The sequence below is a fragment of the Pogoniulus pusillus genome, chromosome 10 (assembly GCF_015220805.1).
Source record: "Pogoniulus pusillus isolate bPogPus1 chromosome 10, bPogPus1.pri, whole genome shotgun sequence".
Lineage (NCBI taxonomy): Eukaryota > Metazoa > Chordata > Aves > Piciformes > Lybiidae > Pogoniulus > Pogoniulus pusillus.
The window spans coordinates 9562516-9850873 of record NC_087273.1 but is presented as its reverse complement, the minus strand read 5'-3'; the positions used below and the strand labels follow the sequence as shown (position 1 = coordinate 9850873).

General features: G+C 42.5%; 1 protein-coding gene and 1 long non-coding RNA gene across 7 annotated transcripts; one reads left to right on the top strand and one right to left on the bottom strand.

The window, feature by feature from the left end:
• Window positions 1–49210: 49210 nt before the first annotated feature.
• On the bottom strand, window positions 49211–259864 carry LOC135178708 (uncharacterized). 4 transcript variants are annotated; one of them, XR_010303699.1, is made up of 4 exons: window positions 259809–259864; window positions 210947–211151; window positions 132542–132705; window positions 49211–49292 (listed from the first exon to the last, which is right to left on the bottom strand). It is a non-coding gene; the product is annotated as an uncharacterized LOC135178708 (long non-coding RNA). The 4 variants fall into 4 exon arrangements; XR_010303697.1 differs by lacking the exon at window positions 259809–259864 and adding an exon at window positions 221686–221921; XR_010303698.1 differs by lacking the exons at window positions 49211–49292; window positions 259809–259864 and adding exons at window positions 103299–103518; window positions 221686–221921.
• LOC135178707 (bifunctional heparan sulfate N-deacetylase/N-sulfotransferase 4) lies at window positions 159835–284774 on the top strand. Of its 3 annotated transcripts, XM_064149859.1 has the most exons (15): window positions 159838–160411; window positions 183090–184335; window positions 216991–217078; window positions 223108–223262; window positions 234781–234966; window positions 236949–237077; window positions 260439–260621; window positions 264338–264434; window positions 267259–267382; window positions 268940–269114; window positions 270057–270227; window positions 273546–273655; window positions 277151–277253; window positions 277519–278048; window positions 284279–284774. In XM_064149859.1, the coding sequence occupies exons 2-14, from the start codon at window positions 183355–183357 to the stop codon at window positions 277636–277638; spliced, it is 2622 nt and encodes an 873-aa protein (XP_064005929.1). In that variant the 5' UTR covers window positions 159838–160411; window positions 183090–183354; the 3' UTR covers window positions 277639–278048; window positions 284279–284774. The 3 variants fall into 3 exon arrangements, with proteins under 3 accessions (XP_064005930.1, XP_064005929.1, XP_064005931.1); XM_064149860.1 differs by lacking the exon at window positions 236949–237077 and having other exon boundaries at window positions 159835–160411; XM_064149861.1 differs by lacking the exons at window positions 234781–234966; window positions 236949–237077.
• Window positions 284775–288358: the final 3584 nt, after the last annotated feature.

Genomic DNA, 288358 nt, shown 5'->3' with positions numbered 1-288358 from the left:
AAGAGACCTCCAAGATCATCCAGTCCAACCTAGCACCCAGCCCTAGCCAACCAACTACACCATGGCACTAAGTGTTCTTTTCTTGAACATTTCCAGGGAAGGTGACTCCACCACCTCCCTGGGCAGCCCATTCCAATGCCAATCACTCTCTCTGCCAACAACTTCCTCCTAGACCTTCTCCCAGCACAACTTGAGACTGTGTCCCCTTGTTCTGTTGCTGGTTGTCTGGGAGAAGAGACCAACCCCCACCTGGCTACAGCCTCCCTTCAGGTAGTTGTAGACAGCAAGGAGGTCACTCCTGAGCCTCTTCTTCTCCAGGCTAAACACCCTCAGCTCCCTCAGCCTCTCCTCATAGCTCTCATCAGCTTCATCACCCTTCTCTGGACACATTCCAGTGCCTCAACATCTCTTTTGAATTGAGGAGCCCAGAACTGGACACAGTACTCAAGGTGTGGCCTGACCAGTGCTGAGTACAGGGAAAGAATAACCTCCCTTGTCCTACTGGCCACACTGTTCCTGATCCAGGCCAGAATTCAACCCAAATTCCTGTTGTTGGAAGGTGATTGTTACAATTAGAATTTTCAGAACTTAGCTTGCTCATCTAAGCAGTAGACACATGCCTCCTAGGAATAAATATTTAACTAAAATGCAAATCATACCCCAGAAGGAATTAATGAGTCAAATCTAACAACACTGAGGACAGAAGTCCTACTAAGTTAAAATTCATTGCGAGGTGACATTAGTCCACATTAATTGCCTCCAAATGCATTGAATCCTGCAGCCACGTTGCTTCAGACTCAGAAAGAAAGAAAATGTTCAACCAAACTCCCTTGTTTGAAAAAGACAGCTACAAGCTCCTCGGGTTTTTCTGTCCTTTGCAAACATTAAATCAAATAAGGGTCCTTAAAACTCACCAGTTCATAGTCACTGTCCTTGTCCAGTGACTACCAATTTTACTTCTAATCATAAACTGGTCACTTGCAAAGGTACATGAAGTCAGGTCAGGAAACCATCTTTTATGGGAAGTATTTTCCTTTCTTGTAACTGCATTTTTTTCTCATTCCCTCCAAGCCTTATGCTGACCTCCATGGACTGCTGCTACTGCTGAATTCTGCTTCACTAATTTACCTCTGCAGGCAGAAAGATTTGTCACAAAATTTCTCTGTGGTGGCACCACAGCCTATACTCAGGGTATGACACTGAATCTTGTGCACATTTTCCAGTCTGAGAGATGCACTTTTTGGATTTCTGCTGAGTGAAGATTTTAAACACTGAGGGAGGAGAAAATGAAGAGCAGGTTAGATTAGGTTTAACCCTTACTGAACAGCCAACCTTTTATTTTGCCAGGGGTGAGCCTGCCCTTTCCTTTCTCCTCCTCCAAGATAGAAAATATTTTGCTCCTAACTGAACTCTGCAATTCAGACAAGAAGTTAATGTAGCACAGTTATATTTTCCCACCACTCAATTTCTCTGTGTGTTACAGTAGATGATGTCCTTAGTTAACAACAGCAAAGAGTTCCTCAAAAAAACAGACTGGTTTTCTGACCACATTAGCTGTTAATGCACCACATCCTGAAGATGTACCACCTTAAGATCATCAGGTAAAAACACTCTAGCCAAAATTGAGATAAATTCTAATTATGAAGTGAATCACAGATCCTTTCACACAATTAGCATTATCCATCTGCTCTACAAAACAAACTTGCAAGCCTGCATGAATGCAGCAGAGAGACCACTGCAGTCCTGCACACTGCTCACACAAAACTGCCTTCCACTCTGTGAAATATTTGGCTTATTTTTTGCTGAGACTCTAATTTTTCTTTTGAATGTATAAATAATTTATAGGCTCATAGAATGGTTTAGGTTGGAAGGGATCTTAGAGATCATATAGTTACGATCCCCCCGGTGTGCTCAGGGAGACTTTTCACTAGACCATTCTGTTCAGGACCTCATCCAACCTAGCTTTAAACACCTCCAGGGAGGGGGCATCCACAATCTCCCTGGGCAACCTGTTCCAGCATCTCACCACCCTCACTGTAAAGAATTTCTTCCTAATATACACTCTAAATCTCCCCTCCTCAAGCTTCAATCCGTTCCTTCTCATCCTATGACTACAAGTTCGTAGTGACTTGTAAAAAGTCTCTTCCTGGTTTTCTTGCAGCCCCTTTCAGGTACTGGAAGGCTGCTCTAAGGTCTCCCTGGAGCATTCTTTGGTCCTGGCTGAAGAGCCTCAGCTCTCACAGCCTGTCCCTTTAGGGGAGGTGCTCCAAAATTTCTTCTATCCTGCTCAAACCAATTACAAATATAAGACCATCTTGAAGAAATGTGTTTCAACTGATCTGGGGAAAGAAATGCATCTTTAGATGGAGGTTTGGATTCTCTTCAAATAAGTGACCTAAAACATATTTAAGACATGAGAAAAGTCTAATCAAACCCTTGATTTGGCAAGAAGAAATTATGGACCATGGTTCATTCAGATGCTCATGCATACAATTCTAATTTGCTCAACAGCATTAGTCACACTATCACGCACATCACCAATACTTACACTTAAAGCTTAAGCTTTTATAACCACCTCACCTTGTATGTGCATAAATGTCCTTTTAGCACTCATTCCACACTCAGTCAGGCCTAAGAGTTTAATCCATGTAACAATCTGTTACTAGACCAGCCAGAAGAAAGAGCAAAACACAGGGAAACAAAACCTGCTTTGTCCCCTTCCTCTGTGTTACTCCAAATAGTCTAAGTTTATAATCACAGAAAAAAGATATTAGACCTGCAGTTTAACACACACAATTAAATTGTGCTACCTCAATAAAGGAAAAATCTAGAATCAATATTTCTAGGTTTAACAACAGAGACTTTGAGATTAAATTTCTTTTGAGAGTATTTTTCCCTGTCTCCATTTTTGTCCTGAGGAGAGATCTATCACCTGACCTGCTACAGAGGAAAACAAGGAGAAACATAACCTTAACCAAGAGGAATTAGTTTAAAAATTGACAAAACTTATTCATCTGTTTTCTCCTTTCTTTTCCCTTTTAATTCCCCCACCCACCCCCCCCGAAATTTTCTCAGTTGTATCTGAGGAAGTGTAACATGCAACACCTACCATCATCAAAATTAAGTTAGTTTTTGGCTAGTTTCACTTAGAAATTATTTGGAGCAGCATAAGAAAGACTGATGGCAGCAGAAAAACAAAACCCAAAAAACAAAAGGCTGGCTTCATAGTGTATGGCTTTCTGTTTAGCTGTTTCCCTGCACGATTATTTGAGTGCTCAGCATCTTTCTTCCCCCACCCTATCACTTCGGAATCCTCATCTGAGCAGCAGCCATTCCTCCAAAGTGCAGGAGTTGAGATCACACCATCACAGCATCAACATCACTTCTCTTATGCTGTCACTTTCAGCCATCAGGTTCTTCCTAATCTATTCTCATTGTCTGGAAAGCATCACTGCCTTTATTTGCATTTCCATGCCTTTTTGTAGTTTGAAGTGCTTATTAATTTGCCTAATGTATAATCAAATATTACCTTGGTTTTGTGCCCAAGTACTAAAAACTAAAACATGCCTCCACCATCATAAAGCAGCTTCTGAACAATGAGGAGTTTTTTTCCCGACCACCACAATCTGGCATCCAATGATCTCTGCAAGTTGCACATTTAATTAGTCTGAGAAACTCGTTAAGGTATCTGGAATATTAAGATGATAGCATTGTTCTCAGTAGCACCATGCACAATCTCATCTGGCAGATGGCAGAGCCTGCTGACACCTGCGCTGGTTTGCGATCTTGCTGACAGATACAAACAGTCAGCAGGATAATTGTAAGATACATAGCCATAAAAGAGAGTCTGGAAATAAACCACCCATCAAATCTTCTCTTTTCTGGATGCCTCCTTGTTTATAAAGAAGCATTTTGTATTCCATCACTGAATTTGCAACAAGAGATGCACAGGTTGAGGCTTTGGTTTTATTCCTTTAAATGCCACTTTGGTTTTTATGCACCCTTCTGCTGAAGAGCCAAAAGTGTTTTTCCTTCTGTGGAAATGAAAACCTGATGCTGTTGGGGTCATGAGAAACTTTATTCCTCTTCACCTGAATGCACAGATGACATATTCACTTTTGCTCCTCATTAGTCCAGACTCAGAAAATCCTTTCAACGCTCCAGGGGATCTGATTAAAAATGGACAAGCTTTATGATGCCACAGTTTGCTATTCCTTTACCTCCAATGCTAGCACCAATGTGATGGGAACTCATTTCTCTCCAGAAAATGGCAAGGTATTTTTAGGTTTCAAAGAGACATGAAAAACCCAACAAAGTTCATTAGCAAATCTCACAGTGAAATGGTGTACTTGAAATCATATTTAGCATAGAGGGAAATGCTCTTTAAGATTTAAGGATTTTTATTTGCTCTTGGCTTGAAATGGAAAGTGGAAGATGAGCTATATATATATGTATATATATAAATTGAAGTATGTAAAGAGAGAGAGGGGAAAAATGTTATGGAATCATAGAATGGTTTGGGTTGGAAGGGACCTTCAAGATGATCTATTTCCAATTCCCCCACCATTGACAGGGACACTTCCCATTGAAGTAGGCTGGTTGAATCATAGAATCATAGAATCAGTCAGGGTGGGAAGGGACCACAAGGATCATCTAGTTCCAACCCCCTGCCATGGGCAGGGACACCCTACGCTAGAGCAGGCTGGCCAGAGCTCCATCCAGCCTGGCCTTAAACACCTCCAGGGATGGGGCCTCAACCACTTCCCTAAGCAACCCATTCCAGGCTCACATTTTTGCATGAAAATAGAAAAAAAAAATACATATTATGTTTGGTTGGGTTTTTTTTTCCCCTTTCCTTTAAAATAAAATCTTACTAACAGACCTGTTGAGCCTCTATTCAACCTGACTGTGAACACTTGTGGGCTTGAAGCCTCCACAACTTCTCTGGACAACCTGTTCTGATGTGTCCATGATCTGAAATGGAATCAAGCGCTGCTCTCATGGAGAACTTAACGTAGTAAAAAGTCTTTCCCCTGGACCACTAGTCTTAGCTAGGGAAACTGCAATTTGTGGTTGACCTTTAAAAACCTGTTCACATCATTTTACAGACTTCTTGGAGAAGCTTGCAGGTGGCTTTGTCACAAAGTACACTGCAAGCTTTAATGCTGCAGTGCTTGCTCTGGTTTTTTTCATTAGAGAAATAAGCCTGGATGCATTCCACTGATCAATGATGAAAATTAATTTCTTGTGTTTTCTGGCTAAGATACGTCTCCACAGCATTGACTTTTTGTACTGCAACCCCAAAAGGGCAAAGCTGCTGCATGCTGACAGGTCGGCAATTATAGGCGAGCAGTGTAACACCACCATGCTTTGTCAAAGCCTGAACTTCCAGAAATGTTAACACACATCTAAATAGCTGTGCCAGCCACTGCCTCTTTGGGGGTTAATTCCTCATTATCCTTTTCTTTCATCTGCAGGTTAGAGGGCAGGCATACCAGATTACTACTTTTATGTTATTAAATTACAGAATCATAGGATGGTTTGGTTTGGAAGACACTTTCTCCAATGTCCCTTCCATGGGCAGGGGCACTTGGTTGCTCAGACCTCATCCAACCTTGCCTTGAAAACCTCCAGGGAGGATGCAACCACAAGCTCCCTGCACAGCCTGTTCCAGAGTCTCACCACTCTCATACTGAAGAACTTCTTCCTAAGATCTATTCTAAATCTACTCTCCCTCAGCTTCAAACCACTCCACCTTGTCCTGTCTCTAGATAACCTTATGAAAAGTCCCTCTCCAACTCTTCTGTAGGCTACCTTCAGGTACTGGAAGGCAGCTCAAAGGTCCCCCCTGGAGAATTCTCTTCTCTAGACTGGAGAACCCCAGCTCAGGGATCCTTGGAGCTGAGCTGCTCCAGCCCTTGGATCATCCCTGTGGCTCTTGTGGACTTACTTCATGAGTTCTATGTCCTTCTTATGCCAGGGACACCAGAACTGGATTCAAGTCCTCCTCTGGACTTGCTCCAAGAGCTCTATATTCTCCTCTAGAACTGGATGCAGTATTTGAGGTAGAGTCTCATAAGAGCAGAGTGAAGGGGCAGAATCACCTCTCTTAACCTGCTGGCCAATACTCCTTTCACACCAAGAAGCTACTTTCCCTGGCCTCTGTGTCAGAGTAGCTGCCCTCCAGTGAAGAACAGTCTTGCAGAAGACACAGCAACCTACTTATGAGAAAAACAATGGTACATTTTTCTTCAGTGAGAAGAAATGAAGCAGCTCACAGCTCAGCAGACACTTTCTAAGCTTAAGAAAACGCTTTCAAAATATCAAATTGATACTAGGGTTTAATTTCCTGTTTCTCTTTGTTTAGAGCCTACAGAGATTGTCCACTCAGTTAACTTAGTAATATTTAGGTAATGCTAATCTGGTAAGTCATATACAACACAAAATGTTTTATCAGCTCCAAGAAGATCTTCACAAATGTAATGACAAAAATTAAATGAAGCTGAGGTTTGGTCCCTTACAGTAAATCTCTTCATTAAGCAAAACAAAACCCATTTGACAGATGCTGTGTGAAATGTTCTACTACACTTCTGACTCTGGTCTACAGCTTTTAACCTCCTCCAGGACAAGTGTTATTACACTTTGGCTCAAAAGGCTTTGCTCATGAACTCTTCTCAATATAAAGCATTCTTTATTTTGATGAGATGAACAGAGGGAGGGGGAAAGAGACAGAAGTTGCCAAGAAACTAAGAGAAATCAGAACACCTTAAGCTCTCCTCAGATACTGGTTCATATTAATATTTATACCCAGGGGAAAAGGAGGGTCTGAAAGACTGCAGAAGAGCAGTCTACAAAGAAAAGAAACAGTCTGCCTCTTCTGCAGAACCAAAATAAGAGAATTCCCAATTATCAGTGTGCTTCTGAAAACAGTTTAAATACATATGCTCCAGTCACACCAGGCAGCTTCTCGGCACACATTCATTCTGCTTTGATTCCACTAGAGATGAGATTTATCCTGCTGGAATGGATTTGTCAGCTCTAACACAAAATGAGAAAGTCATGTCCTTATAATATGACAGCAAAAAAACAGATTGAGAATGAGAAAGAGATCTGAGAAAGGTGGTTCCTTAAAATATTTACAGATTTGGTTACAAACTACTTGCAGCTTGGTGTGTCAGAATCATACTTTTCCTCATCCTCTTGTCTATTTGGTATCACAGTCTTTGAGGACTTAGTCTCGTGGCACAAAACAATTTTATCCTTAAGAGTAGAGGATGAATGGGTTGTCTCTCCTGCTCCAGCCTACCTTCCCCATTGCAGTTCCTTTACCCTGGCTAGATTGCGGCTGGTGGGTCCCACCTGTGTGGTGCTGCATTTATCATTGCTACAGAAAGTCTTTTGCAGCTAATCACTTTTAAAGAGCAGAATGAATCAGCAAAGTCGGTATTTTTTCCCTCCCCTATTTTACCAGCAGATCCATCAGACTCTTCTAAAATAAACCCAGACAAGCTACTGTCTAGTCTCAATGTTTCTCAGCTGTAGATACACATACTGCAGAAAAAGCAGTGGTGAGCAAAGAGATTTGATCAAAGTGGTAGAAAAAAAACCTGCCCAGCAAGAGAGAAAAAACTTCTAGAGTTTCACTTCTGAGAAACACCAAAGAGATAGGGAGACCTTAGAGCAGCCTGCCACTAGTGAAGGGGGCTACCAGAAAGCTGGGAAGAGACTTTTTACAGGAGCTTGTAGTGAGATGATGAGAGGAAATGGACTGAAGCTTGAGGAGGGGAGATTGAGAAATTCTTTACACTGAGGGTGGTGAACCACTGCAAAATGTTTCCCAGGGAGGTTGTGGATATCCTCTCTTTGGACTTATTCAAAGTCAGGTTGGATGAGGCCTTGAGCAACCTGATCTAGTGGAAGATGTCCTTCTCTATGTCAAGGAGGTTGAAAATAGATAATTGAGGTCTCTTCCAATCCAAACCATTCTATGAATCCACAACAATAAAGCCATGAAAGACCAGAAAACTCGGTATAGTCCAGTCATAGTGACACAGTACCCATCAGTAAGATAAGAAATGATTTTTTTCACATATAGAATCTGTACTGAATCAGAACTATCCTATTAGACTTCAATTTAAAAACTGTAAATTGTTTTAAGAAGAAATTCAAGAGTGAGAATGTAGAACTTGATGTGATTTTATTTTGAGGTAGCATTTACTACATAAAGGCTACTTCAAGGCATGCAATCTTTAAAAATAGTAATTATAAGTGGCTGTCATACTAACATTGATTTACTTTTCCTTGTGGAAGCAGCTTTAATTCTTAACTGTTCTTCCAGTAGAGCTGATTGCAAAGATGTTAGACATATGCTTGAGGTGAGGGCAAAAACCAGCAGTATGCTATTATCCCCTCCTCTGCCACATTTCTTTTATGTATATATATATCAGTTTAAAACCACATTTTTTTTCCAGGTTGGTAGACTAGACCATTAATCCCCAGGAGTTTGCAAAGGATCTCAATTTGCCAGCAGGATGTACATTTATATTAGCTTCTGGATTGTGACTGCTCTCCAGATAGCCAATTCCACTCTCACCACTTCAGTATGAGGTTCAGCACAAGAAGATTATGTTTGAATTTAGCCTAGCAGGAAGCTTCTAGCACTGCATTTTGAACTTTTTCTCTGGTTTTCCTAGTCTCTTGCCAGCTACTCAACTTGTATGAGTGACAATGCTCTGAAGACAATTGCAGCCCCTTTGTCAGCTGTGAGTGTCACTAAATTTATGTACATTTTCATTGCCTTTTTTTCTTCTTAAAAGAAAAAATCACCTCTTTCCAAAAGTGATCAGAGAGACATCATTGGCTTAGGAGTTTCAGGTTCAATTTGTAGGAATATCCAGACACCTCTTGCTAGTTTCCCAGAAAGCCAGGTTGGAAGAGACCCCAAAGATCATCTGGCTTGACTTTTCTAGGTGATAGTATAGCTGAAATGAGCTGACCCAGCACCCTGCCAAGATGAGTTTTAAAACTCTCCAGTGTAGGGGAATCCACTGCTTCCCTTGGGAGATAATTCCAAATCCCAGCTATTCTCACAGGGAAATATTTTCTTCTGGAGTCCCATGGAAATCTCCCCAGAATTAATTTGTACTCATCACTCATTGTCTTTTCCATGGGATCTTGTCGAAAGGGAACCTGCATCCTCCTAGTAGCCACCCTTTATGTATCAAAGGCTGAAGGATCGACCTTCACCAGCTTCTCCACGGAAGTACCATGGGGATTCTATTATTTGTATTGCTACAAAGTCACTATGGGACTTAGAACATCTTTTCCTCCTGTCTTTAAAAACGTTTTGCTCTTCGAGCTGCTGCTACTCCTCAAGTGAAAAACACACACAACATTCAGAGAAGTAGCATCGTGTAAATCATCAAGCTATAGCTACCACTTCCACGTATTGGCCAAAAGAGGTCCCCACACTTTAAGGCTTATCGGGTTTCTGCCGCATCAGCAAAAATCAAGCAAGAAAAAGAAAGAGCAGAGAACTTAATTTCATAAAAGTAATTTCCATTGCCAAAGAATTCCGAGTCTGTGGGCATACTGCTTTTCTCAATCCCAGATTTAAAAGTAGCAGAGCCTGAAAAAGAACTTCTCAGATAAGGAATATCAAGCTAAAACCAGGCAGTGCTAGACTGGTTAGAAACCCATTCTCCAGAGCAAGTTGCCCTCTGCTACTATACTTGCCTGAATTTCTCATTCTAGAAAGTTGATTTAATTTTTTATATTGGCTTCTTTGGGGTTGTTGGGGGAATTATTTTTTCTTTTTTATTTATTTTTGTTGTGTTTTGCTTGATTGGTTCTTTTTTTGTTTGTTTGTTTCTTGGGACTGGGGTACTTTTTTCTTCATTATATGTTTGCGCATTGCTGTTTGTTGTGAGTTTTGGTTGGGTTTTTTGTTGTTGTTTCTTGGATTGGGTTTTTTTTTTTTGTTCATTTCTATGTTTGTGCATTGCTGTTTGTTGTGAGTTTTGGTTGGTTGGGTTTTGGTTGGGTTTTTTGTTGTTGTTTCTTGGATTGGGTTTTTTTTTTTTTGTTCATTTCTATGTTTGTGCATTGCTGTTTGTTGTGAGTTTTGGTTGGTTGGGTTTTTTTGTTGTTGTTTCTTGGGTTTGGGGTTTTTTTGGTTCATTTCTATGTTTGTGCATTGCTGTTTGTTGTGAGTTTTGGTTGGTTGGGTTTTGGTTGGTTGTTTTGGGGTTTTTTTTGTTGTTTCTTGGGTTTGGGATTGGGTTTTTTTTGTTCATTTCTATGTGCTTTGCTGTTTGTTGTGGGTTTTGGTTGGTTGGGTTTTGTTTGGCTTTTTTGTTGTTTCTTGGGTTTGGGGTTGGGTTTTTTTGTTCATTTCTATGTGCTTTGCTGCTTGTTGTGGGTTTGGGTTGGTTGGGTTTTGGTTGGTTGGGTTTTTTTGTTGTTTCTTGGGTTTGGGTTTTTTTTTGTTAATTTCTATGTGCTTTGCTGTTTGTTGTGAGTTTGGGTTGGTTGGGTTTTGTTTGGGTTTTTTTTTTTTTTGTTGTTTCTTGCGTTTGGGGTTGGGCTTTTTTGTTCATTTCTATGTTAGTGCATTGCTGCTTGTTGTGGGTTTTGGTTGGTTGGGTTTTGTTTGGGTTTTTTGTTGTTTCTTGAGTCTGGGAGGTTTTTTGCTCATTTCTGTTCGTGCATCGCTGTTTGTTGTGGGGTTTTGTTGGTTTGGTTTTGGTTGTTTTTTATGGTTTTTTTTTCCCATTTGGTTGGTTTTGTGGTTTTTTTTTTTTTTTGTTGGTTTTTTTTTTTTTATTAAATGGCTGAGGATTTTTACAATCTACTTTAGTTCTTAACTTCCTATTACAATTCCATGTGCCCAACACACCAAAAATTATCATTCTGGATAAGAAGTAACCTGTGTCTTCCTCAAAACAACAACAACAACAAACAAGGATGACTCAGGGAGGAAGCAAACACCACTTTCTCCAAAATGTGAAAAATGAAGTTTAGGAGGTTCACAATTTTGGTCAGCTTTGATTAGGCTAAATAAATCAATCAAATAATTATTTCACAGCCACCTATTTCAGCAAACTTTTCAATTTCCTTCCTGTCACTTCTCCAAATATCATACTGGGTTTGGGAACAGAGAGATTCATTTTAGTATAGCAGGAGGCATACAGACCTGTTTTATTTTTTCCATATCAGACATTACAGATTTTGACTGACTACACCTTTTGAGATTTGGGTATAATATTCTAAATCATACCTTCAAGGTTACCCACAGCAGTGCTTAAGGCATCATCTATGTTCATCACTTTGCACTTTGATTTTCTGATTAGGAGAGCACTGACATGGCAATACAAGAGCTAAATACCAGGGAAATCATTAATCTAGAATCTGAAGGAATGCCAGAGTTGACTTCTGCCTGAAATCATTACATCCCTGCCCTATTCCTTTCCCACAGCCCTCTTTCTGAAGGCAGCACTACCTACCACTGCTGAAACACCACAACTTGAGCAGTTGAGAAGGGGATCTTCTTTAAGGCAATGCATTTGAATCAAAGTAAATTACATGGTTCATTTACCATCTATTTAAGTGACTCAGTCCAAATCTTTCCCCATTTTGATTTTCATCAGAGTGATGTAGTATCTGAGCATTCTTTACCTGCAGGGAGTTTTCTAAACTGAGTCATGGAAGTTATTGGTCATGGAACATGCTGATCTCCCAGAAATGACCTCTCCTGTATGATTCACAGGCACATTGATACCATTCCCATGTCTTATTGATACCATTCCCATGTCTTGACTGGCAATGCTAAATTAACATGTGTTTACAAAGCGATGTGTTTACTCTGGAGAAAGCAGGGAGGAATGCTGAGAAATAAAAGTCAAATAAAGCCCTCAGCCCGACTACAAACTTAGTTCCTGGATGGCTTCAAGTCGTGCAATCCCCCAGCCTAGTTCAGATTTTACCTGGGTTTAAAACATAGTGTGCTGTTGCAAACTGAGTGCATCTTTGTAACTCAGCCACAGCTACATAGATGTATTTCTGTGTGCACTTAGTGTAACGACTAAAATAAACAAAAAGGGAGGAACCACACTTTTTAAGTGCCTGCTCCACACAAAAGGCGCCCTGAAATCTGCTGAAGCACTCTGTGGCTTGTGCAATCCACATTCTCAGTAATAATAAAATAATAAAATTAAAGAAATAAATCCTTTTCCAGCTATTTCATATCTAATGAATTAGGTCTTAAATCATCACTTTGGTTTCCACTTTATTCTTAGATGCAGACTATTAATAGCTCATTAACAAGCTGTAAACATCCATTGTGATCAGATACAAGTAACTCATCCAAGGATGAGTATAAAGTGGTATGCAACCAGATTTTGGGGAGGTGTGGGGAGGTGGGTGTGAAGCCTTTCCCAACCTGTAAAGAACAGATGAGTGTGTGTTGCAAATGAAACAAAATTGCAAATCTTAGTGGAGTTTATTATTAGCAAAAGTACTGAGTCTATTTTTTAACAAAATATGGTGGAGAGGAAAAAAAAAAAAAAAAGAAAAAGAAAGGAAACAACAGGAGGAGTGAAGGAATGCAGACAGAGTCAGACACTGAGATGTACCTTTAATGAAAGGACTGTGTGAACCCTGCATCCTACCAGGGCAAGTACTTAAATCTGCCCAAGAAGCATGTTAGAGCCTGAAACCAGGATGTCTTCTAATGGCTTCTTCACCCAGCTTGCAACCCAACTGCCTTAAAATCTGAGTTTGTCTCTGAAGTATCACAGAAAAAATCCAAAACAGGCTTCAGACTTGCACAACATGTAAGAGAATAGACAAAGAAGTACAGAAGCACTGGCTAGAGACAAAACCCATTTGTGAGATACTACCAAGGGAATGGTAGATGTGAGCACTAGGGGAAAATAACTCCTATTCCACTATTCATTTTGAAAAGGAGCTTAAACCACTGCCTTGTATAGTCTCTTCATTGTGCAGTGTCACCCTTTATTTTTCACTTCTTATTTTGAAAGGGAAAGACTAAAAACTTGCTAGCTAAGGTCAAATACAGCAGAAATAATTTGTAATTAAAGGTATGATGATAGAGTTCAAAGATTCAGAAAATTCACTGTTGTGTTTCACTAGGACTATGGAGACCCAAGAGTTTAATAATGAAGATGCTGCATGTACCAAAACCAACAATACCCCTTCTATAAGGTTTAGAATCAAAACCCCTTTGTCCTGAAGACATACAATACCAACAGCACTCAAGTTTGGGGGTAAAATGGAAGTAAAAGTTCACATGTCTTCAGTAGTCATAGAATCATAGATTTGGTTTGGTTGGAAAAGACCTCTAAAATCATCAAGTGTAGCCACCAACCTAAAACCACCATACATGTCCCAAAGTGCTAGTCAAACATGTTCAGCTAGCACACACAGAAATACCTCTGCAACCACAAAACACAGACATAAGGTATCCCAGCCACCTTCATAGAATCACAGAATCAAACAGGTTGGAAGAGACCTCCAAGATCATCCAGTCCAACCCAGCCCTACCCAGTCAACTAGACCATGGCACTAAGTGTCTCATCCAGGCTTTGCTTCAACATCTCCAGGGATGATGACTCCACCACCTCCCTGGGCAGCCCATCCCAGTGCCAATCACTCTCTCTGGCAAGAACTTCCTCCTAACATCCAGCCTATACTTCCCCCGGCACAACTTGAGGCTGTGTCTCCTTGTTCTGTTGTTGGTTGTCTGGGAGAAGATGAATGTGATTTAGAAATCTGCTAGAATTTAAGACTAGGATTTAAGTAACCAATCTCTATCCCTGCCCTTTAGGCTGCCCTAGGAAACATCAGCCATATTCGTCTCCTCCAGGTAGCAGCTTCCTCCTGTCATCCAACAGCTGGCAATTTAAAACTCTCAGTAACTGATGTCCATACATCTTAAAACTCTCTGTGGTGTGAAATGAAGGAGTCAAAAGTTGCTACAAAGCAAATGGTTCCTGACAAAGGGGAGGCAGCTGGGTCAGCAGCTGAAGGGCAGGAGCAGGGCAGCCCAGGAGAAGATAGCCTGGCCCTGCAGCCCAACAGCCAAGCCAGAAATCCCAGCATTTACAGCACTATGCTTGCTGAATCTCTCTTTTCCCATATTTTGACTTGCCTTTGTAGTTTTCTGCTGCAGAGTTGAGGTTTGGGATGGCTTTTTGGTTGGTTGGGGTTTTTGGTAAGTGCTAGAAATGCACAAAGTCTGATTTTAGTCAGGCCTTCAAGGCACAGTTATATCAATGAGTGCCCCCTCCCAGCTCTCAGGAACATTCTGCTGTGCTTGAATAAGGGTCTGGAATTCACTCACCCTCCTCTGAGTCATGGAACTTCACAGGTCACACTAATCATGATCAAAACCCCCTGTATGGAAGGAGCAGGAACTCTTCTGACAGATTTCCCTTTCAGGCTTGCTATCATTCCCCTGTCCCCTAGGCAATTTTCCCTTAGCCAAGAGAGGTTAAGGTTCTGTCACTTAGATATGCCTGTGGGACTTGATGCAGCTTTTGTTGATCCAAAAGGGAAAGCAATTACTTGTGTTCTGGAAGTGCAGAGGTTTGGTAAGCCACCTAACATAAATCAGTGGATTCAAATTGAAATAATTTGTTTTCTTAACAGTTAAGTGACCTTTCTGAGCCATTACAAAGAACATAAAGAAGAGTGAAGCTCTATTCCACTCATTGCCAGAAATTATTTTCCACTGAAAGACTTCACAATTAAATCATTAACTTGCATACCTAAATAATGAAGGTATTCATACTTTAGCCACTTTGCCTACAATGTCAATGCCTTTAAATTATTTTTTTCTCCTATTTTAAAAACCATTTATCCCATAATATCAATTATTATTTCTTGAACTGATAGCAGAAGCAAAGAGAGAAAACCACTGGATGTTTCCTATGGGAAAACACAGGTCTTAAAGTTGCTAAAAGGACATAAAAAACCCCAGGTCTCATAGTGCACACTAAAAGAACCAGCAAAGGTTTTCATATTCCACTCTGAGTGTTACTCAGATGGCATCCTGGCCTGTATCAGGAACAGTGCAACTAGGAGGACAAGGGAGGTTATTCTGCCCCTGTACTCAACACTGGTCAGGCAACACCTTGAGTGCTGTGTCCAGTTCTGGGCTCCTCAATTCAAGAGAGATGTTGAGATACTGGAACATGTCCAGAGAAGGGAAACAAAGCTAATGAGGGGCCTGGAGCACAAACCATATAAGGAGAGGCTGAGGGAGCTGAGGTTGTTTAGCCTGGAGAAGAGAAGGCTCAGAGGTGACCACATTGCTGTCTACAACTACCTGAAGGGAGGTTGTAGCCAGATGGGGGTCGGCCTCTTCTCCCAGGCAACCAGCAATAGAACAAGGGGACACAGTCTCAAGTTCTGCCAGGGGGAGTATAGGCTGGATGTTAGGAGGAAGTTCTTCACAGAGAGAGTGATTGGCATTGGAATGGGCTGCCCAGGGAGGTGGTGGAGGCACCGTCCCTGGGGGTGTTGAAGAAAAGACTGTCAGAGGCACTCAGTGCCACGGTCTAGTTCACTGGCTAGGGCTGGGTGCTAGGTTGGACTAGATGATCTTAGAGGTCTTTGGCTGATTCTCTGACTTATTATTTTGTGGATCATACAACTATTTTCTTACTCCAACAAATTCTGTATGCAGCTTTTATTCCACTGAGCTCAGAAAGAAGCTTTAGAAAGTCCCAGACAGAGGTCTGAGGGGAAGGTTCCTGAGGGATGCCTCATCTCTCCTTGAAGTTACCAGGATTGCAAGAGCTAAATTAATTCTGCTCATTAACAAACCTCGAACAAAGACCTTGTATAATATTACAAATAATAATGTGCCAGGCTCTCATCCAGTAGAGTAGTTCAAAACATGGCATTTTCAGGAGTGGTGGAAGAGATTCATGGGGGCAGCAACAGGGGGTGAGAGACAGAAGAAACTGCTAGTTAGATCATTCAGAAGCACACCACATTCAGCAATAACCTTCTTTACCTGTCTTCTAGTGCCAACTCTGCTCCAGCTCATAACAATGCCAGGAGCGATGGCTTTGACTGGCATTATGGAAATAAAACTGAGGCTGGGTATTTTGCACAATTAGTTCTGTTCCTGTATGTGATAGCTATTCTAGTCTCACTGTTCCCAGAAAATCCATCCTCTTCATTGAACTAACAAATTATTAATGTGGTAATTGTAATGCATTAAAAAAAACCCAAACAAATAATTTTAAATGGGGACTGAATTAGTTATTCTGGTTCAAACATGATTGGTGATCAACAATGCCTTATGTTGTTGAAGATGCCTCCAGAAGTAAAATGAAGACTTCAGTAAATACAGCAACAACAACCAAACAAAAAAATTCTTCTGCCCTGGCATCCTTCATTAGCTCCTGGGAGACAGAACTGCCTGACCATCTTAAACTGATGCACACAGTGGGACTGGAAGGGAGCAATCCCTGCTGACTGGTGTACAAATGCTGAAAAGTTCAGCAGTGCTTAAAGCCAGCAATTGAATTCCTTCCTCTGCTGAGTTTCTCCAGAGTCTCTCTGAACATTCAAAATACAAAGGAAACTGTAAAATGCACGGCTCCAGGTTTAGAGAGCACCCTGTTACCTGGCAACACGGGCACAATTTGTCTGGACTAATAACTGATGAACAAGGTCCTGTTCCATTGAAAACAGAGCATCTCCAGAAGTGGAAGGGCCACAAAGAGGGCTGGAGCAACTCTGCTATGAGGACAGGCTGAGGAAGTTGGGGTTGTTCAGCCTGGAGAAGAGAAGGCTCCAGGAAGACCTCATAGCAGACTTCCAGTACCTGACATCAGCTAGAGGAAAGCTAGAGAGAGACTATTTAGAAGGGTATGTGGTGACAGGACAGGGGGCAATGGTTTTAAACTAGAGCAGGGTAGATTTAGATCAGACATCAGAAAGAGGCTCTTTACCATGAGGGTGATGAGACACTGAAATGGGTTGCCCAGAGAAGTTGTAAACGCCTCATCTCTGGAAATGTTTAACATCAGGCTGGACGAGGCTTTCAGCAAGCTGAACTAATGGGAGGTGTCTCAGCCTGTGGCATGGAAACCAGATAACTTTGTGAGTTCCTTCCAACTCAAGCCACTCTAGGATGAGAGAAACCCTTTCCTGCTATGTTCAGGAATCCAATTCTGTGGAATGGACAAAGTGAAAGCAAGAGATGGCATCAAAGAGCAGCCATTCTTAATATCTAAGTAACCATTTGGGATATGAGAGAGGAATTTCAGCTTCTTTTCCCTGCTGAATCAAAACAGGGCATCCTGGCACCAGCCACTTATTTTACAAACAGCATTGGCAGAAGTTTTAAAAAACCTGACAAACAACTATGGTTTAACCTCAACAATTTCTGCCTGCCTCTTTTGCAAACCACTGTTGTAATATCTTTCTGTGACATTTCATATTTATAACCCTTGATTTTGTTTTGTTTTGTTAATTTGGTAAAACTCCTCTCTCAATTCTTAAGAAAAGGAGAATAAATGCACAGATAGACCATTTTTGGTTGGCTTTGCTAGCAAACTCACAACTGAAATTCTATTGTTGTGGATTGAGAGTTCTTTTTTATTATTATTATTGTATTTTAAAGGATACTTTAGTAAAAATCAATTATTTATGTAGGAACCCATAAAAAGAACACCATCAAGTCACTTCCCATTAGCTTAAGCCCAGTAGATGCAATTTGAACACTTCAATATTCATATTAGCTCTTAAGAGCAGGCAGTATTTCTGCCATTTGCTATTGGTGTACTTGCACAGCAGTCAAGATGCTTTAACAAACTGTTTTATCTGCTAATCTCGTTGCTTTAGAATTAGAGTGAAAATTACAGACCTGCTAAAGTGTAATAAGACACATTTATGGTTTACTTTTATTAAGGCATATTTCCCACTGAGCTGAATATTCTCTTTTTTCCATGGGGATAATGTTTCACAGCACTCAAGAAAAAAAAAGAGCATGTTATGAGCTCTATGGTGTATGAACTGTCATAATATATAGGGTTATTTCCATGTTTAAAGCTAAGCCTTTTCCTGTACTTCTTAGTCATAACATCATTTGCAGATTTGAGGATGCTCCACTTTATAGCTCACACCAATCTCTGCACATCCCCAGATCTTTCTTCCATGTATGATTACTCCCTTATGTTTTCCAGAAAGGAGAGGAGGATATTTCTTACAAACAGCACAAATACATTCTGCTCGAGCTGCACCAGAACCATGTGGCACATAAAACTATCTTGAAATGTTAGCCACAGCAACTATCTTGAAGTACTAAAGCATATTTGCTTTGTGTTTAATAATCATCTTCAAGCTTTTAAGCAGTAAAAGCATCTGCATACATCAGAGCATTGTGCAAAGTACTCACCACCTTCTTTGCTCCTTGTCTGGAGGCATTTTGTATGAAAACCTCTGCCTGTTGATTTCACAAATTCTGTGTACTCACTGCACTCAAAAATCATGCTGAGCTTGCAAAGTAGTTTGCAAAACCAAAGCAGTTCAATATTTGTACCTTTAACCTATGTGCTTGCAGTTATCATCTATCCTCTCCATATCTTCGGCTCTCCTTTACCCTGCCTGAAAAGTTAAGCAGCCTCAGAAACCCCAGCTGAAACTTCAAATGTAGACTTAATCAGGAGATGCAGAACATGTGTCCAGGGATACCCCAAACTCCTCTCTTCTCCCTCTCACTCCATGGGTTTGAATGGGAAAAGAAAGGCATGAAAATCTGCTTCCCCCCCCCCACCCTGCAGGCTTGAAGAGGGGCAGCCAAAGCTCTTCTGCACGTGGGCTGACCTGTGCAGAAGCCCGCACTGTAATTGGGCTGGTGGTTGGCTGGGTTTTAGCACCCAGTATAAATGGTAAATGGACACTTTGTTTAAAAAAAGGATAAATAGAGCAAAGGTGCCCACCTTGAGGGTTCCAGTTTTGAGGGTTCGCATCTCGAAAGAGCTTCTGCCTTAATAGAGTGCCCAGCTCGACAGGTTTCTGCCGTGACTGGACCGTCCCTGCTTTTGGATGGCTTCTACCTTTTGTACAGCTCTTGGTTTTACCCCATCCCTGCTTTTGGATGGTTCCTACCTTTCGTACAGCTCTTGGTTTTACCCCATCCCTGCTTTTGGATGGTTCTCCCCACTTTTGCACCCTTTTGTGCAAACTGGCAGGTTTGGCAAACCTTGAAGTTCTTTGAGAGAAAGCTGGCGGCATCTGGCCAGCCCTGTCTCAGACCCTAGCAGACTATCAGCTCCCTGGCTGCCTCCTGGACTGGGGAACCCTAGCAGTTTCAGCTCTCCCCGCCACTGTGAAGGCATCATCATTCCATGACCATCCCACTTGGGAAGAAGTGCTTGCGACATTTCCAAGTTTGGTGGCTCTCAGACTTGCCTCGGGCTTCTGTGGCATGGATCTCTATTATTGGATACTGCCTGCAACGTCAGAGGGCTGCTCCTGCAGAGGAATCCAGTACAGCACCATTGCCGAATGCCTTTCTCACCTCCGTGAGTAAGTTTTCCCTTAATCTTCTGCTCAGGCCAATTGATAGTGGGCTAAAGCTGTGTTTAAGGCTTAGCCTTTTCCATTTCCTGAATTCCTACATATTTAAATTTATCTATAATATCCTTTTTTAGAACATATTCCCAATCCAACTGAATCTGTTAACTAACCAAACTAATTTTGTATATATCTTTGGGGACAGGGTTCCAGGAAAATAAAATATTTCTATTTTTACAATTCCTGACTCAACCATGTTAATTCTCTGCCTCCATGACAACATGTCAGCCTGACCAGCCAGCAAACATGAGGGAAAGCAGCTTAAGCAACTCTAAGATAGTTTTAGAACATCTGAAGAGGCCACTCCACTTAATCACACACCCAAATCATACACACACAGACTAAATGCAAGTCACATTACACTGAGCAGAGGAACAACCAAAGGAGCCACTGACCACATTTGAACTACAAATCCTTCATAACTGGTATTTAGTCCTCAAATGTTAATTATCTCTTCTGCACTAAAGCTTGCAGAGCCTGTGTCTTCTTATTTCTTCATTGCTTCTCAATGTCTGAGAGATCTCGGTTTCTTTCTATTCAAATCTCAACCACGCAAGGGGGCACTTCCATCCTTCTTTGGGATAATGAAATGTGCTTGTGACTAGCTGGCAACATTTCCAGCTCTTTGGGAAGACAGAAGAACATAACCCTTTCCTACCTAACAGCACTTGTCACTTTTAAATGACATCCTAACATAGAGATGGGGGGAAGGGGGGGGGGGGGGAATCACAACCCCAAAAATTGAAGAGGGAAGAAAACTTTATAGCTCTCCTGTTTGCAGCTCAGATGACTCTTCCCTACTGCTCTACCAAATGTGAGCAATATCTTTCTTGGCAATGATCTGTTGAGTGGTGGTGTGCAATGGCTGCACAGGTGAGCTGCTGAGGATTGCTGGCATTAGGGCTGGCTCTGCGAAAGCTGCATGTCCCACCTGACACAGACCAGTGAGATGCTTACAAATCCTGCACAGGAGAAAAGTCCCTTCCCAGACAGTTTATTTTCTTTTTGTGGGAGGTCACCTCCAAACAAGGAAGGTATTTTGCATTTCTTAGCTTTGTAGAGACTTCAGAATTGCTTCTTGTTGTCTTGGTATTAGCTCTTTGACATTAGCTATAGGACAGCCACTGCTCTCAGAAAGTGGAAGAGCAGACAGTATTTGAAGTCAGGAGTTATGAAAGGATGGCAGCTAAACCCATTTCCCTAAACAGACAGCAAAACAGATTTCATCAGTGGTAAAAGATTTCAGAGTTTAAGAGATTTAGCAGAACTCAAAAGCAAGTCTGTAGAACAGATAAAGAAGCTGCTAGGAGACATAAATGAAATAAATTTTGATAATTCCCTTTCACCTGCCAGGAGGGAGAAAGCTATAAAAAGAAAATATTGTCTAGCTTTAAAAGGTATTGTTAGGTTATATAATGGTTAACCACCAGCCAGATTCACATCTTATAATCTTTTTTTTTCACAGTGGCTAGCCCCTGATAACCAGATGCTTGTACATTTATTCATATGACTGCATCGTATCCCAGCTCCCTTTTGCTGAACTCCGAGCTGTTACCTGATTTAGATCCATAATGTCCAGAAGCTTTTTGCTTTCAGGTGCTTTGTTTAGCAGAACTCATTTAAAGGCATTAGCTACTTTTAGTTTGCATCATTTAGCTCTTTAATATTCTTCTGTCAAAATTGCAATGTATTCTGGAACCACTGAATTGTTTTGGTTGGAAAAAGACATCTAAGATCATTAAGTCCAACTATCAACCAAACAGCACCATGATCACCAAACATGCCCCAAAACCTCATGCCCACAAGTTTCTTGAATGACTCCAGAGGTATTAACACTACCACCAACTGGGCAGCTTGCTCTAATCCCTGACCACTCTTGCAGGAAAGATATTTTTTCTAATATTCAATCTAAACCTCCCCTGGCACAATTTCAAGCCATTTCCTCTCATTCTGTCATCTGATACTAAGGAGAAGAGACCTCCTCCACCTCACTACAACCTCTTTTCAGGGAGCTGTAGAGAGCAATAAGGTCTCCTCTTTTCCAGACTGAGCAACCTAGTTCTCTCGTATGCTCCTCACCAGACCTGTTGCCCAGACCTTTCATCAGCTTCATCACCTTTCTTTGGACACACTCCAGCAACTCCATGTCTTTCTTATCATGAAGGACTCAACAGTCAGACTCTTAAATATTTGAGGCCAACTGCACACTGCTTTTGCCAACCTTTCTCAGTTTCTGGACAGTTACAAATAACCTACTTCCAATCTCGTTATGAAGTACAGGGTCATAAACCCCATGATTGTATTGCTCTGAAAATTCACCCTGGCCCCAAGGCACTCATCCACCAGGTATATTAGTTTAGGTTTCCAGTTTACACTTCTTCATTTATATTTTTAGCACTTGCTCACAAAGCAGGGCCCTGAAATCTTTGGTTAGTTCCTCATGTTTAGAGTTTCTTTCTTGCTGTGACATGAATCAATCTTTGTTCTCATAATGCCAGCAAAGAGAAAATGTCCCTTGCCTTAGTTTATAGGGAAACATTATTTTTCTGAGACTAGAAAGCACTGACATTTAGCTCTAGTAAATAGCTTTGATTTAGAAGAGAGAAATAGCAATATATGTGCTGCATTATAGAAGGAACATTAGCTGAAGATTATTTCGAGAGACAATTGGTGGAGCAATCAAGGGATAATGTCTTATATCCTCTTTTCTATATTAACTGTTTTAATTGTGTGATAATGGGTAGGCAGAGGTCAATGAGATGAGATTTACATAGGCCAAGTGCAGGGTTCTGTGCTTTGGCCACAACCACCCCAGGCAGCACTGCAGGCGAGGGACAGAGTGGCTGGAGAGCAGCCGGGAAGAAAGGGACCTGGGTGTACTGATAGTAGTTGAATGTGATACTGATAGTAGCTGAATGTGAGCCAGCAGTGTGCCCAGGTGGCCAGGAGAGCCAATGGCATCCTGGCCTGGATCAGGAACAGTGTGGTCAGTAGGACAAAGGAGGTTATACTCAGCACTGGTTATACTCAGCACTGGTCAGGCAACACCTTGAGTACTGTGTCCATTTCTGGGCTCCTGAATTCAAGAGAGATGTTGAGATACTGGAACATGTCCAGAGAAGGGTGACAAAGCTGGTGAGAGGCCTGGAACACAAACCATATGAAGAGAGGCTGAGGGAACTGGGGCTGTTTAGTCTGGAGAAGAGGAGGCTCAGGGGGGACCTCATTGCTGTCTACAACTACCAGAAGGGAGGCTGTAGCCAGTTGGGTGGTGGTCTCTTCTCCCAGGCAACCAGCAACAGAACAAGAGGACACAGTCTCAAGTTGTGCTGGGACAGGTCTAGGCTGGATGCTAGGAGGAAGTTCTTGCCAGAGAGAGTGATTGGCATTGGAATGGGCTGCCCAGGGAGGTGGTGGAGTCACCTTCCCTGGAGGTGTTCAAGAAAAGCCTGGATGAGGCACTTAGTGCCATGGTCTAATTGACTGGGTAGGGCTGGGTGCTAGGTTGGCCTGGATGATCTTGGAGGTCTCTTCCAACCTGGTTGATTCTGAGAGTCTATGATTCTACGATCTAGCTGGTATAAATCAGGTTATTTTAACCAAACTTCCAAAACGACAGAGCAACAGCATTGAAGTTACAGACCAAGAAGAGAAGTAGTGATCAGACACATGGATGATGATTCATAGAAGACAGAGAAGTCTTACTGGATGCCTAATTCACAGACCAAGTAACTTCTACCTATTTCTTACTGCTGTAGTTAAAAGAATACAGAGTAAAACAGTTCTCAAGAGACATCACAGAATCCAGTGAGGCATTATCAGTTTGATCCCTATGGACAGAAGCCAAGAAGGAGTAAGAGATTTCATGTAGGAACAATAAAATAGATTTTGTAAGCCTATCTACAGCCATCCTGCACTAGCTGGGGATCATTCCTTGAGAAGTCATCTAGTCATGCATCATATGGGAACCAAACATGCCTGTGTTTAAGAGAGATGTTTTAAAAGCACTTTGAAGAATCAAAAATAATAGTTGCAAAGTTTTCAGCTGTGAGGGGCATGCACAGAGTCATATTTCATATAAGAAATGCCAACAGGTGCATTTGTCCTCCACATGCTGTTCTCAACAGTCTAGTTACAGAATGGTATCAGCTGGCTTGGAAGGACTGAACTCAGAAAGAACAAATGCCACATTGGAGCTAATGAAATATAGACAGGATTAATAAAGGCAATAAAGAGAGAGAGAAATAGAGCTGTTCTGAAGGATTTGAAACATATAAAGAGAACAAAACAAGACAGAGAGTGCCAAGGGAAACAAGGACTATTCACTACAGCAGTGGTGTGAAGACAGGTTAAAGACAAATTTAAACACACTCTCAGCCAAAAAAACTACATAAAAGTGTTTCCCAAAGGAAAACCTGTATGCTTTGTCACTTCAGCATGGAGAAGAGAAGTCTTCAGGAAGACCTAATAGTGGCCTGCCAATACAAGAATGCTGCAGAGGGACTGTTTGCAAAGGCCTGCAGTGACAGGAAAGGGGGCAATGGTTTGAAGTGAAATGAGGTTTAGATTGGATGTTAGGAATCACTTCTGCCCTATGAGGGTGGTAGAAAACTGAAACAGGTTGCCCAGGGAGGTAGTTGAGTTCCCACTGTTGGAGATATTCAAGGTGAGATGAACAAGTATCCAAGCAACCTAATCTAGTGGAGGACATCCATGCTGACTGCAGGGGGTTGGACTAGATAACCTTTGGGGGTTCCTTCCAACCCAACCCATTCCTTGATTCTATGATTTAGTCACTTAAAACTGGTATGGAGAGAGCATATGAGCATAGAAAAGTGGCACAGACTGACATACAGCAAATGACTTGATAGAGTCCTTTCCATTCGGAGTCCTCATCCAACACAAAACCCAGCACAGAGTATATGTGGAATGTGCCCAGTCTGAACTTCTCTGGGAGGGGTCAAGTTTGAGATGCTCCTTAGCAGAAGAACAGTGAGGGAAAAGGGGAAAGCTCAGCTCCCTGGTGATAGAGTTCCTGCAGCTTTAGATAAAATTAAATACAAATTCAGAAATTGTCCTTATAAACTTTTAAATGAAATCTCAAATTTGGGATTAAGACATACTAAGCTTTTACCCAATTTTCTGCTTAAGGAGATCTTTTCAAGCTCAGGTGTGTCAAAATGGAGATATCTGCTTCTATCGCAAACTAATTTGAGCCAGCATTTTCAGCTCTGTCTAGCACAAAGATTAGATAGCTCAGCCAATTTTTTTATAACAGGTCCCAAGCAAGAGCAGTAGGATTGCTCTTGGTGAGATTTATGGAAAGCCATTACTGATTAGTATTACTGATTGACAATGATTAGTGCTCCTGGCACGATAGGTCTTATTCTACAGTATGTGGTTGCAAAATATCAATTACAGCCAGGGAATGGGTGGGTTTTACACATTTCCTTGCTCATTTCTAAAGGAAAAAAAAAAAAGGAAAGCCACATCATCCACTGCTAGCATCTTGAAAAGCTCAAAGGAACATTTTGTAAAACTCCATTGCTTGCACAAAAAACATATATTCTACTTTCCCAGGTTCTCACTCTTAGGCATGTGCATAGACACGCAAAAGCTCTTTACAAGAGTTAAATGTGCCAGGCTGTAACTGCTACACTAATTATAACCATTCTCTGAATTGAGAAAGGCTGCACATTTATCAAACATGAAATTATACATCATCATGCAGGAAATGATACTGGGTGTAAATGGTGGCTAGCCAAAACCATCAGCCCCAATATCACAATATCACCAAGGTTGGAAGAGACCTCACAGATCATCAAGTCCAACCCTTTACCACAGAGCTCAAGGCTAGACCATGGCACCAAGTGCCACGTCCAATCCTGCCTTGAACAGCCCCAGGGACGGCGACTCCACCACCTCCCCGGGCAGCCCATTCCAGTGTCCAATGACTCTCTCAGGGAAGAACTTTCTCCTCACCTCCAGCCTAAATCTCCCCTGGCGTAGCTTGAGGCTGTGTCCTCTTGTTCTGGTGCTGTCCACCTGAGAGAAGAGAGCAACCTCCTCCTGGCCACAACCACCCCTCATGTAGTTGTAGACAGCAATAAGGTCACCCCTGAGCCTCCTCTTCTCCAGGCTAAACAATCCCAGCTCCCTCAGCCTCTCCTCATAGGGCTTGTGCTCGAGGCCTCTCACCAGTCTCATCGCCCTTCTCTGGACACGCTCAAGCACTCTTCAGTTAATATTGTCACAATGGCTTTCCTTCACAGTCTCTCTGCTGGCTCACTGAGCTCACTTTATGTGATAGCTGTGTAGTAAGGATGTGTCCCAACAGCAGCTCATGGGTCAGGTAGAATACACACCACCTAGTTTTAGATCTCATCAGAAATTAGCTGAAGACACTACTTAAAATTAAAGTGGTCTGAGCATCCCTCAGAGGCAAATATTTACTCAGACAGGGACTTAATTAGTAAAAAAGTGATGTGTTTAGGAGTGTTAAGCAGGTCTGAAATACCCAAGACAAATTTTCTGGGAAGTTTTGACTTTTTAATACATGCATCACTTAGATCCTTTCTGGAACAAGCCATGTTTCTTAAAACTAACCGAGAGGACATTTGCAAATCAATAATTTACTTTTTGGTTTGGAGGGGAAAACAAGGAAGCTAAATGTGGTTCAGGAAAAAAATCATTCACACACTGCTGCCAAAAAGTGCTGTGCATGGGAATAGGAAAGGGTGAATTGTGCTCTTCCTTGGAATGGAAGAAAACTTTACTGCCTGGTCTATGAACTTCTAAAAGGCTGGATCTAAACCCTTCTTCTAGGAACATTGCTTGCCAAAACTCTCTTCCAAGCAATGGCAAAATGCACACAACCTATTTACATGAGGTAGGTTAAAAATGTGACTTTGAGAGATAAAACAAATTGCAAATTCTTTGTTGATTCATCCTCTCAGAGTAAAACTACAAGCCTGTCTTTCACACACTGTCTCACCTTCTACATCCATTTTAGCATCAGAAGTGCAGTGCTGGCAAAAGAAAAAGAACATCTAATCAGGGCTTGTTCTGCATTGATTTTCTTTTTCGTGAGGCCAGGTGTCATGTTTTGTGAACACAATTCTAATCATGTCATGCAGATACATAATTTTCTGAGTCTCCAAAAGAGCTTCAAAGCAAGAACACTATCAGGAGGGCTACTCCTCCTTTCTGCCTTCCATAAGGGAAGTTATCATTCACAAGACATTTTTCATTCAAACATACCCATATTATCCATATTCACACTTCTAATAACTTGTTCTGAAGCACATAATTTACTTTTTCATGTGAAAGTGCCTTTATAAGCACTCCTCACATCCCTACCCAGAACTTACTTATACCTTTCTACTCACTTTAGGGTCAGAAACCAGTAAGTTACTGCACTGTTACATACAGTTACACTAATTTCATGGTCAGATTCCACTACCTAAGTGTACAACTGTCTAGAGGTGGCAGAATGGCTAGAAAAGACTAGAAAAGGGAACTGAGGATTTTTAAAGGCTTGGTAAGAAAACAATCACTTAGAAGGCCCAAAGGCCCCTCAGAAAGAAGGAACAATTAAATTTGAAAGGCAGTGAAGAAAAGAACAATTAAGTACTCAAGAAACATGTGGACATGGCACATGTTGTTTGGTTTGCAACAGGATTAAAAGCTTTTCTGCTTATCCTTGCATCTGTGTCCAGGTCTTAGCCCCAGACTCGTGCTGGCTCTAAAAGCTCAGTAGACTTCTAACTTCATTTTTATTGTTTTCCAGTAGGTAGAACTATTTCCCTCATTTCTACTTGTCATAGATGTATCTCCTCTCATACTAGGGGAGAAAGTCTGACTTACTATCCGATTCTAGCAGTGATTGTCAAAATAGGAACCCATTCCTCCTGTATCCCTCTTCCTAAGGAAGGGAAAACATCAAAAACTGTCAGTTGAGGAGATTCAAAAAAAGTATGCAAAAAAAAATGTACCTACTCAATGCATCTTCCAGGAGACCCAATTGCTGAGGTAACATCTGACAGCTAAGCCCTGTTGTGATTTGCCTGGCTATGACACCCAGGTACCTGGCACAATTGTTTATCTTGTCTGATAGAGAAAAGGTTTTATGGAATTCAGTATACAGAAATAAAAAAACTAACTTGTAATAAACTTAGATAATTTCTTCATTATCTCCCCCCCTATCTGATTACCTATTTGGGATGAATCAGGAAAGCTTTTTGCAAACAACTTACAGACTGCAAACATATGGGATGTCTCTGAGCAAATGGTGCCAGGTAGAGCCATATGCTGTGTTGCACTAGCAAATGTATCATGTGCTCTGAGAATCCACCTTTCAGGACTATGAGATTATTGCTTGCTTTTCATTCCTTTATCATGCCTGGTTCTTGTTTTGTGGATGTTGGTTTAGAAAACCTAGAACAGCTTCATCCACTAGGCTCTGACTGCTCAGAGCATTCAAGGACCTCATGGCCTTGTGCTGAGCATTTATTAATTAATATCTTAAGACCAATGGTATTTTAGAACACAAAAGAACTAATTCTCTAATTTCTTTTCATTCAACATTTCCTCTTTGAATATTCTGCAGAAGCATGCAGTTCATCACCACCAAGTGAAAGCACTGGTGTAACTTCTCGGGTTCTTGTATTTTGGATCCAGCAAAGTCAGGCTCCCACCCTACACATCTTTATCTCCAGAATTTACACAGCCCTTCCCACCATACTAGCTTCAATTAATCGGACCTTTCCATCTTTATACCCTTCTGGGTTAAACAGAGGTAAACCATCTGTTTTATGGGTAAATCAGAGCATCGTAAACTCCGTTAAGTGATTTACCTGGGGTTAGGAGAGCCATACAACTAAAACGGGAATTGATCCCCTGGCTCCCATTGCAACGTGAGCTTCTTTGGGAATCATCATTTACCTTCTCAGCCATCCTCAGCTTTACTTCCCCAACCATGAGTAGGTCATCTATTTGAAGCCTCTTATCATTTCTAAGAGTATGCCTAGAGATCAAAGTCTTTGTTTGCTGAAATTCATAGCTCCTGCCAAGTCATAGGTGCTCTCATTTCCACCAGACCTTGAATGAATGTTCATCATCATCATCATCTGGTTATTCCTTTGCTGCTTCATACATGACATATACATGCTCTAGTTTTTCCTTAATTATTCACTAGATTAGCCTTTCACATTTATCCTTTCCTTACCACTCAAACCTTATAAATAATAGCCTAAATACAGCTTCTTGAGTTTCTGCAGACAGAAGTCAGGGACTTCATCTGACAGGGCTGCCACAGGCCACATTTTCTTCCTACAACTACCATGCAATGAATGAATTAAATTATCTACAAATTTGCCCTCAAACATTTCAGCAAACCCCAACAATAAGGATATTTTTACCCTGCTATCTTTCTTGTTATCACTTGTACTGTTGGTAGGAGAAGAGGTCTCTGTAACTTCTATTAATAGAGGAACAACTTCTGGTTGGGATATCAGCTTTTGGAAGCCAGAAAATACACTTAAGGAACCCCAGGTTAAAAGCAAGAGAAACAGACAAAAGTTTTTTGCTTACATCTACTTCTGGTTGATTTCTTTTTCCTTAAAACCTGAGTGATGCCTCAGTACAGCAATTAAGTCATTGTTTTCTCTTGACATGCATTACCATTCAAACAAAACTCAGCTGTAAGTACACTCCTAGAAGGCACATTAATCACGAAATAATAATTCCTGTTGATTAGTGATTAAATTTGCAGTCTGGTAACCTGCAGTTCAAGTCTAAGTTATATCCAACTTTCAAACCCCCATGGATCTTAGACAATTGCCTTCCAGTCATGGCAAGCAGTCTGTCACTTTATTTCATTGATATCTCAGTTATTCTGCCACAGGCAAACAAAATTTGGAAACACAGTAAGAAAAATACATCACACCACCAGGAAATAAAACATCCCAATCAACAGACTGCCCTTCACAGGGTCCTGTAAGCTGCTCTAATTAGTGGCAGATAACTAAATAATTTACTGTTCCTTTAGCAACTGGACTAAAATGGTCTCACCAACTGAGCACACGCATAATACGCAGGAAGATCTATTTTATGCTGGTTTGCTGCCCTGAGATATTTTGGGAAGGATAAAAGTCATGAGCCTTTGCCTTTCAAAGTGATAGACTAGAAAATAAAAGGCACAGGGTGGAGACTAGAAAGATAAATCCTCCAAAACATTTAATTCTTTCTTTAAATTGGACTATAGTAGTTCTTTTTTTTTTTTTTTTTTCTTTCTTATTTAACCTTGGTGAAAGTTTAAGAGTTGATCAGACAAACTTTATTCATCCCAAATAGATTCATTAAATCAGTGAGGCTCATTTTGGGAAATGGAACTCCTTGTATAAATGTCACCTTTCTGAGCTAGATGATCTTTAAGGTCCGTTCCAACTCAGATCATTCTGTAAATCTATGAATATATCCCTGAAGGACTGAAACAAATTTCTGGCTACTTTCTTTCTTCTAAACACACCAACGCGCCACTCCAACAAGGTCTGTCTTTGCATTCACTCACAACTGCTTGCACACTTTCTAGAAATTAGAGCTGTTCTAAGTGAAACAGATCTTCATTTTCCCAAATGGTTTCATTAAGAGAAATATTAGTGGAAAAAATAGTGCAATTGTTTCTGTTTAACCATACCAAGCTAATTACTGGGAGGAGTAAGGCTGCTTATTCCTCCTCATCTTAGAGGAAGATAAAACGCAGGCCTAGAGATATGAATTGCTCCTGTGGGATGTGCAGCAGCTCTGTTTGCAATAACATATTCATAAAATAAATACAAAAAATATTAAAATCCACAAAGCTTTATTTTATTCCTACTGTATTTTTCCCATGTGAGATTTAAGTTGGAGTCTTTGCTTTCTAAAAACGCCTTAAACTCTTCTGCAAAGCAGATACTCTATAAACTAATACTACTGTTTTTCATCATTCCAAAGTTGGTAGCACTTCAAAGTATGAAGTGCTGCCAATTGATCAAATTTCAGATTTATTTTAACAAACACATTTCATTTAGTGAGCTGATTATTTTCAGTGAGAACATTCCTACCTGGTTGAAATAAATCATGAAGTTAAAATAGGTGGAATTTTCTGCCTGAACTGCTCTGTAATTAGCAACAACAATAATAATGGAGATAAAGTGAATCAAGGGAGTTTACTTATCTGCTATGGTTTTGTCTGTGTTTGCTTGCAACACATAATAAGCTTTTTAGGTGCATTCAAAAGACTGACCAAGATGATTTAGAGACAGGAGCTGTAATAGTCATTACCATGAAGACAACTGCAAAAACCTGGGTCTGACCCACTTGGCCTCTGTCAGCTTTAGAGGTTGTTTTCCAAACAGCTGCACACGGTAATGGAGCAATCAGGTGTCCGCAAAGCTGAGGAGCGGAAAGCTTTGGCAATTAGGTCCAGTGCTGCACTTAGAACTATTAATCATCCAACACATATACCACTCTTAAAAATAAACAGTTATAAGGTCTAGTTTTAATGATTGCACTACTGAGGAAAAGGAAGAAGTCATTCTATTTTCTCTCTGTGAATACAATGCCTTTTGTAACTGCTTTGAGTTTACAGGCAGCTGGATATTGTTATAATGCAAATAGTATCCCAAATAATACATCATGGGTACTAAAGACTAATCACTCTTAGTTTGTGACATCAATTATGTCTTTGGAAAGAAGAAAGAGGTTAAAATAACAGTAGATGTTAGCTGCAGAAACTGCCAATGACCTCATATACAGCATAATTCAATTTGGAAGATATTAATGGTCAAACAATTATGACTACAGTCTGGGAATTATTTGCACTTTTAACCATGCTACATCTGGTTTTTGAACAATAAGCAGGAATCATCGAGATAATGCAAGAAAGGATCCTGGTTTGAGTCATGTAAACACAGGTCAAATGGAAAGATGAGTTCTGGAATCAGGATGCAGAGCAGAGATAAGTTTTATTTGCTGTATTTGTCACATGAAGGGTGACAAAACACAACAGCAAAGGAAAAATGAGGCATGATGTCAAAATGTTCGCTTCTTCAGTCAGACAGGGTGATTGCAAAACAACCCCAGTCATGCTGCTAGGAAACAGCATTCTAGAATTTAAAAGCCTGTATGGAGAACTTCTGACTACTTGAGAGGAAAGCACATTTCTGTACAAAATATCAGAAGCTTCGTTTTGGAAAGAAGGATGCAAAGAAATTTGGGATAATCTCCCACTGTCCCACAGTTGTTAAGGAAAAAAAACCTAACCTCCACTTTTCTGTGAATATAGGAGTGGCTTAATAAAGCAGCCTTAAGATATTTTGTAAGGTCCTTAATTTAGTTACATCAGTAGCAGACCAGCAGGTGTTAGCCCTGAATTAAACCAGATGCCAGTCTGAAATACAAAGGTTTTTTTTTCCCCTGGTGTTTTCAAACTACAAAAAGTTAATGCAAAAGTCTTTTTGTTTGGCCTTCACTTTAAAGAATTAAGAAATTTCTTTAATGATAATGATTTGCTGGAGAACAATGCACAGGTCCTGCTCGATTGTATCAAACAGTTGTGTGTGATAATGTCTCTTTTTGAGAGCTGGTTGCTTTTTATCGGCTCAGGAAAATCAGCAATGCTCTAACTCCTGCAGAAAGCTGCATGTGGAAAGGGGAAGTACAGGTATAGAATCATAAAATCATAGAATCAACCAGGTTGGAAGAGACCTCCAAGATCATCCAGTCCAACCTAGCACCCAGCCCTAACCAATCAACTAGACCATGGCACTAAATGCCTCATCCAGGCTTTTCTTGAAGACCCCCAGGGACGGTGCCTCCACCACCTCCCTGGGCAGCCTATTCCAATGGGAAATCACTCTCTCTGTGAAGACTTCCTTTTCATCTCTGAAAGAGCAAAACTGTATAACACAAGAACAATTGTGTATCTTTTACATATCATTTTAATACATTAAACCACCCTGTCTTTCTCACAAAGCATGCTCAAATCAAAGTGCAGAGCCTTAATCTCTTCACAGTCTTCCCCTTCCCCATCTAAGAGGTTAAGATATAAGGAGAAGATGCTAACTTAATCGTTTTATAGACCTTTTAAGACTGCGTACACTGCCTTCTGCAAGCAGACACAAGCTTGTCCTGTGCTCTACACAGTTGCTCATAGCTCAGCTCATACTCAGCACTGATCAGAAATCACAACACAGAAACCTATGTCCTGCCAGGTCCAAAATGCTAACTCGTCCTCCTCACCAATTCATTTGCAACTAGAAAGCAACAATGCACACTCACTGGATTTTCAGTGTTTAAAAAAAAAGGAAAAAGGAAAAGAAAAATCAAAAGACTAATCTCTGCCCCATGATTGGATTTATCCTTCATGATAACATTGCTTTATAAAAAAATCAGTTTCTAAACTACCTGACCACCAAAATATACATTTACAACTCTAATCTTGAAGCTAACCACTGACAAACTAGCAATTAGTAGATTATAAAACAGTAAAGTAAGATGATGGATTTACATTATACATAATTAATACTGGATTCCTTTTTTTCTGCAATAGGTTTTCTGCATAGATGTTGGTCTAAGTTCATTTAAAGCCCTACCAGTAAGAATGGATGCCTTCAGAGATCACTGCACCCTGATCCTCTGGCCCTATGCTAGCAGAAAGAATAAAAACTTTCATTCCATTTATTGCCTCTAATAAAGTTAGCCCTGATAGTAGAAGGAAATCAAAGCCTGATTCAAAAGCTGTCCTGATGCTAGGCAATATTTTCTGCTGATATTAATTACTGTAAGTTGCAGTGACAGCTTCTCAAGCCACATTAGCTGATGATCTATCTTTACCTGTAAATGCATGTTATGTCTTTTGGAGGTGATACAATATTCTCTGTACAACTAAACTAGATGCAGAAATTGTGACATGGTGATTCAGAAAGTGATGGAGACGGTAAACAAAGCAAGGTGATACACCATCTGTTCCCTGGGAAGGAACTGGATATGAAGCTCACCACGGCATCTGCTTTATCCCAGCAGAGAGGGAAGCACCCGCAGTCTAAGCTGGGCAAGCCAACTCATTTATTCCCCACTTGGTATCAAGAACATGGATTAGCTCATAGGATATCTGTTACTCATGAATTTTCTATTGGGTTATTCCATCAAAAAGTAAGACTGAAAACAAGTGGCATAGGTACCTCAGCCAAAAGTGGTTATCAAGTAGAAGATTATTGTTGTCTGTGCCAACACTGCAGGCAAAGAAACAATCATCACCCCACTCAGATCAATGGCAATTCAGTAGGACCCAGATTTCATCCATAACATTTGTATCTGGAAAGAGTGTGTGGGGGTGGAAACAAAACGAAAAAAATCCAAAACACAAACATAACAAACAAAAAAATCCCCCCCACCACCCCCCAAACAAAAAAAAACCAACAAACCACATCCGCCAAAGCCTCAGAAGAACAAACCAACTCTTGGACTGGATTGGAGCTCACGGCAGGGTTGCTTTCATGGTGTTTTATGAATCAAATGAGACAAACTGTTGAAATCCAAAGTTTCTTTTATAATCTATGCTTACATGCAAGGTATGTAAGAGATCTATGAAAGCATTGGAAAATCCCAATCAATAATGATATCTAGGATAACTTTATCCCATACCCCTTTGGCTTTGGCTGCAGCTCAAAAAGAACCCTTTCCCCTGAACGGGGTAAGGAGGATTGCTGGCTGAAGTTAAGTGCGATTTTAGCAGGTATTTGCTGTGATTCATGACCTTATCCCCCACTTCAACTCTGACCCGTGTCACTGCTGAAAACATGAGATCTTGAAGGCACAGCCATTAAAGCACGTTAGCAGAAACTACAGCCTGTTCCTACAAAAGAATTAATACCAGAAGGTGGCAGCAAGAGACTCAACTTCAAATCCACGGTTTGATGTTTGAGATTTGCACATTCATCAATCTCTCAGCACTCAGCAATAAGGGAGGATCATTACCTTGCATAGAAGTCCACCTGCAAAATGTATTTCAACAGCTATCACAAAGCTAAAGCCAGCTAACAATACAAAACCTGACCTGCTCTGCTGAAGAAATCCTTGTGGGAATGCTAATTGTTCACAGAGTGATACAGTAATAAAATGATGCAAAGATCTCTGGAAGTCTCTAATGAAATTCACTTGATACTTAGGGATCTGAAAGTATTTTAGTGGCTGTATTTAACACTGAAGTACTGCAAGAGTCTTGACTACATGTTCAACACAATTGCCTGAGGAAAGCCTGGGAAGGTAGGAGGAGAACAGAGTCGCTGCTTTTCTATAGGTAGACTCTGCCAAGAGCTGACCTTGCAGAGTTCAGGAAATGTATATTTAAGTTCTTCCTCTAACAGCTTTCTACTCTTGTGTCCTCAGAATGTATTCCACCCAATAACCTACTGTGAGGAAGGCAACACACATTTTTCATTTTTCTGTGCACTTCAGCAAATAAACCCAAAGTGGAATGACACAAGGTTGTTGCCTTTTCTATCCCTGGAATGTTGTGCCCAGTTCTGGGCCCCTCAGTTGAAGAAGGTCCTCAGGGAACTGCCTGAAAGAATCCAGTGCAGACTCTATATGACATAGGGCAGCCTGATATAGTTGGAGGTGACCCTGCTCACTGCAGGGAGGTTGGACAAGATGACCTTTGAGGGTCCTTTCCAACCCAATGCAACCTGTGAATCTGTGAATTCTGGTTCTAGCCACTATCTGTCCCAACCTTTTATGCTAAAGTGTCCAATACTGTCACAAAATATAAAGACAAATAATATTTATTAATTCTTCTTTCTCACGTCTATCATTAAGAAAGAATGGCCTTTTTTTGCAGTCATTCAAATATTTTAGTAAATTACTGGAGTTACAACAATAAGGGTTTAGACTTAAACAGCATTCTGTGGGGAGAAAAAAGATATTGCCATCAAAATCAAATTCAAGCACTAAAAACCATGTAACATTATCCAAATCAGGAAGTAAATACAAGTATTAATACAGAGATACTTCCATTTTTCTAGATAATTATAAACATTTCATCTCTTCTAACTCAAAAGCCTTCAGAGAAGAATAGAACCCCAAAAGAAGAATGAGAAATAATCTGCTTTGCTAGAATTTACATATTTTGGTACAATTGAAAATTAATTCCATTTTAAATGGATCTTGCATGTCACCTTTTTAGGTGGTGTATTTCTTCCTAAGAAATATCTTTCTCTCTGTGTGTCATTTTGAAGCTAGAATGTTTTGGTGAGAAGGATTAGATCACAGGCTATGAAAGAGAAACAGTGCTGATGTCTGCTTCACTCATAGGCTTGCTGAGATACATCAGAACAAGAATCCAAGCACGGATACGGGAGTCACACTTCTTCTTGGGGCATTGCCTGAGCTGCACTTCTCTCTAGCCTCTCTGCATCTCTCTGATTAATCCACTTTGCTTCCTAACTCCCTGGCCGAACCTGCATTCTTCTCTGTGACTGGTGTAGGGTTGAGAGGGGTGGGAGAAGATGAAGGGGCAGTTGGGAGCCCCTCCTGGGGACTCAGGTTCCTTGAGGGGAGTTGTGTTTCTGCATTACCTTTACCTTGTACATTTCTGTACATAACTGTATATATGCTGTAAATAATAAGCTTCATTCTTATTTCCAGAGCTGGCTGAGTCTAGTCTGGTGATTTCCAAAGTTGGGGGGGGGGGGGGCAGGGAACATCCAAACCATCACACTGGCAAGAAAATAAGTGAATATAAACTGATTGACTTATGCTGTAAAATCCACCAGTCACAATGCCCTCTCCTGTCAGGGAATCAATCTTTCTCTTCTATCACTTGAATACAAAAAACCCTGTCACGCTGAGGACTAAGTAACAAAAACTACATTCACATAGATATTTAGATACCCCAGTGATAAGATTATCTATTAGATGATGTGAAATGGTATATAAAATTGGAGTGAGGTCACAAGTCTCAGCATATTTTCAGTCCCATATAAAGGTTGTATTCTAAGGACACAGCAGTAACTACTAAAGGCCATAACGGGAATTTGGACGTGAACCATGCTGAAATGAGCAGCTGTTGAAAGCTGGTGCTGTTTAACTAGGGACATTGCAACATGCTCTCTAACTTCAACCCCCCAAAACTCCACCAGCTGCAGAAGAACTAGGTGTGGAGTATAATACAAGTTTTATCAATGCTGGTATGATATGTATGAAAACATGACGAATTATGAGAGGCTTTGTATATCTGTTTTCAACCACTGTCACTAACAATGCACACAATGGAACTGAAAAGTTGCATAAAAAGGACTTCCAAGTTTTTTTTCCCTCTGTTGAAATATTGTGCAATGCACCCTAGCACAAATTAAATGGACTTATGTATTGCCTATCATTATACTTCTCTCTGTATAATGAAACTGACACCAAAAAGTTGTCCCTTTATATGTTCTCATCAGGAAAGTCACTTACACCACTGCAATCTGTTGTCCCTTTCACAAACAGCACTTTCTGCATCCTTTCTGATGAGCTCTGCAGAATCATAGATACATTTTTATTGCAATAGATGATTGTGAAGCACTGTGGAGCGAAACTGACATAAATCAGAACAGCTGTGCTAACGATTCACACTTTCTTTGCTTCTATTTTACTGATGGTGGAAAGCATCATGGTCTAGTCATGAGAAGCTTTGGATTGAAAAGAACAAGGTCACAAAGCCATGCTCTATCTCCAGCATATTTACATGATTCTGTGCAAAGCAGTTACTCAAGAGAAATTAAATGTAAATCCTTCCAACTAGACTGAAGGACAAATAAGAACTCTCCTTCCCTTTAAGAAGTCACTTGACAGATCTCAGGGGTTGTATTGTACAGTCAAGAATTTTTTTCCCAATCTCCTTGAGGTTTAACCTTCTTGAACTTCAACTTCATGTGTAAAGTAGTTCTGCAGGAAGCAGAGGTGACAGCATTCTGTTCTGATCATAAGAAGTTCCATCTAAACATGAAGAGGAACTTCTTTAAGGGTAGCAGAGCACTGAAATAGGCTGTCCAGTGAGGCATTGAGACTGGAAACATTCAAAACCCACCTGGATGTGTTCCTGTGTGACCTTCTCTAGGTGAACCTGTCTTGGCAGGCAAGTTTGACTTAATGATTTCCAAAGATCCCTTGCAACACCTACCATACTGTTGTCCCATGATTCTGTAATCCTTTTCCTCTCCAACCCTTGCTAGAGATTGGTCTGCATCATTATCCCTCAAGTATTGATACAGTCTGAACTCCACTGAATTAACTGGGAAAAAAAATCTCACAAGGACTTCAGCAGAGTATGCATTTTTCAGGCTGTGTTGATACAATGCTTAGCACCAAAAAAAAATCTCTACATTACCTGGGGTTAACATGAACTATGGCTGCTGCAGGAAAAAAAATTACCACTGTATTTAAAAATAAATAGTTCACAGAAAGCCTGGAAATAATAAGAATGCTTTTAATCAAAGCTAAAGCACTGCTCTTTCAGTGAGGTTTGGTGGTTGTGGCAGTGAAATATAGCTGCCAAGGTTTTGTTAGCTTCAGCAGTGTTACAAGTTCAGAGTTAAAGATGGTGCTGTAGTCAACACCATTTTTCTGGATGTGAAAGTGCACAATTGCTGTTTTAGCAAAGGGAGTCTTTCCCTGGGGAGGGATATCAAAGAGCTGGATAACAGGGTTGTTGACAAACTCCTTCCAATGACCAAGGCCTAAATCCTGCAATTTTTGACCAGGGACATTTGCAAGATCAGCCTCTTTAAACTGGTCTGCATCCTTAGTTCTAACAGTGGCACTCATAATGAAGGTTGGTCCCTTTCAAGATAGAATCATAGAATCAACCAGGTTGGAAGAGACCTCCAAGATCATCCAGTCCAACCTAGCACCCAGCCCTATCCAGTCAACTAGACCACGGCACTAAATGCCTCATCCAGGCTTTTCTTGAACATCCCCAGGGATGGCAACTCCACCACCTCCCTGGGCAGCCCATTTAATCAATTGAGACAACTGAATCATGGAATGCTGTGTGTTAGAAGTGACCTATAGAAGTCATTTAGTCCAACACCTGCGTAGGAAGGAGGAACATCCCCAACTAGATCGGTTACACAGAACTCCATCAAGCTTGGCCTTGAATGTCTCCAGCAATGGGCACATTCACCACCTCCCTGGGGAACCTCTTCAGTGTTCCACCATCCTCACAGAAAAGAACTTCTTGCTAATGTCCAATCTAAATCTACCCTTCTAAAGTTTAAAACTGTTGCTCCTTGTCCTTGTGCTACACATGGCCTCCTAGAATAAGCTCAAAATGTCCTCTGAACCAACCTGCGAGCAAATGGTCTGCACTGGGAGAAATGGCTCATTTGAACCCTACTGAACTGTAATATCACTTCAAGTGATATTGAAAGAAGTTAACTCTGAGGCTATTCTCAAGCAAGAAAAGGCCAAACAGACCACCAGTCCCCTGCACTGTTGAAATAAAATAATGGAATAGGATTAATATTTCCTTCTAGATTTTTGTTTTTCATTTTGAAGTTAATGTCTCCAAGAGAAGATATTTTCATGAAAAGTTCCTATTTTGATAACATTTGCACTCCTGTTATGGAGGGTCCATAGGCCTAAAACAGGCTTATACATGCTTTGCCCTGCCTAGACTTATTTTTCTGCCCATACCATAGGTAAACACATAAAGGAAACACAATAGACCTGGTGCCATAAAGTCTGGCCTGCCCAGGGCCCAGGTTGTGTACCATGGTTGTGTAAGATACACACACTTGGCTTGTGCCTGCCTAGTGCAAGGCCTGTGCTTTTCCCAAATTAGGGAAAAACAGGCCTGTGGCCTTTTCCTATTATGGTATGCTTTGGCTAGCTGCCAAGCTGATTGGTCATTCTGGTGGCCAAGTGGCCATTAATATCAGCCCACATTTGATAAATAGGAGGTACACAGGCAAACAAAGTGCTTTTGCTTGTGCCTGCCTGCTTGCTGTTCTGCTAATTGCCTGTGCTATCTACTTTACAGAGACAGAGTCCCCCATGGGCTCCCAGCCAGCCGTGCACACTTGCACACCACTGCCATGAGTTACCAGGAGCAGACCCTGGACTGTCTTCACGTGATCAGCCTGTGTGGTGAGCATGACATTGTAATCCCTGGGCATATGGACAGGTCGTCCAGAAGAAGCCAGGACAACAAGTCAGAGATCGTCTGCAATTTGCCCTGAATCCGGGAGGATTCCAGCCTCAACATCCATGGGCAGAGTTCCCCTGAAGATTGGACACTTGTATAGGCTGTGACATAGCCCCGGAGGGTGATTGATAATTAATAAGAATCTGAGAGCAAATTCTTTAATGCCTCTGTAATTCTCTATTGCCTTCTGCCACAGAGAGGAAAGAGCTTAGGCCCATCTACTGGGCAAGCGGCATATTGACCCCAAGCAGCATTTGGCCGCAGGGAAATTCCTCTCTCTCTTTATAGTTTGAATGTTTGCCAGTCATTAACAAGTTACTTTTTGATGTTATTCCTAGAATGTCTTCCATTACCGTGTAAGAACAAATATTAATATTAAAATAAAGTGGTTGGGGGTGGGAAGAGTTCAGAATAGTGAAATGAATAAATTATATATTTTTATAGAATGTCCTCTCACGCCAATTAATTTTCCCCTCTCCCTGACAGTTCCTCACAAGAAGATGCCTGCCAAACTTTTCCAAACATCTCTACTGCATAGTTTTTAGTAAACTGTGTATAGACCTGAGTTTTCCTGGGAGTTATTTTCACTGAAAACCTCTCCCCTGCTGAAAGAGGCAGACTGAAAATATACCAACACTGTTAGATATTAGAATAATGCAATTAGCTGAAAACCAACCTAATCTGTACTGTCAGATGGAATATCTGTAGCATGTATTCTGCACCGACACACCTAGGTGGAAAGGAGTCTATTGCAGAGAGACTGAAGAGGTTCTCAAAACTTCAGTTCCTACTTTTAATCATAGAACCATTGAAGAATTTGGATTGGAAAGGACCTTAAAGATCACCTGCTTTAGTGCTAAACTGCACCAGATCATCCAGGTTGGAAGCAACCTTGAGGATAATCTGGTCCAACTTTATAATAATATAATTGAAATCATAGAATGTCTTAGGTTGGAAGATACCTTAGAGATCATCTACTCCAACCTCCCTGCCACAGACAGGGATTCCTCTCATCCAGACTTGGTTGCTCGAATGAGATGGCCCAGCACCCTGTCCACTCTGCATGAATGTCAGAACTTAAATTGATACACAAAGGAGCAAATGATGAAAAGAGGATAACAATGATAGTAACAAGGCTTCTTGGAGAAGCCTCCTTGCTTTCTTCATCTTGTTTCCAGTGTGGTGAATTTCCCTTCTCTCATCCACCTCAGCTATTCTAGTTTGACACATTCATGAAGAAGGAAATACGGTTTGGAAATGGACCTTCTACTATACCTTTAAAATGCTGCCCCTGTAAAAGAGTGAATAGTCAAATTAGTCCCTGGAAACACTGAAGCCTACAGTCAGAGACCCTGAGACAGCCATAACTTGCCTGAGTTCCCCTGACCATAAGTGAACACCAGTGCAGGACTGTACTGAGAAGTAGATGAGCCTCAGGGAGGAAATAAGAACATAAAACTCTGTGGTGTGATGATTGATTACCCAGCTGTCCTATTTCCTTTGTCTATAAAGCTGTTTTGACTTCTGAAGCTGTTGTCACAAGTCTTCAGAAGAAAAGGGCACTGGTTTTTTAAGCATATGTTTTGTTAATGCTGTTAAAGAAAATGGTAGAGAGAAGAACATTTCAGAAATGTCAAAAGCAATTTATTTGGATGCTTTTCTAAGGGAGATGCTTCATCTGGAAGAGACAAAAATGCTGCACTTCAGTTTATTATTAAAAAAACCTCAGTTTTTGTTTCAAACCAACATTTTGTCATTGAAAAGGAGCCTAAACTTTCAGAAAAGAAAGTTATTTAATAGAAGACAAAACATTAAAGTCCTTTTTCAAATGCTATGAGCCTAAGCAATATTTATGGATGATGATTTTTTTGGTTGTTCTTGTTGTTCTATTCCTTCTGCATTAGCATTTAAACATCTTCTCAAGCCAGCCTTATTCCTTTCACTTAGGCAGTTGCATTCATTCAGAGCTATTCTCATGTAACCCCCTGATTTGTGTTGCACAGGTGGTTTGCTGAAATATATTTGCTGCAAACCCAGTTAAAAGAAATAAAAATCCTTGCTCCTGTGCACATTACAGCAGCGGTTTCTTTAGTTCTAACTCGGAACAGATGTCACACAAGTGAGAGCTCACAGGCTCAGACTCCCTCGCGTTGGTCTTTTGGAAGCCTGAGACAAACTTGTTGCTCATCATTTCCCAAAAGCACAGATGTGTTTGCTGTAAGATACCAAACATCAATAATATGATTCTGTTCTCTGGAAGATACAGAAAAGTAATTTTATGCTCAACTTTCAGAGGGAGGGTAAAAACTGACAGATTTGTTTATTTATTATAAGAAAAATATTCCCTGTTTTCCAATTTCCCTTCTCAACCATACCAAAGAGCTCATAACACAGGTCACACTCAAAGCATGTTGACTGTGATCTTCTTTCCCTGGTGTAAACTCCAAGTCACATGAAAAAACAATTTAATCATCCACTCTGATTCCTGCATTTCATCTATTTCCTTATATTTTGACTGTTCCTTGACATTCTCAACTCACTTATTTTCTCAGTTATTTACAGAATAAACTAAACCCTTGATCCACTCTCCTGGGTGAGAAGCTCAACTGCTCTTTTACCTACACTGATGTAGCACAGTTAACACAAAGCCCAGCAGGTGTAAGGAAAGATCTCTGAACCTGACTGCAAAAATGGAGAGGACCATTGAGTGGTTAAATTCACATTTTGCTTTCAAGAAGAAACTTTAGGGGAAGTATCAAAGCCTCAGAGATGTTGGATTTGAAGGAAAGGAAAAGATGACATGGAAAGATTGCTTAATACACAGGGGGAAGGACTGGATTACAAAAAGGATGAAAAATTTATCTGCAAGTCACACAAGAATGCATCCAAATGGGTCATGAAAGTCTCCAGAGAAGGAGACTCCACCACTTTTTCCAGGGAGCCTGTTCCAGTGTTCTGTGACCCTTACAGTAAAGAAGTTCTTCCTCATGTTCAGGTGGAACTTCCTGTGCTGTAGTTTACATCCAGTGCCCTTTATCCTGTCACAGTGCACAAGTGAGCAGAGGCTGTCCCTTTGTTCCTGACCTCCAGCCCTCTTAATTTATATACATTTATTAGATCCTCTCTCAGCCTTCACCTCTCCAGACTAAAAAGCCGGAGGTCTCTCAGCCTTTCCTCAGAAGACAGTGCTCCATTCAGATGATCTGTGACATCCCTTCAAACCTAATCCATTCTATGATCCTATGAAATGGTAAATTCGATTTTAGATCCATCATCTACCTCACACAGTACCTAACAAAAGCTATTCAACAAAACTATTCTTATGACAAGCAACAAAAGAAATGTCAGGATTATTTTCTGCTAACTATTATAGAATGCAATGTAAAACTTTATCTTCCAATTACAGTGGCAGAGGCTTTTTTGTTTGTTTTAAACTGTAAAGCTCTCTTTTTCCAAGTTCACATTTGCATGCTTTAAAAATATTAAACACATATATATGGTGCTCAACAGTTTAGTTGTTTTATTATTTTTCTCTAAACTGTAAAGCTCTCTTTTTCCAAGTTCACATTTGCATGCTTTAAAAATATTAAACACATATATATGGTGCTCAACAGTTTAGTTGTTTTATTATTTTTCTCTAGCCTTGGAAAGCTGCTCTAGCCAAGGCTCCACAGTATGGGAAGGTTTTGTGGGGTCTTTTAAGGACAATACAAACTAGAGGCACTCTTAGGACAGTAATGGGGCTCTAACAACTAGAATAGTTTAATCCCATTTGAGCTGTAAATTCTACATTGGCCAAATTATTTTTGCCCTTACACTTGACTTTGATTGCAATTTGCAGAAATGAAAACTGTATTCTTTTGTTCAGCAGGAAACAATTTTGAAAGTCAAAAATAAAAAGGTCAAATCAAGCAGAATTTTCTTTGAAAACTTGGCAGATACATTTGTAGGAGAGGGTTTAAAATTTGAGCTTAGATTCTTATCCAATTTAATACACATTTGTAGAGCTAAAATTGTTGATTGATCATGCTCGTAAGAGGGGAAGGAAAGAGCAAAATACATTCATGTGCTTAGTAATTTCCTAAGCAGAAGTGTCAGTAGCACACACTCACATCCTGCATATTAGAAATTCTCCCTATAACAGACAGTGAAGAAAAGCCTTTGTTGAGAATTTCCAGCTTTGCTATCAGCTGTCCTTTGTAAAAAGGTGCTCATAGTATTTATTGAGATGAATGTTTCTCTGCCCTAGGTTTAGCAGGAGAAAGAACACCAGATGAGCTTAAAAGATTCGCACACCACCCTGAGCCCAGCTGTTTGGCACTAATTTAAAGCAGCAGCATTACATATGAGTTTGATTAAAAGCCTCTCTTGCCCCATTTGCCAATCAACGAGCTACAGCAGACAGAGGAAACGTAGTGAGGATTTCAGAGCTTCTGAATGCTAGTGAGGTTTATGGTTAGTGTGTGAAGTCACAGCTTCATAACACATGGGTTGAGCTGACATCTGTTTAGCAGTTTGCTTTTGTTCCTTGCCTCCTAAAGAACACAATTACAAACAATTCCTTGGTTGCAGAGGTCATTATATTCTTAACCCAATGCTTTTTGTCAACTTGGTCCTAACCAAAGAATGAATACTTATTGCATAACTTTCATCTTCATGTGATTTTTTCAGTCTGTTCTGAATAATCATTTTAAAAAAGGTTTCTAAAATCCATCCATTTGATATTAGAGTATTAAAGCATCACTGAGTCATAATTTTATGGTTCTGTTATATGCAGTTTTGGGCTTGCCACTAAAAGCTCAGAGCTGCAAACCATTATAATTGCAAAGCAAGTACAGAATTGCAAACGACTGAAGAGTTTTGAAACAGAGTGGTTGAAATTATCATGATGTTGATCCAGTGTCATTCAAATAAATGCTCATCTTCCTTAGAAAATTCTATCCAGTTTTCAAAAGCAAATCTCATACTTCAACATAGATTATTCCTTCTTTACATTATGCTGAACAATCAGAATATTTAAAATAAAACCAAGGCATTTCAGAGTTTGTTTGATATTTGCATTAGAAGAAAAATTTGGGCTCAAGATGTTGACAAAAGCCTGGTGTTATCTGAAAGTTTAAGACTTCTGATTCTCCTGCTGCTGTCCTCTCTGAAAGCCAGGTCAGCTGTCTGACTATGCATTGCCCATCACTCTGCTGAACTGCACCCAAGTGCAAGAGCAGGAGCATACAATGAAACAGCCATCAGAGTATTTGTTTTGTTTTGCTCTGATTTAGGCCAAGTCCAAGGCACACAAGAAAAAAGCCAACTACTAGAAGTGTATGAATCAAACTAGATCCAAGGAAGAAAGAGTAGCTACACTGAGACACAGCCAAACGTGTCCTGCACTCCTGATTTTCACTGCACTCTGTTTTCCCTCTCTCTCCTGTGATACAGCACTAAGGACCCTGGTTCTTTCCAATTCACAGGCTGCTGTTGGAATGTTCTATGCTCTGGGTAAAATGTCACCCTTTGGAGCATGACATCACTTCTTTTAGACATGAAAAGATGTAATAGGGCCGAATTTAGATCAGTTGTCATCAGGCACTGTTTGTATTATAAAAACTCTACTAGTTACAGAGCTGCTGAAAGGAGGCCTCAGGTAACCACAACTACATAAATAAATATATCCATTTAATGTTTTTTTAATTCCACTTTTTTTCTTCCCACATTTAAAACAGTCATTCACTGCTGGACTCCAATTTCCACCTAAATCAATAGAAAAGCTTTCTTTTCCTCTAATGTGTCTTGGAGAAGATGCTCTCTAGCACATTTGTTAGGATCCCTTAGGCATCTACTTGAGTTGGTTTCCCTGGCAGCTACATAACTGCAAATGCAAAAAGATCTGGAACGTAATGACTAAGGAATAAACAAGTTATTTCCTTCAGGAGGAAATTCATACCTTAATCCAAGTAAGCAGTCAATACTGTGGGGTCAGCTTTATGACAGAAGAGTGTTCCTTCAGATGAAACACTTGAACACTCTCATGCAGTGACTGAAAAGGACAACTGAGCAAAATAAAGAAACTGCATATTCCACCTCCTTAACACAAGCATGGGAAAAGTGAGGAAGCATCACAAGAAAGGAAGCTGGAATTTGCACTCACTGAAGCTACTGCTAACATTCTTTCACTTTTTCAACTAGATCAAGAAGTGTTCACACACACACACAGAGCAGTGACTGACTCAGCAGGTGCTGGCAGCATCTTTGGATCACTTGTAGTCTTCTCTCCTGCAGATCACAGCATCTTGAACATCACAAGCAAATCGAATTAAACCAAAAAACTTCTATTTAAACAGGATTAATGCTTCAGAGAGGAGTCCAAAACTTGTCTAGACAGCAAAGGCAGAGGTCTACTTTCCAACCTTAGGTAGTTTTTCTCTCCCCAAGATTTCAGATGTTAACCAGCAGTTATTGCAAGAAGTCTCAACTAAGGAGCTCTTCACTGCCCACTACTTCTCTTACACTGAGGAAGTCATCTTTCATTTACTAATTCTACTCTTGAAGAGATCAAGTTAAGCTTCTCAGTCTCACACATTTTTTTTTCCTTATTATGACTTCTTTCTGCATTGTCTCCAGTTTGTCAATAGTCATCAAAAAGAAGTAGTCTCCCGAAAAGGAGGAATAGAGTACAGCTGCATCAAGATCAGCACTAAAAAGGTCTCCTGAAGGGGAGGAGTACAGCACAGCCGCATTAATATCAGCAGTGCTGTACTTCAGGGCAGTAATAAAATGATCACATTTCTTCCTGGTTTTGACCTTATGCTGCTTATTCCAAGTTGATGTTTCAGATCCCTTCCAGAGCCAGTTTGCTTTTCAAGAGACTCCCTTTTCTTGTTTTGCTGTGCAGGTGTGGCCTTTTGCCTTTCAAGTCAGCAGGATGTGATATACTTTGAGAAGCAGGATGAAAATATGTCAAACAACCCCCAAATGTAATATCTCTCCTTTTGGAACTCAGTGATGTTTTGCTATTGACATGGACTTTATGAAGACTGTCCAATTCTTAATTCACTTAACATAAGCTTTAATTATATTGTTTTGTACAATTTGATTATCAAAATGCCATGAGATACTGCTGATACCATTACAAACCCTAATTTCATAATGTCATGCAGGTAATTTTATTAAGCAAATATAGAATCATTTCAAAGATTCCCTGATATTAATTATGCTGCCATCCTTAGGTCTTTTGAAATTGAATTCCTTATGAGGTTTTTTCACTTTTCTCTTTAAGATAGATGCAACACAATCCGTAAGGAGCTCTAGTCATACTACTTTTCTCTTTCTAGAGCTTCTACCCTTTTTACTTTGTTACAGCTCAAGTTGTTTTATAGAAGCCTGGGATGAACTCTGTTTTTTAAGAGTGTAACTCCTTTAGGCTGTAAAATACAGCAGCACCTCAATGAACCCAAGTGCATGGTCCTCATTTTTTTATACATTCACATATAACCCTTTGAATGGCTTCAGCAGAGAATGGCTTAGGCTGGAAGGCACCTTACATATCAGCTACTCCATTCTCCCTGACATAGGGGAGTGTTCACAGAGAGGAGGCAACTATACCTTCTTGGGCAGCCTATTCCAGTCTCACCACCCTCATATGGAAGAACTTCTTCCTAAGATCCAGTCTAACCTTGCTCTTCCTCAGCTTTAAACCATTCTCTCTTGTCCTCTCTCTAGGCAACCTTATGAAAAGTCCCTCCACTGTCTTCCTGTAGGATCTCATCAGGTATTAGAAAGCAACTCTTACGGTCCCCTCAGAGTCTTCTCTTCTCCAGGCTGAACAACCCCAGCTCTCTCAGCCTATCCTCACAGCAGAGATTCTCCAGCCCTTGGATCATCCTTGTGGTCCTGCTCTGGACTTGCTCCAACAGTTCTGTGTCATTCTTATGATAGGGACACCAAAACTGGATGCAGTATTTGAGGTGGAGTCTCACAAGAGCAGCATAAAGGGGAAGAATCCTCTCTTGACCTGCTTATCCTTCTTTTTTATACGAACATCTGGCCTCCCAAAAGTAAGTTAGGAAAAATCACCCTCTCTGAAACCACTGTGAAGAAGCCATTGGAAAATTTTGAATACCCAGGCATTGTATATTAATTTTTTCACCTGACTCCCAAACTCAACTGCCTGACATTCACTCATTGAGAGACAGAGTTGGTGGGGTGGTGGTGGCAGGTTGATGAGGACTTGGCTAATTTTGGGGAGATGTAATTTTGTGGATGAGATTATTTTAGTAACATCTTTTATTTTTAAAATATTTTTACTTTCAGTGGGTCAAAACATTTCAGAGTAAAGAATTTGAATTTAAAACAAACAAACAAAAACCCCAAACAAAATCACACACAGGAAAAAAAAAAAACAACAAAATAAACCCCAAAAATCTAATTAAGTGGTTGTCCTTAAAACAATTTTCCTTTGTTAACAATCTCCACAAAACCAAAAAAAGATGACAACATCCAAGGCACTAAACCCTAAGAGCAGCTCTGCACAGCAGCCACACTTTATAGCCTTTTTAATAGCTGTCTGTAGATTCAATGCCCCTAAAACACTCCAATCCTTGAGCCCACCAATATGATGCCATTAAAATTCTCTATCCATTTATTTGAAGTTGTTTCACTGACTTATTCCATTGACATCTAAGCCATTACAAGATCAATTGCAATGACTCCATGTTATGATGTTAGGGTAATTTCAGTCTCATGTATTTCCACTTTCTTTAATGCTAATTTTGGTTGCTTCCCTCTTCTGATGTCTGAGACGGAGCAGTTCACAATTCAAGCAACACAACAATCATTCTAGGGATAGGTAGCTGCAGTTTACTGGCAAGAATTTGGATTTAACCCTGTTATTTATATAAAAATAAATTTAAAAACGTGTTCTATGGGCAAAAATATTAACTAGATTGATAGTAATTCCAGTCTAAATATGATTTAGCATCTAATTACAAGTCTGTTGTAAAGAAGGGAGGGATCACACTCCAGATCTTCAGCAATAAGACATTTCCTTTTTAAGAAACAATACACTGAAATCAGGTTTGTTTTCCAGACTTCTGTGAGTTGTGTGAAACATTGCATTAGAAACATGTGGTTAGGATTGCAGCCACACAGAATAAACATTTTCATTGAACTCTTGCTTTTATAGCCAATGAAAGACGTGAACAGCTAAGGAACCCGCTAGGTTCCTCTGACCTGGACCAAAGAGCAGGCAAAATCACAGACACTGTGTCCACAAAAGAAGAAAAATGGAACAGAAATGTTTTATGCTTAAGAGAGAGATCCATGAATGGTTTGCTCATCTCAGTGCCCCTTTTAAAGTCAACTAGTTAACAGACAGTGAACATACCTTGCCCCAAATCTTCCGCTTGTCTTCTGCATCCCAGCCATGGCATGGAAGGAATCAGCCATTTGTGCACTACAAGAGAGAAGAAAAAAAATCCTGCTTTTTATCCCTAATGCTGTATGATCTTCACATATAAAAAGGTAAATCCTGCTTTCAGAAACACACACAAAGACATTCATTTTTTCCAATTAGTGAGCACCAAAGGGAAAATGATCCCGCACCATGAGTTATGGAGAGACAAGAAATTTGCAATTCCCCTGTCTAGCCCAAGTCAAACTTTGTGCCACTTTTGCACACCAGCTTTCAATATTTAGAAAGGATAAATCGATAAAAATTCAGGTCAAATGCTCATTTTGATAATAATTAGCAATAATCACATTATTGACCTAGGAATAAGATTTTAACCAAATTAAATGCCAGAAGCTCTTAGCGCGCCACTACTTTCAATCCAAGTGCTGCTGCTGTGCTCTCTCATTGCCATTTATCTGATTTGTTGGCTATTTTTACAGAATGACAGAAAAAAAATCTGATCTATTTATAGGTTCAGCTGGAGTTTAAAGGCAGAGTTTCTTCTGGTAGCAGAGGAATAAGCAAGGTTAAAGAGACAGGCAGCTACGTGAAAGAGCTCTAAAGTCTCAATAAATTGTTTTATAGGTTTTCTGGAAGTTTCTCATCAATCTCTTTCTGCCTTGTCCTTGATAACTGGAAATCAAACTCTAATAAAAGAAGGTTAGATATGAAATAAAGGAATTAATTTGTAGTTTACAGTGATAACAATCTTAAAAAGGAAAGAAAAAAAAACCAACAAATTTACTTTTCTTACATGGGCACTTACTCAAGGTCTAAGGAGGGCAGTGAGGACCAGACCAAATGGACAGTAGGACTCAAACTTTAGCAGAGCTCAGAGACTCTCCTTGGGAGAGTCTAAACTTTCATTAAAAATCTGGAAAGGGGCAAATTACTTTCTCTGAAGTTGTGTACAGGGGTAAAAAAAAAAGTACACCACTTGGGCTCTGCTCTTTACAGAGGGAAGAAAATTTCAGTTAAGGTATTGCAAACTACAAGAAGTGCTACAAGTACACAGGAATCCCAGTATCATAGAATCATTAAGGTTGGAAAAGACCTTTAAGATCATCAAGTCCAACTGTAACCCAACTGTCATAACTGGTGAACTACATCCTGAATTGCCATGCCTACAGGCTTCTTGAGTGCTTCTGGGGATGGAGACTCCACCACCTCTCTGGGCAGCCTGTTCCAACCTCTCACCCACTCTCTCAGTAACAGAATTTTTCCTAATATCAAACCTAAACATCTCTGGTACAACTTAAGCCCATTCTCTCCTGTTCTACTGCTAGTTACTTGAGAGAAGAGACGAACAGTAGCCTCACTACAACCTCCTTCCAGGTAGTTGTAGAGAACAATAAGATCTCCCCTCAGCCTTCTCTTCTCCAGACTAAACAATTCCAGCTCCCTTAGCTGCTCCTCGTATGCCATGCCCTCCACAGAATCATAGAACCTTAGAGGCTGGAAGGGACCTCCAGAAATCATCAAGTCCAACCCCCCTGCCAAGGCAGGATCACACAGGGTAGTTCTCACAGAAACACATCCAGGCAGGTTTTTAAAGTCTCCAGAGAAGACAACTTCATAACCTCTCCAGGTGGCCTGGTCCCAGTGCCCTGTCATCCTTGCTGTAAACAAATTTCTCCCCATGTTGAGGAAAAACCTTCTATGTTCCATTTTGTAACCATTGCTCCTTGTCTTATTGCTCCAAACCCCTCACCAGCCTGATACAGATGGATGAATTGAAGGAAGTCCTTTGGCTTTTATAGGCAGTACTCACATCTGACCTCACAATCCCTTTGTGGATAAAATTTTGTCTAGAGACTGCAGTAGGGAGCTATTCTTCACCTTTGACTGGATGCCTCTGCCCAACAGCTCTAATCTGTCTTTCCAAGGAACAGTTGCTTCATACTGACTCAAAGCCAACAGAACCCCAAAGACACCTTTAGTTGGTGAGGCAAGACTACAGTCTCATAACTGACTCTGTACCTAGCAATCACCTTCCTAAGGCTTTCTCTCCTGAGGTATTTTAAAGAGTGATACAAAGTCCAACCACAAAACAGTTGATCCACAGAAGACACCTAACAAATTCAACAACCAATTTAGAAGGTAAAGATGGAAGATATTTACAATGATCTACACCAGAAATTGTTTTCATAAGGAATTCAGTCCAGAATGTCCCTAAATAATAGTATGAGTAGATTATTTCTATATGACTTGATATGAAGTACAATAACCATCTAAAAAACAAATCCACAGCAGACTGGCAGTTATTCAGACTAATGACTTGATGTTTTTTTATGCTTCTCCCTTTGAATTTTGACACCTGAGATCTGTTTAAGAAATATGGGGAGTAAAATCAGTTTCAACAGTGAAAACAACTCCTAGATTTTCCTGCAGACAACCACACAATTTTCTTCTTCCTATTACCATGTCCTTTTCCAGCAAGGACGGGAAAATTACATCCTCCAGGTTTTTCTTCTGCAGTACTCTCTGGAGGATATCTGCAAATGGATACCTATTTCCATTACATCCTCTACACAGAATTCTACCCACCTTGCTGTTTTTCAGGCCCTCGTTATTCACCAACGCCATGACTAGGACAGGGGTCCCAGCATTGCAAACTGCACCAAGCTCATCAAAGCAAACCAGCTCAGGATGAACAGAAAGGTGCTCTGGGCAAGCTGCACTCTTGCTTTTGCCTTCAGGCGACTCTGTTTCCTCTTGATCTCTGTTGACTCTGAGTGTGGATGTCTGGCATTCATCAGATTGTTCATCCTCCTGTGATCTCAAGTGGTCTCCACAAATTGGCTGCCTATATTCAGGGGCCCCTGTCTTGTATCAGCTGCTGCAACTCAAGTTTGCCTACAGGGACAGATTCCAGTGCCAAATTAAATTGCTCTACCTCATTTGGCATGGCCAGGTCTGCTGAGTCATCCAAGGTATCCCCCTGTGTGAAGCATCCAGAGTGACCTGGTTCTATGGAGGATATTTGGTGATCCTCCAAGAAACATTTCCTGTGCTTTACTGTCACATGCCTCTGGCTCCCTAAGTTGCTCATCTCCAGATTGTTCACCTGAGATCACGTCAGCCCTAGACATCCCTTGGCACACTCTGAAGCCTATCAACTACAGTTAACATTGTGTTATTTTTCCATGCACATGGGAAAAGTGATTGGCATTGGAATGGGCTGCCCAGGGAGGTGGTGGACACACCATCCCTGGGAGTGTTGAAGAAAAGCCTGGATGAGGCACTTAGTGCCATGGTCTAGTTGACTGGATAGGACTGGGTGATAGGTTGGACTGGATGATCTTGGAGGTCTCTCCCAACCTAGTTGATTCTATGCTCCTCCACAATTTCCAGCTCTTGGCATTCTCAAGAGGAACTTTTCAATCCTCAGAAAATGAGGATGGTCAGCTAAAGAAAGAAACTTGGTTTGGGTGATGTGTCCATAGGCTGCCCTGATGCCCATTTCATTCAGAGACAGAAGGCAAATGAAGCCTCTTGCAACACAGACTGCAAAACCTCTATTTTCCCTCACTTTAATTCAAGTCTTCTTTGAACCCACTTTTCACCATTTCCATTTTAATGTAAAAATCATCCCCTTGCTTCTTATCACTAATGCCAAAGTTTAGTGTATAGCAGCATGGAGAGCCAAACAGCCTTTTATCCCCCTTCCTTCTTTCCATACAGCTTGGTTTAGAGGCTGGGCTACAAACCACTGAATAGCCTGTACTTACAAGATTGGCTTTTGTTCATGCTTTACCCACACCCTGTAAGGAGGTAAGGACTACTAGCCAAACTCTAAAAGATGACAGAACTCAGATTTATCCCTGTGAGATAGATTCTTTCAAACCTCCCACCCTCTGCCTCTATCTGCCACTATTTTGTTCACTCTTTTAATTCAGAAAGTGTAAAATGAGCCTTTTAAAACAGTTCTGAGTCCTTGCAGCAGCTGAAGCAATTTGTCCTTAGGTAAACTTGGTTAATAAAGTAGTTTAGTAATTCAGCAACTTTATTATCTCCATGTATTTAAAGCAATTTGGTTATGAAAACAAGCTCAGACTTTCCTCCCTGTCTCTCCTTGTGATCACAAAGTTATTTATGCCTGCCTGATGAACAGCTAATAACTTTTCCTCCCCGCCAATGTAGCTCTTTTCTGGCAGCCCTCTGAAATGGAAGACTACTAATCAATTTCTGTTAATTTGATAAATATAATCAAATCAATCAAGCATAAAAAAAACCCAAACAAACCATGGACAAAATGCATCACACTAAGTGCAGGGCTTTAAAAGCTCATTTCATCTGGGCACTCTGCCCACAACTGAACTGCTGGAGGAGGACCTCACTTACCATCTTCTCTATAGAAAAAGGCCTTTCTGCTAGGGCAGGGGTTGTGAAATATTTGCAGCTTCAATCAAAATGTTGCAGTTTGAACTTTAGTGCCATTTTTTCAGATGCTTATAGTTCTGCATCACCTCTGTTTTCACCTTAATTCCAATTCAAAACACTAAGTGAGATCCTGAGTGAGGGATGTTATTAACAGGCTAGCCCTGCTGTGCTAAAGATGCTTAAGCTGGAGTAATAACGCAAGGTTAAATGATTATGTAAGTGGAAATACCTGGCAGATAATGGGATAGAGGTTCCAATATCTAATTATACCTGAGGATGAAGAAGATGGGAACAAATCACTCTAGCCATGCTATCCACCCAGTGGGGGTTTTATTAACATGCTTGATCTTACAAGCTATTAATAAGCTGCAAGGCAATTAACTTATTTAGTGGCACATCGCAGATGTTTACAAACACTCCCACGGAAGCACTATCAAGTTCAGCAGAGGAAAGCCTGCTACTGGAAGGTTCAGGTTCATGCTGAGTCAACTACAGGGAGGTAATTGGTTTCTCAAGGACAGGAGATGGCATCAGATCTAATCAAGAGACATCTGCACCTTCAGGAATGAGGAAAAGGTAGTTTAAGAAAACAACTACCTGACAAGGCTGCCTCCCGAGTAAGGAAAAAAAAAAAGTCTGGAAGAAAAACATTAAGTCTGCTCCCACCTACAGGAGGACTTCTGAAAGGAGCTGAGCTGCAGAACGACTTGCCTCTAGCGTGTGCAGCTGCAGGCATACAGCAGACAGAAAGACAGAGCATCTCAGAAGACACATGTCAGCAAGTTACAAGCAGCAGTACAACCTCTCCAGTCTAATCTTTGTGTAAGCTGATTAAATGAGGTTGTTCTTTCATCTCTTCATATGTCTTCTAGAAAAACTTGCACTAACGTTGACTATTTTGGAAGCAGTAAATAAACATCTTCATTTGCATTACAATAGAGCTTGAGTTAGGAGCAATTACCATGTAAATTGAAAGCCGAATTTATCACACTGAAAGGCATCCTGCTTCTATAAATCAAGACATTGCACTCCCATAACAAGTGCCCGGGTCTCCAGTAAGACGGAAGGTAACAGCATATGGTCCCTTCACAGCTTCCTGATTAGGTGGAGAGTTGATAGCTGAGAGTTCAAGATCCTTCTCAAAACTCTCTGTGGTCTTTCTTTCTCAAATGATCTGAACATCTCCTGTCAGTTGCTCAGCTTTCAGAAATTATAAATAACAAATAAAACAGAAATTTAACTTTTCTTCCTTTACATTCATTGTCATTACCTCTTCTAAGACTCAAAATGTCCTTGTGTCTCTCAAATGTAAAGAGGGGTTTGCTTCCTTTACTGTGAAGGTACAAACGTACAAGCAACTCCTTTCCAGTTCTCCCCCTAGGCCTTGATGTTGAGAGAAATTCTTATTTTGAAACAATCAAAACTAATGAATCAAAAATATTTTGATATCCAGGGAGAATACCTCATTCCTGGGGGTACTGAGAGCCAGGAAGAGTCAGACCTTGTGCAACTAAGTCTAACTGTGAGGCATCTCTGCCTGTGGCAGAGAGGTTGGAGTAGATGACCCATAAGGTCTACCTTCCAACCTAAATCATTCTATGATTCTATGATTTTCCCACATTCCTTAGAATCAAGAAATTGTTTCATTTGGAAAAGACCTCTGAGGTCACCAAGTCCAACCATCAGCCCAGCCACCACCATTTAGATCTGAACCCTTTGTTAAACATCATGCTTGTGAAAGACCTGAGCAACAACACTGGTTCTGAACTCAGCTCACAGTGTATTAACCTAAGAATGAATTTCCAGGCCATTAAGACAATTCTCCCCTCTCAGTCCCTCTTATACAAAATCAGGAGAGAGGTAAATTTGAGAGTGCATTTGGGAAGATAAGTCTCAGCTACATTAATTCCAAGTTTGTCCAATTTTAATTACACTATTTGAAATGAGATAACGTGGTACCACAGAGAGAAACTCCAGCAATGTGCCAAATGCTTTTATAATTCACCACAATATTCTTACATCCTGCTGTTCAGCTTACAGTAATTTTTCCTTTGCCAGCCAGTAATACCGCCCTAATCACCTCCTATATTTGAATTTCCCCCCTAAGAATTATATACTTGATATTATTAGCACTCCTGTACAGAACTGTAATAATAGTCTTGTTTCTTAAATTTGATTTTCTAGCTACCAACAAGGTATTTGAATGTGTAAAACTTTACAATAAATTCAGAGGAGTGGAAGTTTAGTATGAAAGACTCTTCTGTGCCAAAACTTGAAAACTTTAAATGAATTCTTTGCTCACTCAGTGGTGTTTCCAAGTTTCTGTGGTCCTGCTTAGCAAAGCACTGAACACTGGCAGAGCACAGGTTGCTGTTAGGCAAATCTCTGAGTGAAGTAGCTATTAGGAGGTTCTGGAATCCTGACACATGCTCAGGTTGATATGTATACAGCCATGAGAAAAAGGGCAAGGGAAGCAAAGGCAAGGCCTGTTCTCTTTTAGCTCCCAAAGGACACAAATTCTTCACGGTGAGGGTGGTGAGACACTGGAAGAGATTGCCCAGGGAGGTTGTGGATGAGCTTTCCTTGAAGGTGTTCAAGGTGAGGTTGGACAAGTCCTTGAGCGACCCAGGCTAGTGGAAGGTGTCCCTGCCCATTGCAAATTGCTCAGAGGAGAATTAAGGAAAAGGTCGTGGGAATGGAGGAGCACTGTAGCGAAGGGAAAGTGTGACCTTGATGGGGAAAGTAAGGGCTGGGGGTCTACACCAAAGCAACCATCTCATCTGCCCACTTTGAGACCATTTGTGGCTGAATATGTCACAGCATCTTGCATTATAAACTATTTCACACAGAAATGCTGATACCTTTTTTTTTCCACAGAAATTACTTTGACCTTTTTGTTTTGTTAACAGTGCTCATGGATTAGTTTGACCACTTTACAGCAGCATTTGTCTGTACTAAGTGCCATTAATATTTTCTTAGCTGGAAAACAGGTTTAGTCAATAGTGACCCTGAGCAACCCTACCAATTCCCAGCATCACCTGAAGATTCAGCAGTTTTCCATGTGTTTCCTCGCTTGTAAAGCTGAGACCTTTGTGCTGATGAGGACTCCCCTCCTCACTCTCCAGTTCATTTCACTGGTTGAGATGCTAGTTTTCAAAATATTAAAGTTTTCTAGGATGTTTTATTAATTCTAACACTCTTTAAGTTCATTACACTACTGATAAGAGATACATAAAGTACTAAAAAGGTTTGGAGCTTGTTTCTTTTATATAATTTTTTAACTATTCAGATTTTAATGCAGTCTAAAATAGCCTTTAAAGAGAGACTTCCTATTGATTCCTGCTCTAGTGTTCAATGACAGTGAAGAAATTTTTGTGAGGTTAAGCCCATGAATTGAAGCAGTCAGTTGAAAAAAGCTCCAATGAGGTGGAACAGGGAAAACCTTGCAACACCCAGTGCCAAGAAGCCAGCTCCAGGCAGGCAATGTCACAGGGCAATGCCCTACAGACTGTGGCCCCATTCCCACAGCCAAGTTCATTATACTACTGATGTAGCTGCCAAGAAGCCAGCTCCAGGCAAGTAATGTCACAGGGCAATGCCCTACAGACTGTGGTCCCGTTCCTATAGCCAAGTTCATTGCACTACTGAAACAGATACATAAAGTACCACTGACACAGATAAAGTACCAAAAAGGTTTAGACCTTGTTTCCTTTGCATATTTTTCTGAATTTAGATTTTAATGTAGTCTAAAACACCCCTTAAAGAAAGACTTCCTATTGATTCCTGTTCCAATGTTCAATGACAATGAAGAAATTTTTGTGGAGTTAAGTCCATGAATTGAAGCAGTCAGTTGAAGAAGACTTCAGTGAGGTGGAACAGGGAAAATCTTGCAATATCCAGTGCCAAGAAGCCAGCTCCAGGCTGGCAATGTCACAGGACAATGCCCTACAAACTGTGCCCCCATTCCCACAGCCAAGAGCAAGTTTTTCCTGCCATTTCCAGCTTGAAGGATTCACATCTGAAGTCAGTAGAAGACTTGCTTAACTACAAGCAGCATACTGTGTTTGTTCCCCAATTACCAAAGGCTATTAATTCAATTGCATCATTTGATTGACAAAATATTCCCTTCAGAAGTGCTGCAAAAACCCAGTTGGCCACAGCTCTTTGAAATGAAGGTAGTTTGTCTGAAACATGCCTTCCCCATTTGTTATTACTCAAGGTGCTGGAGAACAGTTTAAATATTTGCTTTTAATAACAAGAATTGCTAGCCATGTTAAAATACACTTGAGAAGCCATTCAGAGAGTCATTTTACCTGAAAAGAAATATTGAAAAGCAACCCCCTTTCCAAATTATTACTACCAAAAGGCACTTTTAGCTACAACACGTAGTGTTCATTAGGACACACCAAACAGCAGTGACCAAATTCCTTACTGCATCTGCTCGTGCGTTTCAAATACCTTCAAATATTAATGCTACATAAATAGAGGATTTTTCATTACCCTAATAAAGGCAGCACTTAAGTGTGCCTGAAGGACTGCCAAAGTTCCAATAGCAGTGTTGAAACAAAATCTTTTCCCAATGGCACGACACAAGGGCATGGTTGTTATTGGTAGTGAGAAATTGGTGGAAAGTCCTTTAGCTATATCCAGAGACCTAGCACAGACTGATGACAGAAGCATCATATGGCCCTCTCCTTCAAGTCCTATCAAGGGTGTGCTCTTTGATTATATTTTGGAGGTTTATAAATAGAACCTCTGGGGCAAAGTTAACTGAGCCTGAAAAATCAAAGCTTACCTGCTTCTACCTAAAATTTCCTTATGATTATTTAGGAAATTAAATTTACTTTCTGAAATATTCCAGTGCTTACTCCAAGAAAAGGCCAATATTTGTTAGGAGGTGGGACAGTCCATTCCCTATTGACAGATGTGATCTCTCTGTATGCAAAATGGCAAATACCTGCCTCCCAAAGTCAAAATACCTGTCTCTCAAAGTCAAAATTTCAAGGAAATGTTGTGTGGTTTTTTTTTTAACTGCAGATCGTTGCTTTTGTGCAGGAGTTTATATTTCAAGAAGATTATCTCTGCCGTGTAACTTTATGAGCTCTCACTTTCTACAGGATCCTCTTTAAAACACCTAAAGATCACCACCCTGAGCCTTTTCTTAGAAACCTGAGAAACTAAATTACATTTCCCAACGACCCAGCAGCTCACAGGCAATGAATCATAAAATGGCCTTGATCGAGCAAAACTTCACTGGGACTGGGGGAAAAGGAAAATACAATAACAATTCAATTTGTGAAACCAGAAACCTCCCTGAACTGATGAGCCACCTTGCTGCCTTCCCAGGAATACATAAGCAAATACTCCTGCCTGAATCTCACATCTTTTTGACTGAGAGCTGTTGAATTACTGTACATCTGGGTTTCCTGAAGCCACCCCAGCTTCAGGAGGTCAGAGCTGACAGGCTGGTAGGTTTGCTGGTGGCTACTGCTATTAACAGGATTTCTTGCATATTTTTCCTGCTTTTGGATACCTGATAACTTGTAGAACAACAGAATGGTTTGAGTGGGAAGGGACCATTAAAAGCCATCGAATCCAACCCCTCTGCAGTCAGAAAGGGTATCTGCAACTAGATCACATTGCTCAATCTGACTTGGAATAGTTCCAAGAGTGGAACACCTACCACCTATCTGGGCAACTGGGCAAGTGTCTCATCACCCTCAGAGTAAATCACTGCCTGTCACACAAGATAACACACCAGCTATAGCCATGGTCCAATCTTGGACATCTTGACCCAACCGGTTCTCCTTTTTGCTACATCCCTTCCCACCCTCTTGCACCTCACCACCCTGCTTGCTTTATAAACTGTTCAGCAACACACAGGTCTACAAGGAAAGATTTCTCCTTTTTGCTGCATCCTTTCCCACCCTCTTTCACCTCACCACTCTGTTTGCTTTATAAAGTGTTCAGCAATACACAGGTCTACAAGGAAAGATTTCTCCTTAACAAGTTTTTTTCCCTTTAAAACAAGACAAAAATCCTTTCTGCAGTGAGTGTATTTCAAAGGGAGTCTCACATTGCATTGAATAAGGTGATTGCTCATGCAGTTAGAGTTTCACCTTTTGCTTACTTGGAAATTGGTCTCAGCTGCTTGTAAAAGAAGTGGACATTATACCAGAGACAAAAATAAGATTCTCAAAACCAAGAGATACCACCTTTTTGGTTTTTTTTTGGCCAGGATTTCCTGCAGCTTAATTCACGTTGGTAAGAACTTGCAGAAACACACAGAAGTGTGCCATGCAGAAAATGTCTGAGGTGAAAACAAATACTTGTCAGTTGTGTTTACAAGTCCTACTGTCTTCCTGAGAATTGAATTCACTCCTTGTCAGAGAAGAAATATTGAAAGCCCTTTAACAAATCAAACCTTCTCTGCAGAAAATCTTCTGACTCCTTGCATTATTTACAGCTATCAAATGAAGTTATTAGAGAAGAAATCAAAGAGTAGGAATTTCACTGGTTTAGGGATTTTATTACTATTCTTTTTCACTTTTTTTTCCTCCCCCACTCTATTGATTTATGATTAAGTGTAAGCCCATAACAAATTCTGCAATTCCATATCGAGGAACTATTCTTGCGCAAAAGTATGGAATTTACTTAGAATATGTAACCTAAAAGATGTGACTTGAAGTAAAAAGTATGAGAAACTACTGATGTTCTACAATATGTAGCATGCATAGGGGCAGTGCTTCTGTGAGCTACTCTTGGGCCAAGGTAAGGCTGTTATCAGGCAAGCCTGAAAAGCAGCATTCCTTTGTTTAACCTCTCTTTCTCATGGAGAGTTTATAACCAAAGTTTTCACGTGTGATACCATATTATATAAAATCATAGAATGGTTTAGGTTGGAAGAGAACTCAAAGATCATCTAGTTCCAGCCCTAAAGTTTCCTGTGAACAGAAGTTTTAAATTGAGTTCTTGCAATGTTGTTGGTTTGATTAATTAATAAATATTCCCCCTTGAGAGCTGCACTGCTGTCTTTCAGAAGACACTTACTGTAGCTGAACCCCAGTAGAAGGTGCAGGTGATGGTACTGTGAGAAGCTTTGACTTTTACTGTAAATCAGTGATGGCTTCATAGAGGGATTTTGGGAAATACTATCTGACATTCACTTACTTCTAACATAATGTTCTAAAATCATAGACTCATGGAATCAACCAGGTTGGAAAAGACCTCCAAGATCATCCAGGCCAACCTAGCACCCAGCCCTATCCAGTCAACCAGACCATGGCACTAAGTGCCTCATCCAGGCTTTTCCTGAACACCTCCCTGGGCAGCCCATTCCAATGCCAATCACTCTCTCTGCCAACAACTTCCTCCTAACATCCAGCCTAGACCTCCCCCAGCACAACTTGAGACTGTGTCCTCTTGTTCTGTTGCTGGTTGCCTGGGAGAAGAGGCCACCTCCCACCTGGCTACAGCCTCCCTTCACGTAGTTGTAGACAGTAATGAGATCACCCCTGAGCCTCCTCTTCTCCAGGCTAAACAACCCCAGCTCACTCAGCCTCTCTTCATAGGGCTTGTGTTGGTTTCCTCTCTTTTTGTCTAAAGTGAGAAATCTGTCTGTTTCTCAAGTCCATAAAGCTAGTTCCTAAGTCAGACAGAGGGATGAGAAGAGGATGTCAATTATTACACCCACATCAGCAGAAATTTGCATCTTTTGAAAGACAAGAAATGTAGCCTTGCCCTGAAGTTAACAGCAGTTTCAATCAGCTCCATACTAGGCATTTACTGGAGACTTCTGATACGCATGGATACTCTCAACAATTCAGCTCTCCTGCCTGACAACCATTTTGCCTGAGGGAGAGCTTATTAGATGCTATATAATTATTTTTTTAAGATTGTTTATGTTATAAAGACCAGACCCATACCCTCCTCCATCCAAATGTTTCTACAAACAAATAGTGGATGGAACAAATGAGAGAATCTAGCATGTATCGTTAGCATTTGATGGATGTACACTGGCTTAAGTGAAATGGATTTGTGGTCTTAGGAAATTTCCAGCTGGCAAGAATCCAAGCTGTAAAAAGCCACGACCACAACAAGCACTAAGTAGCATTCTCAGCAAGAGGCAAAAGGCAGAGGAGACTGCAGTCCCTTCAGGCTGTGGCAGATATGTGCCTGCTGCACAGCAGCACAGTCAGGGCAATGTGCTCATTACTGATGAATATATATTTTAATTATTCAAAGAAAACTGTCAGCTTTTATTTCATCAGTGCCAAACTTTCTCTGCACCACTTTTGTTTTCAGTGTTGTACTTTGCAGGCACTTCCACAGTGCCCACGTTGGACTTTCAGGATACTCCTTAGCAAAACAGCCCTGTCAGAGCTGGTTCCCAGAACATGTAAGGTTAGCAGGGACATGAAAATATGAAACCTCCTGAGGAGCTCAGTGCTACCAAGAATGAACTCGTGAGAGAGGGAAGTGAAGATAAGAGAGAAGATCTAACCCCAAGTTCAGAATCAGAGCTGGAGCGATCTGATACATGCTAGCAAGAAATCACTACAACCCCAAGTTCCAAGAGCTGGAGACTGCTTCCACTACAGAGTGATAAAAAAATAGGCAGAAAAAGGCAAATGAAATAACTGATCACTGTGCATGAGATGACCTCATGCTACTGGAGCTGCTGTAGCTGTTGCACAAAGGAACTTCTGAAATATAGGAGAGAGATATTTGGATGAAGTAAAACATCATAGTTCGCAGTTTGATTTGCAGCTGGCACTAACTCTAGCCATTACAGGTGCAGAGGAAGCCTTGCAACTACCTGTCAGAATTGCTTAGACCTGTTTATTTTTAGTCTTTATTTTTAATTTAACCCCCTGTAAAATTGCTCTTAATAGTCTTAGTCTTTCCCATGAGCAAAAGGCAGTCTGGACCCAAGGGCTATTTGCTAGTGCCAATAACACTCTTGTCTTTCAACCAGTAGTCTATTTCACATGTTAGAGCAGAGGTGCCTTATTTCCATCTCTTAAAGGATTGCACTCAATAGACTTCTTGAACAAAGCTGTGATAATAACACCAGGAACAGCAGTAAAATCCCACTGCTAACTTGAGGCAGGCTGTGGCAGATAGGTTTTGAGCTTCCTAAATCAGTGCCTGTGGTAGTTTGAAGGGGTCCAAGGTCCCCTTAAGAAAACTATAAGGACGGAAAGGCCTATCTCAGAGGGTGGACTTGGGTGTCCTGGGCTGTAGCCAGGTGGGGGGTGGCCTCTTCTCCCAGGCAACCAGCAACAGAACAAGGGGACACAGTCTCAAGTTGTGCCGGGGGAGGTATAGGCTGGATGTTAGGAGGAAGCTGTTGGCAGAGAGAGTGATTGGCATTGGAATGGGCTGCCCAGGGAGGTGGTGGAGTCACTGTCCCTGGAGGTGTTCAAGAAAAGCCTGGATGAGGCACTTAGTGCCATGGTTTAGATGACTGGATAGGGCTGGGTGCTAGGTTGGACTGGATGATCTTGGAGGTCTCTTCCATCCTGGTTGATTCTATGACTCCACTCTGCTTTCCATGACCATAGCTTAATAGGCAGTACCTGACTGATACACCTCTCTTCTCATCCTTACCTTTTCTCCCTTCACTTCTGTCCTTTGGGAAGAGCAGAGTCTCTGCTTACCTCGGGGCTGTGTGGGGAGATGGCTCCCAGCTGCCAGGGAATTTTCAGCTGCGTCATGCGGCCTGCTGAGGCCTCCTAGGCCTAAGCTGGGGAGGGCACTTTCGGCCTACCCTCAGGCCTACTGAGGCTGGGAGGGGTGGGGGATTCTAGACGGTTTTAGCCTATAGCCTTAGCTTAGTTTGTGCATGGACTCATTCTACCTGATTGCCTTGCATATGCATGCTCCTGCAAATAGAATCTCTCTTTAGACTTCCACCTGGTGTGCAGTACCCTCAGAAGGAATAAGGAGAGGCATTGAGGTGCTGGAAAGTGTCCAGAGAAGGGCAACAAAGCTGGTGAGGGGCCTGGAACACAAACCCTATGAGGAGAGGCTGAGGGAGCTGGGGGTGTGCAGCCTGGAGAAGAGGAGGCTCAGGGGGGACCTCATTGCTGTCTACAACTACCTGAAGGGACATTGTAGCCAGGTGGGAGTTGGTCTCTTCTCCCAGGCAACCAGCAATAGAACAAGGGGACACAGTCTCAAGTTGTGCCGGGGAAGTATAGGCTGGATGTTAGGAGGAAGTTGTTGCCAGAGAGAGTGATTGGCATTGGAATGGGCTGCCCAGGGAGGTGGTGGAGGCACTGTCCCTGGAGGTGTTCAGGAAAAGCCTGGATGAGGCACTTAGTGCCATGGTCTGGTTGACTGGATAGGGCTGGGTGCTAGGTTGGACTGGATGATCTTGGAGGTCTCTTCCAACCTGCTTGATTCTATGATTCTAAGTGTCCTTTCTGTCCTCCAGTCCTGGGCTACTCCTGGCCCCAGACTGAGACAGTGCCTTACTTTCTCACTCCAATATACAACAAGCTACATTTAGTTTTAAACTATAGCAACTATAGTTCAAACAGAAAGAACAAATACATCAGTTTCTCCACCTTGGAAAGTTGTTTGCCCTCTACTTCAAATGGGTTCCATTTATCTGTCAGCACTTGATCTATGTATTTTAACATGATTTATTAAATTGTAACCTGATATTTTATCAACTCTACCAGATGGTTAAGTCTGTCACAGATTCATCCTGCCTTTTGGACTGAGAGAAGAGCAAAATGCTGAGGTTTATCAAATTGATTGTGGCCTCCACAGCCCAACCACTGCTGCTGTATTAAAAGAGAGGAGAGAGTCAGAGCAGCAAAGTGAGGGAAACGAGAAATAGATCATTAACATCTGCAGGATACAAATGCTAATGGAAAAAACAAACTTTCAATGGACATATATGAAAGAGATTGGTATTTAAACTTACATGAAGTTTTCCGTTGACATAAATCAAAGTGTAATAGGATTGGTTCAGCCTGGAGAAGCGAAGGCTCCAGGGAGACCTAACAGCAGCTTTCGAGTACCTGAAGTGGACCTACAAGAAGGCAGCAGAGTGACTGTTGACGAAGGCCTGCAGTGATAGGGCCAGGAGCAATGGTTTGAAATTAGAGAAGAGGAAGTTTAGATTGGATGTTATGAACAAGTTCTTTAGCATGAGGGTGGTGGAACACTGGAACACATTGTCCAGGAAGGTAGTTCAGTTCCCACTTCTGGTCAGGCTAGATGAGGCTCTGAGCAACCTGATCTAATGGAGGATGTCACTTGCTGACTGCAGTGGGGTTGGGCTGGATGGCCTTGGAGGTCCCTTCCAACCCAAACCATTCTATGACTCCTCTATAAAAATGAATGGATTTTGGAACAAATCTCTATCTAGATACCTTACACAGCCAGCTGAATGCAGTTTCAATGCTGTTTCTCAATACCATGTGTTTATATCCTACAGTTTTTCATTCTGAATCATTTAAATGCATCCAAGTTCTTTGAGTTTATTACATGTTAACATCCTAACTAGAAAAAAAAAAGGAGGAAAATCAGGTAATTAGGTTCCCTTTCTCAGCCTCCACATGATAAAAGTACCCACGTACATCTTTAAAAAAAGGCAGTAACTCTCCAGCTTCAGGTGACTAAGTTTAGAGAATTTTGCTTTAGGTGACACAGTGAAGCTCAGACTTCAGGAACACAAGACATAGCTTCCCATACATTCATATTTATGGTATATTGCAACATTAGTTGTATTAAACCACTTAGAAGTAGTTCTGAACATTAGCCAGAATATTTGCTTGTATTCAGAAATGAGTTTGAAGTAATAAGTCTACCAGAAGGAATATTGCTGAAGAGAGTGCCTTTATTGTACTACTAAGAGAATATTATAGTCAAAAGATTCTCCCATATGTCATGACTGGGAGGTTTTAATATTTGCTTCTTTCTTTCATATTGTACCCCTCCAGAGATGATTTTTTTTTCCCCTCACTAGATTAATAGCAACATCATGCTTTAGGGAATATGTGGAGCATCAAAGACATTCTACAGATGATCAAGTCCTGAAGGCAATTTCTCTCTTTCACCAAATCTCAACTGCACTGGAGTTTGGAGCTTTAGGAGGTTTTGTCTCTTTTTACCTAATAACAGATTTATTACATAATGTTTTGGGGAGACCTTGTCACCCTTTAAAACTACCTCAAATGAGGCTGGAGTGAGATGGGGACTGGTCTCCTCTCATGTGCAGCAAGCAATGGGGCAAGAGGAATCGGTTTCAAGTTGTGACAAGAGAGGTCCCAGTTGGATATCAGGAAAAAACTTCTTCACAAGCACTGGAATAGGCTGCCCATGGAGGTGGTGGAGGAACCATCCTTGAAGATATTTAAAAGACATGTGGATTTGGTGCTTAGGGATGTGGTTCAGTGGTAGTAGTGGAATTGTGAGCTCTAAGTGAGTAGTTAGACTTCATGACCTCAAGGGTCTCTTCCTGGCTCAACAATCCTATGCTTCTAAATAGAGAAAAACTTTTCAAAGAGAAGCTGGAAATCATGTTTTATAATTGTGGGGCAAAGAAAACTAAAATGGTAGCCACATTTGAGAATAGCCCAGGGTCCTTACTGCTGTCTAATAACAGATACTGCACACAACCTGAGGAAAACGTCCTCGGAATGTGTACTAAGAGGTGAGGCAATACATGATCTAAAGGACAGCCCTAGAGTTTTGTGCACAGCCATTAAATCATGCTTCCTAATATTCGGCTCTTTGGCACCTTTTTAAGATACTTGGTTTTGGTTTAGCTAGCTTGAAGAATGCCATCTGTAACAAAAAGAAAAACACTCCTGCCCATTCCAGCAGAATTCCTTCCGACAGGGTCATCAGCAGAGCTCCACAGCTGGCCCTGAATTTCAAGTGGCATTTCTCAAGCTCCTGGTTTTGCTGTGCATCACAATCAGTGGTGCAGATGTCAGTGGGTGTAATTACTGGCAGTTGCTGTCTCTGCTCCAGGACACGTGTCTCTAAGTGGCTAGTTGTCAATGTCACAGCACAGCTGAGGATTCTCTGTGCCACTTACCCTATGGAGCAATCAGCACCTCCTTTAACCCATCAGATTGTAAGAGGGTGAAGCATGGATAGATTATGATGAGAACAAGGGAATCATTAGAACTGTCAACGTGATGCCATACTCCCAGCAGCCTCCTGAAACATGCCTTGGACTCTGAGGTTGATTTTTTTCCTACCAGAGAGAACAGATGTCATCTTGGATAAAGTTATTTACCCCCAGTCATGAGCAAGATGGAATCATAGAATCAGTAAGGTTGGAAAGATCTCCAAGATCATCAGGTCCAACTGTTAACCTAATGCTGCCAAGTCCATGTGGATCTATATAGAAAGAAGGTAACTACACCCAAACACATGAAACTGAGCACCCCACAAGTTCTAGCTGAGGGAAGTGGAAGTGCTGGTGGAAATTGTCATTTTCAGCTGGAGGTCTATTTACAGGAAGGCAGCAGAATGCAAAAGCACTGATGGGGACAATACCCACTTTTTTTTTTGTGTTTCTTTGCTGGTTAGCTGCAAAATATTACTGTTAAAGTGAGGTGACTTTGTTGGAGTGATGTATTTATTACAAAAGACTTCATCCTTTAGAAGAGCACATAGATGGAGCACCATTATTAGTGGCATCAAAGAAGCAATGATTTCTACTTCCCTAGCATCTCTAAGGTTCAACAGAAACATGTTGAATTTGGTGTGAGTTTTCTGCCAGAGCACTGGACACAAGCCTGCAGTCCTGATTTAAGGCTGAACCAGGATTTGGGAGACAAGACCAACCAGTGCCAGTAGGAAACTACAAGTGGCATCACAAATGGTTTCATTGGATCTCAGTTGAAGTGAAAAGGAATGCACAGCTAAGAGCAGATGGGGCACAGCGTCCCCACTGTCAATTCCCCAGGGCAAAAACGCTATGAGATGGAGGGTGCAGCTTTTTGACATAACTAAATCTACTCCTGGTCACATTAACAGCAGGGAGAGTTTTACCAACTGCTTTGAGAGGAACCACTAGGCTAATACAAAGCATTGTTTCCCTCCAGGATAAAGGAACATTTATCTCCAAAAGAACTGAAATCAGTTGCAAGAAAAGACCTTTCAAAGGCACATATATCAGGAATTCAGCAAGCTATTCTCTACCACTATGCACAGGAGTTTGAAAGAAAACATAAAGATTTTTATGAAGCTTTCTTTGCTTTGTGCTTTCATTTTATCTGTCTTCCCAGTGAATCAATTGGCCTCCTCACAGCATTTTTTTTTCTCCAGATTGTTTTGAAGATTTGGATTATGACATCTTGTGATTTGACAAAAAGAAAAACTGTATTCCATACTGAAAATGGATCTAACTGAAGAATTATCTACACTCCTGAAAGTTTGATTTAAAAATAAAGTCATTTTACCTATCAGTAATTTCTAACTCAAGACAACACCATGTGTTGGATCACACAACAAGGAAACTTGCTCTTTTATTGTGCAAAAACATGGAAAGAATTAATAATTAAAGACTGAGCAAACTCTTGCACGAGCTTATTGCTGCTTTTTCTGTGCAGTTTGATCAGCATTAGAATTCCAGGTCTTAAGAAAGAAACTTCTTATTACTCTATTAGAAAAAAAATATTGATGTTGCAATGATTTTTCCCCCCATTTTAACTCCTTATTCCTAAGCCAAAAGAAGTAAAAATATTTTCCAGGCACAAGATAAGAGGCAAGGTAGGGAAAAAGTGAGACTAAAATTTCAAATTAGTCTCCTAAATGAATCCTCTTCAGTGTTCCTATTTTCTTCCTGTAAGTAATTAAGGCTTTAGCTGCATTCAGGGATTTTTTTTCCCTAGGTATGCCATGTTTAATTCTGTATCTAATTAATAAATGCTTTAAAAAGCTGAAATTGTTAATATCAGAAACTTGCACTGAAGCACCAATGAATGGATCCATGCACCAACACATATAAAACAGCTCTAGATGTTTCCAAGCATAGGATTTATAGCTCTCGATAAGGAGCTTCTAGAAGAGTAAACTCTGCTGAAACACTGATTTGAACTGAAGTGTGAGCCCCAGTGAGTGACTGCAGCTATGTCAGACATTCTTATTTACTGCTCTGATCCCATAACAATACCCCAAAAACCGAGTCAGAGAACTGTTGCAGTGTTCTGTAAGATTCTGGGCCTCTCAGTTCAAGAAGGATCTCAGAGAACTGCTTGAAAGAGCCCTGTAGAGTCACAAAGATGCTGAAGGCAGTGGAACATCTGCCCTTTGAGGACAGGCTGAGGGAGCTGAGGCTTTTCAGCTTGGAGCAGAGGAGCCTGAGGGCTGCCCTCATTCGTGTTGATAAAGATGTGCAGGGCAGTGTCAGAAGGATGGAGCCAGGCTGTGCTCAGGAATGTCCAATGACAGGGCAAGGGGCAGTGGGGGCAAGCTGGAGCCAAGAAGGCTCCACATGAATGTAAGGAAAAGCTTTCACTGCCTGGATGTGTTCCTGTGTGACCTGTCCTCAGTGATCCTCCTCCAGCAGGGAGGTTGGTCTAAGTGATCTTCCAAGGTCCCTTCCAACTCCCAACATTTTGTGATTAACTAGGCAGATAGAACTGTTGTTATAGAACCAGATACACTACGGCTTCAGACCTTACCCCAGCCTACACATACCTACTTCAAGAGAGAGAAAGAGAAGGCAAAGTATTAGGTTATTGAGCCAAAAATATTGGTAATTCATTTACACAGTAGGAGAGAGGGAACAGGAGAGCTTTGGAGAGGCACAGCCATTACAAACATGGAAAGATAAAAAGTATAAGGGGATAAAAGAGAGCTAAGGCTATAAACCACCTCATATACAATGTAAGAGGGTGGTGGGAATAAATAAATTCACAAAAAAAATCTTCATTTGGTATTTGGCTGTCAGTGAAGTCATAAAAACTCAGAGAGCTTTATAATCTATAATAAGACAGTCCATCTCTCTTTTTATGGTTTTGCTGACAAGTATAGCAGATTCAAATCTTGCCTTACAACAAACTGAGAAGACTTTTACAGCCCATGCTCTCCTTTCTTCCCTGTCTCCAGTTAGCACTGTTACGGTCATGAAAAATAACTCACTTGTCTGAGCAACACCTGCTCAATTGTGCACCACTCAGTCCTCCAGCCCACTCAGTAGCTCAACCACAAGCCCAAACAGGCACAGCATCCCTATTAGAGTGTTTATAATAGGCCTCATTACCAAACTGAGCAACGTTTGGAGTCAAGTGAAACTACTGTGGCCAGTAGGTCAAGGGAGGTTATTCTTCCCCTGTACTCAGCACTGGTCAGACCACACCTTGAGTACTGTGTCCAGTTCTGGGCCTCTCAATTCAAGAAGGATGTTGAGGTGCTGGAACATGTCCAGAGAAGGGCAACGACGCTGGTGAGGGGCCTGGAGCACAAATCCTATGAGGAGAGGTTGAGGGAGCTGGGCCTGTTTAGCCAAGAGAAGAGGAGGCTCAGGGGTGATCTTATTACTGTCTACAACTACCTGAAGGGGCATTGTAGCCAGGTGGGGGGTGGCCTCTTCTCCCAGGCAAGCAGCAATAGAACAAGGGGACACAGTCTCAAGTTGTGCCAGGGTAGGTATAGGCTGGATATTAGGAAGAAATTCTTCACAGAGAGAGTGATTTCCCATTGGAATGGGCTGCCCAGGGAGGTGGTGGAGGCACCGTCCCTGGGGGTGTTCAAGAAAAGCCTGGATGAGGCACTTAGTGCCATGGTCTGGTTGATTGGATAGGGCTGGGTGCTAGTTTGGACTGGATGATCTTGGAGGTCTCTTCCAACCTGGTTGATTCTATGATTCTAAAAATTAAAGGAATAGCACTCAGTTTCTCCTAGGTAATGCTAACATAGCTGAGATAATTTTTTAATGAAACCATCTCAAATATTTTGTATTGCTAAAACAAATGATAACTGTATTGAAAGGTGAACATATAGACCATGAGACTTCAGAAATATTTAGCAAGATACTCATGGCATTTTGATGCAAATCACTCCACAAGTGACAGCTAAATAGAACATAGTTTAACCAGTGAAGTAAAAAGTAGCATTTAATTTGTTACTGATAACTTCTCACTTGTTGTAATCTCTCTGAAACCCAAGGAAGAGAATAGAAAGATTATTTTAGCATAATTGTCATCCAATTCATTCTACACTGCCACTTCACATTTAAGAGAGTGGCATACACTTTATTATGCCTGACTGGTATAGATATAAAACATCTGTTCCTGACAGAAGTGACAATTGTTGATATAAATTGTGATGCAGTCAATGAAAACACCTGTGAATGGCAGCAGGGAAAGGGACAGAAAGAAAGAGGGTGACAGAACATTTCCATCCAAACCCTACACAGATCAACTTAACGTTATTTAACAAGGTATCTATCACATGAATTAACAAGGCTGCATTGTCATCATTACTGTGGCTTAGCTTTTCAAGAGAGTAAAAAAGGAGTTGATTTTGGAAAGGAGAATGAGGAAAACCTGTGTGTTTTATCAACGTGTCATCCATGCAAGCGTTCCAGGTGTGCTAGTTTGAAGCTGAGAGGTATAAGAACAAGAGTATAAACATAGATAGAATAGTTGCTCTCTGTCTGGGCTCTGGGCTGCATCTCTCTAACCTCACCTTCCATCAATCTGATTAATCCACTTGCTTCCTAACCCCCCTGGCCAAACCTCCATTCTTCCTTGGGCACAAGGCAACGCCTGGGGTAAGGTAGAAAGGGGTGGGAGAAGGTGGAAGGGTGGTTGGGAGCTCCTCCTGGGAACTCAGGTTTCTGGGAGGTCTGTTGTGTTTCTGTATTACCTTTTACCTTGTATATTTCAGTATATAACTGTATATATGTATAGTAAATATCTGCTTGTATATTCTGCTAAGGTGTAAATGTAAAAGCTTCATTCAACTTCCAGAGCTGGCTGAGTGATTTCAAAAGGGGGGGAGGTAACACCCAAACCATCACAGCAGGCAAGAGCAGCATCGCTGCAGAAAGATGGAAGGTACCAATGGGACAAGCAGCCAGGGCAAAGAGGAAGATTTGTGCTATTTAAATTACAAGGGAACAGACACCACACGTGGAATTTGGGCTTAAATTCTGAAAATCTCTCTCTAAATATTTTTATAGGGGAACTGTAAATATTAGTTTGGAAACCAAAATCTGATTCACACAGCTGAAAGGCTCCCAATGAACTTTGCTTTACTACATCAGTCACCATTCATTCTGTGCTGGTCATTTAGACAAAAGCCATTGTCAATTAATTCCAAGATGACAAAAGTAGGTGCTAGAAAAAAAGAGGCATCTGCAGGGTGGGTGTGCAAACTCCACACACAAGGTATGCAGGATGCAGCATGTTCTAAAGTGAGTTCCCTGGCAAAAAAAGTTAGAATAGTTCTACACTCTTGCAAATGTGTTTTCCACTTGTGAGGTAATGTTGAAGGCCTTCCCACTGGTATAAACTAGGTAGTAGATAATTATGCCCAGTGCTAGCTGCTATTAGAAGGCAGCCTATGGAGAGCACTATTTGCACTATTACTTTTACATCTTCATAGCCCAGCTTGGTCTGAAGGAAGTTCTGACAAAGCTCATCACCACTGGGAAAATAAGGGCAAGAGGTGCAAAACAGTGATGAAGGCATCAGAAAATGCTCAAGACACAACCAAAAACTGCCAGAACAATCACTCCTCACATAAGAGATGTAAGACAGCAGACAGGCTGAATGCATATTTCTCTCTTAGGAATTAAAATGTTCTCTTTAGGTACACACATGGTAACGCTTTGGAAAGGAGATGAATTCAGTGTCTCAGGAAAGTCAGTGGGGATTAGGCTGCTGTGAGGCTCTGCTGCTTTTGGTATTTTTTTTATGATGGTTCTTTGGAGGCTAAAGATCAATTAATTCCACACAACTGGAAGGTTTTATGCAACTTAACAGATTTCTAAGTATAAATGTGCTAATAAAATGAAAGGAAGACTTAAAAGAAACATTTGCTACGATATTCAGCTAATGCAAAACCTGACATAACCACATTTGCAGTAACAGAGCAATATAACTGAAAGCTCAGAGCTCAGCCAAAGTGGTTAAACTTGAAAAGATGCAGGAGAGAAGCAACCTGAGGAGCTAGAGATAGGTACAGTCTCTCTGCCAAGCAGACCATGTGTGGTGGTAGTCTTGGTGGGGCTTATCCATGCCCAGACATGTTTGCCCCTCCCCCATTCTGTGCTGGGGAAGCAACCTTGGGAGGGGAGGGCGAACACCCTGGCTCTACTAACATGGTGAGGCCTGGCAAAGTGCCATTCTGACTGGCTAATCTATGTCCAATGCCCCATGAGTCACAGGCTGGATAGTGATGAAAGGAATAAGCAGGTAGCACAAGGCTGCTGCACTTCATTTTGCATCCTGAATTTGCCTGGAGAGTTTACCAGGAACAGGCTCCAGATGTCTGCACACATCACTTTGCATAGCCCCCAGCGTGGCACTGTGCTGAGACCATGCACACCTCAAGACATCCTGCCTGCCCCTGAAAGACTTCCTGCTAAGACTGCAAGTCCTGGAGATACACAGATCACCCAGAGGAGGCAGGGACAAGGTCAGAGATTGCTGTCCTCCTTTCACCAGAAGTCTGGGAGAAATCAAGTCCCAGCAGCCAACCGGACAGAGTTCCACCTGCTTTGGGGACTGCCTGAGTTAGAATTTGTGAGTAAATACTTACGAGCCTCTTCCAGTATAATCTTTGCATTTGCCACTTTAAGAAATAACTGATCTAGTTTTGCCTGTGCCCTGCATGTATAAACTTCCAACCTGTGCATTTTTTTGAACCCATGAATAAGTTTCTGGTGAGTTTTAATGTTAGTAAACAGCTCTCATAGTTATTAACAATCATCACCTGGATTGCAAAATTAACACAGATTATTAATTTTGCATAATCCTTCACACCATGACCATACCAGATACGAAACTATTACTAAGAGCAGTGTGAGCTCCACTGACAAGGCTACTTCTCACCTCAATGGAGGATTCTTCAGGTATGAACGCAGTTATCAACTGAAAAAAATGTTTTAATGGCCACAACAGTGATAAGTTGATGGTTGGACTTGATCATAGAGGTCTACCAACAGCAAAACTGTTGCACTAGGACTAGAACACATCAAAAGCTAACTGTTTACAGCACAGTAGGTCAAGGCATTCACAGCTACACCCTTTATACAATGTGTGTTTGTTATCTGAGAACCTTAATGTCCCCAGTACAATTTTAACTGCTGTGTAAAATTCCTACCTTACAAGACAGCTCATAAATAAAATATTATCCTGTTACAAATGGGACTCTTTGCTCCAAAGCTTTCATTGCAGGAAACATCCAAGGCTTTATCTAGACACCTAAAACAGCAAATGATGCCCCTTAGGTAAACTTATAACACAAAAGGTTGGTTGACCTGCCTCATGAACCACATTGTTTATGACATGTAACCACTTCTGACTGTTTGGGGTCAATAGCACCAGAACATGGAAATAAGCCTCACCACTGTATTTATTCTTTGTACAAATTGAAGTGGCAGACTGGTTGCACTTACTCCTCGTTCTCTTGTATCTGTTTTGACTGCTGAGTATACTGCAGTAAACCCAAATGAGTCAATCATTTACAGATGGCAGTCAATCAATACACCTGGAAGATATACCCACCAGTCAAGGAATTGTGCTTTCACACCCTTGCAGGAGAGTGCTTTACAGACTGTTAATTACTTACTGTAACAGCAATAAGGGACAAAGACAACCTGTTAACAGCATGAGTCGTAATTAAAAGCTTGGCAAATTGGTTTTGCAGTGTGTATATTGTTAACAAAAATCAACGTGGAGTTCATAAAATTATGGAATTGCTTCATCTGGAAAAGACCTTTGAGATTGAGTCCAATCATTCTCTAACTCTGTTTACTGTGGTGCTAAAACATGTCCCTCAGAATTTTAACGCTGTCTTTGAAACACCTCCAGGAATTCAACCACCTCCCTGAGAAGCCTGCTTCAGTTGGAGAATATTTTCCACAAAGAAGTTTCTTCTAATATCCAACCAAAGGCTAACTTCAGACTTTTTTTCCTCATCCTATCACTTGTTACTAGGAAGAAGAGACCAAGCTGGATGTTAGGAGGAAGTTCTTCCCAGAGAGAGTGATTTGTTGTTGGAATGGGCCACCCAGGGAGGTGGTGGAGTCACCGTCCCTGGAGGTGTTCAGGAAAAGCCTGGATGAGGCACTTGGTGCCATGGTCTAGTTGACTGGCTAGGGCTGGGTGCTAGGTTGGCCTGGATGATCTCGGAGGTCTCTTCCAACCTGATTGATTCTATGATTCTTTCACATAGTTGGAGAGAGAGGTGGTCTCCTCTCAGAGGCCTTATTATTCACACCAAAATATTCAGATCTAAATCACTATTGTGACATCTGACCACAACACTTGCCTTCTGCAGTGGTTATGTAGTGATGCAATAGAAGCCAGGTATCCAGCCCCACAATTTCTGTATTGAGATATGTAACTAGAGGTGGTTGTTGCGATGCTGCTTCACCTAGCAATTATAACTAAGAAGGTAAGCAGTGCAGGGGAATGCAATCAGTCAGTGGAGGATTGCTTTGTATTTTACATTGGTGTGAAAGAATATAGGCAAGGAAAAAAAAGCAGATGCTAAACAAAATAACTCAGAGAAAGAAATTACAAAGGCTATTACACAGTGATGTAGACTGTGTATCTGACTTAAAATTGGTAGGAGACTTATTCAATTATCAGACTGTTGAAAGAGAAGCTAAGAATAGCTGGAGGAAGATAATTACATTTTCATGGTTTAGTGCTGCTATTTGATTATTTGAAATGTCCTTTACACTTTCAAAACTGATGCACTAGAAGAACAAAACCACTTATCTCATGTTCAAGTCAAAAGCGCTTTTCAAACATTACATGCTGCACAGTTTAGAATTTATGTAACAGTTATAGATCTTATTGAGCTGGAAAATAGAGAGACTTTGCTTTTGCAATTTGTTCTTCAGTTACTTTCCAGTCAAGTAATATAATCCTGCTTTAAAACTTAGAGCGAGTAAAAGACAGTTGACTGTTCCTGAGTTTCCAGCAGTCCAAGTTGACAGTAATACTTGAGAAAATATCTGGACCTCTGAAAGAAAGTTGGCCTGACAAGGTTTGAAGTGTCAGCTTTGTACCTTCATATATACTATTGTAATATTTCACCACAACTGCTTTTTGTGTATTTAAAATACCCCAAGAAAAGTTGAAGTGGATAAATTAATTGCACACATACATAAGACAGCTACAGGTGTGCGAGTTTGAAGTGAGCTAGAATGTTTTGGTGAGAAGAATTAGATTACAGCCTGTGAAAGGAAAAGAGTGGTGATGTCTACTTCTCTCATCGGCTTGCTGAGATGTATTGGAGCAAGAAATTAAAACATAGTTAAGTATTCTCACTGCAGCTGCATCTTACTCTCTAACCTCACCCTCCATTTTGGACCAATCCACTTTGCTTCCTACCCCCCTGGCCAAACCTCCATTCTTCCTTGGGACTGGGGTAAGGTTGAGACGGGTAGGGGGGATGGTGCAGGGGTGGTTGCGAGTCCCTTCTGGGGACTCAGGTTTCGGGGAGGGGAGTTATGTTTCTGTATTACCTTTTACCTTGTCTATTTCTGTCTATAACTGTATATACTGTAAATATCTGCTTGTGTACTGTGCCAGCTGTAAATAAATAGCTTCATTCATATTCCCAGAGCTGGCTGAGCCTAGTCTGGGTGATTTCTAAAGTGTAGGAGGGTGGGGAACACCCAAACCACTACATCCTTAAAACAATTATACCCATAAAAAAACCCCAACATATATTAACTCATTTTTTTCTTAATTGAAAGTAAATGTTAACTTGATAGTGTGGCTAACCTGTATGAAGTTAGCACTACTTGATAAAATGATAGCTATATTGTCAATAGTTTCAAATGTTGGCCTTTGTACACAATTTTGCTAAACCAATGTAGAAGAACACAACAGCTTCAAGCGGCCTAAGATTTGCCTTTGTTGAAATGTTTTTGTTTTAAAAGCAGAACATTTCAGAGGTGCATCACTTCTGACAAAACCTGGGACATGAAGATGTCTAAAGGTTCAAGATGAACACTCCCTGCTTACTCCTGACAAGAGAGACTCAAAGTGAAAAAGTGACCTTTCAGACTAGTAATAGACATTTCAGACTAGTAATAGATATTTCAACAACTCCATTTAAAAGAAAAACAACACAGATGTGGTTTTGGTCCATCCTCACACAGACTGTTTCTGAAAACTGGCTGCTGTTCTCTAAACATCAGTAATGAGACATTCCAGCAATGACCTTTTCTTATTCTTTGGTTTTAACTTCCCTAAAAAATTTCAACTTCCACTTCAGGTGAAGCAAACAATTTCAGCCCATCACAGCAGAAGATTGAGGCAATATGTCACACATTGATCAGGAACCCACCTACAACCCTGCTGCTATTGCTTAAACGTCATTCTGTGAGTTAGTTGCGATTTACTAACAAGGATGTTTTCTACCTATATGAAACAATTAAATATGATACTATTAGCAGCATCAATTAAGGTAGATAAAGTAATAGTCTAATTGAATGCTTGGGGAGGCTAATGGTTTTGCTTTCACTTCATAATGGATTGCACTCTGTATTCATGTGCTATAAAGCCAGACGTGGGATCAATAGTTTCTCCTGCTTCGAAAGCCTCCTTGCCTGGAGCATGATAGATATCTAGTTTAAGATTCATTGCTCAAGCTTTCTTCTCTTAATCAAGGAATAATATATCATGAAGAAAAAGAAATAAAAATTTAAAAGTACTTTTTTAGAGGCATAATTTCTCCATCATTGCATTTTAAGAAAGTTTTAAGTAACTTTAATTCCATGAAGGCAAAAGGTCCATTTATCTTTGGACACATTCCAGTTCTGGCTTGGTAAAGGAGAATCTCCTCATCAGCTGAGGAGCCTTGTGATCTCAGGGGGGGTGCTTTTCAGGGACTGCAGAATGTGCTACATGAACAAAGTTTGCATATTTTCAATTAAATAATCTGTATGAGAAAATAAAATCATTTGGATCATCTTATTTTTCTTGTTCAAGTCAAGCTCACAGCAGTGGAAAAAGCAATCTTTATTTTGTATTATTGGTAACTAGGATGGATGTCAACTAGCCTCAGATGATGATTGCACAGAGACCTGAAGTTAGTTACTGACACGGCAGCATGAGGCACCTGACTCACAGCAAAGATAAAGAGCACAGCTGGGATTTCACACCTGCATGCAGGGTACCGACTTTAGGAAAGCACACTGAGGTCAGCTATGAGTTAAACAACAGGATTCATCTCTAGATGAACCATTACATTTGACAGAAGCCAAGAGAAAGATAATATAAGGATGGAAGAGTGGGGAAAAGTGCCACAGATTTTTCAGAGTTATCTTGAACACCACAATATACATCTGTGAACAAAGTACTTGAGTTGAAACTGAGTCATGATGAAAATCATGGGCAATACAGGCACCAGTGACAAATGGTCTCCATGCTCAGTTTCTTATCTGTTAGAGAAACATCAAAGCTGCAGAATAAGGTTTGGAGCTTCAAACTAAAAACAGCTTATCCTCACATTTTTTAACCATAATGACTGATCCTGGTTATTGTGTGAAAGACAACAGAATTTGTGACTGTTTGTGCAGTAAGAGCTGGGAAAACAGTCCCAGAGCACACATGTGGTGGAGCAGGGAGAGGTGCAATACCTCCAAGCAACATTGATAATGTGAGGGAGTCCAAGCTGTGTCAGGAAGTAAATCCTGCCAGTGAGCTCAGGTACTTCTTATAAATATTCTAAATTGTGCTAGGTGATGTCATTTATTCACTGTTATTATGGCAAAGTTTGACTGGAAAACTGTACATTTGAGACTAGCATTTTATGACTCAGAGACAATTGGAACAAACACTGAATGAAGCAAATCTCTCAAGTGCCTGGTCCTGGAGCAATTCCCAAAGATTTCAGCCATACATCTTTTCCAGGCATGCAATGTAAAATACTTTTGAAATACATATTATTAAAAGCTGCCCCTCCAAATGACTCCCTTCCCTACTCTGAGCTGAGAAATCTGTGTTATTGAACTATCAAGTTCTTCTCCTGAGGAATTCCCATGGCCATTTCATCACTGCTTTGGTCTGAGAAGGCTCTACCTCAGTGCTTTATTAAACAGAGAGATTTACCTCCAAATTTCAAATACAGTAAATGCAAATAAATAACATTGCTGCATTAGAAGTTGACTGACACAGAAACTTAAGTGTGAAGATTTTTCCATCTATAAAAACTCTGCTTCTGTTTCATTACCTCTTGCTCAGACAAAATAAAGAAATTAGTTACAGAAGGTTTTAAATGTTAGTAGAGAGGCTGGCAACACAGACCTTAAAACAGCCTTCCAGTCCCTGAAAGGAGCCTACAAGAAAGCTGGAAAAGGATTTTTTTTACTATGCCTTGTAGTGATAGGACAGGAAGGAATGGATTAAGGCTGGAGAAGGGTAGATTTAAACAGAGTATTAGGCAGAAATTCTTTACAGACAGGGTGGTGAGACACTGGAACAGGTTGTCCAGAGAGGTCATGAATGCTCCCTCCATGGAGATGTTTAAGGCAAGGTTGGATGGGACCTTGAGGAACATGGGCTAGTGGAAGATGTACTCATCCATAGAGAGGGGGTTTGCAACTGGATGACCTTTAAGGTCCCTTCCAACCTACACCATTCTATGAATCTACAAAAATGACTATTTCTTACTAACTCTAGGACTGCTTGCCTAGAGATACGATGCTCTCCTCTCCAGTCAGTGACAGAGTATAAACTACAACACTACTTCAAAAAATGTTCTGGCTAGTCACTGCCTCTGTTCAGTTCTCTCTTCATTTAGGTGAGGTTTTTTACTTTCAACTTTAAGTAAACTTTTAGTGTTCTTTTCACAACCAATTATTTGCAAAGACATGGAACTCCTCTCTGATATATGGACTCCCTAAGCTCTGTACGGTCTTTAAGCAGAGGTATTATTTATAGATGATCCAAATACTCATCTAAAAGAGCTTCTCTTGCACTGGGAAATGAGATACCTCTTATTAGGAAAGAAGTGCAATGTTCATGCAGAAGGACAGAGAAGTCTGGTGAAAAAACCCTGGTCTTGTGAGCTCAATTACTGCATATCCAAGAATGGATACTTGCAACACTACCTTCAGTTTTAAAGAAAAGGAATGCTTCTGTGCCAGGACAGTGAAGTCTCCAGAATAAGAATGAGGGAAAAGAGGTACAAGCAGAATTATTCTACCACCATTTAGCTCTTACCATAGGTGCCCAAGTTGAAAAACAAGAACTTCAAAGCCAGTCTCTCCCCAGCTACTTTCTGAAGTTCTTCAGTACATAAGATACTTTCCAGTAAGTTCCCAAGGATTACCTAGAGCTACTTCAAATATCTACAGTCATGCTCTAAACCTAGGATTATCTTCCTTTCCTAATCCTTCTCTGTGTGACCATGGCCCCAGACACATGTCCCATTATGCCACTATAAATCAAAGTTGAAGGAGATATTTTTTCCCTCTGCCTACAGCTCCCATTCTCTTCTGCACCCAGCAGAGCAGTCTAGAGGCAAAACCATCCATCCACAATATCAAAAAGTATACATGTAGAGTTCTCCCCTTTGAGGAAATTGCAGTTCAAGTTTCACTCTTTGCAGACACAGTATGAAAGGGAGGTTGTGCTTCCTCAAAAAGGAGCTCTTTCTGCCTGCACAGCAGAGGCTGTGACTCTGACCCCACACTGCTGCTACAAGGGAGCAGCAAATAGCCAAGTGACTAAGAAATTATCTGCAACAAGAAAATCTTCATAAGCCTCTTGAGAACAACCCCCCTGTTTAGTAAGAGTGTTGCATCTAAAACACGTCAAAACTAGATCTGTAACAGCAAGCTTTGGAGAAAGAGCATGAAAAACAAAGGTTTCAGCCTTCATTCTACATATGTCCTACAGCACACAAATGCCTACTTTTCACTCATTTGTTTTTTGTTGGTTTAGTTATTTTCAAATTATTTGATTAAGAAGGTTTGAGGCTTTTACCCACAATGTCCAGTGGGAAAACATTCGAAATCCAAGTTTTCAACAGAGTACTCAAAGTATTTCCTAGCCTTGCAAGAGCAAGGCTGTTTTGAAGAACCCAGATTTCAATCTTTAGTAGCAAGTTATTGGTATTGGTTTAACACAGACTGAAGTGTTGGTGAATCTTTTCAAGCCCCTCTAGCACAACTTTATGGGGAGGTGCTCTGTTCCTCCACAGCACTCTGCTGTCACAGTATCACTGTATCATCAGGGTTGGAAGAGACCTCACAGATCATCAAGTCCAACCCTTTACCACAGAGCTCAAGGCTAGACCATAACCTGAGTTTTATACTGGAAGAACAAGTGACCATGAAGATCATCTAGTTCCAACCTCCCTGCCATGGGCAGGGGCAACTTCCACTAGATCAGCTTGATCAAGACATCACTGAACTTGGTCTTGAACACCCCCCAGGAGGAGGCATCCACAACTTCTCTGGACAACCTGCTCCAGTGTCTCATCACACTCACTGTAGAGAAGTTTTTCTCTATTTAAAGCTTCTTTTTCTTGTGTTGAATTCTTTGTGCAGTAGTTTCCACCAAACTAGTGATTTCTTCCTCAATCTTCAAGCAGCTAGAAAAAGACAACTCCTCCACTGCACTATCTTGGCACATGTTATTTTGATTTGATATTAGAGAAAATACTGGGGGGGTTTAGAGTACAACCTGCAGCTTGTGTAACCTACACTTCTGTGAAAGCTCTTGATAGATTAAACCCCTCAATACGTGCTCAGAAAGACGTAGGCACATCCCCAGCTACTTCAGACAAGGAGAGGAAAAACAACTGGCCAAAAGAACCATCTAATACAGAAAGGTATGGAGGATCAAGCAGACAAGGTATTAAGGTAGAAGCTAAGAAAGATCAGCCAGAGGAAGTACTAGGCAGTGAGATTTCTTAAACTAATCCTTTGTTTGCTCTGCAAACAACACTCACCACAGCTGAACTGCAGTTCCTTGTTCATGGGTGATATACACAGTATATAATACACAATATTAGGTCACAGAAAGACATGGGATAAATCTGTACTCATTTTGTCTTCCCTTCCACCAATCCAGCCCAACGGAATAGTTCTGATCTGCTACTGGAGTACAGCAGAAGGCCTTTGTTCTAGCTCAGAACAGATGTGTAATGTGGCCCTAACTTTTCTGAGGATTTGCTGGTGGTTCATTTTTTCCCCACTTGAATCTGAAATCAACATAGTTTAAAGATTGCTGATTCCTAGAGGATATTAAAAGAACTGTTGTAACCACATTGTGAAAACATGAAGAAGCTAGACAAGAGGCTCAGATAGGTTGAAGAATTGAAAAGGACACTGCCTTTGACAAAGAAATGTCAACAGTAGGACACAAGACACGAACACCCAAGAGAGGTCAGTGAAGTCTCTGTCACAGGTGAATACCTGATCTGGCCAAAAGTAACAGAGAAAGAAACCAAAGCTGTGTGTTTTCAGAGGCTGAAGAAAATGAACAGATTTCTTCTCAAGTCTTGCTAAACTCCACTTGGATTAATTCTTAATTTGAAGTTTATTTGAACTTCAATCTGCATTTTCAGCTGAAATGACTTCTGCCCATCACATCTTGCCTTTTCTAAGCACAGGCAGTTCAGCATATGAAGAGGGCACATCTGGGGAACTACAGCAACAGCAGCTCTCATGCTTTCCAAATAGACACTGTAGTCAAACTTCACACCAGATTTCTTCAAGACCACATCATTCCTTAGAATTCCTTCTTAAAGTTTATTATTTGTAGAGATGCCACTCAACAAATCCCCAAGACTGCTAGATGGGGAGCAAAGCTCCTTTCCTACCCTGCTAATCTAGGATATTTTGTTCCTTGTGACTCCTTGCACATTTCATACATACTCACTAGAACTGCACATGAAGTGTAAGCATTCTCTAGCAAATGAAATTGGTGAGAAATGTTTTAAGGCTCATGAACATGACTGAGAAAGACACCTGGTACAAGGCAGATCCAGCAGGGGAAGGCATGGCCTGGGTTCAATCAAGCCAGCACAAGGACCAGCACATATACAAGATCCTTTTGGTTAAGATAAATGAGAACTAGGTCCTATCCACTGGAGAAACAAGCACCAAAAGCTTGCAAGCATAGAGAGATCATTCATGGCAAAACAAGACTCAGCATGAAATCCAGGGAGCCGCTGCTACTACAGAGAAAACAAAACAAAACCACAGGAAAACAACATTGTGCTGCCCTTAAGACACCAAGACTGCTTGTGAAAGTTGCCACTGTGACAGTCACAGCTCCACAAACGGCCTCCCAAGCAGTCAGACACATCAGCAGCAAAGTGACATCATCTTGAAACTCCCAGGAGAACTAAGAGAAGAATGAAGAGTGACAAAAACAGAGGGCACTGATTTAGAGCTCTGCTAGGATCAGAACCAAACTAATCATCTCACTGCTGCCTGACAAGCGATGCTGAAATCCCAGGGGAATGTGCAAACCCAACTGAGATGTGTAGCCTGATCGCTTCCTGCCACCACATCCTGCTGGATACCTCAGGAATTAGCAGAGCATTGCTCTTCTGTGTACTGCTTGAATGGCTTTAAACGTGGAGACGTCAATGTTTTGTTGTTTTCTGGCCCTGGGAGGAAGGTGCAGGGAACCACATCTTCAGGAATCTTTCCAGCAAAGAGCACTTTCTCATTGTGTAGAAACTCATATTGTGTTACGTGGAGCATATAAATCCAGGGCACAAAGCTATTCCAGTTCAGCCAGGGAAGAGAAACTGTGGGCTAGGGCTGAACAAAAGAAAACTTATTTTCTGGATTACAGGAAAACAGAAACTTGAGGCAGCAGTTCTCACAGGAACACCAGCAGTAAAGTAATTCCTCTTCAAATACAACCCTGAGTGAAACACAGCAAAGAAGTGGCAGCACCAGCATGGATGCACCTATTTTGTTATCACTTAGAACACAGAATTACAGAACATTAGAGGTTGGATGGGATCTCCAGAGATTACCTACTCCAACCCCTCCACCATGGACAGGGATGCCTCTCAACTAGACTCAGTTTCTCAGTTTCACCCAACCTGGCTTTGAACAACCTCAGGGAGGAGGCATCCATGACTTCCCAGGCAGCCTATTCCAGCATCTCACCACCACGTGGTGAAGAACTTCTTCCTAAGGTCCAGTCAAAACCTACTCTCTCTCAGCTTCAAACCATTCTCCCTTGTCCTGTCTCTAGACACCCTTATGAAAAGTCCCTCTGCAGCCTTCTTGCTGGATCTCTTCAAGTACTGGAAAGCAGCTCTAAGGTCCCCCTAGTCTTATAGCTTAAGATTCTAGCAAGCAAACAAGGACAAGGTTGCACACCTTTTCACAGTCAGCTTGAAAATTTGGAGACATTAAGCAACTCAAAATCCATATACTTTTGGCAGATAAACCATAAAATTTTCTGGGGTCCATTAGCTTTAATGAAAGAAATAAAATCTGAACTTCAGTACAACTTAAGTGTTGGCTTGCTGGAGTTGAGATGTGAAAAGACATTCAGCCAAAATTATTCTATGGAACAGGTAAAAGTGCTGAAATTTCAGTTCCAGTTACCTGTTTGTTTGGTTTTTTTTAAACAACCTGACAGAAAAAGAGTCTGCTGTACATTTAACCTTTCTTTGGTGTTGAAACCAGAAAACAGGTAATTAAAATCCATTTTCTTAACTCATTCTCTATTCTTTTTTTATTGATTATGATATTGCTAATATCCTTCCTCTGCAACATCTATCACAATATTCTCATTTGATCAATATTCTGTGTCTCCAAACTGCCTTCTGTGGCCTCCCTCACTAATCTTAGTTCTAGCATGTTTTCCCAAGTCCTTATTGTAAAGAGAAATGTTTCAACAAGGGAGGTTATTCTGCCCCTGTACTCAACACTGGTCAGGCCACACCTTGAGTACTGTGTCCAGTTCTGGGCTCCTCAATTCAAGAGAGATGTTGAGGTGATGGAACATGTCCAGAGAAGGGTGACAAAGCTGGTGAGGGGCCTGGAACACAACCCTGTGAGGAGAGGCTGAGGGAGCTGGGGGTGTGCAGCCTGCAGAAGAGGAGGCTCAGGGCAGAGCTCATTGCTGTCTACAACTACCTGAAGGGACATTGTAGCCAGGTGGGGTTGGTCTCTTCTCCCAGACAACCAGCAACAGAACAAGGGGACACAGTCTCAAGTTGTGCTGGGGGAGGTATAGGCTGGATGTTAGGAAGAAGTTCTTGCCAGAGAAAGTGATTGGCATTGGAATGGGCTGCCCAGGGAGGTGGTGCAGTCACTGTCCCTGGAGGTGTTCAGGAAAAGCCTGGATGAGGCACTTAGTGCCATGCTCCAGTTCACTGGCTAGGGCTGGGTGCTAGGTTGGACTGGATGATCTTGGAGGTCTCTTCCAACCTGACTGATTCTACGATTCAGAGAAGGGGGAAAAAAAGTAAAATGTTTTCAATGGCCAGCTATAAAAACCAGGATTAAAAGACAAAAATACCCGGGATAGAACAAGGACAGAAGCAAAAGTCCTTGCAGCACAAATTTAAAATATCAGTATAATTGAAAACAAAACCCAATCAAGCTAAAACAACTTTTAATCCTTTTTTTTCCTCCCATTTCAACACTAATCCCAGTTGCCTGTAGAAGTCACTGCTGGCCTACTGCAACAAACAGCTGCTTTGTCTTTTGTAGTCAAAAAGGGGTCAAACAGGTACATTTTTGTTCCTTACAAAACTGAGGGGCAGGAGGGAACACACAACTTAAAACACAGCAAACAAAAAGTTGGGGTTTTTTTTGTGCACGTATTGGAGAATGTCAGAGATGGGCCCTGGAGCTACACAGCAGAGAAGGATGCTAAATATTTAATGAACTCTGAAGAGAGAGCAGGCAGAGAATGGGAGGGGCTGCTGCACTGCCTGCAAGCTCTAGCACATCCAAGGGGACATGGGTTTTGTCAGACTAAGTTGGCAAACAGAGAGGTGTTTACATTTCACAGTTGAATTTTAGTCAGCAGTTGATAGGAAAATAGACTCACTTAAAAGGGTACAGGATTGTTTCTACCTCACTGGACAGGAGTGGTCCTCTCTACAGTTTCCTTCTTCCTAGTCTCTACTCCAGTGCCAACCTCTCACCCATCTGTTGCTGCCTGCAGGCACATGAATTTCTGTGCCAAGCAGGTGAGCCAACTTGTGCCTAAGGACTGGAAAATGTTCACACACTCTCCTCCTTGCCCCAACTGCACTAGGCAACACCAAAGGCCCTTCCTTTCCACCACAGCCCAGTTTCCTGTTTGTTGGAGAAGGTGGGAGACACAGGGTATCCTTTGCAGGGACCCACACACCAGCTGTGGACAGAGTGGGCTGACACACACACATCTATGATTCTATGATCCTGCATTTCTAATCCCAAACTGCACTTCACACATAAGCAATTTTACTTAGCTCTATATAGCACATTGAAAAGATTAATGCATATTTTGTGGCTGAAAGAGTTATTATTTCACTGACTAGAACTTACATCAGGTTTGTTCACTTGCTGATGAACAGCTGTTATTTCTGAATTTGCTCCATTGGTCTCCTTTAGCATACTGAACTCAGAATCATATTCGACCTGCTTTAGTATATCTGAATTATTTCAGGTGTAATTTGTTCACAGAGACTTCTCATTACCTTGTGACAAAACTCATAGAATGCACCAGGCTGGAAAAGACCTCAAAGCTCATTCAGCCCAACCTAGCACCCAGCCCTAGCCAATCAACTAGACCATAGCACTAAGTGCCTCATCCAGGCTTTGCTTGAACACCTCCAAGGATGGCAACTCCACCACCTCCCTGGGCAGCCCATTCCAATGGCAAATCACTCTCTAAGAACTTCCTCCTAACATCCAGCCTATACCTCCCCCCAGCACAACTTGAGACTGTGTCCTTTTGTTCTGTTGCTGGTTGCCTGGCAGAAGAGAACAACCTCCACTTGGCTACAGATAAAAAGACTCAAGATAAAAGGACTCCAGGTCTGGATTTTTGAACAGGGACAAAAATATTTAATGGATATTCTTTGGACAAGTCATATTTCACTAGTGCCACATCCATTGCTTTCTGCACAAGGGGCTGTCATTAATGCAAGCAAGGAATTAACAAGTAAAATCCTGTCAGGAGAAGGCATTGGAATCCAGCAACAAGTAAAAGCCTGTCAGAAGGCACCAGAGTCTGAGGCCTTCCATAATTCACCAAGAAGCAGAACATGAAGAGATGTGTTTGAGCTACTTACTTCTACCAGGGTAGTTTCCAAGTGAAAATCCCATGCAAGACCCTGTGTAAATATTTGAGATCCAAATGGTGTATGAACTGAATTTCTGATATGGATTCAGATTTGAGAGAGGCTGCCAACTTGAGCTGGAAGTTGTGCAAACAGACATTAGTTTTAGAAGCTCATTAGGACATTATCTCCTTCTATCTGCAAACTTAGCATACAGCTTCCAACTGTACTTGCAGTCTAAAGCTTGCAGAGAGAATTGCTGCTTTCCCACTATTTGTAGGGCATTGTTTTTCCATCAGAGTCCTGATGCATTAATATAAATAATAATTATAGTCTTGATGAGTGGCTTAGAGCCAATAAATCCTTTCTACAGAGTTAAACAAGTCCAAGGGATTAAAAAGTGAGAGTCAATCACAAGGAGAGAACATTAAGATTACTTTTTCTTCAGAGCAGATAAACCTGACTTGAACAGCAAATGTGACCTCTGGGTTTCATTTTCTGTTGCAAATAATCTACTCACTAAAGTTGCTTTGTTCCTGTAGCAGGAAAAGATTTTCTTATATGCAAGTGGGAGTTATTTTGGGTTTATTTCTAACTCCACTGAGTGCAACTGAAGGCAGAATTGAAGAATTTGGTCCACAAACTCCTTAAAGAAACTTGATGATAATAAATGTTGATAAATTAAGGTAAAATGAGAACTAACAGTACTGTCAAAACTGCCTTCACAAATACTTCTTCAGTAAAAGTATTATACTAGGCCTGGCTAAATGCATCCTTTGCCTGCTTTGAACTTTGCATTCTTAAAAGATGAGCTGTGTGGTGTCTGTGAAACATCCTTCAATTCAAAAATCTTTATCTGATAATCCTTCCTGTCCCAAATATTAACTCTAATAAAGTAGCCTTGATAATTTTTTGGGTACTGCTTATTTCATCTGGCTGATATAAGCTAATGGAGAAGCTTCCCAGAGAAGTTGTGTACCTGAGTGATCTACTCTGGTAGTGAGCTCTAACTCAATCATCTTCAGAGGTCACTTCCAGCCCCTACTTGTCTGTGATTCTGTTGTGAGCTCTCCTCTGGAGAGATTCTAAACACATGATCCTGAGCAATCTGCACTGAGTGACCCTGCTGTAGCAGGAGGAGTTGGACTAGATGATCTCCAGAGGTTCATTCCAACCCCTCAACATGCTGGGATTCTGTGATAGCAAATTCAGGCCATTCTGTTTTTCCAAGTTTGAAGAATTTCACCCTCTGAAAGCTGATGTGTCCACACTAGACTCAATCCAAAGCCCAAGAACACTGTTAGATACTGAACTTCAAATCTGTTTTGAACAAAGCAGAACATACTTTAAAACATCACTGAGTCCTGTGGGTATGACTGTAAAAGTTGCACAAATGAGAGTGCCTCAAAAGCCTCATTACAACTATAAATTTATCTGGCTGAGATAACACTAAAATCTCTGCTGCAGTAAGAATATCAGGTGGTAAAGCACAAAAACCCAAATAACCAAAACCCACCAACTTTCTCCTTTCTATTGCAGAAGGTGTTGCTGTTATTTTTCCCTCCAGCATTTTCAGTGGAGACTCTTACAACATCTTTCTCAACAACATTTCTGAAAAGCTGCCTGAGCCTGTGATTAACAATCCCTGATGTGTTTCTTAACTGGAGCACATGCAGCATTTTTCTGTTTCCCATCCCACATCTATTTCCAGAGGCAGTCAATATCCATCTCCAGCAGGAATAGCAAGATCCACTCAGAATCATAGAATCAGACAGGGTTGGAAGGGACCACAAGGATCATCTAGTTCCAACTCCCCTGCCATGGGCAGGGACACCCTACCCTAGAGCAGGCTGGCCAGAGCCTCAGCCAGTTTGGCCTTAAACACCTCCAGGGATGGGGTCTCAACCACCTCCCTGGGCAACCCATTCCACGCTCTCACCACTCTCATGCTGAACAACTTCCTCCTCATGTCCAGTGTGAACCTCCCCACCTCCAGCTTTACTCCATTCCCCCTAGTCCTGGCACTCCCTGATATACTGAATAGTCCTTCCCCAGCTTTTTTGTAGGCCCTCTTCAGAGTCTGGAGCAGAGGCAAGTCTGCACTGAGCATTGGGACTACCTAGATTCTGTTCCCTGGTCAGAGAAAGAACGGGGCAGGCAGCAGGGTACCATATCCACACACAGTCCACTCAAGCAGCTTGAGGCTCCCCAGCACCTGAACACAGGAAGCAGACACTGCTTGCTGCAGCCTGACACAAGGCACACTTCCCTTTCCTTGGTTTCCTTTGGGGGTAAAGAATGAGAGCTGGGACATGATGGGCTCTGATGAGGGCCCTGGGCTGAGCCTTCTGCAAGATATGAAAACTTTCAGCTTGAATCTATCCTCTGATCCTGCAGAAAGCTCCAGCTGTCTGCACAAACAGTACTGAGGGAGCAGCACAAGTAAAAACAGAGAGAAACAGACAATAAAGCCTCGCTAGAGTGCTGTTACTGCTGGAATGAAGGCAGCAGCATTTCCTCAGACAGACAAGCAGATGCAGGTAGTGCTGTCACTCCTCTTAGCTCTGCCAGATGCAGGAGCATTCAACAGGAAAAAATTAAGTCAGTTATGGCATCTCAGTGCAAACGCATTCATGCACAGGTGAAGAGCCCAACTAGCTCTATCTCTTCACAGATCAAACTATCTCCTGGTAGCTAAAAACACATGTAAGCTCTGCAATTTCATTTCAGTTAATAAAATTGTCATCAGCTAGCCACCCAAGTCACAAGAATGGGAAACAGTGGCAAAGAGCTGAAGCACACCCAAAAAATAAACCGAAGAAATCACAGCTGCTAGCAGTGTCAGTGGCAGGAGAGGCTGAGTTTTCAGGAAAGAGAAAACAGTGGACTATGGCTGCATGCTGAAAGCAAGAGAAATGCATGAACCCCTCTAAATCAGATGCTGCTAACAGCTTCAGAGCTTTTCAGAGCAAAACCCCACCATGTTAACTGGAGTTTTAAGCATAGAAACCAGAGAGTGATAGAGCAGCACATTTGAGTTGGAAAAGAAAATCACTGTGCTTCCTATAACTAGTTATGATTTCTCATTATACAAATGTGCCTTGAAGAGTCACATTACTGCAGGGTTATTACACCCAATAACTGCTGACCCCTGGGTCACAAATTAAAATCAACCAGATCTACAACTCTATTTAAATTGTAATACACCTCTCATTTCATGGAGGCATCTCATCAGGAAGATCATAATTGCAAATTGCCCACCACATACATTAGGCAGAAGTTGGATTTATTTTCAATTGAAAAGTAGCATTTCTTCTACCCCACCAGCATAATGTAAGGGTGATTAAAACATTTTGGAAAGCTCTTAGTTTTGGCTTGCCTTTAACTTTCCTGCTGCAGAAAAATATGTTCCTCCTTACATGTAACAGGAATTGTTAGCAAAACTTACAAGAATTAATACTCTTGATACAATTTATAAGGTGATTATCTCTCTCTTTGGGCTTATCTTTCCTAAGAGTATCAGAAACAGTTAAATTTATCCTTGCTACCATAGGATATCAGGAAAAAAAAATAAGTCCACTGTTAAAAATGGATTTGAAAAAAATATATTTTGATTAGGTTAAGGTTATTAAAGTTTATGCTGCAGGGAAAGTAATATAGGTAATTATTCATATAAGATATATTAATGGCACTGACAAAATGTCAACTGCTTGATAATCCAAAAGTGGTTGTAGCACATGTACAGTGTTTCCAAAGCATTTTTTCCTCCCTCATGCATGCCACACAGCATAGACAACAGCAGCTATGCCCTAAACTGCAAAACCAGAACCATTTTCCTGCTTAGGTGTTGATATTTGTCAGCTCCTTGCATATCCTGCTTTCCAGCGAAAGGAAAACCACGACAGCCAGTGGGTAACCAGACCTCTGGCACTCCAGAGGGCTAACCAGTGAGCATCTGCCTCCTAGAGGTCAAGCAGAGATGCTGTGGTTAAACATTTTCGTTGCAGTACTGAAACATCCAAGCCGGTCATCTGTATTCCCACCTCAGGGGGATCAGTTGTGTCAGACTGATCAAAACAGGACACTTGCTTCATTTCTGCTTTCTGTGGGCTTTGTTGGGAGGATATTGAGTCTTGAAAGGTCTCATTCAGTAAAGATTCATATGATTGATGAGGCATTTAGTGCCTTGATCTAGATGACTGGATGAGGCTTGGTGCTAGGTTGGACTGGATGATCTTGGAGGTCTCTTCCAACCTGGTTGATTCTATGATTATTTCTCTTCCGAGTTTGTTTCATTTAACTTTCAAGTACTCCTATGTATTTAATAGTGCACTGTCTGCATGACTTTGCAGTAACAGAGAACAGAATATTCCAGTTGGAAGAGATCTGCAATGATCACTTAATCCAACTGCAATGTATATAATCAATCATTTTTATTCCACAAGAACTTGAAAAGTTTAATTGACTTCATGTACAAGGACCTCCTAATCCAATGGCATACAGTCCACAAGAGTTAAATTAAGTCTAAAACTGAAGGCTAGGGCTAAAGGTTTGAGAGAACACTGCTCTTGTTTAGAGTCTATGATTTGATAAAGAACATAAAATTAAACTGTGAAGAAACTCCTGAAAAAAAGACATTAAAAAAATGGAGATTAAAGTGGAGCAATATTACCTAGACCCAGGGCTGAGTGTGAATCAGTGCACATCAGCTTCCAGGGATTATGAAGTTAATTTTTAGCGATCCTCTGAGACATTTTGCTAACAATGCACAAAAAACAGCAGCGCACAACACCTGAATCTTCTAGAAATTTTTTACATCTAAATTTTACCAAGACAGGAAAACATCTCTGTAACACAGTAATTTTATCCTGTTTTAGCAGGTTGAATCATAATGATAGGAACAAGCAGGTTGGAAGAGACCTCCAAGATCAGCCACTCTAACCTAGCACCCAGCCCTAGCCAGTGAACTAGACCATGGTACTAAGTGCCTCATGCAGGCTTTGCTTGATTACCTCCAGGGACAGAGGCTCCACCACCTCCCTGGGCAGCCCATTCCAATGCCAACCACTCTCTCTGCCAACAACTTCCTCCTCACATCCAGCCTATACCTCCCCTGGCACAACTTGAGACTGTGTCCCCTTCTTCTGTTGCTGCTTGCCTGGGAGAAGAGACCAACCCCCACCTGGCTACAACCTCCCTTCAGGTAATTGTAGACAGCACTGTCCAGAATTTCGCTACAGCAGCACTTTAAGAGGACACCAAAGATTATAAACTCATAGTGGAAAAACAGTTGGAAGGAAAAATACGATAGGGCTGGTCAATAGGGATAAACTGGAGCAGCACTGGAAAATAAAGGGACACAGATCATCCTGATGGACAGTTGATGTGTATACAGAAGAGTTACTGTGAGGATTTGTAGAGCTTAAATTAGGCATTTGAAAGAATAAGACCTACAGATGTCTCTAGAAGTTTTGTCACTTGAAATATGGGGTTAAGGTAGGGAGAGAAAAAAAAAACCACACAGAAGTGTCTATTTGAAGAGAATGGACCCAGGCAGAATGCAACCTGTGGATAAACAGCAATGTGAAAAGTGGCAAGGGAAGCAAGGTTCTCTGAAGGTGAGGTTAAAATGTTTGCTGTGAGAGAAAATTGGGAGCCTGGAGAAGACTGCAATGAGAAGTTTAAAATGGACAAAGTCACCAGCACTTCACAATCTTTCAGCAGTATTTTCAAATCATACATGAATTTGTTGCAAAAATTGGGACATTAAGTTTGGAAAGCTTGCTCAGGGAGCAATAAGAGCAGAGCACATATCTTAAATGTGCTATGGAGAAAGAATCTGTAATGGTCAGAGGCACCTGAAAAACCTGAGTTAAAGCAGTATAAGGAACCCTGAGAACTGAGGTTATAGATGCTCAAATCACAGGCAGCTCACAAGAGAAGGAAGCAAGCAACCATATCCCTTGGAGAAAACAACAGAAGCAGAGTAACTTGGTTTAGTTATTTTAAGCTTGGTGTAATGGCAAAGAGATGGATAGTGAGATAAATTGATTGAAGGAAAACAATCCTGAAAGACAGCTGTGTCTAAGGGCTGATCCTATGAAGGAAATTATGCAAACACATTCAGAGCAGTTCTTCAAGGGTTTCCCAGAGCTGGGATTCTAACTCTTCTTACAGGCAGCTGCACCTCCCTCTTTAGAGAAACTGAAAGGATCAGAGTTTTGTATTTCCTTTCCAGTCTGTTCTCTCCCTCATATACCTTTCTGACTAAGATGAAAACAAGGGCACAGTCATTTTATTTCTCAGCTCTCTGCACTAAATACACTCCATAGAGCTACAGCACACAACAGCTTCAGATTTTTGTTCTTATTGTTCAAATTCAGTACCATGCCAAGCATTCTGCAGACCCTGGTAGCCAGCTGAAAGACTACATTTTGCATGAGATTTCACATCATCTGAGGTCAACAGATAGCTTTGTTTTCATAAGATGTCGAAACAGCACAAATATTCTGCACTCAGTGAGTTACTGAAGATTCTCAAGGATGTATATTTGAGAGCTCGACCCATCCTGATAACTACAGTGTTGATTATGGTGATCTCTGTTTTCTTATTTCCTTTCCTGTAGTCTGAAACCACAGCACAAGCCTTGTCTGTGAACCTGAACTTGTTTGGATTTTAACCTTTGAAGACCTCTGAACATGTGAGGCAAAGAGTGAAGCTGATCCAGTATTCTCTTCAAGTCTATTTCAAACTATAAAATATGACAACTATTTCTGTCATTTCTCTACAGAGGCACTAGAAAACCACTCTCATCACAACAAGGCACAGCATACCATACATGCAGAAACTATCTTGAGCCACATTCATAACATTCTCTTCTAGACAAAGTTGAAAAGGAAAATCAAATCACAACAATCAGGTCTCTTTTGACCCTAAGAACAGGGAAACTCTTTCTCAGCACATTTAGTTCCCACCTGAGATGGAAGCAAGCATCTGCCCCTTCTCTCCAGTTTGACTGCTGAATGGTGACAGGATTACAGAAGACTGATCTTTGCAAAAGTCTTAAGCAGAGAAATTCTTGAGCTGAAGGAATAATCAAGCACAATTCTTACAATGCTTAGGACTGGAGGTTTGAGGGGAGGAGAGTTGCTGGAATTTTTTTGGGTTTCTTTTTTTGTCTGGAGTTTCTTTTGAGTTCTTCACATTTCAAGATAGTGAGTTTGGGGAGATTTCAGAGAGCAAGGTTGGGATTTCTAAAGTCAAAGTTATTTACTTAGGTAAGAAAACACCTACACTCACATTTCAGCAAGATAAATGTGTTAGGTAAATGTTTTAGCTGAACACACAGACAGGATGTCCTAAGCCTGTTTCCTATGCAAATACTCAAAATGAGCAAGTCCACACAGACTAATTTGTTTCTTAGCTGTGCTTTATCCATGCTGAATGAACGAATGAACCATGGATGACTGAGGGGACTCTTGCAAGAGTACAAAGTAGTAACTAGAATGGCTCTATTTTTCTGCATTTTCACTATTCATTTATTGAATCAGCTAAGACTACAAAAGTAGAAAATACCTTGGTTGCCTGGATATACCCCATACCAGTCAAATATTTGGGGTTTCCACTACCATAATATGGTTTGGGTTGGAAGAGACCTCCAAAGACCATCTAGTCCAACCCCCCTGCAGTCAGCAGCAACATCCTCCACTAGATTGGAGCCTTTTCCAGCCTGACCTTGGCTATCTCCAAGGATAGGGCCTCAACTACCTACCTAGGCTACCTCTTCTAGTATTCCACCACCCTCATAGTCAAGAGCTTCCTCCAAACATCCAATCTAAATCTCCTCCTCTAATTTCAAACCATTGCCCTCATCCTATCACTGCAGGCTTTTGTCAATAGTCCCTCTATAGCCTTTTTTTAGGCTCCCCTCCAGGTACTGGAAGGCTGCTCTGAGGTCTCCCTGGAGCCTTCTCTTCTCCAGGCTGAACAACCCCAGCTCACGCAGCCTGTCCTCATAGCAGAAGTGCTCCAGCCCCCAATCATTTTCATGGCTCTCCTCTGGACCTGTTACATTAGGCCCATGTCCTTCCTATGCTGAAAGCTCCACAGTACTGCAGATGAAGTATTACAGAGCAGAATAAAGTGGCAGAATCACCTCTCTCACCTGCTGGACACACTTCTTTTGATGCAGCCTAGGATGCCATTTGCCTTCTGGGCTGCAAGTGCACACTGCTGGCTCATCTCCCAGAACTCCCAAGTCTCTTCCTGTAAGACTGCTTTCTTATCCCTATACTTCATCCCTCAGCCTGTATTGTTTGTATGCAGAAATCTTTTACAGCATACACTCAACCTTGCAGACAACCGAGTAGCAAAGCTAAATTAGTACAAATCTGATGGTCAAAGATTATCATTAAACTCAGTGCTTTGGAGTTCTGTAGACATCTGTTCCTTACATCAATATTCACTGTGCAATGTAAAGTTCATGCTAAGAAGCAAGACAACCTAACTATTAGATATTTTGCTGTTTCCAACCTAATCTAATGAGAAAAGTGGAACACTATTCATGATAAAACGTCTTGTCAGTAACACCCAGGCCATCAAATTCAGTTTTATTTTCTCTAGAGGAGTTGCAGTGAGCTGTTTCATTATACTGAAACTGTTTTGTCAGCATGCTGTTTAAAAGAGCAATGGGGCTGTGCTGTACAAAAATACAGATGCTGCTTACTGTAGGTTACCACAAAAGAGAAATCATATCACATACTGATCTTCTCAGAGTGTTCAGTGCTGGGGTATGGCACAATTCCTGAAGTCTCCATGTTAAAGTATTTGAGAAGGTACAACATGAGTACGAGACATTGAGATGAATCAAATTGGAATGAAAAGCCTTTGAAGCTACTTTTTATAATGTCATTCAGAGAAAACCTAATAAAAGAGAATTTATATTTCCATGATTGTTTGATCACTACATGTAATAAACTTAATGGTGTTTAACCCTATCATAAATTAAATGTACTTCTCAATGGTCAAAGCCATCTTCTGCCTTCAGCCTTCTCTTCAAACCTCTGTCTGCTTTTAAGTACCTGTGGCTAAACTGTGATTTCATTTATGAATAGCTGGGGGGGGGGGGAGGGGGAAATGCTCTCTTCACAATCAAATAAATAAGCCAATTTTAACATAAATGCTGTCTTTCATCCTATAAACATCATTGCTGAAACTTAGCTTTGACATTAACACACATTGACACAATTAACACCACTTTTCTTCACTGACCTTTGGTTATCTAACACACTCCTCTCAGATTCACTCAGGAAAATGTAGTGAAGAATGTGGGCCACCATTTCTTGAGATGATTGGCAAGATTTTGCCTTGCCCTATGCAAAGTGATTCTTTGAGCTGAGGAAACTTAAGTGCATAATTTTCTCTTAGTCCATAAAGTCTGCAATATATATGCTTGAATTCAATGCCCTGCCCAGCAAAAGAGAAGTGGTTCCCACAGGGCCAGGATTTCACAGTATCACAGTATTATCAGGGTTGGAAGAGACCTCACAGATCATCAGGTCCAACCCTTTACCACAGAGCTCAAGGCTAGACCATGGCACCAAGTGCCACGTCCAATCTTGCCTTGAACAGCTCCAGGGACGGTGACTCCACCACCTCCCTGGGCAGCCCATTCCAGTGTCCAATGACTCTCTCAGCAAAGAACTTTCTCCTCACCTCGAGCCTAAATCTCCCCTGGTGCAGCCTGAGGCTGTGTCCTCTTGTTCTGGTGCTGTCCACCTGAGAGAAGAGAGCAACCTCCTCCTGGCCACAACCACCCCTCAGGTAGTTGTAGACAGCAATTTCCCTTACTGTCCCCAGCCACCTCACTGCTCATTTATCTACAGTCCATTTTTTTCAACCTCTCTATTCACAGAGGGTAATAACAGTCATGTAACATTGTTTGTCACAGCTTTAGTGAGAAGTTGAGGGATCCATAATAATTTGTTAATATTTGAGAGCTTAAGCAAACATACTTATGGATCCTGTTCTTAAGTATGAGGTTGTTATTTCCCACCTATGCTGCTTGCAATATTCTCTTATATAATTGCCTATCAGCTACTATTCACACCATCCATCCTGTAATGTTGCCTCATCTATAAACAATTAGATCTCAAATGCTTTATAAAATTCAGTTATAGTATCTTTCTCCTACTGCAAAACAAAGGCCTCCAAAATCATACATCCAGAGGTCCAGCAGACTGTTTTACTTGCACCCTTTTTAGTACATGAGCTATACCTGAAGTCTGTGGGTTTAGAGAGATAAAAGGAGTCAGCTTTGACTCATGTAACATTCAGGTTAAATGGAGCGTATGAATTAAATGGAATATGTAAAACCATTTTGAATGTGTAATATGGAGCAGTGATTTTAAACTCCTTCAGGTAGAAAAATTCTGTGTGAATTCTTGTGCTTAGGAGTTAGGCATAGACTTAGGCATCAGATTTAAGACTGGGCAAGGCACAAGGAAGCATATATTGTTCAATTTCAAGTACTAATTAGTCAGTCTTCCTTATTTCTCCTGGTTTCCCTTTGTTTTGAATATGCAGAAGCATATATACCTTTCCAGTTCCCTGCACTTACCTTGACCTTCTTCAAATCCAACTGAAAATGCCACTGGAAGTGTAAGGAGGCCAGATCCTTGGAGCATTCAATGTTCATACTCCACTTGAATTTAAAACTAGCCTTCTCATTTGCAAACTTTTAATTCAATTAGCACTTTTCTCTTCTGATGCAGAAGTGTTGATGAATTAGCCTGGTTAAATCTTCCTCTATAAATTTAACAATTCATGAATACATGAATACAAGTATTCTTTTCCCTCCAGACTCAGAAGTCATTTCTTTTGATGCATGCTCTAGAATATTCCCCTCAGAAACTCTTCCTAGTTTGTTTTCAACTTTTATGTCTGTATCAGAACTTCAGGAGCATGGAAAGTTACACTTCACAGCAAAACACATCTGAGCCTGTTGGCTCCTGTCCAGCACCAAAGCACTTGCTGACTCCAAGTCTAGAGTCTACTTCAGCTCCTGCAGTGAAGTAAAAGCTTTTCCTGAGAACATCTGTGGGGCCAGCATGCTTAGGAGCAGGTCACTTCTCAAATGTGCCAACACTGAGGAACTTGATGGAACAAGTTTGAAACAATCTATAGAGGACCATTACACAAACCTTTCTGTGTAGTTCCAAAACTCATCAAGTTCACCTCCACTGCAAACCTCACTGTATGCTTTCTCTCTCCAAATAATTTGCAGATTCACAGATTGCATTGGGTTGGAAAGGACCCTCAAAGGTCATCACATTCAATCCCCTTGCAATCAGCAGGGACACCTCCAAATTATTGCTGTCTACAACTACCTGAGGGGTGGTTGTGGCCAGGAGGAGGATGCTCTCTTCTCTCAGGTGGCCAGCGCCAGAACGAGAGGACACAGCCTCAGGCTGCACCAGGGGAAATTTAGGCTCGAGTGAGGAGAAAGTTCTTCACTGAGAGAGTCATTGGCTACTGAAATGGGCTGCCCAGGGAGGTGGTGGAGTTGCTGTCCCTGGAGCTGTTCAAGGCAAGATTGGACGTGGCACTTGGTGCCATGGTCTAGCCTTGAGCTCTGTGGTAAAGGGTTGGACTTGATGATCTGTGAGGTCTCATCCAATCCTGATGATACTGTGATAAATAGATCAGGCTGCTCATGGACACAAAGTGTGATCTTGAATGCCCCAAGCAATGCAGGCTCAATGTCTCTGGGCAGCCCATTCCAGTATTTTACCATTCCCATTGTAAAGAACTTCTTCCTTATGTCCAAACTAAATCTACCCTGCTTCAGTTTAAAAGCATTGTCCCTCATTCTATTTCTACAAGCCTTTCTAAACAGCTTTCCTATAGGTGATCTCCAGATATTAAAATGTACCTCTAAAGTCTCCCTGGAGTCTTCTCTTCTCCAAGCTGACCAGCCCCAATTCTTTCAGCCTGTCTTTGTCAGAGAGGTGTTCCAGCCCTGTGATCATCTTTGTGCCCCTTGTGACACAAGGAAGTCTGAAATACATTTACTTACAGCTTGCTTAAAACATTCAAGAGAAGGAGTTCATAGCAAGTAAGTCTTAGAGCAAATAAGATTTGTGTAAGGCAAATAAGATCTGAATGCAGCTATCAAATGATACAACAGAATCCCAGCAAGAAATTATGTATTTCCAGTATTTCACAGACATGTTAAAAAAATGCCAAGCAAGTCAACTCAAATAAATTGCATTGGTACCAGAATGGTTGCCAAATATGCTGACTGCAACCCAGGATCTGACCTACTTTGAACTTCCTCACTGAGACATAGAGTGCCATTTTTATTTACTGCAACCTTCATCTAAGCAAAGAGGACACAACGACTAGGGAGGCCAGTTTGATGGCATGTCCTGAAACAGTTTGAGATAGGAAGCACCTTTTACCACGTGAAAAGGCAGTTTCTACTTAGTAGCCAAAGCCAGCTAGTGAAAAAGTGTTATTAGCACAATAGAAATCATGAACAGTTCACAGCCATGGTCCCAAGTCAGAAGCAGCATCTGGATTTATGAGCTAAAAATCATAGAATCAACCAGGTTGGAAGAGACCTCCAAGATCATCCAGGCCAACCTAGCACCCAGCTCTAGCCAGTCAACCAGACCATGGCACTAAGTGCCTCAGGCAGGCTTTTCTTGAACACCTCCAGGGACAGTGACTCCACCACCTCCCTGGGCAGCCCATTCCAATGACAAATCATTCTCTCTGTGAAGAACTTCCTCCTAACATCCAACCTATACTTCCCCTGGCACAACTTGAGACTGTGTCCCCTTGTTCTATTGCTGTTTGTGCAGGAGAAGAGATCAACCCCACCTGGCTACAACCTCCCTTCAGGTAGAAATGTTCCTGGAGTCAAAAGAAACCCATCACCCTTTGACTATATCCCTTAACCATACCTTCTCTTTCAGGGTAACATGCAATAGAAAGGAAAAATGCAGCACATAGTAGAGTCACTGCGTACACAAGGGGTGGCACTGGCCTTTCTTTTCGCTAAGGGTTTACAGAGGGGTATCTATGCCTACATTATTACTAGCCAGTACATCAGCCACCATACTCTGACACTTTGCCACGTCCCAACGTTGCCTGTGCATGCACTCCCCTCATGAAAAGTTATTTTCAAGATAACTGGCATATGCAGGCTCACTTCCCTAGAAGTTTAGCTCAAACTGCTTTAGGGCCACCTGGCTTTCCTGTCAGATCCCTTGCTGATCAGAACTGCCAAATTAAGCTCTTCCCTTCAATTGTCACAAGAGTGCTTTATTTCATCTCCAGCTTTGATTGCCCTCTTAATGCACACCACAGAAATATTTGCTGTGCACATCAAGCAGGAAGATGGAGGAGTGTAAATCAAAGATCTAGGGTAATTATCCAAAAATCAGACTGCTGAGAAATGAAGCATAATACCAGTTAAAGTGTCACTAAAGCAGAGTTATGGGTATAGGTAGGTAAAATACTTGATAATTGCTTATTATTGTCAGTGTTTGGAAAACAATTTCCTGGCCAGATGTTTTCACACTGTATTAGATGTTTCACTCCCTGTCAAGTGTTGTACATTTACTCTGGTTTATGATTCAAGGTGTTAATCGTATTCAGTCTTTCTGGATGATTACCTGGTAAGATTAACATACAAATGTACAGCGATTATCTCTGCTTTCCCCAATTCTCCACATTCTGCACAAGGCAAAAATAAAATAATACAAGAAATAAATCAGTCTCCTTCAGCTTGCATGAAGCCTGTTTCAGAATGAAATTACTATGTGTTGGAGTCTATGAAAATTAACTATCAATCAACATCAACACACAGAAAACTTTCACCTAAGTTAGAAAGTAGCAAGGCAGACTCTGTCTTACAACAGACCTGAGTTTATAGGCACAACTATCTCATAAAACCTCCCTTACTTGCAGTCTCTGGTGCAAGACTTACAAAGAGATGAGTAACTACAGCCATTCTGGAGAATACACAGTAATTTACAGTGTACAATCATAAACAATGAGGAGCTATTTCAGAATGGAGAGGCAATCACTATCAAGTCTCTCTATTGTGAAACAGTAAGAATTATGTAGCAAAATTGGGTCAAGCTCTTCACCACCTGAATCTGAAAACACTGGAAATAATTTACAATGGAATTTGATAAAGGTAGGATGATGACAATCAGTTTAAACTTATTTAAGTTCCATGCAGTGTCTACATTTACTCCTGTTGACATGAATATATAGTCATTTTTTGTGTGTATCTGAGATGATTATGTCCTGCTGGGAAAGAAAATTGAGAACATCCCAAGAAGACACCTGTGTAGAGTGGTTGGTATAGTTGTTTGTGCAAGATCAGTGACTGGCATCTGGAGGGTGCTGGAGAGAGAAAAGCCCTTTCAATTAGCCTTCCAAAAATGTTGGTACATGAATGAATCTGTACTCCTCTGCAGTGCCCAGGTTCCTTCTGCAGACATTCAGCCCAGGCAACCCAGCTGTACTCTCTACACTTATCCCAGGGTATGCCTTCAGTATCTCAGTAGAAGTGTCTAAATTAACCAGGCTGCTGTGCCTGTTCACTCACCTCCTGCTCGTTTTGATTAACACAGCCATGCTAAAGCAAAACTGCTCATAGGTGAATGAGTTAAAGACTTACAAAAGTTGAGGTTATCAAAGCTCATCATTTGAGTGTCTGATGACTGAATTCAGATGACAGACTATAGTCTGTGTAAATACGACTGAACTTGTTTGTATAACAAACAGATTGCCCAGGGAGGCTGTGGATGCCCACTCCCTGGGGGTGTTCAAGTCAAATTGGATGAGGCCTGAAACAACCTGGTCTAGTGGAAGGTGTCCCTGCCCACGGGGGGTTGGAACTAGATGATCTTTAAGGTTCATGATTTATGACTCTGTGATATTTCTTAATGAGCTCATAAATTAAGTTTAATTTACATAGTACATTGTTCTGTAAATGTGAGATATCCAAACAGCCAGTGACAGGTAGGCAGAGGGATAAAGCACAATCCTCCTTCATTCTCAGCAGGAATCAGCACTGACACAAGAGATCGCAATCTGCGTAGGAACACTTGACCTAGATTTGAACACAACCCCCTCTAAGAAGAATGTGGCCTAATGCCTTGGCTAATTCCTGGTGCTATGCTCTGTCCATTACTCTTCCTCTTGCTTTTCTGTGGGGCCTTTCATCTGCCAGCATGGAGGTTGGATACTTTTAAAAAAGAAATCCGATTAGTTTTTCAATCAGTTCATTTTTATTTCTTTACTCTGTGCTCTCCTCTTTGATTCTCCCCCGGTCCTTTTGCCTCCCCCACAGCTCTGCCACCGAAAGATATTCTTTTCAAGGAACAGGGGAGAAGAAAGCCAAAAGCAAACATCAATGCGTTCCCATTTTACTTTGTTTTTTCTGTCACTCAGCTCATACATATTTCTACTGCAGACCAACAAATAGTTTCTCTTATCAGGCAGGAGCCAGGATCACCTGTTTCAGAGTTTGGTAAATATTATCAGAACACCTGTGTTCAGTTCTGGATTTGAACTGATTTTGAGAACTCATCAAAAGCAGCAGCTGAAAGGAAATATTTTGCCAGGTTCATAGGAGAAAAAGTTATATATCAATTACAAAGTTTGTATCCATTTCATGGCAAATGAGCTCCAGCATCCTGCCAGGATTTCACTGTGGTCAAAGTGCATTTACTCTCCCTTGGTTTTAAGTGGTTGATGTGCAGTTTGCTTCCTCGCACTGAAAGACATATTTCTTCCTCACATTGAATGATATCTACCTCAGCAATGCCAAGCTGATTCCCGAGCTAGACTGAGCTCCAATGTCAGTGGTGACTCCAGCAATTTCACAGAGCAAGGTGCCAACAGAACCACCCACATCTTTCATGCCAAGCCTGTGCCTAAATCATTATCATCTTCTCCAGTTGCAGGACGTTTCCAATAAATGTTAAGGGTGAATTCCAAGCACCTTTGGTCTTTCCCTATCCATTTGCATGAAAACAGAGTTTCACTTGAAATTTCATACCCTATCAAATGTAGAAAATGCTACTGAATGAAATCTGATAAAGAAAGTGTGGGGGGGAGGAAATACCCAAAAAGAATGAATGTCACATTTTATTTAAGCCACAGTCAAAAGGATTAGAGTTTCTTCATTGGAGTAGTTTCTGTGCAGAAGAGGAATGACAATTAAGACCTGGGTAGAGGATTCATATTTAACAGACCTTATGATAATTCTACAGTGTTCTAAAAGTTTTTTCATTTAGTATTAATTTTACTTTTGCCTATATTTATTCTATACATCATCCACACAGATCTTCTTATTTCTTTAATTCAATTTTTCAAAGTTCACCTAAAAAAAATAAAATCCATGTAGAAGTAAGGCTGAGCTTTGCCCCCAACTGATTCATCCAAATCCCTCAAGCTATTCAAATAAACTTGTTTCTGGAGGCTTATCAGTTCACAGCATATTCCTTCCTCTACATATGGGCTTTTAAACTTTATCTGTTGGCTACTAGTGCAGTCTGATGATTCAAGATCTTAAAAGGCTGCATTTGTAAGGCAAGATATTAACTTTTGTTTGGTTTTAAGGCTTATGGGTTGGAAAGAGGAAATAAATGCAGGGTGATTTAAAAGCACAAGCCCCCAGTCCTGCTTTTCAAACTTGCCTAGAGTTCCTGAGTGAGATAGTGCAGGTAAACTGGCATCAAAGGAAGAGATTAAAAGATTTATACTTATTATTTTTCAGATTATCCAAAATAAGAATCACTGACCAAGAATATATTCCTTATTCTCTCACCACCTGAGCTACATATATTTTATTCTACACAGCTTTCCCTTACTTGCAAAAAAAGTTCTACCACATATTGAAATCACAGGAAATGATCTTTAATTAGCTCTTTCTTAAAGGAATAAATCTTCCAGCACGAAATTTGAGTTAGAATTTAAAGCTCATTATTCTGCATTTCCACATGTTGTTATTCAAGATACTATTCTGTGAGAAACTTTACTGATTGAGGGAAAAAAAATGCAGCAAAGGGAGTGTTATTTATGGAAAATCAGCTATCATTCAGCATTAGCCAAGAAAAAAAATCCCACCAAATGTAACTGTTGGGGAAGTAACTAATGCAGTTTATGTCTATTTTTATTATAGAACTATATGATTAATGAGCTGCCAGAGTCTTAAGGCATTCATTGATATGTTTCTGTAAGCTTGTTCACATAATAAGCCTTAATAGATGAATGAAGCATGTCCTGTCAGATCTGCTGTGATGATTTCCTTCTACTGTAACTGGAGGACACAAAGGAGATCAGCTATTCTTAAAATAAAAATAAAGAAATAGAAACCTGTCTTCTCATTAATCAAATCCTGTCTTACATTGTGCTAAGTGTTACAATGAAGAAGAGAAGCACAGAGTGCTAGCCCACGTGTAAGATCGAATAGTCTGGCTTCTGCAGCAAGGTGAACTTCTCCAAGCTAAGGGAAGTTCTCCTCCACTGCTCTGCCCTACTGAGACAACATCTGGAGTACTGTGTCGAATTTTGGGGTCCCCAGTTCAAAAGAGACAGGGGCCTGCTGGAAAGAATCCATCAGAGAGCCATGAGGAAGACCGGGGGACTTGAGCATCTCCCCTATGAAGAGACTGAGAAACCTGGGGCTGTTTAGTCTAGAGAAGAGAAGGCTGAGAGGATATCTCATCAACTCTATAAACATCCCAGGAGTGGATGTCAAGTGGATAGGGCCAATCTCTTTTTGCAATGATAAGACAAGGATCAGAGGGTTGGACTTGATGATCTGTGAGGTCTCTTCCAACCCTGATGATACTGTGATAAACTTCTTTACAGAGGAGGCGACAGAGCACTGGAATAGGCTGCCAGAAAGGTTGTAGAGTCTCCTCTGGAGACTTTCAAAACCTGCCTGGATGTATTCCTGTGTGAACTACCCTGGGTGATCCTGCTCGACAGGGGGATTGGACTCGATCTCCGGAGGTTCCTTCCAACCTCTAAGGTTCTGTCATTCTGTGATCTACATAAGATGTAACCAACCCCTGGAGAACTGGTCCTCAAGGCGTAGTGTGCAATAACCTGCATAGCACAGTTAAATCCAGGGAAGGACAGAAAAGCTTCCCTTGGCCTGATTAACCATATTCCATGCTCTTTGTGAACAGAACTTTGAGCAGAACACAGTGTACCCCATTAGCCACTACCTTTTCATACAGTCTTACCTAGGGAAGAGTAGCTAGAGACAGGACACCTTGGCATGACCACTCAAAAACTGCCTGGAAAATGAGGTTTTCCTGTGTAAAGGAGGACCAGTGTGCTCAGCCAGATACTCTCAGCAGGGTTTTCTGTACAGAGTACAAAAGTTTAAAGATCACAAGAAAATGTTTTTTAAAAGAGGTATTTTGCAGTGAACATAGAGTACTTTAAAAGCATCTTTGCCTAATTTTAGGGGGAAATTGGATTTTTGTGGTTGGTTGTTGCTCTTTGTGTGTGTTTTGCTGTTGTTGAGGGCTTTTTGGGTTTGACTTCTCAGGGTTTTTTTTTTTTTCCTTCTTGTTGTTGGGTTTGGTTTTTTTCATAGCAGAATCACACTGATTCTGGCTCTGAACAGAGTTCCTTGAGTTGCATTTTACTTTATACAGCACAAATTACTTTCCTGAGATGTGTCCAGATTATCTCAGACACTCAGGTCACGCACATCTGAAAGCAAAAGGTGCGAGTTTGTTTCCTATCTTATCAGTACAAACTCTCAGCAAGAGAGCAAACAGCAAGGACTGAATAAATAGGTCAAGTATCTCACTCAACAAAGCAGCCAAAAACAGGAAGAGAAAGCAGCCTGTGCTAAGTGATGGTTTTGCCTTTTGATAAACACCCCGAATTGTGCCTTCCCTGACTCCTGAGATACTGTATCTAAAGCCACAGGCATAGCAGGCACTTGCCCAGTGGTCTTTGCTGTCTTATTTGACAAGGTCCTGAAGTGTACCTGCCAACCTTAGGAAATTATCCAGGTGGCTCTAAAGAATTGTGGAGCAAGAGAACTAAAAACAGTAGCTTGATGGTTCCTCTGTATCTACTGAATAAGGCAGAAACTCAGGGCAGCAGAGAGGCCGTCCCAGCACCCTTAATCTTAACCTTGGGTTATTCATCACTAACAGCAGCATCAAATGCAAAATTGCCTATTAGAAACAAAGTCATCAGAGCTTCTGGGTTTCTTTTTGGTGCTGTTGAGAGCAGAGCTTTCTATTGCCTGAACAAAAAGGATGGCTTACCATACAAGCTGTAAGATTTCACATCACTGTCATATGAAATGAATTTACAGGGAACCATTTCTGGACTGAGGTATGTTGCCAGGAAACAAATTATTCCTGCTTTTTTCTTATGTGCTTCTCTAACCTGATTTTCCTTTCTGTGCTCCTGTTCATCAGATGCAATGGTTTGTCTATCTTATTTTGTACTGTAGTATTTTGACAGATCTAAAGCTTTTTTATCACCAGCCAATAACTATGTTTGCTAGTTTTCAACTGCAAAAAAAAAATCCCCTCCAATACTTCTTATAACTTGCACCTTTCTTTATTCCATTTCTTTTATTTGCCAAGCATAAAACAAAGACCAAAACTAGATGAAGATAATTTTCACAGTTACCTCCAGGAGTGCAACAGCAAGTCATGATGTTTCCTCCAAGTTCTTAAATACTCAGAGAACTGGATTGAGGGGTATTTATTTGTCATTTTTGGGTAGGTTTTTTGTTGTAAGCAAGATCTATAAATCTGAATGGTTCTTGAATAAAGACAGTTTGGTGATCAGAGGGCTGGAGCACCTCTCCTACAAACACAGGATGAAAGAATGTGAGCTGTTCAGCTTGGAGAAGAGCAGGTTCCAGTGAGAGCTTAGAGCTACATTTCAGTATCTGAAGGGGACCTACAGGAAGGCTGAAGTCAGACTATTTAGAAGGCTTTATAGCAGTAGGACAAGGGACAATGGTTTTAAACTGGTGCAGGGTAAATTTAGGTTGGACCTCAGGAAGAAGTTATTCAAAATGGTCACACACAGAGAGAGGTGATCAAAGGCACAATGTCCACCTGGAGACAAGTGGTGTCCCTCAGGGGTCAGTGCTGTTTAACACCATTGTCAGTGATATGGACAGAGGAATTAAGTGCACCCACAGCAAGTTTCAGATGACACCAAGCTGTATGGCACAGCAGACTTGTTAGAGGGCAGAGATGCCATCCAGGGGACCTGGACAGGCTGGAGAAGTGGACCCAGGCCAACTTCATGAAATTCAACAAGGCCAAGTGTAAGGTCCGGCACCTGGGTTGACATAATCCCACACAGAGATACAGATTGGGTGGTGAATGGCTGGAGAGCAGCCCTGAGGAAAAGGACCTGGGGGTCTGGCTGGATAAAAAGCTCAATATGATCTGGCAGTGTGCATGTGCAGCCCAGACAGGCAACTGTGTCCTAGGCTGCATCAAGAGAAGTGTGGCCAGCAGGGGAAGGGAGGTGATTCCCCCCCTTTAATCTGCTCTCCTCAGACCCCACTTGGAAGTACTGTCTGCAGTTCTGGAGCCCACAGCACAAGAAGGATATTGAACTATTTGAGCGAGTCCAGAGGAGGGCCAGGAAGATGATCAGAGGGCCTGAGCACCTCTGCTATGAGGACAGGCTACAAGAGCTTGGGCTCTTGAGCCTGGAGAAGAGAAGGCTTTGAGGAGACCTTATAGAAGCCTTCCAGTATCTGAAGGGGACCTCCAGGAAGGCTGGGGTGGGACTATTTACAAGGTCTTAATAGTGACAGGACAAGTGATAGTGGGATTAAACTGGCAGAGGGGAGATTTAAACTAGATGCTAGGAAGAAGTTCTTTCCAGTGAGGGTGGAGAGACACTGGAACAGGTTGCCCAGGAAGGTAGTGGATGCTCCCTCCCCAGGTTGGATGAGGCTTTGAGCAATCTGGTCTAGTGGAAAGCGTCCCTGCCAATGCCAGGGATCAGAACTAGATGATCTTTAAGATCCTTTCCAATCTAAACCATATTATCAACCTACCAATGGCACCTCCAGCTGAAGGTTGGATGAGGCCTTGACCAGCTTGTTCTAGTGGGAGGTGTCTCTGCCTATGGCAGGGGGTTGGAACTGTATGATCCTTGAGGTCCCTTCCAACCTAAACCATTCTGTGATTCTATGAACATGAAAGTGGTAAAGCTACTGGAACAGTTTGCCCAGAATTGTGGCAACCTGTCCATGAGGACATTCAAGATCAGACTCAATGTGGCCCTGGGCAGCCTGGTCCAGTTGGAAGTGTCCCTGCTGACTGCAGGGGGTTTGGATGAGCTGACCTTTGAGGGCGCCTTCCAACCCAATGTAATCTGTGAATCTTTCAAAATGGAAGCAGTTACTGTAAGGTTATCTGCAGAGAGTCCTGATGAAGACATAAGAGAGCTGAACTATTTATCTTCACAGAGGATAGAACTAGGAGAACTGGATGCAATGGTTACACCGCTTTTCTTGGCTGAAATCTAGGCCAGGATAAGAACATTTGAATCCAATAATTTGACTGCTGATTCTGCAGCATAACCACCACATGATGATGCTTATTACCCAGTAAAGTCTGCCTATATCAAGTGAAAAAGATTTATAATACCTGAAATAACAAATAGAGGATGGGGGAAATCTCTTGCTATTAATTTTTAAGCTAATTGGCAAGGATAAGCTTTAGTAGAAACATTTTTGCAGTAACAGGTATGGTTTGGCACATAATTTATTACAAAGCAAGGAAATGCACATCTACATTTACAGCAAGAATTAAGTTCAATATTATTGGATAATTAATGTGACATTGACAAAGTAGCTTGTTGTATGAATACATGCATACATTACTTAGCAGAAATGAAATATATTTGTCCTCTCCTGATAACCAGGAGTGCAATAAATCACAGAAGCAATTCGTATCATTCTGCACACTGGAAGGTAAGGACTGACACCATTAAATCAGGTAATTTCTAGCTCCCAGTATCCATGCAGTTTTTCTGAACCGGCCACGACCCCTGTTGTGGTTAAGCATGGTAAGGAGCTAAGCACTACACAATTGCTTGCTCATTTCCCCCATACCCAGCAGGAGCAGGGAGGAAAATCAGAAGGGTATAAGTGAAAAAAGTCAGGCTGAGATAAAGACACCTTAGTAAGTACAAGGGAAAAAGATGGCAAAAGAAAAGTAAGCAATGCAAAAAGCAATCACTCAGCACCAGCTACCTGCTGCCTATTCAGCTGCTGAACAACAGAAAAAACTGGCAAACTCCTCACCCTGACCAGTTTTGCTGCTGACCACGATACAATATTGCATGGCATATCCCTGTGGTCACTTTGAGTCAGCCTTCCTAAGGCTTTGTCCTCTCACAGTCTCTTGCCTCCTTCCACCTTGACACTGTGTAAACACTGTTGAGCATATAGCTAAAACACCTATGTGTTATCCACACCTTTTGGGGCACAAATCTGAAACACAGCACCCTACAGGTTGTTAGGAAGAAAATTAACCCCACCCCAGACAACACCATAGAATTGTTCTGATTGGAAAAAACCTCTAAGATCATCAAGTCCAACTGTCAACCCAAGATCACCATGGCCATTAAACCGTGTCCCAGAGCACCACGTCCACACATATCTTGAACACTTCCAGAGATGGTGACTTCCACCGCACACACATATGCAATGGCAACATCTACCAAGCAAGTTGTTTCCTCTTCCAAAACATGAATGAGCAAAGATGTCCCAGAACAAGTGAGACAGTCTTTAAAAAAAAACCAAAACAACAAAAACCACCTCTCCTTTGCTCAAGAACTGTGATTGAATGTTTGTATATCAATATACTCACACTAAGGTCCCACACGTGTCTACAGTGCCAGGCTTTTGGCAGGGGAGGGATGAATAATGGCTAGAGGATATCAGTGAGCTTACTGTACCAATCTCACTGGAAGGATCATGTGCTGTTTTGCTAGGATGATATGAAGACTGCTCACAAGAAAGCAAAAGTTTTGGAGTGCTTGTGGTTGCTGTGCTCTGCTCAACTTCAGCTCAGCTGTGCTCAAGCACAAGCTAGCCAGAAGACAGAAGCTTTTTTTCACTTAGCTAAGATTATCACGTTGTACTTTCTTAAACTAACACGACAAACCACATAAACCCCAAGTTTTGTTTCTGGTCCCATGTGCACAGGAAACCCAAGGTTTGGAGCCAAACAGGAAGAGGTGTTTTGTACAACCCAACGAGCTGCGCGGCTCCTCACAGCCCAGCGCTGTGGGTAATTAAGGAGCTGGCAGTAATTGCAAATATCTCTGCTTCTTTCACAGTAAGTACCTTGCTTTATTGGTTGATCTATTGTAGCTACTGACACATGACAGAATAATTTGTCTTTTATTCAACTCCAACACTGAATTATTGGAAGTTGGAGTTGTATGTGGCCTAGAGGGAGACATTGTGCTGGAGTTTCATTTGCTGTTATTGAAGGCAAGAGGTTTATAAAAGTTAATGAAATACAGCAAGCAAAGAGACTGTAGAGGGTCTGAATCTCAGAGGCAGCAGCATACAGATGCCTACTGTTATTACATAGGGCAGCAAAAAAAAAAAAGCATCAGTCTTTCCAAGCTAGAACTCAGTAACATTCTCACTGGAAGTGCTACTTTGCTATCATTTGATAGAATATTTTCTACATTCTAAATCACACATAGCAACCTTAAAGAGAAGAAAAAACAAACCCCAGACCAACAAAACCAAAACAAAAAGCCACAAACCACAAAACCAACAGAGATATTGAACTGAAGACAGCAGAGCAAAGGTATTCAACATTTTCATGTTTTAGGAGACTGACTCAAGCACACTTCAAACTCTTCAGTTAAGGACGTGTCCTGCACCATCCAGTTGGTAGGGAGATGGTCCTTACCTAACTGAGCTTCTTGCATTTGGACTCTGACTGCAAACAGTGCAAATTGTTTCTGAAAAAGCATCTCACATGAGGCATAGGAACCTCTATAATCCTAATCTAAGGTGACAAGTATTTTGACAGTAAAAAAAAATAAATCACACTACTGCAGAGCTCTGTAACAGTTGAGGAATCACTAAAGGACTTAACATCTGTTTACATGCCTTGGTTGTGGGGGATTGAAATAAAATTTCCTAATACTTTGAGAAAACTCATGATGCTCTTTGCTTTTGGGATGGAGAAAGAGATTGGAATGTCAAGAAAAGCATCAGGTCTTCTAAGATGTGTTATCTACTGATAATGGCTAAATCACTTTCCCTCATTGTTAAGGAAAATGGTTCTGCAGCAAAAGATCCATGGGTACCTGCATAAGCAACAGAACAATACACACAGCTTTTCTGTTCCTCTGAAAATCAGGTAGAAAAACACATCATACATGTAAGTTTGAACAGATGTCATCAACCAGGCACTATACTTAGAGTCAATAATGGTTTCTCAACCTCACAAGGCTAACCTTATATTCCTCATTTAATCTCATACTGAATGCTCAGCTGATGTGTAACTGTGAACATCAATAGCAAAACCAGAAGAAACCTCACAGGCAAGTTAGCAGAATAGGTGATAAAAACAGCCAAAGAAATGATGGTTTTATTTGATCACCTCAGACTTTGAGGCTGCCAAGTAGTTTGCCCTTTTCCACTTCTTTCCTTCCCTTGGTAGGGTGCTGTTTACCTCTAAGAGAATTGTTTCATTTATCACCACCATACACAATGCTGGAAGTGCAAATGTTTTAGCTGGAGCACTTACTGTCTGTGGTTAATACTGACTGACACTTCTCAGTGCTTGCTGTTGATGATAGTTTTGCAAAAGCTAAACTGGTTGGAGTGTAATAGTCCATGCCTGACAAGTGCCTCGGGCCAGTGTTTCAGCTGCAAGTTCCAGCTAGAACAGTCTGTCATTTTTTGAGAAAGATTGTATTTTTCTCTTCACTTTCTTCCCTTTTGTCCCTCACCCTAGAAGTTTTTTGTTTGATCTGTACTGAAAACCTGCTATTTTTATGTAACCATCATCAGGTTTCCATACAGATGCACAAAGGACTGGAATTGGATGTTGCATGGTAAAGCACATCTGACTACTGATGAAACCAGTTTTTGTTTACAAACCATCACCTTTGGGGGGGGGGTGGGGGGGGGGGGGGGGGGGGTTGCTTGATCAGAAGCTTCAAGTTTATACCCAGTAATGCACTAAGCCTTTTAAAGTGCACTTGACACCATCAAGGCTAATCAACATGATTTGCAATTGATTCTCCCAAAGAAGAGACCTAGAGTCTTACAGAAAACAGTTGCATGTCATCAGCACCAGGCAGAGCTGCATTAAAGTTGCACAGGTAACATACTGGTTGCTGTTTCCCAGCCAGATAACAGTGCCAAAGTTTCAAAGAGGAGAGCAATCCAGTTCACCCACAATTTGGAATCTGTGTAAGTGTCTTGAGAGGTCCTGAAAAAAATGCAGCATGTGGAATGCAGCCTGAGTAAGGCTGCAAAGCAATGGATGGTCAGAGTTCACTGCTCTCTTGCTCTTTCTTTCTCCTGTAACTTCCCTCACTCTTTCACCTTCGTCATATCTCCACTCATTTCACCTTGCTGCACAAGCTACACTTGCTAATTCTTGACTAGGAAAATACTGACTTGATGTCCAGGCTCAATGTTCTCTTCCCATATTTGGAAAAACTCAGAGGAAGCAGTACTTTAAAGAGCTGAGATACTCAAGGGAAAACATTCCAAGACTCAGTATACTATAACATACGTAGTTTAGATAGCTTAACATGCATTTACATCAGTCTTACTCCAGTTTTTCTCTTGACAAGATGGGGGAACCTATTCTCTCCAAAGCAATCCACATTACATTAGAAACATGGGGTTTAGCATGATCTCTCAGTCATCCTTCTTTGTTGCAAAGACTATAGCAGATACATCAGCTGTTTAACCAGACCTACACGTGTTTAAATGGTTTCCTCTTAGCTCTTGTACCTCAGATACATGTTCTGACAGAAAAGCCCACAACCCTCTTCTGGAGCAGTTTCTTTTGTGGGACAGATCACTGAGGATTCCTTCAGCTCTGAAGGGGCCAAAAGGATCATAGAATCAACCAGGTTGGAAGAGACCTCCAAAATCATCCAGTCCAACCTAACACCCAACCTTGTCCAATCAATTAGACCATGGCACTAAGTGCCTCATTAGTCTTTTCTTGAACACCTCCAGGGATGGCAACTCCACCACCTACCTGGCTAGCCCATTCCAATGGCAAATCACTCTCTTTGTAAAGAACTTCCTCCTAACATCCAGCCTATACCTCTCCCAGAACAACTTAAGATTGTGTCCCCTTGTTCTGCTGCTTATTGCCTGGGATGGGGGGTGGCAGAGCTGAACTACCCAATCCTTCAGCACTAACACATAGCAATTAAATGCTGAGCATACCCACAGCCTTGCTTGGCTCTACTTGCCTCTAATCCCCAATTAGATCCTCCAAAGCTGGCCACAGGCAAGGTAAATGCATCAGCTACCTTCTGACATTGCATGGTATGCAAGGATCTTCTAGAAGCACATTGCATAGCCTCACTCTTTCAATATGAAGTTCAATGTTTACAGAACTATCATCTTAATTGTTAAATCATTTAAGCAAAAGTACTGACACCAGTCTAGGACTATCAGACAACAGACTGCATCCTCTCACAGCATGTAAAATACTTCATTTTTCAGATGCCTTAGACATTTAAAAATTTTATTTGTCCTTCTTTAATATTTTATTATTTGCTGTCTGGTATTTGCAAAATCTAAACCAACGTATTTATCAGGCAAACTTCAGTGTAAATGAGGAATTAGAAGCACAAATATTTTGTGATAGCTGAGGTAGCAAACAGCAAACAATCCCATCACTGTGCAGAATTTGCTTCCTGAAGATGAAGTAATTGAAACAACAAAAATAAAAGAAATTGTGCAGCCAGCATACTTGGAAAAGAAGATTTGGAAGAAACAGAACTTTCTATCAGCTCCCAGCCATAGGTCTGCAAAGTATTCCACATACACTGGCAGAAAAGTCGTGGAGAAAACTGTTCTGCTTTTAATTTTTCATCAAGTGCTATACCTAGCTTAATTGAAAGAGAGTCTTCTACACCATAATGGACATTAAATTTTCAGTTACTATTGCTTTTAGACTGCATGTCACAGGAGAGCACTCTCACGATAGACATTCAGTATGGCACCATGTGCATTTATTTTTTTTATATTAAGCTGCACACCTATGCATAAGGTTCTAGCCAAAGTCACAAGCTGGCAATGAAGTAATATCTCCCTGCACAAAAGAAACTACTGTCATTTCATTTCCCAGTGGGACAACTAAAGACAAATAAGGTTAAATCTAAAGATTAAGATGGGAAATGCTCAAAAATCATGTGATTGTCTAATCAATACCCACACCTGAACAAGGCACATGTGGTCAAAGGCTGTCAGGCCCCATCAGTAGAGTATTCCCTTCCCAGCCTGCTGTAGTCTGTTGAACCATCTCCTTCAACCAGGAGAAACAAGGGAAGAGGTCAGAAGGAGACAGAAAAGTTCCTTCTAGCACCTTTCCCAGGCAGGGATTTGGAACGTTTTAGCGCCAAACATAATTGGTTCAGTTTGGTCAATACTTCATATTCTGGCTCTCAAATCTGTAGCCAAAAGGGAGAAATATGTTTTCTTTAGATAAAGACTCAATTTGCTCTATCAAACCCAAGCCCTCAACCAAACTGTGCATAGATGTGAGCCTCAGCACAAAGCAGGGTTTGTAATAGGATCTGACCATGGAGGAACCAAGCTGCTTTCAGTGAGACCTGCTAAATTCCACAGGCTGTGAGCCTGAGCAGCCCAAATCTTAAGGAGTCCTTCTCAACATGTTTTGAACTGATTTACAAGTGTGGCTTGGAAGTTCCCCAACGTGGATTGACAAAGAAGGTAGTAGACCTTTATGAGATGTGGAACGGCATTACAAAACCCAGGACCCAAGCACTTCAAGGCTCCAAGTCAGCAATTTGCTGTCATAACAGAAAGTTTCTTGTACTAAAAGCTTTAAAAGCTTGCTGTATTTTTTGCATTAATTCCTCCCCCTCCACCATACAAGCTCCAATGATTCAGCCATCTATAGTTACACTGCAAGACAAACATTCTTTGGAAAGAAAAATATTTTCACAGCTATTATAGAAAATACTATGTCTTCCTCACTACCAACACCCAAACTTCATTTTGTAAGTACTTACAGTTTTCATTTCCTTTTTTTCATCACACACCCAAAAAGAAAAAAAACAGAGCTGGTGAAGGGTCTGGAGCACAAGTCTTGTGAGGAGAAACTGAGGTTGTGTAGCCTGGAGAAAAGGAGACTGAAGGAAAACCTTGTGACTTTCTACAACTTTCTGAGAGAAGATTGGAGTCAGGTGGAGGTCATTGTCTTCTCCCAAGTAACAAATGATAGGATGAGATGCAGTGGCCTCAAATTGCAGCAGGGGAGGTTTAGGCCAGACATCAGGAACAGTCTTTGCACTGAAAGAGTGGTGAAGTATTGGAATAGGCTGCCTAAAACTTTGTCATAGTCCCTTGCTAATACCCAGCTTCTGAAAACCAGGCATCCTCTGTTGCCTTTGTTGCTGTTACCAAGCTTCAGTCTTGAATTTGTCAGAGTATGGTACTTACTTAGATTCCTGACTTTGTTTAGTCACCTATATCCCAAACATCAGTATGAACTGAACTTGTGCAAAGACACTGAACTGAAGAGAATTTGAGACTAGAATCCAAGCTTTTGCTCAAGCATTCTATCTTTGTGTATTATCTGGTGTGATTTTGCATGCTGACACTGGCTGAGTCTTTGAGATCTTCATTTTAAAGATATTATCACCTTTCAGCTTTATTAAATCCCAGCTCTATATTTAAAATCATATTTCCTAGACAGTTATGTCATAATATCATTACTAATAGCAATATTTTGAATCTTACCACCTGTAACCTTACCCATATAACCTGGAAATAATAATCATCTTTAATTAAAAGTGTGGTAAGTGGTGACTGATTGCAAAAGGATTAATAATCCACTCTGAGCAGAAGGAAAAGTCTTCACACAGCAAAAAATCTTAACAGAGAAAGACTGCAGGATTTAATAGTGGTTTCCACCCTGCAAACCTTGGCACATTCACTACTCTGTGTTTTGCAGTGCTTTGCACATTGAGGATAAGCAAAATTATTACTTGTTTCCATCTTGAAAATTGGGAAGAGAAAGTCTAAATAGGATTAAATAGGCCACAATAAAAGGAAGAGAACTGTGTTGTGTGAAGGTGAGAATAATTAGACCCAGTTTTGAAGGAAAGATTTCCAAGCATTCAGTCAATGCTTTTCACAGCAATTACCAGCATAGTTTTTAGAACACCTCTAAGATTAGTTTACCTCAGAAGGACCATCCCATTTCTTTGGAGATAAAGCTGACAGGATTAAGAATAAATCCACAACTGTGAATAATGTGTCATAAGATGAGTTCTATTGGTTGAATTTGAGTAACCTCTCTGTTAGAGGTAAATTTAGCAGAGGAAATGCTGCCTGCCTGCTTTGCAGAATCAGGTTCAGCTGCGTTAAATTTAATGTGTTACAGCAGAAGACATCAGGCATGGCTTTTACAGCAAAACATGAAAAAGAAGATGGCAAGTTAGGAACTTTTCATATAAGTCAAGCTAATTCTAGTATTAAGAACCTTTTTTTTTCAGGGGAGGTATAGGCTGGATGTTAGGAGGAAGTTCTTCACAGAGAGAATGATTTGTTATTGGAATGGGCTGCCCAGGGAGGTGGTGGAGTCACTGTCCCTGGAGGTGTTCAAGAAAAGGCTGGATGAGGCACTTGGTGCCATGGTCTAGTTGACTGGCTAGGGCTGGGTGCTAGGTTGGACTGGATGATCTTGGAGGTCTCTTCCAACCTGGTTGATTCTATCATTCTATATACAACAGTTAGACTTCAACCTGCACTACACTGGATATTCATATACACAATAGAACTCCATTAGGCAGCTCCCAGTAGGTCTTTTCCTCATTCCTGTATTTGTATTTTAATTCTTGTAGTGTATTTTTAACAGCATGTTTCTAAGTACCTTCCTCCCAGTCACCATAACTTGCCAGCAAAGCAAGAGGTTAGGGGTTAATAATAAGTGGAGGAAAAGGTGCAGCCATCATCATCCTTTAAGATGAAACAAATCCGCATTTATCATATGTTGGTGCTGGAGCCTTATTTAGGTGCCTCATTATAGAATTAATAATAATAGAAAAAATATCATTTCAGTTTCTAGATAAAATATCTAATTTTATAATTCATCATATATAATTATGCAATCAGGTTTCAGCTTCTGAAAGGAAGGGTTCATTTACATTATTACTAGTTACCTCAGAAATTTGATAACCAGCCTCATCTATTTTGACTCAAATTATAGATAGTATTAATAGGTGGCAGCATGGATGCCCCAGGAGATGAAATACAAGGAAGGATCTAGCACATATGAAGGTGATGGGGTAATTCATGCAAGTCTGCAGATCTCAGAAATGGGATTGGTATTTTCTTCATCTAATTTTATGTCGTTTCTTCCCATTTTATTGTATTGCTGTGCTCAAGGAGCTACATCCCAGTTCTGTTTTGTTTCAGGTTTAAGGCCTTTATTTACACAGGTGTAAATAAAGAGTGGATTTGGCTCCAAGCATCCCTTCTACCTGACCTGAAGATAAAAGTAAGAAAAAAATGGACTGAGTTCTTGCCTTATTTAATTCCCTAAGTGACTACTCTATTGTTTAATTACATTTATGTAATTGCAGAACTCAGGAAAAGATGTAAATTTATTCCATTTGACTGGAGCATGTGCTCTTAAATTTAGATAGCTGACTTGTTAAATATGTCCTGTAGTTCTGTGGCCAGGACCTGCCTCTTAATCTATTTGACATTGTAATTATTCCTGGCACTTCGTTTGTAGCTTATATTTTGAACTCAACATTTTAGAGCAATACCTGCTCAGGGACCTTTTCATTAGCCAAGTATGGAGTTTAGAAGGTCTTCAACTGCATTAATATATGAAGCAGCAATTAAGCTGTGACAATATACATACTGCAAGCCATTGCCTTCTTTTCAGTAGTGCCAGCAGAACTATGCCAAGCTGCATCTTTGTGGCACGGCAGAGCTGCTAAGCTCTTCCACATTCAAGAGGACACCGAAGGTTTGGTATGAAATTGCTTGATAAGATTGACTCTTTCTTCAGGTTTCTCTCAGTCAAGCAATGCATCAGCATTGCATCAGGTGGCTTTCAGTATGCAGCCTTTGCAATAGAAGCCTTGACCTTCACTTTCACCAAATTTATGAAAACCAGCATGCAAATAGGCAGAGGCTTCATTTCATTCTAGTGTTTGTCAACCACACTGGTGTTGATTTCACCACGAGTGAGACAGAGTTTTCACAATGAAAACTGTGCCATGGTGGTAAATAGGACACACAGCATAAACTCCTTCCCTTCTGCACAGAACCTAGGAGCATCCTCTGCATAACAGATACTCATAAACTTTAGAGAAAGTCTTCTCCCTCAGGCTATCATACCAAGTGGCATTTCTGCTGCTGAGGAGATGGTACTTCTAACTTCAGTACTGATGTTTTGCTCAGAGGATTCCCATTCTGTGTCCTAGGTCCTTTGTCATTCGCCAGTATTTTGATGTATGAACGAACCATAAGAATCCACAGGATACAAATCAATACTACAGATCTTTCGCTCTTCTGTCTTGCTACTGGAATCATCTCTTCTGGAGCCCTGGTGAGCACAAGAAATTGTCTCTTCTGCCTAGTATCAGTTGATAGGACAAGAGGACTTAAATTGTGCCAGGACAGGTTTGGGATGGCTATTAGGACAAATTTCTTTACTTGAATGAGTGGTTCAGAAATTGGAATAGGTTGCCCAGAGAGGTGGTGGAATCACTGTCCCTGGAGGAGTTCCAAGAAACATGTGGACATGGCACTTTGGGACATGGTTTAAAGACCTTGGTGGTGTAAGGTTGATGGTTGGACTCACTGATCTCGGAGGTATTTTCCAACTAAAATAATTCTATGATTCTATGAAACTTCAAGTAACTTCAAAGGAAGGAAGATTAAAATCTACCAAGAAACCCACTTGTTTGAGAATTTCCATTAATCACTACCACCTAAGGGAAGATAACAGAGGGAAGAATATGTAAACACAGATAATGATTCATTTCCTTGGGAATAGTGGAAGTCCATTTATTTTTCCCAAAGAAAAAAGGCAATAAGAAGAATCAGGCTTTGATTTTTGAGTTTTTGCCTCATAACTACACAAGAGTTTTCAGTTTCAGAGAACTACTTCTGTTTTGTTGGGGAAAAAAAAGATACTTATATCTACCATTCTGCATCTCATAGAATCATAGAATCAACCAGGTTGGAAGAGACTTCCAAGATCATCCAGCCCAACATCCAGTCCAACCCATCACCCAGCCCCACCCAATCAACTAGACCATGGCACCGAGTGTCTCATCCAGTCTTTTCTTGAAGACCTCAAGGGATGGTGCCTCCACCACCTCCCTGGGCAGCCCATTCCAATGGGAAATCACTCTCTCTGTGCTTTCTCTCTGAACACTATACCCTTGTGCCAGGCTCTGCCAAAACAAAAGAAGGAAAATACTGCTGTATTTTAGAATTTGCTCATTAAACATAACTATGAGATAGCAGACTCCCAACCTGAGCTACAGAGGAAGCAGAAATGGCTTCAACAACACCGACTGCAGCAATTCCACTCCGTGGGTATTAATGTCAACAATGGGGAAAAGTGCTTAGAAGCTCAGAATTGAACTTTCCTTGCCAAAAGGAATGATTTAACTGCAAGAACTATTTCAAACCTAGATCCTGTGGTGGAAAAAACACTATCAACATGTGCTTTAGCCAGGGTAAGTTCAGCTAGGCTCTACTGAGAAAGTATCTGGCCCATCTGGTGTAACAGCATATTAACTGGCTGCAATGCAGGACATCTTCATGCAGACTGTTAATATTTAATTTAGGCACACATGGAGAGCAAATATCTAAGTGTATTAATTCCTTTGCAGTCTTCTGATGTATACAGCAGCTGGGTGATTTGATTTGAATTGATTTTGCTGCTACCTCTGGTGACCTCCAATAAAATTTTAAAAAATGGTTGCATTCACCACAAAGTGATTTATGGCAGCAGGACTCTCTGTTACATAAATACTTTCCAATGCATTACGCAGAAATCCACTATCTTACTTCATTAAAGCAACAAATACAATCAATTCTTATCTGATCTACAGGTTTTTTATGCAAGGAACAATGATCCTACCTCAGTGCCAAATGGTGTTAAAATGTGGATCGTATAATACAAAATGCCTCTGCCTCAGTGTGTAAGTGCCACTAATCCAAATCAGAGTCTGCCTAACCAAACTCTGGGTTGCACTTTAAGAGAATTAAAAGCAGCTTTCTTCCATCTAAGCATGCATATGCATGTTCTGATAACAAATAGTGCTGAGCATTAGCACTGCGCCGTTTTGGATTTAAACAGCCACCTCATTTCATCACAATAGCAAACTATAGGCCCAGTTTAAATGTGAGCGTGGTGCAAGTGACAGTAGGGGACAATGTCATCAACAGCAACACATAAGTAATGTGTCTGCTACTTCAAATCATCCTGAAACACTTTATCTTTTGCATGCTGGTATCTGTCTATTAAAAACACTGTACACAGCAACCATGCAAATCGTGTCTTAAATTCATAGATTCAAAGAATGGTTTAGGCTGAAGGGACCTTGAAGATCATCTAAGTCCAACCTCTGTGCCATGGCAGAGACACCCCCAACTAGACCAGATCATTCAAAGCCTTATCCAGTCTGGCCTTGATCACCTTTAGGAAGGGGGGATTCATGACCTCTCTGGGCAACCTGCTCAGTGTCTTACCACCCTCACTGTAAAGAATTTCTTCCAATCTCCAGTCTAAAACTCTTCTCCTCAATCTTAAAGACATTCCCCCTCATTCTATCACTACAGGCCCTTGTAAAAAGTCTTTTCCCAGCTTTCTTGTAGACCTCCTTCAGGTACTGGAAGGCTGCTCTAAGATCTCCCTGGAGCCTTCTCCCCTCCTGGCAGAATAGGTCTGTGCTAGTTTGAGGAGGCTAGCTGTGATATTTTAGTGAGAGAAATCAGATTATAGGCTGCCAAAAGGAAACAATGGCGATGTCTACTTCACTCATAGGCTTGCTGAGGTGTATAAAAACAAGAACACAAACACAGGTAGCACAGTTGCTCTCTGAGTGCAGCTGGCCCATGTACTTTTCTCCCTAACTTGCTGTCTGTGTAACTAATCCTGCTTTCTAATCCCCCTGGCCGATCCTCCAAACTCACCTTGCACATAAGGCAAAGTCTGGAGTAAGGTAGACGGGTGGAAAGGAGGTGGAAGGGTGGTTGGGAGCACCTCCTGGGGATCCTGGTTTCTGGGAGGGCTGTTGTGTTTCTGTATTACTTTTACTTTGTGTATTTCTGTATATAACTGTATGTATTTGAGTATATCTGCTTGTATATTGTGCTAAGCTGTAAATATAAAGCTTCATTTCTTAATTTCCAGCCAGCTGGGTCTGGTCTGGGTGATTTCATAAGAGTAGGGGGGCAGGTAACACCCAAACCACCACAAGCCTCAACTATCTCAGCCAGTGCCTATAGGGGAGGTTGCCTTTCGAGCTGCCAGCAAACATTGCCAGATCATGTTGAGTTTGTCATCCCCAAATGCTTCTTCTCGAGACTGCTCTCCAGCCACTCCTTGCCCAGCCTATATTTGTGCTTGGAATTGTCCTGACCCTTGCGCTTGGCCTTACTGAATTTCATGAGGTTGGCTTGGTCCCACTTCTCAAGCCTATCCAAGTCCCTCTGGATGACATCCCTTCCCTCCAGCATGTCAGCTGGACCACCCAGCCTGGTGTCATCCACAAACTTGTTTCCTTACAGGGAGACAGAGAATAGAACACTTTCAGAGGTAATGCATTGTTTTATTTAAGAGGATATATATGCTACTGAATTTGTGGCTCTTTATTACAAGGCAGAGTCAATAAAAAGTGCTCTCATCAAACTACTGTCCAACCCATCAATAATTCTGCCAGAACCACTAAACACTATTTTGCCTGTAGTGTCTCTCTGGCCAGTTTATTTGGATAAAAATTCTGAAGTAAAACTCAGGGGGAGGTATTTGGCTATTTATTAAAAATTGCTCCTAGCCCTTTCTCTTTAAAAGGTGAGAAACAGCAAAGGTTTAAAAAAACCTAAAGTGGAAATGGAAAACTATTCTGTTTTCTGTGTCCAAGTGATTTACACACTGAGATACTGCAAGAGATGAGTGTGAGAGGGATAATTCCCCAACACGTCTTCTTCCTTTGGCAGCCTGGCAATGAAATGAGTTAAATTGTTCGTGCTCACTGCGGGGCACTTGGACTTGATGACCTTTAAAGGTCTCTTCCAACCTAAATCATTCTATGATTCCATGAAATCATCTCAACCCTCTGAGGATGACCTCCAGAGAAAACTCAGCATCTCCTACAGTTTGGGCAGTTCTCAGTAGCTGTGCACTGGCCACCCTAATTTCACAGGACTTCTTTAGTATGTTGGCTGTGTTGAACTCCTTTAGACATCCAGCCAAACACCCTGTACCTGCAGTACACAGCTCATGCTCACATCTCTCCACAGTACTCAGTACAGGCATATCTTCACTATAACCTTGCAGTGTCTAAAAGCCTAGACAACCTGCAGAGGCTCTGCATGCTAATGCAAGGGCCTGCTTCCCAAACACCAGGCACTGTAGAGCCTACATCCTTTTTAAGATGCAATGCAAAGATGAATGATTAATGGCAAATCCAAGCCATGCTCAAGATTCTGCTGACACACATACTCCTCCCAGTCTTCTGCACAGAGTGTGGCTTGAATGTAGGAAAGGGTCTTGCCCACTGCTGCACAGGGTCTGCACTCCTGTAACACTAATGCAATGTATGCAAAGAGTATAGCAGACAAAAACGTGCCTAAGTGCAGCACACTGAGCAGCTGATGGCTTCATGCGGTCCTGTTATCAGGCTCAGCAAGAATCACTTCTTTGACTTTCAGCAACAAAACCCACTTGGCCATTGACACCTGAGCTAAAGGAGAGGCTCACATCACTATCAACTGAGAGCTTTCCTTGTCCGTGTTGGCACAGGTTCGGCACTAGTGAGAGTCAGCACTCTGCTAACATCACATCATTTGGTAGACATTTTTTGAGCATTTAGGACTGGCAACACTTAGAGTCAAGAACTGGCTGGATGGCAGAGTCCAGAGAGTGGTGGTGAATGATTCCACGTCCAGTTGGCAGCCAGTCACTAGTGGTGTTCCTCAAGGATCAGTGCTGGGCCCAGTCCTGTTCAATATCTTTATTGATGATCTGGACCAGGAGATTGAGTCCAGTATCAGTAAGTGTGCAGATGACACCAAGCTAGGAGCAGCTGTTGATCTGTTGGAAGGTAGGAGAGCCCTGCAGAGGGACCTAGACAGGCTGGATGGGTGGGCAGAGGCCAATGGGATGAGATTTAACAAGGCCAAGTGCAGGGTTCTGCACTTCGGCCACAATAACCCCAAGCAGTGCTACAGGCTGGGGACAGAGTGGCTGGAAAGCAGCCAGGAAGAAAGGGACCTGGGAGTACTGGTAGAAAGTAGGCTGAAGATGAGCCAGCAGGTAGTAAAGAAGTTTGACATCAGTTTCAAAAAGCAAGTATTCATGGTAGAGCTACATGGAGCCTTACATTGGCAGATAGAGACAATGAAATGGCATTTTGGAATGATAACTGTGCTAGTTTGGGTGTTCCCTGCTCCCCCCCACCCAACTTTGGAAATCACCAGAAACCTGAGTCCCCAGGAGGGGCTCCCAATTGCGCCTTCACCTTCGCCCTACTCCTCTCAACCTTACCCCAGTCCCAAGGAAGAATGGAGGTTCGGCCAGGGGGTTAGGAAGCAAACTGGATTAGCAGAGAAACAGCAGAGAGGTTAGAGAGTAAGATGCATCTGGGAGCTCCCCAGCAGGAGAAAGTAGAGTGCATTATCTGTTTGGATTCTTATTCTTATATCTCTCAGCAAGCCCGTGAGGGAAGTAGCCATCACCATTGTTTTCCTTCCACAGCCTGTAATCTAGCTCTCACCAAAACATTCTAGGTAGGCTCAAACTAGCACAATAAGCCACATGCTTTCTCCAAAGCAAACATCCCAGTGAAAGTGCACCTTGTGTTTAGATGTTTGGCTGAAAAGAAAAAATTATCTTCTCCCTTGTCAGAACTTTTTAGTACAGTGTTACATAAAAATCACATGGAAGAATCTTCCTGGTGGCCTAGTAGTAAATTGTAGGAAGCCTGGTTTAAATGGTATTTTGCTGTGTGTGTTTCTAGGTACTGCTTGTACATTTTTCTTCCAAATGGCATTTCTCCACCTTTTTCTATTTTCTACAAATGATTTTGCCCTCAGAATGAAGTGAGACCATTCATTTGTTTATAAAGTTTCAGGCTTATCACGTGAAATTAAGCACCAGAATGCTCAGTAATTAGAAATCACCTCACCCTGGAAAATGGGATAATGACAGAGTCCTTGAAATCAATGAAGGTTAAAGCTGCATGTTTATAATAACATTTCTACAAACCCAAGATAAGATGTTGATTAGGATATTATATCAACTACATAACAATTAAAAAGTTATATTTAATCCTGGAGGGAAAGTTTATTTTGAGCACTGCATGACCTCACAAGTTTATCTAGCAAATAAGCCTCCAAAGATAATGAATACTGTACTTTGTTCAAACTTGTCCTGTGTCCACACTCTTCTAATAGAGATATTAGCTACATGTGAGGTGTTTCTGAAAACAAAAACCAGGAATATGTCAGTTAAAGTACAGACCACTGTTCCAAATCATGGAATCATAGAATGGTTTAGGTTGGGAGGGACCTCAAAGATCATCCAATTCCAATCCCCCGCCACAGGCAGGGACACCTCCCACAAGAACAGGTTGCTCAAGGCCTCATCCAACCTAGCTTTGAACATCTGCAGGGAGAGAGCATCCACTACCTTCCTGGGCAACCTGTTCCAGTGTCTCTCCACCCTCACTGGAAAGAACCCTTTCCTACCATTTAGTTTGAATCTCCCTTCTGCCACTTTAAATCCATTACCTCTTGTCCTGTCACTACAAGATCTTGTAATGGTCTCTCCCCAGCCTTCCTGGAGGTCCCCTTCAGATACTGGAAGGCTTCTATAAGGTCTCCTCAAAGCCTTCCCTTCTCCAGGCTCAAGAGCCCAAGCTCTTGTAGCCTGTCCTCATAGCAGAGGTGGTCCAGCCCTCTGATCATCTTCCTAACAGTTCACTCTAACAGTTCAATGTCCTTGTGGTGGGGACTCCAGAACTGCAGACAGTACTCCAAGTGGGGTCTGAGGAGAGCAGATTAAAGGGGGGGAATCACCTCCCTTCCCCTGCTGGCCACACTTCTCTTGATGCAGCCTAGGACACGGTTGCCTGTCTGGGCTGCACATGCACACTGCCAGCTCATGTTGAGCTTTTCATTCAGCCAGACCCCCAGGTCCTTTTCCTCAGGGCTGCTCTCCAGCCATTCACCACCTAATCTGTATCTCTGCATGGGATTATGTCAACCCAGGTGCAGGACCTTACACTTGCCCTTGTTGAATTTCAAGAGGTTAATATAATAGTTATAAATCATGCATAAGTCAGTTTTGGATCTATTGATTGTTAAAGCAAATAGATCTCTCCCCCCCTTGTCCTGTCTGACTGAGAGGCTAAAACCTTTTTAACAACCAAAGGCTATGAGAAAATGTAGAGGAATCTGGGCAGCTTCATCCCTGGCATCTTCTCCCAGAGAAACCTGACATATATAATCCCCTGTAGTGACAAAAACACAGATGAAGACTTATGTTTTCTAGAGCATCAGATAGTGTCTGTTTCCTACCAAGATACAATTACCCATATCAGCTTTAGTATATTAATCTCTAGTCATCATCAGAACTTGCATTTAGTCATTACTGAACAACACAACAGAAATAGTAGTCACCAGGAGATTAAAAAGAAACAACCAGCACCAAATGTACACCTTTTGCTTCCCAGGCTTGTGAAAGGATTGCTCATGCTTCCTCACCGGAGTTTTGCAAGGCTGTACTCCCATCGGTCCATACCCCATGGACCTTGCTTAATTTCAGCTTAAGCAGCAGGCTTCAATGGCAAGAACAGTTTTATTCTGCTTTACTCTGGAAGGATCAAACTTTTCTGATGTCAGAGGGCTTTCACAAATAGTCCAGAATGTCCCAATTTAGAGGAAGTTAGTGGCCTGCAATTGTCTCACCCCTTTGCCTCCATACAGGGGAAGACAAGAGATTTTCTCTATACTCAAAATAAAGCTTGTACCTTGAAATAAAATCCAGCTCCTGAAAGTCAGTGTTGTGAGTTAATGTGGCAATACCTTAGGCAATAATGTTTCATTTCTGATTGGTACATGAATCCTAAAGATCACTTCGTACGATTGAGAAGGTATTTTGAAAGCTGTTAGGAAAAACAAGCGGTTTCCATAGGTAAACTAGACAACCTTTAAACCTCTAAAAGAATCTACCTGGCATTAGTTCTCCACCCTGATGAAAGGCATCCACCCAGGGTAACACTTGCAAGTGAGCTTAAGTTTTCTAATTAAACAGTATAGCAAGTTATCTCCACGTAAACTTGGCAGAACTTAAAACGCTAAGGGGAAGTGAACCATTAGTAGCAACAAACACAGGAAAGGAGACCTTATTGCTATCTACATCTACCTGAAAGGAGGCTGTAGCCAGGTAGGAGTTGGTCTCTTCTCCCAGGCAATCAGTGACAGAAGAGGACAATCTCAAGCTGTGCCAGGGAAGGTTTAGGCTGGACATTAGGAATAAATTCTTCACAGAAAGCATGACTGGCCATTGGAATGTGCTGCCCAGGGTGGTGGTGGAGTCATCATCCCTGGAGATGTTTAAAAGGAGATTGGATGAGTCAGTGCCATGGTCTATTTAGTTAGAAGGTGCTAGGTGATAGGTTAGATCTCAAAGGTCTTTTCCAAGCTGGTTAATTCTGTGATTCTGTGAAGTGTTGAGTGCTACAGATCCACGACCCAGTGGAACTGTTAGAAAAGAACATGCTATAGACTAATTATGATGAGAAAGGCTAAGTGATTGCTCTTTCCAGTTCAGCAAGACTGTTATTATGCTTTGTTTATGAATTTTAAGCCAGAACTTCTCAGTGCTTCTAAAGTGAGAGTAGCTCTACACTTGTAGCTAGACATAGGGAAACTTTCTATACTCTGCATGTTTCTATGCCAGAGACTAAATAACCAAACATTCCTTTCTTAAGCATATTGTGTGGATGGTTTGTGGTGGTTTCGGTGTTACCCACCCCACACACTTTGGAAATCACCCAGACTAAACTCAGCTGGCTCTGGAAATGTCAATGAAGCTTATATTTACAGCTTAGCAGAATATACAAGCAGATATTTACAGTGCATACAGTTATAGACAGAAATAGACAAGTTAAAAGGGAATACAGAAACACAACAGCCCTCCCAGAAACCTGAGTCCCCAGGAGGGGCTCCCAACCACCCTTCCTCCTTCTCCCACCCCTCTACATTACCCCAGACATTGCCTTCTGCCCCAAGGAAGAGTGGAGATCGACTAGGGGGGTTGGAAGCAGGTGGATTAATCAGAGAGACAGAGGGTGAGGTTAGAGAGAAACGCAGCTCAGAGCTCAGGCTCTGTTCAAACTCTCTTATCTATGTTTTTACTCTTGTTCTTATACATCTCAGTAAGCCTGTGAGTGAAGTAGACATCACCATTTCTTTCTCTATCACAGCCTGCGACCTAATCCTTCTCACCAAAACATTCTAGCTAGCTTCAAACTAGCACAAGGTTATGCTGTTTAAACAACAGCTTTAGACCCAAAGAGATAAAATCAAAACAAAACACATTTGCTATTTTTCCCCCCTTAGTGTTAGTATCTGGATAATAACAAACTTCATTCTCTCAAATGAGGGAAAAGCAGTAGGCTTCTTCCTTGTTTTTGTTTTTTTTTGCTGCTTTAGTTGGGTAGTAAGTTGGTATCATTAATTGTATTAGTGTTTCTGTCAGCACCCACATTAAATATGTTTCTTTATGGGAGTAACCACATTCCAGCCTACTCTGGACATCTATACTTATCTCTTTCATCACATCCAGATTCAAATCCAGCCACCACCTGGATTCCTGCAGGGTTCAGTTAGTGAAATGATCAGAATATTTCTCCTTCATATAACAAATCAAAAATTAACTGAAGTTTATCTTTAGAAAGAACAGCCAGGTAACCACAGGCATTTTCTTCTGGTCCTTCTGTCTTTCTACATTACAACAGATTCCCAAAACCCAGATCAGAATTTGGTACTTCTTGTGCTCTTTTAGTATTAGTTTAAGCTACATTTATTTTCCCTTGGTTTGCAAATTTAGAGTGCCTTGGTGGTGCTGCAGTCCTCTGCACTGTTTTTCCATGTTCTCAAGTGCTGCAAGAGAGTCTCCTGGCATTTTCCTATATATTGCCTGGAGAGTTTAGGGTGAGATTTCCAGATGAGGGTTACATTTTCTAATTTATAGATCCATGGAATGGTTTAGGTTGGAAAAGGCCTTAAAGATCATCTAGTTCAAATCCCCCTGCCATGGTCAAGGGACACCTTCCACTAGATCAGGTCACTTGAGGCCTCATCCAGTCTGACCTTGAACACTTTCAGGGAGGGGGCATCCACAGCCTCTCTGGGCAACCTGTTCCAGTGTCTCACCACCCTCACTGTAAAGAATTTCTTCCTAATATCCAATCTAAATCTGTCCTCCTCTATCTTAAAGCCATTGTTTCTCATCCTTTCACTCCAAGCCCTTGTAAAAAGACCCTTCTTGGTTTTCTTGTACAGACATAGATGTTCGTACAGCCTTTGTTCTGGCCTAAATCTAGGGGAAAGTAAACTGGCTTTAGGGGCAGAGTCTCACAGATGCTAGTAGATATGGCTCCTGCCTGATCTCTGCCCCTCAAGCCTCTGTGAATGTCCCTGAATACAGCCATTCTAAAACCAGAAACCACCCAAGCATAGCTGGGATGCAGCCCCATGGTCTGAGCAGAGAAGTATTAAAAAATGTAGATCTGCAGCTGAAAATGTGGGCTTCATTTCTGCAGAGCTCTGGCCAGGAACTTTACAAGGAGACTCCTCATCAATAAATTCTCAGTGCTGTCTTGTTCTTGGTGAGGAGGAAACAAGGGGTACTCCATCTTGTCTGGCTGCCATGTTCTTTCCTATCTGTTACAAAGGGGAATTTAATGAATGCCCTAACTACAGGTTCAGACAGTATCCAAAGGCTTTCAAGGAATTCTATTACTGGCTTGTCAGCCACTGAAACTTCTGATTCTTCCCAGGCTTCAGAGTGCTGGGGAAGGGAGGCAGACAATCTCTGACCTGGTCCTGTTGTATGATCTGTGTATCTCCGGGACTTCCCCTCTTGTCAGGAGACTTTCAGGTGCAGGCAGGATATCTTGCCATGTGCAGTCTCAGCAGGATGTCACACTGGCCATGCAGGCCAATCGCATTGAGACATTTAGAGCCTGTCCCTGGTAAACTCATGACAGTGGAGTTTCCAGGCAAACAATAAGGCAGTAAGCAATGGCAGCAGGCAACAGCAGGCACGAATACAGTGGCAGAGCACGCATCGTGTTTATCTGCACATCTCTTTTATCAATGTGGGCCAAGACTAATTGCCCTTTGGACACAGAACAGCCAATCAGAATGGTAGTTATCCAAGCCTGACCATGTTAGGTGAAACCATAGGCTTACTTTACCCAAATTTGGCAAAAGCATAGACCTTGTACAAGGCAGGTGCAAGCTAAGCCTGTGTACCTTTTTTACTACAGAAAAGCACAGCTGGGCAAGCCAGTGCATATATAAGCATATATATATATTTCTGGCCCATCAGGCCTACCACAAGACCATCTAGAATCATAGAATCAGCCAGGTTGGAAGAGACCTCAAAGATCATCCAGTCCAACCTATCCCCCAGCCCCAGCCAGTCAACTAGATCATGGCATCTACATGAGAATGAAGTCAGTCATCACATACCCAAAAATGCAGATTTTTTTTTCTCTTTCAGTTATTCATATGCTTCAGAATGATCTTGTTTCCAAGTTTACCCAGCAGATCTGACTGGGTTTCTTTTTCTTATCTTTTATTATTACATCAATAAACCTCCCAAAACTGATTTTAGCAGCATTTTGGGCAGGGTACTCTTTTCTTTTGGTTTTGGTTGTTTGTTTGTTTTTTCCCCTTCTGGCAAATAGTGATGGTTTCTGCTGAAACAGAGTGACACTGACACAATCTCACCTAATCAGTCTGAAAACACTGTTTGTCTTGCTTTTAGAGTACAATCCTGTTTGCAGAGCTATGAGTAACAGGAACCATTAGGACAAAATTGTATTAACTCCTGTGTAAGATGTTAATTTGGCACTGAGATCAATAACTTCAGTGAAGTGCACCTTTGCAAAAATAATCTGATTCAGAGACATTAAGCAATGGGGAAGTTATTTTATCATTCTGCAAAGTGAGTAAAAAAATAAATTACTTGGAGTCTTAGAAGTATATTTGCACTTGAGTGTTGTAGGCTCCAGATATTAGCTGTAGCTTTGGCTTTGGCTTTGTGTTCTTTATTAAAGAGCATTGTGGGATCAGATCTCCCCTTTTTCTGCAGGTAAGAGTTCTGTTCAGACCCTGATCTTGATGCCTTATACACACCATATACACATCATACACACCAATACAGCAGCTCAAAGTCTAGTTTTGCGTTTCACAAAAGGCTATTACTGAGTTTTATGCTGTTATATTAAAAATATCTGTTGGGGTTTGGAAGGTACCTCCATAGATCACTGAGTCCTACCTCCCTGCCAAAGCAAGATCCCTCAGGGCACACATCCAGGTGGATTTTGAAAGTCTCCAGAGAAGGAGATTCCACAACCTCTTTGGGCAGCCTGCTCCACGGCTCTGTCACTCTCACTGTAAAGCACTGTCTCCTCATGTTGATGTGGAACCTCTTCTGTTCTAGCTTATATCCTTTGTTCCTTGTCCTATCACTGGGCACCATTAAAAAGAAACCAACGTCTTCACCCCTCAGACATTTATAGACATTGATAAGATCCCCCCGTCAGCCTTCTCTTCTCCAGACTAAACAGCCCTGGGGCTCTCAGTCTTTCTTCATAGGAGACGTTCAAGTCCTGCAATCCCCTCGTAGCTCTCCATTGAACTCTCTCTCCATTGGACTCTCTCCACTTAAACAACTCAGTTATTTCAAAATTATCAGCCACAACTGTTAGCCACAATCACACAATGACACCCAAAGCACCTCCAGAAGGTTATTGCATATAGCTTGCTTGCTGATTTTGGTTTTGCAAGACAGACACTGTCAAAAGTCTTTGATTCAGGCCAGGCACAGCCATGACAGGCTTGAAACAAGGGTGTAAACTCTGTAATTGTGAAGCTCTACAAGCTATTAAAATTCTAGCTGAAAGGCAAAATTAAGCACATGTTTAACTTTAAACATTTCAGTAGACTCGGTGAAGTGAGGTCTAAAACTCCCTACTTATAATGGACACCATAATTTAACTCTAAACTCAGAACCACTGTGAATGAGCTAATGCAGAAATCAATGGCAAAATCTAATGAAAAGCAAAACCATTTGAAGCTTCAATTTTTCTTTGGTTTCCTTTGACTATAATTATGCCCTTTTAGCACTGTTTCTCCTCAGCCCTGTCCGCCTACTATGTCATAATTATAAACCAACATTTTAGAACACTAATTAAGAACATATTCAGAGCAAGAATAGTGGATGGGTGGACACAGAGAAAGTGTTCATGTAGAAGAGAGGAAACTCATACCCACAAAAAATAAATAAAAAGAGAAGGGGAAAAGGAAGGGGGAAAAAACAAAGGAAGGGGGGAAGGGGAAAGGAAAGGACAAAAAAATGGCAGCTTGCTCTGTGTGCTAGTAAATAAATGTAGACTGAAAATTACATTCTTGGATGTATATCCACAGCCTTTTTTGTCAGCACTGCACCACTATTACTGTCACATGACTGAGCACTAAATGTATTTCTTGGAGTTTAGAAAATTTTATGTAGGCATCTAGGAAAAAATATTAAGCAACCCCTTAGAACTTCACCCATAAAAGTACAGCTATATCTGGTTGTGCAGAATAATGAGGTATTAAAGTATCCCTGGAAATGCCTGTTTACCTGCTAAATGGATCTGTGCAGTCCTGAGTGTGGATACAAATCCTCCAGGAGTAGCTTTTCAGGCAGCATTTTGGGCGACGTTCAATAATAGCACCGCGTGGCTGGGCGGAAGTCTGGCTGCACCAAGGAGGTTTAAGAGTTGCAGGAGCCTGACTGCAGTTTTCCTGTGGTAAAGAACCAAAATGTATAGTGTTAAAAAAAAACCACTGTAGCTAGCCAGTACATCTTAATCATTCTAACCAGCACAGCTATTGCCAAGTAATTCTGCTGGAAAACAAAAGAGTAGTCTTTCAGTTACCTTGAAGAACATTCGCTCTGAAGTTTTACTCACGTACACAGCCACTCGTATCCAGGTATGTTGATTTGCTAACATGACATGAGATCATGCAGTTATTAAGATTTGGTTAATGGAAATATAAAAAACATGATGAAGAGAAGTGCCATCCACCCTTCAGGAAATGAAGAGCAACCCCATTTGATCCTATTTGATTCCAAGTCCTTTCTTAACTTGTTCAAAAATACAACATGCCATATTAGAATCATAGAATCAACCAGGTTGGAAGAGACCTCCAAGGTCATCCAGTCCTACCTATCCCCCAGCCCTATCCAGTCAACCAGACCATGGCACTAAGTGCCATGTAATCCAGAGCATTTCAGTTCAGATTTAGAGGTGGAAACCAGCATTTCAATGAAGTACAGGTGACTGGGAAAATACCCAAAAATGAAGAATCACAGACAATGGAAAAACGGCATCTCTCTGTTCGACCTCAACAAAGCCAAGTAACAGGCACTGCAAAAGCATTACTGTTATTTGAAACACTTTTCAAATCTCCAAACCAATTTCATAGCCACCATCACAGATTTAGTACCTATAACAATATGAAGTGGAAGGTCAATACTTAGTGCATTATGTGTGAGAGATTACGAGCGTGACCAGGCTAATCTATGATTTTTAGGGATCTATGTATAAAAGAGTAAATATGGAAGGCAGTGCCACCAGGAGACATCCATGCAAAGAAGAGCATGCTATAAAAGGTGTCCAAATGTTCCCTGAGCAAGCACTGGAGCTTAGGATTAGCAGTTTGCCTACCTGCTAGAGCTGTGAGCTATAGAAAACCCTTCCACCTAGTTCCTTTAGGTTGCTTTAAATTACTGCTGCAGCTGAAATAGCAAAATAATTTGAGCTGGAGCAGTGTCCTGAGCTGGATTTAAAGCACAGAAGCAGTTTTACTTTAGACTCATTGATGAGTATATTCTCCCTAAGGCAACAACATCTATAGGTTCAGCAGAGTAGTAGACTTACTGCCTGCTATTCTAGCTAAACAGTCCAGTCCTAAGATTCCCAAGGAATGCCACATGAAACAGAAGAGGCCCTTGCAATAAAGACACAACTCTCCTTACTGACACTTGGCATTTCAACACTGCACTGATAAGTTCACATTCATTTTACAAGAACTGAGATTGTCTGGAGCAAGTGATGGTTTTGAGTCCCAGAAGTTTTGATGCCCACTCTGCAAGGCCTTTCTGAATGTCCATTTCTTGAAAAGCAGCCACTTGGAAAATGATGGAAGCTAAGGAACCAAAACCACAAGTATCTTAGAACTTCAGACAGCCACACTTTATTTTGTTTCTAATGCAGAGTGCCAAAGATAAAGCTTTTCTGTGTTCACAAGCACATTTTCTTTTGGCAGATATATTGTCAGTAAACTTTTTTTAGTATGCTAAGCCTGGCTCTGGAGAGCATGTGGAACATAGAAATTAGTAAAACAAACCACCTTGACTTGCTACAAGCTGTACTAAGTACAGCAGCAAGTTACACAACTGAGAAAACACAGAGTGGCTCTGTTATATTTCCAGGCTCTTTGCAGGAGACACCAAGGAACTCAATTTGAAGTTAGATATCTGGTACTCAGTCTTATTGGTGGATAAAATGTTTAATTCCTTGATTTCAGACTATTCACGAGCAACCAGTATGCCACAAGAACATTTTGATCAAACATTTGGCACCCTCAACAGCAAGCTGCTCCCTGATTGTAGCAAGTTCTTAGAAAACTAGAGTCTTGATGTTTGCACTCACAGTTCCCAATTTAATTGCTGTAATGGTTCTGCAATTGGTGCTTTAAACATCTGCTTTGACTAGCACTGATTGCCTAGCTCGTAATCCCACTGGATAAACACAATTGGCTCAAATATGAAAGGACTTGGTGTCACAGAAGATGAAGGACATAAAATATCCCCCATCAAACTTGTTGAGAGGTTTCTACAATAAAAGTCCAAGGATCATATTCACCAGGGCTGGCACAGGAAGTCACATCTGACAGCTCCAAGGCCAAATTCAGCTCTGAGAAGGGATTCAGTTGTGACTGTGCTTTCCCCACTTTCCCATCCACTGTTTCCCACTTGCCAGCAAATGGTTTGCTCAGACAAGGAACACATCCAACCAATGTGTCCTCTGGCAGCTTTCACAGTATCCAGTATCACCAAGGTTGGAAGAGACCTCATAGGTCATCAAGTCCAACTCTTTACCACAGAGCTCAAGGCTAGACCATGGCACTAAGTGCCACGTCCAATCCTGCCTTGAACAGCTCCAGGGATGGCGACTCCACCACCTCCCCGGGCAGCCCATTCCAGTGTCCAATGACTCTCTCAGTGAAGAACTTTCTCCTCACCTCCAGCCTAAATTTCCCCTGGCGTAGCTTGAGGCTGTGTCCTCTTGTTCTGGTGCTGGCCACCTGAGAGAAGACAGCAACCTCCTCCTGGCCACAACCACCTTTCAGGTAGTTGTAGACAGCAATGAGGTCACCCCTGAGCCTCCTCTTCTCCAGGCTAAACAATCCCAGCTCCCTCAGCCTCTCCTCGTAGGGCTGTGCTCAAGGCCTCTCATCAGCCTCGTCGGCCTTCTCTGGACACGCTCAAGCATCTCAATGTCCCTCCTAAACTGGGGAGCCCAGAACTGAACACACTGTTCCTTCTCACATCTGCAGCAGCAGCTTCTCAGCTTAACGTTTCTCAACACCATTTCCACCTTTTTACCTTCTACCTTCCCTCCATTTCAAGACTTCCAGTAAGAACGTGACTCCAGGTAGATGGTGAAAAGATGAAAAACAATGAAATTATTTTGCTGTACAGCAATAAACCACAATTTTCTCATGTATAACTCTTCAAACATGCAAGTAAAGTAGAACAATTTGAAATCAGGATCTTTTCTTTCTTCCCTCTCTCTCCATTGTGTTTTATTGATAGGTGAAAGGCCAATTTAGTCTCAAGGGTGTTCCACATCCACCCCAACTATTTCATTTCAATAAATAACCTTGCTGTGAATACATTTTAATTAGTGATTTTGAACTTGGGATTGCACAGTTGTAATAGAGTAGGCATGAGGATCTATTGAAATAGTACAAAAAAAGGCATAATTATTTTCAAAAGCTCTGTTGGAATAATGCAGGTAAAAAAAAAATCCCCTGCTGGCATCTGTTTTCTGTGTCCAAAGTATCATTAGCACTTCACATTCTCTCTGTACAAAAAGGTAGGAGCTTGGACTTCAGGTTGTGCAGAATGCCCCCCACTTCCCAACTCCTGGAGGCTTTTCATTCTTTGTTTGCTGAGATCATTGTAATAAAGACACAATTTTTTACTCCATTTGATAATTTTGGTCCAACTGACTGAAAGATAATACAAAGAAAAATAGAAACAAAACCATGAGATTCAGAAGGATTGTCCTAACTTTATGGGTCTGATCTGGGATGTTTTCCTGCAGTGTGGAATAAAATGAAGCAGGGCCTAGAAGAAAAACTCAAAACCTTGTCATATGTGTAACTTAAAGGCAAGCTGACAGAGGAGGAGTGAAAGAAAAATCATTAAGAACCAGAAGCTCATTTCAGAATCAATTCCAAACTCACAAAACAAAAGTTTGGTAATACCAAGCTGTGTGGTTTGGCTGAAAAGACTCAGGGCTGGGATGCCATCCAGAGGGACCTAGGCAGACCAGACAAGTGGGTTCAGGAGAACCATATGAGGCAAAGCGCAAGGTCCTGCACCTGGGTCAGGGCCATCTTCACTGTCAATCCAAGCTGGGGGATAGTGAGATTGAAAGCAGACCTGCAGGAAAGAATTTGGGGGTGCTGGTGGACAAGAAGCTGGACATAAGTCATCAGTGGGCACTTGTAACCCAGAAGTCCAGTGGCACCCTGTAATGCAGCAAAAGATGCAAGGCTAGCAGGCCAAGAGGTGTGATTCTGACACTTTGCTCTGCTCTAGGGAGACCTCACCTGAAGTACTGTGTTTACCTCTGGACACATCAACACAGTAAGGACATGAACCTGCTGGTCTGGGTCCAGAAAATGGCCACAAAGATGATCAGATGGATAGAGTATCTCTGCTTCAAAATCAGTCTGGGAGAGTTGGGGAAGAAAAGAAGGGTCTAGGGAAACTTAATCTTAAGGGGATCTACAGGAAGGCTGGGGAGTGGTACATGGCAACAGGATGAAGGCAGTGGTTTGAATCTGGAATAGGGTGGATTTAGCATGGTTATGAGGAAGAAGTTCTTCACAGTGAGAGTAGTGAAATACTGGAATAGGTTGCCCAGAGATGTGATGGAGGCCTCATCCCTGGAGATATTCAAGGTCAAATTTGATGGGGCCCTGGCCAATTTGATCTGGTTGGGTATGTCCCTGCTCATTGCAGGGGGGCTAGACAAGATGATTTTCAAGGGTTCCTTCCAGCCCAATGCATTCTATGACACTAGATGCTGGGCCTCAGCCTAGAGAAACACAGTGTAAAATTAAAGAGGGTGACAATGCATAATGTGATCAGATCAGGCACTGGTTACATTTCCTAGCAATGCTGCTCCATTGATTTGCCCGTGGCTCTCAGGACACACACTGTGGCACAGAACAAGAAGAATGATAAAGGCCAAATGGATTTTTAAACACCACATTAAGCTGTGTTTGATGTGCGAGTTGCCTTCAAGGCCTTTTTTTTTTCCCCCTCAAGAACTGCCAGAAATTCACTGACATGTCAATGAAAACAAGAAAATGTTCTTAAAATGTAGGCAATTTACACCTACTTACAGTGACTATAGTTAAGGAACATGCACAGAGAAGCTGTCATAGCTGCTCCCTTCAACTCCCTCAGAATGTCGATGTGGACATCTTGGCAAGCTTTCTGACCTGTACACAGTCTGAACGAGTAGGCTGCCTTCAGCTGTCGTATGTGCTGGCATCTCAGCCAAGCTTTTCAGCCCAGGGAAGAGCAACCCATCAGCAAAGGATGAGGGAAAGAGTAATAGGATCTTAGCATCACTCAGTTTGGAAAGAGTAATAAGATCTTGGCATCACTCAGTCTACCTGTAGAAAAGAAAATGATGTGGTTCTCCCAGACTGCTCCTTGCTTCTGGGAAAGGTTTGATGGTAGGAACAAATGGTGAGAGCATGACTTTGTGTTCCCTTCTCCCTTTGAATTTTGTCCTCTCAGATTTATGTCCAGTTCTGTGTCCCTCGCTACAAGAAAGACACTGGGTTGCTGGAATATGTCCAGAGAAGAGCAGCAAAAATGGTGAAAGGTCTAGAGAACAGGTCTGGTGAGGAGCAGCTGAAGGAACTGTGACTCTTTCGTCAGGAAATGAGGCTGAGTGGAGACCTCGTTGCTCTCCACAGCTGCCTGAGAGGAGTTTGGAGTGAGAAGGGAGTTGGTCTTTTCACCCTACTATCAAGCAACAGAATGAGAGGAAATGACCTTAAATCATGCCAGGGAAGGTTTAAGTTGCATATTAGGAAAAATTTCTTCACTGAAAGAGTGTTAAGGCATAGGATAGGTTGTCCAGGGATGTGCTGTAGTCACCATTCCTGGAGGTCTTCAAGAAACCTGTGAACATGGTGACATGGTGTTAGGGCCATTGCAGTGTTAGGTTGATGGTTAGACTTGATGATCTTAAAGGCATTTTCCAACCAAAACAATTGTGTGATTCCGTGATTCTACATGTACAGATTGTGAATTGCTGTTTTGGGGCTGTGCTAGGAATACCTTGCCTTAGCATGTTTTGATTCAGGCAGGAAAACTGATCCTTGGATTCTATCCATCTAGGATTAAGAGAGGAAGTAGCTGCAACTTTTTGCTTCAGTCTGTGTCTAAGTTCCAACCATTCTCTGACACAAATACCAAAGTCTCAATCTTGAGCGTGACGGAAGTTCAGAGGGGGAAATTTGCTGCCTGTGCAGCTGTGCTTGCAGCTGTTGTGCTATGGAGTCCTCAGGCTCTGCTCAGCCACGGGCTTGGAGTGGCAGCTGCCGCTTAATGTGGTGTGGTAGCATCACTGAGAGTGCAGCTGTCTGTAGTAATGCTTTAGCCAGTGGCGTGGTTCTTTTGTCACAGAGATACTGTGCTGATAGCTCTTGCAAAGTACCTCACAATAGTCAATGGGAGAGAAAAGCTTATGGTCTCAAAACAAATTCCTAGGGAAAGCAATGAAATGGAAGCATTGATATTCCATTTGAAATTGCACGAGTTCAGAAAACGAGACTTAAACCCCTGTAAAATCACAGCTTACAAAAGCGATTTACTGCATCTGGCAGGCTGTTAAATGCCTAGCTCACCAAAAGGGCTTGCCAGCACCCTTGCACACACAGCCTCTTGCAATGCAGACCCAGCTTCCACCTTACACATCTCTTCTTTCTAGTCCATCATTTCACAATTTCTCATGACCATTTCTTCAGTTTCTTCATTCTCAAACACTGGTGTCTCCAAACAAGAGGAGCCTGGCTTCCAGGGAAGGATGTAGCCTCCTCAGGCAATCACAACAGCATCCCCCCCTCCCTCCCTGGGGCAGCACTTTGCTGCTAATTAATTACCTGCACATTGCTCCAGGCAGGAAGGCACTTTCATCAAGAGCACCAAACAATGAGCAATTTTGTTCCCAGAGAAACCTCAAGGTATAATTATACACAGAGAGTACCACAGAACCATAGAATTGTTCTGGTTGAAAGAGACCTCTAAAATCATCAAGCCCAACTATCAGCCCGACACCACTGCGGCCATTAAATTGTCACAGGGTTCCATGTCTACACATTTCTTCAAGACCTCCAGAGATGGTGACTCCAACACCTCCCTGGGCAGGTTGTTCCAGTATCTGATCACTCTTGCAGCAAAGACTTCTTTTTCGCAATCTCCAATGTAAATCTTCCCTGACTCAACTGGAGGCCATTTCCTTTCATTCTGCCACCTGATACTAGGCAGAAGAGGCCAAACTCCACCTCACTACAGCCTTCTTTCAGACAAATTGTGGAGAGCAGTAAGGTCTCCTGTCTGATTGCATCAATTTTAAGAGCTTTGGGCAAGGGGAAAGAAGGCTGGAAATATGAGGACTGAATGTTCAGATAGCAATCAGGTCACTTGAAACACAGCAGCCCTACAACCATGGGAAAAGGCATAACTTCAAAAGGAGTTCCAAGTATTAAATGTTTGAAAGAATTTAAAGCTGAGATGTATGTATCTGGGTTTTCCTACAGGATGCTTGGGAAGAAATCTGAGAAACCTGCATAATCCTGAAAGGAATGACTAATAAAGCAACAAGATAGCAGAGAGTTTAAGGACTAGAGATAAGATATAAAGGTCACTGTGCAAGGACTCCACCAATTCTGTATTGCATGCATTTTTGACTACCTAAGTTTCAAAGGGGAGAGAAATCTGTTGATGCTACAAAGTGGTCTGTTTCGTACAGATAAAGCTTACGAACTGCTCTGCATCACCAAGGAAAACAAAGCACAAAAGAAAGTTCTTCTGGGAAAAATAAAGACTGAAATCAAGAACTAAACAGGAAATAACAACATTTATCCACACCTGCTGCCTTGCAGTTGCTGGAAATTGAACATCTTGGATGTGTCTATCTGCACTGGGCAAATAATTGCTGTTTACCGTCCTAGGGTAAAGTCTGAGAAGCACAGGGAGATGCAAATCCTTGGGGTATATTCTTCTTTGTCATAAAGTACAGTCAACAAAGCTCTGATCACTCAGAACACCTGTTGATATGCCTTCTCTAGTAACCAAACCTCTGCTTTCCTCAGATATGGCAATCTTAAAAATAAAAGAGCAGGAAAACTATTCAATTTATTCCATTTATACTGCTGAAAACTGAGTTAGAACAGATCCTTTTTGTCCCACAGAAAAGTGATGTCTGTTAATATCTTGGTAAGGAATTCACCCCTGGGAAGTGTGTGTGCTCCATAAAGCTGTTCAAGAAAAGGCAGAGGGACACGGTGCCTTTTTTCCACCTCCCACTCTTGTCTTCATTTGGCTGACTGTGTTTAGTTAAGAGCAAAAGAGAGAGGCCAAGTTCTATCCCTGCCTGATTTATTCAGTTTTGCAGAGATGAGTACCTAAGGCTGCACACCAGTGTTATGGTCTTGTGTAAAAATTACTCTCTTTCTCCTTGTACCTTATGCAAGGAAGTAGATGGTGGTCCTGTGTGGTTGGATGCAAGGAAGGCAGGTTGGTGAGGCTCTTTCTACGTTAGCACTGCTGTACCTTCTGGCTCTCCAAATCAGGATGCAGAAGAATAATGCAGTCTCTGCCTTAGCCAAATGTAAAGGGAACATTTTTGCATATTTTTTGATATGTGATCTTATCAGCAGACAGCTTTTTCTTTTCAGGAAAATAAATCCCTGTAATTCCCCAGTACAGAAATCTGACAGTACAGAAAGTAATCTTTATGATGGCTAAAAGTCTTTGCACAGCATATATTGCAGCTCACAATAATTATTTATTACTGGGGTTACCATTACTGAGAGTTTAATGCACTTGTGGCCAGTGGGCAGAAAATAAGCAATACCTGGTGACAACAGCAAGAATGCACTTCTTCATGTGGCAACTAACTTTTTTAAGGTGCTTGTCAAGCTGTAATATTTTTCCCCTCCATGCAAGAGTATTAAAATAAAAAACTTTGGATATATAAATCAGAGCAGGGTGAGTTCACTCCTGTGTCAGGAGGAAGCCAAATGAATCCTGCAGATGTTAAAGCTGAAAGGGGCCTCCTAGATCATCTTGTTCTGCCTCCCTTCCCATTGCTATTAACAACTGCTAGTGCCACAGGAGCAGAATCTTAAATAGCAGAAGTATGGAAAAGAAATCCCAGGCTCTCCCCTCTGGTTGCTCATTGGTGCATTAATGTTTCCTATGAAATATGTACTACAGCTTTATTTTCTATACCCTTCTGTTGTTTTTTTTCACTTATACTATCCAATATTAACATCATCAGCTCTGCAGTGATGGTGAACTTTCCATAGCTAAGTTATTCCATGGTAAGGTTGCCCGTCCCCTAACAATGCCTTTTTACCCTGACACATAAAACAAACTCCCTTTTTTCTAGTTTCATCCCATTATATCTTTTAAGTACTCAGTATTTCCAGACCATCTTTAGTGCCACTGCAGTTAGATATCTAAGGACAAGTATGTCCCTTCCTTATTGCTTCAGTGTGGAGGCATGGAAGTGACAGGCTTATGATAAACAGCAACTCTGCTTGATAAACTAAGGAATCACATGGGAGAAGATCTTAAAGATGTGAAGAGAAATCAAAGCCATAATAAGATTTAGGAATCCCATGCACTAGCATGTATGTGTGCACACAGGTGTGCAAACAGGAATGGAAAAGAGAAAGGATTTCCAGCACAACCAATATATTATTCCACTAGAAATCATTAGCTTAAGGTGCTTTCAGAGCAATGAGATGGGTCTATTAGCATGCAATTTTGTTTATTTTCTCTTCACAGAAACAGTAAATCTGGATACAAGGTAAGCCATGTGAGGTGGTCTTTATCCACCTCTGTGCCATTAGGCATTGCATAATAAAGCAATGTCAGGCATTTTGCTTTGTTTCCTGCATTTAGATGCTGAACCCTTAAGCACTGGAAGTTTTCTTGCTTATCTGTATCAGAGCCTGAGCCCATGGCTCTAGGAATGCAGGTCAACATCAGTGCTGCCATATCTTCAGCTATGTTGTGCTTCCTTACCTGGTTGAACCAGGACCAGAGATGCACAAGCATTTGTTAGAGCCTTCAGCTGCTTTCTCTCTAAGTCTTCTTCAGATTCAGCTCCAGCTCATTTCTCCTTACATGGAATTAATTTCACATGTGATTCTCTTTTATTCTTTTTAAATGGCATCTTTATTTTCCCTTAAAAGACTAGTGGAAATACATCCTTGAAAGGAATCTCTCATGACAATTTTATGCTCCTAGCTGACTGCAGTCCCTGGTTTTCCAAGGACTGCTCTTTGTTTCCCATATTTCTTACCTCACCAATATGCTTTTGGGTAACTATAGCCCATTTGCCTGGTATTGAGTTGCTGCTTTCTGAATACCAGAGAACTTGCCTAGTGCTCTACTGGCACATCATCTGAACGCAGCCTATTTTTTCCTATTATGCAAATAATATTTTTACTGAGAGTTTGATCTGTTTTCATGTATATTAAAGGGTAACACAGCTATTACTGTTATCAGTAGCTGCAACTTGCTTATTGCCTGAAAGAAATAATGTTAACACCAGTGGTAGAAGCTTTAGTGAAAGATATTATACATAAAAAAGTGCTGGAAAACCAAAAATGATCCAGTGGGCATGCTAGTTCTAGTTCCTCAGACTAACTGAATTAAATATTGCCAAATCCCAGTTTTTACCCATGATAAGAACTTTACAGGATGGTCTCATTGGCTTTCATTTTAGTTCAGGCCTGAATTTTTGAGTTTTGTTGTTGTTGTTGTTGTTGAATCTTTTCCCAAAAAGACTCTTTTTGCTGTGGTTCAAAGCACCATAAAGTAGGTGCAGAGATGGTAGCATAGCAACCAAAAAAAAGGTAAGTTTTAAACACTGAGAAAATTAGCTTTTTTTTTCCTTCTCCTCCTTCTTTTTTTTTTCCTTCTTTCTAATAGCAAAGCTTTCATGTTCCTATCTTCTTGCTGGGTTTGAAACACCTGTTTCTATTTCAGCTGACTTTCTTTGCTTCATTCTTTCAGTCCAGAACACTGTGCAGCAGCCCTGAATTACAATTAAGCAAGCTTGGGTTCTGTGAATATTCTCTGGCCATCGAAAAATGGTGAGCAGAATTTTGAATGAGGAGGAATTAATTTTGGTTTTCAATTAAATTAGCATTTCCTTGAAATGGAAGTGGGGCTTTGATATAAAGTAGAATTAGTTCCCACAACAGGCAGGAGAATAGACCCACTTTGGGCTGCTGACTCAGGAAAACTTTAGGATCACATCAAATAAATCCAAGCAATAAGCACTGTGATGTTTTTTAAATCTATTTTAAAGCTTGGTGCTCTGTCTGCACAATAAGGTGAACCCTGCCTGGACAGCTGAGGGACTAAGAGTTCAGTGTTTTGGGACACTGTTGACTTGGCCTCTTTACCTGAACTGAGTTTAAGGCTGTGACTCATCTCGGATTTGCATCTTTGTTTTACAAGTTGTTGGTGTCTGGAAAAATGGATGTGAAATGCTGAGTTAAATAGCATCTCCTGCTAGCAACATTTCCTCTGCATGCCTGTGTAGCCTCATAACAAGAAAAGCAATGAGGCATAATCAATGAAGGCTTTTAAACTGTTTCTTCTTAGAATCTTTGTTTAGTTACTCCTGAATCGTTTTGCATTTTCTACTAGGTTTTAATTAGGCTAATTTTTCCTGCTGATATATCAACTTCAACAGACACAAAAGATCATAGAATGGTAGGGGATGGAAGAGACCTCTGGAGAACAAGTCTAGACCCCCTGCCACAGCAGGATCACCCAGGACAGGTCACAGAGGAACACATCCAGATGGGCCTTGAAAGTCTCTAGAAAAAAAGACTCCACAACCTTTCTGGGCAGCCTGCTCCATGGCCCCAGCACCCTCACAACAAAGACATTTTTCCTTCTGTTCAGAAGAAACCTCCTGGGTTCCAGTTTGTGCCTGCTGCCCCTTGTCCTGTTGCTGAGCACCACTGAAAAGAGCCCAACTCCATCCTCACACCCCCCCACACACCTTTTAGCTATCAATGAGCATTGTGAAGATCCCCTCTCAGTCTGCTCATTCCCAGGCTAAACAGCCTCAGGTCTCTCAGCCTTTCCTCTTCATAGAGATGCTCCAACCTCCTCAGCATCTTCTTAGCCCTCTGCAGGACTCTCTCCAGTAGTTCCTTGTTTCTCCTAAACTGAGATGCAGAGAACTGAACACAATACCCCAGATGTGGCCTCACTATCTTTTCCATGAGAACTTCTAAGACACCCTTTACTCTTTAGTTTTCCATTACTAACCCAATTGCTCTTTCAGTTTTCCTCTCCCAATTTCAACTCTGTTAGCAGCATTTCAGCTGTTGCAGAAGCAGTGTTGTAATACTTCACACCAAGCTGTGCAAAGCTCAAGAAAAAGATCATGGATCTTTACAATGGACCTAAAATTCTTATGTCCATGATACAGTGAGATTATCCAAAGCCCAGAGGTTCTGCAGGCTGGCTCTGGTCACACAGAGCAGAGCTCTGAAGAAAACACTAACATCCCTGCTCCACATCTCTTTCATATCCTAAAGAAAGATAGATCCACTGCCCCAATTAGTGCTCTTGTTCATGACTTACACATCATTTTCCAATACATTCTATTGACACATTTTCACTTTCCATCTATGCTTTCAATTGGATTATCATTGTTGATGACTTAATAAGACTCAAAAAAAACAAACATAAAAAGAACAACAGAGAGTTATTGATTTTTGAGTAGTATACTGTCAAAAAATGTGAAGTGTTCATGTTTCTCCATAGGGAGCTGTCCTACAGTTAAAGCTGGAGTTTCCTGTTAGATGATCTATTTACTTTTCAAATGAATTCTCTCTTGGGAAAATGTGTGCTTTGATTTGCTGCAGTTTACTAAAATATGCATTTGGCCAAAAGAAGGAACAGTTCTGGGCCCCTCAATTCAAGAGAGATGTTGAGATGCTGGAACGTGTCCAGAAAAGGGCAACAAGGCTGGTGAGGGGCCTGGAACACAAACCCTATGATGAGAGGCTGAGGGAGCTGGGGGTGTTTAGCCTGGAGAAGAGGGGGCTCAAGGCTGACCTCATTGCTGTCTGCAACTACCTGAAGGGAGATTGTAGCCAGGTGGAGGTTGGTCTCTTCTCCCAGACAACCAGGAATTGAACAAGGGGACACAGTCTTAAGTTGTGCCAGGGGAAGTACAAGCTGGATGTTAGGAGGAAGTTCTTGCCAGAGACAGTGATTGGCATTGGAATGGGCTGCCCAGGGAGGTGGTGAAGTCACCATCCCTGGGGGTGTTCAAGAAAAGACTGGATGAGGCACTTGGTGCCATGGTTTAGATGACTGGATAGGGCTGGGTGCTAGGTTGGACTGGATGATCTTGGAGGTCTCTTCCAGCCTGGTTGATTCTATGATTCTAACAGTCTCATATACAAGGCTGTGTAGTGATTGGATGAGAGGGAAGGGTATTGAGCTGGAATAGGGGAAATATAGACTGCAAATTGGGAAGAAATTATTTTATAGTGAGGGTAGTGAGACACTGGAACAGGTTGCCTGGGGAGGCTGTGGATGGCTTCTCTCTGGAGGTGTTCAAGGTCAGGTTGGATGAGACCTTGAGTGACCTGGTTTAGTGGGGGGTGTCCCTAGATGATCTTTAACGTCTCCTCCAACCTAAAACATGTTATCATATGATATATGCTATATATCATATGTGGTATATAGTCTTTGGGAATATCTTATAGATTATTACATTTTCCAGAAAAAAAACACTTAAAAATTTTGGAAGCTGAAGAAAAGAAAGAGGATCAGAAAGTGGTTACAAGTCAGCCTGAAGGAGGAAGGGAAAGGCTGATTAGAGTCCATTAAGACAGATCCTGAGACAGAGAAAAATAAAACACAGAAGATCCTTTTTGACTCGGCTCATTTAGCAAACCAGGAGTAAAGAAGGAAAGAAAAAATGGAGATATTTTTGTACATCAGAAGGATCTTTGTTCTTTTTCTCCTCCATGGCTAACTGTTAGAGCTACCTGCTGCTCAGTGGTTAGTGTGGATGTCTGTCAACACAGTGTCTGTCTGTCAACACAGTGCAGTTGGATGCATTTCCATTACACTGGAAATGTCAGGCCTGAATTTAGCTCTAAATAGAACAGAAATTAGACTTGCAAAGCACATATTAAGCTTCCTTCTTTCTCATCCTTCCTTTCAGTAGTGTCTTTGACCATAAAAACATGCCATTCTAAAAAGTCTCAAGTAAATCTATTGGAGTTCATTTTTTAATAGTTTAAATTTTGATCTAACATGTGTGTGTCCCCATCTCCCCTATTACAGAGGAGAATTTCCCCCTCTGTGTTTATAAAACTTGGAAATGTTGAAATTTAAGTGGTGATAAACAACACATCTACAGAGAATATACAAATACTCAACTTCAAGCTGGGATTGCACAGAAATCGCTGCTATGCTACACGGAATAAGGATAATATAGACTGACAGATATGAAGGCAACAAAGTATCATTAACTCACTTTTAAATAATCATTGAACATGCAAATTAATGAGACAAGAACTCCACAGGAGCACAGAAAAACACGGTCTGCTGAATACTGAATTAGTCAAGAGCTGAAAATAGTCATTTACAGAACACAGACCCTTATATTATCTGCAACTTTCCTATAGTTATTCTCTTTTGTTGAATCGACTCATTTTTGGAGCCTGCAGTACAGACAACCACACCTTGCTCTTTCCCACTCTTCTCAGATTCCCAAAGTAGTGAAGGTCAGAAATTAAGACACATGGCCCCAAGGAGGAGACACTGGCTGCCATCAGAGCCTTCCACATCAGCAAGGGGAGGGCCCCTACAGATTTGCCATAGGTTCAGTTGACAGGGCTGCCCAGGGAGGTGGTGGAGTCACCATACCTGGAGGTGTTCATGAAAAGACTGGATGAGGCACTTAGTGCCATGGTCTAGTTGACTGGATAGGGCTGGGGGATAGGTTGGACTGGATGATCTTGGAGGTCTCTTCCAACCTGGTTGATTCTGTGATTCAATACTTCAATAATCACAGTAGCAGATTCAATTCAATCTACAACAGCTTGCATCTGAACCCGCAAGTGGAGACCAAATAGGAGATCTGGACGGTAAAACTAGTTTAAATATACATATATATGTGCATTTAAATGTCTAAATATTTGCTATCTCAGATTCAAGTTCAGGCCAGCTACTGGGAACAGGATTAAATGTGGCATTTATCACAATAGAACATATCTTGGGCTTTGGAACTGTTATAAGGAAATAAGGAAAGAATAAGAAAATAGAAATAAGACTAAGGGGGGAGGGAGGGAGGAAAAAAGAAATGTTCTTTCTTTGTCATTAGTAAGTTTCTATAACAGGTATCTTAGAATTTGTTTTATTCAGTGTCTTAGCAGTGACACTAAATATCTTCAGTATTTACTAAAGAGAGTCCTTCTTACACTTTTCCCTTGACTTAGTTGTGAGATTTTGTCCCTTTTCTGATGCAAGTTACATGACCCTGTCTTTGCTGTAGACTGCTCTTGCCCCTGACAGTTCCTCTGTACCCCACAGCATGTGGATGGCCACATCATGCCAGTGAGCTCTCCTCCTTTACATGAGTCACTTCTCATAAAATAGTCTGCACTCAGTCTGCATCTAGTAGGCTCATACCACAGATACCTAAAGTACACATTCTGTTCACCTTAGTTTTGCTGCGGTTCTTTGGCAGATGGAAAGAAGCTTCACATCCCCATAGGGGCACTGAAACATATGCAATGGGCAGAAGAACTACTTTTGTATCTGTTCCTGTTGATTGCTTTTCTTTCCTAGTCCATGAAGATTTCTGAGATGACAACAATGAGAAACTGCTGTAAACCCCCTTGGACCACTTCTGTTGGTAAACAGTTAGTGAAACAAGTAGTGGCACGGACTTAAGCCCAGCTGATTGAGCTCCAGGGTGGGGTACAATATTCGCAGTGGGGCTTGCTGTTAGTATCACTTCTGGAATACAGGTTTGAAAAAGAATGCACCCATCACTGTACCCATACATCTTAAATACAGAGCAGAATGCACATCTTCCAGAATTTAGCTAAAGCAGCTTGCAGCAGTCCCACATTGTGATACCTGTCTTTGCATCTATGAAACATCTTTTCCTGGAAGGACCCTATGGGCACAGCCATGCTAAGACCACAGGGTGTAGTTCTCCATCCTGCAACTCAGCTGTATCATGCCAGTGTGAGATGCAGGGGAGATTTAGACAGGACACTAGGGAAAAAATCTTTACTGCAAGAGTGATCTTGGAGGCTTTTCTCCAACCAAAACAACTCTGTGATTCAATAGAAATCATAGAAGTCTATCGATACTACAGCATCACAGAATGCTGGGGTTAGAAGGTGCCTCTGATTCTATGATTCTCTGGAGATCATTGTGTCCTAACACTCTGCCAGAGCAGGACCACCTGTGGCAGGCCACACAGGTACATATCCAGGCAGCTTTTGAAGACCTCTAGAGAAGAAGAGTACAGATCTCTCTCTACAATCTGGACCAGTGCTCTGTCACTCTCTGAGCAAAGAAGCTTTTCCTCACTCCCATACCAACAGATGCTGTAAGCTCAACTGCAAACCAGCTCATGACTAGAGATGGTAAAGAGCCCAGCAAAATCCAACGGCTTTTCCATCTGCTTGATCAAAGGACACTGAGGTTTTACTCTTACCAAGAGCTACATGATGAGAGTAATAAAAATACAGAGTCCTGGCCTAAGTGACCTACACACATTTCAAAGACATCTCATTTTCTGCCTAGAGTCAGTCAAGTGCAGTGAACTGAAAGAGTAGATCCACAAAGTCATAAGCAAATATTTCTCATTAAAAAAACTGAATTTTTAATGGAGGGTTGAAGGTAAACAGCACACTAGCCAGAGCAATAATTATTACTGCTTAATTCAGGAGGCCTTCATCAATACATCAACCATTCTAGTTTCAGCTGAAGTTTGAGGATTTATATCACCTCTTGAGACCTAATCAGTCATCTCTAATCTGACCAAATCATTTAAAGACATTTACAAAGGATTTTTCTTCACGTGAATTTTATTGCCTTTGTCAGAAGCAACATTACTTGAGACAGTAGGGACACTTCATACTTTTAAATTGTAAATATTTAATTATGGGACTCCAACTCCTCTGAAAAGGGAACTTGCCTTTCTCTCATCACTGAGCTTAGACCCTCATACCTCCACTTATACCCATCATAGATGATGGGGACGACTCATCATGACATGACTCGACAGCTGAAGTTCACAGTTATCTACCTGTGAAGAAGGTAAATAAGGATAGGAAAGAAATGTAATATATTGAGTTATTCTAAAGGGTCATGGATCTTTCCATGCTTTGGCTACCCAGGAGGCTAAGAAAGACTCAAGTCCAGGCCCTGGTGCTGACAAAACATCAAAATAAGAGCAGCAAAAAAAGTAAATTAGAACATTTTCTTATATCTGAGGGGTGGGTGTCAAGAAGACAGGACCAGATCTCAGTGGTTCCTAATGACAGGACAAGAGGTAATGGACATAAACTTGAACCTAGAAAGTTTCATCTAAACATGAGAAGGAGATTCTTTACTTTGAGGGTGGCAGAGTATTGGAATAGGCTGCCCAAAGAGATGTTGGAATCTTTGGTGACTTTCAAGGCCTGTCTGGACATGTTGCTATGTGATCTGCTTTAAGTGATCCTGCTGTGGCAGTGTGGTTGGAATCGATCATCACAGGTCCCTCCCAACCCCTACTGTTCAGTGATTCTGATACGTTTATGTGTGCATTTCACAGAAACCCCCTAAAACAGCAGATACAACAGAGAAATGCAGGTGATTTCACTGTAGCCAAGACACATCTCTACACAAAACCTATTCCCAGGACTGACAATACAAACCTGTTTCTTATGGCTTTGTTCAACCAACTTTAATAGAACCAAGCACTCACTGTGACTCAGTTACTGAACAGAAAATTCCAAACTAAAATGGGATAGGTTTTCCACTACAACCTACAATTAACTAATCTACAAAATTAATTTCCTTCACCCTTAACAAGGTCCTGTTCTGTGGTTTGGTGTGCATTGTTGTGTGTATTAGTCACAGCCTGGCTGAAGTGGAACACAGTTTCAATTTATTGTAAGAGCAATTTTCCTTGAGGTGTATGAGTGCAGATGAATTGGCAGGTCCCTAACACATGGCCTAAACTTATCTTTTATACAATATTGCCCTCTATGGGAGCATAGATATAACAGATTTGACATAAGTGTGCTGCTCCTCTTTTGCTTTACCCAGGCTTTTTTAGTATGATACCTGCTTTCTTAAAACGCTTTGTAGCATAAAACTTTTGTGCCATCAAAGAAATCAGCCTCCGACTCCCTCATCATTTCATCTGTTTCTTTCAAGGTTCTAGTCCATAGTATACGTTGTTACAAACAGATCTATTATGGTATTTAGATTTTACATGTTCATTTCAGCTCACAGTCACTGCTCAAAGGCTGTGCACTTTTCTGTCAGGCTTTAAAACAAACCAAACCCTTCTCAATGCTGATTAATAGCTAAAGGTGGGGGATCAAGAGGATGGGGCCAGAGTTTTTGCAGTGGTGCCCAGTGACAAAAAAGAGGCAACAGGCATAACCTGGAACCCAGCAGGTTCAGCCCAAACAGGAGAAAATCTTTGCTGTGAGGATGCTGGAGCCCTGGAGCAGGCTGCCCAGGGATGTTGTGGAGTCTCCTTCTCTGGAGACATTCAAAACCCACCTGAACATTATGATCCTGGAAAAGGTGCTCTGAGTGATACCACTTAAGCGTGGTATGCTTACTACCATACTACACATACTAGATGATCCCCAGAGGTCCTTTTCTGTCCCCACCATGCTTGGTTTCTATGGTTAAATCAAAATGCACACAACCCAGTAGTTACACCAGTGGTAGAAAAAGGCAAACAACATTTGGAATGTTATTCTTAAAATGTCCAGAAGTTTTCAGAAAGCAAAGAGGCAACTCCAAAGCATCATTATAGATAGAAACAGATACTTCCAAATGCAAACTGTGGACCATGAATGCCATGAGAAGGAATGAACATGACAAAGAAGTATAATGGTTAAGTATGAAGAGCTTGCTCATTTGGAGTGCTCTTACACTTGATTACTCAATCCACATTTTCCTTTGATCATTTTAATTAAATCACCTTTATTTCTTCCTGTAAGTAAAAGGTATTTCTAAAAAGGGTTCTGAAGCCAAAGATGATTGCTTGAACAATGATGACACTGTGCATTGTTCTTGTGGAACTGCACCTGTGCCCTTGTCATTTTCTAAGAGAGCAGTGCTCAAAGTCTGCACCAAATTCCTGCTTCAAGGAAAGTGAATCAATAGCAGTTCAACACTGAAAGCTTTTCTTTAGCGTATGAACTCTGTGCTCCTCACAGACATTGCAGAGTGATACAGAAAGTCAGTGCACTGTAAATATAAAGTCATGAGCTTGATTTCCTTTGTCAGACTACAATTCCCTGAGGTATGCTGGCTTCCCTTTTGTTGGACCCAAATTTGTGGGGGGTTTAGTGCTGAGACACATTAGAGCTGCACCAGTCTAAAAACAGGTTTCAGAGGGAGTATTTCCATCTTCCCAGTTTCACTTAATGGGTCATGTTTCATGGGCTGGGGTGGTGCAGTTCAGCATAGTATGATGTGATTTAAAGGACAAATGAAGAGAGCACTCCAAATGTGTACCTGAGTGAGATCTTCTGCCAGACTGGGGAGAATGTCAAAACTGAAATATGGCTTTGAAAGTTAGGATACTGGAAGTGCTCCTATAGTGAACAGCTAGTGCCTATCGTAACCTAAAAACACCGCACAGCTAATCCCACTGAAGCTAACAGACGTGCTCATTTTAGGGAGAGAAATGTTTGCATGCTTGAAATCTAACATTACTGCTTAACCCAAATATCTGTACAACACATTCTAGCATCTTTTCAAGTGTAGAACATTCATGTATTCAATAATCACTAGGAAGGTTTCCTCAAATAGGGAATACCAAGTCTCTCAAAGTACCATGGGCCTGGTTCAGTCTGGTGTTATTTGTGAAGGAGAAGAGCACAGAAGTGAAACTGATATACAAAAGCTTCCAGATCCATCAAGAAAGCTTCAAGATTTTCCATGTTATCTGGAACATGAGTAGAAGTAGCTCTTACGTATAAAACCTCCTCCTATAGAACCAGATGAAGCAGAAAACAAGTTGTAATTTGGATTACCTAAAATAAAAGAACTTTGCTAAGAGGAAAACCAAAATGCTCTATTCAACAGGATCTATTTATTACAGTAATGCTGGAATAACAGTTTGAAAGAGGTTCAGTAATGGATTTTTCACTTTGAGGGTTTGTTCTTTTGTTTGTTTGTTTGAAGTTTTAAAATCAGAATTTATAAAAAGCTATGCTTGTGAGAGTTAAGCTAGAAAAAAAATCATCCTTAGAATGTAATGGAAACTTGATATCTAGATTGCAAGGACAGAGAAGTGAAAAGAGAAAGACAAATGCTCTTTGTAGTTTCTCCTTTGAAAATATTATTCCTGGTTTCACCTTTTATTCAGAAGTGGATTAGAGTATTTAAAGAGCCTCTGTAGACAGGTTAAAGGCAGCTCCCATTGGACCTAAGGTCTAATTAAGCTACTTGGTGAATCATTCCACAGTTTGAATAAGTTAAAAAAAAAATAAAACAAAATCACTTCATACATTAAACTAAGAGTTCAAGCTTCTTAGTTCTACAGAATCAAGGAAGAAATGCTTGGCTTGAGATCTGTATGCTAGTATTTGCCTTTATGGATGATACACTTTGTGATAAAGGCTTTGCCAACAGTTGGTTTGAATTCCTCATTATCAGAAGCCATCTTCCTCTAGAGATTTTAACAGCACTACTACAACTTCCTATAATGTTTGCCTCTTGCCTGAACTGTCAACCGATGGATCCTGGTTGAAGTCCCAGTGCTGGGTTGCTCAAAGGCCGTGCAGGAGCAGGAAAGATGCAAGCTTATACCAATATGATACATAGAAGGTCAATCCATTTATTGAAGCTAAGCATGATGCTTATGTCATGGAATTTGGTACAGGGGCACATACTTTTGATAGGCTTACATAGCAGAATATGGGCTGTCCACATGCATAGAGGCAGACCTGACCAACTACCCCACTTAATCCCCCTTTGCACAACTAGCCACAACATCTGCTTGTTCCCAGGGCTGACCAGCCTGCCCCCCTTCAAGGCCCCCTCGTACAGCTCAGTTTACAGACAGCAGTGAAACTTTCCCAGCTTCTACCCAAGGCTACTGCCCTGCAGCTGCACCTCTCATCAGTTCTCAGACTGTTCTTTTCACTCCGCAGACTATTCAGTTCTGCTCAACCCCAGCATCCCATCTTGCTGATGTAGCTATCAGGAAAAATACACTGCAATGACACCACCACATTATTCCTTCTTTAATCAGAAAGCCACCACAGCTCAGATCTGCAACTGGCATATGCCAACTGAATGTTGGTATTACACAGGTCCTGGTCCCAAGTGTTGTGATAAAGCAGCAAGAATGAATTACCTCTTTCTTTCTCAAAATAATACCATAATTTGCTAGATAATTGCTTTCTAAAATATAAGTAGAGGGCAGAATGGAAAAGAATATCACTCAACAGCCAAGCTACAGACCCTTCCTTCAAGCACATCCTGGTTTCTGCCCTTAGTTCTGTTTGTGACAAAAATAGCCCCACTAAATTTGGGAGAATGCTCTGCTTTCACATAAGGCTTAAAAGACCTCAGCTGAAGAATGAAGACCAGTTCCTCCACACCAGCAGCATGGCTAATTCTCTTGGGTTTGTTTCTTCTCTTACTGAAGGCAGCATGGAATTGGGCACTTCTTGCAGCACATACTCTGCAAATTGCACCAAATCACAGTGGGCTGTCCAGAGATCATCAGGAGCTGGTAACAGGAGCTAGCTAAGAGGTCTGCTATAGGTGATTAGAGAGAAGAATACTACACAGTCTTCCTATAAAGAGTCTCTCAAGCTGCTGTAAAGCAATGTTGTGCAAAATGTCCTACCCATTAAAATAAGTCCCTTCTCCAGCCTGACCCTGGGTTGCGAGTGAGCACTGGAGACTTGCACCACAGCTGATGCACAGTGGAATAACAGCACTTCTGTTGCCTGCAGTACTGGAGATGAGAGAAACTGTGATGATCTCCACTGGAGCATAACCTCCATGAGTCACACAGAAGAAAGAAATACAGTAACTGATTCTCCATCAACTTCCACAGAAAGGGAAACTAAGAGTGCTACTGGAGTTTGCAGATGAACAAACATCCATGTCTGAACAGTTTTCACTGCAGTGGAAGTGGCAGTGAGATGTTCTGAGCAAGACAAGAGGATGAATTGGACCTGCTTTTAGTCTAGTTTTGTGAGAAGAGGGCACAGAACAGTGCTCATGAAAACACAGCAACTGAGAAACAGCTCCTGTATGCTGTGGAAACCTTAAAAGTGCAAACTCAAATCACAAAGGACCTGCACAGAACATAAACTTTCTCCAGTGCTTCGGTCTTCCCCATTTCATTGAAGCGTAGCCTGGGAGAAAGCTTCTTTCCTTTCATGCTCCAGTCCTACTCCCAGCTACTTCCCAGGAGCTTTCTGCTGACTTCAGGCCAAAGCTGAAGCCAGGAAAGATTCTGCAAGAAGAACTATGGCCAAGAGCCCAGAAAGCTTCATGGATACACAAAGATATGCTCCTCTCATACAACATGAACCCTTGTCTCAGAGTCACAGTAATGCAGGGAGCAGTGACACAGATCAGACTGTGGATTAAGCAGAGCCAACTCATTTTTTGCTTTGATAGCATCTTGATAACTTAAAGTACTTAAAAGACCAGAGTTTATATTTTTATAGTTGAGTAAGCACTCAAGACATAAAATAGTAATGCAATTAGGGAGATGTGAAGCAGCTCTAATGCTGGATGTTAATGAATCTCTGTTGGTTTAACAGATACTTCAACATCAGTTTGTATCAACACACTCTCTGAAACTAATACATCTAAAACCTTGCAGGAATAAAACCACATTAGGATATGAAAGCTGTTTTACAAAAGAATAAAAGTTTAAGATCAAGTATATTACAGAGCTAGTCTGCACTGATTTACCTTCATCATTTCCAGAGGTATGTGCAACCATAAAAAGGAGAGAGCAACAGAATCCAAACAGAAACTGTGTAGCCAGGGAAATCTAATTTATTTGGAGGGGTTTGGTGTTTTAATGTTTGTTAGTTTGATTTGGGTATTTTTGTTTGGGTTTGGTTAGGTTTTGGGGCTAGTAGTGGTGGTGGCTTTTTTTACTGCTTGCAGGACTTTGCCTTATTTTTGCTGTTGATGTCATTGCAGTGCTTCATGCTTAAGTGGACCACTAGCAGCATATTCCCCAGTGCCACCTGGGGAATAAGAGTAACCCGTGACAAGGCAGGCACTTTCAGTAGAAGACGTGAATGTCTTAACCGAGTTGTGATGCATGCAACTCAGCTCCCAGCATATCTATATTTCATCCCCACATTTCCGAGTGCATAAAACCTCTTGCATGTTATGAGTCAGACCCAAAATATTCAGATTCAAACCCTTAACAACTTATTGAGACATCAAAAAAGCCAAATAGACTTTTCTTAATGAAATATATGTTTGAACACTCAAAAAAAATCACATTCTGTTATGCTTTTATGCTTCTTGCACTTTTGATGTGAGTGTAATTAAGTTCTGCGTATCTTGAGGAGCTCCTAGAGAATTAGAGACTAATCCATAACTCTTACAAGTTGTCATAGTTCCTTGGAAATCAGTGGATGTTTTGACAGCTTACATCAGCTGAGGAACTGCTCTGTGTGTTTAATAAAAGACCCACTTGTTTAATCACAGGGAAGTTCACCAGAAGTCTCCACAGCTCAAGGAAAAGCTGCTCCTTTCAGCACCAGTCATTCCTTGTTCTTTTAAACTCATTATGAACTTCAGTGTCAAAAGCCATCTGTCTTTCAATAAAGGCCATAAAGGTGTCTTTAGCTGAGACAGTTATATGTGTGGCAGTCAGTTCTGAAGCCTGGCTTTTGTGCTGCAAGGTAGTTTTTTGAGAGGAGGAGGAGGAGGAAGTGCCTATTAAAACATCATGGGAGCACTGTAATAACAGGTGAGGAAACTGGGGCAGTAAGAGAAAACAGAAGCTCACCATAACAACAACACAACATCAATCCAAATATTTCAGTGAAAGCTTTCAACCAGCCTGGAAGAGTGAAGCAGGGAGATACTGCATATCATACCTCTTAATTTCTGAAGGGATTTGCTTGCTCTGCATCATGTTCCTAAGAACAGAAGTGCAGGAATTGTGGATTTCTATCTCATAATGTGCCGGGGAGATAAACACATTAAAAAGAGGTGTGTAGACATTGTAGTGACAGTAGAGCACTTAGAATAGATAACTACATGCATTAGAGTCTGGATTTCAGCGTTAAGCATGAGAAGGATGCTGATTTTCAGCAGCTTTCTTTAGTGTAAATACAGATGCCTCCTTAAAAGAAAAAAAAACCCTGTTTCAAAGTCTTGTTAACTTGCAGAGTGATAAACAGAGCCTATGTGGAAGCACTTGGTTTAGAAAAGCAAAGCAATTGTCTGTCTTGTAACATATGTAAGTTTCAAGGAAACCTGCACAGAACAAAGCAACACGTCCTTCCTCTAGGGAGTTAGAACTAAAGCACAGACACCAAAAAAAATCAGCAAAAAATGAAACAGAAGAAATCTCAACAAACCCACATTTGTAAACCTCCAAAAATTCGTATTTTTTTGGCAGATAATAGCAGTTTCAGGCAAATATTGGTAGGTTTCAACTATAATTTTTCAGCTACTGAGATGGGAGAGCTAGGCAGTTGTGATCACCTACCTGTACAGAGTGGGAAAGAAATCAGACAAATATTAATTAAAACAGAATTTCCCCCAGCTGACGTAAAATCCTGTGCTGTAAGAGCCAGAGAAACATACATCCCACACACGGCAAGGACTTCAACATAAATATGCTACCTCTTTCATACAGTGGTTTATTACTAGAATTTCCCTTCTTCTCTCTATCCATACTTCCTTTCTGTTTCTTCCTGCCCTAGTTTCTTTCTTGCATATTTTTCCCTAAAGCAGCAGATGAGAATAATATCATGAGTGGAGGGAGATCCTAAGCAACTCCAGTGCCTTTGTGTCAGAGCAAGAAGAGTCCAATTCTCACTACTACCCAAAGGAGAGAGAAGTGAAAATTCAAACTGCACTGTCTTTTCCCCAAGGGTTGCTGTGCTCCTTTTGCTAGAGACAGTTGGAGCAATTCTGTCCTCACAGCTCTAAATAAGAGCAGACCCTGGCACAGTGAGTCGCCCAATCCTGTTCTTAGAAGGAATCACTAACAGAGCAGATACCAAGGCAGCCCAAACCAAGAGCCATGCTTCATCATGTTGAATTAATCTACCCTGGCATGCTCTTAAGCCAACAATTTAAGTTCAAAGAGTGACTTAGCATGTGAATTAAAACGCACTCTGCAGGGTATGTGTAACCACTTGGCCACTGGCCCACCCTGGGAACATCTGCATCAGTGGCTTCAAAGGGGCAAACTGCTGCTCCCACCACATCTGACAGCAGCCAACAGCTGTCCTGTAGCTCGCTCACATCCCACAGCCAAGCCCTTCCACTCACAGGGATGTCTCCAGTGCTTGAAGAACAGCCAGCAGTCAGGAATACCAGTAGAAAGAGGAACAAAACAACTAGATTCTTTTCTTTTGCAACCACCAGATGAGCAGTAGGAAGTGCTCCCATTTTCTATGGTTTTCAACCAATTGCACCAGAAGCCTCCCTTAGGTTGGGAAGAGACTCTCACCCGGTTTTGAGTTTTAGTTTGCAGCCTGACTTCACTTCTGATGGTCATACAGAATGCAAGGAGGGAACCCCACACGCAACCTTTGCCACAGCCTCTGGAAAACAAATCCCACATCCGGAGCCAGCCATAGGTGTAAGTCCTCTAGTGAGTGCTTTGTAATTAGAAATTGCAGGAAATGACTCAGACTTACTTTGAATTATAATTTTCCCCTCAGTTTCTAATTTAGCCAGAAGGAATAAATTAGTCCCCAGCTACAAATATCTACCATCTTTGAAACTTGGATATTCACAGAGAGCAAATAGCTCTTCGTGTAGAAGGTCCCAGCTGAAGGATGTAAATGGCAAACTGCACAGAACACCATTTATTTACACTATTTTGGAAACACGAAAGGTTGAGCTGGCCCTCCTATGATTCAAATCTGAGTTTACAGCATCATTCATCATCTCAGAATGGGTTTGTTCCAGTCTCCTTGAACAAAACTATTTTCTCCTCACATTTGCTGCACAGAATTGGCTGAACTTCAATTCCAAGGTGTGTCGTACGAAGAACGGCTTTGGATTGAAAGGTGTCAAGTTGGCAAGAATGGAAAATTAGATTGGTATAAAATCTAATTTTTTTAATACAGAAAGCATTTAGGTTTTCCTCTATAACGTAATTTAAAGTCACATAAGAATCATGTTTCTTGGCTGTGAGGTAGGTTGCCTTTCTAGCTGGATGAGACAAAGGATTTTAATAAGGAATTATGCATCAAACAGGTGGAATTTGTGTCACATGCAGTAGGAAAATGCTCTGCACCTGTGAATGCTGTGTGTTTGCTTGTATCCACTCAAGGGTGATCTCAGGGAAATCATTTGTGACCAGCTTGCACCTCTGTTTGATTTTGGTCATGAAAACCCACCTTTTGCTGTCTCAGGTGATCTTATCAGTGGCCCAACAGGAGTAGAAAAGAAAAACTCTTCCAATGTTTTCATTCCCCTAGAAGTGCTTAAGAGCAGGCTGGATGAATCTTTGAGCAACCTGGTCTAGTGGGAAGTGTTTCATGGAAGGGGGACTGAGACTCCGTGATCTTTAAGGTCCAGTCCCTTCCAACTCAAGCCAGTCTAAGATTCTCTGGAGCCTCCTTTAGCATCTGAGGGTGGTGTGGGAGTCTGGGAGTTCACGCATCCTCCTGCCAGAAAAATGACTCCTCCAACTTTTCCTTTTGCGGGTTTTCAGCTGGAGACTCCAGGTGTAAACTCAGAGGCTGGAAGTGGCATTTTCCCCCGTCAGGCAGGAGGGCAGGTGGTCCGACTGCACAATCACAGATTATGCAAACCCTCCCAGAGCATCTAATCAATCACGGCGCCGGGAGAGGAACGCAGCTCCTCTCCGAATTAGCCTCCGTCGCCGCGTACTCCTCGCGTGAAGCATCTCCCCTCGCTTGGAATGACATCAGAGCAGCTTTGAGTCCTTGAAAGTCTGGGGGTTGATTAGCTGGAGGAATTGGCCGCTTCTGCCAATCACCAGCCTGCAAAGCCTCCTCGATACTCCCGTAGATATGAGGGAGAGGGAGGCTGTGACGGCAAACAGGAGGCACGGCGGCAGCACGGCTCTCACAACGGGAGCAGCTGGGCTCCGGGTGCTTCCCTAGTTCTCCCAGCGTTTTGGCTGTAGCCTGCCTGCTCCCTGCTGTAATCCCCGTGTCCAAGAAGGAAGCTGCATTTTTAACAGAGTGCTGAACTGAGGTTTGAATCATTCCAGCTGGCTGCTTGTTTTGAAAAGGACAGTCTGTGTATAAATGAGATGTGACTGTGCCGGTAGAGTTCAGCTACTGGGGCTGGAGAGAGAGAAGCCTTCCCGGGATGCTGCTCAGACAGCTGCTATCCATCGAAAACTCTCCCCAGTTTACCTGGAGCCATGTGAAGAGATTTGAATAGCAGATGTCTCTTTCCTGCACGCTAGGAAGAGAAATTCTCCTCTAGGTAAGCTATTGTTCAGCTTCTGCACATATTGCTACGTTAACCTGTACTACTGGGGGTATATTCATCTGACTATATAGGCACTGCCTGCACTCAGAGATAAGGAAGCAGTACCTGAGCAGGTATAAATATCTACATGATGTGTAAAATGGTGTGGCTAGAACCTAATTATGTATAGTAAGTGCTTCAGAAAGCTGCCTAGAGCCTGGTGTTGAAAGGACTATTGGAAAGTTTGAGATAGTCTTTGGCATGTTTGCATGCAAGTGCTCTCAGTGTAAAGAGAGGAGAAACAGTTGTTGGGCTGAATGTATGAGAGACCACAGAAGTTAGAGCATGGGACGTTGTGCAAGGGGGAAAAATAGAGAAGACTGTAATCCTTCTTTGATCTGCTCCATCTACTTAGTTTATTTGCTGCCAGCTACCAAAGTTAAGCAAAACTAGCATATAAAAATGACAAGATGAAAGCTTTCCACAGATATATAGTAAAGATGCACTAAGTAAGAGCAATTGTCCTGTGAGGAAGCCAAGACCTGCAGATCTGCTCTCTTCCAGCAGTTTGATATCTAAACAGCTGTCAGCAACACTGTCTTTGAGAACAGCGTGATGCACTTGGTGTGGAAGCCAGGACTTGCTGGGTAGCAAGAGGGGAAGAAATCAGTGTTTGCTCTCTAGGTGACTACAGAGGCAGAACACAGCAGCAGCCCAGTGCTTTTTATCTACCTGCTGACACACTGTCTCCAAGTGATTGCTGCTGGAAACAAATACTCAAAGGAAAGATGTTCAGAGGTGAATAAGTCCCCTTCTACAAGCTCTACACCAATGTAACCACACATACATACAGAAACCACACTCATTAAGTTCTCCTTTCCCCAGGGAATTTAGCACAACATTTTTTTACTAACTTCTGCAGTTCTTAATCACTTTGACTGGACTCTTCCCTCCCTGTCAATAAATTCTGCAGAATCTGACATACCCCGTGTAGCAAGTTATTCTGTCTTCTTTACCTCTGAACGTTATCAGACAAAAGGTAGAGAGATATCAGTCATTTGACCCCTATTTCTTCAGTAGTTTTTAATTTTGCTTCTCCTGCTATGAGATGCTATTTGTGGAAGAAGAGCAGAACCTCCCTGTTGAGAAAGTTTAAACAGTCAGGGTTGTTGCCAGGTGCTTCCCTGTCTTGCCCCATCACATCTGCCCACTTTGCTCATGCACACTGTACTATCAGCCAAGCTTCACTGTCTGACTTGCTCTCTGAAATGCTGCTCCAGAGAAGGGAGGGAAGGGGGAAATGCCAAGTCGTGTTTAACTAAAGAAATTCTTGGCTTCCACTTTTCTTCTGAATCTTATCAATTCAAATAACATGAGCTCTTCAGTTAGATGAGATCTTCCTAAGGGCATTGCTCTGGGCAGAAGTTTAAGAATGTGTATTAGGTTTTGTGCCATTTTTCAGGGCATGGCCATTTCCTTTTCCTTTTTTTTTCCCCCCATAATAAATGCCTAATCTTTGAAAGCCTCAAAATTGAAAGCAGAAGTATCTTTAATGTCTTGTTGACACCACTGTTTGCTTTGAGGCTGGAGAAATGCTCCTCTAATTTGCATTTTGCTGGAGTAAATCAAATACGGAGGGTAAGATTTAAGCACAGAGCAGGATGCTTGAGTGACTGATCACTCACAGACAGACATATATATCTACACCCCCACATATACTTCCATTTCAGTCTGAACATCCTGTTAACTCACACTATAAAGTTCTGGAAGTCCTATTAGAAGTTTATGGCTGTTTAAAGGTTGTTCCATCTGTTGGATTGCTCTTCGTGATGGCATTGATTAAACTTAGCTGATGTGGCAGCACACAGAGTATCAGGAGCTTCTCTAGAGTTCAACTATCATTCAGTAGGAGTGAGGGAAAATATCCTAACAGTAAAGATTTATCATTTTATGAAGACTTACAGAACAGGAATGATCTCAGAGGTACTCTATGATTCTGTAATGAGATACTTGAAGGGAAACATAGCCAAATATTGCAAAGCCAGAGCAACGTTGAGCAACAAAAATGCTGATGAGGTACCAGTAGTTGTGACTGTGAGTTTGCAGTCAGATCAACAAAAGATTATATTTAACCATCTGCCACCAGAAAAAAAAAAAATGTTTCTCATTTTCTTTTTCTACAAGCAATAAGGAAAAGAATATCATGATCTCTTACTAGAAAAAAAAATTAGATCATTTCCTTTCCAAATCTTCCTGATTTAGCCCACAAACAATTTTGATTTGACTGCCTCTAGGACCACAGGGTTGGCTGAGCTTCAGCTGCATGTATACACTGATGTTTGCTTCCATCAAGTGTTTGCTTTGCAAAGCTCTCATAATGCTTCAGCTTCCTAAGTAGATCCAAGAAGCTGCTTTCCATACCTACAAAATGGGTTTTTCTGAACAAACCAAACCTAGGGCTAAAGAGCAGCAAAGCATTTCATGCTGGGACCTGGGTGGCAGAAGAAAAAAAGAACTCAGAATTGTACAGAAAGCTGCAATTTCCTCAGTCTGTGGAGTCATTTCAGGATCACAGCACTATATTTAAGGTGAGCCAAGAGCTCTCCACACTTCCCAATGTGAGAAGAACCTGAGCTTAAAGCCATTTGTAAAGATCACAGAGTAGAGCGTAAGGAGTCAGTTTACCCACAAGATCCCTAATTCTCAGACTTGGGACGAGTTGAGGACCATTAGAGCTGATTGTGGGGATGGACTATGGGACAATGAGGGTCTCGAAGGTGGAGATTGCTCTGAGCTTCAAGTTCAATTGTCTTCTCTCATGTTTTGAGAGTCTCACAGCAACAAGTCTACTTCTTCTATTGAGACATTAGAGCAATGACCCTCAGGAAGTGTTAGCCACTCAGGAGTGCTAGAGACAAATACAGAATCTATTTTCCATCTCTCTCAACATTTAAATGAGAAAAAATCTTTGAGCTAAATATATCTATATATAAAATTAACAATAATTAGGAGCTGGAAGAAAATAAAAAATAAAAGCCATGCATGTCAATCTGGAAGAAAATAAAAGCCATGCATGTCAATCTGAAACATTTATTGCACCTACTGTCAATAATAATTACAATGAAATCAGATTCTTCTAAAATTAACATTTGCTACAGAAAACTAATAATATTTTGCCTAAACAGTAATGCTACCAGAATCTCATGACAACAGCACAGCAGTGTAGACACCATGTCAGTATTTGATGAAGAAAACAAAGAAGTAATAGATAGTGATGAAGCAATTTAAACTTAATTCTGTGAAGAGCAGAAAAAATATTTAAACCCATTTCCTTCCCTCTAGCTACAGAAAGGGCCACAGCTGCCTTCCCCAAGTGCAGGTAAGAGGAGCAGATGAATCCTTCCTCTGCTGTAAGGGTGGGGTGTGCTGAAGTAGAAGCTGGGACAGGGACAACTTCTTTCATAAGAAAGGAAGCAAGAAGAAAAGTGTTCTCTCTTCTTCCCTGAAGATGATGAAATACAACTTGTCCTTGGCTTGCTTAGCTTGGCCAAAGGAAAGCCTGCTGCATCTCTGGTTTGCTTTTCACAATACAAGTTTCCTTCCTCTCCTAAACCAAGCCAAGGTATTCCTAGCACAGCTGCAAGACAGTGATTTTAAATCTGTACATAGAGAATCAGAGTTGTTTTGGTTGGGAAAGACCTCTAAGATCATTGAGTTCAACCATCAACCTACTATCACTATTCAACTACGCACCATATGCCACATCCACACATTTCATGAACACCTCCAGGGATGGTGACTCCACCACCTCCCTGGACATCCGATTCCAAAGCTTCACCACTCTTAGGGTAAAGAATTTTTTTCCTAATCTCCATGTTAAACCTTCTCTGGCACAACTTGAAGACATTTTCTCCCATTCTTAGGAAGAAATTATTCACTGAAAGAGTGATTGCCCATTGGAATGGGCTACCTGGGGAGATGGTGGACTCACTATCCCTGGAGGTGTTTAAAAGGAGGCTGGATGAGGCACTTAGTGCCATGGTTTAGTTAATTAGAAGGGTTAGATGATAGGCTGGACTTGATGACCCCAGTGGTGTTTTCCAACCTGGTCAATTCTGTGGATTGTAGAAAGCCAGAAGGTCTTCCCTCAGCCTCCTTTCCTCCACACTAAACACACCCAGGTTCCCCCAGCTGCTCCTCACAAGTTTTGTGTTTCAGATCTTCCACCAGCTTTGTTGCCCTTCTCTTGACACTCTCCAGCACCTCAATGTCTTTCTTGTAGAGCCCAGTATCCAAGGTGCAGCGTCACTAGTGTTGAGTACAGGGGGACAATTACTTCCCTGGTCCTGCTGGCCACACTATTCCCGAAACATGCAGCTGCTGAGGTGGTTGTACCAGATGAAGCATGTCTTAAAGAATGTTCTTTTGCAAACGAGGCTACTGTTGCAGCATTTTGGCTAGGACAATCTTCCAACTTCAGTTAGTCCTTACATAGAGGATGAGAGAAGCATCTGCTATCCTGTCATGGTCGTCAAAAGCACAAATAAATGCATGCAATGCTAACACTCAGGGCTGTACACAACTGTGTACAAGGAGATGTTAGCTTATGGCTGGAATCAATAATCTTAAGGATTTTTTTCCAACCAGGCAATTCTATCATTCTATGATCTACAGCTGCTGAGCTTTACCAGTGCCTGGGTTTTAATCTCCCACCCATATATTATTATCAGACATGCAGCAGACAGAATAATGTGAACAGGCTCTTCCCTGAGCAAAGCTGTGCACAAAACCTATCCTTTTGAAGGACCATCCACAGCTACTTATTTCAGCCTGCACTCTGCCAGCCTTCCACTGAAAGGATTGCATTTAGCTTTTAGTGTATAAATAAGTGTTCTGATAAATAATTAATAGTAGCTGCTGGCCATAAAAGAGGCAACTGTTTGGAAAGTTAAAACAGTCTGTCATGAAATATGCACCCACTTCTATGTTCTAGTTTCAGGGAATGTTTTATCCAGCATCCTTTCCTTTTGCATGGGACTGCACTTCCCAAGGAGAAGACCAGAGCTCGAGTTTCAGAGCCTCAGGGTATTCCTTGAATTTATTGTCTCTCACTGGGATATTTATCACTCTCCCAATCACCAGAGGGCAGGGCAGGTGGTCAGTGATTCACATAGAAGGTTTGGAAAGTGAGAGGAAAATGCAGCAGTGGTAAGGCTTCTGGGGAAGATTGAGAAATTACACTTGCTGGTCATTTCTCATGTTAAAGCTCTCAGAGTTGTAGGGAGTTTGGTAAATTTTAACAGAAACAAGACCATCTGCCCTGATACTTTTGCCAGACCACCAGCATCTCATCTACCTAAATAGATGGGATATTTTTTTTTCATTACTAGTCAGCAGACTGCATTTGTTGTGCCATATAAATGGCTTCACTATTCTATGCCTATATTAAGTGTAGAACTACGCATGCAGTGTGCCCTTCTTCTACAGGGCACTGGACAAAACATTAACTGTGTTAGCAACTGAGGGTCCAGGTTTGTTTTCAACTGACAGGGCTCAGTGTCTTCTCCTTCATATCAGGTGACTGAACAAGAGGATTCCCTCTTGTTGCACCAGGGCAGTCAGGTTTTGGTTGGATAGTAGAAACAATTTCTTGATTGCAAGAGCGGTCAGGCATTCAGACAGGCTGCCCAGGGAGGTGGTAGAGTCACCATTCCTGGAGGAATTCTAAAACAGGTGGCTCTTCAGAACATGGTTTAGTGACCATTGTGGTGTTGGATTTGATAATCTTAGAGGTCTTTTCCAGCAGAAACAATTCTAGGATTCAATGAGAAGCAGAGCAAGCACTGCTTGCCTCAAAGCCCTTAACACTCTCAGATTCCCATGAGACACAATCTTCATCAGCTTTAAAGCAAGGTCCACATGGCAGCCTGAATAAGGAGTTATTCTGCAGGGTCACATTTGTAACTAAAGTACCTTCAAAAAGGATCTTTCCTCCACAAAAAAAAAAAAAAAAAAAAAAAAAAAAGAAAATTAAATATTTATGCATATGTTGTCTAAAAGAGAACTTTATAGATTACAATGTATCAATGTCAACCTGAGAGACATCATCCTGGAGAAGAAGAGGCTGAAGGGAGACCTTCCAGCTCGCTACAACTCCCTGAAAGGAGGTTGGTGCCATGTGAGGGTTGATCTCCTCTCTGTAGTAACAAGTGATAGAACAAGAGGAAATGGCCTCAAGTTGTGCTGGGGGCGCTTAGGTTGGACATGAGAAGAAACTTCTTCACTGGAAATTCTCTCAGCCGTTGGAACAGGCTCCCAAGGGAGGTGGTTGAATGCCCATACCTGGAGGCTTTTAAAAGTTGTGCAGATGTGGATCTGAGGGACATGGTTTAGCACAAGACTTGATAGAGTTAGAGAATGGTTGGACTAGATCTTAAAGGTTTGTTCCCACTGAAATGATTCTATGATTCTACCATCACTTTGTTGGCTTGAAAGCCCCTCCCATGAGCCAGAAAGCTAGGCTGGATTTCCTCTTCCAAAATGCATCCTGGAGATGCATCCTGGAAAACACAACAAAGCTGTTCACTCCATACAGAGGAAAGAGCAGGAACAGCCTGGTTCAGGGGCAGTGTCTTCAGAAAGATTGTGAGAACCAGATGGATGTTTTTTTGTTCCTCCCCCTACCTCCAAATATAAATTAATGCTTCAACAGTTCAATAAGCAGAGATTCTTCACAAAACAACAGGTTAATGAAAGCTTCACTATTCCATCACATATCTCTCTAATGCTATTAGTTCTAGTTCCAGTCTCTGAGCTTAGCATGACTCAACACACAAAAAAACCCCTTGAATTCCCAAGTAGGATTCTTATCCTGCTAGTGGCATTTCTAAATTGAACTTTATCTAGACAAAACAAAGAAGAGCTGTTGTGAAAGGAAACATTTGTTTATAGTTTGAACCAAAAAAAAGAAAGCCAGTATCTATAGGTCACAGATGACACACCAGAAATCTCAGAAGAGATCTTTCACTTGACTGACAAAGTGGCTTCTCTCAGAGAAACCCCATCAAACGGCAGTAGAAATAAACACAAAGAAATTGAAGCAGGATATGAAGCATAGGAAGAAAAAGGGAGCAAGCACTGCAAATACATCTGATCGCGCATTGGACTGAGAATTTTGCACTGGCTTTCTTAAATGCACTGCTTGCAGCACCTGTGCCGTATACATTTGCACTCACCTGTGGAATCTCACTCTATTTACTTTGTGGAGTCTCACTCTATTTACTCTCTTTCTTTGCTTGAAAGCCATTGCCACCACTACCACTACAAGCTGCTGACCTGCCTGCTTGTCACCAGTGCTGTTAGCTTAGGTGATGTTCTAGCCCACATCTCTAGTCTGATCAGAGGCAGCTCACTCACTCTGGATGTTAGGAAGAAACTCTTCCCAGAGAGAGTGATTTGCCATTGGAATGGGGTGCCCAGGGAGGTGGTGGAGGCACCATACCTGGAGGTGTTCAAGAAAAGACTCAATGAGGCACTTAGTGCCATGGTCTAGTTGACTGGATAGGGCTGGGTGCTAGGTTGGACTGGATGATCTTGGAGGTCTTTTCCAACCTGGTTGATTCTATGATATTCTACTCATTTTCCTGCCAAATCAAGGATAACAAAACCCTTCAGCCAATGAGAAAAAGATGTGGAAAGCTGACTGCAATAGAAATTCACTTTAAAAAATAAATATAGGGAAGGTTTTACAGAGGCAGTTAATGTATCTAGACCTTGAAAACAGTCTCTGGCTGGATGGAACCTGCCTTGAGTAAACTCAGACTAAATCTGTTTAAATTTCATGTGGTAAAGGCCCTTCTTGAAGGATTTAGGTACAAAGTCTTTGTTAACTAGGTTTAAATACACTTCCTTAGCAGCAGCAATAAATCATTATCATGTGACAGCAGTAGTCTCTCTGCAATAAGTTAGTGGCCTCCTTCTAATTCGTTGCACAGATGTGACCACATCAGACTTTCTCACAACTGATCCCTGTGACAGGATACAGAGACCACAAAACACGTCATCTGGTGAAATATATTGTCACTGATATAAAGTTATAATGTTGGAGGCATCATCACTATCTTTTATGGTGGGAAATGTTTTTAGGTCCCATAAAAGTAATAGACAACCAAAAAACATGGGAAAACGTTAACTACTTTTAAAAAAATTATAAAGACCAAAGAATTTAGCTTTTAATAAGTTGTTCCAGAGCCTGTTACAAGCTGCACCAGGGGAGCCTTAAGCTGGATATTACAAAATATTTCTTCACTGAAAAGAGTTGTCAGGCACTGGAATGATCTGCCACAGTGGGGATGGAGTTAGCATCCCTGGAGGTATCATAGAATCAACCAGGTTGGAAGAGACCTCCGAGATCATCCAGTCCAATCTATCACCCAGTGTGTGGATCTGGCACCTGGGGACATGGTTTAGTGGTGACCCTTCAGTGTTGGGTCAAAGATTGGACTGGATGATTTGAACCAGATAAATTCTATGATTCTGTGACTATGCCTTGTAGGAAAAGGGCCCCTTCACAAAACCAGGAGCTGTCAGACTCTTCTCTAAGAAACCTCCAAAAAGTAAAGCAATTCTTGGTCAATTTTCAAAACAGATAGAGAAAATCTGCAGTTATTTAGCTACCAATAGCACTAGTAAAAGATTTTTTGAAGGGTTTTTTTTGTTTTTATACCTTAGTTTTTATAAGGAATCAAACAAAACATGCAGTTTGTCCATTGCATTGATTGGCTTAAAGGAGTTCTAGTTAGACAGCCATTATATTGCACAAATGTTGTGTCTCAACTGACTTCACAACACAAATCATTCTATTGGAAGTGGATAGCTAATTGACAGCCTTGTAAAAGCAGAAAATGGCAACAGAATGGATGGGCTGTAATAAAACATCTGATACAGCACCTCACAAAAGTTTTATTTGAAAAGTTAAACGAATTCAAATTGGCTTCCATTGAAGCATTAAACTATGAATTGAAAAGTGATGAAGAGCCATTAACCAAGTGAGATCAGAAGATTTGTTGTATCGGGTCAGGGGGAATGTTTTGCAGGCTGCCTCAGCAAAACGTGTGAAGCCTGCTCTATTCACCAGCTTCATTCAAAAGGGCTGGGACAGTCACAAGATGTTCATTACACCTGCACTCTCTATTAACCCCACTGACAAAGCAAAGCAGCAGCTCCGAGGACTCAGTCTTATAGGTCACATACAACATAGGAATCTGGTGTGTTTTCAGTCACATGTCATTTTGGCTTTGTCATCATGACTTCAGCAGTAAGCTTATGACATTCAGATCTTCTCTCACAGAATGAGTCGGGTTGGAATACACCTTTGAAATCATCTACTACAACCTCTCTGCCATGGACAGGGAGGCCTCTCATATCATTCTTTTCAACTTTGATAGTCCACTTGCTTTTCCTACAGATCACAGAATCACAGAATTGCTCGAGTTGGAAGGCACCTTAGAGATCATCTTAGAATCAACCAGGTTGGAAGAGGCTTCCAAGATCATCCAGTCCCATTCCACCCTCTTGGCCAATGGACCATTTAGATCTAGGGCATTTGATTATCCCTCTGGGGACAAAGTATCTTGTGTGGATTACCTTGGGTACAAGCATGTAGCTTTTCTTGGCAGTGGATACCCTTTGATATGGCTTATCACATATAGATTAGGTTGCCTGCACAAAACACAGTAGATTATACATGTGCATAGTTACATACTATATGCATTATATAAACAGTATATACAGTATCACAGTATCACAGTATCATCAGGGTTGGAAGAGACCTCACAGATCATCAAGTCCAACCCTTTACCACAGAGCTCGAGGCGAGACCATGGCACCAAGTGCCACGTCCAACCTTGCCTTGAAGTGCCCCAGGGACGGCGACTCCACCACCTCCCCGGGCAGCCCATTCCAGTGTCCAATGACTCTCTCAGTGAAGAACTTTCTCCTCACCTCCAGCCTAAATCTCCCCTGGCATAGCCTGAGGCTGTGTCCTCTTGTTCTGGCGCTGGCCACCTGAGAGAAGAAAGCAACCTCCTCCTGGCCACAACCACCCCTCAGGTAGTTGTAGACAGCAATAAGGTCACCCCTGAGCCTCCTCTTCTCCAGGCTAAACAATCCCAGCTCCCTCAGCCTCTCCTCACAGGGCTTGTGCACAAGGCCTCTCACCAGCCTTGTCGCCCTTCTCTGGACATGCTCATGCATCTTAACATCCCTTCTAAACTTGGGGGCCCAGAACTGAACACAATACTCAAGGTGTGGTCTAACCAGTGCAGAGTACAGGGGCAGAATGACCTCCCTGCTCCTGCTGGCCACACCATTCCTGATGCAGGCCAGGATGCCACTGGCTCTCTTGGCCACCTGGGCACACTGCTGGCTCATGTTCAGGCGGGTATCAATCAGTACTCCCAGATCCCTCTCTGTCTGGCTGCTCTCCAGCCACTCCGACCCCAGCCTGTATCTCTGCATGGGGTTGTTACAACCATATTAGCATAATACCACAATACTCTGTGTAGAGCATAACACAACACAGTACAGAGCTTTATTGCTCTGAGCCCGATCATCTCCACTATGCCAGGTCATTCAAAACTCCCCATTCATGCTTCTTGCATTATTAGAGTCATCCACTTAGACTAGGCAAGATCAGTTGTGTGATGTGGTGATGACCCCTTTCCTTTAAACATCCAGTTCAAAACTGGTAATCTGGGAGCCAAAAGAAGTTGAGTCTCTCCCAATTACTTCAGAAGCAGCTCTTTTGCCTTCATAAGCAGCAAGGATCTCTTCCTCTATTGGAGTATAGTTTGCTTCTGACCCTCTATATCCCCTATTGCAGAAACCAAGTGGTCAGCCACGTGTTTCTCCTGGGGCTCTTTGCCATAGGCACCAGGTTGGTCCATTATCACTTGCAGCCATGTACAGAATGTTCTTAATGTCCAGATCAGTTTGAAAAGGTACCAAACCCATTACATGAACTACTTTTTGCTTTATCTGATCAAAGGCTCCTTGTTGTTCAGGTCCTCACCTAAAGTTGTTCCTCTTTCAAGTCACATCATACAAAGGTTTTACAATTTGGCTGTATCCAGGGATGTGCAGCCTCCAAAATCCAATTGTTCCTAAGAAAGATAATGTATCTTTCTTATTTGTGGGGTTTGCCATGGTGGAAACTTTATTTATCACATCCATCAGAATGTGGCAGCCACTGTCTTGCCAACGAATTCCCAGAAATTGGATGTCTCTAGCAGGTCCCTTCACCTTGTCTCGCTTTATGGCAAAATGTGCCTTCAGCAGAATATCAATTAGTTTGTTGCCTTTCTCAAAAATGTCTTGTGCTGTGTTCCCCCAGACAATGATGTCATCAATGAACTGCAGATGCTCTGCAGCTCCACCTTTCTCCAATGCATCATGCATCACTGCATGACAGATCACTGAGCTGTGCTTCCACCCCTGGGGTAAATGGTTAAGCGTATAGTGAACCCCCCTCCAGATGAAAGCAAACTGAGGCTTACATTCTTCCACTATTGGAGTAGAAAACAAAGCACAAGCAACACCTGTGGTTGCATACCATTTGGCCTCCTTAAATTCCAACTCACAGTGGAGTTCTAACATGTCTGGTACAGCAGAATTCATGGGTGGAGTTACTTCATTTAAGCAGTGGAAGTCAACTGTCAATCACCATTCTACATTTGCACTGCTGAAAGGTGAATGGATTTTTTAATGACATCTTGGCACTCCAGACAATGGATCAGATCATGTAGGGGCACCAAAGTTACAGTTTGTTGTATATTGTCTATGATGTACAGTTTGAGTGGCAGTTGGCAACTTCACATCCTCTATATTATGCTGTGCAACACCTGCAGACTCATCTGAGAGCTCAGGCCTAACAGACAACTTCAAACTGTCTCCAACAGCTTCTACAGTTGCTATTCCAAAGGTCCATTTATAACCCTTGGGATCTTTGAAGCGCCCTTCTCTCAGAAGAAGAGAGACAATTGGTCCCAGTTAAACTTATTTCTGCCTCCAACCTCATCAATTCTTGAGACCCTCCTGTAATTCCAGAAATAGTAATAGATTCCATTCCTTTATAATTTGAGGGCATCGATGTACATTGAGCACCTGGGTCCACTAGAGCCCTATATTTCTGAATCTTCAAGGTACCAGGCCATCTAACATATACATTCCAGTATATCCTATTATCTTCCTGGTCCCTGGCCTACGCCTGGTAATGGTAGAGCCCCCCTAATGATGGCCATTCCATGTGCAATTGGCACAGTGTTTAATGGTATTATCTGAATCATTGCCAGAGCCATTTGGGGAAATGGAGGCAACTACTCAGTCTTGTCATTTTTCAACTCTCTCACTCTTTTCAGGAGAAATGAAGTAGGTTTCCCATCCCATTTATCCATGTTTTCACCAAAATGGTCACATAAGATTACCCAAGGAGATCCACATGACTGTTGTTGTCTATTTCTAAGCAAATTAGTTTGAATTGGTCTTCTGGAAGGACACCTATTTCTGGTGGTCAAGACACGTACCCACTCTGATGGCAAAGAGGAAAGGTCATTGTCCTTTGCCAACTGGGATATGGAGGTTTTACATTCCTCCTTGAGTTGTTTCATGCCATCTTTTATCTCTTTGGCCATAGTACTTATAGCTGACACCGTGGTATTAAATGCGAGGCTGTCCTCCATCTGCCTCATCTGATCAGCAAACTCACCAACAGTCAGAGGAGTTTTTTCATCATCTTTCTCCACCATTTTACTTGCCTATGTATGGGCATAATTAGAGGAAGCAGGCTAAATAAGTTTCTTTAGGAGAGCATGGCTCACAGGTACCTCATCAGAGTCCTCTGTTGCACAGTCTCCATAGATGAGCTCTCTTATGGCCATCTCTTGCAAGCACTGAACCCTCTGATCAACTGTATTCCAGCATGAAGGTCTCCAGGGCAAAATCATCTCTGTTGAGGTACCATAGTACCACAGCTGTCTATACACGTGACCAGAGGTTAGAATTGCCCCTGAGATGTCCTAAATTCTTATATATGCCAAAAAAACTCCCAACTGCCTCACTGTCCAAGGGTTTATTTCTACAGCATCCATACCTCCAATTCAACATCTGTTTAATCAAACCATCAACAATTCTTGCTCTTTCCAGGAGTAATCTTACTTAATATGCCTGACCCCCTTCCTTGGTAACAGACCTTTCTCTTTATCATCACTATTGTCTGTTTCCTGAGTCTATTTTCCCTTAGCAATAGCCTTTCTATTCCTTTTGCCTACAGGGGTACTAGCCTTCACACCAGCAGATGTGCCCTCTAATGGATCCTCTTTCCTTTGCTTCACGAGTTGAGCAAACTTCTGAAACTCCTCAACAGCAGCAAAAGGGTCCCTAATTGTTCCCTCCTTGGGATTACCGTGCTCTGGTTTATCCCCATCACCACCTGAGCTATCTCGACCCCTAAGACTAGCTGCCATTTTTCTCCTTGTTTTAATCGGAGCAATGGAGATCTTAACTCTTCCATTCGAAACTTCCTGCTCACTGCCATCTGTCTGGCTCTGTTCTGTACGTGGTGATGGGATTAGGACTGAGGCAGAGGCAACCTTTCCTACAGTAGCAGCAGCCGGTTCGGCAAAAACAAGCGGGGCTAAAGCAGGAGCAGCGGAATTAGCAGGCTCGGTGGCATAAACGGGCTCGTCCTCCGAGGACCCCGCCACATCCTCCGGGACCGTTTCCAGTCCACTGCCTTGCAGGCGGAGGAACCTGTGCTTCAGCAGCCCCTCCGATGGCAGACGCTCCAGCATCAGGTACTCTGCTGAGTAAGAGCCGCATTCTCCGCAATCAAGCTCCTCAACTTTAACCGTCCCGCAGACTTTGCTACAGCCCACACCGTTTGCAGCCAAACCCGACGCCGCCGTCACAGCCCTCTGTGACTAGACTCCCGCATAGCTTCCACGCTTCTACCCTTACTTTCCTCCGTTCTATTCGCTACTAACAGGAGCCAGATCGTTTCCTGACTCGACGCTTCAGGGTCAGTGGGGTACGGGGCACGTCCAGCTAGCTTTTCATCTTTCAAAGGTTCCGAGGCAGGACGTTTTGCTGCTCTGCGAGCAATCCGTCTGCCCGGTGTCCTGGCCTTCCCTCCCCCGCTTCGGTTGCAGACTGTGTGTTTAACCCCTAACTCCCTGCTACTGCCTCCAGAGAATGTAAAGACCTCACTGGTAGCCTGTTTATGCCTGCATCTCTTTCTTCTCCAAACTACAGCCAGACCTACAAGAGCAGCCAGAAACATCAAACATATCAGCAAACCACTGGATAACTCAGCTTTCCCAAATAACTCTCAGTCTCTGACACAAGCATAGCATATGGCATACCCTCAGCTACATTCCTAAACCCTAGAACATCCATAACAAAATTTCTGACCTTTGTTAACACACCTTTTACCCAGTTTCAAGCCATCTTAGCAAAAAAGGAGCACACATAATATTGCACCATGGTAGTGAAGCACTGCTGAACTGAAAAGGTCAAAATTGAAGCAATACTGGGCCAGAATATACAAAACAAAGTCATTTTTCCTCGACCTTCTTAAACTGATTATCAACCATAAAGTCCAACCAAGATCATGCCGCACGGTTGGAAATGGGCCAAAATTAGTGTCCCATGGTAGAGTGGAGTTCCCTCCCCTGGTAAACTCACTACAGAATGGATTTTTGGAAAGTCAGGAAAAATGAAATTGTATTTCTTATAGTTTAAACAAAATATAACAGTACAAGGAGAAGAAACCACTACAGAAATATAATAACCTTAAGGAAGATGGGAAAGGGGTAAAGCACCATCGAAGCGGCAAAAGCAGCAGCAGCAAAAACAGCGCCGGGGGAAGATCGCAGTGGGTGCAGCAGAAGCAGCAAGGGGAAGGTACAAGCTGTGCTGCCAGACATAAAGCTCTTGATGCTGCCACGAAATTATATTAACTCATCCATTGTTGCCATTATATGGCCTATCCCTAGGATGTTCACCTCTACACTCAGCGCTTCCACTTCTAAGTTTCTCTGTTCCAAATTTTTTTGTGTCTGAGATAGAAATCTAGCTCAAACAGCCACAGTTATTGCAAGGCTTTCTCTAATAACAATTCCCCTGCCCAGTCAAAAGATGAGTAAAACACTGAAAATGAAGAGAACCACTCCATCAGCATGCTTCCCATCACGTCTGACAATACTAATCATAATAAAAACAGATCAACTTTGGTGGTCCTGGAGAGAGACAAACTGTTAGCTTTGCATGAGTTGGTCTGCAGTAATCAGGCATTGGCAGCTGATGAAGAGTGCAGAGTTTACAAACTTCCTATATACCATTACAGAACCACACAGAATCACAGCATGTAAGGGGTTAAAAAGAGGTCTTGAAAGATCATCCAGTCCAGAGCAGGATCACCTAGAGCAGGTCACATAGGAATGCATCCAGGTAGGTTTTGAATGTGCCCAGAGGAGACTCCACAACCTCTCTGGGCAGCCTGCTTCAGGGCTGTGCTAGTTTGAGACTAGTTAGAATATTTTAGTGAGAAGAAATAGATTATAGGTTGTGAAAAGGAAACAGTGTGATGTCTACTCCACTCATAGGCTTGCTGAGATGTATAAAAACAAGTACACAAACATAGATAATGGAGTGGCTCTCTGTTGCCACTGGTGCCTGTAACTCTTCTCCCTACCCTGCTTTCTGTGTAACTAATCCTTCTGCTTTCTAACCCCCTGGCTGATCCTACAAACTCACCTTGCATGTAAGACAAAGTCTGGGACAAGGTAGAGGGGTTGAAAGGAAGTGGAAGGGTGATTGGGAGCCCCTCCAGAGGGCTCCAGTCTCTGGGAGGGGTGCTGTGTTTCTGTGTTACCTTTACCTTGTATATTTCTGTTTATAGCTGTATATATCGTAAATATCTGCTCATATATTTCCAGCTGGCTGAGTCTAGTCTGGGTGACTTTATAAGGGTGGGGGGGGAGCAGGTAACATCCAAACTGTCACAAGGGCTCTGGCACCCTCACAGTGAAAAAGTTTCTCTTTATGCTCCCATGGAGCCTCCTCTGCTCCAGCTTGTACCCATTGCCCCTTGCCCTATCTCTGGACATCAGTGAGCACAGCTTGGGTCCATCCTCCTGATACTGCCCTTCACATCATTACAAACATGAATGAGGTCACCCTCAGGCTCCTCTTCTCACAGCTAAAGAGCCTCAGCTCCCTCAGCCTGTCCTTAACAGGTAGATGATCCAATGTCTTCATCATCTTTGTGGCTCCGTGCAAGGCTCTTTCAAGAAGTTCCCTGAGGTCCTTCTTGAACTGAGAGGATGAGAACTGGACACAATTACTCCATATTTCCACCTATTTTATGCACATAGTAAGAGGTGTAGGGTGTGTACACATGTGTATCCCCACATGAGAATAGATGTGTATGTTAGGTGATAGGTTGGACTCAATGATCTTGAAGGACTTTTCCAACCTGGTTAATCCTGTGATTCTGTGAAAACCTCTCTAAATATGCCTTTAGCTGCCTTTCCAACAAGGACCCATTTTTTCTTCAAAGCTCCAAATTCTGAAATCATCTGGAAAAGTTTAAAGCCAGAGGAAAATAGAAGTCAATAGCTTCCAAGTCTTCTTTCACAGAATGGTCCAGGTTGGAAGGGACCTCAAAGATCATCCATTTCCAGCCTCCCTGCCATAGGGAGGGACACCTCTCACCAGAACAGGTTGCTCAAGGACTCATCCAACCCAGCCTTGTTTCATTTATAAGATTGTGCCAACTCTAACCAAGCGCACAAGCTGAGGTATTTCAAACACTTTGCTTTATAGTCACTGATTATCAACTTCAAGCTCTGGCATCATTTAGCTTTCTGGAATCACACAAGATTACCTGTGCACTACAGGCTGACCAAATTGCTGAAAATATTGAAACACTGATGTAACTCACAGGTGATTATGCATTCAAAACAAAAGAGACATTAAAGTTCTGAGCAGCCACTCAGAAATTATAAACAGAAAGAATTTAAAAGAGCTGCAGCAGCTTTTACCAGCAGAGCAGCTGTCCTTACCCTAGTTAAAAGAGTGTTCTAGGTAAAAGATGTTGTCTAAACTCTTGTGGCGGTAAGCTGTAAGCTGCTGGCACCAACACACCTCAGGAGCAAAGCCACATTTGTTAACACAAAACATGCTTAAACTTGACAAGAAAAAAAAATATTTTCAAGAAGCACTCAAGGTTCATGAGCTCAGTAAAAATGTCTCCTGGGAATTTTTCAGAGGAAGGGAAAAAAACCCAACTGTTTTTATCCTCTGCAGTGAATACAAACCCTGAACTTTTGTTAATAATCAACAGGAGTCATTTTCCTCATTCAACTAAGTTTGAAGTGAAAGAGCAATGTAAGGAGTAGAGGTAGGTACCATGGATCATTGGGCTGCTAATAGATGGCAGGAGTCATACAAACTTAGCAAGGACAGAAAAGAGGAAAGACTTTATGTTAAATTTCTTAGCATAAAGTGAAGTTTTATACATAGAAAATAAAGATATTCTGACTTTGACCCATGCTGAAGTAAGATGAGAGGAAACCTCTGGCTTGTCTTCTGATGAATCACCCAGAGTGTTCCACACAGACTCGCACTCTGGTGCAGACAGACTGGAAATGGCCATACTGCAGTGCTACAAGTGCAAGATACAAGTGCACTTATCACCTGTTACTCATGACAGATGACGGAAGACAGCAACTCTCTTCAAGGAGTGTTCCTTATTTACTCAGCCAATAATTTCATTATTTCAGCAATCTCTCATTAGCATTTGCAATACATAACTGCCTTTGCAGTGCGAGTGTGTGCGTGTCCTACTAATTGCACCTAATTTGGTGCTTGTTAAATCACTGAGCCCTGTGAGGAGGCTTGCATATAGGAAGTGGACCATCAAGGCAAGGTTGGACGTGGCACTTGGTGCCATGGTCTAGCCTTGAGCTCTGTGGTAAAGGGTTGGACTTGATGATCTGTGAGGTCTCTTCCAACCCTGATGATACTGTGATAAGCCAATCAGCTTTAATTCCTGATGCCATGTTCACATGTGGTAGTAATAAGAGGCTCTTTCCTTTCACTATTGTACTACTGGTTTTAAATAGCTGAGTCCTAATCTCCCAATCAATCATCTTCAAAATCATTATGCTTTAATCATCAATCAACTGCATTTTTATGAGGAAGCAGGAAGTATTATTTAACAAGGAGGTAGCAGTTTTTAAACCACTGTTTTGCTTTGGCTTCCCGATTTCAAGAAAAATTACAACTCCTGCAGATGGTTATGGCATCACAAATAGAGTTCTGCTCTTCCTGGGGAAAGGCCCCAAGTTTGGGAGTCAGCTGAACACAAGATTGAAGAGCTTCTGAAGGACCAACTCGGGATGAGTGTAACCTTGATTCGCTGATAAAATCTACCCAGCTTTGGGCTTATTTGCCTAAAGGGCTGCTGAATGCTGTCCAGTAACCACAGAAACACAGGACCTGAACCACTGGTTTCTAAAATGAAACTCCATTAGTAACACTAATTATGAAATATAGCCTATTTGCATTTTTCTCAAATTAATATAGCACAGAAATACTCCACAGATATTTGAATTTCTCAGTGAATATAAAGCTGTTGAACTTTAAGGGGGAGACTTTCAAAGGCACAAATGGCACTTAACTTCCAATTATGCCTTGGAAGATGTCCCACTAATGGCCAATATATCTGATTTATTTTCATAAACTTTAATTACTTCACACTTGTCCTTTTCCTTTCTTTTTTTTTTCCCTCCCCCCACAACTAAAGAGTATAATCAGTTCAGCTGGGTGGTTCAAACAATATGCAAACTGAAAAGAAGACCTGCTCCACAGCCAGGTTTCCATATGCAAGTTCAAATTCCTGCACCTGGCAATCCAGAAATTGGAATGGGCTGCCCAGGGAGGTGGTGTAGTCACCGTCCTTGGAGCTGTTCAAGGCAAGATTGGACGTGGCACTTGGTGCCATGGTCTAGCCTTGAGCTCTGTGGTAAAGGGTTGGACTTGATCTGTGAGGTCTCTTCCAACCCTGATGATACTGTGATACTGTGACAGCTAGATCACTGTGAATATTTGCACTTGATAGAACATCTGCATACACAGATATATGAGTTTAGTTTTAATCTGATTAATATTATCCTAGAATCATAGAATGGTTTGGGTTGGAAGGGACCTCCAAAGGTCATCCAGTCCAACACCCTGCAGTCAGGTTGCTCAGAGCCTTGTCCAGCGTGACCTTCTTCAACTACCTCCCCAGGAAACTTGTTGCAGTGTTCCAGCACTCTGATGGTGCAGAACTTATTCCCAATATCCAATCTAGATCTGCTCTTCTGTCATTTTAAACCACTGTCCCTCGTCCTATCCCTGCAGGCCTTCGTAAACAGTCCCTTTGCAGCCTTCTTGTAGCCCCTTTCAGGTACTGGAAGGCTGCTGTAAGGTCTCCCTGGAGCCTTCTCTTCTCCAGACCAAACAACCCCAGCTCTTTCAGCTGTCCTTGCAGGAGAAGTGCTCCAGTCCCCTAATCATTCTCATGGTTCTGCTCTGGACCTGCCCCACCAGGTCCACGTCCTTCTTGTGTTGAGGGCTCCAGAGCTAGACACAGTAGTGCAGGTGAAGTCTTAACAGACCTAACAATACTATTAATAATATTATTTAAAGATTTTGCCAATGGTACTTGGATCAGATCCTTTGGGATGCAGACCAGATTTTTCTTTTGGCAAGTATAAAGTCAGTGACTTTATACTTCATACTCTATTTTAGCAATACAAGCAACAGCAGCAGCAAAGATCTGGCCCATGAAGTAGACTGGTTTTACAAATTACAGTACTTGGAGATCCAGAAAGATCCAGTGGGGGAAAATGTTGCAGTTTTAGATCTCTTTGCATGCTATTCGGTTGTGCTACATGTAGAGGCAGAGGCGTGTGGGGAGCATTCACTGTGATTTAGTGGCTGATTCCTTGAAGCAGAAGTCATGGCTTTTACTAATTTCTACACATAAGAATTTTAATTAAGGTGTTTTACTTGCCCTGGGGGGTTTCTGAAGCCTTTGTGGAAAAAGCCTGCCTGCAGGCAGGGCTGTGCGCTTCTGAGTCAGGTGAAAGCAGGTGCTGGCTGCTAAAAAGCAAGAAAATATTGCCCTCTAGTGCTGAAAGCAACGCAGAAGATGCAGAACCAGGAGGGGTTTCATCATTATTCTCTGTCTCTGCCTATCAAAACTAAGGCTTCCTGCAATTAGCTGTTTTGGGGACAGGTTATCCACCAGCCATGCTGCCTTTCCTACTGGAGCAGTTCTTCTGCTCCAGTAAAGCCTCAGAGTCAGGCTGAGTGGCTCATCACCATCACCAAAGCTGGAGCACAGTCTCACAGAGGAGGCTTCATTTGATCCTGTTTTAGCTTTTGATAAAATCTTAACTGGAGGTTCAATTCTTCTGGCAATAAAACAGAATTACAGAACCAGGAAAGCATGAAAGGAGGCCAAATACCCTTACAATTACCAGGATTATTTTAATTTCCTAGTGATAGCTCTGATTTGTTTTGTCTTTCTTCTCTCACACATAAGATACTACTAAATGCAGAGCCTTTCAGTTCCATCCATGGATAAACCCCCCACCTCCCTCACCCTTTGGCTGGTTGATGTGTGACACAGCAGGGTCACTGATGGAGCAGCCCACAACACAGGGGTAGGAATCTCCTAGGAAGATTTCAACTCAGAAAGGTAAAGCCCACAAAAACCTGAACCTGGTAAGGCCACAAATAGCCTCAGCAACACCTGCCTCTCTAAACACAGAGCAGCAACAAGCCTCTCATGAGCAAGTACCTATCCATTCATAATTGCCTCAGCATCCTATCCATTGCTAGATAAGCTCCCAAAAGAAGTGGAGTGCTCTACTAGTGAGTGGTAGGCAAGGCATTTAAAACAAAATTAAAACTTCTCATTTGCATTTTTAAGACCCTGAACTGACACAATCAAAAAGTTCCTCAGAGCTATCTACCAGAGACAGACAACTTTCTTCACTGCCTTTCTTAACAAATGTTTTTGTCTCCTAGGTGTAAACTGAAGGGTGAATGAGTAGTTTGCAGAATGAAACACAGAGGTATAATCAGAGTTAATGGAGGAGAACACATCAACTGACACATATCTGCCTGGAAAGAGTTTCTTCCCTGCAGTTCAAAACTGTTTGCAGTCTCACGTTGTTTTGATAGACAAACAATCTAAATAATTCAGAAAGCTGTTAATTCCTGTTGAAAGCCATATTGCAGTATGGCCTATTTACTTAGGTAGTTTTAATTGCTTCTGATTCATACAGTTCATTGTAAGCAATGGCAGTTTGTCAGGAATTTAGGTAGAACTACAAAGAATTGCACAAGAGCTTCAGAGCTGGACAGGCGCAGATTTAAGCACCTTGTGCCACAGCCTGACAGCAGAGCAAGGACTTAGTGAAGCCCCATTCCTTCAGCTGGAGGTGCCATTGGTAGGTTGATAGTACAGTTTGGGTTGGAAAGGATCTTAAAGATCATCTAGTTCCAATCCCTGGCATTGGCAGGGACATTTTCCACTAGCCCAGATTGCTCAAAGCCTCATCCAACCTGGCCTTGAACACCTCCAGGGAGGGAGCATCCATGACCTCCCTGGGCAACCTATTCTGGTGTTTTAGCACCCTCACTGTAAAGAATGTCTTCTTAATCTCCAGTCTCTATCTCCCCTTTTCCAGCTGAAAGTCATTGCCTCTCATCCTATCACTACAAGCCTTTGTAAGAAGTCCCTCCCCAGCTCTCCTGCAGCCCCATTCAGGTACTGAAAAGCTGCGATAAAGTCTCTGCAGAGCCTTCTTTTGTCCAAAACTTGACTCAGGTTTTCCTTTCTAGCACTCAGCAAGGCTCAAGGCCCAGTCTCATGGCCCAGCTCACAAGTCCATGCCCACCCAGCACTCAAACTACTCACTTGTGATACTTTTCCTGCTCCATACCACCTCCCTTTCACCCCTGGTGGAGGAAGAGACATGCACAGCTGCACCCTACAGTTTCACCAGCCCTCTTATTCACTTGGGAAATCCATGCACAGCCCATATTGTTAAAAACAGTCCTTAGACTGTAGAATACAGGCACAAAAGGGAAATTGGAGAGAAAAGTGCTACAAGGCTTTCCTCAGAGTTCTCTCACTCTCAAAGCGTTTTTCACTTTGGTTTCATTAGTTTCACAGCTCAACACAGGCTTTGTCATCCTCTTCAAAACACTTACCTAGTTTGAGTTTGACATGAAACATGCCCCAACATTTCCTTTGTCTTAATCTTGCCCTACAATCTTCACCCATTCCCATCTGCAACAGTAAGGAACCCTTTTAGATAAGAAATGGCCCTAAATTAAGAGATACATGTCCTCAAGAAGTGATGTTTAGGCTGTATTTTTATACATGTGGGAGAGCTGTTGAATGCAGCTTTTATTTAATACATCACAAAAGCAAATGACACCAAGTGCTCCTCGACCTCTTCATAAACTTCCCTCTTAGCTCAGATTAGCAGCATCAATCACCGTCTTTATTAACGTGCATTTTTAATTGCTTTATGGATTTTACTTACTCCTCTTTCACTTCTTGTTGCAGAGGATGGTAAGAGTCTCCTTCATTGATTATCAGCATCTGCTGCATTCTGAGAAAACCTCTCTCAATTTAGCTTTCTGGATGCTTTGACTCCCTGCTCTACCAGCTTTATAACCTCCTCAACAGCTTGATAAATGCTCTGCAATGGTGACATGAACGCCTTTGGAGGGGAGCTGGCACCTCTGCATCTCCTCCTTCCTATGGCACTTTAGGAAGAGAGAACCAAAAAAAGCAGCAAGTCCTACAGAAGTTGGAAGTCCTGCAAAAGATGAATCTAACCGTGAAGCTCCGCAGAAGTTTCAGAACACTGATCATTCTCCTGGCTACCTTCTGCTTGGCAAGCATTGGCATTTCTGCCTATTTCCTCTACACTGGCTACAAACAGGAAATGGCCCTTGTAGAAACCACTGGAGAAGCAGAATGTGAAGACCTCAAGCTTCTCCCATACAGATCTGTGGAGGTGAGAACAGCTAAGCCAATTGATCCATCTAAAACTGATCCCACTGTTCTCCTGTTTGTGGAAAGCCAGTACTCCCAGCTGGGGCAGGACATCATAGCCATCCTTGAGTCCAGCAGGTTTCAGTACCACATGGTGATCGCACCAGCCAAGGGGGATATTCCTCCTCTCACAGACAATGGAAGAGGGAAATACACAATTGTTATCTACGAGAACATTTTAAAGTATGTATCCATGGACTCGTGGAACAGAGAGCTTCTGGAAAAATACTGTGTGGAATACAGTGTTAGCATAATTGGTTTTCATAAAGCCAACGAGAACAGCTCCCCCAGTACAAAACTGAAAGGACTGCCCTTAATGCTTTACAATAATGTAGCCCTCAAAGACTGTGTGGTCAACCCTCAGTCTCCCCTGCTACATATTACCAAAGCACCGAGGGCTGAGAAAGGTCCACTGCCTGGTGAAGACTGGACAGTTTTCCACTTTAACCATTCCACTTACCAACCTGTTTTGTTAACTGAACTGCAGACCTCCAGACCACCCCCTGCAGCATTGCCCAAGGCTGCTCTGTATGCAACTGTCATCCAAGACTTGGGGCTTCATGATGGGATTCAAAGAGTCCTTTTTGGAAACAACCTAACCTTCTGGCTGCACAAACTGATCTTTATTGATGCCATCTCTTTCCTCTCGGGGAAGAGGCTCACATTATCCTTGGATAGGTACATTCTGGTTGACATAGATGACATCTTTGTTGGGAAGGAGGGAACGAGGATGAACAGCAATGATGTGAAGGTAAGGCAAGAACTGGGAGACACCATCCCAGATGTGTGAATGGGTATTTGAAATGAGAAAAGCCTGAGGGAGCTGTCAAGCTCTATTTCCTTATGAAGACTTTAGGTGCACAAATGCGGCTTGCAGGTAGAGAAACCACAACCTGAGATGACTTCAGAAGTCTGTTTCCTCACTTCTGTACATTCACATATGTGTCTATATGCTGATGCATAGGGATGGCCTCATACAGCAACAAAGCTGTTTAGGTTCTAGTCAAGGGCTTCACCCAGAGCACCTGGCTAACTAAGATGACTTTTTTCTACCTCACAGAGATCTTTCTTTAAACTCTATAAAAGGAGCTCTGTTTCTGGAGCAAGCTTGCTGCTGAGATATCTGAATTTTTAAACAACACCACACTTTACACTGCATTAATTTGTTTTTCCCTGCATGCGTACAGATACACACATATGTATTTAGGGAGCATATATAATACCATTTAGAAACAGCAGGGACATCCTCCACTACAGCAGGTTGACCAGAGCCTTGTCAAGCCTGACCTTGAAGATCTTCAGGGACAGGCCCTCAATCACCTCCCTGGGTAACCTGCTGCAGCGTTCCAGCACCCCGATGCTATGAAACTTGCTCCTAACATCCAATCTAAATCTCCTCTTCTTTAATTTCAGTCCATTGCCCTTCACTCTATCCCCTCAGGCCTTTGCAAACAGCCCCTCTGCAGCCTTCTTTTAGCCCACTTCAGGTACTGGAAGGCTTCCTGAAGTCTTCTCTTCTCCAGGCTGAACACCCCCAGCTCCCTCAGCCTATCCTCATAGCAGAGGTGCTCCAGCCCCCTGATCATTTTTATGGCCCTCCTTTGGATCCACTCCATGAGGTCCATGCCTTGCCTGTGCTGAGAACTCCAGAGCTGGACACAGTACTGCAGGTGAGCTCTTACCAGAGCAAAGTGGCAGAACCACCTCTCTATGTGCTGGCCACACTTCTTGCATTACTTGCCATTTTTCACATGTGGGAATTATCATATTCAGAGATTGTTTGAAGTTTCTAAGCATGCAGCATCACATTCCTAAGCCTTTCTTCCAGAGGTTTTTTCTCCCCTCTAAGTACCCCAATGCTTTCACAAGCAACAAGCAAGCCTTTTGTTTTGAACTTTGATTTCTATTTTCCTTCATATTTCCACATTTACATCTTCTCTATTGATCTTCCTTCTTATTCAGAGCATTAAAAGAGGTATCAAAGTCCCCAGTGCAGGCAGTAGTTAAAACAGTTCTGTACATCAGAACAGTTTGGGTAATTCTATTAGCCCAACCAGGCATATGCGTGCTCCTCAGCACTGATTTCTAGTACTAGGCACTCCAAAAGCCTGGCGCCTTGAGATCTGAGCACCACACTCAGTGATCAAGCCCTCTCTCTCTCTGGAAATATACAGACAAAAAATCTAGGGGCTGTGTACAAGAGGAAATTAAGTGAAAAAAGCAATTGTGGAACAAGACTTTCAGCAGTAGCTTTCTGCCCACACACTTTTGAGAGCGTCTTTTTACAAGGTGGTTTGCTCCACACTGAGTAAGTCTGTTATTCCACCATGGTCAAAGAGCCACTACCACTGTAGGAAGAGTGTCATAGAATAATAGATTAATTTTGCTTGGAAAAGATATCCAAGATCATTGAGTTCAACTGTCAACCCCACACCACCATGGCCCATTAAACCATGTCCCAAAGTGCCATATGCACACGTTTCTTGAACACCTCCAGGGATGGTGACTCCATCACCTCCCTGGGCAGCCTGTTCCAACCCCTCACCATTGTTTCAGGAAAGACATTTCTATTAATGTCCAAATTAAACCTCCCCTGGAACAATTTCATGCCATTTGCTCTTGTTCTATCACCTGATACACACAGTCACTTGCAAATTCAAATCATACTTTTACCAGGAACGATCTTACCAGGCAACAAAAAAAAAGTGATCAACAAGACTAGGCCAACTTTTCCACAAGTGCTGGCAGAGCAGCCATGCTTCCCTCTACATTATAGGAGACAACAGAAAATTCTAGATCCAGGGACTTGAGTAAGGACTGGGTGGCAGAACCATAGCTGTTAAAAGCATTCAGCAGCACTTTCATGTGCTGTACACCTTTACTCATCTGAAAAACTAGCTGGCCATGCTGCTGAAAATAAAATAAAGCATTTGATGGGACTCAGTACTTTTTGATAGTAAAAGTCTGTTATTATGGTGAAGTCTTCTCCCTATAGGTTATATTCAACTGAAGGTATGAAGGGAAGTTTCCATTATTCACACATATTGCCAGTGCTAAATAGCAGCTCACTTCCATTACAACACCACCACTAACTCCACTCATGGGATAAATCCCCTCCTCATCCCAAACAAGAAATCACTCCACAAACATTAGCGATGGGGAGAAATCTTTGCAGGCATGTGATCAGAAACAGACTTCCCATCCTTGGAGGGGTAATAAAAAGTTTCTCTTTCAGATGATATCAATACCTAAATCCACTCTGTAACTCAACCATCTGTTGATATTCTGTCCTTAGCATCATGGGTTTCATTTCAGTCAGTTCCCTGGGACAAATTTGTTCCTTGGGGTATTTGACAAACGCTTGCTACACAAATCAGTCTGCTCCTACTGACTGGACGTTCCCAGGGTGCATTAACATTCCAAACAGGATGCCTGCTAATGAACATAACACCAAAATCAGAGTGTACCTTGGGTAGTTTACAGTCAAGGGTAATTACAGCTGCTTAGAGAACAACTTGGGGAAGGAGGCAATTAAGAATTAGTGGGCCTGCTTTCACCCTGTAACGGAGAGTTGCTCCTCTGCCGCAAAGGTAAACATAGCAAAGGGAGACAGTATCGAAGAGGCTGATGTTCAAGTGGTGGTGAAGAACGGCTGTGCATTTTGAATTAGGTACTGAGAAAGCTGTGTTTTCACGGCAGGTGAGGGGCTGTTGCTGATACAATGTCATATTTAGGGGTCTGCTGTGCTTGTCCTGTAAGACGGAAGCATGACAGGCCCCGAGAGCTAGAATTAACACAGGCTCTGTATGTTCTTCAGCAAGAATGCAGCAGAGTTTGAATGTGTTCCTGTGTGGCTTGCCCTAGGTGAACCTTCTTTAGCTGGGGGGTTGGATTCCAGAAGTCCCTTCCAACCTCTGCTGCCATTCTACAATTCTATGATCTCCATTGTTTTCCTGAACTGCATGCTACAGGCATATTTAGCACCAAATAAAACCCAAACCAAACCCCCACAACCTACATTTATAACATAAGGCGCTTCAGAATTCATTTCACTTGCCATGAGTCCCCTCCAGTTGTCCATGCAACACAAATTTAAGATGCCAGCATCACCAACATAAAAGCTTTCTTATTTCTATAGTGCTTTCAAAGCCAAACCAAGAGAACTGAATGAAGCAGTGATTCTAATGAAGTTATTTCTCCACACAATATAACCCACTGCATTGTGCCACATCACAACATCCCCAGTTTCTTCAGTTCTTCACCTTTGTTGCTACAAACAATATCAGTTCAGTATGCAGAGGTATGTGGACACTGTTAGGCTCTCCTGAGGTGCCACACACCCATGGAAACATTTCCTTATACATCTGTGTGCAAGAAAACTTCAAATGAACAGCTACCCACCTCCTAAACTCTACGAAAACCACAACTTAATAAACATCACTCTGGCCAACCTCTTAGGCATTTCCTTCCAGTTGCCAAACAGACAATAACTGCCAGCTCAAAGGACACACAACCAGAATTGAGTCTTCTGCTGCCAGTAGTGGTGTGTAACAATAGAACAAGTAACACTGTCCCAGTGCAATTACTTCCTGTAAATCAAATGTTTTTATCCCCTCACAAAGCCATTTCTCAATTAGGTGCTTCAGGGATATATATAGTTTTACAAAGGGTGGCATCAGCTACAGAAACAGAGATTAGAGAGCAGAGTTATTACGGGCTGTGTTTACCGCAAAAGATCTCCTCATCCCTTGTATTACAGAAGTTGTGCAAGGTCATATCTGGCTAAGTAATTAAACAGGAACTCAGCAGAGCCACAGAAAGCTATTTCCCCAAGCTTTGTGGAGATCTATCTTGAGCCTAGCAAGCCCCTGCAAATGAACTTCTCCCTTTCCCTCCTGCCAATATATTATCTCACTGCTCAGTTTTAGAAGGCAAAAGACTCAAGAAGCCATCAGTTAATTTGCAGAATTCCAGAATGTGTGTACTTGCTAATTATGCTGGTTCCCAGCTGCACAAAAAGTCCAGGATCTCTGGCACCAGTGATATAGTATAAAACCCGAGAAGCATCTGGTTTGGCTGTGTCTGGGTTTGCCATAGAGAAAGAACACAAAACTCTTACCTGTCAGATTTCCTTTCAACTGAGCACAAACAGAGCTGTGTTGCCCAAACAGGCAGTAAGAGCTTGCTAGAGTCTTTCAGTCACACAACCTCAGTGCAGAAACCAGGACTTTCTCAACACCTTTCACAAATACACTTTCTACTGTTAACTCAAAAAAAACCTCCAAGATCATCTCAGCTCTTGTTCTTTAATACATAAAACAAGCACCAGCTTTTCACTTCCTACCCTCCCTTCTCTAATACACACACTGCAGCACAGCTTTGCCTCTAGAGCCTCCTTCCAGGTGGACTCTCTCAGGAGCCACCTGCTTCCCTCTCTGCCCCTACTCTCCCAGCTGGAACCTGATAATCAAAGAGAAATTGCTCACCCCAGCACCATCACACCACAAAGACTCTTCATCTACAAGCTTTTCATTTCTGTATTCCCTCTAATTGCTGCCAGGAGAGCAGGAGCATCCTTGTGCTTCCTGAAACACTACAAAATCATGGAGCAATGGTTGGGAATGCCTTTTATGCTACTGGTGACTGCAAGTCCTCCTTCTACTTGCAGCACTGAATAGCTCGTTTGCATTCTCCCCCCTTCTATTCTGAGCTGTAGTCCACCTACTTCAGAGGAAATAAGAATTACATTAGTCTCTGACACCTCCTCACTTCCACATGTCTGCACTTTGTCTTTGACCTTCACCATCATTAAAATGCCTCGAACACTAAAAGGCTGCAATTTCTTGCTCATTTTAGCATTTTCAAGACAAGAATTCATGTTGGAGCCACATCATTTCTGATAACTCCAGATTAAAGAGAACCAGCTCAGCAGGAGGCTGAGCTCAGTAACTGCACATCTCCAGCAGAGGCTTTTTCTGATCTCTCTGCCAGGGCAGTTACTTTCAGGTGGAACAATTACAAACGCCTGGGCCACATCTCCAGGCATGGCAAAAGGATACTATGGCAGTCTGAGGGGCCCTAGGTCTCCCGTGACAAAAGCACAGGGACACAAGCCCGTCCCAGGGGACGGACCTGCTCGTCCCAGGCCATGGTGACATCGTTACTGTATCCTGCATTCCAGTATCATAGCCGAAAAGGCAGTGCCTGACTCAGCCCCTTCCCTTCTCCCACCTTCTTTCCCGTTTCCCTCTCCCACCTTTTCTCTCTTCCCCTCTCTGCTGGCCAGCCGCGGTGCTCCTCAGCTCACGCTCTGTGGGGAGACGGCTCCCAGGCGCAGGGGACTGGGAGCTGCCTCATGCAGCCTGCTGAGGCCTTCTAGGCCCCGGCTGGGGAGGGCACTTTCGGCCTACCCTCAGGCTGACTGAGGGCGGAAGGGGTGGAGGATTCCAGAAGGCCAGGTTGGGCCCAATGGGTCTTGTACTTATCCTACCTGATTGCCTGTCGTATATATGCTCTTGGAAATAGAATCAAACCCTATGAGGAGAGGCTGAGGGAGCTGGGGGTGTGCAGCCTGCAGAAGAGGAGGCTCAGGGGGGACCTCATTGCTGTCTACAACTACCTGAAGGGACATTGTAGCCAGGTGGCAGTTGGTCTCTTCTGCCAGGCAACCAGCAATAGAACAAGGGGACACAGTCTCAAGTTGTGCTGGGGGAGGTCTAGGCTGGATGTTAGGAGGAAGTTGTTGTCAGAGAGAGTGATTGGCATTGGAATGGGCTGCCCAGGGAGGTGGTGGAGTCACCATCCCTGGAGGTGTTGAAGCAAAGCCTGGATGAGGCACTTAGTGCCATGGTCTAGTTGACTGGCTAGGGCTGGGTGCTAGGTTGGACTGGATGAGCTTGGAGGTCTCTTCCAAGCTGGCTGATTCTGTGATTCTATGATCTCTCTTCAACTTCCCAATCAATGTGCAGTATCCTCACTCTTCCTTTTGGAAAGGGGTAAGAGCCATTTCTGCCCTCCAGTCCCAGGTAGCTCACAGCCTCAGACTGGGTCAGCCAGCCAGGAGGAGGCTGGGCATGGGGCAGGTAAAGCTCTCTCTGCTGCTGTGTGCAAACCCTCCTCCCTCTCCACACAAAGCCTAAATGTCCTTTGAAAGGAGTTTGACAAACAGTTGTTTACCAGTGGCCATTCCCACTTCAGCTGGGTGGGGATGCCTTACTTTTAGTGCTGTTTGGAGCTGCGGGGATCAGAGGCTGCTTTGGGTTAGAAGGGACCTTAAACATTAGTCTTTGATCATTGGATTCTCAGAGACCTTTTCCAGCCAAAACAGTTCTAAGATAGTATGGACACCCAGTTCTAAATCCCTGCCATGGGGAGGGACATCTCCTCTTGGACCAGGTTACCAAAGGAAAGTGCACCAAACCCCCCATAAACTTATAGCTTTTCCACGTTATTTTTAAAACCAAACTTGGCAACAAATATTTAAATGTAATAGGAGATGTCTAGAAAGAAGTGGTCTCTAAAACAAGCTTTTAAAAAACCAAAATCACTTAGCAGTGCCTAATGTATTAAAAACTCAATTTTCTTTATGACTCACAAGCTGAAGACAACCTGGGACATCAAAAGCATCATCTGCAGGATGGATACTCAAGCCAGACATGCAGATGAGGAAGCTAGTTAACAAGGCACAGTAACACATTGCTGCATCCCTTCGCAGAATTTGCCACCCAGCATCACATAATATGCCCAAATTTCCATAGGAATTTGCCAGAATTGAGAGTCAGGAAAGATCAAAACAAGTAACTGGATATCTAACTCAGGATTCTGAAGAGTGTCTCCATACTCCATGAGCCAGCAGTGTGCCCAGGTGGCCAAGAGAGCCAGTGGCATCCTGGCCTGCATCAGGAATGGTGTGGTCAGCAGGAGCAGGGAGGTCATTCTGCCCCTGTACTCTGCACTGGTTAGACCACACCTTGAGTCCTGTGTTCAGTTCTGGGCCCCCCAGTTTAGGAGGGACATTGAGATGCTTGAGCGTGTCCAGAGAAGGGCAACGAGGCTGGTGAGAGGCCTTGAGCACAGCCCTGTGAGGAGAGGCTGAGGGAGCTGGGATTGTTTAGCCTGGAGAAGAGGAGGCTCAGGGGTGACCTTATTGCTGTCTACAACTACATGAGGGGTAGTTGTGGCCAGGAGGAGGTTGCTCTCTTCTCTCAGGTGGCCAGCACCAGATCAAGAGGACACAGCCTCAAGCTATGTCAGGGGAAATTTAGGCTCGAGGTGAGGAGAAAGTTCTTCACTGAGAGAGCCATTAGACACTGGAATGGGCTGCCCGGGGAGGTGGTGGAGTCGCCGTCCCTAGAGCTGTTCAAGGCAGGATTGGACGTGGCACTTGGTGCCATGGTCTAGCCTTGAGCTCTGTGGTAAAGGGTTGGACTTGATGATCTGTGAGGTCTCTTCCAACCTTGGTGATACTGTGATATACTTGTACCCATCTTACACCCTACTGTGTGAAAGATGACGATGAAAGTTACAACAGCTTAACACCTCAATTTTCACCAGTTACTTCCAAATATGCTCAATATCAATCCCCAAAATCTCCAGTGCCTGAGCAAAATTTGAAACTTCTGGTGCTACGAAGAGGCACTAGAAACAAATCTCTTTTTATTGTTTGCCCCTTCAGCAGAAGCTGCAAGCAACAATGACTTCCTTACTGATAATGTGAGATACAATGATCATCCCTATAGTCTTTTTATAATAATAAACTCCTGCCAATGGACAATACAGGGAGCAACTGAAACCAAAAGGTGTATGAGTATAGGAAGCTGGAGGAAACAGAGAAGCATTAGTCATTATAGGTTGTGTTGTTCTTTTGTCACCTTTTACAGCACTGGAGAGTGGCAGCAAAAACCACAATGGAGTGAAATTCTGAAGTTCCCACTTTTGGATGCTCTTTAAAGACCTTAGAAACCAATTGAAAAAGCAGCTGAGAGGGCATTAGAAGAAAAATTTAATAATCAGACAATCTTTTAAAAATGGGAGTGTCAACTCCACTCTGCTTCAGCAGAGATGACAGTTCATTCAATATTTTCCTTGTTCAAGGCTCTTGAATCACCCAATTCTTCCTGCAATAATTTGAGTGAGGAATAGTGCTCAAGTGCCTTGTCAGGGCACATCACACAAAACATTTCACACTTCTGCTGCTTCACCAAAGCCAGTTCTTTCATTCAGAATTCCCACCCTGGTATAGTTACAAAACACAATTCCTTTGCCATCAGCAAAACATTTCTTGGTGGTCTAGTAGAATAGCTGTCTACCTACACCTCTTCTATGAGGACAGGCTGAGGGTGCTGGGGTTGTTCAGCCTGGAAAAGAGAAGGCTCCAGGAAGACCTATTAGCAGCCTTCTAGTACCTGAAAGGGGTGACAAGAAGGCTGCAGAGGGACTGCTTGCAAAGGCCTGCAGGGATAGGGTGAGGGGCAATGGCTTGAAATGAGAGGAAATCTAGATTGGATGCCCCAAACATGTTCTTTAGCATGAGGGTGGAAGAACACTGGAATAAACTGCCCAGGGAGGTGGCTGAGGCCCCATCCTTGGCAACATTCAAGTTCAGGCTGACAAGAGTCTGAGGGCCAGCAGGTCTAGGGAGGTTCTCCTCCCACTCTGCTCTGCCCTGCTGAGACCACACCTGCAATTCTATGTCCAGTCTGGGGACTCCCCAGTTCAAGACAGACAGGGAGCTGCTGGAAAAAGTCCAATGGAGAGCTACAAGGATGACTGCAGGAATTGAACATCTCTGCTATGAAGAAAGACTAAGACACCTGGGGCTGTTTAGCCTGGAGAAGAGAAGGGTGAGGAGAGATGTGAGCAATGTCTACAAATATCTGCAGGATGGGTGTCAAGGTGAAGGTGTCAGGCTCTTTTCTGTGTTGCCCAGTGAGACAAGAACAATGGGTACAAGCTGGGACACAGGAGGTTCCACATCAACATGAGACACTTCTTCACTGTGAGGGCACTCAAGCCCTGGAGCAGACTGCCCAGAGAGGTTGTGAAGTCTCCTCTAGAGAGTTCCTGTGTGGCCTGCCCTAGGTGATCCTGCTTTGGCAGGGAGGTTGGATCAGATGATCTCTAGAGGTCCTTTCCAACCCCAAACATTCTGTGATTCTATGACTAAGAAACATCTAATGCTTACAGCATTGCTGTCTTGTGACACATTGCTTTGTCTGTGCTTCCACTCATTCTCTGATTTCTCCAATCCCTTCTCCAAAATCATTCTGAAGCCATAGGTTGCATCAGAATGGAGTGTATTTCAGGATATATGTGGTACTCAATTTTGCTTAATTTCATTCAATTTAAATCATTTTCCTAACATTAAGGAATCCGTAGGAGCCAAAAACCATGACTGCTTTATAGCAACCTCTCAAGAGATCTACATTAACCTGTTTTAAAACAGTGCCTAGGAGTTTAAAAGGAGCAAAAGCAATTGCTTCCTGCACAACAAAATAACACTCCATGAAATAATCAAATACTATTCTAGAAAGGCCAGCCAGTGCAGGCTTCAAAAGCAGCCATAATTATTGCCTTAAAAGCACTTGATGCAGCAATAAACACATTACCATGAGTGCCATATATAATGCAGTTACTTTAGGACATTTAAATATGCCTTTGTCATCCAAATGTGAGCAGAGGAAACAAAACTCAGAGCAAAAGCTCTGCTTGGTATCATTAGCATCATTCAAATGACATGAAAATGGCAATGCCCAGAAAAAGGTTGGCTGGATGGAAGGCTGGACAAACAGGTGACGCAGAAGAGAAAATATCAATGGGAAAAGGAAAACTTTAGCAATGTATAGCCAGGCATTTTCTGTGCACCTCTGTGTTATAATGTAAAACAAATTCATAGATTCACAGTGGTTTGGGTTGGTAGGGACCTTGAAGATTATCTAGTTCCAACTCCCCTGCCATAGGCAGGGACACCTCCTGCTAGACCAGGGTGGCAACCAACTCGGCCTTGAACACTTCCAGGGACAGGCTAGCCATGACCCTCCCTGTTCCTGTGTCTCACCACCCTCACTGTAAAGAATCTTCTTCCTAACCTCCAGTCTAAATCTCCTTTCTTCAGCTTCAATCCATTCCCTCTCACCACAAGCCCTTGTAAAAAGTCCTCCCACAGCTTTCTTATAGGCCCCCTTCAGGTACTGGAAGCTTACTCTAAGATATGCCCAGAGCCTTCTCTTCTTCAGGCTGAACTCTTGCAGCCTGTCTCCACATTTGAGGTTCTCCAGCTATCTGAGCACCTTCATTATTCTTCTTCAGAGACAATCTAGCAGTTCCATTCCCTTCTTCTGCTGGAGGCACCACATCAGCATGTGGTACTTCAAAACTGGTAAATCCTACTCAGGTTATGATATCAGATAACGGGACACCCTCCAAGCTAAACTTCCTGCTATATCTCAGGGGGGAAAAAGCCTTTGGTCCAAATATAGGACGTTAACATTGCTTGTAGTAAGCTGTGCATTCATCTATGGGAAGATACAGGCTTTGCCTAAAGAGCTGGACAATTTCCATGAGGGTTTCCTTTTCCTCTGGACATATACAGATGCCAAATACTTTTACAGAGACTTAAGAACAAATGACCTTCTGACTCCATCGTTCAACATGAGTCATGCAGGGCTTGGAATCACTGGAATGAGTCACATCTTGCTTTCAGCAGAGAATGCTGCTTTGCATACAAACACAGTGATTCAGATGGAGAAATTCACTCCACAAGAATCTGGTTTATTTAGGAAATTTCATATGGTCTGTGTGGAGCTACTTTAATAAAAGGGGGAAAAAAATGAATGATTTCACTGAACATTTGAAATTGTGACAGTCTGATAGAGTTATTTGAGTGCTGAAGGGGATGGCTGTGCATCAGGGAGTTTCTTGGGGGGTTTTGCAATGATCATAAGCACACACAGAGAATCAAATTTGATGAGAAAATCATTCTGCCTTTTATGTTTATGTCACCAGATAATATTCTGGTGACTGGCCAAGCAAAAAAAGATAAAACTCTGCAAAGCATTCAGGGTTTGCTGCGAAAGCATAAACTGCAATGAAACACTGTACGATGATTTGTGGTTTTCCATCAGATGCTGACCAGTTAGACTTGATGGACAGATTTTGACCTATGGCCATGGGCATGACAACTCTCCAACCCTTTGTGGAGACACAAATGAAGGCTTTTCAGCTTGAAAACAAAAGTTCACATGGCAAGTGATGGCTAAACCCTTCATTATGTGAACCACGACTATATGGGAGATCAGCCTGCTCTCCCTTACCATGGTCCATGCCACAGGGACATGCCACTGCCAGTGTCCCAAGAAGAGAGAGACAGCCTGTCCTCCATTCTCAGGAGAGCAGGGCAGTGCTTGCAGCCATAAGTACAGAGCTCTCTTCTAGTTGCCTCTGTTGTTTTCATACTAGGGTTGATTAGGAATACTTATAGAATCATGGAATCATAGAATCAACCAGGTTGGAAGAGACCTCCAAGATCATCCAGTCCAACCTAACACTCAGCCCTGTCCAGTCAACTAGACCATGGCACCAAGTGCCTCATCCAGGCTTTCCTTGAACACTTCCACCACCTCCCTGGGCAGTCCATTCCAATGCAAGTCACTCTCTCTGGCAACAACTTCCTCCTAACATCCAGCCTAGACCTGCCCTGGCACAACTTGAGACTGTGTCCCCTTGTTCTGTTGCTGGGTGCCTGGGAGAAGAGACCAACCCCCAGCTGGCTACAACCTCCCTTCAGGTAGTTGTAGACAGCAATGAGGTCACCCCTGAGCCTCCCCTTTTCCAGGCTAAACAACCCCAGCTCCCTCAGCCTTTCCTCACTGGGTTTGTGTTCCAGGCATCTCACCAGCTTTGTCTCCCTTCTCTGGACACTTTCCAGTACCTCAACACCTCTCTTGAATTCATTAGCCCACAGCTGGACACAGTACTCATGGTGTGGCCTGATCAATGCTGAGTAGAGTTGAAGAATAACCTCCCTTGTCCTACTGGCCACACACTACAGAACTGATGTTAACTGGGGCCAGCAGCCTGCAACATCCAGGAAACTTTGCTCATGCTCACAACTTACGAAAAGGGGGAAATGTGAATGCTACAGAGCTGGGAAGTTCCTGACAATTGACAGAATCGTTTTGCTTGGAAGAGATGTTTAAAATTACCAGGGCCAAAAATTAAATCTTCCCCTTCCCTAGACCTCCAGAGCCCTGTTGCTTAGGAATTTTATGACAACACTTTTTTCTCTTTCTGTGTGATTCATGTATACATGGAAGCAGGTGCACACCTTGAAGCATGCTGACACATCTCAAACCCCTAACTTCACTATACAGTCCACTCTGACTCCATTTGCAGAGCTCACTGTTTGCTGCCCCACTCCTTTGAACCCACTCAGAGATACTCTCACCTCTTTGATGTGTTTTTGCTGGCAGCACAGATTCTCCACTCACCAGGTAGGGACAGCTCCCTTTTATTTACTGCCGTGCACATACTGGCAACAGCAAGGTTCTCCACTCAACCTCACTGCTACTTCATCACCAGCCCATTCTCCAGAACAAATACAGGAAGGAAGAGGAGTAAAGAAAAGGAGCTTTTCCTTGTGGAGTATATTGTGCCAGGGGAGGTTTAGGATGGACAGTAGGAACAATTTCTCTCCTGCACAGTGGTCGGGCATGGGGACAGGCTGGCAGGGAGGTGGTGGAGTCACTATCCCTTGAGATGTTCAAACAATGCATAGATACAGCACTTTGAGACATGGTTTAACAGCCATAGTGGTGTTTGGTTGATAGTTGGACTTGATGATCTTAGAGATCTTTTCCAGATGAAACAACTCTTTGAGGCACTGTTTCTACATAGATTTTCTTGGAGATAAGAAACAAAAGTAAATTGAGGGATGCTGCCCACAGAACATCATCAGCCAGAGGGGAAGCCACACCTTATAGAGCGAGTCAGGAATGGAAGAGACCACAAGGATTGATCATTTAGTTGCAAACCCCCTGCCATGGGCAGGCACACCCTACTTTAGATCAGGCTGGCCAGAGCCCCATTCAGTCTGGCCTTAAGCACCTCCAGGGATGGGGCCTCAACCACCTCCCTGGGCAACTCATTCCAGGCTCTCACCACTCTTATGCTGAAGAACTTCCTCCTCCTATCCAGTCTGAACCTACCCACCTTACATTTTTATTTTGATGGCAACCTTTTATCCTGGAAATACTGTCCTAATAAAGCAATGCTTCTCACCATTAGTCTGCTGTCTGTGCCAGAATATGCAGTGCTCCTAAAATCAAGGTCTCTAACTGGTCATGAGATTCACCTGAGTAAGACCTTACAGTATAAATGTATTTTCACTTATTAACATTTTATTATTGAATATGGCACTGTAAAAAAAAAAACCTTCCCTAGTTCTACAATCCTACTGTTAAAATTATTTTTGATGTCTATTAATGTGTTTAGGATTTTAAGTACTAAAGGATTTTCACTCTCATGGGCCATTAGAAGGCTATTTAGTGATTTAAACAGATTTCTGTAGACAACATTTCCAAACTTGCAATAGGAATAATAAATATGATGAAATAGAATCTCAAAAGTTGCAATATTTTACATAGAATACTTCACACTGTTAAGACTTTCTCTCTAGAAATGGCAGAATGAAAATCATTTTTTCCCAACCTTGCTAGAAATTCATTTTCAAGACAAAAAAGAAAATTAAAGGAGAAGTTATTCATAATTTGCTGCAAGCCAGAGCATTTGGAAAGCCACTCTAGGGCTTTCTGAGCAGTGTTTTTGTTCATTAGGATTTGATTTATCACCACACATGCTGCATGTGTATTAAAAAGTGTTTTGATTTAAAATTCTAGCGTTTAGCATTGATCAGTACAGCATCCGAGAAGCAGCTCTTCTGTTTCCAGTTAAGGCTGGCACAGAAAGACGGCTAAGCAACGTGATGTCCTTCACTTCAAGAGCAATTTCTGCCTGTTGAGGCTCCAGTTATTCCCAGCCTAGTCTGTTGTCCAAGTCCATACAGCTCACAATGTGGTTCTCTGGACAGGTTAAAGTATATGTAGAATGGCTTGAGGTGGAAGGGACCTTAAAGATCATCTAGTTTCAACCCCTGCTGCCATGAGTGGGGACACCTGCCATGAGATCAGGTTGCTCAAGGCCTCTTCCAGCCTGGTCTTAAACATTTCTGTGGAGAGGATAACCACAACATCTCTGAGTAACCTGTTCCAATATCACACCACCCTTACTGGGAAGAAGTCCATCCTAAAGTCCAGTCTAAATCTCACCTTCTCACTCTTCAATCCATTCTCTCTCATCCTATCATTCCCTGTAAAAGTCCCTCCCCAGCTTTCTTGTAGCCCACTTCAGGTGCTGAAAGAATGCTCCAAGTCCTTCTGAGAGCCTTCTCTTCTCCAGGCTGAGTAGCCTGAATTCCTTCAGCCTGGTTTGATAGAAGAGATGCTCCAGCCCTCTGATCATCTTCATGGCCCTCCTCTGGACCCACTCCAGCAGCTCAATGTCCCTCATGCACTGGGGGCTGCAGAACTGGAAATAGTACTCTGGGTGGGGTCTCAAAAGAGCAGAGGGGAAGAATGTCCCCCCTCATCCTACTGGTCACACTGCTTTTGATACAGCCCAAGGCATGGCTGGTCTTCTGGGCTGCAAATTTCACCTGAAACTAACACCTCCCCATCCCCAGCAATTTTCTGTTAGCAAAGTTTCTCCTCAAAGTTTGTACCTCCTAAGATGTTTTTATGAGGAAAAAAAGGCACAGACTATTATTTATTTTTACCCTTCAGGAGCAGAAATACAATTTAGCAAGCCACGGCAGTTTCTGTAAATCTCAGCACACCTTTCTATGCTTTTAGTCTTTCTTCATATTCTCAGCACTCTCTTAATCTACTGTTCATGTTTTCATTCAGACAGCACCCAAACAGAAGCAGGATCTCCAGTGTGATGCACACTCAGCCTCTCTAGTGATGAGATCCACTCTATTTTTAACACTTCTGATTGGAGAAGGCTGAACTAGTTACATAAGTTTTATGGGTTTAATTGATGCAGTCTTTTAATTGGCACTTTTGAATTCATTAAAGGAAAAGAAGTCACAAATGAAATATATTAAAACTAGTTCCTATTTCTGTCATGGATGACTGTCAAACTATCCCAATTTCCCAATACTTCCTAACCAAAGTATAGTGAAAATCACAGAATTAGGAATTAGGATTTGAATTTTCTTTCCTTCCAGCTCATTTAGCCATTTATCCTCAGACTAAATGGGTCAAAAATCCATTGAAACTGAAAAAGTAGGAAGGCAGAGGGAAATGAGGTTAATATTCTTGTCACTCAACTTGGAATCCTCCAATGAAACAGATTCTAGTGGCAAAAATAGAGACTTTTTCAATGCAGAATGTTCCATTGGAATGTAACTTAAACAACATGATAGAAACACAGAATGGTAAAGGTTGGAAGGGATCTCTGGAGATTATAGGAAGAAATTCTTCACTGTGAAGGTGATGAAAGACTAGAATAAGTTGCTCATAAAACTTACAAAGTCTTCAAGACAGTAAGTGTTCAAAGCCAGGTTAGACAGGGCCTTGAGAAACCTGGTCTAGCAAGAGGTGGCCATGAGTAGAGGCCTCTCACCAGCCTCGTCGCCCTTCTCTGGACACGCTCAAGCATCTCAATGTCCCTCCCAAACTGGGGGGCCAAGAACTGAACACAGTACTCAAGGTGTGGTCTAACCAGTGCAGAGTACAGGGGCAGAATGACCTCCCTGCTCCTGCTGACCACACCATTCCTGATGCAGGCCAGGATGCCACTGGCTCTCTTGGCCACCTGGGCACACTGCTGGCTCATGTTCAGGCGGGTATCAATCAGCACCCCCAGATCCCTTTCTGTCTGGCTGCTCTCCAGCCACTCCGACCCCAGCCTGTATCTCTGCATGGGGTTGTTGTGGCCAAAGTGCAGCACTCTGCACTTCGAGCTATTGAACCCCATCCCATTGGACTCTGAAGCCAAGACCAAAATTCTTTTGGTTAATAGAATTTTTTATATTGATTTCAATATTGAGAGGGTTTGATCTCAAAAATATGCTCTCCAAGAGTGGCTCCAAGCCATGATCTCAGGGCCACGGAGAGTGGAGAAGCCACAGCTGTTCACCTCTAGGGTGCCTGGATGCTCCCTCCTACAACTATAGGCACAGAAACACCAGCTCCAAGCACAGAACCTGCCACCTCTGTCTGGTTCATTGGTGTGAGCATGAGGACTAAAGGAAACCTGGATGGGCAAGTGGCTGTAAGATGCTCCAGGCAGCAAGTGGTACCAGGAGAAAGGGGACTGGTAAAGAACAGGAGAATATGATTCCAGTTCTGGTGCTGCCAGCATGAGAAGGACATTGAAGCAGGTCCAGAAGAGAACAAAGATCAGAGGGCTGGAGTACCTCTCCTATAAGGACAGGCTGAGGGAGCTGGGGCTGTTTAGCCTAGAGAAAAGAAGGCTTCTGGGAGGCCTTAGAGCAATCTTTCAGTACCTGAAGGGGATTACAAGAAAGCTGGGAAGGGACTTTTTTATGAGGACTTTTAGTGATAGAACGGGTTGAAGCTTGAGAAGAGTAGATTTAGATTGGCTATTAAGAAATTCTTTACAGTGAGGGTGGTAAGACACTGAAACAGGTTGCCCTGAGAGGTTGTGGACCCCGCTGCCCTGGAAATAGAATCATACAATGGTTTAGGTTGGAAGGAACTTCAAACATCAAACAGCTCCAACTCCCCACCATAGACAGGGACATCTCCCACTAGAACAGGTCACTCAAGGCCTCATCCAACCTGCCTGTGAACACCTCCAGGGAGGAAGCATCCACAACTTCTCTGGGCAACCTGTGCCAGTGTCTCAGCACCCTCACCGTAAAGAGCTTCTTCCTAACATCTAATTTAAATCTCTCCTCTTTCAGTTGTTCCAGATTGTGATGGTTTGTTACCCTTCCCCCTCGACACACCTTTGTAAAATCACCCAAACTAAACTCAGCGGCTCTGGAAATTGAAGCTTTATATTTACAGCTTAGCACAATATACAAGCAGATATTTACAGTATATATAGATATGGACAAGTTAAAAAGTAATACAGAAACACAACTCCCTTCCCAGAAACCCAAGTCCCCAGGAGGGGCTCACAACCACCCTTCCACCTTCCTCCCACTCCTCTACCTTACCCCAGATCTTGCCTTATGTTTAAGGTAGTTTTGAGGGTCGGCTAGGGGGGTTAGGAAGCAGGTGGATTAGACAAAGACAGCAGGTTAGGTTAGAGAGAGAAGTTCAGCCCAAAGCCCAGGTAGTGACTCTGTTATCTATGTCTATGTTCTTGTTCTCATACATCTCTGCAAGCCTATGAGTGAAGCAGGCATCACCATTGTTTCCTTTTCACAACCTGTAATCTAATTCTTCTCACCAAAATATTCTAGCTAGCTTCAAACTAGCACACACAGATGTTCAAGGCCAAGCTGGATGCAGCCTTGAACAGCCTGGTCTAGCAGGAGATGTCCCTGCCCATGGCAGGGCTGTTACAATGAAATGATCTTTAAGGTCCCTTCCAACCAAAATCGTTTTGTTTCTATGTGAGAGAGGCTCAAGGGATGAGCACCAAAAGCAGCCCCTGAATCAGATCTGTAATCTCTCTGTTTTCCAGCAATATTTAATCCCTAAGGGCTATAAATACTGAAGATCTCATTTGCAATCATATTTACTGTAGGGTTTGCAACAAATTAACACAAAGGTTTGGAGATTAATTGACTATACATGGATGAATAAGCATTAGTCTTCATATTTCTGTAATTAATAGAGACTAAATACTCAATAATCTTATTAACTGAGGAAATCTTGAATGAAGCTCCAGGTGTGTGACCTGCTGAGGCTACACTCTGCATGGTTAATAATGATAGCAATAATAATAATGCATTTCTTCTTTTAAAATAAATATAGGCTGAGCTGCAGAATGTGAATTCCTTAATAGAAAAATAAAGCTCTGCATGTGTCTTCCTTGTAACCTATTCCAAGATTTATATGAATCATGAACAAATATGTCTGTGGTTATTATACAGTATAATTCTACTGTATTTGTTATTAGGGAAGGGAATGATGTTTCCCATCTGCTTTCACTATTATTTCTCTGGTAACTGGGAACATGCTGTCAGTACATGATCAGAAAATCGAAGGTACCCATCCCTGCTGTGACTGTGGCAATGTGGCTGCTACAGAACAGCTCTCTCACAAACCAGAGGGGATTTACTCTCAGCCTTCAGGTACATTTCAAAGCTCGTCAACAAGAGACAAAGTCTCAGACCAGTGACAGCTTGTCATTTGTTTGCTTAATATAAGGGAACACTTTGAGCTGATGTCAGGAGTTTAGGATGATGCCAAAAGGAGGTTTAGAAACTCCCGAAGATCAGCATCTCAGCTGAGACGTGGATGTGAAATAACCTAGGCTCAGCTCACTTTGTCTCTTCTTCCCAGATTCTGTGAATCATAGAATGGTTTAGGTCAGAAGAGACCTTAAAGATCATCCAGTTCCAACCTCCCAGCCGTTGGCAGGGACACCTTCCACTACATCAGGTTGCTCTAGACCTCATCCAACCTCATCTTGAGCACGTCTAGGAAGAGGGCATCAACAGAGTCCCTGGGGATCCTGCTCCAGTGTCTCCCACTGGAGAACAAAAGGAGATTCTTTTCCCATCCCTTACTTGTCAATAGCTGATACTACAGCAGACTAAGCCATAAAGGAAAATAAATTGTCTTTAGAAAAGGGAGTTTATTGCTCTTTTGTCGTCACTGTTCTGATTTATGTTGGGGGCCACAGCCAACAAGTCCCTCCATATCACACTGGGCGTTTTCCTGAGGCAATACAAAGTCTATCCACTGCCATGAGGGTACAATAGGATGATAGGACATCATTTGAATGTTTGCCAGGCTAGAGAAAAATTGCTTGAAGCTGTTTAATTGTCTATATGTGCTGGGGGAAAATGTCTGGCTGAGCCTCATACATCCATAGGTACTCATCCTCTCTTTCCTCTGTTGCTATATCGCACAATATTCTTTGCTATGCCAGTACACAGGCTTCCAGTGATAGAGCAAGGAGTAACGGTTTTGAGATGAACAGAGGAAAGATTTAGGTGCTAGCATATTATAAGTTGGGGAGAAGAATAAGAAAGCTCAAAATTACATTCCTGTTCTCTTCCAAGCAGCCAGGAAAACACTGCCTAAAAGACATCAGTAAACACTCTCCGATTAAAAAATCCTTGCTAGAAATGTTTGCTCTCCCTTCCAAATAATTCACTTTGTGTACTTAGGGCATAGCACAGCTTCCAGCCTGCGTCATTGAGAAAACCAGGGCTGGGGAGCTTGAGGAGAGCAGAAGCATTACTTTTCTAGTAGGAAGCACTTCTGAGAGGCACGATGCTTGGGGAGATTCAATGCATTCCAATACCAAAAAACGCTGCTTGTCAGAAGCAGTTTTAGAAGCCTTGGGGATAAGCTGTCTCTGTCAAGAATGATTTAGCACTACCTGCAAAGGGATGAGCTCCATCAGATGGTCGGAGATTCACCCAGACCCTTTTTCTCTCTGGTGGTTGAAATTCCCTGCCAGACTTTCCACTGGCAAGGGGAGGAAGTAGCTACTGTCCTTGCTCAGGGTCTCCTCCAGAGGCGGGCAAGCGAGTCCTCTTCCTCACTGAGGGGGCTTGAGACAGGCTGGCTTGCCAGCTGGGAGGACAGAGGGGAACATTAGGATAAATAACACAAGGTGTAGAAACTTATCCAATGATTTGGACACCCAACATCACCTGTCACAACCAGCAGAAGCCTAGATTTAGCTGCTGCCCCTGAATCTGCCTGAGGTGGTTGTGCCAGGTAGAAATGCCTTCTGTCATCAGAAGTTTCCTTCTTAGGAAGTCACAGCAAAACTTACTGCTTTTTGAGAATAATACCTCTTGAATTTCTCAAGGCTATAGGTCTGAGTTTTTTTCAGACCTCTGATGTATAGGGATCTGAAGATGACCAGAGCTTCAGTTTTGCTCTGAGTGTTACATTCCTGCTTTTTGGAAAGCTGGGATGGTATTTTTTAACTATATACCTATGACCCAAAGCCTTTCCTCTGGCTCTTAGAGAGATTTGGTCTCAATTTTGAACAAAATTCCCTGGTTTTATGTAAGACTAATGGCTGGAATCATACAAGTTGGAAGAGACCCCTGAGATCAAGTCCAACAAACCATGTCCTGAAGTGCCATGGCCACACATTTCTCAAACACTTCCAGGAACAATGACTCCCTGGGCAGCCTGTTCAAGTGCCTGACCACTCTTCACATTAATAGTTTTTTCCTAATGTCCAACCTAAACCTGCCCTGTGGCAACTTAAGAGCACTAACCTCTGAAACAGTTGACTGCAAATTTCTCAGCCTCATCTGATGATCTGCCTTGACTAGAGAACATATTAGTCCTTGATGTTTCTGTTCAACAGATCTGAGTAGAAAGTTACTATAGGTGCTATTTTGCTTTGGATCTTCCAGTTTCCTTCTCTGGACTACACTGTCCTCAGGCCGGGAATGATCACAGAACAGTGGTAAGCAGGAGGATTTTCTGGGGCAGAAGGACTTTGAACCCATGCTGGAAAACAAAATAAGCTTTATCTCCCTCAACTCTAAACTTGAAGGATGTGGGGGGTGGCAGAAGCAATTTGACTTCTGGTAAAAGAGATGAGCATGGTGTAAAAAACATTTGCCTTGCAATTCCCTTTTCATTTTACAGAAACTTCCAATTCCAGTTATCAAACAATCAACACACTGAGTGAGCTCCCTAGATAATGCAAGACAATGTCAAGAAGAAGGAAGAAGGGTCAAAAAGGTTAAGCTCTGCTAGACAAGTATCAAACATCTCAAAAATATTAAAAAGCACCACTCAATCCTAGTGATTTTTAAAGCACATCCTTATCTGTCAAGATTTTGCCAAATGCACTTTCCAGAATAGCTGAGGCAAATGTGGATATCTCCCCAGCACCACCAGGACAAAGTGAGCGATAGAAGTTTCCTACCAAGCCATCCTCTTGTCTGAGCCATTCTATTCTAATTGGCTGTGTCCAATTGCATGAGGTTTAACAAGGCCAAGTGCTGGGTCATGTAGTTTGGCCACAACAACCCCCAGCAGCCCTAGAGACTGGGGGAGGAGTGGCTGGAGAACTGCCTGGCAGAGAAGGACCTGGGGGTGTTGGTGAGCAGCTGGCTGAACATGAGCCAGCAGTGTGCCCAGGTGGCCAAGAAGGCAAACAGCATCCTGGCCTGTATCAGAAGCAGTGTGACCAGCATGAGTAGGGAGGTGATCATGCCCCTGTGCTCAGCACTCATGAGACCACACCTCGAGTACTGCATCCAGTTTTGGTCACTACAGACTATGGGGGACATTGAGGTGCTGGAGCAGGGGCAGAGAAGGGTGATGAGACTGGCGAGAGGTCTGGAAAGCATGACCTATGAGGAGCAGCTGAGGGAACTGGGATTTTTCAGTCTGGAGAAGAGGAGGCTGAGAGGAGACTTTATTGCCCTCTACAACTATCTGAAAGGAGGTTGTAGCGAGGCTGGAGCTGGTTTCTTCTCCCAAATTACTAATGATAGGACAAGAGAAAATGGCCGCAAGTTGAGTCGAGGAGGTTTAGGTTGGAAGTTCTTTACTGAGCAGGTGGTCAGGCACTGGAACAAGCTGCCCAGGGAGGTGGTGGAGTTTCCATCCCTGGAGATGTTTAAAAGGAGGGTGGATGTGGAGTTTGAGGCTGTAGTCTAGTCATGAAGGATGCTGGGATGAAGGTTGGACAGGATGATCCTGGTGGTCCTTTCCAAACACAGCGATTCACAGTGATTAGATGTTGTGCTGAGGGATTTGGTTTAGTCAAGGACTTGTCAATATGAAACTAACGATTGGACTCAATGATCTTGAAGGTCTTTTCCAATTAAGAAATTCTGTGATTACTTTATGGCATTCCTTTTTTTTTTTTAAACCACTGACAGAGAGAACAGTTTACCTGCTGTGGCTTTCTTGTCCTCCCTGCTGCCCTGAAGTTTTAGAAGCTGTTCATTTAAACACACAGTGGCACCTTCTTGAAGCCACTGCTCCTATCCATCATCACACAAACACACCCATTCTGGGAAGTGAAGGACAGATCTGAATTTTGAATATATCACCTCAGTTCCAATCTCTCTTTTATGATTGAATGTGTCCTCAAAAAAAAAAAAAGGAAGCTTAATTCCACCACAAAGGGTATATATCAGTTAGGTCTTTAGCAGTAATTTTAAAGCAGGAATTTGAGGCTGCTCATAGCAGAATTTGGAGATAAATGTCCATAATGAGAATTTTAAGGAATTTTTATTTTATGACAAGGTTACTCAAGTAAATTACTTCCTAGGGCAGTAAAAGAGCAGAAAACTGCTCTGATTAAATCTTAGTACATCCAAATCCATAAATTAGAGAAGATAAATAGAGTAGCTTCCATTAGTCCAGCCCCTAAATAATTTATAACAACTGAGTGCTCACCTATCACAGGTTCAAAGTTGCTTATTGTTGGGGGTTTTTGCTTAAAGAAGCAATTCTGAACAACCAAGACACAGAAAAAGTAGGCAGACAGCTACAAGAAAACATAGTAAAGGACAAGAAACACTAACAGCTAAGTATTATTATACCAAAGGAGGGGATACTTTGATCTCCTTCTGGCACAGCCCAGGCAGTACTTGAGAGGAATTGTCAACACCAGTCTGTGTTTTGCTGATAGCAACATGCAGCACAAGGAATGTCACCAACATACTTTTCTGCAGCAGGACCGTGACTGCTGGACATGAATTTTTTATTAACCTACTGTTTCTAATCTTGATGTTGTCCTGTTAAAGCCTCCAGATGCTTTCTCTGTTCAATGTTTGGTTTAAGGGGTTTTTTTTTTTGGGTGATTGATCAGAGCTAGATGATGGTTCTGCCTTTCTGGTCTCTCTCATGCTAGCACTTCAACTTCCAGAGATCTGTTTTGCTGAAAATGCTTAAGCTTTTGAAATATCAGGATTGCTAAGGAATTAGTTCTAAACCCCTTCACTCCCCTGCTGAAAGATCCACTGGATCCTATTCCTGTTGTATGCAACCTGTGGGGACAGACCTTGGACAGGAGCAGGGCTGGTGCCACTGGGCTATGTCCACCCCAGCCACAGGGAACATTCTTAGCTTGGGCACATGCTGTTTTATGCTGTTTTTTCTCCCTTGGAGGATTTATCAGCAGATTTAGTTAGTATTCCTTAAAAAAACTCCTCCAGAGTCAGTAGTGATTTACGTTAAAGACCCTCAGTAATATCCCACACAGGCTGTAAATCTTCCCAGTGGGTAACACTGACCCAGAGCAGCAATCACTGCTGGCAGGAAACCACTGCAGCTAGAGAGTACTCCCACAGTCCCAGCAGCAGGTCCTGTGGCTGCTCACCACACTGCCTAATGCCTTTGATCTTCCCAGTAAGATGCTTCTGGAGAACTGGAAGTAATTGCCTTTACTCATCTACGTGGAGTTGGTTAAAATAAACCTCACTCTTTATTAATGCTCTTTATTTTGGATTTATACTTTTTGCCCTGTTAGACTCTCCCCTTGCTCTTCATCTGAGCACCTGTTTTGTTTTGTTTTTTTCTGGTGGATCTTCTAACAAGTATTTGGCTCTGAATTCCTTCTTCCAGGAATAGAGACTGAACAATTGCCATGGCTGTTTCTATACATACACCCACATGCATGATCTCAAGGTCAAGGTGTTCTCACTGCTAGGCTATGTGTCACTGTCACAACATCATCTCTTCTCTAATATTTAGCCAACAGATACCTTCTGAGTTCTCAGGTGAAGTTATTAGCCAGTTATTCATGAGCACCTAGAGAATTTGGGGCAGTTTCACCCCATTCATCTCATTCAGATGAACCTTTCCTGAAACAGACACATTTTTCTGTACTAAATTAAATGCTATTAGACTCTTGGTAGTTTTCTGACTTTAGGACAGAGAAAGAGCAGAAGCAGATCTGATAAACTGTGTAGTCCACTCAAAGGAAAACTGCAGTCTTCTGTTCACCATAAACATATTGCATATGAGGGCAAAACATATTTTTCTTCCTTCAAATAAAGCCACATATTCTCTCAGACCTCACACTAAGATAGCAACTCCAGGAACATGCTGAACAGACTCAAGTAAGAGCTCTATAATAAAAGATAGATCTGCAGACAGAGCTGGCTGCCTTCAGCACCATCAGAGCCCTTTCTAGCCATTGTTTCTGTGGCACCATAGATTAGCATAGGGCTTTGCAGAAAGAAATACATTGAGCAGTGAAGTCTCGTAGCTCAGGAAGGCAGGGTGATAGCCAAAGCCCAGCTGGCTTCACTGGGGGTGGTGGGGGATCTGCAGCCAACACTGGCAATGACATCAATTGTGCAACACTCCAGCTGAAAAGTGGTTGAAGAAGGAATGTGAATCTGTGAGGGGTGACAGCTCTGGCCATTGATCCAGGGCTGGTTAACACCTGTTCCAACTGGTTTGGGCATAGGGTAAATAGAGTGTTCCAATTCCCATTAAATATCTGATTGATTTTCACTCTTCAATTCCTTTCAAAATTGACAGATTGAATTGGATAGGAAGGGACCCTCAAAGCTCATCTTCTCCAAGCCCCCTGAAGTCAGCCGGAACACTTCGAATTATATCAGGCTGTCCAGGATCTCACCAAGTCTGATCTTGAATGTCTCCAGGAGTGGGACCTCAACCACATCTCTGGCCAGCTTGTTTCAGTATTCTACCACTCTCATTGTGCAGAACTTCCTCCTGATGTCCAACCTAAATCTACCCTACTCCAGTTACCAACTATTGCCCTTCATCCTATCACCACAAGCCCTTCTGAACAGTCCTTCATCAGCCTTCCTGTAGGTCCCGTTCAGATACTGAAATGTAGCTCTAAGGTCTCCCTGATGCCTTCTCTTTTTCCAGTCTGAGCTGCCCTGATTCATTCAGCCTGATTTCATAAGAGAGGTGCACCAGCTCAGAGATGATCCTCTGATCATCTTTGTGGCCCTCTTCTGGACCCACTCCAGCAGGTCCATGTCCCTGCAGCCTCTCTAGCCAGTAAGTCAATAATGGGAATTCTTTATAATTCCTACACTGCAGTATTAAAGAACCTTCTACTAAAATGTTGTTCAGTGCACACTCAGTGGGCTCAGAACCCCACCATGCAGAAATCAATGACTCAGCTTCCCTAGATTTATAAATCCCTCACCAAGTTGTGTTTTAAGAAGTGCAGATAGAGCCAATTTGATTGTCTCCCTTATGGCAAAAATTTGTGCATCATACCAAAAGCTGAAACCCAGGAACCTGGAGTCCTGGTCTTTCAGTGTCCTTGTCATGGTTATCAGGTTAGACATCACTTTATTTTGCTCTTAATTTAGTTTTCCTATCAGAAAAAAAAAACAACCCTGTGACTTGCTATTTCACAACCACCTTATGGTGGCTACTGTGGTTGTTACTATTTCTTGATAGTCCTGTGAAGGTTGCACTGGCTTTGAAGATTACCAAAACCACACTGTCATTTTTTTTTTCCTAGCATACATTTCAGAGAGGATGAATGAGCAGAAAGAGGCAATCAAAAAAGTCACATCCTGACAGCAGCTGCTTGCAGTGGAAAGAAACATTGTTGAGAGTATTCCTTGCCTTTTTTTTTTTCCCCTCTACAAATTTTCTGCTGGAAGTCAAGAGCAAAATTACCACTTTGTAATCCTTCATATTCCCACAGACCACCAGCAAATTGCTGCAGAGAATCACTCGGGAATGAACTTCAGGGCTATATAATTGCAAAAGCATTAAGGTCAGATGTTAGGAATTAATGTGTTAAGAGAGTTTTTGCTGTTAGTAACAAGTATGTACCATAGAAGCCTGAGAAATCTGTCTTCAACTGAAAAACAGAGGGAAAATTTTCATCAAATCTTGAAATACTTTTGTCTGGAAGGGATTTCTAGAGGTGATCCAACCTAAGCCCCTGCTTAAAACCAAAGGAACTTCAAAGATAAATCAGATAATTCCTTAAAGGAAGGAGACTCCCTAGCCTCTCTAGGCAACTCATCCCAGGTAAAAATCCAGTTTACTAAGCAGTGGATATAAACATCATGTAGAGACAGATTTACTGCAATGAACATCTCTCTTGGCACATAGTTTATCTCTAGAGCACCTATAAATAATGATGTGTATACCATGAGCAGATATATAGATATGTATGTTCTGCACACACAAATGAAAGAGAAGCACTACCTGCAGCAGTTGAATCATTGCCCAGCAATAGGATCCATTCCCAAATGAACGATGACTTTGACTAATGGCAACTTCACCTATTTTTGACAAGCTTCTCAGTCATATCCCTCAGATGGTGATGGAGCAACATAACCTTGGCCATGTAGCCCTGGGATGCCAGGCGCTGGCACATCCTCCTGTGCCAGAAGCACTTCCTAGAATGAGTCTGTGGAAATAAAATAATTCATGATGACAGCGAATTACAGTAACACCGAAAAGCAGAAACATCAAACTTTTCCTCCTTCCAAGCTGCATGAAGAATGATGTCCCTTCTCATCTGCCCTCTACATTCTGTAGTTCTCATGGACAGACTATGCAGTAAGCTGGCATCACGTTTCCTTAGCCAGCTCTACTTAGTGGAGTGCCCTAACAGAGTGGGTTCCTTGAGCACTGTGATCACAGAAATCCCTGCCTCAGAAGCCTCCAAAATCTGGAGGTTTTGCTGGTTCCCAAATTTCACATTTCCAGAGTATTCCCTCTGGAAAGCCACATGTATGACAAGTGCCTGAGCAAAACATTGGGCTTCCTGCTCCACACTGAGGAAGTACTGAGTCCTGCAAATCTTGTGTCCCTCCCAGTTTCTCCTGATGCTTTTGGAGATGGTTAGAAGCTTCTGGAAAGGTCCCTGAAACACCTGCAAGAGTTCAGGTTTACAGAAATAATGTTTAGAGCTTGTAGAAGGACATCTCTACAATGTCTGAGTTTCACAAACTGTTAAGATTTGCCTCTAAAACCTGGCTTGGCATTTGCATCAGCTGGTTCCTTCTTCCCCAGCTACCCTTCCTGCTGCAGCTCGAGCAGCTTCTTGGATGGGAGGCACAGAAACCAAGGTTTGGAAACCTGACTTTAAGATATGCCCAGGTATAAAGTGCTAGACAAAAGACAAGGATCTGTGTATTACCCCTGTTTGGTCTGACTAAAGTTGCCACTGTTTTCCAAGCAAGGGCCAATCACCAACCCCCTTTATGAGCATTTGCACACACACAAATACATAGTCACAGGAAACCTGTCTCACTACCAACAGCCCCCAGTATCAATCACTTTTGCTTCACTTTTCCTGCTAAGAAACAGGAGATTAATTTTTGTTAGCTCAATTAATCTGGCATCTGTCCTCTGCACCCTACAAATCATTGCACATGCAAAGAAGGGCTCAGGCTTTAGCAGTAATATTGATCCACGCAGACCTTTGGGTTAGGAGTAAAGCCTCTTTAATTACTTTGGCTGACTTTCAGGAATTGGGTTGTTTGGGTTTTTTTTTCTCAACAGTGTCTTGGGAGGACTAGTACCACATCTTAGTGTTGTTATCACTTAGCTTAGATTTGGAGTTGTGGTCCCCAGAGAAACACCTTCTGTCTCAGCCTGGCTTGCCCATGCTTGCCATCAAGATCAGAGAAAGTCCTTCTTTTACCTTCTCTAAGGATTTGATAACCTCTATGCTTTCCTTAGCCAGAGGTGTTTTGACCTTTAATTAAAAGGAAAAGTTGTTGTCTTCCATTCAGAAGGCTCCAAATAATGAACTCATTAAAACAAGGTTAGTGTTCAGGCCTTAGAGCAATAAGAGCTGAAGTCTCATTAGCAGCTAACAATCCAGAACATGGCACATAAATAAACCTAATATGGCAGAGCAAAATGCCTTGGTGCATTAAATTTGAGCAGAATCAAATGTTTACAGTCAATGATGTCTGGGGCATGAAGTTTTAATATGCTTAATAAAGGAAAGCAAATTGCCTCCTATTAGGCATGAAATGTTACTGCAGAAATTGCCCCAAAAAGTTTATTATGTAAATGAAGGATAGAGTTATAATTAACAAGGACAGAGCAGGCAAATATCTCTGCTTCTTAATAGATGCACCAATTACGGAGAATAAAGACACGGCAACTTCAAACCTACAAAAGGTAATTATGGGGATGAATGTAAAAGCTGCTGAACACAAATGCAATGTAAAGGGGGGAAAAAAACCACGCCAAAAAAAAACACCAACCAAAAACCAGATCTTGTGGATGTCACAGAAAGGAGCCTCACTGACAAAACAAGGAATCAATTAATGAAACGAAACCCATGAGTTTTGAGAGATTGCAGGCAATTAAACGTTTCTAGCTGAAAGAACAGCTTGGCTTGCCTTAAAAAAAACCACAAAACAAAAGCACGCCACATTTTGCTTAGCCTGACACTGAGACATGTCTGTGTGTCTGGGTGCAAGCTCTTTTGATGGAGAATGATCTATTTAACCACCCAGAAATAAAGCACCAGTGAGTTCCAGCTCTCGCCTTCACATACCCTGTGAGTCAGAGGGGGGATGCCAATTGTATTTTCACATGCAAGCAGCTTTTCTTCACTTACAGCTCTTTTAAGCCTCAGTACCCAGAGGAAAAAGTCTAATCCCACTGACACCGAGGAAAAGACAAACACTGGCAGATAGAATTTAAATGCTGTGGTTGGGTGAAATATCTAAGAGAAAAATTTCCTCTACCAAGTAAGATTGGTCATGCCCCTCCTCCCCTGCCCCCAACATACATTTCTCTATATGAGTTTCTTGTCTGCTGAATTCAGGGGCAGTTCCTACCCTTTCTCCCACAGCAAAGTCCCAAGGTCGGCTCACAACGCACACAGGGATGGGACAAAGGAGGAGAGCTGCCAAGGGAAGCTGGGGACAGCATAGCAGAAGCAGTCCAAGTGTGAATTGCTGTGGTTGCACCTGGCCTTAAGAAGGATTTCCAGCTGTGCAAATCCAATAGCCCTTCTCCGTCCTGCAAACCTCTTCAGAATCAAATAAATCCTTTCCGCCTCACATGAAGGCTGCGCAAGTCCCCGAGAGGTTTCTGGCACTGGATGCCAGGGATGTGCTGCTCCTCCACCTTGCACCATTCAGGAGCTGGAGAGCAGCAGGGCTGGCAGTCATCCTCACAGAGAGGCACACAAGCAGGGCTTCACTCACCCAACAAAGTGCAAGAGGGGTAACAGAAGAATCACAGAATCAACAATGTAAAAGGGACCCTCAAAGGTCATCTTGTCCAAGCCCCCTGCACTGAGTAGGGACATCTCCAACTAGATTAGGTTGCTCAGGGTCCCATCAAGTTCAACCTTGAATGTCTCCAGATATGGGCCTCCACTATATCTCTGAGCAACATCTTCCAGTATTTCATTCTTCATCGTGAAGAACTTCCTCCTAATATTCAACCTCTAGTTTAAATGATGAAAGCTGCCTACTCTTCTCTTGCTGAGGAACTTGCCTGTGCCTCTTAAGGTCTCTACCTACAGGAGACAAAAGTTCTCATTCTTTACTGGGCAAAATGACCAGTGAAGTCAGTATGCTCCCCACTATAAACAAGGGAGACAGATTCCACTCATCTCAACAGATTGGTTTTTAAGCCAAGAATTTGGAAGACATTAACCTCCCCCCTCTACAAACAAGCAAGTAGTGACAAAATAAGTTTGGACTGACTTGACTGACAATATCTTCTTAGTATTAAAATGAGGTGAGGTCACAAAAATTAAGCCTAGCTGCATATTATATGAATTATTAAGCATATATGGAAATAGTAATACCAAAATACATATATTATTTAGGACCAAGCCAAATGCAGTTGAGTGACAGATTTGCCCTTTAGACAGAAAAAAAATGCCTGACACACTGCAGGTCACAGGATTTACATCTTAATCCTCTCTCTGTGGTTTTAATGAGGCCTCACTGGACTGGAAGGCTTCTGCCTACCCTGCAGTTCTGTCATCTTGCTGAGATGGGAAACCAGAGAGAAAAAACCCAAGTAATAAAATTGCATTTGTTTCATCTACCTTCTTACCCTGTATGGTAAGTGATGGTAATTTCTCAAGATAGTCTTTCCTCAAAAGTTTAATTGATTTTGCTCAGCCCATCAGTCTTTCTCAACATATATAAAATGCTCTAGATAGCTTGCAAAATTACACTCTAAAACATAATGACTCTCATTCTATGCTTCTGACTTTAATGGCTTTAATTCAGTGCCAGTTTTTACCAGCTGAGGATTTTCCTCAGTGTCTTAGCTAACAGTGGCTTGATCTTCACAAGCCTACATTTAAGCAACATTGAGTTGTTGTGCATTATGTAAATATAGTCCCACATGTGAAATTGTCACAGCACTGAAATAATCAACTTATTAAATGTCTCAAAAGACAGGCTGGAAACCATGCTGCTATCTTAACATTTAATGCTCAGATTTACTGTCAATAGATCACTGTATTTCCTTTAACAGGGAAAGGAATTTGCTTGGTGACTGTTGTAGCTGATAGCCACTTTGTTTTACATCTTCCTTACCACCCAATAAATGTTTCTATCTAAAAGATGAAGGCAGGCACACTTCGTCTGACAGTCTTCTGTACTTCACTCCCAAGCTACCTGGCACACGACTGATGCCTCTTTAGAAGGTGGCTGTTAGCAAGTGATGCCTCAGAAGAGGCTGGTGCTCCAGCATGCATAGTGCTCAAATACCTGCTAATAAGGAGGGAGTCAGCACCTTTAGCAGTTAATGTCCTACAGCAAATGCTGACAGGAGCTGACAGCACCTCCCAACCCACTGCACTGTAAAGGAAATATGATAAATCATGAGACTGCAGAAATCTGACCTGCTTAGTTCAGCTGTGCTCTGGAGCAGGACTGCACAGGCCATCAATCTGCATCTCAGCTGTTTAATCCCTGGTTTCATCATTTACTTTGGGCTGGCAGCACATTTGGTTTACAGTCACAATTAGAGTTTGGTGGTGGTGCTAGTTTTTAAATTAAACCAGTGGCTTGAGCAAAAATTAAAGCTCTTTTCCTGTGATGTTAAGTGAAATTACTAATGAGCACACAAAACATTAATTTTTCCAAGTGAAAGGAAACATTAGCTGGGCTCAGACTGTGTGTACACCACTGCATCCATTTTGTCTTTGAACTGTGCAAGAACATGAACATTCACTCAATAGAAATGTTATTAATAGATAATGGGAAAAGTTCTCAAGAGCCACATAATGGAGACACGGAAAATTGATGAAAATAAAGTTTATAACCCATTCAACACTGGCAAGACCAAGAGGAAGACAAATGCACTATCCATCTCACACATGTAGGATGTCCAAATTACGTGGGCTGGTGATTGAAGGCAGACAGATCTGTGCAGCAAGGACTATCTTGCAGTGCAGAGCTGACAGCTAACAGTAAATGTAGGTAGCTCACACAGGCTGAGACATCTTTTCTCTTTCTCTGGTGGTGAAAAATAATGTCCAAGCAAAAAAGAATGGCTAAGTGGTCAAGACTACATTTATGTCTTCTGCAAGCAATATCATTTTCCTCCATTCCACTTGGATTGGTCTTGCCTTTGCTTGGAGAAAAGACTGAAAAAAACAGGGATTTAATTTCTGATATGGATGCTACTTTTACCGTCAGTCAAAACTGGAGCTTTGCCCATTCACACTTAAGCCTGTACTTGGTATTCAGACACAAGCAACACTCTTTCTGCAGGTAAGTAAATCCACAACTGGATGGCAAGTAGCATTCCTGATTTCACTTTGAGTTTTAAGCACATACTATCAATCCTCATTACTGACCCAAAGCACCTGTGACTTAATATATTGCTGCTTCTGGGTGGCTGGATTCAAGTCCTGCCATGGGTCATTGCAAGCAAAGTTTAGTATCTTGGTCCAGTTTACAGAGACAGGAGCTGCTTTGGTGCTTCAGTACTATTGTGAGCATTGCTAAACCACCACATAATCATAGCATGGCTTGCTTTGGAAAGGACTTCCAAAGGTCATGTAGTCCAACCCCCTCCCCATGCAGTGAGCAGGAACATCTTCCACACGGAACCCTGATGGAACAAGTTAGGCTCACTGTAATATCCTCACCACAAAAAGAATGAGTCCAAACTACAATGTGCCATATCACACAGGATCTTCTTTTTTGTATCTTCTCAGTTGAACACAGCTTTCAAAACGAGGCATTTAAAAACTTAATACCCATTGTTCTAAATTCATGTTCCTCTCTTCTTTATTTCAGGCTTTACTAGAGACTCAACATTTACTGCGCACTCAGGTTGCAAATTTTACCTTCAACCTTGGATTTTCAGGAAAGTTTTACCACACAGGTGAGAAGGAATTTCATGCTCTCAAGTAGCTACAACTTAAATAGGTGACAGAATTTGAAATATAGCTTCAAACATTCCCTTGTTAAATAACACCTTGGCTCAGGCAAGGAGTGGAAAATACGTGCTCTGCTATTTCAGAATCCACTGCCTTAACTTGGTACCCAAATGGGGAATGCTGTGGATGAGCTTCCCAGCAGCATGCAGATGCCCTTGGTGCTTTTCTAAAAGATGTGCAGTAGTAAATCTTCAGGTTATATATAGCTAACAGATCTTTATCATCTCACAGAAGACATACTAAGGGGGTTGGTTTTTTCCAGTATGGTAAGTATGATGAAATACAAAAGATTGGAAAAATTCTGTCTCATAACCTCTGAAGAGGCAGAAGTGTTGGAATGGGATGCATGAGATTGTGTTAGGACTGTAAAGGTAATTTGTCTCAGAGGCCTGAAAATCAGGAGGGATGATAAAAGGAAAACAAGACGAAAGAAATCCGTACTGAAAGCCTGCTCCTTTCACATTCTGTGCAGGAGCAAGTTGCATGCTTGCACTGTGATTCTGTGGAAGATTAGATGCTTTTATGTCTCCTCCTCCTCATAACTCTTTTCTCTCTTTGCTCCATTTCTCCACAGCACAATGTCTCTTTTTTCATTTATGTTTTGGTCTTTCAGATTTTTATTCTTTTAATCTCCTCCCTTGCTGCCTTAAATACTTTGCTGCACCTCACCTCAGGCTCCCCTCTGCTGCCACTGAGCCATGCTGCTCCCTAGTACTGCTAATGCAAAGGACATAGAAGCACAGAATGGTGGGGATCAGAAGGGACCTCTGCAGATCATCCTGTCCAACCCCCCAGCCAAAGCCAGATCACCTCGGAATGCACCCAGATGGGTCCTGAAAGTCTCCAGAGAAGGAGACTCAAGAACCATTCTGGGCAGCCTGCTCCAGATCTCCAGCATCCTCACAATAAAGAAGCTTTTCTTCACATTGAGGTGGAATCTTCTGAGTTCCAATTTGTGTCCATTGCCCCTTATCCTATCACAGAGCATCACTGAAAAAGGGCTGGGCCCCTTGACACCCAGTCTTCAGATATTTGTTATTAATAAGATCCCCTCTCAGCCTTCTCTTGGCAAGGCTCAACAGCCCCAAGTCCCAGCCTCTCCTCATAACACAGCTGTTCCAGTCACTTAATCACCCACACAGCCCTCCCTTAGACTCCCTTTAGTATTTCCCAGTCCCTCTTGAACTGGGGAGCCCAGAGCAGGACACAAGTCTCCAGATGCAGCCTCACTAGGGCAGAGTAGAGGTGGAATAGAATCTCCCCTGAACTGCTGGCCACACTTCTCTTAATGCACCCCAGGAGATCACTGGCATGGGCCACAAGGGCACATTGCTTGCCTGTGGATAATTTACTGTCAGGGCTCCAGGGACCTTCTCAATGGAGCTACTTTCCTCTCTGGGTGCAAGAATCTAAACTTACCCAGACATTCCTTTCAAAGCAGAGACCTTCTGTCCTTGTCCTTTCCAAACCCCACACCCCTCCCACCTTTGAAGGCCAGCTCCAAATCCTCATTCAACCACATTTAAAGCCACTCACTGGGCAACAACAGGGAGGCTAAGAAGGCTACTTGGAGCAGAGAGGAAAGCATTATGGTCGCAAGAGGATGGGGGGGTACATTTAAAAGCTGGGAACTATGCAGACCCAGCTGTCACAGGCCATGAGGTAGACGGAGAGTGAGGCAGGTCTCTCCTCTCAGTGTAGCTGTATCAACATTCCCCTCTCTATTGCCAGTCTTTAAACACCAAACATGTCCTCACCCAGGTCTTATGTCTCTGTTTCACCACTCATTAAGAGAGTGCAGAGGTTCTTGCAACAAAGGGGGATGAGGACTTCATCTGTTTGAGAGAGGAGTAGAAAGAAAGAAACCAAAATTATCTGTATCTCTGGCACTTTCAAAGTCCAGGCTGTTTTCCCCTTGTGCAAGCACATAATGCTAAGCAACTGCTGCCCAGGAAACCTTACAGGCTAAAGACACGGGCTGGAGAGCCTGAGAAAAATGAGAGGTAGAGAGAGATGGAATTGCTTGCCTGGAGTCATATAACAAGGCAGTAGCAGACCTGTGATTAGAAAGCAGCTTCGGAGACAGAGCTCTAGCATTCTCCTCACTTCATCCTGACCTGCCTGTGCAGTTATTCCTTCTGGAGATTAATTGGACACACACATAATACAGCAAAAATAAAGAAAAACAGCCCCAGGCTCAGAGCTGCTTCACACAAGGATGTTTGGTTGTGGCCATCTACAGAGCAAAGCTGGTATCAGCCATCGCAGTGTCCACTGCGAAGAGAAGCAACTCCAAGAGTGGAGGAAGCAAAGAGAGACTTTCTTATGAATATGCTGACTTGCAGGAATGTGGCTGGCACCAAACATACAGCCTCTCCCCCAGAATCAACCCCCTGACCTGCCAATGCATTTTGCTTTCATTCATGCCAGCAGCCTCCAGATAGCCGTGTCAGATTTTCTTGCCCAGTTGCTCTAAAGCTGACCAATTTCAGGCTGATGGTGAGAGAAAATAGGAGAATGCACCCATGTGCCTGCCCTCCTAAGGCTCTCCAGGCCTACAAAAATAGCCCAGAACTACTTAATGAGTTGAATCATGTCACTGTCTCCATTAAGAGAGCCACTGCTGCCTGCACTTAGCAGTGCATGCAAGTTTTGAAGTGAACACTTCATTTACAAGTTGGCGGTGGCATTTTGTCACATCAACTTAGTGGAAAGGTTTCAAAGTATTCTCTGTGCAATATATACTTTATTGACTCATTATAAATAAAGCATGGAAAGGTGTTCTTTAATTACTGTAAATGTGGCTGGTTAGCCCAGAGAGGTTTTCAGTATCCGATATTCAACATGTTTTATTAGCACACTGCAACTGCTGTGCCTTATTGACTTCCCTGATGTGTGATTTTTTGCTCTCCTTTCCCAAACCTGAATCATTTTAAAGCTACAGGAGGGAGATGAGCGTGGGCATGTGTTGGCAGATTAAACAGTTATACATTTTCATCAGAAGATGTTGCTGACATCTGTACTAGAAACACCCATTCTAGGTGGCATGCCTGTACACAAAGACAATAGCTGACACGCCAGCCTTGCTGCTCATTTTCTCACCACCACCTTTCCCTTCTGTGATGCTGGTAAACTCAGCACTAGCAGCAAAAAAATGAGTAGATCCTGTTAGCTATGCAGTTTCAGCAGACACTTTCTACTTGTTCATTCTGTGCCAACAGAAATTAAGAGGTTCTCAGGATATATGATGAAGATGTATAAGATCATAGAATGGTCTTGAAATGGACCTCCAAAGGCCAGCTAGTCCAGCCCCATGCAGTCAGCAGGGATATGCTGCACTAGATCAGGTTTCTCAGAGCCTTTTTGAGCCTGAGCTTGAATGTCTCCAAGGATGGGTCCTCAACTACCTCCCTGAGCAATCTATTACAGTGTCCCACCACCTTCATGGTCAAGTTTCTAACATCCAGTTTAAATCTCATCTCACATTTCAAACCATTGCCCCTCATCCTATCACTGCAGTCCCTCTGCAGCCCCCTTTCAACTACTGGAAGGCCTCTATCAGGTCTCAACAGACCCTTGTCCTCTCTAGGCTGAACAACCCCAGTGCCCACATCCTGTCCTCATAGCAGAGGTGCTCCAGCCCTCTGATCATTTTCATGGCCCTCCTCTGGACCTGCTCCACCAGGTCCATGTCCTTCCTGTGCTAAGGGCTCCAGAACTGGACCCAGTACTCCAGGTGAGGCATTAACAGAACAAAGTGACAGAATCACCTCTCTTGATCTGGTGGCCATACTGCTTTTGATTCTTGAGAGCAGCTTCAAAATTCATTTCAATTTTGAGCTCAGAAGATCCCTCTAAATTATGGTTGTAGTTTTAAGATATGGAATTACTTATTATTCACAAATGAACTCTGAGTTATTACCTACTTGTGTAAAGTGCAAACTGCATCTCAAAGCAGATCTGTGTTCAGCTCCTTGATTGCAGGGCTACTGTATTTTTTCAGGTTTCATGTCAAAATGAAGCCAGAAAGTTACATAAAGAACGTTAATGGTAAGAGAAATTCAAGCATCAAAATCCTTTGTTTTGCCTCTAACACTCTAAATAAAAGGGATTAAGCAAAAATATTTAAACAATATAAGCACTCAGCCAATGCTTCATTAATCCTTTGAAGGAGGCTCATTGCAAACAGCACTACTTAAGAACTTATCAAACCAAACTATATTCTTTTCAGAGGCTTCTAAAGAAAATCATCCTCAAAAGTGACACCACTACCACCACATGTTAAACTTCCAACCGTTGCGGTTCAGCTCTGCCCTCGCAGGGTGGAGTTGGTTTTGTTTAACCTGGAAAGTCTTGTATTTAACAAGTAGTTGAATCTAAGTTTACAAAGAATTGGTCAGGATTTTAAAATAGATATATTTTTAATAACTAAATGAAAGAACCATGCTCTACCTTAAATGTTAATGAGGCACTACATGATACTTTGACCTAAATCTTACACAGACTGATTGTATCCATTTGAAGTATTCTTCCTCCCCACCTTCATCCCTACCTTCAGGTTACCAAAGAAATCTTCAGTATCTTCACAAACTCCTGTCCCTTTCTTTTCTGTCCCATTTTGGAAGCCTATGTTAAGTTTCTTCCCCCAGTCACATTTCCATTCCATGTGCCTGGGTGAGCAGAAGTGAAGCAAGTATCTCAAAAAGCAAGAGAGCAGAAGCAGTAGGCAAGGTTTGCACGAAAGAGCAGGCACTCACAGAGGGAGCAACCATCAACTCCTGCTTTTCAGTAAGGAATTACCTACAAAACAAGGTTATTTTCTGTTTCCAGCAGCACTCCCATCAGCAGGACCAGCTTTCTTAGAACTTGCAGAGTGCTGCAAAAAGTGGAATAAAATGTTTCAGTGACACCAGGAGAAAGTTTCAAAGTAAAGCTCTCCTTGTGTATAACATTCTTCAAACACCACTGCAGTAGTGAGAACTAAAGAGCTGATAGGTGTGCATCAAGCAGTCACCTCTGTATGCTGCTGCATGCCACAAAAGTAAACAGTGACATCCAGAGAGCATTCTCTTCCAGTGAGTTTTGCAATAGTGAAAGCCTTGTAAGAAGACAAGGAGCTGATGTTTGCATCAGTAGAACTGATTTTGACAACTATCTCTTTGACTGAAGCTACATAAAAGCACTTCAGTGGTAAAGAAGCAAGAAAAGCTGCTAATAACCTGAATGTTGTTGAGCAATTTGAAGGTGAAGTTGCTGAAATATAACGAAGCACCACAGACATGTCTGCAGATGGCAAAAGCAGTATTGTTGCTTTTCTCACATGGAAGGTTTGCTTTGTTCTAACCACAGGTGCTTGCTCCTGGCTGCAGCAGATACTCCTCACTAGCACAGGACTCTTATTTCTTACTTCAAGATTACAGCTGGCAAAAACTGAGGGTTGAAACATTTGGAAAGCTTTAACCATCACAACTACATATTTTCCACCTAATTATATTTTGAAACTAATGCAAATTTGTTTCACACTTTAACCAAAATTATCAGATTTGAATTTACTGAGGCTAATAAAGAAGCAGACATGAGCTGAAGGGGGATTGGCAAGGCTCTGGCACACAGCTATCTGTGTTGCTACCTTAGCCAGCTATAGCTACACAGTGGCTGGCAGGACCGAAGCATGTGGGTACAACCTGGGAAGCCTGAATCTCTAAATACTCCTTACACAGCACAACAATCAGTCCTCAAAAACTAATTCTTGTTTGAGCTACTGTCAAATTAACACCATGCCAGGAATAGAAAGAGATAGCTCCACCCATGGTAATTCACTTCACTTCCTTTGAGATGATAGAATCTCATCTGGAGCACAGTGAGGTACTCAGGCCATGGACATTGGGGTTTGTCAGCCTCTTCTATGATTCAAAAGAGCAATTATGGGCATTTCCTACTGGTCCTTTTCTATTTTTCTTTCTTTCTTTTGCAGGAACTGAAGAGGAAGATGAAGGTGATGACCTGCTGTTGAAGTCTGTAGATGAGTTTTGGTGGTTTCCCCACATGTGGAGCCACATGCAGCCTCACCTCTTCCACAACGAGTCATCACTGGTGGAGCAGATGATCCTCAACAAAGAGTTTGCAATAGTAAGTAGAAGTTACCACAAAACTCTCTTGGATACCTTTACATATGGTAGCTATGCTTTCCAAGCTAATTTTATGGTTATCTATATTAGACATTTATGTATTTATATAGAAAGAAGGCAATGAAAGTGGAAACTTGGCCCAAAAGAGCCTTTCTGTGACTCAATCCAAGATGAATTTTGTCCTGTTTTTTTCACTGATATAGGCTTTATAGAGAGATAGCAGCAACTCACTCAAACTTGTGAGACCACAGGAACCAGAAGCAATAAAATCTCAGCAGGTATCAGCTGGGCTTTCAAGCTTTCGGAAGGGTTTATATAGAGGTTATCTTCCTGAAGTCTAATGCAAACATACCCAACATGGAAGGGAGAAAGCTGAAGCGACCCTTCAATGATGCTTATCAATGAAGCAAAGCACAGAAACTGCTGGATTTTGCTGTGTTTTCAGAAGACCTGCTTGAAAATACCTTTTTTTTTACATAGCTAACCTGTTGCTAATATTTATAGACAATGGCACTTCATTTTTGCTCATTTGTGTTGTTAACTATCAAGAGCTATCCTGTTAGCATTTCCCAGGGCTCAGAGCACTTGGACTCCAAGGTCAGGTGGGAACCACTTAGAGTCCTTTGAAGGGTAATTCTACTTGCTTACAGAGCAAGACAAAGAACACCTGAAATCCGAGTGCTCACTTTGGAAAAGACACTGTGTGGTCTTTGACAAGGCATAGAAATGCCAAGCAAGCAGAGCCACTCCAAAGAGCAGAGTGACACAGTGAGGCTTCTGCTGCTGCTCAGGGACCAGGAGTCTCAGTCCTTCGTAGCTCAAAAGGCCAGCCAGCAGCTGCCCCTTCCTCTCATCCGTCACACGAGCCAAGGCACATTGAGAACTCAGCAGATGCTTGAACAAGCAGTTGGAAGCAATTAATTCTCTTGTTTACCAAAATATTTTCCTGAGAACCTTTAAAGAAAATTCATTAAAAATGGCTTAACTGTTTACTCCTCTTGCCAGACTTTCCCCCCCTTCCACCTCCTGCTTGGCAGGGTGCTCAAGCAGAGGCATTCTGGATGGCTTCTTTCCCTTTCTACATCTCTGCTTTACTGCGAGCCCTCATTCCTGGCATGGCCTGCTCCTGTCTTTTGTGTAACCTGGCTCAGAAACACAAATGGAGCAGGGATTTTAAAAGCAAGAGTAATGTTTTTTAAATAATCTGCATCTCAAAAATACAGGGGCTGGTTCTCTTTACATCTGTGGGGAAATTCTCCTAGTATTTTCTGGAAGCATCAAGTTCTCTAGGTCAAACCACCTTTAGGAGTAAAATCTATAGCATAGCCTGAAAACAGGGCTTGTAATGGAATCTGTTTGCAACTTCAACTGCAGAAAGATAAAGCCCACGTCCCTATCATCACTGAAGGGTAGAGACTCCTTAGGGTGCCTATAAATAAGGAGCTGATGTCAGTGAAAGGCTGCTGTTATTACAGTTTTATTTCCTGCTAACATTTGGACAGGGCTTGTACCAACCTCTTAACCTTGAATCTGTATGAGCTGTACAATTTACTTATGAGAACAGCTCTTTCCAAAAAGCTTCCTGTGAAATCCTCTCTGTGGGAGAAATTTATCTTCCTGCTATGACAGTCTTCCTGATAGCCATCAGAGAGGTCCCAGCCATGACTTCAGAGCAGCTCTGCTTTCTCATTCTCAGCATTATGTCTTATTTGCAGAAGAAACTCCCTGCTCTGCAGCAGCACTTCTATAAATCTTCCAAAATTAAAGCCAAAACCTCTTTGTTATTCTCTGGCTCTCACAGGGTGAATCCAATTTTAAATTAGAGATCCAGAGAGCCACCCAAAAGCATCTTCTTAATCTTATACGTGTTTGTGCTCTGGTGTCTTTACTGTTATACTCAGAGAGGCACAGTTTGATGCTGATGCCATTTTCTCCTGCATTTCCCATTTTAAGCTGCAAGCAGCTATGGCACTTTGGGTCAGTTTCCACTAGGAAAGTTGCAATGATGTTTTGGAACCTTGATCACATCCATTCTTCACGTAAGGTCATAATCTCTTCATTGTTTAAATGTGGGTAGGAAGGAAACAGGGTCTTCAAGATGGGAGAGCCTCTGAACTCAGCCCTGCTCAGTCCACACCTTGGGTACTGAGTACAGTTCTGGGGCCCTCAAAATGTGGAGGTGCTTGTACATGTCCAGAAAAGGGCAAAAAGGCTGGTGAGGGGACTGAAGCACAGCCCTGTGAGGAACAGCTGGGGGACCTAGGGTTGTTAAGCCTAGAGAAGCAGCAGCTCAGAAGAGACCTCATTGCTCTCTACAACTATCTGAAAGGAGGTTGTAGCCAGGTGAGGTTGGTCTCTTCTCCCAGCCAACCAGTGACAGAACAGGGGAGGGGGATGACAGTCTCAAGCTACACCAGGGCAGTTTTAGGCTGGATATTAGAAAGAAGTTCTTCACAGAAAGAGTGATTGGCATTGGAATGGGCTGCCCAGAGAGGTGATGGACTCACCATCCCTGAAGGTGTTTAAAAGGAAGCTGGATGAGGCACTTAGTGCCATAGTTTAGTTCATTAGAAGGGTTAGGTGGTAGGTTGGACTTGATCATCTCAAAGATCTTGTCCATCTGGTTAATTCTGTGATTACATGATCATCATGACTGAGAAATACAGATCCCAAATACCACGAAGAAAATTCTGTTCAGAAGACCTGTTGGCTCCTCCTGTCTTTATCATTGCAGAAGAAAGCTAAAACTGCTCATACTGTCCAGAAAGCTAAACTCAAATCCCACCAGCCAACAGTTTCTCCACACAAGAGCATCAGGCTTGGGATTGGTGTTGTTCACTGTGGGGAAAAAAACTTTATGAAAGGAATGTCCTTCCCTTGGTTTTTGTGGATTAAAGTCAGTCTTGACAAACAGAAGGCAGCACACCTGAAGGAACATTTCTTGGGTACTATTTCCCAGAGCTATAGATGCACACCAGTACAATCTGTATGCAGAACCTTTGGTTTGCAGAAGCTCACACAGAGTCTGCTGAACAGCAGTGAGACATACAGCTGTTACAGCTAGCCCCTAGGTAGAAGAGTTCACCCTGGTTTACAAGGGTATACCCATGCCTTGGAATGCTACTCTATAGAATGAGGGCTTACAGCAGCCTGCCTTCAACAGCTGTATCACAAGATACATGTAGAAATTTGGAATGTAAACAGCTTTGTATACATACAACTAATTGTTAATTGGGTATCTAATTGCCTTGATTTCAATGCAGGTATAGCTCTGTGTATTTGGGGCTTTGTAAAATCAGCAGTCATGAAAGGATGGCAGAGCCCAGAGAGTGGTGGTGAATGGTGCCAGTTGGCAGCCAGTCACTAGTGGTGTTCCCCAAGGATCACTGCTGGGCCCAGTTCTCTTCACTATCTTTATTGATGATCCGGATGAGGGGATTGACAGTAGGTTTGCAGATGACACCAAGCTAGGAGCAGGTGTTGATCTGTTGGAGGGTAGGAGAGCCCTGCAGAGGGACCTGGACAGGCTGGATAGGTGGGCAGAGGCCAATGGGATGAGATTTAACAAGGCCAAGTGCAGGGTTCTGCACTTTGGCCACAACAACCCCAAGCAGTGCTACAGGCTGGGGACAGAGTGGCTGGAAAGCAGCCAGGAGGAAAGGGACCTGGGGGTACTGATAGATAGTAGGCTGAAGATGAGCCAGTAGTGTGCCCAGGTGGCCAAGAGAGCCAATGGTATCCTGGCCTGCATCAGGAACAGTGTGGCCAGTAGGACAAGGGAGGTTATTCTTCCCCTGTACTCAGCACTGGTCAGGCCACACCTTGAGTACTGTGTCCAGTTCTGGGCTCCTCAATTCAAGAGAGATGTTGAGGTGCTGGAGGTCTCTTCCAACCTGGTTGATTCTGATTCCCTCACATGGGAGTTGCCTGTTTACCAGGAGACTGCCTTTAACAAGCACCCTCCAAATTACTAGATTATGTCCAACACTGAGATATTTATTTCTACTATTTTACACCTATCTGATGAGATGAGGAAACTATCCCATCTGGCTTAAATGTTATAAACAGCACAGGAAATTCTGTCTGGCAAAGACCTTGTCCACACATGCCTCAGTCATGGCCTGCTGACAGCCCCATTCCCACTGCCCTCACTGTCATGTCTCCTCTAAATAGCTCACAATATCCTCACCCTCAGAAGAACAAGAGGGATTTTAACTCTGATGAAGTAACTTGCAGACTACCCAGGAATTTGCTACCCAGGGTAGTCTTATTTATGTAAATATGGATGGCACACTTCAGAGCCTGCATAAGGAAATGGAAAATTACATCTATTTTGATTATCAGATGGAGTCTACTTAATTATATTTTGCATTTTTTTCTATCAGAGGACCCTAAAATCCTTTAAAGACACTAATGGATTAAGCCTTGGATTAAACTTGGCAAACTGATAATATCTGAAGTATTATTCCTCTTGTTTACAGGCCATGCAATCAATACAAAAAGAAAGAAGCAAATTGCTCAAGCTGAAGTCTGACAGTACACATTCCAAAAATAAAATGAACTAAGTTTTCACTGCTATCCTTTAATCACAAGATATTCTTCCTCCTCACTTCTGCATGTTCTTATCTAACAAAAAACAAATAGAATCTATTTAATCCAAAGCCCATAGCTGTTCATTTGTCCCTTGATTTGTTTGCTCAGTGATTATCTTCTGTGCTCATTTACAAGCATGTGTGCCCAGAACACAGTCAAGATAGGGCAAAAATTGTCATCAGCTGTAAAAAGGGGGCTGGGATCTGATATGAAGAAGTGAGACATATACAAAACCAAATACACTGATTCAGAGGTGAACACGTACAGAACAAACAAATCAATTGAGAGCCTGTCTACTAACACCTCTTAGCTTCAGTCTCCTGCTTATAAACCAGCTACAGATGCACTTCCCACTGCCTAAAACTTTCAAGATGTCCAACCACAAAGAAGCCAAGAGCTTTTAATATACCAATTAAATACCAAGAATATGAAGATCAGTGACCACATATCAAAGGCAAATATGATGCAGAACGTCTAATTTTCTCTATTATTTATGTTGGAAAGGAGAGATAACCACTAGAGATTGTCTCTAAAAATGTTCAGCAAATGCTCTGCATAGATAGGATAACATAGCCCTGTGCAGACAGGATGAGATTTATTCTGCCTAACCTTAAGGTCCTTCTGTACCACTCCATCTTTATTAATGCTTTCATCCATACCAGGAGCATGCTTTGACAGCATATCTCTGACTGCCTCTACTTTCTCAGCTTCATTTGGTACCCTAGGTATGCAGAGCCTACAGGTTTCCTAGTCACGTAGAGCTTGCTCTGTGCTGGAATGCCTTTCTTCATCTCACATCCTCAGAAATCCAAGATCTTAAATCTCAACATCATTTCTGCTGCGTGACAGTGCGAGGCATGCCTAGAACAGGAGTCATGGCACTATCTGAAAGATTCCTGTGTAAGACTGGTGAAAATGTGGCTTTTCCTGTCACCCTGTCAATGCTTCTTCAATCCTGGATCTGATGAACAAAAAGAAGAACTTGCTCCATTAAGACCCCTTGTACTCCCTGCTTGGTGCATTGTGCAGCCACAAGGCAAAGCAGCACACCATGGAGATGGAAAAATGTTGGTGAGAGCAAATACCCTCAAACAGAACTCCTGTATCTCAGTACCAATCACCTATTGTTTGCTGAATTATCTCATCTAGCTAGAGAGCTTCTAAACTTTACAGCTCTATTTAAGATTGAACTAAAAGTAATTAAAGGCCAACATTTTTACTCCATAAACATTACAAATGTAACCCTTGAGAATAAGAATCAAGGATAAAATAGAACACAATGTTTTTGAGAGTGCTAAAAGCAGGAAATTCATCAACCTGAGTCAGCAGTGTGCTCATGCAGCCCAAAAGGCAAACCCTAGTCTAGACAGCATCAAGAGAAGTGTGGGCAGCAGGGAAAGAAAGGGGATTCTGCACCTTTGCTCTGCTCTGGTGAGGCCCCCACTTCAATACTGCATCATGTTCTGGTATCGCCAGCATGAGAAGGACACAGAGCTCTTGGACCAAATCCAGAGGTGGCCACAAGGGTGATCCAAAGACTGAAGCCCCTCTGCTATGAGAATGGGCTGAGGGAGCTGGAGTTCTTCAGCCGAGAGAAGACTCCAGGGGGACATTAGAGCTGTCTTCCAGTACCTGAGGGGATCTTTCTGGAGAATGATGTTTTATAAGGGTGTCTAGGGACAGGATAAGGGGAATGGTTTGAAGCTGAGGGAGAGCGTGGTTAATCTGGATCTTAGGAAGAAGATCTTCTGTGCAAGGGTGAGACTGTGAAACAGGCTGCCCAGGGAGGTTGAAAGGAGTTCTTGCCCATGGCAGGGAAGTTGGAGTAGATGATCTGAGGACCCTTCCAAGCTAAGCCATTCTGTGATTTAACCAAATAAACAAAACTGTTAAGCATAGTATATTGCTAAGTCACTTTAAAATCTCTTATAGGAAATCTCATCCATGAGCAGCCAGATTAGATATTTTTAGTCCTGAGATACATTTCTGAAGCTTATAACAATCTCTTAGCTTTGGAAGGAAATACTCTTAGAAGTGCTATGTTTACTCTATCACCTACTGTTGGACAAAGTTAAAAGGTTTAGCAAAGTTGTCTGAAGTTGCATTGTTAACTTTTTCATCTCATAGAAGTATTTCTACCAAAGGGAATCTTGCAGTTCAGCTGGAGATGTAAAGAATCCTGCAGTATCTAAGATTTAATAAAGGAAGGAGATAAAAAAAGTTGCCACCTTATTTCTTACAGTATTGGCCATTGTCAGAGAAAACAAACCACCAGAGCTCTCCAAGAACCAGAATGCTGCCTTTGTCTCAACAGTTTTAGAGTTTGTCCCAGTAGTTTCAGGGTCTGTCTCATTTTATTTATAACTGCATTATAACAAGGCCATGTAATATTTGCTGCAATCAAAAACTAAAAGGTTCAGTGGGACAAGGTCCTGCTAATATGAATACAACGTTTTTAACTCAAGTTTCCAACACCTGCTCAGAGGAAAACTGCAGAATAGCTCCTCCAGGGAAGCAGTGTTCATCCTGCACTCCCCACCCTTTCTTTAGTGGGTGGGGTTGTGCAAATGCAAAGTACACACAGCATATGCTGACTCACAGCAAACACAGCTTGCTTCGGTACAACCAGGAAGGTAGGTCAAAAGAGGTTAGGAATTGCAAGCAAATCTTCACTTACTTGAATGAAGCTGAAAATTGAGAGAGATAAGCATCCTTGGCAGATGGCTGCAGTCTTTCAGATCACCCCTAGAAGTACCTGTCCTACACATGGGCTCTGAGCAAGGTAACTTTGGAGGGTGCCAAGATGAGTCAGATTGCTTTGGCAGGACTTTTTGTCTCCAGTTCCTATTGCAATGGCTTGGGTGCATGAGTATGAGACAGCAATAACCTGGGGGCTGTCATGGGAAGGGCCACCCCTGGCCAGGTCTGCCAGCCATCAGAGGGAGGGTTATTTTGAGCTGTTAGCTGTCTGATCCATTACTGTATAGAGTTTGGCTGAGCTGGAGTTATTTGTCCCTAGAGCATCTTTCCAGTGCTGTAGGTCCAGCAGCAGCCAAAACACAGGAATGTTATCAATACACAGCTACAGCAAACTATACATCCACATACCATGACCTCGCTGCTGCCTGGAGGACAGGAGGTGCACTTCTAGATAGCTGACAATAGCATCACCTAGTCTGGTCTAACCCTTAAAACAAGGCTCCTTGGTGCAAACCAAAGCATGGGAAGTAGCAACAGCTGGAGGGATTTTTCTGCCCAAAATCCATCTGTTCTAATCATCTTCCCCCATCTCACAGTTTATTTCCTTTACTATTGAACTCTTGCACTGCTGCAGCTTTAGCTTACGCTGTCCTTGACATTAGAGTTGAAATGGTCTTCATGCACAAGTAATAAAGGAATACAAATTTAGCCTATCCAAAAGTAATGGCTTCAGGTTCCCACTTAAGTTCACAGGAAAACATAACGCTGCTGTTTTCAGTGCCAAAAAGGGACAGAAGTTCTCCAAACTGAACAAGCACAAATTTTTTAACTGATTTTGGGAAAAAGTAATAAATAACTCCATGGAAATCTTGAATGCAAAAATAACTCCATAAAATCTTATGGGAATTTGTTCCTTAGAGCCCATAAGAAAATATATTCACAATCAGGCATTTCCCAAAGGATGTATCTTGGACTCAAATGTGTACTCCACTAGCTTTGATTCAGATTTATACCCTTCCTTCAACACATTAGCACCCAAACCAACTTTAATAATAAAATGAGAGGAGAAAAGGAAACAGAGCAAAAGAAGTCACTAAAAGAGGACAGAATGTTTAATTTACCCAAGTAAACTGAAGGTGGAACTGACCAAAGCAAATATGATATTTGTTAGTTGTTTAGTCATTAAGTCACTCTGTGTATCAGAGCGACTGAGATGATTTATGTGATGAGCCACAGTCTGCAGGTTTGATTCAGTGGCTAATTAGCTTTTTATATTGAGAACTTATGAAAAGCTGTCTTATTTCATTTGTGAGTGGCAGATTACCAGTTCACCCTTCTGTTGCTACGGCAACAGCAGCAGCAAATAGTAAGTAGAAAGACAGGATTCTACATGTATTCATCCAGACAGTTACTCTTGGACAGATCATTCAGAGCAGTGCTCACTATCCATCCCAGGACACATTTGCCTTATGTTTATGTGCCTCTTTACCTCTAATATGCATTTGTAGATTCAAGTTAATAGAGCATAGCATCAAAGAATGGTTTGTGTTGGAAAGGATCTCCAAAGGTGATCTAGTCAACCCCCCTAGTCAGTAGGAACATCCTCCACTACATCAGGTTGCTCAGAGCCTTGTCAAGCCTCACCTTGAATTTTTCCAAGGATGAGACCTCAACTACCTCCCTGGGCAATCTCTTCCAATGTTTCACCACCCTCGTGGGTGTTCCTAATAACCAGTCTAAATCTCCTCTCTTATTTCAAGCCATTGCCCCTCATCCCATCACTGTAGGCCTTTGCAAACAGTCCCTCTGCAGCCTTCTGTAGGCCCCCTTCAGGTACTGGAAGGCTACTATTAGGTCTTCCCCAAGCCTCCTCTTCTCCAGGCTGAAAAACTCCAGCTCCCTCAGCCTGTCCTCATAGCAGAGGTGCTCCAGTCCTCCCATCAGTTAAGTATATTTAAGTTAACATTTAATGAAGTATATTTAGACATAGTTATGTATGTAAGTTAGCATTGTATTTGGTAGTGAGCATTACAAAAATAAAAGGCCAAGTTGGTCAGAAAATTTTAGTTACAGCTGTTTTCTATTATATGTCCTCATGGGGAAAAAAAACCCAAACAGATAAAAGAGTGATTTAATACCTCTCTTTATAGATCTACTCCTTATCCCACTCTTAAGCTGAGTCATGCCTTTAGTTAGGCAACACCACTAAGAAGTACCAATTACACTTTACTCTCAGTAAAATAAGAAACAGTGACTTTGGGTTTCTTCTATTCAATATCTTTACTAATAAGGAATGGATGACTTTAAGTGGCTGTATTACATGATGTATGAACAAATATTCTCCACAGATTTAACTTTATTTTTCTCAAGAAACTAAAACATTTTTTTTCTAAGTACTTGAAAAAGCCCAGCAGAACCTTCTGGTCCTGAAATGAAAATAATCATAGTGTGGGGGCAAGAGTAGGGACAAAAACCTCCTGAAAAGAAGGCTAAAATTGAGATGATTATTTTCCCTCTGATCATGAATTTCATGTGAACAGAGAACAGCTGAAGCTGCCTATAGTACCAGGAGTAAAATAAATTGAGTAAACACCTGGGGCAGGGGAAGTGATCCAGTGAAGAGCCACCCTACAACCTGGAGATGCCCTGACAAAGTCAAAAAGGGCTTTTTCTGGAGCTGCTGGAAATGAGCTTCAGCAGAAGAGGGAGAGGAGCTGCTGATGAATTCATGATGTGTTTCTGAACAGTCACTCAGACCAATGAAGCTAATTACCTCATTCTCATATGTGTAGTTTACACTTCACATCATTTGCTCTCTTTCAAAGATACCCCAGCCTATAGATGTGGTTATCAGGCCTCCTCATCAGACAGGCTTTTCAAACAGCCCACGCTAAATCAGAAGCAGGAGGAATGAGGAGCAGAACAAAGGCAAGAGAGTGGCAGGAGTGAAGGGAACATGCCCAGCACGCTCGCAGTTAAGCTTCCTCCTTAATTCTTTCTGCCAGCACATTAACTGCCTCATTGTGCCATCTGAAGATATTTTCAAGATAACCTATAGATTATATTCAGGGAAATGAACCTATTTCCTCACAGAAACAGAGCTGAATAAATATTTATGAAATGAAAAAGATATCCTTCAAAGTCCAGCTTTTTTATTTTTGCTACTACCTTAATAACATGGAAAACATAAGCAGATTCAGAAGCTAAGGGGGAATATTTATTTATGGGTTGTTTTTTTTAATAAGGAAGGAATCTTATTCTTATTCCAGATATAAGAAATCCCACATATGTCACTGCAACAATTTTTTTTCCAATCTGTTTACTGCTTTAATGCTGTTTGATAGCTTAGTAAATAAGCAGCATCAGCTTAGTGCCTTGCCTGTAAGAAGCAGCAGACAGGTAGGATGCATATTGAAGCACCCAAAATGTGTAATGAACAGGCAGGCAAATCTATTTCATGTTAACAGCAACTCAGTGTAATCCAAGAGGATTATTTATCACTCTGCAGTTATCAAACTGTAATTCCAGTTCCCCTTATCTCCCCCCCCCATTTTTAGCTTCTGCTACATACAAAACGATACAAGCCTGTCCAAGGACAACAGCTCCTCCAGTGCTGCTGTCTACAAGAAAATTAAGCTTTCAGCAGTTATATGTTCTTGTTCACTAGCTTGTGAAAGAACTGGAAGTTTGCTTTCCTAAATTTTAGAGTCCTAACTATGGTTCTTGTGGGCTTCTTGTCCTTCAGGACAGTGAACTGCACTAGCACATGATTGCTGCAGCCCAGGTCACCTTTGACTTTGACATTCTTGATGACTTCACTTGCATTTGTGACCAACAGGTCCAAAAACACATTCCCTCATGTAGGGCTGTTAATTTCTTATCTTAAGAAGTTGTGATCTAGGCACTCTAGGAGCCTTCTGGATTGCCTACAGCTAGCTGTGCTACTTTTCCAACAGATGTTGGAGTGATTAAAATTCCCCAGAAGGATGACAACCTGTGATTGTGATGTCTCCTTAATTTGGAGTAAGAAGGCTTCATCAATAGACTCCCTTTGGTCAGGTGGCCTGTAATAGACTTCTACCACAAGACTCCCTTTGTTTTCTTGATCCCTCATACCTACCTATAAACGTTCAACCTGCTCGTGGCAACAACACTTCATACTCTATCCTATTCTTTACATAGAAGGCAACATCTCTAAACATACTCCTCCCTCTGCTGTGTTTCAGGAGCACGGGATACCGATTGGCATGGGCTATGCGGTGGCTCCACACCACTCTGGGGTCTACCCAGTTCACATCCAGCTATATGAGGCCTGGAAGAAAGTCTGGCACATCCGAGTGACCAGCACAGAAGAATACCCACACCTGAAACCCGCACGGTACAGACGGGGCTTCATCCACAATGGCATCATGGTACACTGCATTTCCATGCTTCATAGCAATAGTACTTTAAGGCACTCAGAGCAGGCTATTTTTACCCAATGCTTCAAGTTTTACAGCAGTCATTAAAATTCTCTGTGATGGAGGGTTTGTGAGGATGCCAAGACAGGGCATTTGTTATGCAGCTTGTTTTAAAGAAAAGGAAGGAAAAACAAATATTCTAAGAATATAAATCACACAAGTTCAAGCAATTGCTAATGTGCTCCTCAGAAACTGAGGGTAGCCCCATCGACTATCAGCTGAGTTATAAATGTATACTCTGAAATTCAAACTGCCCAAGACCTATGTGCCGAGCTTTGGTTCATCTTTATGCATGAAAGGATTAGAAATCCAACACCTGGGAAGGTGAGCAGTTGTGAGGAATTTCCTCCAGCAAGTGTAACACTTGTAAGGCTAAGGCTTGCTTCTCAGCTTCTCCTAGAGCCAAGAACAGGACACAGAATTGTAGAACCGTTTCAGTCGGAAAAGATCTGCAAGATTGAGATCAACAATTCGTCCAACACCACCATAGCCACTAAGCCATGTCCAAGAGTGCCACATCCACTTGTTTTTTGAACCTCCAGGGATGGGGAACTCCACCACCTCCCTGGGCAGCCTCTTCCAATGCCTGACCACTCCTGTAGCAAAGATTTTTTTTCTTAATCTCCAAACTAAACCTCTCCTGGCAATATTTCTTCTCACTGTATCACTAGTTACTTGGGAGAAGAAACCAACCCCCACCTCACTACAATCTCCTTTCAGGTAATTTTAGAGAGCAATGAGGTCTCCTCTCAGTCTCCTCTTCTCCAGACCATGTGTGAAGAGAAAGAGTTCCTCACAGACACACTTCAGCTGCAGAAGGGCAGGAAAACGTCTGTAATTATTTAGCCTGCCTCAGCAGCCAGCTACAAGCCTACAGATGGGTGAGACACAAACTGAATATGTATAGAGTTAGAAATATTTCAGAGGATTCTTTAAAGTCCCAGCTGACTTGCATATTGCCTAGGCATATAAAGTCTCAAGCATGATCCCCTAAACAAGACAAAGGAATGTCTTCATCAAACCCAAGAACTTCCTGCTCAGAGTCCCATTATTGCTGGAGCAGACTCAAATTCAGCAGCACATTTGCACGTACATTAAAACCTTCTGCTGTATGTAGCATTTAGTAGTAGTTTTAGCTGAGTAGAAAAGCAAAAAATACCACACCTAACTGGAGGGAAAAAAGCCTTCTCCAGGTGAATTGTGTCTTTGCATGAATTAGGTAACATCCATAAGCCCTAACAGCTGCTGGCTTTACTTTACCAGAGCCTTTAAGTAGCCAACAAGGTAACCAAACCATCTCATTCTCCAGGATGAGTTTGGTTTTCCATGCCTTCCCTCCCTTCTGACAGGCAGCCTCTTGATTTATGACAGGACAGTGAGCTGACCTCAGGCTGGTCTCATGCACAGGACTGTTGGGATGCTCCTATAATTCAGAAACAGGAATGAGGGGCTCAATGAGATTTGCAAATGCAAAGCAAGAGATCTGTTGTGGTCTGCAGCCTTGAACATAAATTCAGTGCAGCAAGATTAACTGTCTGAGATAGCAGAGATGGCCAGAAAGCACTATTTATCCCCTAATAAACTAACTTTGCTAAAGGAAGAAAGCTTTAGCTTTTCATTTTCTTCCCAGTGCCAGGAAACAAACACTCATGCACTGAGCTTTCATGCAGCCTGCTTTATTCAGCTCCTGCACTCAGAATGTGTCACAGCTTTTCAGCGCTGGCATCTGGCAGTTTGCACATCTGCAGGACCATGCCTGCTTACCACAGGAGTCCAGAAGACACAAAGAAGCCCACAAATAAACACACCAAAGCAGAGAGACAGAAGGGGTAGCTCTTTGCTTTCTTGGACTTGCTGGAGGGATTCAGGTGGTTGCACCAGGGTAAGTTTGCAGAAAAGTTAATGTCACAACAGTGCTGTTGCTTTGTTCTCAGGTGCTTCCTCGACAGACCTGTGGCCTTTTCACCCACACCATATTTTACAAGGAATATCCTGGGGGCCCTCAGGAGCTGGACAAAAGCATTCGAGGAGGTGAACTCTTCCTCACCATTCTCCTGAATCCTGTAGGTACCTTCTTTTCCTATTTTTGTGATGCCCTAACAGGGAGGAGGGAGTAAGGGAAGGAGCTTTGCTGTCTTTGATCACATTTGGGAAACAAAAACACAGACCACCTGCTGAGAGGTAATGAGCAGTCAAAGAGGATAGGAACAAAATGTCCCTTGCTAATTTTTAACTACAACTCTATGCAACAAGTTACTGGGAAATGCATTCATTTCAGCTGTTGTATTTCCCAACCTGAAGGTAGGTCTACAGGAGGGAAGAGTGCACTGACTTGTCTGAGACTAAAAGAAGCCAGTGAGGGTAAAGAAAACTGATCTTATTCCACTTCTTTTTCCCATAAGCTTGGCTCCTCAGGCATTCCTGATATAACTTGATGGAAACCCCAAGGCTTAGACCTTAATATCATTTCCCCCACCACTGGTTCTTAAAAATAGGTTTTGTGGAGATGAAAAGAAACCCCAAGCAGTACAGAGCCTTTTAAATTGGCATTGCTCAGTGGTGCATTTCCTTTCCTCTGTCAACATTACAGGAACCACAAACATCTGTGTGCATGCACGTATCAACAACTACAGGTGTAACTACACGTGGCCAAAGTGCCACAGATGTTAAGGGTAGTTTTCACAACTATTACACAGTTTTGTGTCTCATTTAATAAAGGAAGCTGAACTGTGCTATGTTAATGCACAGATAGCCCCCCTGGTGTATGTGGCTGGTAGAGGTGTGATGAAGCTTATCAAAGATCAAGGAGGAAAGCAACCTGACTGCAAATGCTGTACTCTGAAGTCATGGCTCTCCTGCCTGTGAATAAGAGACTGGTACCATGTAGGACAGCAGCCTAGAGGTGGAAAAAGAAAGAACAAAACAAACTCCACATCTTAATCATTATTTTACTATTGTTCTCCTTTCCATGTCCCACCCAGACAAGCCACACTACTCACAAGATAAATGTCTCATTTCTTGCCAGCTGGCCTCATTTTTAGTGGCTTTAAATTGCAGTGCTCACTGAGTTCGCTGCACAGTTAAGAAGACTTCAGGTGGAGCTAACTTTCAAATTCAGGTCACTTTTATTTAGAGTCCTAAATATAGATTTTGGTATGATATAATTAAGTGGAAAGTTTTGGCTGGGGAGCTGAGTCAAAGATGCAGTGGACTTAAAGAAATGGGTCCTTTCTATTAGGAATTTTTCTGGACCATACATGTGACACCTAAGAATAAAAAATGTCCCTGTCCTTTATCCAATCTCTCCATAACCCACAGCTCTCTAAGGCTGTTTTCTCTTCCCATAGTTTCCTTGTTGTAATTTGTCTCATCACTTTCTTGGGATGCTGCTGGAATTCATCCTGAGCATTAGAATACTTTGGTCAATGTCTGTGCATCTTCCATCAAAATCTCAAGATTTCCTCAGGTTTAGGTAGTGCAGCAGTCTGTAGCAGAGTATGCTCTTACCCTATGAGAGCTACTGAGAACAGCCCCAATTCCTCAGTCCATCACCATGTCCAAGCCTGTGAGCATGCTCAGATCACCCTGACTTCCTCCTCTACAGCTTGTATTTTCCCCTAATTTCAGGTTTTTATTTCTTACTGACCACAAATGAGCAAGAATTCCAAAGCTCACAGTTGCTTGTAGAAATTTCAGCCTTTGGATCTTTAAAATGATTGCATCATAGATCATTAAGGTTGAAAAAAACCCTTAAGATATCCAAGTGCTCTTTTCAAGGGCAGGCTATGGGGAAGGATGGCTCTGCAATTACTTCCTCTTGAGCTGTGAATGAAATCAGACAGGCCTGTGCCACCATTTCTTACACTCTCCATAATCCATTAGCCTGGGCTCTCCAGGTAGCTCCTAAGCAAGACCAGTCTCTAAGGTGCTGAAACATCTTAGCCAGTTACATGCCTGAAGAAAGGGTGACAGGTCCTGCAGCACAGAAAGCTGCTCTTGATGTCCTGCTGAGCGTGGCAAAAAGAACTCCAGACACAGTTCCACTGCCTGCCTTTTAGGCTTCAGGAGCCATGTGGCAGAGACAGAACCTTTCTGAGAAAAGAGATGTGCAATAGCAGCAAAATGTCCTGGACTGAATCATGCATCTGTGATGTTCATGACAGAGTTAGAAGACCATTTTCCAAAGTAAAAAAAAATAAGGCAGGGAGGGAGCGGGGCAGCAGATTTTATTTGGTTTTCTTCGGTACATGAAGTCACTGTTTTGACCAAGCTATACTCCAATTACCTGAGAGCTCAATATTGGGTGGTGTTTGAAAAGAAAAGATTTTCTATACTATTAATGTTTGATTTTCCCCTCCATCTTTTATTGTTTTCTATCTTTACCTCATCAAAACTGCTATTTTACTGAGCTAAGCAACAGAAGTGAAATACTGACATGCACTTGCCTAACTCTGAGTTCAGTAAAAATCTGTTTCAATATAAGTGCTTATTCAGACAGGAAGAAATATAATTTAATCATGTGTGAGCTGAACTGAGATATACTACAAGCTCCCACCATCATTCAAGGCAGGTCGGTACACAGTGTGAAATATGCACTGACAACAGTAAAAGCAAAACATAGCCTTATTGCAGAAGGAAACTGGTGTGAGTAGGAACTAAAAGCAGCTATATTCACAGAAACACAGAATGTTAGGGGTTGGAAGGGCAGTTTTGAACGGCTCCAGAGAAGGAGACTCCACAACCTCTCTGGGCAGCCTGTTCCAGTGCTCTGTTACCCTCACTATAAAGTGTGTCTCCTTGTGCTGAGCTGGAACCTCCTGTATTCTAACTTGTCCTATCACTGAGCATCACTGAAAAGAGCCTGGCACCTTCATCTTGACACCTCTCAGATATTTATAGCTGTTAATACAATGCCCTCTCAGCTTTCTCTTCTGCAGGCTAAACAGCCCCAGTTCTCTCAGTCTTCCTTCATATCGGAGACGTTCAAGCCCCCAAACCATCCTTGTGGCTCTCAGATGGGCTGTCTCCAGCACATCCCTGTCTCTCAAACTGGGGAGATCAAAACTGGGTACAGTATTGCAGGTGTGGCCTCAGCAGAGCAGAGAAAGAGGAGACCTTCCCTAGACCTGCTGGACACAGTTTTTCTTAACACAGCCCAGGATGCCATTGCTCTTCTTCACAAGGGCACACTGCTGTCCACTTGGACTCCAAGATCTTGCTCTATGGAGCTGCTTCCCAGCAGGATGACCTCTTCCATTTTCCAGTACCTGGACTGAGGACTCCACACTTGTCCTTATTAAACTTCATACCAAGTTGGGGCAGTACAAAAGAACATGTGGGAAGACCTTTCTTTTATCCAGTGTAAGAGAGGGTTGAGTGTTTTGGGGGTTATTTTGAAGAGGTTTACAGAGTGGTATCTAAAATGCATGGTATCCTCACAAAAAAGATCTGAGTGCTTATTCCACTGGCCAGTTATAAATTCACTTGAATAAAAAAATGTGCTTTGAATGTGAAGTGCTCTCCAACCTGGCAGCAGTTTTTTTACTGGAATAGCAACATGAGACTTCCCATCTAATATCCCAGAGGCTTTTTACATACTTTACTCATTAATAAGCTTCCTTAGTATTTGGGATTATAGAGAAGAACAGTCTGGAATGTGAAGACCTTTTCAAAGCCACAATTTAAAATGTTGAGTTATAATGACTGAGGTGGTTAATGCAGTCCATGGATAGAAACCATATGCAGAAAACAGTCCTAACCAGAACACACTGTCCTCTCCAGCATATGAGACAAGGGTTTTACACTAGAGCAGAGTACATAGAGATTGGAAATAAGAAGGAAGTTCTTTACAATTAAGATGGTGAAATACTGAACAGTTTGCCCAGAGATCATAGAATCATGGACTGGTTTAGGTTGAAAGGGACCTCAAAAGGTCACCTAGTCCAACCCCCCCTGCCATCAGCAGGGACATCCTTTGCTAGATCAGGTTGCTCAGAGACCATCTCTGAAGACATTCAAGGTCAAATTCGATGGGGCCCTGAGCAACTTAGAATCATAGAATCAGCCAGGTTGGAAGAGACCTCCAAGATCATGCAGTCTAACCTAGCACCCAGCCCTACCCAGTCAACTAGACCATGGCACTAAGTGCCTCATCCAGGCTTTGCTTCAACACCTCCAGGGATGACAACTCCACCACCTCCCTGGGCAGCCCATTCCAATGCCAATCATTCTCTCTGGCAAGAACTTCCTCCTAACATCCAGCCTATACTTCCCCTGACACAACTTGAGACTGTGCCCCCTTGTTCTGTTGCTGGTTGTCTGGGAGAAGAGACCAACCCCCACCCAGCTAGCCATAGATGTCCCTGCTCACTGCAAGGGGTTGAGCAGGATGACCTTCAAGGGTCACTTCCAACCCAATGCACTATGTGGGCTGCTTTACACTTGCAGTTATCCTGCTTCACATCTGCCTGAACCATTATTTTTGGCTTTATTGACAGTTTAAAAGTATTTTCCATTTACTTCCTAAAAACATCAGCCAGATGAATTCCTGGTGGGGAGGAGAGTCTCAGAAATAAAGTAGCTCCTGTTAATTCCACTACCACACGACTGCACCAGTCGTCTGCTCACCAGGCTCTGATCTCAAGTTTGGCATCACCATGAGATACAACAGGGAAAGGGCAAACCCTCCAAGTGTGCTCTGCTGTAGGGTGAAAATGGAATAGATCTATTTCTGCCTGTGGAAGGAAGACACAGCATGTGCATTCTCTCAGTGCTGCCAGGCTACCATGACAACTAATGTTACATATAGATTATATATATTATTCCCACAAAAGATCATATCCCAGAGTCCAACACTGGGTTAGCAATCTCCTTGAGCAGGTAATTATTTGCCCTGTGGGGTTGGGTGTCATTTGAAAAACACAAGGGCAACACCACCTACAAGTAAAAAAAGGCAGTGACTGATTTCATATTTTCATAGTCTATTTCATATTCATGCTCTATGATTTCATAGAGCCCCTCCTACAACTACAGCACAGACAAGTTCATGTTTTCTCAGGCTGTTCTTAAACTAATTTATAATCTTCTATCCCACCCCCCCAAACATGCTCAAGCAGGAACACAATTTAAATTATCTATTTTTGATTAAACATTGGGGTTGTTTCCCCCAATTAGTTTGATTACTGAAGCACATTTCAAGAATAATTAAAGGTGGGAAGCAAAGGTACTAATTAGGAATAATGTATCAGATGGGAAGAAATTCTTTACAGCTAATTTAGGGTCAGACTGCAACTCTCAATATTAATAGCAAGCAGAACTGTTGATGTTTGACTTCTGTGAGTCAGAGAATCACAGAATGTTAGGGGTTGGAAGGGACTTCAAGACATCGTTCAGTTCAATCCCCCCACCAAAGCAGGATCAGTAGGTCACACAGGAAGGTACCCAGTCAGATTTTGAATGTCTCCAGTGAGGCAGACTCCACAACTTCTCTGGGCAGCCTCTTCCATGTACTTCACATGTGAGAAGATAACAAAATGACTTAGGCAGAGAGCAGGTGGAAAACAATTAAGTTTCTACACCTGTTAAGGCATGTGCAGCTAAACCTTGATAAGGGCAAGAGCTGAATATCTGCTAGGCCTTCCTAACTAAACCATGCCACCAAAGACAACTATTGGTACATTATCTCCCCCCTACACCCACCCCAAGCCTTGACAAGCAAGTGGCTTACCCAATCCTTCCCCATTCCTCAGGTTGGAGTTAGCAATTTCAGCAAGCACATTAGAAATAAATATTAAGCTTCTCTACCAAAAATGTTTGCAATTCCATGAGGGTACACCACGTAGATGTTTAAATTAGAAATGCCCAAGTGACCTTGCACTAGGATTAAGAGTCTGAAGAGATTGCCAAGGGGATCTTCCAGTGAATTTTGGTTTTAAATGGCTTCTACTGAACACTCCGTGGCCCAGAGAGATGTTTTCACTTTCTAATTTATGAATTCTCAAGATGAGTCATGTCTGGCAGGGACAATTTAGTAGCATGCAGAGGAGGGATAAATTCCACCAAGACAGACAGAAATCAAACCAACTTTCCTTTGAGTTTTAATGAGGGTTACAAGAATCGCAGCCAGGCTTCTCCAAGCTCCAGCCAATGCAAGAGGCTGCTCAAATCTACAGTTTAGGGAGCTTATTCTTTGCATAAACACTTCAAAGCAAAGTTGCATCAAGTTAGCTGGAAAAGCTTCACTGAACAAACTGGGGGTGAAAAAATCCTAAATAGCCCAACTCTTTCAAAAAGTATCACTCTAGCATCTCTTTGGAGGGTTTCAATAATTTGGAGGCTTAGAACAATATTAAGGAACTTCAGATGTATTCACAAGTAAAAAAAGATATAGAGTTTGGGACAGAAATTTAGAGATCACTGTGCTCTTGGAGTTTTCCTTTGTATTCAATACAAGAAAAGCATTAAAACATTCAACTGAAATATTTTTTCCCCCCTTGTCAGATCAAAAGTAGATTTTCAGCCATTGTTTTGTTATCAATGTTATTTACATTGTGGTTTGACAAACATTATCAAGAAAACAGTGGTTCTCTAAATCTTAATTGGGACAGAATTCCTAAGAGTGATAACATCAGCATTTGTGTGTCAGTGGTGAAAAGAAAGCAGCAAAAATCACCACAATGAGTGGAAACAAGGGAGAGAGAAAAAGACATCTAGAACTTCTAATCAAAAATAATATTCTTCAAGACTTTGATTTTGTCCCTGATCTAATTTCAATAGTACAAGCTTTTCACAAGAATAAGATTCTTCCCACATGTCTGCATTAATTGTAGTTAGATCTTAAAACAAAAAAGGTTACTATTATCAGAAGCTCACCATGAGAGCACTCAGGCAGCCCTGAAGGCAGATTGTGTCCCGGGCTTCATCAAGAGGAGTATGGCCAGCAGGGCAAGAGGGAATATTTGCTGCTTAACTGCTCTGGTGAGACTCCACCTTGAATACTGCATCCAGTTTTGGTGTCCTCAGCATAAGGATGACACAAAGCTGTTGGATCATCTTTGTGACTATCATTTGGGCTTGCTCCAAGGGCTGGAGCCACCTCTGCTGAGAGGGCAGGCTGAGGGAGTTGGAGTTGTTCAGCCAAGATGGGAGGGACCTTAGAGCTGCCTTCCAGTACCTAAAGAGAGCCTACAGGAAGGCTGGAAAGGGATTTTTCATGAGAGTGTCTAGCAACAGGACAAGGGAGAGTGGTTTTATTAGGTTTAGACTGGATCTTAGAAAGAAGTTCCTCAGTACAAAGGTGGTGAGATTCTGGAATAGCTTTCCCAGATTGACTGTGGATGCCCCCTCCCTGGACGTGCTTAAGGCAAGATTGGATGAGGCCTTGGCCAACCAAGTCTAGTTGAGAGGAGTCTCTGTCCATGGCAAGGGGTTGGAGTAGGTGATCTCTGAGGTTTGTTCCAACCTGAGCCATTCTAGGATTCTGTGCTTATTACTCAAGAAAGCACAATGCTGCTCAAGCTATGTCTTCAAAGCAAGGAATTTATGAGCACCAGAGAAGATGACAACCACATCCTTAATCTGAGTACAACACTTGTCAGCTATGCAACCATGACAGAAAACTGAGTGTTGTAGCAACCCCATTCCTTGGTGGGGGTGTGGGGGGGAATATTTAGGCTTTCTGCAGGTGTGGAGCATTCCACTGCTTCAAGAGAAAAAATAAGTCATCTTAAGACTCTTCAATTTATTTACTCTGTAAACCATTTCATACAGCATCACTTCCTTTTCTCTCTTGCTTTTTGCACTTCTTTGGGATGCTTTCAAATTTTTTTTGTTTGTTTTTGTTTTACTGTTTGCTTCACTGGGTTACATAACTATCAAAAAAAATTATGGCATTTGAAGGAGTCCAACATTTTGGTCACCTTCTGCATTTGACTTTTATTCTACTTATTATTTACTTAGCTTAATTGCCTCTTAGTAAGGTTTTAGCCACTTCCAGGATGTGTTTGTAAAATCATAGAATATCATAGAATCAACCAGGTTGGAAGAGACCTCCAAGATCATCCAGTCCAACCTAGCACCCAGCCCTATCCAGTCAACTAGACCATGGCACTAAGCACCTCACCCAGGCTTTTCTTGAACACCCCCAGCAATGGTGACTCCACCACCTCCCTGGGCAGCCCATTCCAATAGCAAAATCAACCAGATTGGAAGATACCTCCAAAATCATCCAGTCCAACCTAGCACCCAGCCCTATCTAGTCAACTAGACCATGGCACTAAGCACCTCATCCAGGCTTTTCTTGAACACCTCCAGGGACAGCAACTCCACCACCTACCTGGGCAGCCCATTCCAGTAGCAAATCGCTCTCTCTGTGAAGAGCTTCCTCCTAAATCCAGCCTAGACCTCCTCCAGAACAACTTGAGACTGTGTCCCCTTGTTCTGTTACTGATTGCCTGGGAGAAGAGACCAACCCCCACCTGGCTACAGCCTCCCTTCAGGTAGCTGTAGACAGTAATGAGGTCACCCCTGAGCCTCCTCTTCTCCAGGCTAAACAACCCCAGCTCCCTGGGTGGGATACACCCATCCTCCGCTGGGGTCACAAATGACCCCTGAATAATGCTCTCTCTCCATTTTCATGGAATCATAGGATCACAGATTCATAGAATCACAGAATACTAGCACATTCCTCCTACTCTTGTTCACCAGTGAGCAGATCGCTCTTCTCAAGTCAACTTATTCCTCTTCTCTGCCCCTTATTTTCTTTAAATGCTTTCCCATCAAATATTAACCAATTTCACACACACACACTTCCATCTTCAGCTTGCTCAGTGGATAAAGACAAGTTAACAGGTATTAAAATCAACCAGCATTAAGGACTCTTTACTCTTTTGAAAGACAGCTTTGGGATGTGTCAGTCAGAATAACACATTTCCTAAGGCACACTCACTTATGGTCACATATCTGCTATCATGAACAGGGAGCATGAGGTGGAGCGAGGAAATAGGATGAGCAGAGCAAATCCCTTTGCTTTGCTTCAAGATGTAATCCATGAAAATTTATAATTAAACAGTCCTGACATGCTATTCCCAAACACAATTATTCTAACTGCCAAATAAAAGGGAGTTTCTCATAAGAAAAGTAAGTGAACTCTGTTGGAGTGCAAATTTAAAGGAAGATTTTCACATCCAAATGTCAGGCTCTAAACTAAGTGGGTTCAGTCCATGTTCTCTGGCCATTGCCCTTCATTCAGTCTCCTGAGGAATACCCTGACATATTTAAAGCATGCCTTTACAAATTGCCTTATATATCACATCTTCACCATCCACAAGGTCTTCCAGTATCTCTTTTCTAGTTCATCTCCCTTACTCCCCTGCTTCATAGACAGTAAAGAACAGTCATAAACCTTTAACAGCCAAGATAAGCTAATAAATACAGCCCTAAATATTAATGCCCCTACAAAGGAGAGTGAGACAGTCCTCCAAATAATAATAAAAAAAAGAGTATAAATAAATCTCTTTAAACCAGAAAGCTTTTTATTAGCCAGCAAGTGACAGCACAAATGGTAAACACCAAAAACAAAGCTAAGTGCTTCAAGCTTTGAGAAGAGCCAGCAAGCCTCACTTGCTCAACTTAGTCAGTTAATTGGATTTACCTGCCAGTCTACTGCATGTTTTTCTCATTACCTGTTCACTTTAAACAGCTAATGGATAAAACTTAACCCTGCCACCCACTCCCCTGCAGCACCCTTCCTGTTTTCTGCTTTGCTTCAGGTCTGCCACCAACCCCTCCTGAAAGACAGCATGAAGTTAGCCTTGAAATCCACGCAGCTGTAGACCTTGCTGTGTATGCAAGGGCAAAGTTTCTTGCCAAGTATGACCCAATGCTTGGCCACATTCAATCAGTGGAAAAGCTTGCAGAAAATAAAACCTAATATGAGACTTCAAAATGTCAAGACACTCCCAAGTGCAGGGTCCTTGGCCACAACAACCCCAAGCAGTGCTACAAGCTGGGGATAGAGTGGCTGGAGAGCAGCCAGGAAGAAAGGGACCTGAGGGTACTGATAGATAGTAGCTGAACATGAGCCTGCAGTATGCCCAGGTGGCCAAGAGAGCCAATGGCATCCTGGCCTGGATCAGGACCTGTGTGGCCAGTAGGACAAGAGAGGTTATTCTTCCCCTGTACTCAGCACTGGTCAGGCCACACCTCAAGTCCTGTGTCCAGTTCTGGGCTCCTCAATTCAAGAGAGATGTTGAGGTGCTGGAATGTGTACAGAAGTGCAATGAAGCTGGTGAGGGGCCTGGAACACAGCCCTGTGAGGAGAGGTTGAGGGAGCTGGGGTTGTTTAGCCCAGAGAAGAGAATGGTCATTGCTGTCTACAACTACCTGAAGGGAGGCTGTAGCCAGGTGGGGGTTGGTCTCTTCTCCCAGGCAACCAGCAATAGAAGAAAGGGGCAGAGTCTCAAGTTGTGCTGGGGGAGGTCTAGTCTGGATGTTAGGAGGAAGTTCTTGCCAGAGTGATTGGCATTGGAACGGGCTGCCAAGGGAGGTGGTGGAGTCACCATCCCTGGAGGTGTTCAAGAAAAGACTGGACGAGGTGCTTAGTGCCATGGTTTAGTTCATTGGACAGGGCTGGGTGCTAGGTTGGACTGAATGATCTTGGAGGTCTCTTCCAAACTGGTTGATTCTATGTTACTCATCCTGGCTACAGCTGAACACAGTGAATGAAGGTTTTCTGTAGCCTGAACTGAAAAGGTTGGATATCCCTTGAAGATCTCTACAAGGATCAGATTGTGATTTACATTCAGTGTCTTAATTCATTAGATGCTTCTCTTTTCCTGCTCTTCCTTCCTTTTCCTCTTTATTACACACATGAACTTGGCTGAGGTCACTGCTTTTTCCCTTCTTCTCACAAGGTGTTTCAAACCAGTCTTCTTGCTGTCATCTGTTCACCATAAAGAAATTGCACATGCCACAGGATCACAGGATGTTCCTGCATTTTGTTTGTACACAAATCTCTTTACTCTATATTCATACCTGCATCACTGCACAGTACCTAGACACACATGCATGCCCTGCACAAAAGTCTGTGTGTCCACAACACAAATAAAATAAGGCATATTTGCAACCAGCAGATAGAGCCATTTTTAAAGTTAAAAGGAAAAAAGTACCAGAAAAAGGGAAAAGTTAAACACTTTCTAAAAACTCCTTTTCCTACTTCAATCAAACATCCCTAAGAAGCTTTAACCCAAGATGAAATGTGGCATATGACTCTCAGGAAGGTTATCTTCTATTGCAGGAATTTGGTTGTTGAAAGTGAAATCAGAATTGTGATTGAAAGGTAACTTTGAACTCAACTGAGGAGAAGCTGCAGACAGTCCATAATAAGGGCCTTTATTACGCTTACTTTGAACAAGGTGTGATCACACTCTGCAGAGAGACAAATTCCTTCCAAGTGAAGTGGGACACTTCATTTTCAAGGCCACTTCAACATGTTTAGGTTTTTAAGCCCCCCCTGTACCTAAAGGGTTATTGTTGATTTCCAGCCTGTTAGATTTAGATTCTGCATGTCCACAATTTGGAATGCAGAGAAGGGTTAGTTTGTACCTTCCACAAGAGATTTGGGAATGTTACTGTGAAGCATCTGGAGTGCTAATAATATTTTCCTTTATATTTGCTTTGTTTCTTTGAGGATAGCTGTAGGAAGGATAAAAAATAGCCTTGGATTGCAGGAAACATGCTGCAATCCAAGAGCAATTCATAATGCACTTCTGCTAAGAGCCCTTTCATTAAGGGCATCTCAGCACCTTCCAGGTACATGGGAAGAAAGCAAGAACCCTTCCTACCACAAAATGTCAATACTTGTTGAGCCATAATTAGCAGGCTACTGCCTAGAGGGACAAGCATGTCCCTCTTCCAACATGACAAGAAGGAAATGTTTGTTTCACCAAATTAAGAGGGAGCTTTGTGATTAAGTCAATATGTCAGAAATAGCCTTAATGAACACACCAAACCTGATGAAAGAGCTGGGCTGTCTTCTTTGAACAAAGGTCCAATAACCTGCCAGAAGAACCAGAGAGGCATAGAATGTCTTGGGGTGGGAAGAAACTTTAAAGTGATCTAGTGTAACTTCCCTGTGGTCAGCAGGGACATCTTCACCTGGATTGACCTGTTCAGAGCCCCAAACAACCTGACTTTGGATGCTTCCAGATAAAGCATCTACCACCTCTCTGGAAAGAGTCATTTTACTGCATGAAGTGAGTGTTACAGTAAAGCAAAAGAGCATCCAGGTGCTCGCTGCTGAAGTGAGGACCAGGAGGTTGTCATCATAGAATCAACCAGGTTGGAAGAGACCTCCAAGATCATCCAGTCCAACCTATCACCCTGCCCTATCCAATCAACTAGACCATGGCACTAAGTGCCTCATCCAGGCTTTTCTTGAAGACCCCCAGGGACCGTGCCCCCACCACCTCCCTGGGCAGCCCATTCCAATGGGAAATCACTCTCTCTGTGAAGAACTTCTTCCTAATATCCAGCCTAGACCTACCCTGGCACAACTTGAGACTGTGCCCCCTTGTTCTATTGCTGGTTGCCTGGGAGAAGAGGCCACATGGTACCATGCCTGCCAGAGCTGCCTGGGCTAGCAACGTAACTGCAGGACACAGACATGGAATCATAGAATTGTTTCTGTTGGAAAAGACCTAACACCATCATGGCCCTTAAACCACATACTAAAGTGTCCTGTCTACATGTCTTGAACACCTCCAGACACAGTGCCTCCACCACCTCCCAAGGCATCCTGTTCCACTGCCTGACCAGGTTTTCATTTCCCCTCTTAAGGAGGAGGGGAGCATCTCTTGTTTATTCAGAAGAGCTCTTACATAGTTTGAAGTCCACAGCAGTGTTAAGTTGATGGTTAGACTCAATGATCTTAGATGTCTTACATTCTATGATTCTACAACTCATGCAAGTTTGGCATCATAAACCCTTCAGTTATCTTCCTGCCACAGCACATGTTCAGTTTCAATGCAACCAACACACATTTGGTTGGACAGACAGCACCCTGCAGAAGGTGCAGCACAATTGTCCCTTCCCCTAAAGGTATTTCATACTGAGCAACTAAAAGTCCTGCAAACACTGATAATACCATAGAATTATTATACAAGCATAAGTTGAAGCCACCTTTATCTTCCACCTCCAGGTGTATGATTAAATCCACTCCAACCTTGCCTGGCCTATTGAATCTTTCTTTTTTTCCCTTTTGTAAATTAGGGGGTTAAGTTGTGCCAGGGGAGATTTAGATTGGGTATTAGGAAAAAAATTCTTGCCTGAAAAAGTGCTGAGGTATTTGAATAGGCTGCCCAGGGAATTGCTGCAGTCACCATCCCAGGAGGTGTTCAAGAATCATGTAGATGTGGTGCTTCAGGATCTGGTTTAATGGTCATAGTATAGAATCAACCAGGTTGGAAGAGACCTCCAAGATCATCCAAGTCCAACCTATCACCCAGCCCTATCATGGTAGTTGGGTTGTAATTGGACTCAATGACCTTAAAAGATCTTTTCCAACCTTACTGATTCTATGATGCTTTTTCCTTCATCCCACATGGCTACTCCAGCTGCAAAGAGCTCCTATAGGAGAACACCATCCCGTGGAAACTCAAGCCTTTGACAGCATATTTAGAAACTAATTAGCTTGAAATGCAGAGCACGAAGGAAGTATTTTAAGAACACTTCTCCTTTCTTTCCTACATGACATTTTCCTTCTTTATGGAAGCTGGTAATCCACACCATGCCTGTTGGTACTTTATCAGAATTACTTCCCAGCAAGTTTAGGTGATGGCAGAAATAGTAATAAATGACTGTGTGTCAACAAGAGGGTTTTTGGGTAAAGAGAAAAAGAATCTGTTACCTTCAAGCACACACCATACAATAATTTATTAAAGTGTCAGGAGCAAGCCTTTAAGGTAAAAATGAGCTGAGTCAGAATTCTCTGATTATTGAAAATGAGTCCTTAATAGAAGTAAATGGACAAGAACAAAATTTCCTTGCTGTGTTCACCATTCAAAATTAATTGGAAAGTGGCTGATTTGAGAATATCATATCCTCTAGTGAGCTGAAAATACTGGATTTTTTTTTCCTCTGAAACCAAGAGTGGAGAATTAAATTAACTCTGAGGTTTGTTTGCTCAGAGTAGGCCACCACAGTGGATTAATTAATCATTATTTATGAATACTCCCTGGCATAAAGCAGTCAGCTCTTCAAAAAAAACCCTGCTAGAATGGCAACATGGCAGTAGAACAGTTATAAAAACAAATGATAAATATCCTGCATCTCCAATCTACGTCAACGTGCCTGGCATTTCTTTCTTTACATCCTGAAAGTTATAAACACTGAGTAAGAGCTCTTTAAAGGGCTCAAAGGGGATGATTTATAGTTGTTCTACAACCCTGTGTGCTGCACAGGGTCCTGGGCAGTCATTTCCCTAGGGAACGTCAGTATGGCTTGAAGAGAATTTACTTTCCTCCTCCTGGAGACTATGAAGTGCCATATTACTGATAATAGACCTAATTCGTTCCATCATTCAAAACACAAAATGAGATTTTATTTAAGCACATCTATAAAGAGAAATGGCAGAGTCATTTATGGATGTTTATCCAAGCTAAGAGTGATTTTCATCATCATTTGCTGTTAGCAGATACACAAGAACATTTCTCCAGAAGTGCAGCCACCTCAGGATTACTTTTTAATTACAAAGGTAAATAGAAAGAATCATGAAATTATTAAGGTTGGAAAAGACCTCTAATATCAGCAAGTCCAACTATTAACCTAAAACCACCATGAACCAAAGTGCCATGTCTACATATTTTTGGACCCCTCCAGGGATGGTGACTCTACCTTCTCCCTGGGCAGCCTGTTCCAATGCTTGACTACTCTTGCAGTAAAGAATTTTCTCTTAATAGTCAACGCAAACTTCTCCTGACACAACTTGAGGCCATTTCCTCTCCTCCTATCACTAAATACTTGGGAGAAGAAACACACACACACCCCCAACCTAGCTCAAACCTTCTGTCAAAGAGTTGGAGACTGATGAGGTCTCCCCTCAGCGTCCTGTTCTGCAAACCAAACAACCCCATTTCCCTTAGATTCTCCTAAGACCTCTGCTGTAGACCCTTCACCAGCTTCACTGCCCTTTTCTGGACCTGAAAAGTGACTGAAGACCTAGTTAAAAAAGCACCATCACACACCTGTTGAAGGAAAAAGGGTAGCTTGCATCCTTGCCTGCTGTTCTGATCTGCAAAATACTGAGCTTCCTCTATGGATGTTAACACAATGTCTTACGCACCTGCAGTGCTATAAGGTGGTCATCCAGCTAAACTCAAACTCCACATGCACTTCAAGATCAGCTTCATCCCGCCTAGAAACATTGTCTTCCCTACCAGAGCAGCCAGGGGACATATCCAAGCTGTGAGATGACAAAATCCAGTCTCAGGTGGTTGCAGGTGGGAGACATTCCCAGATGAGCTGCAGGGTGTGTGCTGAGACACTCAAGCTAAGCACAGAGCTTGGCTCAAAGACAGTGCTCATAAACGTTCTTTATCTGTCATGAGTCCTTTGGCAGTCTGGCCACTGCAGGCTTCCCTGGCTAAATGCTGCCTAGCTGTCTACACAGATTCCCATGTGGCAAAGCCTCCTCCTCTTATCTAGGAACTGCAGCCATGCAGGTACTAGATGTGTAGAGCAAAATCTCTCTTAATTACATCTCATCACACTCTCTGTGGTCTACAAAACCATGGTTTAATGTTGCTTAAAACATAAGCACCCTAGTTAGATTCTTTTAAATGAGAGCTGTTTATTTCTATTAAAACAGAAGTCAAACAGGAAGAGATGTTCTGTTTTCCACTTGCATAAGTAAGAGGCCCCACAAGATATTTTGGAAATAAGTGTTGTACAAAGGTATTTAAACTACACTAAGAAGTGATCCTTCCTGGACTATGTGGAATATCTACCTGTACTCAAACAGGCCATTAACTAATCAGGTATCAGGCACTCAGGAACAAGCATGCACAAATAAGACAGCCAAGCTGACCCTGCTTTAGAAATAAGGCCAAGAAATAGGAAAACCTGAAGGCTGAAGCTGCAAAGCTTGCAGACTGGTTGATGGTCATGGGTCTGGTTTCAGCACTCTAATATCATCTCTCACTTCCTCACACGTGTGCAAGGCTGAGCAAAGTATTTTCATCCTTATCTAATCCAGAACTTTAACCAGTAGGTTTTGATATTGCTCACAATCCTTGCCCAGATGTCACTTGTCCTCTACAGCCCAGCTCCATGTTCCAGAGCAACCCCAGATGTTTGACTGTGCACAGTCCCTCTCACCTGGGTAACACCAGCTGAGAAATAAAAGCAGGAGCTCCACAGATGGGGTCAGCTCCTCCCCATTGCACAGCCATCTCCATTCTGACCAGTGGGCAATAGCTTGGGGCACAGGATTGCCCAGCTCCCTGTCTCCACAGGGTTAGGTAGGGCTGTCTCCATCTCCTGCCCAAAAAGCCCTATGAAGGCTGTTGAAAACAGCTCAAGGCACATAAATTGATGGCAGTTGCCTTCCTAAGCTGTAGCTTTCAATCCTCAAACACAGGGCTTACCTCCATCCCTAGCCCACTCTCCTGCATGAATAACAGGGTTGATCCATGGCTTTTCCCCACCCTTCCCATAGCTTCTGCGCAGCACTAATTAGCACCAATCCCCTGTGATCCCCATAGAGAGGTTTGGATCCAGTGTTCAACTAGACCTGTGATTTAGCAAAACTATGCAGTGCCAAGGATCAGGCTGCAGAGGACATATGGGTCCTAAAGGGGAGTCCAAACTTTGACCTATCACTAGACCACATTCCTCAGCTCTACAACTACATGACTTTTAAATCTCCCCAAGGGTGACAAATCTACCACCTGCCTGAGCAGTCTGTTCCAAGGCTTGACAACCCTTTCAGTGCAGAAATTTTTCCTAATATCCAAACTAAACTTCTGATGTTGCAACTTGTGGCCATTTTCTCTTGTCCTATCAGTTGCTACTACAGAGAAGAGACTAAGCCCCACCTCATTTCAGTCTCCTTTCAGAGCTGTAGAGGACAATGAGGTCTTCCCTCAGTTTTCTCCTCCCCAGACTGAACAATCCCAGTTTCCTCAACTGCATCTCACAGGACATGTGCTCTCTAAAGTGTCATCAGCTCTGGACACATTTTAACATCTCAAAGTTCTTGTAGCGAGGGGCCCAAATCATCAGTGCTGTCTCTATTTCACTCCTGCAAACCCAAAAGCAAAGATGTTTATTTTACCCACCTATAGAAGAGACTGTATTATTTACAATCATTTTTGCATTTCTCCATGCTGTGATAAATACAAGACTTGGAAGATGGTGCTGCCTGTGGTGCATCACTCAAAAGGCACTGCGGAGGCCCTTCAGCTGACATGGGCCCATGCTGGTCATTAAGCCGCAAGCTCAGGCCAGCCCTCCTGCTGTGACAGTGGTGCTGTCAGGACAATGTTTGTGACATTAAGGGAGAGCTGTCATTATTTCAGTGCAGTAATGGAGAAAGCTTCACAATTTTCTGTAGATGCAGCCAGAGTGGGATGCAATTTGGTGTCCTAAACTGAAGCCAAGGAATGCTCACATTATTCACTGGCACAAAATAATAGAGGCTGAGCTGATTTTTATCTGCAGAGAGCATTATGAGTAAAGAGGTTGACAGCCTCAACCAGTATTTTGTAGTTGTTTGATAGAAGTTAACAGGGAGCACACAGCATAAATACCATCAAGGAAATGGGTTATTGATAGCTATCTCTTTATGCAAACTCCTTTGATCCTCTTGGAAAGCTGAAGCCCAAACCCATCTAAGACATCCCAGAGGCCACCTTTTGATGGTACTTTTATACTTCTGCCTGAAACTGCTGGTGTACAAATCTGACTTAAGACAGTAGCACCCAAATGCCTTTTCATTTGTGCAATTTGAAGTTGGGGTTATTCTCGAGTCTGAGCTGAAAGAGGTTATTTTTATACTCAGAGGAGGTTTAGTCTAAGGAAGCCTTCTCGATGAGAAAACACAGATGGCAACAAAAATTCCTGTATCATGAATTTCACTTCAAAATGCAAATATTTGCTTATAAGAGGAGGATTGAAGTGCTCTAGAGCTCTGCAAAGAGTTCTTGGGGCCCACAGATGTATCTGATAGCACCACATTTGTGCAGAATTCATTAAACTCCAGCCACAATTAGATGTAGTGCTGATCGCTTATACAAGTGTGACAAATGAACAGACATAAAAAAATCCATTTAGGTTTTTCCACCCTAATGCAGCTCTGCACTGATTGCACAAAGTCATCAACAGTAATTTTTCCACAGGCCCTGAAAGTATGCCCTAATAGTTTAAAAAAAAAACACACATTTTTTTAATTGTAGGCTTTCAAAAAAGGTGAAAATAAAACTAATGGAAAGTTGAGGCTGATCAGCCTGGAGAAAAGAAGGCTCTGGGGAGACCAGGAATTGAAAGGTGCCTACAAGAAAACCAAGAAGGGACTTTTTACAAGGGCTTGTAGTGATAGCATGAGAGGGAATAGACTGAAGCTTGAGGAGGTGAGATTTAGAATGGAAATTAGGAATAAATTCTTTCCAGTGAGGATAGTGAGACACTGGTACAGGTTGCCCAGGGAAGTTGTGGCTTCCACCTCTCAGGAGGTGTATAAGGCCAGGCTGGATGAAGCCCTGAGCAACCTGGACTAGTGGAAGGGAAAGTGTCCCTGCCCATGGCAGTGGGGTTGGAGGCAGATAATCTTCAAGGTCCCTTCCAACTCAAAATCTTCTACGAATCTATCAAACTTCTAACTAGCTTCTACCATCTGGGACCCCACATATCCAAGATGTATTAACAGAGGGAAGAGTTGCTGTGTTGGAACATGGTCACGATTTAGCCTTATTTTAGAAGTGAGACATGGATAAATATCAGAGAATAAAAATCAGAAAAGAAGCACAACAACATGATTCTCAGTCGGGAAAGAAGCAGCACACAAGATTTTTCTGTCAATAATAAAGAATTTAATCATACCAACTAAATAATGGAAAAGCAGAAAGCCTTCCTAGGTAAGAGAGAAACAATTTTGCTCTTTGAACTGGGAATGTTAAAACAAGGCAGATATACTGCAGCATGCACAGAGCTGTCCCAAGGCCACATACTACCACTGCCTGACAGCAGTGTCCCCTCCCATCATTGGGGAGCACTCTGGGTGGAATACAGACACTAATAAATACAGCCATGGGAAATAAAACACCATCCCACGTTTTTTATTTCCCTACAATCAAAGAAAAAAATGTTTCTTTTCAAACATTGCCTCTGTTGCTTTATTTTAGAGGTATCATGTTTGGAAAATATTTTATTATCCTGTCAAGAATGCTAAAATACAGAAAGATGTTCAGACTGGAAATAGAGGGGGAAAGGTGGGGGGTGAAGTGATTTTTCAGGGACATAAATGATTTTGCTTCAGTGGCAGAAGGGTCATGAATATGAATAGTGTTGAATTGTAGAGAAACAATTTGTTATTATTAAAATTAGCATTTTGTCAATGCTAAAATCTCACTCCCAGTTTCCTTTCCGTGCTGCTTGCACAAACAGCTGCTCTAAGGGCCCCAGTGTTCTGGGATTCATTACCAGTGAATGGGGCTCTGGCTCATAAGGTACCACAAAAGTCTGTAATCCATAATGGGAGGCTGTCAGGATGCTAAATATATTAAACACTTGAAACTGAAAGAGGTATTTCTGCAGTCAGCCTAGCGTAGAGCCACTTGGTATTAGGAAATGGACACTTGACAGTTTTGCATTTCTCAGCCATGACATCCCATTTACACATCCAGAAATACAACACACTGTCATCTAGATCCAATTATGAGAGTTGGCTTTTGGAACAACTCTACAGCATTTGCTGAACACAGTGGAAAAAGATGGAACAGCAAAATTCATTTTTCTGGACAACATTCATGCAAAGAAGGCAGAGAAGAACAGCAAACACCATCACATTCCTACAAGAACAGGATCTCTGTGCCATCTGCTTCCCAATGTCTTTGTCTTGCTATACCTTCGCTTATTACTGCCTCCTCTCTTGCAAATTTTACTTAAGAGGTGCAGAAGCATGAGGTTAAAAAAAAGTTGACAACAGTGAACAACAGGTTTCTCTTAGGGGAGCAGGATTCACACATGATATTTACATCTATTTGTAAACTTTCCATTGCAAAAAATCCATTGCAACAGCAGAAATCAGGATTCACACAGGACACCTACATCTATTTGTGGAGCAAAAAGAACTCAAGAGAGATGCCCAAGATCTTTTGACTCCATAAACAGTGGTCAATTAGATCCTTTGCATTGGACTGCAGCCTAATGAAACTCTTAAAATAAGCTAATATCCATCTCCTATAAGTATCTTTTACATTAAAATATCATTCCTATTCAAGGAGAGGAGGGTGAGAGTAAGAGGAAGGAGATTTACTCACACAGTTTATTTGCTGCAGTAATATTCAATTGGTGCAATAGTATTGAACCTCACTGACAGACCCCTTAGCACTTATCAAAAAAAAAAAAAAAAAAACCACTTCAGACATGAGATATTCTCTACCAACATAAAATCAACCAGCTTGGAAGAGACTTCCAAGATCATCCAGTCCAACCTAGCACCCAGCCCTAGCCAGTCAACTAGACCATGGCACTAAGTGCCTCATCCAGGCTTTGCTTCAACACCTCCAGGGACAGTGACTCCACCACCTCCCTGGGCAGCCCATTCCTTTTCATTACTTTAACACAGTTTGCAGGAAGTACTTCTCAAATGTTGAGGAGCTGATCTCTAAATTGGGAAGGATACATTCATACTGGGTTGTTGGTTTGGGTGGTTTTTTGGTAGGGAGGACAGCAAACTGGAAATGTAAAGAATATTCACTACCTTGCTTCTAAGTGCCTGGGGGACTACAGACAGGCGTGCATGAAGTTCAGGACGATTTAGAACTCAGTCCAGCCATGTCAAACACCATAAGTTACAGAACACACAGGCACGGGAATCCACAGAACACACAGGCACGGGAATCCACAGAACACACAGGCACGGGAATCCACAGAACACACAGGCACGGGAATCCACAGAACACACAGGCACGGGAATCCACAGAACACACAGGCACGGGAATCCACAGAACACACAGGCACGGGAATCCACAGAACACACAGGCACGGGAATCCACAGAACACACAGGCACGGGAATCCACAGAACACACAGGCACGGGAATCCACAGAACACACAGGCACGGGAATCCACAGAACACACAGGCACGGGAATCCACAGAACACACAGGCACGGGAATCCACAGAACACACAGGCACGGGAATCCACAGAACACACAGGCACGGGAATCCACAGAACACACAGGCACGGGAATCCACAGAACACACAGGCACGGGAATCCACAGAACACACAGGCACGGGAATCCACAGAACACACAGGCACGGGAATCCACAGAACACACAGGCACGGGAATCCACAGAACACACAGGCACGGGAATCCACAGAACACACAGGCACGGGAATCCACAGAACACACAGGCACGGGAATCCACAGAACACACAGGCACGGGAATCCACAGAACACACAGGCACGGGAATCCACAGAACACACAGGCACGGGAATCCACAGAACACACAGGCACGGGAATCCACAGAACACACAGGCACGGGAATCCACAGAACACACAGGCACGGGAATCCACAGAACACACAGGCACGGGAATCCACAGAACACACAGGCACGGGAATCCACAGAACACACAGGCACGGGAATCCACAGAACACACAGGCACGGGAATCCACAAAGTCAAGCCAAGCAGAAAAAAAACCCTTTGTACAGTTGCCAATCTTTGTTCAGCAGAGGCTCAGAATGGAATAAAAATGAAGAATAAATTACCTTTTGTGGAATGAAGTGGACACACAGCACTAACACACTACAGATAGGCCATGAGGGACATTTTCTCCTAAGCTACATCCATCTTCACCTCATAGAAGTACTAAAAGCCTTATCAAAGATTTATTGAGCTAATGGACCTGGTTTTAAACATTATGAGCTGATGTTTGAAGGAGCACCCCACTGGCAGAGCAAGATGGTGGAAGTGGAAAGCTTGTGGCTTTTTAGTCAGTGGTTATTCTGAAAGCCAAGACAGCCTGGTATAGATATGAACACATTATTTCCTTCTCCTAAAGCTCAATTCTGGGACCACAAAGCAATACATTTCATCTTCAGGTGATAGCAGTGGTTTGGAAAGCTCTTCTGAGTCAGCAAGACCAAGGCACATAGATCAGTGACAACAACCTCCCTGAAACACCACTGGGCATTTTGCAGCCATTTTAGGTGTGAAAGTCAAGTTTTCAGACTCAGCACTTCCTACCAGTTTAGCTGCTGGGGAGCCTGGTTGCCACACAGTTGAGATAAGTGTTCCCAGGGCTCTAACTCAGGGACTGGGGTGCCAGGACAGCCCACCTCCATCAAGAACAGCTCACACCTTCACACTTCCATCTTATCTAACACACATGTCAGGCTTTGAAGGACTGTAGCCTAAATCCTGGAAAGGCTAGACCAGATGATCCTTAAGTCCCCCTCCAACTCTGTATTCTATGATTCTAAATGTAGTTTTCTGTGCCTGAGTTGCACAAAGAACCACTCAAACTACATCCAGCTTCCCTCAAAAGATGAAGAAAACAAAAGTCTCACTGACCTGAGCACAAGAAGGCAGGATACCAGCTCTCCTCCTGCAGTTTTCAGACACAGAACTCCCACACAACACCTCTTCCTCTGCAGCTCCTTTTATAAGCTCACCCTCAGCCCCACCCTGTGCTAGCAAATTCCATTTCTAATCACCCACAATGAGATTCACCTGTACAGAGAGAGCTTGCAAAGCAAGCAGATGACCTGTGGATCAGGTGTCCGCATTGCTGGTGATTAATCTCCTCACAGTCAGGTGCTTCAGACCCCAAAATAAGCATAAATTATACCCCTGTGCCTGCCTATAGAGCTGTATCCTTGCTGGCTAACACAAGTGGCTATTGCTTGAGCCAGTCTTCAGTCTTCCTTCCCAAGGCTTCACAAACCAGTTACCTAACCACAATCTGGCACAAAAATATGAGGACATAGAACCCATGTCCATCTTTTGAATCTAGTTCATCCTGCAGGTGAATGGATAGCTCTGCATGCTCTTCACAAATTCAGTGCTTTCATTGCTTTCTTTTGGGTTTGGGTGAGGGAAAAGGGTTTGGCAAACCTTCTGGGAGCTCCCAAGCCTGCCTTTGCAGTCAGATACTGACACCTCCTGATGTTCCATGACTGAAAGTTTTCTCTTGCTTATCAGATCAGCATCTTCATGACCCATTTGTCTAATTACGGGAATGACCGCCTGGGGTTATACACCTTTGCTAACCTTGCCAGCTTTGTTAAGAGCTCAACAAACCTGAATCTGCAGACCCTGCCCCCAGTTCAGCTGGCTCAGAAGTACTTCGAGCTCTTCCCGGAGCAGATGGACCCTCTTTGGCAGGTAATGTCACATCCCTCTTCCTCACAACCCACTTGTTGAGATAGGAATGTAAAAACAAACACCTGCATGCATCCTGAGGTTATGTAACTATTTCTGAGGGAGCTACTGCTTTTGAGTAGGAATGGACCAGCTTCCACTCGTACAAAATCCAGCACGGAAAAAGCACATCACTGTCAGCTCAGTGGGAAAAAGCTTCCCATCCCCTTCCTCTTGCCTGCAGTTTTGCTGAAGCACTGTGCTGTGTTAACTAATGGTGTTGCACCATCAGTGAGCCGCTCACAGCCAGCTGGCAGGAGACTTGTCACAAAGCAAACAATGCATATTCACTGCACCTCTTAACAGGGCATCACTGATGCGGGATCACTGCAGGACAAGGAGGATTTCTCACCAGCTGAACCCGTTCAATGGAAGAGCGAGGGAATGGGAGGGCGAGAGGGGTCAAAATGGGCAGCTCTTTTAAGAATGGAAAAGGATTTCTGTGCAGACCACTTTTCTATCTCTGTTTCAAACACACAATAGTGCTGCTTGTAATCTCAACTCTGTCATTTCCCAATCATTGTTACTCCTATCTGGCTCTGCTCTTACACAGTGTGTGAAGTGCCACATCGGGTTTTTAGCTATGCAGGCAGAAATCCAGAGTGGCACCACGAAGATCTGTGCAGTTATTTTGGGCTTATGCCAGCAAAAAGGAGCTGGCCCTATTATTTCTGGCCTGAAAGCACAAGTGGAAATCTATAAAATCTCCATTGAGTGGAGTGGACCTGCAGTGATTCACATCAGTTAATGATTTTCCCCATTATATTCTGTTAATTTTATTCACTAGCAAACTGTACCTGCTATTACCATCCGCTGCTATGCCAAAGCGTTACCTATACATTAAGTGCTTTAAAGAGCAGTCAGCCCTAACCTTTTCTGTGGAGCCTTTTGTTCACACAGGTCTTTATTTTGCATTCATAGGTAGTAGAAAGATAAGGAGATGAATAATATCCCACATTTCTATTTTGTGCTTCCTTTCGGGTTCTTATGTAAATTCAAATTGGCACTAAGTCCCATGCATCTGAAGCCATTTTGTCACCTAAGAAACTAATGCCTTGAAGCTATTCCAACAAAGGTTTCCATTTTAACCTCAAATGAAAACTTGATTAAATCAATGTTTTAATCTTTTTTTTTTTCCCCTCTGTTCCTTTTCATTTTTTTTTTTCTAATGACTGAACTTAATCCTCAGTCATGCAAAACCATTACAGTTACACTGAATTTTAAGCAAAGGGAACCACAGAGGAGCCTGTGGACTCAGTGGATGAAATGAGCCTGATGAACAGAGAGGAGAAAACGTAGCAGACTCTAAAAGTGTAGGATTTGCACAGCTGTGTAGCATGACTGACTTCACTGGAAGGACTGGTCCTGGAGGATACTCAGGAGTTTGGTCCCTCTGTACCTGAGTGCTTCCACAGATCTGCACCAGAGTGCTCAATATCTGCCAAGAGCAAATTATTGGGAGGGAATGTGGGATTTGATGTCTTACTGTAAGGCTCTGGTCTTAGTGCGTGTTGTAGGTTGAGGACTGTCCTACCACAGAGATAAATTCCTCCAGAGGCCGAGGCAAGTCCCAAGGGGGCAAAGAGGCCATGCCAGAGGGAGGTAATTTGTTATTCCATCCCATATCCTGCACCTCCTTATAAAAGGGCTGTTGTAAATGGGACTAGTTGAAATCTGAGTTTGGGGTGAAATGCAATGAGGCAGATGAAAAAGTTATGAGCTATTTATTAATATCCCCAAAATAATTCCCCCAAACTTATTTCCAACTCTCCACACAAGTTCTTGGATGCGGTGAGCAGAACTGTTTCACAGGATGTCTGTGCACAGTGGAATTTTGACTGATTTCAGAAAGTCTCTTTGATAGGAGAGTCTGGCAGCTTAATGCGCCACTTCTGAGGCTGATTAAAAAGCCTTTAGCTCCAAGTGCAGGGTGCTGCACTTTGGCCACAACCCCATGCAGAGATACAGGCTGGGGTCGGAGTGGCTGGAGAGCAGCCAGACAGAGAGGGATCTGGGGGTGCTGATTGGTACCCACCTGAACATGAGCCAGCAGTGTGCCCAGGTGGCCAAGAGAGCCAGTGGCATCCTGGCCTGCATCAGGAATGGTGTGGTCAGCAGGAGCAGGGAGGTCATTCTGCCCCTGTACTCTGCACTGGTTAGAGCACACCTTGAGTACTGTGTTCAGTTCTGGGCCTCCCAGTTTAGAAGGGACATTGAGATGCTTGAGCGTGTCCAGAGAAGGGCGACGAGGCTGGTGAGAGGCCTCGAGCACAGACCTACGAGGAGAGGCTGAGGGAGCTGGGATTGTTTAGCCTGGAGAAGAGGAGGCTCAGGGGAGATCTTATTGCTGTCTACAACTACCTGAGGGGTGGTTGTGGCCAGGAGGAGGTTGCTCTCTTCTCTCAGGTGGCCAGCGCCAGAAGGAGAGGACACAGCCTCAGGCTGTGCCAGGGGAGATTTAGGCTCGAGGTGAGGAGAAAGTTCTTCACTGAGAGAGTCATTGGACACTGGAATGGGCTGCCCAGGGAGGTGGTGGAGTCGCTGTCCCTGGAGCTGTTCAAGGCAAGGTTGGACGTGGCACTTGGTGCCATGGTCTAGCCTTGAGCTCTGTGGTAAAGGGTTGGACTTGATGATCTGTGAGGTCTCTTCCAACCCAGATGATACTGTGATACTGTGAACTTGAACGAAGAATGGAGAATACTCACCAGTCCTAATGGCCGTGGCCCTGAAACATAGGCAGGAAAATATCCGACAGAAGTCCTGTGGCAAACTCCACGTGGGCTGCAAAGTGAGAATCTGCTGCTGGCTGAGGCGGCTTGAGGCGGCTTGAGGCGGCTGAGGCGGCAGGCGGGCAAGAGGCAGCTCAGGCAGGAATGAAGGAACAGCCAGCACCTTTTCCCCTGTTCACCCCCGTCCATAGGGCAATGGCCAAGGCTAATGGTCTCACTGGCCACACCATCACCCAGGCAGACACAGAAATGGAAGAACCCACAGGCTGTTGTCTTCCATAGAATGGGGGCGCATTCGCCTGCCACGGGACAGGTCCCCCTGAGACCTCTCTCAGGCAAAGGGACCAGGCTGCCTGCGTTTCTTTGTCCTGTTTTCCCGCCTCTGGCTGCAATGCAGACGGGCAGGTAAATAAGACAGGACATGCTTGAGCCCATTTTATGCCCTTTAGGACTACTCAGCATAAAGGGACAGAGCCCTTGCTCACCTCTCACCTCTCAGCTCTGAGCTTGCGCCAGCTGCTGCTGAGGCTGTGCGGCAGTGAGGCCTGGCCACAAAGCTACTTCTCACTGTCTAGCTGAGGCCTACTCTGGCTCTACCTTGCAGGGCACAGTGAGGCCTATACAGGCCTGCTGGGGCCTAGCGGTGGGCTCTGGTTGAGGCCTGGTTTGGGGCCCAGCTCAGGCACTGGGCCAAGGCTGACTCTGAGTACATCCTTATACACTTTGAGCCTTGATACTTTTTGTGCTTTCGTTTGCTTTTCTAGTTAGCATTTCTATCTAACCTCCAATTCTGTGTGAGTGTTCTTCTTTGTAGTCCCTTGGGGTAAAATAGCACCTGTCCCAGCTCAGCCCAGGCCAGTGGGGAACACTGACATCCTGCAAAGACTTGTGTCCATGCAAACCTCTAGCATCGCCCCAGAGTGATGTCTGCAATCACCTTTTCTTCTTCAGAATCCGTGTGATGATAAACGACACAGGGACATCTGGTCCAGAGATAAAACCTGTGACCACCTTCCCAAATTTCTTGTGATAGGACCCCAGAAAACAGGTAAGAGACAATGAATCTGTAACCAAAGCCAGACCCTCAGTTTTGTGCCTGTGTATCTGTCTCCTGTAAACTGAAGCCAGCTCCCTGCTATAGAACTGGGCCACTCCTGGTTCCTGTGGTATTGAGCTCTGTGCTAGTTTGAGCCTAGCTGGGATATTTTGGTGAGAAGAATTAGATTATAGGCTGTGAAAAGGAAACAATGGTGATGTCTACTTCACTCCTAGGCTTACTGAGATGTATAAGAACAAGAACATAACCATAGATAACAGAGTTGCTCTCTGGCTTTGGCTGCAAGCCCTTCTCTCTCTAACTTACTGCCTAACTAATTCATCTGCTTCCTAACCCCCCCTGGCTGACTCTCCAAACTCACCTTGAACATAAGGCAAAGTTTGGAGTAAGAGAGAGCAGTGGGAAGAAGGTGGAAGGGTGTTTGGAAGCCCCTCCTGGGGACTCTGTTTTTTTGGGAGAGCTGTTGTGTTTCCATATTACTTTTTAATTTGTATATTTCTGTATGTAGCTGTATGTAGTGTGAATGTCTGCTTGTATATTGTGCTAAGCTATAAATATAGGGTCAGCCAGGGGTGTTAGAAAGCAAGTTAGGGAGACAAATGCATGCAGCCCAAAAGCCAGAGAGCAACTTTATTATCTATGTTCTTGTTCTTATACATCTCAGCAAGCCTACGAGTAAAGCAGACATTACCACTGTTTCCTTTTCACAGCCTATAATCTAATGCTTCTCACTCAAATATCCCAGCTAGGCTCAAACTAGCACAAGTTCCTATGGTATTGAGATCATAGAACCATAGATTCATAGAATGGTTTGGGTTGGAAGAGGCCTTAAAGATCATCTAGCTTCAATCCCTCTGCCACGGGCAGGGACAGTTTCCACTAGACCAGGTTGCTCAAGGCCCCATCCAAGATGCCTTTGAACAATTCCAAGGATGGAGCACCCACAACCTCTCTGGGCAGCTTGTTCCAGTGTCTTACCACCCTCACGGTGAAGAATTTCTCCCTAATGTCTGTTCCTACCCTCTTTCATTTTAAAGCAATGACCTCTTTTCCTGCCAAGACATCCTATCAAGGATCTCCACTGCCAACAGACTGGGACAACTGTTACATACAGTAGAATTGCTTTCATTCCTCATAAACCACCTTCTGTTGCCAGGCTGCTCTGTCTTCAAATAGTTATTCTTTGACAAATTACTTTGACATTGTTTGAGACCCTAACTGAGAATAAATGATTTTTCCGTTTTGCAGGCCTCCAAGGGTCTTTGAATTAAGCCACATATTCCCAGTCTCAAAACAGTGATTACTGTTGTGGAGATCTTACAGAATGTGGGTGCTGAGGTAGGGAACTAAAAGACTAATCCAAGGCCATACAGAAATACCATGACAATGACAGAGAGAGAAGGTCTCAATTCGTAGCCCAATGATGGCTTCCACAGCATGAAATCATGGCCTCAGGTTGTAGCAGGGGAGGTTTAGGTTTGAGGTTAGGGACAGTTTCTTGACTGAAAGCATGGTGAGGCATTAGAATAGGCTGCTCAAAGAGGAGGTCAAGAAACAACCCTGGAGGTGATCTAGAAACATGTGGAGATGGCACTTTGCTACATGGTTTAATGGCCACGGTGATGTTGGGTCAGTGGAGGAACTCAATGATCTTAGAGGTCTTTTCCAACCAAAACCGTTCTATGCTTCTATAAATTATTGAAGGGCAAGTTAAGAGATACATTCTCTAAAATTCTGCTTACTATCACTTATCATTTCCAGCTGCTTTTGTCACAAACAAATAACAAAAGTACTGTTACTGGGATTTTTATGTACATATATTACATACAGGTTTGTCACTATCAAAAGTGACAATCTGTCCCTCAACAGCAGGCCCATAGAGAAATACAGAGGGGGCAAAAGTGAAGCTCTGGGAGCAAGAAGAATGTAATCCCACAATGAGTGCTTTTTAAATACTTTGTGCAATATAAATACAGTGAAAACCAACATAAATCAGGCCAAATCCCCTCCCTGGAGAAGAGCAGAGTCAAGCAAGCAATGCAATCAACAGGGACATCGTGCTTGCTTCAGGATGTGGAATTCAGAGTGTGGAAATGGGAAAGTTTGATGAGCAGGGAAGTCTGCACATAATCCTCCCCTCCCCTGAAAGCTTCTTGTGCTTACGCAGGCCTGCCATCAAGAGGAAACTTTCTTGTAAAAGGGGTTCTCTGGCCACGTTTGGAATATTGTCTTCAGTTCTGGGCCTTTCAGTTCAAGAAGGACCTAAGGGAACTATCTGAAAGAGTCCAGAGCAGAATGACAAAGACACTGTGTGGAACGGCTGAGGCAGCTGGGGCTCTTGAGCTTGGAGCAGAGGAGCATGAAGGGTGCCCTCTTTGATGTATGAAGATGTGCAGGGCAGTGTCAGGAGGACAGAGCCAGGCTTTGCTCAGTGATGTCCAGTGATAGGACAAGGGGCAATGGGTGCAAGCTGGATCAGAGGAGGTTCCATGGGAACATAAGGAAAAACATTTTCACTGTGAGGGTGCCAGAGCCCTGGAGCAGGCTGCCCAGAGAGGTTCTGGAGTCTCCTTCTCTGAGGACATTCCAAACCTTCCTGGATTCATTCTTGTGTGACCTACTCTAGGTGATCCTGCTCTGGCAGGATGAACTCAGTCTTTCAAGGTCCCTTCCCACCTGTAATGTTCTGTAATTCTGTGATCTCATTTCCCCATCTCTCTCAGTGTGCCCTGATATAAAGCACGTTGTTGATTGAATAAAGTCAAAGGGGATTTTTTTCTCTCACTCCTAATGGCATCTCTTTCTGTCATCGTAGGAACAACAGCACTTTATTTATTTCTCCTGATGCATCCTTCCATTATCAGTAACCTCCCTAGTCCAAAAACTTTTGAAGAAGTTCAGTTCTTCAATGGAAACAACTACCACAAGGGAATTGACTGGTAAGAAGAGTAATCAGAAAGCAGTGTTCAGTATTAATAAATAGCATGCTCAATCAGAACGGAACAACTTCAGAAGCCTGTATGACACCAGCATCATTACTGGCTCCATTTTTGTTGTGCTTGGCATTATCAGACAGACAGAGAAACTAATTTGGAGTGAGGGGCCATTGAATCAAGTTCTTAAGTTTGTTTAGAAATTATAGTAACCATTTCCTTAGTTTTTCACAAAGGAATGCAATAGCAAATTCATCTTGGATGTCTCCCTTCTTGCTGAATAGCATCATTGTCTTTCATAACTGAGAAATTCTACACTGAATTATACTCTTTTCCTTCAAAAGTGGTTTTTCATGAAGTAACGTTTGATTTATCTCTTCCTGAGAACACCCCCCCACACACTGTAAAACATTCCAGCTGTTCTTCCTCTCACCATTTTAAATGCTGCTTTTACTATTTTTGCTTCAGAAAAGCTTTTTGCCCTTTTTTTTTTAAATCAGGCTTTTATTTCCAGCAGCTCTCATCCTTGTGTGAAAACTGAAATACAACCCAAATGCCGCACCACACCAAAACAGATTCATCTCCAGTGCTTTTCCTTGCCCACATAGGGTGTGGAGAGCATGAGGAGCCAATGAGTCTAGCCCATGAAAGCAGGCTGTGCCTGCAACTGTCAGGCAGCTTCTCAGTTCAGGAATGTCATGGAAAATAAGGGCAAAGAAATGTTTGGAGTTTATTTCCCCAGGATGCATAAGGGAGAAATCATTTCTAGTTTTGATAGAGCACGTGGTGCAATAAACTCAGAGAAGAAGCAGCAGTGACTGAGGGCCCTTGACACAACCATGTAGAGGACAACGCTGATCTCTTTTCTGCCACTCTTCACCAAAACTGATCTGCAAGCCCAAGCATAAGTAGGGTCCTGTGTTCAGGCTGAGGCCCCACATACTTTGTTCCCATAGAAAGGACAGAAAAAACAGACCTATTAAAACTAAAAGTTCCTGAAGTGCTCAGCAAAACCAAAGAGACCCCAAAATGCCTTCAAATTATTTTCACTTTCTGCTTCATTTATATTCTTCCCCCTTTCAGCTGAAACTTCTGGTTTATGGTTTTAAGTTGAAAAGGCCATTCAAAGCCAAAATTCAAATCTTGCAGTCTGCAAACATCTAAAAGAAAAGATATGTTGGGTCCACAAGAAAATACTTCAACAATGTTAAAATTACATGGTTGACATTTTGAAGCTTTCCTCTTTTTTTTCAGCAGCTAAAACAGAACTCACTCCAAACTGCTGAAAGATATCCTTTTGACATGGAACTTATTAGCAAAAATCCCATCCATCAAAGGGAAAAATCTAATTACCTGACTTCATGGAGACTTTAGCTATTACCAGCACCACGTAAGAGCCAAGATGTGTTCCTCCTGTTCCAGTTCTGGAGTGAGCTGAGAAATTCAATTTTGCTTCTTAAGAATTATGTCTGAAAATTCACCTTTTCACCCTCCATGAAATGGGAAACACAAGGATATGACCCATTTGTCATGCTGCTAATTCTAAGTTTCTTCGCCTCTCAGGTACATGGATTTCTTTCCCACTCCTTCCAACATCACCACTGACCTCCTCTTTGAGAAAAGTGCCAACTATTTCCACTCTGAGGAAGCTCCTAAGCGAGCTGCTGCCCTCATCCCCAAGGCCAAGATCATCACCATCCTCATCGACCCATCTGATCGGGCATATTCCTGGTACCAGGTATGGACCTTGCCTTTGAGAAATGGGCGGTGAAAGCAATGGCAGGGGGTGATGATGGCCAGCGTCAGTGGGAACTGGTGTCCTTCAGCAAAAATGGGATTGATTGCAGAGCATTTGTGCCGTGTAGAAGCGGAAGGATGCTGAATGCCAGCTTTTGCAGTTGGCACCTGTGACAATAGTGTCATAAATGATGAAACTTCTCGGCACAGAGCTGCCACAAGCTGTAAACAAACAGTTTAATCTCAATTACAGCTGACACCGCAGAGACAAAAAGCAGTGTTCTTCACCCAGAGAGAGAAAATCAGCATGGCCTAGCCAGAAAATCAGAGCTATTAATGCTGAGAAGCTGTTACTCCAGCCCTGCCTTCTTGAGCAAGCTAAGCAGTGATGTACAAATGTATGGAGGGGCTTCTAAAGTCTCCAAGCAGCCAAAAAGAGCTGTCTGGAGAATTGTGGGAATTTTTTTATCCCTTCAGAACCAAAAGAAAGCCTGCTTTTTTCCCAGGGAAACTCTGAGATTCTCCTTCTTGCCTTTTAGTGAGCCCACATTTTTCCAGAACAAAATCTGCTCTGTTCAAGAACTATTTTTAAAGAGATCTTGAAGCATGCAGCCATACAGATAAAGGAAATGCTAAAAGCAGGGCTAAAACAGACCCAAATTAATAATGTTTCAAGAAGCATAAACCACACCGTTTCTCACCCTGTCATTAGGAGCTCTGCAAGGAACAAAACATGCCCTAAGGATGCCATTTCTACCCTTTTTGATGTTTCAATTGCACCTTTACAACTGCTGATGCAAGATGCAAAAGCAGTAAAAAAAATACTGTGCCCTAGTTCGGTAGGCTTTGGCTTCTCCTGCCTGTCCCTCCCCAGCAGCTCTCTGGACACTTATAGCTTCGTTTTCAGCATCCTTCTGATACATGTCTAATTATGTCCTTGCAGCACCAGCGATCCCATGAGGACCCCACTGCCCTGAAGTTCAATTTTTATGAAGTCATTACGTCCAACCATTGGGCACCCTCCGAGATAAGGGCTCTGCAGAAGAGATGCCTGACACCCGGCTGGTACGCTGTCCACATCGAGCGGTGGCTGGCACATTATCCTGCTTCACAGGTAATTCCCAACCTGGGGGCTCACCAAGCTCATCCATTCTTGGAATGTCCCCAGATGAGTCTGGTCAATAGAGGGTAGTGGCCAACAAGTCATCCACAGGAGCAGCAATGTGCTCTTGTGGCCAAAAGGGCCAACAACACCCTAAGGCATGTTAAGAAAAGTGTGTCCAGCAGGCCTAAGGAGGTACTCCTCCCCCTCTACTCTGTCCTGCTGAGACCACATCTGGAATACTGTGTCCAGTCTGGGGCTCCCCAGTTCAAGAGAGACAGGGATCTGCTGGATAGAGTCCAATAGAGGCTACAAGGATGGTTGGGGGACAGGAATATCTCTGCTATAGAGAAAGACTGAGAGACCTGGAGCTGTTCATTCTGGAGAAGATAAGGCTGAGAGGACATCTGATCAATGCCTATAAATATCTGAGGGGTGAGTGTGAAGAAAAAGGTGCCAGGCTTTTTTTGGTGGTGCCCAGTGACAGCACAAAAAACAGGTACAAGCTGGAACACAGGAGGCTCCACCTCAACACGAGAAGATGCTTCTATACCATGAGGGTGCTGGAGCCCTGGAGCAGGCTGCCCCAAGAGGTTGTGGAGTCTCTTTTACTGGGGACTCTCAAAACCCAACTGGATGTGTTCCTGTGTAGCCTGCCCTAGGTGATCCTACTCTGGCAGGGGGGTTGGTCTGGGTGATCTCTGGAGTTCTCTTCCAACCCCTAACATCCCATGATTCTGGGATTCCAAATGGGAATCCCAGCTGTTAGGAAATGCAAATTTGACAAGATCAGGATATTTGTCAGGAATGTGAGGACTTTTCCTGTCTTCTGATGGAAAAGCTGCCACAGGAAGATGCTATGAACTGTGCCATAAGAGGTGAATGAAGAACTTCGGGGTTTCCTCCCAGGATCAGGCAAGGTCATCAAGGCTTCTAAGTTCCATGAAACAAACAGCTGCAGCATGAGATACAGTGGGAAGGTTTGACAAGTTCATTTAGAAAATGCCAGGGCTTTTTCTATAAAGAAATTTGGTTCCACTTCCCACTCACTGTTTTGCATAGAAAATTTCACATTTGTTTGATTCTGATGCAGATTTAGCCTTTCTCAGTGTTAGAGCAGAATATCCTTCTTTTTTTGCTCCATCTCCCTTTAGACATCTTATTGAATTGGTTTTATAATCTTTCTCATGAGAAACACACCAAGACCTAAAGAATATTCCCACCACTAAAAAACAATTGGCTTACAGATACAAAACTAAAGCAACATTTTAGTACTACAAAATATATTCATGGGCATTCTTTCCCCATGGGTATTGTCCATCGCTCAGTTCATGTCTACTTACTGCATGAAAAAGTTGTCAAAAGGTGTTTAATGCACAAGCTAAATGAATAAGTGTCTCTGGGGACTGCTCTATGTGGGACAGAATTTTGCTGAGAGGAGGCAAAACTGAGTGTTGCCTATTTAGTCAGGGACCTGAAAAAAAGACAACAATGAGAAGAAATAGAAGCTCTGTCTTTTTGCAGTCCTCACTTTTCTTTTTATACAGGCTCTGTTGTACAACAGAGAGGAGAAGCAGGTCAACCTCATTTCCAGGAGGAAGTCTCAGTCATTTACTTTCTTCTTTCATCTCTGGCCTTTCTCCTCTTTCTTAAATGGGGAAGGAGCACTGCCAAAAGCAGCTGAGTTTACAGCAAAGGCCGTTGCTGGGCAGTAGTGCCCTAGGAGCAACAAGGGCACATCTCATCAGCCACTAGGCCCTGACTTACTCCTCCAAAGGAGAAGGGGCTGGCAAATTTGGAGCAAGCAAAGGGTGCTGAGCATGCTATGCCCTGTTACCTGTGCTCCTCCTGCCCTCACCCAACTGCTGTCCCACCTCAGGACATGGCAGAGAGCAAGTGCAGCCTCTTATTAAACATTCAGGGGCACATTGACATATTTCTTGTAAAAGCAGCACCCACTCCTCTTCCCTAGTTAGAGTGATTAATTTTACAAGATGCACAACAAAATGCACTCATTCTTAATAAGGTGCACACAGAGAGTGCACTCAGGGCACTTACTAATGGGCACTCAGTAATGTGCATTCACTCAGCCTGGGCACTCAAAAACTTAATAATTCATAATAAGCCCTCACAATAAATATAAAACCCTTCTGCCCAGAATAGTTATTAGTAATACTGCCTGGTACTCCACTAGACTTCTGATACATTTGCTGCTGGAAGCTGATGTACCTTTACAGCACATCAATCTTTCATTAAAAACAAACCAAAACCCACCCCTTTGCTAATGATTTTTCAAGCCCCTATGGCTGATAGGCTGCTGGTAAGTTTCAAGCACATTGCCACAATACCACTTTTGAACATGTAACCCTATAGAGTCATAGAATTGTTTTGGTTGGAAAAGACCTCTAAGATCATTGAGTACAACTGTCAGGCTACCACCACCATGGACATTAAATCATGTCCTAAAGTGCCATGGCCACATGTTTCATGAACACTTCCAGGGATGGAAGGGACTCTCGACACCTCCCTAGGCAGCCTGTTCCAATCCCTGACCACTCTTGCAGGAAAGAAAATTTTCCTAATGTCCAACCTCAACCTTTTCTGGCACACTTTCAGGCCATTTTCTCTCCTTCTATCACCTGATACTAGGGAGAAGGACCAAACTCCACATGACTCCAACCTTCTTTCAGGGAGTTGTAAAGAGCAATGACATCTCCCTTCAGCCTTCTTCAGGTTAAACAACCCCAGTTCCCTCAGCCACTCCTCACAAGACTTGTTCTCTAGACCCTTCAGCAGTTTTTTTGCCCTAATTTTTGAGCATTTCACTCTAAAATACATTTGAGCTTTTGGTACTTTTCTTATTTCTTGAACAACTCACAATATTTTTCCATTCTTTCCTTATCTTTTCCTCAGAATTCTCCAAGACTTGTCTTGGGATTGTGAAATTTAACTCTTCCATTTAAACAGTGTGCAATCCAAGGTGTCCACCCTCACAGATTTAACAGGGTACAGTGGAACATAAACCTGAGAAGAGGTTCACTTATATGATTGCTACTAGCACTGTAATAAGTCATGTGCTAATTTCAGTCCACATTGTCATGGAAGGGAGATGATGTCATTCTTATACAGAATCACTCTTTTTGGAAAAGACCTTCAAGATCAAGTCCAAACATTAACTGTACTAAGGCCACTACTACACCATACCCTTGAGCACCATCTCTAGATGGCTTTTAAATATATCCAGGATGGCAATTCAACAGCTTCCCTGAGTGGCCTGTTCCAGTAAACCTGTGTGTTAGTTATAAATAATTCATGTATTTATCCCTACAGTTGCTTATTATTGATGGACAGCAGCTAAGAAGTGACCCAGCTGCTGTGATGGATGAAGTGCAGAAGTTTCTTGGAGTCTCTCCTCATTACAACTACTCCGAAGCTCTAACGTGAGTCTGTTCCTTTATCATCTGCCCTATGGGATCAGGGTGTCCATCCTCTCCTACCAAGACCACTTTGTCCTTAACTACAAACAAACAAAACCCACATTCCAACACTGATCATTTTTGCAAGACTTGGGGTTTTCTTAAAGCTGTGCTTAACACTCATCCGCCTTTAACTTCCACAATACACTGCAGAATTTATTTGCTTGATCCTACATTTCCACACCTGCAGAACACACAGAACAAACAACTGCTCAGTCTTTGGATTAGACACAAAACAAAAGTCCAGATTCATGGAAAACATGTGTCAGGTGTGAAAAGTTTGCCTTATATATTTTTATCCCATTCCTATAGCAGTCAGAGGACAGAGACTGGGTAAAGGCACCCAGAGGGAGAAAATTCATCTGGTTACATGGTTTCTTTGGCTGTTTGTTTTTAATATGGACCAAATATATCATTCCCTAACCCCAGTTTCACAGATGGTTGAGCAAATTCTGTCTTTTACCTGGCACTAGCGAGGCACATGGCAAAGAAGAAGTTAGTCTAGTCTGTATGCTTGAGTTTGACAAAATGATCCCTGACCTGGAAGTGCTGGGCTCCTGGAGCCTGAGGAGAAAATCATGCTTGCCTGTGAAGCACAAACCCCTCAGACTGAGCAGCTTGTCCATGCCCTGGGTTCCAAAACTGCAGGTGCACTGCAGGAGCCCAAATCAAGGTCCTCTGAACACAGGGAAAGCCCTTGGATTGCCTTTGCACAGCCTTTGCTTTGAATCTAGTAGCTGCGATGAGCTTAGATCCCTTTTTCATACTTGTTGCCCAGAGAGTGAGGCTTTCCCTGTGAAAGGGGAGTAATGGCCTGGGTGGCACGCTTTGACACTCCTCAATCCCCTGCAGGAAAGCAGAGTCCCTGCTGGGCTGGAAGTGGGCTGAACTTCTCTTTTAGTCCAGCAGAAAATTGTAAGCAGCTTTTGCACTGAGCCTCTGCATATGAGGTGTATCATCTCCTAACAAGAACGGGCTGGGAGAGCCCCGGGACATCCGTGAGAAGCCTGGCACTGTGGTGGAGGTTTTACCACGTCTCTGCAGGCAGGGAGCCTGCAATTGGAATGGGAAGTAGAAAAGCCTGTAGCTCACCTTCTCTGCAGGCTGATACCAGGGAAAACGGAGGGAAAATGAGACCAAGATCTTTTCGTCTGCCCCCTGCTTCCACTTATTGTTTGATGTTTCATTTGCTGGGAGAATTCTAGTTAGTAATGTAATAGATATAAAATGAGCATTATGTGCTTGTTGTGCTTTAGATCTTAAAAATGTTCCTCTGCCAATTTATTTTTCTTTTCTTTTGGCAGAGGAAAAATTTTGCATTTCAGAATGTGATTTTGTCAGTCGTTGCTTTCTGAAGGGGATGGACTAGAGGAGGGGCTTGAATACACAGCTGAACTAGTGATGTTTGAACAACTGCTGCTGCACATCTGCAGTGCCTTCTGCTAGCTTTTGAAAAATACACACCCACAGACATAGATCTTCCTTTCTGCAACTAAATTAAAGCCATTGGAGCCACACAGCAGGGGAAAAAAAAATTTGGCCTCTCATATTTGTTTGGACAGGAAAAATGGATTGTAAACAGATCTATAAAATTATGCAATCACTGTTTAGAGGCATCAAGAATGCAAATGTGCTGTGGAAGCACACACTTTGGTAGGGATTTAAGATGGAAGAGAAAAATGCATGAAAGAAAGGAGTTGCTTTATGGCACGGCTGTCAAAGTAGGAAGGATTGCATAGGATGGTGCCTAGTCATTACTGCCTAATAACTGTGCACCACACATTTTTAAAGTTGTCACAAAGCAGCCTAAGGACCCAGGCCTGCAAACACCAATGAGCAACAAGTTCATCACCCTGACTAATGAACGTCTTACAGGAGAGTAAATCCAAGACAGGCTGAAGAAAAGTACTGATCAGAGCCATGGAAAGAGAGCCGAGAGGAGGCAGAGGCAGGGCTCAGGCATCTGGACAGAAGTGCAGGTCACACCAAGTTAGTTAACCTGTCCTTGTGGCAGAGGTGTTCCAGCTCCCTGATCATCCTCACAGCCCTCCTCTTGACCTGCTCCATCAGGTCCATGTTCCTCCTGTGTTGAGGGCTGCAGAGCTGGACAAAGCACTCCAGCTGAGATCTCACCAGAGCAGAATCACTTAGGTATGGCAACAAACTACAAGTACACCTGTGTCATAGAGACAAACCCCGGGCAAAAAGGCAGGCTGTGACTAATTAACACCATGTACCAGCCAATTCTTTTTCCCACACATCTGCTGAGCAACACAAACCTGAGCCTTCCCAATGTTTTATGCATGCTGCAAGTCCCATAGCAATAAATTCCAAACTTAACGCCAAGTCTTGTTCGTTCATTCCTCAGTGAGGATGTGGTTTAAAGCCTTAATGTAAAATGCCTTGAATCTCAGACAGACAAATCAAATTGCATACTTCAGAGAAGGGTGCTAGGACAATGTTTATGATCTAATGGCATCTTTGGAATGGAAATTACGTTTAGATCTAATCATATGGAACCATCAACCTCTCAGGTGCAGTTAAATTATCAACAAAGCAGTGGCTCTTTCAGTAGACCTGAATGCTGCTTATTTCACCCAAAAATCAACATCAGCACCTCAGTGTTATATTCTTCATCATTTCATAGTCATCAACAATCACACACCTCTCCATATAGACCCAGAGACTGACTCCCTGCCTGCCTATGTCAGCAAATAGATCTACTTGCCCTTTTTAACCCCACTTCACAGTGTTGACCTACAACAGCATTCAGCTCCAACTCACCATGCTGGAGAACCCTTTCTGGGCACAGCTGATGGTGTCCTGGAGAATGTAGCACATCTAATTCCAGAAAAAAAAAGAGTCTATTAGCTGTTTTTTTCAACCTAACATTCTTTGGTGTCAATTGAACAAAACATTAACATCTCACAGGGATAAAGGGATCAGTTTAACGTGGATAAAATCTCTGACCAAAACCAGACAATAAAATATGAGCCATGGGTTGGTGTGGGGCCATATAAGGTCCTTGACACTGAGGTTCAGGACTTCAGCTAGAATACGATCATAGAATCATGGAATGGTTTGGGTTGCAAGGCACTACCTAAGGTAATCTAATCCGACACTCCCCCCCCCCCAGCATTTAGCAGGGACATCTTCAACTGGATCATCTTGCTCAGAGATCCATCCAACCCTTGTACTCTGTATGGTGGAGAAGTAGAATAAACGTTAGGCAGTGTAGGTAAAAAACTTCTTGCCTTGAGCCACTCCCAAGTAAAATTTGTGGGGAAAAATAAATTCCCAGAGCTATCCCAGGAGAGAAAAGCCATTTCTCACTCTGCTTTCAGTATTTCAGTCATCTAGAGAGATGTGTGCAGCAGCAATTCTTGGCTAACACTGATGTCTTAGTAGCTGGGAGATTCTTTTGCAGTGAGGGGTTTCTAAAAACACAATCCTCTCCAGGTTTGACCCTCAGAAAGGCTTTTGGTGCCAGCTATTGGAAGGAGGGAAAACAAAGTGCCTGGGAAAAAGTAAAGGTCGAAAATACCCACCAATGGACCAAGAGGTAAGGTCTTGCTGGAGATTGAAGTTCACTTTAATATTAGTCCCATGTCTGATTCCTAAAATCAACACACTGATTTCTTCTTTTTTTGTAATCTTTGCTAGCTTGATACTTGTTACAAAAATCAGAACCTTTTAATGAGCTTTGAATGACAAGGGGTTAATCACCCTGTCTCAGAGCCCCTCCTGGGAGCAGTGCATAGCTCACCAGACCTGCCATCAGGTAGGTTTCCATCTTCTAACTGTTGATTTCTTCTGACTCTTCTCAGTCTCGAGCATTTCTGTCGAGCTACTACAGAGACCACAATGTGGAGTTGTCCAAGCTGCTGCACAGGTTGGGGCAGCCCCTGCCCTCCTGGCTGAGACAGGAGCTGCAGAAGGTCAGGTAGCACACAAGGGCTGGGGACCCAAACAAGAATCATTTCCTCCACCGTCGAACCCCTTGCTCCTCCGACTCACTTGTGATCGTCAGTCAAGGATCTCATGAACAATGCTCTTCCTATTGAAAACAAATAACAGAACCCACAAGAGAATGAAAAAACCCAAACCCAGCAACTGATTTTATGCACGCACTGGCATCTATTAGCATCAACCCCTTCTGTCAGCTTCCAGGAGATAATACAGAGCTACGTGGCACTACTCTTCCTCCAGACCAAGATTCATGGATAGCCTAGTTCCTCTGTGCACCAGGAAGTACCAGAAACTGTGTGTAGGATGGATTGACTTCATGACTATATGACAACTTGTGGTCTGTCAGCACACAAGCAAAGGATGGGATCATCCCTCACTGGACTGTGAGGTTGGTCATCACTTATTTGTTTCTCGTTCCTTTTCTCCTCCAACTCTGCAAGTTTTCTGACCATGTTATAAGGAGATAATCAGCACTTTGCAGTAGGATCCCTCCTGGGTATGATATATGAAGCATTGATGCACCATTATTGCTTTTTCCACAGAAAGAGCTGGGCTAAATCCTTAACTCACCTGCTTTCTGGTCTGGGTTGGAAGAAACCCTAAAGATCATCTAGTTCCAACCCCCCTGGCATTGACAGGGACATCTTCCACTAGACCAGGTTGCTCAAGGCCTCATCGAACCTGGCCTTCAACACCTCCAGGGAAGGGGAGGGTAATCAGAATGCATTGGGTTGGAAGGTTGGATTGAGTTGAAATCACAGATTCCTGTAATCATAGAATGCATTGGGCTGGAAGGGACCTTTAAAGGTCATCTAGTCCAACCCCCCTGCAGTAAAAACTGTTGTCAGTTGGTGACCTTTCTTCTTCTTTTGAGGATTTTTTTCTTCACTACAAAATACATCCTGATGTACTGGAACCATGTGGGTTGTGAGATGCAAGGCAGGGAGGTGGCCCTTCTCCCAGATCTCAGTGAAATCCATTGCCTGCCTCTTGGATGTGGCTACTTTACCACCCTGATCAGGTTTTTCATCACATCTGTTGGGTTCCTACAGCAGCTGTGACACTGAGATGTGAAATCACATCAAATATTTGGTCACAATGCCCCTAGGAGTCCTTAAAACACTATCATATCCTGCCAAAATCTAAGCACACCATGCAAGCAGTGTGCTGACAATAGCCTAATATCACCAATTTGGAGAAAGCAATGGCTTTACTCTGAAGCCTTCCAAGTAAGAGATTGGGTTAGTCACTCAAAGGCTCAGCCTGCAAGCTATTACAGGGAAAACAACCAACCATCCAACCAGAACACACACAGTGGCTGGAGCACAACATTCTCAGCTCCATCAGTGATGCACGAGCCTGCTCACACAGGGAGGTACAAGAGGACACAGGGAAGCCCAAAAGGCAAGCACTGCCCAGGCTCATGTTTGCTTTTAAATATCGAAGTGGGATTCATCTCACCTAAGTGAGCCATCTACTTCATTTTATAGGTGACGATGGGAAATAGTGCTTCTAGGCCACCATTCATCTCAGCACAAAGAAGGCTCCTTAAATGAGTGAGATTAATCTTGCCTCTTCCTCTCTATCGATTGTAAAAGGACAATAGACAACTTGTTCAGAGGAATAGCTCAGCTGTGTAGGACTAAATTTAGGTGAGCTGAAGAGGAGATGGTGTTTTATCTTACAAATACAGTTGCGGAAGATGAGAAGGAGCTAGGAGAGTCTGAGGGAAGGGTTTGGGTTTGGTTTGTTTTCCTAAAGTCAGGCCTGGAACAAAAACCCTATGAGGAGAGGCTAAAGGAGCTGTGGGTGTGCAGCCTGGAGATGAGGAGGCTCAGGGGTGACCTCATTGCTGTCTACAACTACCTGAAAGGAGGCTGTAGCCAGGTGGCAGTTGGTCTCTTCTCTCAGGCAACCAGCAATAGAACAAGGGGACACAGTCTCAAGTTGTGCCGGGGAAAGTCTAGGCTGGATGTTAGGAGGAAGTTCTTCACAGAGAGAGTGACTGGCATTGGAATGGGCTGCCCAGGGAGGTGGTGGAGTCCCCATCTCTGGAGGTGTTTAAGAAAAGGCTGGATGAGGCACTTAGTGCCATGGTCTAGTTGACTGGACAGGGCTGGGTGCTAGGTTGGACTGGATGATCTTGGAGGTCTCTTCCAACCTGGTTGATTCTATGATTATATAAAGTAATTATTCTAGTTCTTCTATTTCAACTTCGAGGAGCCTTCAAAATAAGCTAGGGCAAACTAAATGCCAAAGGAAATGAACTTCATGTGGGATTCTGGGGGGATTTTTCTTCTTCTTTTTTTCTTTTTTTCTTTTTTTTTAAGAATCTTTTTTTTTTTTTCCATTGGAAAAGACCTCTAAGATCATTGAGTACAACCATCAACCTAAGACCACCATGGTCATTAAACCACATCTTAAGTGCCATGTCCACATATTATTTTAACACCTCCAGGAATGGCAACTCCACCACCTCCCAGGGAAACCTTTTTTAGGAGGAAGCCAGTTACACACTGCATTGCAAACTCACTTTGCACTGATAATGCCCAAGATGGCTAGTCTGAAGAGATGTCTAAATCAATCATTTGATAACATTTTAGCTGTTAAAGTGAACAAGAATTGACTCATCATTAATTAAAAGATGACTTTGTAACTCGATTCAAAGCTAAATAAACACAAAATTGGTTTCAGGAGGTTTTTTCAAAGAAATGAGACAACTGTTGTAAAATCTGGGAAATTATTTCCTGTTCTTAGCTTTCAGATTAGGGAGAGAAAAAAAAAAAAAAAAAAAGTCTTTTCACCTCAGTTACAGCCTCACATCCTTAAAGCCCACTGGGTGCTTTTGTAGCTCATTGTCATTTCTGAGTTTGAATGGACATCTCATGCCTGACAGATCTCACCTCCCATTGAAAGCTGACATTTGAATTGACTGCAGTCTGTCATACAGAGATGAAATAACAGTATTTCAAAGTTTCATTCCTTCCACTTGCAATAGGACCCATCACACAGAATTTCTCTGGACCACTGTATTACAGAGCAGCCTTTGTGATGTAGCTGTAAATGATCTCCGTTCCTTTTATGCCTTTTGTATCACTGACCACGTAACTGTGGGGATTCGTAGAGACCAGCAAAACAAATGCAATAAAAATGAAACACTTATTCATGGCAAGGGGGCTGGGGCTCGTTGAGATAATGCCAGCCCTTCTTTCCTACTCATATTTGGCAGGATTCATCTCCACAAACCCTCCATGTGCTACAGGCTGTAAATCAATAGGAGTTTTACACACTGGAGGGCTGCAGCTGCAGGTTGCTTTAATTCCCCTGGAAATACAGATTGGTGCAGAGGTTTGAGAGTGCCTTGCCATGCTGAGGACTCAAACCACTGCCTGTGGAGACCACTGTGAGTCTTCCTATTATAGGTTCATAGAACTGATTTGGTTGAAAAAGACCACTAAGATCATTGAGTCCAACCATCAACCCAGCACCACCATGGCCATTAAACCATCTCCCAGAGTGCCATGGCCACACGTTTCATGAGCACCTCCAGGGATGGGGACTCCAACACCTTCCTGCACAGCCTGTTCCAATCCCTGACCACTCTTGAAGGAAAGAAATTTTTCCTAATTTCCCAACCTCAACCTCCTCTGGCACAATTTCAGGCCATTTAGTCTCCTTCTATTACCTGATACTAGGGAGAAAAGACCAACCCCCACCTCACTCCAATCTTCTTTCAAGGAGCTGTGAAGAGCAATGAGGTCTCCCTTCAGCCTCTTTTTCTCCAGACTAAACAGCCCCAGTTTTCTCAGATGCTTCTCATAAAACTTCTTCTCTAGACCCTTCACCAGCCTCATTGCCTATTAATTCCAGCAGGCCCAGGCTGGCCCCCAAAAACTGCTTTCACAAGGCACAATCTGTGGTTCAAGAGCCACAAAGCCCTGTCACAGCTAGAAATCCATCACTAGTTTGGTGTCTGTTACTGAATGCCAATTTCCTCCCCACACCTCTATTGTCTGGTGCTCAACCATCTTCCACCTCCAGCACCCTCCACCAAGGCTGCCAATCTGTTGCCTCTGCTCTTGTCCTACCATAGAATCATAGAATCAACCAGGTTGGAAGAGACCTCCAAGATCATCCAGTCCAACCTAGCACCCAGCCCTGTCCAGTCAACTAGACCATGGCACTAAGTGCCTCAGCTAGTCTTCTCTTGAACACCTCCAGGAACAGCCACTCCATCACCTCCCTGGGCAGCCCATTCCAATGCCAATCACTCTCTCTGTGAAGAACTTCCTCCTAACATCCAGACTATATTTTCCCTGGCACAACTTGAGACTGTGTCCCCTTGTTCTGTTGCTGGTTGCCTGAGAGAAGAGGCCAACCCCCATCTGGCTACAACCTCCCTTCAGGTAGTTGTAGACAGCAATGAGGTCAGGCCTGAGCCTCCTCTTCTCCAGACTAAACACCCCCAGCTCTCTCAGCCTCTCCTCATAGGGTTTGTGTTCCAGGCCCCTCACCAGCTTCATCTCCCTTCTCTGGACACGTTCCAGCACCTCAACATCTCTCTTGAATTGAGGGGCCCAGAACTGGACACAGTACTCAAGGTGTGGCCTGACCAGTGCTGAGTACAGGGGAAGAATAACTACCAGGCAGGTCCTTGTCTGCTTCACACACACCCCACACCTCCCCCTCCCCCTGCTCACTGTCTACAAGAAACTGAAAACCCTGCAGACCAAACAGAGGGGCTGGGGTCTGTGGCAGCACACTGATGATTAAAGCAGGACTCTGGCCCTCAGCAGCTTGAGCTGTATAATCAAGGCTGTCTTTGAGTGAGAAGCAATCAGAAGAGAATCCAAAAATCTTCTAAATTATGCATTGACCTCTCAAGGTCTCAAATAAAGTTGCTGGATTAACTGCTCAGAGATGTTTTCTAATAAAACAAATTTTCTCTCTGATAGGGAATCAGACTGCTGAGTGTCCCCAAAACAAATTAAGATGGCGGAATTAGAAATTCTTGGGGGAGGAAAATGTTGCGTAATGAAAGCGCTGATGGGTCCAGACTCTCTGATGTGATAATAAAGCAGCAGGGACGTGCCCTGATTACAAAAGTAAAAGCTGGATATTTTCTCCTCTTCCTTCCCCCTCATCCTTTTCTTTGCCATTCACGTTAAACACTGAGCCAGCATAATGCATCTCAAAAGCATGTGACAGGCAGAGCCCATGAGATGGGTGAACATTGTTCTCCAGACTGATTAAATTGAGTGCAAGGTGCTCATTTTTCCTAAGCTGGACCACCTTCAAGTTAGGCATCAAGTCCAAACCAGTCATTTGGTCTCCATCAGCAGCAAATCATGCTTATAATGGGTTTAAAATGGATGTTTTCAACAGGTGTGGGAGCATGTAGGCTGGGCAGTGACTGGCTTGAGAGCAGAGCTGAGGAGAGGGACTTGGGGATGCTGGTGGATGAGAAGCTCAATATGAGCCATCAGTGTGCTCCTGCAACCCAGAAAGCCAACCAGATCCTGGGCTGCATCAAGAGAAGTGTGGCCAGCAGGTTGAGGGAAGGGACCCTCCCCCTCTACTCTGCACTGGTGAGACCTCAGATAAAGTACTGCATCCAGTTCTGGAGCCACTATTACAAGAGGGTTATGGATGTGCTGAAATGTGTCCAGAGAAGGGCTGCAAGGATGCTCAGAGGGCTGGAGCACCTCTCCTATGTGAAGAGACTGAGGGAGTTTGGGCTGTTCAGTCTGGAGAGAAGAAGGCTCCAAGATGATCTTATTGTGGCCATTCAGTATCTTAAGGGGGCCTACCAGAAAGCTGGAGAGGGACTTTTTAGGATGTCAGGTAGTGATAGCACTAGGGGGAATGTTGGGCACTGTGGTAAAGGGTTGGACTTGATGATCTGTGAGGTCTCTTCCAACCTTGGTGATACTGTGATACTGTGAAAGCTGGAAATGGGTAAATGCAGACTGGATGTTAGGAAGAAATTCCTCACCAGGAGGGTGGTGGGACCTTAGAACAGGTTGCCCATGGAGGTGGTGGAAGCCACATTCCTGGAGGTGTTTAAGGCCAGGCTGGATGGGGCTCTGGCCAGCCTGATCTAGGGCAGGGTGTCCCTGCCCATGGCACGAGGGTTGGAACTAGATGATCCTTGTGGTCCCTTCCAACCCTGACTGATGCTGTGATTCTATGTGGCAGCTGTGTAAAGCTGGTACAACACAGGTATATAAATCAGCAGAGACAAAGTGTCTAATTTTATCTTAGGTAAGCAAGATTAAGTTCTCTGCTGGCATCAGGAGAAGTTCTCTTTGCACACACAATTTAACTTTGCCATTCCAGCTCGTGGCTTGTAGTGTCATCTCTTTCCAATCAGTAGATACTCCCATTCTCCAAGAGCTGAAATCCCATGCGAGCACCTCACTATATTTATCCTTGTTCATATGACATCATGACACTCAGCTTCAGCAGCTGGTCCATCACTGTACTACTTCATACAGCTCTGCTAGGAACTGTTGCTTTGGAAACTCTTTTGTATTTAAGTGTATGTTCTTGGGATAGGAATTTCCCTGATGGGCAATATTCCTTACATTGTCCTTCTTTTCTCTTTTTCCCTTCCAGTTCATTCTTTTAGCGTGACTGCAGAGGATGGATTCGACAGATGTCTGTGGATTTGATTCCTCCATCACTATCCTACCTAGACAAGCTATCAAAAACAAATCAGGATTTGCAAGCCACACAGATTCTGAAGTGTGCAGTGCTCCAGTGACTGGAAAACTTTTTTAAGACTTATTATCATTTCTGTAGAATTTCAAAACAAAAGACATCCTCTTGCTAGAGCTGAGGAGAAACTTCCCTCTCTTGCCCAAGCTCTTTTTTTTGTTATGTTTCCTTTTCTCTCCCCTCCTATGTGATGACAACAAATCCAGTTGAACAAATACTTGGTGTGGAAGAAAAAGGAGTCAAATGAGATTGCTCACACAAAGTATTTTTGTTGGTGGGGGTGGTGAGGGAAGTCAGAGTCTGTATATGCTGGAATTGTTTTAAAAGATTGATGTGCACACATCTGATTCTTGGTTCTTCTCACTGCCACAGAATAAACACTTCTGATGGTGTAGTGGAGAGAGAGCTTTTCTTCTTTCCTTAAAACCTCTTTCCCATTTTCCAACCCAAATCTGCTCTTCAATAACCTCTGCCAGCTATTTCAAGTCATGCACTGACTTTGTTTCTCCTCGAGGCTTTTCCCTGCCCTTGATGAAGCAGCTGCGACGCTGTGGGATTTACAATGCTGTCTGCACCAGAGCTGGGAGTGCCATCAGCCTCATCCTCTGCCTCCCTGCTTCTCCTCCTCCTCCTTCTCAGGTGACAGTAATTCAGGCAAGTTTTACCATTATATAGCACATGTACTGTATATTATTATATACATCTACCATTATGCATTACCATGCATTTCTGGGGCTCACATTTGTGGCCTTTCCCAAGCCCTGCCTGTCCAACCTCAGTGAGAGGTGTGGATATTCAGACAGCCCTACATAAGCTCTTTCTCTAATTATCACACCAGGCTTTTTCTCTGAGGAATCTTAAAAATCCTGATTTCAGCTGATGCAAAGTGCCTTGTGGGTGGCTCCAACCACGCACTCAGAATTAGGATATACTGATACTTCCCTTCCTCCCCCCCCAAATACCATAATGCTTCTCTTTTTCATTATAAAATATTCATTTGTTTTACAGATGGGTGTCAGAGTGAGGTTAAATCGTATCAGAGTCAAGGATTCCTAGTACAAACCTTACAGAATAGCAAATGACTCCTTGCTAGAGCTTTTATCATTCAGCAAATGAGAAATGACATTATTGACATCTTAATACCAGTTTGGGCTTCTTTCCAGATCTACTTGATGCTTTCAGACAAGGGAGAGATGGTAGGTAAAAATGTCAAAATATTTTAGGACTTTAAGCCTGCAGGGCTTTAGGTACAATAACTTGTAGGCCCTTGGAAACTAAAAAGCAATTGGCTGAAGAAGCTGAGGTTGTTCAGCCTGGAGAAGAGAAGGCTCCAAGGAGACCTAAGAGCAGCCTTCCAGTACCTGAAGGGGACTACAAGAAGGCTGCAGAGGGACAGTCCCCAAAGGCTTTCAGTGACAGGATGAAGGGCAACAGTTTGAAATAAGAGAAGAGAACATTTAGGTTGAGCATTAGGCACAAGTTCTTCACCATAAGGGTGGTGGAACATTGGAAGAGGTTGCCTGTGGAGGTAGCTGTGGCTCCATCCCTGGACATCTTCAAGGTCAGGCTCGACAAGGCTCTGAGCAACCTGATCTAGTGGAGACCACCCCTGCTAGCTAATCTTTAGAAATCCCTTCCCACCTAAACAATTCCGTGATTCAGTGATCTGCTTGTGAAAAGGGTTTTTTCCCACTATGCAGATTTTGAGAGGAGGGGAAGTCTACCTCACACACGTAAATAGCCCGAGTCTAGTTTGAAATTGATTTACAGAATTACAGAAATGAATTCCACATTACATTTATACTCATATTTCCATTCATGAAGAATTAAAGACTCCCCGAGGAAACCAGATTGATATTTGCATTTTGGTCAGTTGCAGCTGTTGGCTGGAGAGAAAAACATCTGAAATATCTAAATAAACTCATTTCTCCCATTTTCAGCTAACAAAGCCATTTGTCCTGGGAGAGCTAACTCTGACCAGACACTGCCTAGTTCTGTAGTGCTCCTCTTCCTTTGGGAAAAGGAACACGTTAATACACAAACCTGTTCTCATCACAAAGGGTCAACTCGCTTTATCAGCTGCTAGTTAGAATCACCCTGGGTTTTTCCAGAGGTTATTTTCAGCCAGAGGAAGGTCAGCAGTAGGTGGAGTGGGATTCCTTAATCTAACTTCCAATTCCATCAAATGCTGTGGGGGTTGAAAAACGTGGTTTATAATTTGGGAGATAATTGCCTGCCATTCAACTGACTTTGTGCTTGCTACTTTCTTAGCTCTGGTGGAACTTATCTGTAAAACACATTGCCTGCTGTATAGTTTAACTTCCCTTCATAGTATGATCCAAACTACAAAGGAAAACTGGATAATGAGGGGGGAAGTTTTCACCAAAGTTACTGTGAGGCAGATACTTCTTTACAGACTTTTTCTTCCATACTCCTTCATTTCTGCTGTGTTTTCCTTGGTCAGGAAACCATCTCAGTATTAATCTGCACACCCTCCAAAGACCACAGCTCCCATTAGCATCGATGACAGTTGAATATTCTCATGAAGCAGAGAATAAATGCACCAATGGAAAATGCTATTTAATGTGTTAAAGCACATCTTCCTCCAGCTCTTTTTGTAATAGCACCAAGTAAGCAAAGAAAAAAATTGTTCTGCAATGTGAAGCTTTTAAAATTTTATAAGCAATCTATGGATTAAGGGGAAAAAAAAAGGCAAAAATCACCTTTTGGGTACCACATCTTGACTAGAGATTGAAGTAACCTACTGAATGTATTGATAGGAAATTCCCCCTGCGCTACACGGCTGGAGGGATGCTCAGATGGAGAGTCAAAGCCAAATGTGCTGTTGCTGAGGTTCATTGCTCAGGGAACTCATAACTTCCAGCTGCCTGGGGCACATCTAAACTGGCACACCACAAACTCAAGGTTTAAGGAATCTGGCATATAGTGTCCTGGTTACATTTGGCAGCCTATGCCTTGGCTCTCCAGTGCTTACACCCCATACAGTGCCCAAGCATAAAAGCCACCAGAGCAGTTGTGCAACTCTGTGATGGTTTGGGTGTTTCCTGCCCCACTCCCTGCCCCCCCCACTTTAGAAAATCACCCAGACTAGACTCAGCAGGGTCTGGAAATATGAATGAAGCTTATATTTACAGCTAGCACAATATACAAGAAGATACTTACAGTATATACAGATATATACAGAAACAGACAAGGTAAAAAGGTAATACAGAAACACAACTCCCCTCCCAGAGACCTGAGTCCCCAGGAGGGGATCTCAACCACCCCTACACCTTCCCTCTACCCCTCTCAACCTTACCCCAGTCCCAAGGAAGAATGGAGGTTTGGCCAGGAGGTTAGGAAACAAAGTGGATTAGTCCAAAATGGAGGGTGAGGTTAGAGAATAAGATGCAGCTCAGCCAGAAGCCCAAGTGAGAGAGGTTACCTATTTTTTTGTTTCTTGTTCCTATACATCTCAGCAAGCCTATGAGCAAAGCAGACATCACCATTGTTTTCCTTTCACAGCCTGTCATCTAGTTCTTCTCACCAAAACATTCTAGCTAGCTTCAAACTAGCACATACTCTCATGTCTAAATCCATGGACTGGAGATGGATCTCCTTCAGTGAAGGGACCTCTTATCTGCTGCATGGGGTTGGGCAGCAGATAAAAAGTCTCTCACGTCTCTGAGAGCTATCAAATATCTACCACTGCCTGAGATTTCTATGCTGCGCCTGGCACTAAAAGCCAACATGAACTGAAGCAAGGAAAACAGAAAACATGCACTGAAACAGGCTTCACTTCTTGTGTTTATCATGTGGATAGACAGGGGCCATGAACGTTTTATTTAAGGAGACAGTTTTCTGACATAGATTCTTTTTGTCTCCTTCTAAAAGGCCTCTTCCTTGCTGTGCTGCATCCTGTCTAACTTCCATTCTTTTCTGCCTACTCACTTCTTGAGGCTAATTCTCATCACTGAG

Bases quoted from the DNA above. Each gene is read 5' to 3' on its own strand.
- LOC135178707 (XM_064149859.1), top strand. From the start codon at position 183,355: ATGAATCTAACCGTGAAGCTCCGCAGAAGTTTCAGAACACTGATCATT. The intron at 234,967-236,948 runs GTACACTGCATT...CTTTGTTCTCAG, and splicing joins TCATCCACAATGGCATCATG to GTGCTTCCTCGACAGACCTG. The intron at 237,078-260,438 runs GTAGGTACCTTC...CTTGCTTATCAG, and splicing joins TCACCATTCTCCTGAATCCT to ATCAGCATCTTCATGACCCA.